This window comes from Anolis sagrei, chromosome 1 (assembly GCF_037176765.1).
Source record: "Anolis sagrei isolate rAnoSag1 chromosome 1, rAnoSag1.mat, whole genome shotgun sequence".
NCBI classification, from domain to species: Eukaryota; Metazoa; Chordata; class Lepidosauria; order Squamata; family Dactyloidae; genus Anolis; species Anolis sagrei.
In genome coordinates this window covers 156,381,387-156,653,080 of record NC_090021.1, presented here as the reverse complement: position 1 = coordinate 156,653,080, position 271,694 = coordinate 156,381,387, and the positions used below count along the sequence as shown (strand labels likewise).

General features: G+C 41.3%; 4 protein-coding genes and 1 pseudogene across 5 annotated transcripts; 4 read left to right on the top strand and 1 right to left on the bottom strand.

The window, feature by feature from the left end:
- The first annotated feature begins 31,013 nt into the window (after positions 1 to 31,013).
- Positions 31,014 to 76,969, top strand: PPP3R1 (protein phosphatase 3 regulatory subunit B, alpha). Its single transcript, XM_060784223.2, has 6 exons — positions 31,014 to 31,328; positions 65,638 to 65,677; positions 68,420 to 68,596; positions 69,954 to 70,013; positions 71,978 to 72,162; positions 74,848 to 76,969. The coding sequence occupies exons 1-6, from the start codon at positions 31,326 to 31,328 to the stop codon at positions 74,893 to 74,895; spliced, it is 513 nt and encodes a 170-aa protein (XP_060640206.1). The 5' UTR covers positions 31,014 to 31,325; the 3' UTR covers positions 74,896 to 76,969.
- Positions 76,970 to 81,018: 4,049 nt separating this feature from the next.
- PNO1 (partner of NOB1 homolog) lies at positions 81,019 to 96,597 on the bottom strand. The gene is made up of 7 exons (XM_060784212.2): positions 96,333 to 96,597; positions 93,485 to 93,634; positions 90,818 to 90,901; positions 88,506 to 88,566; positions 86,346 to 86,463; positions 83,405 to 83,475; positions 81,019 to 81,278 (listed from the first exon to the last, which is right to left on the bottom strand). The coding sequence occupies exons 1-7, from the start codon at positions 96,525 to 96,527 to the stop codon at positions 81,211 to 81,213; spliced, it is 747 nt and encodes a 248-aa protein (XP_060640195.2). The 5' UTR covers positions 96,528 to 96,597; the 3' UTR covers positions 81,019 to 81,210.
- Positions 96,598 to 96,652: 55 nt separating this feature from the next.
- Positions 96,653 to 118,230, top strand: DNAAF10 (dynein axonemal assembly factor 10). Its single transcript, XM_067469709.1, has 8 exons — positions 96,653 to 97,002; positions 106,464 to 106,564; positions 107,797 to 107,927; positions 110,153 to 110,254; positions 111,930 to 112,045; positions 114,075 to 114,209; positions 115,316 to 115,413; positions 117,583 to 118,230. The coding sequence occupies exons 1-8, from the start codon at positions 96,805 to 96,807 to the stop codon at positions 117,788 to 117,790; spliced, it is 1,089 nt and encodes a 362-aa protein (XP_067325810.1). The 5' UTR covers positions 96,653 to 96,804; the 3' UTR covers positions 117,791 to 118,230.
- A 10,390-nt stretch (positions 118,231 to 128,620) lies between these two features.
- C1D (C1D nuclear receptor corepressor) lies at positions 128,621 to 154,535 on the top strand. 2 transcript variants are annotated; one of them, XM_067469672.1, is made up of 5 exons: positions 128,621 to 128,673; positions 138,095 to 138,238; positions 142,213 to 142,279; positions 144,280 to 144,335; positions 154,051 to 154,535. In XM_067469672.1, the coding sequence occupies exons 2-5, from the start codon at positions 138,101 to 138,103 to the stop codon at positions 154,225 to 154,227; spliced, it is 438 nt and encodes a 145-aa protein (XP_067325773.1). In that variant the 5' UTR covers positions 128,621 to 128,673; positions 138,095 to 138,100; the 3' UTR covers positions 154,228 to 154,535. The 2 variants fall into 2 exon arrangements, with proteins under 2 accessions (XP_067325773.1, XP_067325764.1); XM_067469663.1 differs by having other exon boundaries at positions 128,621 to 128,721.
- A 20,523-nt stretch (positions 154,536 to 175,058) lies between these two features.
- On the top strand, positions 175,059 to 176,440 carry LOC132768498 (protein YIPF4 pseudogene; annotated as a pseudogene).
- Positions 176,441 to 271,694: the final 95,254 nt, after the last annotated feature.

Below are 271,694 nucleotides of genomic sequence, written 5' to 3'. Positions count from 1 at the left end.
TAGATGGTGGTAAGAAGAGAGAAATCACTTTTACAAACTTCTTCCAAGGGCCCTTCCACACAGCCCTTTATCCCAGAATCAAGACAGAAAATCCCACAATATCTGCTTTGATCTGAGTTACCTGAATTCACACTCAGATTTTTTTAATAAAGATTTTATTTAAATACAATAACAACTTACAAAATAGACAAAACCCAAAACAGTGAACATTTTACAAACACATAACCCCACCACCAAGGCCTGAACAAGTATAATTTCTTTCACCATGTATTTATAAATCAGCCATTAATCAAATGTCATCTCCAAAATTCCTGACCAACCAAATTCTGTTGTTTTCCATTTTCGCTCTCTAAGACATATTTAATAAAGACCGACCAGTATGTCTCAAAATCTGACCTGTTAATTTCCCCCCTGAATACCCTCATTTCCATTGTTAGTTTATCGTTTAAAGCTACATTCCAAACTTCCCTATACCATGCATCCAGTGTTAGATTGGTTATTATTTTCCAGTTCTTTGCTATTATAATTCTTTCCACTGTGAGCAAAATAGTCACCAATTCTTTCTTAGTTATTTCTACATTCAGCTTCGTGGTGTCCATTAATAATGCTAACCTAGCATCCGGCATAATATTTGATCCTATAATGTTGTTTATTTCGGTAAATATATCCTTCCAAAAATTCTTCACTTGGGGGCATTCCCACCATAGATGAAAATATGTCCCTTTGTGTTTGCCACATCTCCAGCAGAGGTTACTTTGCTTGCTATCCATCTGATATTGTTTGACTGGCGTAGTATACCATCTCCATATCACTTTGTATACATTTTCTTTTAATCTTATTGATAGGTTCTTAGCCACTCTCCACTTCAGGACCCTTTTCCAATCAAAATCTATCAGAGGCCCTAGGTCTCCCTCCCATACGTTTTCTAACAGCTTCAGCCCTATTTCTTCACCAATTAGTCCATTATATATTTTCCCAATTAATCCTTTCCCCATTATTTCTTGGTTTTTGAGCTTACTTAACCATTCCTCATATTTATTCAGTGCTCTACATCTGGGATTTTTGCTTAACCAATCCTTTCTCCAATTATACAGCTGTTGTCTCTCAAACCAATTCAGGGCACCTTGTTCTTCTAACTTACTAAACTTGCCCTTTGAGTTTTGTGTCCATTCCTTCCACACAATTCACACTCAGATAATGTGGGATTTTCTGCTTGGATATTCTGGGATATAGGGCTGTGTGGAAGGGCCCCAAGAGAATATCCTCCTTGGCCTTGTACCATCATGTGTGTAGGGTTGCAATCTTTAGGAATTTCACAAAATATCAATTCTAATCCTTAGGAACATGCAGGACTACCCCTTTTTAAAAATTGCTTTCTGATGTCCACAGAAGTGAGTAATATGCTGGATGCATAAAGAATCTTCTGTGAAAGTCTTAGGAGAAGGCAGAACAGGACACATCTACGCACCTGACCTCCTAATAATGTGATGATATAAAATGAGAAAGGTATACACCACTCAATTTTTGTCTGGTACCACTTTCTGGAATAAAATCAAACCAGAGCAGTCTACCTTCAATGTCTCAACTAGATCAATTGCAAACAAGGGCCAACCTTCTGCTGCACCATGATGGGGGGGGGGGGATGATGATGATGATGATAATAATAATAATAATAATAATAATAATAATATAAACTTTATTTAATACTCCACCACCATCTCCTCAATGGGGACTCGGGGCAGCTTACATGAGGCCAAGCCCAACAACATAATGCAATAAAGTAAAACCAAAACACAGTAACAACACAGTAAACAACACAGTAACAATACAGTAAAATACATACAACATATGAGTACAATAAAGCAAAATCATACACAATAAAATAAAATAACATAACAATGAGCGGGCCGCATGTGCAAGATAAAAACTAAGATACTAAAAATACTAAAATCAGGATTACTTACTAACTTAGGCGATCCCTCGTTGGACGAGTAAGATGGTCTTCCATAATGGGTTTCCTTGTGGATTCATAGGTGGCTGTGGAGCCCTATTCTTGACCCACATCTTCTCCCACAGTGAAGGCATTGGTTTCCAGGTGGAAGGCGGTCCCGGTCGGGGTTGGCTTGACGCGCCTTCATAGAAAGATGCATGCTTGGATTAGGGCCAAAGCAGAGATCTCATGAACTGCAGATGTTTCACACCAAGAACTCTTAAAGTGTGCATTACTCCTTCGTAGAGTCTTTGATAAGTATTTTTAATGCACAGCCTCACTCAATTTTACTGCTGTTACCTCCTATGCTTTCCCTAAAGTGGGATCAAGCAAATATACTAACGGTCATTTCCAGGGCTTTTTATCCTTTGGTCAAATCTTGGAATTGCGGGTTTGCAAACCTAGCTAATATCCCAAATTAAGAAATATCCAAGTTCTATTGAAATGGCAGAAATTGATTGATGCTTGAAGTGCATTCGTGTGTCTCAGTGGGAGAAAATGATATTACTCTGAATAGGTGATGTTTTGTGTACAAGAAGCATTTTATTACAAATGATGTGTAACTTGTTGTTTATTCGTTCAGTCGCTTCTGACTCTTCGTGACCTCATGGACCAGCGCACACCAGAGCTCCCTGTTGGCCATCGCCACCACCAGCTCCTTCAAGGTCAAGCCAGTCACTTCAAGTATGCCATCCATCCATCTTGCCCTTGGTTGGCCCCTCTTCCTTTTTCCTTCCATTTTCTTGTGTAACTGCAGTTGAGAAAAAGGAGGTTTCATAACTGTTTATTTTCCTATATTAATTTAAATGAACCAGTGAAATATTGGGCTGCAGATCGCCTACCTTTTAGCATACTCAAAGAGAAAGACTCTTTTCATTATGTAATTGCCACTGTCACCCTTAACGGAGAACAACTTTAAGAGTGAGCTATCTGTTATACATGCAAGCTCAGCTGGAAGTGCAGCTGCCAATCCTGCCTTTGTATAACTAGAATGCTAATCAATTTCTGGTGTAGAAATGCCTGTAGTAGCTACAATGTGAAATTCTCTTTCCGTTTGTGCTTCAGAACTCAGCACTGCACAGACCAGGGAGAACAATAATAATAATAATAATAATAATAATAATAATAATAATACTTTATTTGTACCCCGCTACCATCTCCCAAGACTCGGTGCGGCTTACATGAGGCCGAGCCCAAACACAACAATACAAGCAATAACAACACAGTACAAGCAATTAAAAACACATAGACAATAAGATACACAACATTATCAATAAAACAGCACATAATTAAAAACAGTGGGAAGGCCAAATATAGAGTTAAAATTGGAAACAATGCTGGGACATGAACGGAAGGTGATACTGGTGTTTGTGGAGGGCATACGAACAGACTTAAAGAAATGTAAAGTGCTTTGGAGGACAAAGTGCTATAGGTCATTATTCCGGGAAGGCACACTGAAACAGCCACGTCTTCAAGTTCCTCCTGAAGACTGCCAAAGTTGGAGCCTGTCTGATGTCTTTAGGGAGTGAGTTCCAGAGTCGAGGGGCCACCTCCGAGAAGGCTCTGTCCCTCGTTCCCACCAATCACGCCTGTGAAGCAGGTGGGATCGTGAGCAGGACCTCTCCAGATGAACGAAAAGATTGTGTGGGTTCGTAAATAGAGATGCGATCATGCAGGTAGGTGGGTCCCAACCATTCAGGGCTTTGTAGGTAAGAACCTGCACCTTGAATTGGGTCCAGTAGATGAATGGCAGCCAGTGGAGCGCCTTGAACAGGAGGGATGACCTCTCTCTGTAAGGAGCCCCAGTTAACAACCTGGCTGCCGCCCGTTGGATCATCTGAAATTTCCGGGCTGTTTTCAAGGGCAGCTCCATGTAGAGTGCATTGCAGTAATCCAATCTAGAGGTGACTCAAGGCTTCATTGTTGTCATCATCTATTAACATGACCCTTACATATTCCCTTTGGTCCAGTTTCTATTACTCCTTTTGATAGTTCTGGTTAAGCTCTTAGTAATGGAAATTGCACAACTGAGAAGACTACACCCCTGAGAGTTCAACCATTAATAATAACATAATAGCCTAGTAAACATATTTTACGTGAGGCATTCATTATAACAGAGAACGAGTCCATTTCTACACACACACATACACACACGATCCATTCAAAAAGGGTGTTTTGCCGTGGGTTATAAAGCCATGAATTACAAAGCAGCTATTAATTCAAAAGTCCTGTGAGCACTCATATATTTACCATGAAGAACAGTTTGCTCTCTTGATGTCAGAAGACGGGGTTCCAAACAAATTGTACTCGTAAGGTGAATGCACACAACATCACAACATTAATTATTAAACATCGAGAACTGTTCTTACAAAGGTAAGTCCAATAAAGCGAATTCCTCCAAATTACCTAAACTCCAGGTAAATGTCAGTGGCAAAAACAAGCAAGCTTTTAAAAATTCATGTGCCTGTCATTCTCACCTAGAGTACAGGATGGGGGTGGTATTTCTGACAGTGAAAAAAGAAGGGGGGAGGGAGCCAAAATCCTCCCTCGGTTTGTGCTATTGCTTCAGATACATTTCAAATCAGATGAACCATTAGAGAGGTATGCTATGGTAGAAAAAGTTCAGCTCACCTCCCTTCTAGATCTAAGGAAGTAATGCTACCCCTCTATTCCGCTTTGGTTAGACCACATCTGGAATATTGTGTCCAATTCTGGGCACCACAATTCAAGAGAGATATTGACAAGCTGGAATGTGTCCAGAGGAAGGCGACTAAAATGATCAAGGGTCTGGAGAACAAGCCCTATGAGGAGTGGCTTAGGGAACTGGGCATGTTTAGCCTGAAGAAGAGAAGGCTGAGAGGAGATATGATAGCCATGTATAAATATGTGAGAGGAAGCCACAGGGAGGAGGGAGCAAGCTTGTTTTCTGCTTCCTTGGAGACTAGGACGCGGAGCAATGGCTTCAAACTACAAGAGAGGAGATTCCATCTGAACATTAGGAAGAACTTCCTGACTGTGAGAGCCGTTCAGCAGTGGAACTCTCTGCCCCGGAGTGTGGTGGAGGCTCCTTCTTTGGAAGCTTTTAAGCAGAGGCTGGATGGCCATTTGTCAGGGATGATTTGAATGCAATATTCCTGCTTCTTGGCAGGGGGCTGGACTGGATGGCCCATGAGGTCTCTTTCAACTCTTTGATTCTATGATTCTATGATTCTATGTGCCTTTGATTAAAAATCAGGGGAGGGGGAAACCAGCGATGACCAACAGAAGACTATTCATGAACAGAACTTCCTTCTTTTTGTTCCTTCCACCACCCATCCCAGGTCGCTCCAGAGAGTTTCCCTAAACAGATTTTGAGGTCATTCAGAAACTGCCCCCCTCCATATTCCATTGCCTGAAGCAGTGCTTTGAATAGTTTAACTGAATACCATGCTTGTCCTTCAGCTTCTTCTTGATGTGAAGCACAAGCAGAGGCGGCCCTAGGTAATTTTCAATGGTAAGCAAACAGTATTTTGGCGCTCCCCCCCCCCCCCCCCGCCCCTAACCAATCACTGATATATATTTTCTGTTCGTCGTGGGAGTTCTGTGTGCCATATAGCCTGGAAACAACACCCCACATTTCAGACATGGTTTGTCACAGTATCTTGAAATATATGTGGTTCGTATAGTAGCGAAGCAAAGAGTAGCGGATTTATATGGAGCTCATTTTCAAGCGAGATATACACTTACAAGCTATGTGAACAAAACATGAGGAAGTTAGTTACCCAGAATTTCACTATTCTCCACAGGTTAGTGTCATGAGACACCACTGGAGTTGAAAACAACGTATGACATTCTGAAAGGGCATAAAAACAAAACAGCAGTATTAACACAGGGCAAAGAAAGCCTACAAGGCAAGATGCAGCATCCTGAATGAGATAACTTGTTTGTGTAGTGTTTAATGGGCCCCAGAGGGAGGAGGGACATCTGTGCATGGTTTGGTTGTCTAATTTCTCCCCCATGGAATTAATCACCCTTGTTCTAGAGATTGAAAATATTTCATTTCCCTGGGGTTGAGGGCAAGACACTGCTCAGCCAGAAGGACTCTCCTTCAACAGCATTTGTCTTTGGTGTACTATAGCCATAACAACATGGCTGAAAGACATACACAATTCTCATGCTTCAGCATGCATCTTACAAATGCTGTCAAAGAGCCATTTACCTGACCTAGAAGTATTTCACACAAATTGAAAGGATGATAGCAAGGAGATATAGTCATGGAAACATGATGAACCCATAAACATATGCAGTAAAGTAGGACTTTGTGTTCCAGTGCAGATTTTAAGAACCCAACCCAGTAATTAATTTAAGTGCCCAGTGCTAATGGTTAATTAATGGATAATTTAAAAGGAACATGTCCTTGCCATTTCTGCTCAACTTCTATTCATATGTGATCTGTGCAAAAAAGCAGACACAATTATTTATTTATTTATTTATTTATTTATTTAATACACTTGTACCCCGCCCTTCTCACTCCTGAGGGGGGACTCAGGGCGGCCTCACAGCAAGCACCATTCGATGCCGTCACAATCATAAAAACATTCAACAAATTCTCGACCTTACTGCAGCGTTTGACACTGTTGACTACGATCTAATGATTCACCATCTTGCCATGTCCAGAGTTCACGGTCAGGCCCTCAATTGGTTCAACTCATTTCTCCGGAACCAGAGTCAACGCGTGGAATACATGGATCAAGTCTCCGGTAGATCCCCCCTCCTATGTGGGGTCCCCCAAGGTGCAATTCTCTCTCCTCTTCTCTTCAACATCTACGTTAGACCCCTTGCTAGTTTGGCTCAGAGTTTCGGCCTGAACTGCTACCAATATGCGGACGATACCCAACTCCTTCTACGCCTGGAGCCTGCAGCAACGTCAATTCCAGACAATTTCCCCCGATGTCTGGAGGCTCTGTCGAACTGGCTAAGTGCTAGCAGACTGAAGGTGAACCCGGCGAAGACTGAGATTCTCTGGCATGGCCACCCGGCAGGTCTGACTCCGTTGCCCACCTTCGATGGTGCCACCCTATCTCCATCGACCACTGTTAAGAGCTTAGATGTCGTCCTGGATTCGCAGCTGACAATGGAAGCCCAGGTCGCTGCTGCCAGCAAACAGACCTTTTTCCATCTACGGCAAGCGAGGCAACTGGCACCCTACCTATCTGACGAGGCTCTGGCAACTGTCATCCATGCCACGGTCACATCTAGGCTGGACTATTGCAACACCCTGTATGTTGGCCTTCCTATGTCTATGACCCAAAAGCTCCGTATTGTTCAGAATGCGGCAGCCAGGTTACTCACAAGAACGCCCATGAAATGCCATATAACACCAGTGCTGCAACATTTACATTGGCTTCCAATTGAGTACCGTGGCCTGTATAAGATGTTAGTTCTGACCTTTAAAATTCTTTACGGCCAGGGTCCATCATACCTTAGGGACCGCCTCTCCTTCTCCTATCATCGGAGGTCGCAACGACCAGCCCAACGCGACTTACTCTATATACTGGGTCCAAGAGAAGTGCACTTGGAAAGTATCAGACGCAGGGCTTTTTCTATTTCTGCCCCTGCCTTATGGAATTCCTTGCCACCCTACATGAGAGCCATGCGTGACTTAGGGCTTTTTACTTTAGCACTCAAGACCTGGCTTTTTACTAGAGCATTCGATCTCTGTTAATTTTTAATTTCTGTATGTATGTATTTTATCTTTTACAATTTAGCTGTAAATCGCCTAGAGCATTCTCGGATGAAGGGCGATTAATAAGTAATTAAATATGATGATGATGATGATGATGATGATTAAAACAACATTAAATAAACAGTTGTTAAAATACGAAGTAAATTTTGCAGAACTATTTCAGTCAACATTTAGAATTTTTCCAATCTAATTATGCAAAGTCTTTTGTGAGGACCAGAGGCATGTATGCTAGCTTGAGCAATCTGGAAGAAAGGCAGGATGTAAATATAACTAACAGCTCTGATTCCTAGTTTCATTTGTTTACTAAAAAGATATTGGGAGTTGGATACATCAAGATATATTGAATGCCATAATGACATTTCCACATCAACCTCTAAAAAGGATACTGTTGAGTGATTTCAGCTATCTCAAGAACCACAGCTTCGGAAGCCTGGCATGTCTAATCCAAAAAACCAATTCAGACTTGGGCAGATAGACAGCAAAACCAGGGGTTTATTCTCAATGGCCAAAGAAGATGTCAGTGGAGAAAGAACTCCAAAGTGGAAATACAGAGCATTTTTATTTCATCTGACAGCTATTCAAGAAACATGCACCAGCTCCTGATTGGCTTAGAAACTGACAGCTAACTATTGGGCACCATCACTGGTTGGCTCTTTGTATGGTGCAAAATTCAATAAACTGTCATTGGAGTATTTGAAGTGTCAGTCTGTTTACTGATCTGCCTCTGAGAGGGGCATGATCCAAAAAGAATGTAGTACTTTGAGATGAGCTTAATAGATGAGCACTAGGCCTGGGTAACAACGCAAAAAATTGTTTCTAAAATCGATTTGTAATTGGGGTTTTTTTTTTGTTTCGATATTTAAAATAATTACAAAATTTTCCAAAAAAAAAGTTTGGTATTTACGAAATTTCGTAAATATTTACAAAACATTTTGTAAAGATGGTGCCCTTTTTTTTTCAATATTTTTAAAATATTTTTTAAATTTAATTATTAATTTAGTAGAATAGGGAGGAGAAATTAAAATTATTATTAAGGAGGGAAGGCAGGCACTCACTCTGGCAGGCCCTTTCGCTCGCCGCTCGCTCGCCCCTCTCGCTCGCCGCTTGCTCGCCCCTCTCGCTCGCCACTCGCAGAAAACAAGCTTGCTCCCTCCTCCCTGTGGCTTCCTCTCACTAGCTACCATGATTTCCTGGCTTTTGGACATAAAGATTTGAAGGGAGATTTAACAAATCAGCTAAATGTATTAAGAACCCTCTTCACAATTGGAACACATTAGAACATTTACATAAAGCTGCATTACCCATATTCCCAATCATATCCCCAAGTTCGCCCCTCTCCCTTCCAAGGAAAAGTAAAAGCTCGCCCTCTCAGCAAGCATCGGCAGGCGGCCATCTTACGTATTTCCGAAATGGACGGAAATACAAAATTTTTTGGCGCCTGCCGTTTCGATATTTAAAAACACTTCCAGGTTAAAAAAAAGTTTTGTAATCGTTTTGTAATTCAAAAATTAACGAATTTTTTAACGAATTACGAATTAACGAAATGAATTGCCCAGCCCTAATGAGTACAATAGGGTTAACCCAATGTATAGAATGCACACTTGGGGATGATGAGCATCTCAATAAGTGAAGCTGGCTTGTGGCATGGCTGCTGAATCTTTCCCACAGATAGACCCAATCTTATAAGTGTTAGGACAAAACAGCCCCGGGGAGCTCTGGTGTATATTAATTGAAGGATTTCTCCACATCTCCCAATTCATTGTGAAGGGATTATAGAAATTAGAAGGGTTTTTTTTTGCATGTGACCAGACAACATTCCAGAGACAATTTATACAAAAGGTTAATGGAAGATGAAAGGTGTGTGCTCCCTATGTTTTGTGGCACTGCAGCCTATAAAGTCCTAAACGGTTCTGGCCCAATTTACCTGTCCAAACGTATCTCCCCTTATGAACCATCTAGTTCATGAGTTTCAGAGTTCCTGAGTTTCAGAGACCGAAAGATCTAGGACTTTAAGATCATTTGGGGAGGCCCTGCTCTTGATCCCACCTTCATCACAAGTACGTTTGGTGGGGACAAAAAACAGGGCCTTCTCGGTGGTGGCCCCTTGGTTATGGAACGCCCTCCCTAGAGATATCAGATTGGCTCCCTCCCTTTTAACGTTTCAGAGAAAAGTTAAGTCATGGTTGTTCGAGAAAGCATTTACAAATGCAGAGTAATTGACATAGGAAATGAAATGACTAGATGATGGAACTGGACAATGCTTTAACAAGGAGACGCTACTGATGTTGGTTTTATTATTGTGTTGTTGTGGTTTTATACTCTTTTGGTTTTAATTTGTATTTTGATACTATGTATACTGATTTGTTGTAAACCACCTGGAGTCAACGATAGGCTGAGAAGGGCGGTATACAAATACAGTAAATAAATAAATAAATAAATAAATATTATAATGACCTCACAACCTCTGAGGATGCTTGCCATAGATGCAGGCGAAACGTCAGGAGAAATGCCTCTAGAACATGGCTCTATAGCCCGAAAAAACCCACAAGAACCTAGTGATTCCAGCCGTGAAAGCCTTCGACAATAAATATTATAATATTTTATAATAGGGGGTTTCACTTTCCCAATACCAATACCAAAATTAATTTTGTGGTTTCAAAACATCAATACCATGCTTAGATTTTATATATTAATTTCTGATCTTCTGTAAAATGTAAGAAGACCATAACTCAATAAAATTTTCTTTTGAATACTGAACACTACCAAGGTCACCATGCATTGTTTTTATGATATATTGCTTATACATAAACGTTTGAAACTCACTATCTATTTCTAGGTAAACTTCTATCCAAACTGGATTCTAAGCAAAGGCACCATGAAAGAGACCTGAAGAAGGTGGTCCTATTTCTTTTAAGGCAGATGGGCCCACACACCATGTAATGACGTAGTTATTATTGAATATGTTATCCCCAAGGCGACTAATGGAAAGACACCAGAAAAAGCTAGGTTCCCTCACACAGCCTGGAAACCCTTCATCAGTGAGAACTCGCAGAGCTGGTTGTGCAAATCTAGGTAACTGAGCAGTCAAGAAAAACATTTAGCTAGAGGAAAAGCTTTAAGAAGCTAACATTTCCTCCTGGACAAGATATTCAAGAAATCAGTTGGTTGCTATGCAGCCCCAGACATGCTTTATATGTGCTCTGAATGCAAGTGATTATCTAGATTGATTTCTATCCAGTTTCAGAATAAAAGGAGCCTTGTTGTGGGAATATATCTCATATGTGTAAAATGGATGGAAAATAGCTATCCATGTGCTTCTAGGGCAGTGGTTCTCAACCTGTGGGCCCCCAGGTGTTTTGGCCTACACCTCCCAGAAATCCCAACTAGTTTACCAGCTGTTAGGATTTCTGGGAGTTGAAGGCCAAAGAAGACCCACAGGTTGAGAACCACTGTTCTAGGGTGTTTCTGAGCATAGTTAAAAGTGCTAAGGCCAACTTTCAAAATCCTTAAGTGACCCAGGAACAGGCATTCAGTATTTTCCTTCCCATACAATGAGATAATTTTTTAGCACCTCAAAATGATGTTGGAAGAAAAAAAAAACTGCAGTACTAGAAGTACTCTGATAGTTGAATTCCCTCTTCAGGAAAGCTTACTGCCTTCTACTTGGACATCTTTTCAGTGCAGAAGAGGTTCTTATTTCTTCAAGTCTGTTAACTTTTGGTTTTATTTGTGCTAACTGCATTGCTTTCCTTTGTTGACTGTAGTCTTCAGAGTTGCATTTTAGTTTAGGTATAAAGTCAGAAAATATTTTTAACTGATGAGAAATTTTGTTTATTCTTCCAGTCATTTCCGACCTCATGGACCAGCCCATGCCAGAACTCCCTGTCAGCTGTGGCCATCCCCCAGCTCCTTCAAGGTCAAGCCAGTCACTTCAAGGATACCATCCATCCATCTTGCCTTTGGTCGGCCCCTCTTCCTTTTTCCTTCCATTTTCCCTGTCATCATTATCTTCTCCAAGCTTTCCTGTCTTCTCATTATGTGGCCAAAGTACCATATTTTCCGGCATATAAGATGACTTTTTAACCCTGGAAAATACTCCCAGAAGTCAGGGGTCATCTTATACGCTAGGTATATTGACCTTTAATGCAGTTAAACATAAAAAAACAAGATTATGGCAACAAGAATGATTGACAACTGGGAAATGGAGGGAGAAAACATGGAGGCCGTGACAGACTTTGTATTTCTAGGTGCAAAGATTACTGTAGATGCAGACTGCAGCCAGGAAATCAGGAGATGCTTACTTCTTGGGAGGAGAGCAATGTCCAATCTCACTACCTCTGAGGATGCTTGCCATAGATGCAGGCAAAACGTCAGGAGAGAATGCCTCTAGACCATGGCCATATAGCCCCAAAAAACCTACAACAACCCAACTTGTAGAATCTTCCATTACTATTTAAACATGTCCGAAATCTCAGGTTCTCCTGGCATGCTAGAGCTCTAAGCAAGACACATAAGGACAAAGGTAGGAACACCAATTGTTTATTCATAGATGGCCAAAGCAGATGCCAGAGGACACAGTGGATCCAAGATCTGACATGCCTCACATTTCTCTCACCCCGGACACTCCACTTGCCTTATCTCCAACAGACCTCTGAGGATGCAGATGCAGGCAAAACGTCAGGAGAGAATGTTTCTGGAACATGACCATACAGCCCAAAAAACTCACAACTCATTCTAATAAACTGCCATTAGTTAAACTTAAAGCTGTCTGCTGTCTGAAAGCTGATGGGGTTGGGAATAGTATGCAGGTGAGGTCTTGGGACAATGGGACATTGGACCCACAGTGTTCCCAAGTTTGAGACAATGGATGCCTATTTATTTATTTTAATTTATTTAGAACTTTTATATCCCGATCTTCTCAACCTCCGTAGAGGGACTCAGGCCAGCTAGATGTCTTGCTGGGTCCAGAGATTAAGACAAAGTGATGAGATAGTGGGTTGATTGACTTATGGGTTTTGCCAGGCAAGGGTCTTTGTGAGACAGGGGAACCAGTGGATGGCTGATCCCTATTTAGTGTGAAAGGTACAAGCAGAGGCGGCCCTAGGTAACTTTCAACGGTAAGCAAACAGTATTATCCCCCCCCCCCCCCACCAATCAATCACTGATATATATTTTCTGTTCGTCGTGGGAGTTCTGTGTGCCATATTTGGTTCAATTCCATCATTGGTGGAGTTCAGAATGCTCTTTGATTGTAGGTGAACTATACATCCCAGTAACTACAACTCGCATATGTCAAGGTCTATTTTCCCCAAGAGTGCCTCAAGAGCGCCCCTGGGCAATATCAACTATACTGCAAATGCTTACTTCGCGTAATGGATTGAGCCGCCCCTGGGTACAAGTCAGGGAGATGTGAGGTGCTTGTGCATACATAGAGAATGAATGAGGCAAGACCTGGGAAGAACGGTCTTGATTGATTTTTCTGGCATTTCTTTGCAGTCTGTGTGGCCCTTGAAGGATTCCAGAGGAGAAAATTGGCTCATGGAGTCACTACAATCATGCACTTCTGTTTTAAAGGCTTCCGGAAACATTTGATATTTAAATTGTCTGCTTGTTTTATCTTTTAATTGGTTTTTTAAAATAAAATTAGTTCAGAGTCATTAGTTGAAGAAACAGAATCACAGCTCCTGTCATGAATAGCATCCCGCTGTTGTGAAAACACCATAATTTCTCTATGACAGTTTGAGGCCAGAGAGGTGCCAGGGAGGAGAAATAAAACTAAGATTTGGAGATCTGGGGAGCTTCTCTTGAGAAAAGACTGATAAGAACTGATTGGGATCTTTAGGAGGAAAGGATGAGAACTGCTTCAGACTGAACTACAGTGAACCTAGGGGTGGGACCCAGGGTTTAGGGCAGGGGTCCTGAAGCTAAGGCTAGGGGGCCAAATACGGCCCTCCAAGGTTATTTACCCGGCCCTCGCTCAGGGTCAACATAAGTCTGAAATGACTTGAAAGCACACAACAACAACAACAACAACAACAACAACAACAACAATCCTATCTCATCGACCAAAAGCAGGTCCACACTTCCCATTGAAATACTAATAAGTTTAAATTTGTTAAAATTGTTCTTCATTTTAGTTATTGTATTGTTTTTAAGTGTTTTTTTGCACTACAGATAAGATATGTGCAGTGTTTTTTAAAAAATGATAATCCGGCCCTCAGTTTGAGGGACTGTGACCTGGCCCTCTGTTTAAAAAGTTTGAGGACCCCTGATTTAGAGGGTGGAAAACCCAGTGTTTTCACGCACAAGCTTCATTAGTGACTTTTATGCAAAATAGAGATCAATTTCCAAAGTTCCTTGTGCATGGTCTGGATCTGCTGAACGGGTTTTCAGTTCATCACAGCTTCTGGTGCATCATGCCATTGGGCAATAGGAAAAACGGCAGCCCTCCTTATGTCACTTCCCCTATTCGCTGTTCTCAAACTGTCATGAATTTTCTTATCATGAGAAAAGGAGAAAAAATACATTATAACGCAAGCCTCACATATTACCAATAACCAAGTAAAAAGGCAAATTATTAGCACCTTGGAATCAGAAAGACAAATGTACTTAGAAGAGTTATTGTCTCACTGTTTTAAGTGAAGACATCAACCCTCCCCATGTTTGCTAACTGTTGTCTCCTCTAACCCAGATCAAGGCCACAAATTATGCGTAACTATTACACAACATTCATACGAAGCTGTTCTACTTTCTCAAGTGATTCAATTTCTACTACAGCAAGAAATGATCTAATTTAAAAACAACTAGCTGTACTTGCCACGCGTTGCTGTGGCCAACCTTCCCTCCCTTTTTCTCTCCTTCCTTCCCTCTTTCCTTCCTTTCCTCTTTTTCTTCCCCTATTTCTCTTCTTTCTTCCATCTCTACCTGTTTCTTTCCTCCCTTTCTTTGTTCTTTGGTTACATCCTTCCTTCTCTCCTCCCTCCCTTCCTCCCTTCCCTATCTTTCGTTCCTTCTCTCCTTCCTTCCTTCTCTTTTTTCTTTCACTTTTTTATTTCCTTGTCTCCTTCCTTGCTTCTTTCTTTCTTTCTTTCTTTCCTTCCTTCTCTTTTTTCTTTCACTTTTTTATTTCCTTGACTCCTTCCTTGCTTCTTTCTTTCCTTCTTTCCCTCTTTCTCTCCTTCCTTCCTTCCTTCCTTCCTTCCCCCTTTCCCTTCTTCATTCCTTCCCTCTTTCCCTCCTTCTCTCGTTACTTCTTGACTCTCCCTTCCATTTAATATTGTATTTATATCTTATATAGAAAGAAGGAAAGGAAGAAGGAAGGAGGGACAGGAAGGAAGGAAAAAGGAAGGGAGGGAGGTTAGGGGGGAAAGAAAAGAAAGAAGGAGAGACAGGAAGGAAGGAAGGAAGGAAGGAAGGAAGGAAGGAAGGAAGGAAGGAAGGAGGGAGGGAGGGAGGGAGGGAGGGAAAGGAAGGAGAATGAAGGAAGAAGGAAGGAAGGAGTGACAAGGAGGGAGGGAAGGAAATGAAGGGGAAGGAAATAAAGAAATGGAAAGAAAGAGGAAAAGGAGGGAGGGAGGAAAAGAAGGAAAGGAAGAAGGAAGGAGGGACAGGAAGGAAGGGAAAGAGGGAAAGAAGGAAAGGAAGGAGAAGGAAGGAAGGGAAGGAGGGAAAGAAGGAAAGGAAGGAGAAGGAAGGAAGGAAAGGAAAGGAAAGGAGGAAGGAAGAAGAGGGAGGAAAAAAGGGAAGGGATTGAGGGAGAGAAGGAAGGTCCTTTACTCTAGCACTGTCGACCTTCCTTGTCTTCTCCTCCTCCTCCTCCTCCTCCCTTTCTTCCTTGCCTGGGGGCTCCCCTGCTGCCGCTGCCACTCATCCGCCCCTTCCTCTTCCAACAGGGAAAGGAGGAGGAGGAGGAGGAGACGGCCCTGACATAGCAGGGAAAGAGAAGGGGCTCCATGCGGCAAGCCTCCACCTCCACTCCCATGGTGCCCTCTCTCGCTTTTGTGTGAGTGTGGCCGTGCATGCGTGCCTGACTCCTCATGCTTTAATGGTTGGCTGTTTCCCCGCAAGGAGGGGGCGTGGCCATGGCTCTCTTTCTGGGTATGCAGTTTCTTCTTTGTGGACATGTAGTTTAGAAGTCCTTTCTGCTTTTTGTTTTCATTGGTGTTTTTTTTTTTTTTTGAGTGAAGGACATACATTGGGTTGATAGGTGTATCGTGTCCAAATTTGGCGGCAATTCATCCAGTGGTTTTTGAGTTCTGTTAATCCCACAAACAAACATTACATGTTTATTTATATAGATTAGCTACATTTGACTAGATATTATTTTGGAATCTATTTCCCTTATTATCTTGATTACAGTTTTTAAACCACAGAACAAAAATATACCCAATATAGATATCTCTTCCAAATGCAGAAAGTTTAAAAATCAAAGTAATTAGGCAGGTGGACAAACCCAATAATTCCAAAAAGCAGAGGTCCAAGTATATTATGACCTGGTTGCAGTTCTTGTACTAATATTTATTAGGTAACAATTGCCTAATAAATATTGCAGTATACCAGTCCTCTCTTAAATGCTATTTCCGATGACCTCCTTTCTTAGGATTTTGTTCTAGCTACTCATCAATTTATGCTTCATATCAAGTGTGCCATTTTATTCCGTTTTCCATATACAAACAGAAGAATATTCCATGAAGAGGTCCAGAGTGCTCATGTGCTTCAAAGCTTTCCTTAATTAATACCAGATGCTCTGGCTGGGATTTCTTATATCGTTTTCTTGCACACAAAAACTCTTCACACTATGTTGATCCTCCTGGATAATATTCTTCCACAACACTTACTGAAAAGTCAGCTCTATTAATTAATTGGCTCATAAACATTTCATTAAGAGCTCCTATTTTTTCTTTCCCTATACCTGCAATTTTTTTTCAGCAACGTCAGAACATTGCTGATGAATTTCCCCCCTTATTTTTTTTCATTTTTAGTCATCACAGGGATTTCTGCTATTTACCTCCAACATACCACAGAACACAGCTTCAACTTTGCTAATATTCACTGCATATTCTTCCAAATATATTTTACTGACTTTTTTAGTGCTACTTAAGGAACTTATATATGTATCTATTCTTGAGATGCCGTGCCTACACATTGCTTCGAGGTGGTGATAGGGAACAGCAAAAACAATCCACTCCCCCTAGTTAATTGCAAGAGCTTTGAAGTTACATTAATTCAAATTTAAACCCCAACTGTAAGTGTGTACACCATCAGATGCTGAAAGCAAAGAAAACAGTTTCCCTGCTGCATTCAAACCACTCTCGCCCACAAATCAAGCATTCAGTAACCTGGGCCCTCACATGCATCCCACTGCCTGGAGAAAGAATGGATTCAGCAAGGTTGCAACCTTATTCTAAACCAGTGAAATGCAAATCATGCAGTTATGTTCTCAGTACTAGCGAAGGTCCCATCTTATCTTTCTATTCCTTACTTGGAAGTCCCCTTTCCTTTTGCATTTGCCCTGGATGAAAAGCATAATAGAGACACATTTATTTTTCTCAGCCCTATTATTATTATTATTATTATTATTATTATTATTATTATTATTATTGACTATTCTAAAGCCTTTGACTGCATGGATCATAATAAATTGCAGCAAGTTCTTGGTGGTATGGGCATACCAAATCACCTTATCTCTCTCCTGAGGAATCTGTATAAGGACCAAGTAGCAACAATAAGAACTGACCATGGAACAACCGACTGGTTCAAGATTGAGAAAGGCGTACGGCAGGGTTGTTTCCTCTCACCCAACCTATTCAACTTGTATGCAGAACACATCATGCAATGTGCGAGGCTTGATGAATGCAAGGCTGGGGTAAAAATTGCTGGAAGAAACATTAACAACCTCAGATATGCAGATGACACCACTCTGATGGCCGAAAGCGAGGAGGAACTGAGGAGCCTTCTAATCAAGGTGAAAGAAGAAAGCGCAAAAGCTGGGTTACAGTTAAACATAAAAAAAACCAAGATTATGGCAACAAGAATGATTGACAACTGGGAAATAGAGGGAGAAAACGTGGAGGCAGTGACAGACTTGGTATTTCTAGGTGCAAAGATTACTGCAGATGCAGACTGCAGCCAGGAAATCAGAAGACGCTTACTTCTTGGTAGGAGAGCAATGTCCAATCTCAATAAAATAGTGAAGAGTAGAGACATCACACTGGCAACGAAGATCCGCATAGTCAAAGCAATGGTAACCTACAGATGTGAGAGCTGGACGATAGGGAAGGCTGAGCAAAGGAAGATAGATGCTTTTGAACTGTAGTGCTCAAGGAAAGTTCTGAGAGTGCCTTGAACTGCAAGAAGATCCAGTGATTGCTCCCCGGCTATGGAACTCCCTTCCTGGTGAGATCAGGTCGGCCCCCTCCCTCCTGTCCTTTAGAAGGATGGTAAAAACTTGGCTGTGGGACCAAGTTTTCGGGACAGGGCAATAAAGCAGCAATAGGAAAGATTACCAGGCCAATTAGATTTGACGTGGATGACTAGGATGGTTTTCAATGGTGTATTTTAATATTTTGATAAATGTTTTTAATGTTTATGTAAGTATATAAGAATTTGTGTCCTGGCATTGAATGTTTGGCATATATATGCTGTGCTCCGCCCTGAGTCCCTTTGGGAATATAAATGTTTTAAATAAATAAATAAATAAATAAATTGTTGTCATCTGTTCTATCCAAGTTGCGTGTTGCTTTTATTTTGGCATAACAACAGCAACAACAACATTTCTTACCTGCCCATCCTCGTGGCTCAAGGCATAATTAAAACACACAAACATTGTAAAAAATCGGTAATTTATATTGTGCCGTTGTGCCTGGGGGCTATTGTTCTTAATAAAGGAGGAATGGACATGGCATCTTTCCCCAGGGGATTGCTTTTTGCCCTCCTATAGGAAACTGGAACTCTCAAAAACCCAAAACGCTTTAAATAACTCAAAATAAGTTTTATTGATCACAAAGAGTTATTTCTTTTAAAAAATAAGCTGGAAACTTCTGAGGGGTGAAGGAAAATATATGTTACAGTCTCAATTAGTCCTGGGTCCAAGGTGTTTGAAGCTGAGAAGCCTCACCAAGTTTCCTCTTTCCTCAATGGCTGTGAATGCCGGAGCAAACCACAACCCCAGTTCAGATGGCCTATGTTTTGAAGACTCAGGATCTTCCTTTGGTGCCAAAAGAACGGGTTTGAAGGCACTTGAGACTTTCAATGTTGTTCAGGTTGGTCTGAACATGAAGCATAAGTCTCAAGGGTAAAAAACCTCAGAATTGGTGCTGAGAGGTAACTTAAATCAGGGTCTTTAAAGTCAAGTCTCTTACTCACATCCATATGGTAAGAACTCTGATGGCAGAATGAAACGAAAGGAAACACTCCCCTCCTGCAGGAAGAGGTAGAGCCAAACAGTACTGATTGACAGCTATAAGTAACCAATCCATACAACTATACATAAGCAGGGTAAAAGGGGCAGGATTAAGCATTATACAACAGTTTAAATCTTGCAACTAACAGTTCTATACATAGGTGTCGCCACTCGCGCCGTCACAATATATAGAAAATGTATTTCTATAAAATACACAAAACAGAGATTAAACACAATATAGAAATTTAAAATTCATGCTTAAAACTGGCTGGGTAGGCTTGCTGGAAGAGATAGGTCTCTAGTTGGTTTTTAAATTCCAATAGCTGATCTAGCTATTGGAGCTCTTCCAGCAGGTCATTCCAGTCTTGTTTCACTTTGGATTGCCTCATCATAGCATTTTCATGGTTTGGAAAATTCAAAAGGGAGTTTACCATACCTCTCCCTGCACAGTGCTAACAAGCATTAGCTCTGATGCCACTATCACTATCTCTGAGAGCTCCTCCACTAGTGTCAGCCAGCACTACTGCAGATGTCTACAAAACTAAACAAAAGTCAGATACTAGATTTAAAAAGGCTCTAGTACTCCCCTAAAATGTTAATAGGATTTCCTTTTTTCCCAGTTTGTAGGATGAATATTTCTGTAAACAGTGCAAATATGCCTAGCATTTCTCAAGATAAGCTTTGCAAGTTTTGTTGTTGTTCATTCGTTCAGTCGTCTCCGACTCTTCGTGACCTCATGGACCAGCCTACGCCAGAGCTCCCTGTCGGCCGTTACCACCCCCAGCTCCCTCAAGGTCAGTCCAGTCACTTCAAGGATGCCATCCATCCATCTTGTCCTTGGTCGGCCCCTCTTCCTTTTGCCTTCCACTTTCCCCAGCATAATTGTCTTCTCTAGGCTTTCCTGTCTCCTCATAATGTGGCCAAAGTACTTCAACTTTGTCTCTAGTATCTTTCCCTCCAGTGAGCAGTTGGGCTTTATTTCCTGGAGGATGGACTGGTTGGATCTTCTCGCAGTCCAAGGCACTCTCAGCACTTTCCTCCAACACCACAGCTCAAAAGCATCGATCTTCCTTCGCTCAGCCTTCCCTAAGGTCCAGCTCTCACATCCGTAGGTGATTACAGGGAATACCATGGCTTTGACTAGGCGGATCTTTGTTGCCAGTCTGATGTCTCTACTCTTCACTATTTTATCGAGACTGGACATTGCTCTCCTCCCAAGAAGTAAGCGTCTTCTGATTTCCTGGCTACAGTCTGCATCTGCAGTAATCTTTGCACCTAGAAATACAAAGTCTGTCACGGCCTCCACGGTTTCTCCCTCTATTTTCCAGTTGTCAATCATTCTTGTTGCCATAATCTTGGTTTTTTTGACGTTTAGCTGCAACCCGGCTTTTGCGCTTTCTTCTTTCACCTTGATTAGAAGGCTCCTCAGCTCCTCCTCGCTTTCGGCCATCAGAGTGGTGTCATCTGCATATCTCAGGTTGTTAATGTTTCTTCCAGCAATTTTCACCCCAGCTTTGCATTCATCAAGCCCCGCACATCGCATGATGTGTTCTGCATACAAGTTAAAAAGGTTGGGTGAGAGTATGCAGCCTTGCCGTACGCCTTTCCCAATCTTGAACCAGTCTGTTGTTCCGTGGTCAGTCCTGACTGTTGCTACTTGGTCCTTGTACAGATTCCTCAGGAGAGAGACAAGGTGGCTTGGTATGCCCATCCCACCAAGAACTTGCCACAATTTATTATGATCCACACAGTCAAAGGCTTTAGAATAGTCAATGAAGCAGAAGTAGATGTTTTTCTGAAACTCCCTGCCTTTCTCCATTGCAAGTTTTAACATAATTTTATTACACAGAACTTGAAGCGTTAATACACCCACAAGCACTTTCTGTGGATTGGGATTTCTCTTGCTTTATTATGTTCTCCCATTTTGATTGAGTTTGGGGAAGCACTCACTTGCCTTTTGTGTAGCAGATAGCAAGAAGTAACACGACGATTTCTCAAACATTAAAAAGACACATAGCAACTCCTGCTAAAAATAAACGTGACTCTACAACAATCATGAAAAAGTATATGTGTGCTGTTCTAAAAAGACATTTTAGAGTGTAACTACTGAAGGGTTTGCCTGCTTTCCTGGGAGATGCTGCTTATGGCCTTTTAAGGGTCACAGCAGAAGATTAGTTAATTAGATGGAGTCCCAGACCCCGAGTTAACTACAAGTGAATCATATAGTAGAGAAGCAGCTTGTGCCAGCTGTGAAAGCAATGGGAAGAAATGGTAAAGGGCAAGAGGCTAAAAGGCAATATTGAAGAACAGCATGATGTATCAAACCAGAAAGATATTTCTTTCTCTAGTGAAAAGACATCATTGACTGTATACAGTGAAATTTATGGAAACTGCATTATTATATGCAAGTATTTTGCTAAGTTAGAGGCAAACTTTCAAATAGCATTGCTAAACTAGAAAACCACAGCTCTTATTTTATTTTATGTTTATAATTTTTATTATATATACATCAAAAGATAAAAAATAAAAAATATATAGATAGAAACACAAAAGAAATAGCAACATGGAAAGTGCGACTGTTACTCGGTATGGCAACATCAATAATCCAAACTTATTTCTTTTCCACAATCGTGATGTCTGGTGTATTGTGTTCTAAAACTTTGTCAGTCTGGATTTGAAAGTACCACAGTATTTTTGTGTTTTCATTTTCCACTACCTTTGCATCTCATGGTGCCAGAGCGCAGTCTGTTCAGCGCCTTCCAAGTCGCCCAGTCTTCTGTGTGCCCTGGAGGGATTCTCTCATCTGGTATCAGCCATTGGTTGAGGTGCTGGGTTTGAGCCTGCCACTTTTGGACTCTCGCTTGCTGAGGTGTTCCAGCGACTGTCTCTGTAGATCTTAGAAAACTATTTCTAGGTTTTAAGTCATTGACGTGCTGGCTGATACCCAAACAGGGGATGAGCTGGGGATGTCTCTGCCTTGGTCCTTTCACTATTGGCTGCTACTTCCTTTTTTTTTTTTTTTTTAATAATCTTTATTCAGTTTTTCAAAATACATTTAAAATATAGTTTGTAGCCAAGGCTACCAAAAAGAGCTATAAAGTGTGTGTATGTCTTATCTCCGAAATATGAAGTGATGTAGTGCATAGGACAGGAAAGGAAATGTAAAGAGATATAATTAAAAAAAAGAGAGAGGAAAAGGAAAGATTTATAGCCCCAAAGCCCGGAGTAAAAAAAAAAAAAAAAAGGATAGTTTCTTGCTTTCAACTTCCCGGGGTTTTCACAGGGTCTTCTCTATCATTCCTCTAGCCTCCTTCCCCTCTCCTTCCTCTTCCTCTCTCCTCGTATTCTTTCTTTTCTTCTTCCTTCCCTCCAGCTCTTCCTCATTTAAATCAGGATCTTTTTGTTCCTTTGTTTAAAGTAATCCATCACTATTTTCCAGTTTGTTTCCTTCTTTTGTATCCCTTTACTTCTTGTTATTAGAAATGTTATTGGCTGCTACTTCCCGGTGGATGTCAGGTGGTGCAATATCGGCTAAGCAGTGTAATTTCTCCAGTGGTGTAGGGCGCAGACACCCTGTGATAATGCGGCATGCAGAGCCAATCTTAAGAAATGGGACTACAAAGTTGAATCCACGACATGCAAGTGCGGAGAAGAGCAAACCACAGACCACGTGCTGCGATGCACCCTGAGCCCTGCCACATGCACAATGGAGGACCTTCTTGTGGCAACACCAGAGGCACTCCAAGTGGCCAGATACTGGTCAAAGGACATTTAATCAACTACCAAGTTTGCAAAATTTGTGTTTTTTTATCTGTTTGTTTGTTTTGTTCTGTTAGAAATGTAATACAATAGTCTGGTTGCTGATGACACGATGAATAAATACTACCTTTGCAGGTTTATTATCCTACTAGTTCTTTACTGCTGGTAGGAGGTACTTGTGACATAAGTTCCAGTGAATCATTTGGGCCACAGAGTTGTGCCTTTGTTTGTAGTCTGTCTGTGCGATTTTCTTGCAACAGCTGAGGATATGGTCCATGGTTTCATCAGCTTCTTTGCACAGCCTGCATTTTGGGTCATAAGCTGATTTTTCAGTCCTGACCTTAGTTGCATTAGTTCTGATGGCTTGCTCCTGGCTGCAAGAGTCAGGCCTTCTGTCTCCTTCTTCAGGGTTCCATTCATGAGCCATAAACCGATCTTCTCCTTATCAACTTTACCTTAAATTTTGTCAAGGAATTGCCCATGCAATGCTTTGTTGTATTTATTTATTTATTTATTTCATTCACTTATACCCCGCCCTTCTCACCCCGGGGGGGACTCAGGGCGGCTTACAGGGGAGGGCACAATTAGATGCCCGAACACATAACAAGTAATACAAAAAATAACAATTCAACACTTAAATTAAAACATCAGTACATAATAAAATCCTAAAACCTAAAACAATCTCATGTCAGGGTCCATATATCAGAGTCCATAAGTCCGTTCAACTCCATTTGTCTTTGTCTATTCCCAGGTCCTTGAGTTAATTGACAGAGTGACCAAAAGCTTGGTCCCACATCCAGGTCTTTAGTTTTTTCCTAAATGCTAGGAGGGAGGTCGCCGCTCTAATCTCCCCGGGGAGAGCATTCCACAGGCGGGGGGCCGCCACTGAGAAGGCCCTGCTCCTCGTCCCCGCCAGCCTCACTTGAGAGACTGGCGGGGTCGAGAGCAGGGCCTCCCCAGAAGATCTTAAACTTCGAGGTGGGACGTAGAGGGAGATCCGTTCGGACAAATACACTGGGCCGGAACCCAGTACCAGCTGTCAAGCTCTGGTTTGTAGTGCAGTTTACTTCTACTGGTTCTTTGTCTGCTGTGCTTTGAGAAGTTTCCGATTATTGACTTCAACTAATAATAATAATAATAATAATAATAATAATTACCTGTATTACCCTGTATTGTCGAAGGCTTTCATGGCCGTAATCACTGGGTTGTTGTAGGTTTTTTCGGACTATATGGCCATGGTCTAGAGGCATTCTCTCCTGACGTTTCGACTGCATCTATGGCAAGCATCCTCAGAAATAATGAGGTCTGTTGGAACTAGGAAAAAGGGTTTATATATCTGTGGAATGACCAGGGTGGGACAAAGGACTCTTGTCTGCTGGAGCTAGGTGTGAATGTTTCAACTGAACACCTTGATTAGCATATAATGGCCTGACAGTGCCTGGAGCAAACGTTTGTTGAGAGGTGATTAGATGTCCTTGTTTGTTTCCTCTCTGTTGTTGTGCTGTTGTAATTTCAGAGTTTTTTTTAATACTGGTAGCCAGATTTTGTTCATTTTCATGGTTTCCTCCTTTCTGTTGAAATTGTCCACATGCTTGTGGATTTCAATGGCTTCTCTGTGTAGTCTGACATGGTGGTTGTGAGAGTGGTCCAGCATTTCTGTGTTCTCAAATAAAATGCTGTGTCCAGGTTGGTTCATCAGGTGCTCTGCTATGGCTGAGAACAACAACAGAGAGGAAACAAACAAGGGCATCTAATCACTTCTCAACAAAAGTTTGCTCCAAGCACTGTCAGGCCATCAAATGCTAATCAAGGTGGTCAGTTGAAACATTCACACTTAACTCCAGCAGACAAGAGTCCTTAGTCCCACCCTGGTCATTCTACAGACATATAAACCCTTTTTCCTAGTTCCAACAGACCTCACTACCTCTAAGGATGCTTGCCATAGATGCAGGCGAAACGTCAGGAGAGAATGCCTCTAGACCAATGTTTCTCAACCTGGGGGTCGGGACCCCTGTGGGGGTCGCGAGGGGGTGTCAGAGGGGTCACCAAAGACCATCAGAAAACATAGTATTTTCTGTTGGCCATGGGGGTTCTGTGTGAGAAGCTTGGCCCCATTCTATCATTGGTGGGGTTCAGAATGCTATTTCATTGTGGGTGAAATATAAATCCTAACAACTACAACTCCCAAATGGCAAGGTCTATTTTCTCCAAACTCTACCAGTGTTCAGGTTTGGGAATATTGAGTATTTGTGCCAAGTTTGATCCACATCCATCATTGCTTGAGTCCACAGTCTGGATATAGGTGAACTACAACTCCAAAAACTCAAGGTCAATGTCCACCAGACCTTCCCAGAATTTTCTCTTGGTCATGGGAATTCTGTGTGCCATGTTTGATTCAATTCCATCATTGGTGGAGTTCAGAAGGCTCTTTGATTTAAAGCGATCTATAAATCACAGCAACTCCAGCATTCCCAAATGACAAAATCAATCACCCCCAATATTCAAATTTTGGGCGTATCGGGTATTTGTGCCAAATGTGGTCCAGTGACTGAAAATACATCCTGCATATCGGATATTTACATGATGATTCAGAACAGGAGCTAAACGACAGTTATGAAGTAGCAACTAAAATAATTTTAGGGTTGGGGGTCACCACAACATGAGGAACTGTATTAAGGGGTCGCGACATTAGCAAGGTTGAGAACCACTGCTCTAGACCATGGCCATATAGCCCGAAAAAAACCTACAACAACCCAATAAATACCTTCCTTTTTTCTCTAAAAAGAGACTCAAAGTGGTTCCTCCAGAGAGTCAGTGTAGTGGTTTATATTGAGGTCTGGAGACCAGGTTTCAGACCCTTATTTGACCATGGAAAGCCATGGGAAACCCCTTTGGAATAAAGTCTCCCAAGAAAACCTAATCAATAGGTTCACCTATTGCCATAAATCAAAAATGACTTGAAGGCAAGCAACAACAAAGGGGAAAAAGTAAAAGACTACACCTGAAAGTCAACTTCTTTTAGGATACATACCTAAAGACAGCTGGGCCTGATATCCATCAACCACTTAAGTTTCTTCCACAAGGTATAAGTATGGTGCCGTCACTCCTTGGGTGTATTATTATCAGTTCCACTTCAAACTGAGAACCATCTGATTCAGTACAATCATGGGACAATCTGCTTCCTCAAAGGCCAGGGCTGTGAGTATAAGCAACTTTACACATTATGTTTTGACTACTTTACTTTTGAGAAGCATGATTCTACAAAACAGGACTCAGCTTGGAAATGCACTCACTTGTTTATCAATTCCCCGTAACATCACAGTTTACTGTGTAAGGTTTGCTTACTCTGAAAAATAATTAGGACTTCATATTCTACATTTGGCCCACCAGGCATTCTTGTTTGCAGTGCAATAGTCCATATACGGATATGGACGGATATGTGTGTGGAAAATGTCCATCTCAAAAATGCCAGAAAAATTTCCTTTCATATCTGGGGATGGGTTTTTTTATTCCAATAAAATGAAAATATCATGCTTCCTAAGCAGCCACAAAATATTAGTACAACACTCTGATTTATTGGGTTGCTGTGCATTTTTTGGGCCTTATGGCCATGTTCCAGTAGCATTTTCTCCTTATGTTTCACCTCCATCTATGGCAGGCATCCACAGAGATTTATTCAGAGGTCTGTTGGAAATTAGGCAAGTGGGGTATGTATATATCTGTGGAGTGTCAAGGGTGGGAGAAAGAACTCTTGTATGTTTGAAGGAAATGTGAATGTTGCAATTAGCAAGCTTGATTAGCATCGAGTAGCCTTGCAGAGAGGATAGTCAACCTCTCGAGCCACAGGGAGAAGTGAGTAAGAAATAAAATTGTTATTATTTACAGAGGCACCCTGGCTGTTGTTGCCTGGAGGCATCGTTTGTTTGGTAGGTGTTAACTGGCACTTGATTTTGTATTGTCAAAGGCTTTCATGATCGTAATCACTGGGTTGTTGTAGGTTTTTTCAGGCTATATGGCCATGTTCTAGAGTCATTCTCTCCTGACGTTTCACCTGCATCTATGGCAATCATCCTCAGAGGTAGTGAGGATACTTTCCATAGATGCAGGCGAAACGTCAGGAGAGAATGACTCTAGAGCATGGCCATATATGCTCCACTCTCGCTCCAGCAATACATGGAGCGAGAGTTGCCGGATGTTCAAGCTGGGTTTAGAAAAGGCAGAGGAACCAGAGACCAGATTGCCAATATCCGATGGATAATGGAGAAATGCAGGGAGTTTCAGAAAAACGTCTACTTCTGCTTCATTGACTATTCTAAAGCCTTTGACTGTGTGGATCATAATAAATTGTGGCAAGTTCTTAGTGGGATGGGCATCCCAAGCCACCTTGTCTCTCTCCTGAGGAATCTGTACAAGGACCAAGTAGCAACAGTAAGAACTGACCACGGAACAACAGACTGGTTCAAGATTGGGAAAGGCGTACGGCAAGGCTGCATCCTCTCACCCAACCTTTTTAACTTGTATGCAGAACACATCATGCGATGTGCGGGGCTGGATGAATGCAAAGCTGGGGTGAAAATTGCTGGAAGAAACATTAACAACCTTAGATATGCAGATGACACCACCCTGATGGCCGAAAGCGAGGAGGAGCTGAGGAGCCTTCTAATCAAGGTGAAAGAAGAAAGTGCAAAAGCCGGGTTGCAGCTAAACGTCAAAAAACCCAAGATTATGGCAACAAGAATGATTGACAACTGGAAAATAGAGGGAGAAACCGTGGAGGCCGTGACAGACTTTGTATTTCTAGGTGCAAAGATTACTGCAGATGCAGACTGTAGCCAGGAAATCAGAAGACGCTTACTTCTTGGGAGGAGAGCAATGTCCAATCTTGATAAAATAGTAAAGAGTAGAGACATCAGACTGGCAACAAAGATCCGCCTAGTCAAAGCCATGGTATTCCCTGTAGTAACCTACGGATGTGAGAGCTGGACCTTAGGGAAGGCTGAGCGAAGGAAGATCGATGCTTTTGAGCTGTGGTGTTGGAGGAAAGTTCTGAGAGTGCTTTGGACTGCGAGAAGATCCAACCAGTCCATCCTCCAGGAAATAAAGCCCGACTGCTCACTGGAGGGAAAGATACTAGAGACAAAGTTGAAGTACTTTGGCCACATCATGAGGAGACAGCAAAGCCTAGAGAAGACAATTATGCTGGGGAAAGTGGAAGGCAAAAGGAAGAGGGGCCGACCAAGGGCAAGATGGATGGATGGCATCCTTGAAGTGACCGGACTGACCTTGAGGGAGCTGGGGGTGGTAACGGCCGACAGGGAGCTCTGGCGTGGGCTGGTCCATGAGGTCACGAAGAGTCGGAGACGACTGAACGAATGAACAACAACAATGGCCATATAGCCTGAAAAAACCTACATAGGGACCCACTGGCACTTGATTGTTTGCTATCTGGAATTCAGCTGTTTCTGAGTGGTGTTCTTTATTTACTGCCTTGATTTTGGTATTATTTAATACTAGTTACTAGATTTTTTCTTCATTTTCATGGTTGCTTCCTTTCTGTTGAAATTGTCCACATGCTTGTGGATTTCGATGGCTTTCTTGTGTAGTTTGACATGATGGTTGTCAAAGTGGTCTCAAATAGTATTCTGTGGCCAGGTTGGCTCATCAAGACTCTGCTATGGATGACTTCTCCAGCTGAATTAGTCTGCACTGCCTTTCGTGTTCTTTGTCTGGACTCTGCGTTTGGTGGTCCCTATGTAGACTTGTCCACATGGTATACGGTAGGTTTTTGCAGTGGTGAGAGGATCCCTCTTATCCTTTGCTGAATGTAGCATTTCTTGAATTTTCTTGGTGGGGCTATAGAGTGTGTGTAGGTTATGTTTCTTCATCAGCTTCCCTATGTAGTCAGTGCTTCTTTTGATGTATGGTAAGAACGCTTTTCCTCTAAGTGGACCTTTGTCTATTTTACTGTTGTGGCTTGCCAGCTCTTCTGGCATCTGTCCTAGAATACTCATTGGCTTGTAGAGCCCAGTTAGGCAATTCAGTTCACCTTGGAGGAGGTGGGTTCGCAGATCCAGTTTGTGTGGTCTACCAGGGCTTTGATTGTGCTGCTTTATTTTATGTGTGTGTATATATATACATACACACACACACACACACCCAACCATACAATCATCTTCAAAATTCAGCAGGTTGAGAAACACTGGTTTAATAGCTTCCAAAGAAGGAGCCTCCACCACACTCTCTGCCCTGGAGGTGCTTAGAATGCAGTTTTCCTGTTTCTTGGCAAGGGGTTGGACTTTTTTTTTTTGTCATGTCAGGAGCGACCTGAGAAACTGTAAGCCCCTTCTGGTGTGAGTGAATTGGCCGTCTGCAAGGACGTTGCCCAGGGGAAGCCCGGATGATTTGATGTTTTTTTATCATCCTTGTGGGAGGCTTCTCTCATGTCCCCGCATGAGGAACTGGAGCTGATAGAGGGAGCTCATCCGCCTCTCCCCGGATTCGAACCTGTGATCTGCCGGTCTTCAGTCCTGCCGGCACAGGGCTTTAACCCACTGCACCACCAGGGGCTCCAGGGGTTGGACCGAGGAACCAAAGCAAGGAAATATTGTTGAAGGCTTTTATGGCTGGAAACACTGGGTAGGTTTTTTCGGGCTGTATAGCCATGGTCTAGAGGCATTCTCTCCTGACGTTTCGCCTGCATCTATGGCAAACGTCCTCAGAGGTAGTGAGGGCTGTTATGGCAACAGCACAACAACAGAGAGGAAGCAGGCAGGGACATCTAATTATCTCTCAGCAAAAGTTTGCTCCAGGCACAGTCAGCCCATTGTATGCTAATCAAGGTGGTCAGTTGAAACATTCACACCTAGCTCCAGCAGACAAGAGTCCTTTGTCCCACCCTGGTCATTCCACTGACATATAAACCCCTTTTCCTTAGTTCTGTCACTGAACATTGAGAAAACCAAAGTGCTGTTCCAGCAGTCACCAGCCATCCCCTCCCCAATGCCAGAGATACAACTTAATGGTGTAACTTAGAAAATGTTGCCCATTTCCACTACCTTGGCAGCCACCTCTCCACCAAACATCGACACCGAAATACAACACTGCCTGAGCTCTGCGAGTGCAGCATTTTTCCAAATGAAGCAGAGAGTGTTTGAGGACCGGGACATCCATAGGGATACCAAGGTGCTTGTCTATAAAGCTATTGTCCTCCCAACCCTGTTTTATGCCTGCGAAACGTGGACTGTCTACAGACGTCACATGCAACTCCTGGAACAATTCCATCAGCGCTGCCTCCAGAAAATCCTGCAAATCTCTTGGGAAGACAAGCGGACAAACGTCAGTGTGTTGGAAGAAGCAAAGAACACCAGCATTGAAGCAATGGTCCTCTGCCACCAACTCCGCTGGACCGGCCACGTTGTCCAGATGCCCGTCTCCCAAAGCAGTTGTCTACTCCGAACTCAAGAACGGAAAACGGAATGTTGGTGGGCAGGAAAACAGATTTAAAGATGGGCTCAAAGCCAACCTTAAACTCTGGCATAGACACTGAGAATTGGGAAGCTCTGGCTCTTGACTAGTCCAGCTGGAGGTCAGCTGTGACCAGCAGTGCTGCAGAATTCGAGGAGGCACGAGTGGAGGGTGAAAGAGAGAAACGTGCCAGGAGAAAGGCGCGTCAAGCCAACCCCGACCGGGACCGCCTTCCACCTGGAAACCAATGCCTTCACTGTGGGAGAAGATGCGGGTCAAGAATAGGGCTCCACAGCCACCTACAAACCCACAAAAATAGTCATCAAGGAAGACCATCTTACTCGTCCAACGAGGGATCGCCTAAGTAAGTAAGTAAGTTCCAACAGACCTCACCCTCTGAGGATGCTTGCCATAGATGCAGGCGAAACATCAGGAGAGAATGCCTCTAGACCATGGCCATACAGCCCAAAAAAACCTACAACAACCGAACTCTATGATTCCTCAAATAAGCAGCAAGAACACTCACAAAGCGAGCAGCCGCCTCCATTTTATATCTGCTCTTATTTCCCCCCAACGCGCTGACGTCAGACGCACGTATGCAAATATGGACCCTGAGCAGAAAGGGTGGGCGGAAGGAGGAGAGGGGAGAGAGAGAGCGAAAGGAGGGAGAAAGTTGCCCGGATGTAGGGAGCTCCTCCCTTTTGCTGCCGATCCCTCGCTCGGCGTAGACTCCGCTGCGTTTTCTCCTCCTCCTCCTTCCTTCCCCCTCCCCTCTGGTGAGGTTGCGGGTCAGCGCGAGCCACTGCAGTCAAACCGTCGGCAAACCGCCGCGAGCCCATAACAGCCGCGCGCTCATAACAGCCGCGCACGAGCCGCCCCCCCTTCCTCCTTCCTCTTCCTCCTGAAGGAAGCCGCAGAAAGGAGACGCAGCGCCAGTGAGGGCAGGGAGCGGCGGCGGAGGAGGCTCTCGACACCCACCCGCCACCATGGTAAGGAGAGGGCGCCTCCTTCTGACTAGAAGCAGGCCTCGGAAGGGAAGGGAGAAGAGCGGGGAAGGGACAACAGCGAGGAAGGGACAGAACCCTGCCCGCCCGCCTGCCTTGGGTTAGGCCTTGGGCCTTCCCCCCCTCTCGTCCTCCGCAGTCCCCTTTCCCAGAGTTCCCCACAGGCTTCGTGACGTCCTCCTTTCCACATCCTCCCCCTCCTTTTTTTAATTCTTCTTCACCTCATACTCCCCCCTCCCTTCCCTTTTTCTCTCTTCCTGAGCGGCTTCCCCGCTTTTCCGGGAGTCGCCTTCACCCAGCGGTGACCTCTTCCCCGCAGTGCCCCACCCCTGGCGGGCAGCCCTTCCTGACTTCTCCTCCTTCGCCCACCTCCGCTCTCTCTCTCTCTTTCTCCTCAGGGCTGCTGCACTCCTCCTCCTCCTCTCCATGCAATCCTGCAAATTCGCTCCATCCCACGCAGCCTCTCCTGCGGATTCGCAGCACCCCCTTGCCTCCCCCCCCTCCTTTTCACGTACCTAGGCTCCTACTACGAGCGCATTCCCTCCTCCCAAGTGTTATGTATTCTGCATAACGAGATCATGGTGCTGTTCGGGATCAACTATATAGGCGCTCGATCTGTGGCCCCTTCCACATGGAATACATGGCAGTGTGGACTCACCTAACCCAGTTCAAAGCAGATCTTGTGGGATTCTGGGTTATAGGGCTGTGTGGAAGGGTCCTGAGTCCACACTGCCATATATTCCAGCTCAAAGCAGATCTTGTGGGATTTTCTTCCTTGATATTCTGAGATATAGGGCTGTGTGGAAGGGGCCCTATGAGAATCGTCCCATTTATGATTTGCTGTATGGACCTCTTCACTATTTTTTTCCAGTGTGATTTTGGACCCTCCAGGCAGCCATTTGCCCCAGAATATCAAGGCAGAAAATCCCACAAGATCGGCTTTGAGCTGGAAAGTATGGCAGTGTGGACCCAGGACCCTACCACACAGCCCTATAACCCAGAATATCAAGGCAGAAAATCCCACAAGATCCGCTTTGAACTGGAAAGTATGGCAGTGTGGACTCAGGACCCTTCCACACAGCCTTATAACTCAGAATATCGAGGCAGAAAATCCCACAATATCTGCTTTGAGCTGAAAAGTATGGCAGTGTGGACTCAGGACCCTTCCACACAGCCCTATAACCTAGAATAGCATGGCAGAAAATCCCACAATATCTGCTCTGAACTGGAATATATGGCAGTGTGGACTCAGGACCCTTCCACACAGCCCTATAACCCAGAATATCAAGCCAGAAAATCCCACAAGATCTGCAATGTGGACTTAACCCAGTTCAAAGCAGATATTGTGCGATTTTTCTGCCTTGATATTTTGGGTTAAAAGGCTGTGTGGAAGGGCCCAGGATCTACGCTGTCCTATCTCCCAGGATCTGATCCCAGGTTTTCTATTTTAAACTGGATTATATGAGTCCACTCTGCCAAATAATATCAGCTTTGAACTGGAATATATGGCAGTGTCGACATAAATAACCCAGTTCAAGGCCGATTGTGTGATTTTCTGCCTTGATATCTTGGGTTATAGGGCTGTGTGGAAGGGCTTGGGATCTACGCTATCCTATCCCCAGGATTTGATCCCAGGTTTTCTACTTTAAACTGGATTATATGAGGTCATACTGCCAGATAGTCTGGGATAAAGAGAGAATCCTGGGATATAGGACTCCTCTGGAAGGGCCCTAATGGCCCCTTTTACTCAGCTGAATAAAACCTTTCATTTTCTGTTTTGAACTGGGGTTTGTGGCAGTGTAGACTCAGATAACTCAGTTCAAAGTCAGTTTTGTGGGATTTTCTGCCTTGATATTCTGGGATATAGTGGAAGGGTCCTGGGTCCACACTGTCATATAATCCACTTCAGAGCAGATAATGTGGGAGTTTATTCAACTGCGTGGAAGGGGTGAATGAGAATCTCCCCTCCCCCCTTATGATTTACTGTATAGACCTCTTCGGTATTTTTTCTGTGTGAATTAGAACCCATCCACACAGTCATATAACCCAGAGTATTAAGTCAGATAATCCACAATATCTGTTTTGAACTGGGTAATCTGAGGGCCTTTCCATACAGCCTTATATCCCAGGATATCACATTATCAAAATCCCACATTATCTGAGTGTGGACTCAGATAACCCAGTTTAAAGCAGATATTGTGGGATTTTCTGCTTTGATATCCTGGGATATAAGCCTGTGGAAGGGCCCTGAGTCCACATTGCTATATAATTCAGTTCAATGTGGGATTTTATGCAGCTGTGTGAAAGGGGCTTTAGAATGATGTGTTGCTCATGTGTGTGTTGTGACACTTGTGTTTTGTTATTGTGTCCATTCGTTTCAGACCTGCCACAGCACAGGTATTTATATATATGTATATGTATGTGTGTAAATTTTATTTTGTAGTTTTTCAAAATATCAATCTGTTGTCTATAACAGCCTTAACAGTTGTACATGTGTTGTACGATACATTCCACTTTAATTCAACAGGCTGTTGAGATAAGTCTTATATGCATCCTTTATTATTGTTATGTATATTTATATACCACTTCTTCTCTCCATATGGAGACTCAAAGTGGCTAACAACTAAAAGCATTGCAATAAAACTTAAAATATACAAATGTACAAGCATTAAGACAGTGTTAAACATCATTGAAAGCCTATAAAATCACAGTAGCCCCTGACAATCTTAAAAACCACCTTCTTTGAAAGCCTGTCTGAATAAAAAGGTTTTAGCCTTTTGCCAGAAGGACAGGGAAGGGGCCATTCTGGCTTCCCTGGGCAAGGACTTCTAGAGTCGAGGAGCAGCCACCAAGAAGGAAGGCCCTATCTCTCTTTCACATCCATTGAGCTTTAGATGGAGGTGGGACCGAGAGAAGGGCTTCCTGAAGATCTCTGGGCCCAGGCAGGTTCATACAAGGCGATGTGGTAGGCCAAATAGCCTGGACCTGAACCATCTAGGGCTTTGAAGCTTTAAATATACATGCAAACATATATAATTTCATACAGTTCCACAAAATATCAATCTGTTGTCCATAACAGCCTTGCATTAATCTTATGTACATACTTTTTAAAAATTAGCATTTAATGATTTTTTAAAAATATATTAAAACCACCTGTGTTGGGATTTGAATCCTGGTTTCTGGAGTTGGAGGATGGACTGCACTGTGAGGTTAATGCTACGTTGCCATGACTCAGTGTGCTGAAATCCAGGGAGTTGTAGTTTACAAGGTTTGGGGGCCTTGCCTCCCAAAGTGTTCTGGTGCCCTCCCAAACAACTTCCAGGATTCAAGAGCATAGAGCATGTCAGATAAAGTGGTGTCAACTGCATTAATTCAGTAGTGTAGATAGAATCATAGAGTTGGAAGAGACCTCATGGGCCATCCAGTCCAACCCCCTGCCAAGAAGCAGGAAAATTGCATTCAAAGCACCCCTGACAGATGGCCATCCAGCCTCTGTTTAAAAGCTTCCAAAGGAGGAGCCTCCATCACACTCTGTGGCAGAGAGTTCCACTGCTGAACGGCTCTCACAGTCAGGAAGTTCTTCCTAATGTTCAGATGGAATCTCCTTTCTTGTAGTTTGAAGCCATTCTTTCCACATCCTAGTCTCCAGGGCAGCAGAAAACAAGCTTGCTCCCTCCTCCCTATGACTTCTTCTCACGTATTTTATACATGGCTATGATGTCTCCTCTCAGCCTTCTCTTCTTCAGGCTAAACGTGCCCAGCTCTTTAAGCCACTCCTCATAGGGTTTGTTCTTCAGACCGTTGATCATTTTAGTCTCCCTCGTCTGGACATATTCCAGATGCAGTTGTCTGATTGGTAGTAAATAGAGTGATTACTGGGTAATTCTGGGAAATGTAGCTTTGATAGTCTGTTGCAGAACAAGCAAGTCTTTTAGTATGTTGTGGAATTACACATTTGTTGTGGCATAAACTTTCATCAGAAAAGATTAGCTACGTTACTTTGTTGCATTAAGAAGAACAGACCTGCAGTAACCTAAACTCTGGTGCTCATGTTACTACTGTTTGAGCTTTTGTGAACTGCATAAAAGCTTTTGTATTCAAAAATGTATTCTGAAGTAAATTTCTTAGTCTTCAAGGTTCCACAAGACTATTACTTTTGAAGTTTTTCATTGGATAGGCAAATCTGCAGTCCTCTGCACAATTGTGTTTAGTTAAATCTAATTAAATTCAGTGCGGACAGCTTTTAAGTAAATACCTATAAAATTGTCACATGCCATCCTAAATCTGATTCCATTGACTTTGGCCATGCACATTTATTTGGAAATGAGTCACACATTGTGTCCAGTGAGACCTATTTCTAGGTACATGTGCTTAGAATCTCCTATAGGACTCTGTCTTTCTCAGTAGTTGCCTCAATATTCTCTACTTGTAGCCATTTGAAATTTCACAGTAGTTCTGTAGCTGGTAGTTTTATTTGCTGTTAGTTTTGATTTGTACTCACAAATATTCATATTGAGTTCTGGCCTTAATGCAGCTGTATTCATAAACTTTTTTTTTGGCCCAGTTTCCCCCCAGAATGTCTTGGTATTCAGCTTATTAGATTCTGTGTCTCTTCATTCCTTCTCCTAATTGCATACCTGTTCTTGTTTTCCTTTGTTTTTGTTACATCTTCCATAGATTGCTATAATTAAAACCATGCTATTTTGACACTTACTTTCCTCCTTTTCTACAGAAAATGATTTGTCATAGGGTATTCAATTGTCTTTTTAATATATCTTATATCATAATGATGTTCCTCTTTGCTCCTAATTCATTTAGTTTTTTCTTTCTGTCCATAAAATATTAGAATTATTTCAGCACCTTGATGTTTGTATAACTAGCAGCATAAAACATTACCACTCATTGCAGTATCATCAATAAATCTTAAATATACCTCCTGGTGGCGCAGTGGGTTAAACACTGAGCTGCTAAACTTGTTGACCGAAAGGTTGCAGGTTCGAATCCGGGGAGCGACGTGAGCTTCCGCTGTCAGCCCCAGCTTCTGTCAACCTAGCAATTCAAAAACATGCAAATGTGAGTAGATCAATAGGTACCGCTCCAGCGGGAAGGTAACAGTGCTCCATGTAGTCATGTTTGCGTTGGAGGTGTCTATGGACAACGCTGGCTCTTCGGCTTAGAAATGGAGATGAGCACCACACCCCAGAGTCGGACACTACTGGACTTAAATGTCAGGGGAAAGCCTTTACCTTACCTTTCTACCTCCTCATCCTTGCTTGCTAGTTGGCAGTTCTATTTTTACTTCATTAAATAATTGTCTTTACTCTTCTCCCCATACACCCCTGCACACTCACTCTTTCAAAAATGATATCTTAAGATGGAATTTTTTGTGGTTCAATTTTCTTTTCTACCTTCCCCATAAAAAGCAGCATTTAAAACATATAGTCAAATATATACATTATATGTGCTTGATTATATACTGCACTGGCTCTAAAGGGGTTATTTATTGCATGCATTTGTATTTTTTATGTTTCAACTGGAATGCAACAGTGCACATAGATTTCTGCAGGTGACATGTCTGATAATGCTTTAAGTTACATAAGGTTAAGTGTAAATTGTATAGTTTTGGAAACCAACACAGATTATGATATTTCAAAGAAAGAAGATAAAAAGTATAAAGGAGCTGCTGGGCTAAATATCATGACAATTAAAAATTGCCAATTGTTGTAAAATTTAGTAATATTTCTACTGTAGTATTTTATGTCAACACTAGGGGTGTTTTCTGCATGTTGCTACTGCCAAGAACAACACCCTTTTCCACAAATGCTTGTTAGCTCAAATTATCTGTTATTGTTAAAAAGTCCCCAAACCAAAAGAACTTCATTTGTTGGAACTAGAAAACACTTTTGTACATCTTATGCAATATAGTCTTAGGTTTTTTGTTGTTTTTTTTAAATAGGAAATTCAATTTATAGAATACTATTGTATAACAAGACTGAACAAGACACAATAGTTTTCTATAAATTGGTAATTTAAATTCTGGGGAACAGGCAATTTAAAGACACACTTAACTGTACCTTTGAAATTTGTTATGAATGTAACTTAAAATGAAAAGTATAAATCAACAATAATAACAAAGTTCAGCAGGATCTACTGCTTTTTATTACTAAAAATGGAAAAGCAAATAGTGTGTTAACAGTTGACATAGGGTGACCTCATAATTTTATAGGATTTTCTTAGTGCTATGGCCTATGCAGGGAAGAGTCAAGTGTTTTCACCAGTTCCTTTTGCTCAAATACAGCCTGCAGAATTTGTATTTGTTAGTGACCTCTCATCTAAGTATTAGCCAGGGCTGACCATACTTAATTTCCAAGATAAGACAGGATATTTAGGATATTTAGGCTTCTGAATTGTGTAAGCAAGCATGTAATCAATTCATAGTGCAATCAGATTTGATTCTGAATGAATTTGGTTAGCATTAGGTTATTAGACTTAACACAAATCTCTAGGCAGGTCTTTAGCAAATTGTTAAAGCTGTGTTTAACTGTGTAGTTAATTAAGGATAGTATATTTTGTGAATGCATTTTTCACATTTTATGCAGGCTCATTTGTAATGAGAAACATTTGTGTTGTAAGGTTGTTCTTATAGGATATAATTCTTCATATGAAACTAATATTCAGTTACTGAAAATTATTGATTCAAATGTTAGTGAATATCAGTTTCTAAATCATGACCGTTGTCTGCCAGGATCAAAATGAGGAATCTGAGAGAGGGGCTTCTAACAGATTTCCAGTCCTGCACTTTATAGCAAATACAGACTATATTTAGTAGATAATTTGCATAACACCAGTGCTATTCTTCCACTGAAGACTTGAAAAGACATGAATTCAACTTTTGCAGAATGTTATCCCTGAATATATGAGAACCCTTTTTTGGGAAATAAGCTAGCAATATCTGTTATAGTTCGTTTTCATACATAGATTAGAGATGTGAAACTTGGACAATTTTATCTTCCTGTCTTCCTCCAAGGACTGCATGTATTCATCAAAATGGCCCTAGAATACAATGGGTAATTGTCAAAAATCTAGTTCTGATTTTAAAACACTAGTATATATTACTACAGAACAATGCAAGTTTACCACGTGACATGGTTAAAAGATGAAATGCAGACCTAAAGATTTCTGGGAGAAGCAGTTAATAGTTTTCCTTTAGGAGGACAATTGGGAGGAATTGTTGACTGAGAAGAGAACCAAGGATAATAGTGAAGCCTCTATTTAGGCTGGAAACATACCATAAAAAAGTGTTCTTGCCATACATAAAGGGAACCACTGACCGCATAGGGAAGCTGATGAGGAAACACAACATACAAATTATCTACAGACCCACCAAGAAAATCCAACAAATACTATGTTCAGCAAAGGACAAGAGGGATCCTCTTGTTTCTGCAGGAGTCTACCGTGTATCATGCAGCTGTGGACAAGTCTACATAGGGACCACCAAACGCAGCGCCCAAACACAAATCAAGGAACATGAAAGGCACTGCAGACTACTTCAACCAGAGAAATCAGCCATAGCAGAGCACCTGATGAACCAACCTGGACACAGCATTTCATTTGAGAACACAGCAATGCTGGACGACTCTCACAACCACCATGTCAGACTACACAGAGAAGCCATTGAAATCCACAAGCATGTGGACAATTTCAACAGAAAGGAGGAAACCATGAAAATGAACAAAATCTGGCTACCTGTATTAAAAAACTCAAAAATTGCAACAGCACAACAACAGAGAGGAAGCAGGCAGGGACATCTAATTACCTCTCAACAAAAGTTTGCCCCAGACACAGTCAGGCCATTGTATGCTAATCAAGGTGGTCAGTTGAAACCTTCACACCTAGCTCCAGCAGACAATAGTCCAATAGTTCCAACAGACCTCACTACCTCTGAGGATGCTTGCCATAGATGCAGGCGAAGCGTCAGGAGAGAATGCCTCTAGACCATGGCCACATAGCCCAAAAAAACCCTACAACAACCCAGTGATTCTGGCCATGAAAGCCTTCGACAATACATACCATAGAATAGCATTAAAAGAACTAGAAATGCCCATAAACACTTTCAGGAGACAATTTTTGTAGAGCATGAATAAGTGGAACTATAGATACTGAGTTCATGAATAAGGGGCTGTGCTGTATATCGAAATCCAGTCTTCTGCTGTGTTATTTGAAAAGTCTGCCGTTTTGGAAAGTAGGTTTATAGTTGAAAATATTGGTGGATCTTTTTACTTGGCAAAATTAGTAGGGGTTCATTGGTATGAAGTGGGTCAGAATTTTGGTTCTAGTTAGTTTTGTAAACAAAATGAGTATTCTCTTAGTGGTTCCTACATCAAAAATATTTTCCAAGATAGGCACATATGTCTGCTTAAAATATTAGAACTGAAACGAGTTAGTGCACGATTCCATGTTTCACCTCTTTATGGTTCCCAGAATCCCATGACTGTTGGTTTCCTTTTGAGATTTCACTGCATTTAAAAAGATTTCAAAGAGCTGCTTATAGAAATGTAGATAATATTAATGTTGCAAAGTTCTGTTTGTAGAATTTTGCACAATCTTTCTATAGAAGCCATTATGATGCTGTAGAATGGAACTGTGCTTATTCTAAAGCAGAGCAAAATGCTGCCTGGGGAGAGAAAGCGAAGTTGGTTAAATACAGTGGAGTACAACTTTAAAATGCTTTCAATGTAACAATCCATAGGTTCGTATGCTAAAGTGCTCATACCCTGTTCTTTGGTAAGTAGCCTTATTGGGTTAGCACCCAGGTTTGACCTTGAAGAAGTGGCAGGTTTCCAAAAATCACACCTATAGCATTGTAAGTAAAATGGGGTTTGTGAATCATTCGTGATGACACTAGTCTTACAAGTTGCTTAGGCTACCTTGGGCAGCATCACAGATATTTTTTAATGCAGCATAAGACAAAGAGGATTTTTCTTTTGTGAGGGCATGGAGATCTTTCTGCTTATAGAAGGTTTTGAAGTACTAGCTTACATTTTGCTTTTTTGCCTATATATTAAATGTATTTTTTTCGTTGGGCTAGCAGAACTTTCTTAAACAGTACCTAACACCCTGTTGAAAATTGATTGGAATGGGATGAGTCTTTCCATGTAGAAAAAAGAGCAGAAATATGCAGGACTGTAGTTCTCTTCGGCTAGTGCTCATAATGGGAAAGTATTGTTTCCCATTATGCTTGAGCACACCATTGCGAGGGTACATGTTGTGTACATTTCTGTTTCTTTGTTTTTATAATTTTTCTGCCAGAGGAAGTTTTTCAGGCCCTGAGGTTCCGTCCAAGCCTTTTGTGGTGTTTCCTATGTTAATAATGTATTTTATTGAGCAATGTTGTGTACTTCTGAAATATAATTCTGAAACTACTCAAGTGAACATGTCTTTAAAAAATTTAATGATAATTTTAAATATTTCAATCTATCACAGGGTCTGCCTCTCCTTGTGTTGTCTGATTGGTTTATTTAATTACCCTCTCCTTTGCATACCTCCTTTATGTAATATCCTATGTATGTAGTTGGAGCTGGAAACATACCATCCTCTGATTCTTTATAGATGCTCATTAAGAAATATTATTTCTATTGGAGATTAAATGATTCACTTCTGCATAATGAAAAAATATTGTGAAAATGAAGAAACATCCAAAAGTCTTGAAATAATTTGAGTAAAGATACAGGCATCAAAATTGTCTAGGATTCCAGTAAGGCAGTTATGAGAGACATTTTAATACAACAAAATGTTGTATTAAAAACAAGACAACAAAGATTGCAAAAAACATACAATGAAGCAAGGAAGAAAGGCGAGAAGGTAATTGTGATGCCGATGAATTTAAATTTGTTGAAAAAGAATCTATAAAAAGAATCTTACAAAAGCAACTAACAATCGCAATGACTGCAGAACTACAAAATATATGGGGAATATGCTGAGCAAATCTACTTTGAATCAGCTAACAATTCTGCTTAAAATCCAGCCAACGTATACATTAAGAAAAGATAGAAAAGTGAAATTAATTTTAAAGACAAGAGGTGGACAAAAGATGGCGACCGAGTCTGAAACAACATTTGGAAAGAAAAAATATCAATAGACAAAGTGAGAAAGAATCTAAAATATCAAAGTTGCAGTTAATCAAAGAAAGAAGTTAAATTTATCTATTTAAATGGAAGAAATAGTTGAGGCCTTTAAGAAGATTAAGACAGGAAAACTTCAAATCCAGATGCCGTAGCACCTATATACGCATTATGAAGTATTGGGAGATTTATTACTTTTGGGGAACTATGATTTTTCTACTAAAAAGGTTTCCGCTTTAGTAGAAAGAATGAAGATGGTGTGACAAGATGAGATACATGAAGATCAGAGAAAATTTGTGGCTAATATAATAAAAGAAAAATGTGTCATAGATATATTGGCGATTCTGAGTAGCAAGCGACTCTTATCCCTTTGGATGCTGAGAATTTGATTGACAGTTTGAGCTGTGCTTTCATGTTGAAGGTCCTTGGAATATTGGTCTTTGGTGAAATTTTTACAAAATAGATAAACTTTGTGGAGCTACCACAAAGTCTTGTGACATTCTGAGAGGAACAAAACAAGGTTACTCCATATCACCATTACTGTTTATATTTATTTTAGAAGTTTTGTATAGAGCTATAAGGAATGAGAATAAAACATTGGGACATAAAAGGGTCGGTGTGTAAGTTGATGGCCTATGCAGATGTTTTAATTATCTTTTTGGAAGAGTTGTTTGATTATCTAATGTAGACTCTAGAAGAATCCAGTTAGTGTGACTGGACTGACAGTAACTATAAAAACAGGATGCTGACCTGAAATAAGACACAAGTTGATTAGATTTTTTTCTAAAATATATAAAAGAATATCTATTGCTTATTGGATATGCCGAGACAAATGAAAAGTGTGTACCTTTTTCCATACATGGTGGACTTGTGGGTGAACAATGAGAGGTGGGGTTGGATAAATCAATGAATATAAAACTGTAGTTGTAGCCAGAACTTTATACGTTGAAACTGTCAGTCAGTAGTTCTCAACCTGTTGGTCCCCAGGTGTTTTGGCCTACAACTCCCAGAAATCCCAGCCAGTTTATCTGCTGTTAGGATTTCTGGGAGTTGAAGGCCAAAACATCTGGGGATCCACGGGTTGCAAACCACTATGTTAGATGATCAGCATGAAAAGCCGCATTGAAATGTTTTGCAATATATAATTAACAATGGTACAAAAGTGGAAAGAAAGAGATCCCATCACATCAATAAAAGATTAGCTGCTGAAGATGTATGATAGAGCTGAAATGGACAGATTGACAAACTTAATTAAGGACAACACAATAGATAAATTCAAGCAGAATTTGGGACATACTTGGCATTAAATTAGAGTGAATTGTTATGTAGAAGTTAGCACATATTGCCTATTAAATATCAAAGAAAATGTAGTTGTATAAGCGAAGGCAGGTTAAAGGCACAAATAGCACCATCAGTTGGGGTTTGGAAGCCAAACCCTATTTATCCTGGCTTGTTTGGGAACTTTTGATCTACTATACTCCTATTGATGCAGCCTAGAATTGCATTTAGTTTTTAGCTGCTGCATCATACCGTTCACTCAGGTTCAGCTTATGGTCTACTAGGACTCCTGGATCCCTTTTATGTTTACTATTTTCAAGTCGGGTATTCTAACTCCTCAGTTATTAACTGTTATTAACAGTTATTATATAGAAGCCTACCTGTAGGTGCCTTGTTGACTTAAACATACCTATGCAATTAATTTACTGATTTGCTGGTAAACTAAAAGACTTAACAAGTTTTGACCTTTCTGCTTGATTTTAAGCTTCCATACAAAGTGAACAAAACCAATTGCATGTAAATGGACAAGAGGCTATATTATGGGGGGAAAACATGATACGAGTCTTGATGTGTTATGTACTTGTTGTGGATTGTTTTAATTGTGATAACTGTTTTTAACTATGGTTTTGTATATTATGTGTAAAGTGTATAGGCATCGAATTGTGCCTTTTTTTTGTAAGCCGCCCTGAGTCCTCCCTTGGGCGTTGAGAAGGGAGGGGTAAAAGTACCGGTAATAAAATACATGATTTACTTGAAGAAAATTGATACTTAGATTTGGCAGCAAGATTATTCATTTCTTAAAATGTTTGTACCTGTATGGAATTTTGGGAGGATGCTGGTGAAAATCTGTGCAGGTTGAGTGTGGTTGGATTTCCACATTTGGAATGACCTTATTGACACAAAGGCTTGTGAGGACGTCAATCTAAAGTTCACTTGAGAGTTTGGAACTGGTACTGTTGTTCTTTTGATCAGTGTAAATGCTTTGGGGGCTGGGAGTATAGTGGCAAAGCCGGATGGAACTTGAATTGAAACAAGAGTATTTTATCTTAAATATTAAATAAAATAATGGCAAATCTGTATTAGGAAGAAGGGAGTATTCAGAAACCACCCATTGCACTTGAAAGTATATTTTGATAAGTGATGAAAATCTTAGATTTATATCTGGGGATTTATATACTCTTAGTTCTCAGATTTGTTATTTAGTTACAGTTGTTCTTTTTTGCATGCAATATAAAATTTCAGAGATGTGGGAGTGCAATATTATTCCTAGTGGTACCTTTCACAGATCTTACCAAATTGTAATCTGTAAGTATGATTGTTCTGTGATTATTACTGGTTTTGTTTAAAGAAGCAAGTTTGAGACCTAGAGTTCCTACTGGGATAGACTCCTGAAGACTTTTAATTTCCTTCATATTTTGAATGATGTATGATAATATTTTATTACTATTTTGTCTTCTGATATTTTATATTTTGTATAGTTATATTTAATAAGAAAGAATGAAAAACTGTGTTTGATAGACCAAAGGTGCATCCTAACCTAGAATTGTGTTCTTCAGTGGCAAATTTGATGGCTGTGAGAATCCTTTAAGCAGGGCTTGAGTACAGGAGAACTTTCCTCCTTTTGTTCCTCAGCAGGCGATACAGCAGTGCATCCTGCTCCTAATGCTGCAAGGAGTACATAGTTGTCATCTTTAGGGGACCTTCCGTGTTGTTGAGGTTTAAATTATATGTCAATTGGCATACAAGGTTAAACAAGCTAAAGACTGGATGTTAATTCAAGCAGATCAGTTGGCTTTCTTGCAGTTTACCTAATGTACCTTTGTAATTATCTGAAATCATGACTCTAAATCTTCATTTCATGGTCCATTCTCATGTTTTTTTTCCTTTAGAAAGGATATAAAATGCTATTTTGTAGTGGATTTGTCTTTTTCATGAACGATCCTATCCACAAAGTTTGTGAACTGGTCTTTAGTTTTATAATCATAGGAGTATCATATAATATCTGAGTATATATTTATGACTAAGCAGTATGTAAAATCTCCATGGAATGGTGTAGAAGAAAGAAGATGGATCCTTAGTGGTTGATATAGAAAGGAGATGCAGAAAAGATGGGGCAGTGTATGATGACTGCAGTGGGTGACTCAAGCGATTGCTGCGTGAAGGATTTGCTATGCACTTTTAGGCTTAAGAAATTTAACTATCTCTGGCAATCATGTTCACAATCCAAGGAAATCACATGAACATATTGCACAGAATTACACACTTATATTTTTGACATTTTCATTGAAACAGCTCAGGATTCTGGAGGGGCAAACTGGTGGTTTTAAAAGATTTTCTACAGGATTGTGCAGTTGGATCACATTTAATTTGAATATGAAATTAATCAGTGATTTTATATAGTATTTTTAAAATTTTGTAAAGTTGGAACTGAATTCTTAAAAGATGAAGCATTGTTGCTTTATGAATTTTTGTTAACATTTTAGAAGTTGCTGTTTTTTCCCCATTACCTCACACCCAGTGTGTTTGGAGCCCTTTATGTACATGGAAGATACCAGATATGAAGAACAGGCTAGTGCTATATAATGTTCAGGTCTGTCAGTTGAATTTGCCTGCAGTTCTAAAACCTTCTGTTAGTTGAGTCTATTTTAATTTTTGACTTACTTCTAGTGAAGTAATAGATTGCTTTGCAAAATAATGCATCTTTCATGCTTTTAGCATAATTAAACAGTGATCCAACATTTCCAAAACAGTGATTTCCAAGAAACTCTTGCAGTAATTGTAATCATTCTAAAAATTCTACAAGGCTCTTTCCTAAAGTGATTTCATCCCGTTGACTCTATTCTCTTCCAGTATGAAGCAAGAGTGGATAACTATCTGGCATTGGGAGCTGCATTGATTCTCCATGAAGCTTTGATGACTTGTATCTACTCAGTTTAAAATTTTGTTTTGTAATTTAGTTTAATTTTGCCCATTGCCCCATATCCCGTAGGAAATTTGGGAGCAATTTTGTCTTGTTTTCCATTTTTTAAAGCAGGACAAGACCTTTTTTTAAATCAGAAGCCAACTATGGGAAAAGTTTTATTTTTGGCTAAGAGCTTTCCTTTCTGTCTCCTTGTCCTAAATGAAGGAAGCTGGGAGGATTCAACAAGTCTGAAGTAGCTTTGGGTGCTGCATGTAACCATTGTGTTGCACGAGTCCCACTCTGGTTATATGGAAATCATAGGCACAGTGTTGGATAGGTATTCCTCCGTCTCTGTGCGTATACTTACTTCACTGTGACTGATGGAGCTTTGTTTGTGAAATGAAGTAATTTCACTTGGTGGGAATGAAAAATAGTAACATGCCCACAAAAAAGTGAATGGTAAATAAATAAATAAATAAATAGTAAATTAATTGGTAAATGCTAATTTGAACCACCTTTCAAAAATCCTGATTTTATTGATTACATATAGCTTGTGTATGACTGAAATTGGTCTTGAATGTGTATGATGTAAGTAAATGACATGTGAAATGGCTTGAGCATCCTCTGCTTTTTATGTTTCCTTAAGGAGAGAGGTGAAAAAAATGAGTTTTCTTCTAGTTTAAAAATACAAATCGGATAAACAATTACACTAAAAGAAATGATAGGTTTCTATGGGAATATCTTTTTTAAATGAAGACAAACAAATATAAGTTTTCATGTACCATAATAAAATTGTTGGATGTTTTTTAGATTCTGCATGATTCATATTGGTTATTTGAAAAAAATATGTTCTCACATTTTATATGCACAAAAAAGAACATAGAATCAAGATTTTTCATGGGGAAAATGGTTGCTTTGAGGAGGATAATATCTGGAATTATGTTTTTATCCTTTGTTCTGATTTGAGGATTTTCACTACATCCTTGCACAGACCACAGGTGATAAAGTCATACATCCTCAGCATTTAATTTAATCTTGTGGTGGAATTGGATGGTAATGAATTAAACTAGATGTACAGTACAGGCAGTCCCTGAGTTACAAACATCTGACATATATGACTCATAGTTAAGAACGAGGCTGAGGCAACAGGATGTGATAGAAAGGAAATTCATTTCTGAAAGAGTTATCGGGGGGGGGGGGGGGGTGAGCTGTCTCCACTGAAGCTTTATCACCAATCCTTATTTCAACAAGCCATTTCCCCCCAAATCCAATTATTACAAGGACAGAAAGTGATATGAAATCTTCTGAATTGTCACACAGCAAAACAAACACCCTTTTGTATGCTATCGAAAGCTCTCTCTCTCTCTCTCTCTCTCTCTATATATATATATATATATGTACACACATACAAACACGACTGGAGTTACACTTAAAATATACTTGTTTCGACTTACAAACAAAATCAACTTAAGAATAAATCTACCAAACCAATCTTGTTCGTAATTTGGGAACTGCCTGTACTTGGAATCCGTAATCCTTTGCAGAAAGAAAAAGCTGATTCTCCAATTTCAGCTGCACCTGTGGAGAAATCATGGGGAAGATAGTTTTGAAGACTGTTAAAAAGAAGGGAAGTTGGCAAAAACAAATCAGTAGAAAGCAACCTAGTCTTGTAGAAAAATTTTCCGCTTTTATGAAAAGTTGTTCAGCAAATGTATACAGTCCAGCTGTTTGTAGACTTAGATAAAGTTTTCCCCCTGACATTAAGTCCATTCGTGTCTGACTGGGGGTTGTGCTCATCTCCATTTGAAAGCCAAGGAGCCGGTGTTGTCCATAGACACCTCCAAGGTCATGTGGACAACATAACTGCGCGGCGCGCCATTACTATAACAGGTACCCACCGGAGCGGTACCTGTTGATATACTCACATTTGCATGTTTTCAAACTTCTAGGTTGGTAGAAGCTGGGGCAAACAGCGGGAGCTCACGCTGCTCCCTGGATTTGAATCCGCGAAATTTCGGTTAGCAAGTTAAACAGCTCAGCACTTTAACCCACTGCACCACTGGGAGATTGTTTGTAGACTTACCTGTATAGATGTTTCCCTCCAATAATACATTGATCTTGATCATCCTTTTTTTTATAGTGCTATGCATATTATTGACCACCAATATTTCAGAACAATTTCATATTGTGTGCCCAATTATATTGTATTGATGTGCACTTTGACTACTTATGTTCATTACTATTAGGCACCATATGTTTCTTTGCAGGAACAGTGTTCTAGTCTTATTAACCTTTCAGACTTTGTGTAATTTAGTGCCATCTTTGCAAGACTATTATGGATTTATTGAAAAACTCAAATAAAAACTCAGTCTTCTGTACTTGCTTCCACAAGTCTTTGTCAGTTAATGCAATTTTTCTATTGATTAGCAGGATTAATTCATTTAGATGTTTGGATCTGCAGCAGTTTATACAACCCAAAAGTTCTCTCTCAGTGATATATATCTTTTTTCAATGAATGTTCAGCAACTTTTACTGTGAACCTTCTGATACATTCTGTGTAATTCGAAGATGCTGTAATGAAAGTACCCTTCTCATTGTGTACATTCTCTAAAGTTATCTGATAATACATAAAATCTTCACTAGTCCATGTCTCTTCATCCAGTTGAGTGCAATGACTAAATTATTTTTTATTCTAAATTAAGCTTTGAAAGGCAAAAAAACAAAAGCAAAAAAACAAACTCCGGAGTTTAGTTGATTATAGTGGATGTCTCTGTACTCAAAATATTTACACATTTACGGGGTTTTTTTTTTTTTTTTTGGAAAAGTTGAGAATTAACAGTTTGGTTTAAGGTCTTATTCTTGGATACAACTTGAAAGTAAAAGGTATGTTAAAGAATGGTTGACATGTTGTACGGCTTCTGACATGTGCAATGCACTGAAATCTCACCGTTGTCAATATCCATTGTCAAGGGTTCATCTTGTTAGGAAATCTTGTAGTATTGTTGAAACATTTTTATATCTCTATTTCAAGTTGAACAAAACTTTATATGAGACTTTTTCTTGAGATTTAACACGCTCAAGACCAATTATTCAGATCTAATGGGAATGGTTGGGAGTTGTAACAATTCCCTACATGCACAAAAGTCCTTCTGTGAATAGAAGAGCCTTTCATTCCATAGAATTTCACAATACATGGAAGAGCAAGACAATATTTTTACCAATTCTCCCTCTTCTTCTGCAGTTTCCAGCATCAGACTCCATTTTCTTTTGTAGAATTTCCACTTCTTGGAAAGCTTTCAATTAGCATATTCAGTCTCTCTATCTGTTTCTCTCTTTCTGTAAATTTTATATGAATGAAACTCCCAGTCATAGGATCTATCCATGTCTTACAGTTAGGATGCTTCTAATTGCTATTCTTAAAATTGTCACCAGAGAATTCTTCGGCTATTAATTTGATTCAATCGACTGAATTATAGGAAAGTTTGAGGAAGGGAAAATAATACTTATAGACAATCATTCTTGTATTAAAACAAAAGCTATTACAAATATTTTCTTAAGAGTAATGGGGATTGTATTCTGCAAATTCATATTTTTTTTTTAGAAATAGGTTTAAAACATATGAATGCTCAAGTCCTATTGTATACAGTGGTGTTGTAAAATGGTGCCCGTTAAAGAAAATGGCAAAATCCAGGTTTTTTTTTTTTTGTTCTTTTGAAAATATTTTCAAAGAATGGATGATTGAGTCTGGGCATCAAATATGTGGATACAGCTATAATTCAAAGCATGTTCCACTTATATAGATGTAGTATTGACTACATAGAGCACCATAAAAATTGTGTACTATTCATTGGTTTACATGAATAATTAGCTTATTTGACATCACTTATACTTTCAAAAATTTTCAAGTGGCATTGAAAGGTCTATTGAGCTCTATCTTAAGAAAGGTGGTGTCACAGTAAATTATACTAGCAAGTCAATATGATACAATAGTGAGAGAAAGAATAAGCTTTGAATATATACAAAATTAGGAACCATTAGGTTTTTATATTCACATGTCTTATATTTTATAAAAAGGGAGTTTTAACATATTTATTATGTTACGTCTGCAGCAGCAACGCCAGGCAGGTCCAACACCAATACCAGGCAGGTCCAACATCAGCAGCAGCCAGCAACCGCAGCATTTCTCAGTGAGTTAAATAAAATTAGAAGTAGTTCATTCGTTTTATTTTATGAGTTCCCTCCCCCCCAAAACAACCTGGTGAAGTAGACTATCTTACAAATGAAGAGCTGAGGCTAAGCGAGGTTTGTGTAGAGATTTGCACAATCACATTTGCAAATCAGCACAATGTCTTGGCATTTCTGAATACAGTACAAGAAATAAGTGTAGAACAGTCCCAGGGAAGCACTCAACAAAATGATATGAACAAAAGGCAATCAGAAGAACATAGAGTAAAGTAACACTTAAAACCATTTCAATTCCAGATTAAAATTCCTGAAAAATAATGTTTTCAACTACCATTGAAAAATTAATCATTGTAAGCCTCCTTGAGTCCCCCTGCTGGGGTAGAGAAAGGTGGGGTATAAATATGGCAAATAAATGAATAAATAAAAATCAAGCAACCTCCCTAAAGAATCACAGAATTGGAAGAGACCACAAGAGCTATCTAGTCCAATCCCATTCTGCCATGCAGGAACACACAATCAAAGCACCTGGACAGATTGCTATTCAACCTCCACTGAAAAACCTTCAGAGAAGGAGACATTATTACCCCCTGAGGCAGGGATGCCAGAGCTTAGAGAATCCATATGTGATTTGCCATATTTCAGATTTTCCGTAAGATGGCCTCTGAAGAGGGTCTAAGGCAGTGGTTCTCAACCTGTGGGTCCCCAGATGTTTTGCCCTTCAACTCACAGAAATCCTAATACCTGGTAAACTGGCTGGGATTTCTGGGAGTTGTAGGCCAAAACACCTGGGGACCCACAGGGTGAGAACCACTGGTTTAAGGCAAAGTTTCTCAAACTGTAATCCTCCAGATGTTTTGGACTTCAGCTCCCACAATTCCTAACAGCTGGTAAGATGGCTGGGATTTCTGGGAGCTGAAGTCCAGAATACCTGGAGGAGCACACTTCTAGAAATACTGGTCTAATGTATTATGTGGGTCATGCTTCCATTAAAGCAGGTGATCATTCAGCTGCTCTTTTTTAGTTACTATTTCTTTTTGAATTGTGTTCAGAAATGCGCTACATGCTTGTTGTTCTGTACACCTACTACCAGGTTTGTTTGCATTCTCACAGTTTTCTAGTTTTGAGTTAAGTTTAATTTTCTGGCTTCAAAATTAGCCCCTTGTAGAATCCATTACACTGGCCTAATCTGGAAGATAAGAGAACACGTACAACAGTGGAGAAGCTGTCCCTGTACCTGGAACGAGTCACCACTGGTACAGCAACCTTATTTGTTACCTTGGGAAATAAAATAGCAGTATAACACCTACCTGCAAAATGAAGTTGATTTGTTCATGATAAGAAGTAAAATAGATTTAATAGAATGTTGCCTGACAAAACTTCTATTTAGATACTGGACTTCTCTTTCTGCTCCCTGAATCTCAACACCCTCAGAGTTCTGCAAAGCGTTTTTTTTTTTTTTTGGAGGGAGAGGGGATAAAGTTTGCAGGACTTGAAATGAATTCCACCGGTGGTATATATTCTGCTTAGAAATAGACCAGTTGCATATAATCTGGTAGTCTTTCATTGCACGATTAGCTGATAATAAATGAGGGGTATTTTTTAAGTAAGGCCCGTTTTGTTGTAGACACTAGTAGTTCGCGCGCATACCGCAAAAAGCGCGTGCGTCGTGTACCGGCATGCCTCGGGAACGACTGTGCTCAGTTTTCCGCTCTGTAGCTAACCTGTACGGTTCTGTTCTGTGCTTTAAAAATGTTTAAGACTATCAACTCACCCTCCACATGTGAGGTTCGCTCAGTGATACGGTTTTTGTCAGCAAGGAACCTGCCTGCTGCAGAAATTCATCGACAGATTTGTGAAGTGTACGGTGATACTGTTATGAGTGAAAGCAAAGTGTGTAAGTGGGTACGACAATTCAAAGATGGCCGTGACAACGTCCATGATGAGGACCGCTCCGGTCGCCTTTCTTTGATTACAGACTATTTGGTGGCTTCAGTTGAAGCGAGCGAACCTCACATGCGGAGGGTGAGTTGATAGTCTTAAAATTATTTATTTATTTATTTACTTTGCTTATATACCGCTGTTCTCAGCCCGGGGGCGACTTTCAGCGGTGTACAACATAGAAAGAACAAGGTTCAAAATTCAAGACACAATATAAAAATAACCCACAATCCAACATTAACCAAAAAACATCATCATCCTCAAAAAACATCATCATTACTACAAAAGCCATTCCGCGTCATCTCATCGTCCAAACCACAATCCAGTATCATTTTCCGTTGTTCCATTCCTATAGTCATTACCAATCATTGCACTTCTTGTTCAAACGCCTTCTTGAACAACCAAGTCTTTCGTTTTTAAAGCACAGAACAGAACCGTACAGGTTAGCTACAGAGTGGAAACAGAGCACAGTTGTTCCTGAGGTATGCCGGTACACGACGCACGCGCTTGTTGCGGTATGCGCGCGAACTACTCGTGTCTACAACAAAATGGACCTTACTTTAAAAATACCCCCTTTGTAGATTAACTATGGCTTCCCTGGAAGTGATTCTGTTGTTATGAATTTGTCTTCCTCCTCGCCATATAATGATGCACTGGTGAACTAAGTAGACACTTCCATCTTGAGAAATCTAATGTGTTTATTAAAGTATATAGTATTTACTGTATGAAGCTCAGCATAACACATGTTGGGTGCTGCTTTGATACCACATCAGTGTCAACATGACTAAAATATTGGTCCTCCCAGGTAAATCCATAGGTGCCTTTTCAATTTTATTCTATAGACATAAAAATGAATATCAGAGTGATGGGGATACATTGACTGCAAAGCTTGCTGCAAGGGCTTCAGAATGTTCCCTAAGGCTGTTCCCATATTCGCTTCAACTATTTGTGAAGTAAGGTAGCAGAAAGAATGACTTTTCCCACATCTTCTAATGTAACTGAGTGAGAATATGGTTCAAATCTGTACAGCTTTGGCAGGACAATAGAGATGCAAACGTTGATGTTCAATTGTTTACTAGCTTAGCTAGTTTCCCCACATATGAGTATTTCTCCTCTGGTTCAAAACCAGGTTGCATTTTTTCAATTTTAATAGATCCAATTTTAAACTTATTTATTCTGCTTATCATTGGCAAGGTGTTTATTCTGCTTGTATTTTACTTTCTTTAATATCTCACTTCCCCTCTCTTTAGCATTGCCCTCTCTAAAAAAGGGGAGAAGGTGCTGGGGTTGGCAGTTACTAATAGTACTGTGGACTAATTGGTATAGTTCTAATGTAGCTGCTCTTTCTCCTCTGACTTCTGTCATGCTGTACAGTAAGGTGTTCTTTCTGCTGAGGAGGAAGGGGGAAAATTCTTTTTTTTAGTTCCAGCTTGCTTTGACTATACAATGTAGTTGAATTTAGAGTTACCATTTTGTTTTAGCCATTCTTATGATTATACCGATGTACTGATTATTGTCAGAGATCACAACATTAATGCTACAATTTTTGGTTAACAAGACATCATCATCATCTTTAATTACTTATTAATTGCCTTCCATCTGAGATGCTTTAGGCAATTTACGTAGCTGAAATTATACAGGATAAAACACATACATACAAATATTAATAAATTAACATGAGTCAAATGCTCTAGTAAAAAGCCAGGTCTTAAGTGCTAGAATAAAAGGACCTAAGTCACACATGGCTCTCAAATAGGGAGGCAAGGAATTCCAATAAGGCAGGGGCAGAAATAGAAAAAGCCCGTGTGAAGTAGGACCATTTGATCTAGTCAGAATTAACCATGCAAGTAAAACATGGTAAATCTATTATTTTAGCCTGTGTAACATAACCGTGCCTAAGGTATATTGGGCATTATATTACTTTTGTTTTCTTACAAGGGTGGTGCCCTTCCACATTAAAAAGGATACAATAATAAAACAAACAACACAGCAGTAAAATGAGTAAATACTGAGTGTCAGTAACTAAACAACTAGAATGCAGTGCAAATTTAAGATGACAATTAAATCCAATCAGCTGAAAAAAATAGAATCAATACATTTTGATATTGATACATGCTTCCGTAACTGTCATTTGCTCAACAGTTCTGAGAAATTGTGGCAAATTTTACTTTTCAGAGCAGCTTCAAATGAGGGGATATTTGAGGACTCTGAATGGTTTGCTTAGGTCCTGCTACAGTAGCTACACATTTTGATAGGGTTCAGGAGTAGGCTTTGATTAGGCCATTCTTCTACAGTATTTCTTTGGCCGAAATTCTCATACTTTAGGATATTTGTTGTATTGCAAAACTCTCTTTGAATTTGCACTTTACCCTTCAGGTGTCTATTTCTGAGTAGAACATATGACACTGGTGGCATTAATTCCCAATTTCTGCAAACTCCTTCTCCCCATCTTCCAAAAATGCTCAAGAGCATCTGAGTCTTCTTCTGCTTCGTATGAACTGTTTTGTGTTCCTCTATCTTCTTTAGTATACATCCTCCTCTTCTTTGTATTTTAAGGGATATCTCCCCTTCACAGCTTTTATTCTCACTGTTGTATAAAGTAAATGGCTAGACCTTCACAAATTCCCCCCTCCCTTATGTTCCTTAAAATTCTACTTCAGAGTTTTAGAAGATCATTTGAGACAGCGAGGCAGGTGGCTCTAGGGGCAGCAGAGAGTGGAAGAATCAGTTCCCTGTGCAGGAGCATTCTAAGCAGAACTCTACCTGGGCACGTTTCTCCCCAAAAAATAAAAGTAGCTCAACTCAGCATGAATGATTTATAGAGTAACCCAAACAAAAAACAAGAAAAAGGTTTATTTGTGAAAGTTAAAGAATAAATTAGATAGTATTAGAGGAGATAATACCTTCTTGAGTGATTTCTTCTCCATGCTTCCCTGGCCAAGGTTCATGGCAGTAAGGGCTGCTTCAGAGTTAGTTGTAGTTTTACTAAATGAATAAAAACTGAGATCACAGAACATGGCTTATGAATATTTACTGGTTGATTTGAACCAGTTTTGCACATGAAGGCATTACATCAGCTATACATCACAAGAAGACTTCTGGGAGTATATTTTGGGATATAATTGCAGAAAATCTCATGAGCATATGAAAGAGAGTTTCTCCAGTCATGCATTTCATTGCAAAACACTTGCTGGACTTCAAAATCTAAAGTGCTGTCAGAACATCCCCAACTGTTCATAATACATGCTGACTATGTATTTTACTGCTGCAATGCAAAAATAAATAGCTGTTATTCTGTGAAAAGTGCTATAATCAGCAACAATGATTTTCAGTCTAGTTGTGAAGTGCCACAGTGCCTGAATGCTATAACAGCTTTAACCTGACCTGATCCTGGCTATAATCCTAAATCCTGCAATCCCCTTTGCCGTGGCTCATTATCTCTGATGTCTACTTTTTTAAATGCTCTGTTCGAGAGGTATTAATCTTTATTTGAATTCCTGAAGGTCATTTATGACAGTGTCATCAATAAAAATTGTAATGAACTCATGTGAATATATTTCACATTATGATCCTGTTTCTCAGTTCTATTTTGCTAAAGACACCTTAACTTTTAAAAAGCATCCACTTATCCAGAACTAGTTCAATGTATGTGATAATCCAGTTTTTGGAGTTGTAGGGTTCCTCTTCCTCCACTGACATTGTTTTTGTTATACAGATTTAATAGTTTGCTGTGATTTGTGAACCAGATGTTAGCATGTGTTTTCCAGCAGTAGAAACTGCTTTTGAATCAGGTTTCCTCTTTTGTTTGGAGAGAAATTGCTACACATCATTGATTATATGTCACAATAAACTATGGTGGATTCAACCAAGAAGGATTTCATGGACGGAGCATGTCTGGTTTAAAACATAATTGAATAACTGAAATCACTTTTGTGAAGGATTCAATTTAAATTATTTCAATCAGTTTAACTAGTGAGAGATTTACCATTTCCGTTCTTCTAGATCATGAGTAAACCAAATGAACCCTGCATTCTTTGGGGAACTGTTGGAATTTAATAAGTCTAAATCAAAAATTCCAGAGGGGATGTTTTCCTTCTGGAGTAAGAAAGGGTGAATTCACTTCAGTATTATAGATGAGATCAAGTGTGAGAAAAGGGATTGAAAGTCAGGCTTAGATATTGCTATAAAATAATGAGTAAAGTATATGTATAACTACTTTTGTGGATGTGATCAAACCACAGCTAGAATGTAGTCAGATCATATTTTAAAAGTAATATACAAACAGGAGATAGTTGAAACAACAGAAGAGACCAAACATCCTGTATCCAATGTTACAAGGGGAAGTAGATTTACAACAGAGTCTCTCTTATCCTACATAAACTGGCCATCACAATGTTGGATAAGTGAAAATGTTGGATAATAAGGAGGGATTAAGGAAAAGCCTATTAAACGTCAAATTACTTTATGATTTTACAAATTAAGCACCAAAATATCATGTTTTACAACAAACTGACAGAAAAAGCAGTTCAATACACGGTAATGTTATGTAGTAATTACTGTATTTATGAATTTAGCACCAAAACATCACAATATATTGAAACAGCCGTTGGATCGAGTGGGCGGCACACTGCGTCGGATAATACAGAATGTTGGATGAGCGAAGGAAGGTTGGATAAGCGAGACTCTACTGCATTTGTTTTTGGTTCACCTCCTCTTTTACATAAACATCTTTGATCGTTTCATGACATGTGATAAAATTAGGACTAAAATAAGCTAGAAATTACATCCTTAGAGAAACACAGTTAGGATTGTCACATCTCTTGGCAGAATTTCTCTGCCTTTTCTGTTTTGAATTCCTGTAAAACAAACATTCAGCAGTTGAACCTTTTCTTGATGTGGGTATGCAGTATGGAAGAGGAGTCTCACTTTCTGCTGGATATCCTGTGCGATATATCATCTTGTACTTGGCCACCAGAAGTGAGGTTAGAGAAACAAGACGTCTGACTTTCGGGGGTCATTTTGACCCCGGTTTCAGCTTTATGGTCAAACATCCTCAAAGGATATTTAAGGCTTTTTTTGGGAGGGGTGGGTCAAAGTCCCTGGAGTTTCAAGGAATTCCCCATCTTAAATCCTTCCTGTGCTGCTGTTTGGGAGGCTACTACCAGCCTTTCCTTTTCTCCCTGCAAGAGAAAGGAAAGTCCTGCTCAGATCTTGCCTTTTTACATAAGTCTACTCCAGGGAGGACGAGGATGATGACGATGATGATGATTTCTTGCCCACTTTTCTCCCGAATCAAGACTCAAAGTGATAAACAACACGTAGGCAAAAACATTACATACCATAAAAATAAACATAATCATCAAATCACAATATATCTAATGAAAATTATAAAACCCACAATATACATAATAAATAAACTGAGATGGGTGGGAAAACTGAGACCCTAATGTCTCATGCAACCTCTTAAGGCTGTTCTTGTGCCCTCAAATCCTCTAGGATCAGCTTTCTGGTATGTATGAGACACATGTATGTTTCTCTGCAGCTAATATCTATGAATGGTTTGGTGTATCTGAAAGCAAAAAAGAATTCTGCTTTTCAGATTCACAAACTATGATCGATAGTTTCCATGTCATGAAGAAGCAGAAGTAGTTCTCATACCTAATGGTCAAACTATAGAATTTGGTATCATAAGATATGGTTATAGCTTTTAAAGGGGGATCTGAAAGAGTCATGGAGTATAAAGGCTGTTAATGGCTGTTAATCGTGGTATCTATGTATTAGCTCCTGTATCAGATAGTATGCTGAGTATCAGTTGCTAGGTAACATGAATAATAGGAAAGCCTTTTAATCATGTCTTGCTACTGGGCCATCTGGTCACTGTGAAAACAGAAGGCTAGACTAGTTGATCTTACCCAGTGGAATGTTTTTGTGATTGTGAGTGGTACTAGATTTGCCCTTATTAACCCACAAATCAACTTTGTTAGCAAGCAGCTTTGGAATGTGCAGGATATAAACACTAAAGCTAAAATTATTTTGAAGGTGAAACACAAAGTTCCTAAGCCATGCTTTCCTGAAAAGGGTACTTGGAGTCAAATAGTACTTTCATCTGTATCCTCCCTCTGTGAGTTTGTGTCTTTGGCACTAACATATCTTCCTTTTGCTCTGCCAAGTTCTGAGACCAGAAAAACAGCCTAATTCCCTGTAGTGTTTCTTTTAATGGGAAGTGATGGAGGTTAATATTGAATGAGGCTATGTATGTCAGTTCAAAACTCAGTTTAATAGACCCTATTATCTGCTGCATGTACCTTCTGGGGTAATTTATTATTTTAGTCTAAGAAATTCATCAAACACATCATCAGCCCTTCTTTTCTGGCTACAATTTGGATACACTTTCCTTTTTTCAGAGTTGTCTGTCTCTATCAGTAAATTACTTATGGTTGGTTCATTGAGCTCTCACATGTTCAGTTCAACATTCTATTTTCTAGTAAATATATAATATTTCTTCTGTTCTTTATTAGGATTTCCATTATTTTCCTTCCTGCTAGTCTTCTCTGTAGATTCATTAGCTGTAGATAAATACAGGTGCCTGTACAGATCCATTACTTTGGAAGACCCAAATAGAAACACTGCTACAATGTTTTGAATTGCCAGTAATCCTAATAAAATAGGGAGTTAGATTTTGAGGTCACATATAATGTCTTCTCTAAGCTTTCCTTTCTTCTCACGATGTGGCCAAAGTACTTCATCTTGGCCTCTACTATTCTTCCCTCCAATGAGCACTTGGGCTTTATTTCCTGAAGTATGGACTGGTTGGATCTTCTCGCTGTCCAAGGCACTCTCAGAACTTTCCTCCAACACCACAGTTCAAAAGCATCTATCTTCCTCCTCTCAGCCTTCCCTATGGTCCAGCTCTCACATCCGTAGGTGACTACGGGGAATACCATTGCTTTGACTATGCAGATTTTTGTTGCCAGTGTGATGTCTCTACTCTTCACTATTTTATCAAGATTGGACATTGCTCTCCTCCCAAGAAGTAAGCGTCTCCTGATTTCCTGGCTGCAGTCTGCATCTGCAGTAATCTTTGCGCCTAGAAATACAAAGTCTGTCATTTCCTCCAGGTTTTCTCCCTCTATTTCCCAGTTGTCAATCATTCTTGTTGCCATAATCTTGGTTTTTTATGTTTAACTCCAACCCAGTTTTTGCACTTTCTTCTTTCACCTTGATTAGAAGGCTCCTCAGCTCCTCCTCGCTTTTGGCCATCAAAGTGGTGTCACCTGCTTATCTAAGGTTATAGTTAGATTTATCAAATCTATTACTGTACCATCCATCTCAGTGAATTCCCTGCCTTTGTAGAAAGAAACCCATTAAGTGATCTTAAGAAAGTTGCACTCTCTTATGCTCAGACGGAGGCAAGGGAAAGCTGCCTCGGAAGAAATTTTGCCTAGAAAACACCTTAGGGCCACTGTAGGATAAAATGACTTGAAGGCATACAACAACCACAATTGTATATGTATCTTTCTTGATCAATATTATTTGCCAATAATCCAGTACTTTGAATCCCTCACTGAGAAATACATAATAGTTCTATATGACTCTTTTCACTGTTGAACCCTAGATTGAGGTCTGTTTTAAATGCATAGAAACCCATTAAGATGGGGAAAAGCAGTGGATGAGACACAGTGATATATTTCCTTTTAAGGCTAAACAATACCACATTTCCTCGAATACTACTTCACTATATTTCTTCAATCACATTCCTTGGACTCTTGGTCCCATCACATATCAAACAATATAGTTCAGTTTGGTAGGCCATACAGTTTTTCAACCAATTACTTAGTGGTTCAGTGAAAAGTATGCTTGATGTTCATTCCTTATGCTTACCAGGTCTAATAACTGATTTTTACCAAAGTTTCACTAAATGGATAATAGATAGCTAAGCTATCAAACTGAACTTTCATTTTCAGTTCTACTAGGTTATGCCTAGGAACCAAGTTAGATTGCTGTATGTATGTATGTTTTGTTGTATGTTAAGATGTGTTAGCATTATAAAATGGTTTTATCTACTACTCTGGCTTGCTCCATAAAAGGATGATTGGATTCTAGATGTTCCTGGGCTTTAAAAAAAGCTCTTGGAATACAGGCAGTCCCCAAGTTACAAACAAGATAGGATCTCTAGGTTTGTTTAAGTTGAATTTGTATGTAAGTTGGAACAGGTACATTCTTTGAGTTTAACTCCAGCCATGTGTGTGTGCGTGTGTGTGTGTGTGTGTGTAGAGCGAGAGAGAGAACAAGCTTTGGATAGCATCAGGAAGGGTTAACAACCCTGTGGTTTTTGTTTTACTGCCTGTGCCCCTGAGATTTCCCCTCACTTTCTGTCCCTGTAATAATTGGATTTTGAAAAAAGGCTTGGTGTGGAGATAAGTATTGGTGATCAAGCTTCAGTGGAGACACCTTTCTCCCATGATAACTCTTCCAGAAGTGAATTTCCCTTTCAAAGGGTAGATTTCTCTCACTTCCTTTTGTCTCACCACAGTTTTTAACTACCATATGAATCGTTTTTAAGTCAGATGTTTGTTACTTAGGGACTGCCTGTAGTGGCATTCGTCTTTACTAATCTTAAAATGGGACATAATATTCCATTTATATTTTTAGCAATGTTTATGTGTGCTGGAAGTAATAAACTTATATCTGTAACTATATTATGTATCTCCTTAAAATCTGCACATAATTAAAAAAATTATATGTCCACATTGGAGGTCTATTGCTGGGTTAGATCTGTGCATAACAGCCAAGTCTTAAGTTGATTTCTCTTCATGACTATAAATAGTTTGTGACTCATAGACAACTGCTCCCCAGGTTAAATGTCTGTCAGCTGTAGACCTCTCTTAGTGTCATCTGGCTTTCAGAGATCTAAATACCAACCTTTCACTGTCAGGTTAGAAAAACTGCTTGAGGTCTCCTTTTGTTATCAATTTTATTTTGATGTTCTGACCAGTAACCTATGTTAATTTAGTAAAATAAAAAACATGTTACTGGGTTTGTAACCCAGACTAGTTTTATTTTTCTGTTTCATAGAGGGATGGCTTGTCCAAGCCAACTGCTTGAAAATAATGAAAAAAGTCAAATTTCTCAACGAGAAGGCTAATGAGATTAAAAAAACTGTAAACCTATCAATTTTTAAAATAATCACTAAAAAATTACTTTAAATAATCACTTATTTGAAAGAGCCCCTGGTGATGCAATGGGTTAAACCCTTCTGTTGGCAGTCTGAATCCAGGGAGCGGGGTGAACTCCTGTCTGTCAGCTCCAGCTTCCCATGTGGGGACATGAGAGAAGCCTCCCACAGGATGGTAAAACATCTGGGCAACGTCCTTGCAGATGGCCAATTATCTCAAACCAGAAGCGACTTGCAGTTTCTCAAGTTGCTCCAGAAATGAAAAATAGAAATCTTATTTGATCCAGTGTTTGAATACTGGAAAATAAAATGAAACAGATAGGAAATAGATTCTAAATATTCTAGGAAAACCTCCATCATATCTGTGCTTGCAATATATGGAAAAGCTGTTGAGAGATAATCTGGAATTAAATTATGTACTTTAATTTCCTTTGAAATCACTAAATCATGCCTATGTATTGTCTGCAATTAAATTAAATTAATTAAAGCACATCATATAATTCCAGATTATCTCTCTACTGAGCAAGTAAGTGATTTGTGATAGAAGTAGAAATAAAGAGATGAGGATTGAAGACCAATGATGATAATCATGTTTCTTCTTGAATTTTTAGAAAAATATATAACATTGTAATAATATCTGGATCTGGATTTTTTGAAGGACACATACTGTTAATGAATGCTGCTTACAGATATTTGATAACAATAGGTATACATAACAAAGTCTTATAATGTTTTCATGGGGTTTCTGGCGTATCCTAATCAGTTTAAGAGAAATTAAAGAAACGACACTGAGGCCTCTTCTACCCTACCATATAAATTCCAGATTATTTGCTTTGAACTGGATTATATGACAGCCTGAGAAAGAGAAGTAAAGATGAAATAGACACACAGAAGCACAAAAATCCTGTCTGTTGTTGACATTTTAGAGGACCTCTTCCCTTGTGGTTGCTTCCCTTTTGTTTGACTACATGGATGCCTATCTAAGAAAACAACACAGTCTTGAGAAAGAAACAACTGCCACTTCTCTTTTTACCTGCTTGTATGTTTTGAAATGACAAGATTCTGGTCTCAGCCTTTGAAGCAAGACTGGGTATCTGTGGGTTCTTTAATGTCTTATGACATTACATTTCATCAGCCACTACTGATGTATAGCAAGAGATTGTGGAAGTACTTTGTCAGCATCTGGGGTGCCATGGTTTTCTTTGGTATTGTTTGTGTCTTCAGGTTGTCTCTTGACTTATTGCAATCACATTTCATGGGGTTTCCTTAGGCAAGGATTCCTCAGAAGTGGTTTTGCCAGTTGCTTCCCCTGAATCATAGCCTACAGTAGCTAGTATTTATTGGTCCTCTGCCATCCAAGTACTAACCAGGCCTGAGTCTGTACCTGTGGTTTAAAATATGCATTAGATGAAAGGAGACACAAGTGTATACTTACTGTATACGTCACAAGATTGAATTTTGTTCTATCCAGTTCTGAAGGAGGGAAATGAGGAAGTGAAAATCTGTAGGAAATGCAGATGATTTGTGGGTGCCGGGACAAAGCCTTTACCGATACCATGGTACCATGTATGTATCTGTAGAAGATATTGAGAGGTATACATCCTAGGACTATACAGGGTATGTATAGTAGACACTCCATTTTTACAAGGATTAGGAATCCAAGGCTAAAGTGGAAAAAAGACAAATGAAAAAGAATTTGTTTTTTTTTTAACCTTGGGAAAATAACTCTTTAGGAATTCTTCATGGTTAACATTCCTTAGAGATTTTTAAAGACAACATGTTAATCCCATCCACTAATAGCCCAGTGCACAAAAGGTAAACTTGCAAATGAGGAGGGTGAAAAGTATTTAGAATTAAATTATCCCCTTTTAAACTTGCATCTAAGATTCAGTTTCATGTAATATATTGGATTGTGTTAGACCAGGAGTCCTCAAACTTTTTGAACCGAGGGCCAGGTCACAAACTGTTGGAGGGCCAGATTATAATTTGAAAAAAAATATGAATGAATTCCTATGCACACTGCAGATATCTTATTTGTAGTGCAAAAAAACACTTTCAAACAATACAATAATTGAAATGAAGAACAATTTTAACAAATATAAACTTATTACTATTTCAATGGGAAGTGTGGGCCTGCTTTTGGCTTATGAGATAGGATTGTTGTTGTGTGCTTTCACGTCATTTCAGACTTAGGTTGACCCTGAGCGAGGGCCGGGTAAATGACCTTGGAGGGCCGTATCTGGCCCCTGGGCCATAATTTGAGGACCCCTGTGTTAGACCGTGATCGCAAGACATTATCCTTTTGATAAGAACTGTGTAAGGATAAAATTACCGAATGTTTCAAAAAGATGAACCTGATTTGAAATTGCTATATATTTGCAACCACAAACTGCCCATAAATGAAATTCTTACCGCTTAAAAGGGTGGGCCATAGCGTTTCAAGTGATTACTACTGGTAGATGCCTCTTTAAGCGCACAAAATAAGGCCTAAATGATATATACTACATTTGCAGAGTTATATTTTAGATTGTTTTCTGACTCAAAATGACTTGAGAACTCATTAAACAATTTATAATTTTGTGTAATTGTAACATGTTGGAATATACGGCTTTGAAGTTGGATATACTCTATCACTGAGTTTCAGAGGTCTTCATAAAAATCTGCTGGATGACCATTTATCCAAATATAGTAGGCCAGCATACAATATGAAACCTCAACATGGTCACATCATCATAAAATGCTTAACAATACAAAATATCTAAAAGCAATCGAAAATACAGTCATCTGAAAAATAAAAGTAATTGTAATAGTTTCTAGTAAGAAAGTAACAGAAAAGTATTGATGCCAAAAGACAACAAGAACCCAATCTGCGTAGGGGTTTATATGTCACAGTGGGCACCTTAAATAGCCTGGAAGCAAGTAGGCACCCAGTGGAGATCTCAGATTTGATGTAATGTGATCCCAACACACCATATCCATTACCAATCCAATGGTTGCAGTCTAGTTGAATACTGCATAATCTTCAGAAACAGTTTCATGTGACAGCATTTTTATCTCTTAGAGGACTGTTGTGAAGAAATGTCAGGTTCAGAATTGTATTTCATGCAACAATTAGAGTGATTTATGTTATACACAGTAGAAATCTTTTTCATATCGATAAAATTGGTCTACAGGCAGGCCCCAAGTTATAAACATCCAACTTTCAAACCTGGGGGTTTGCAGTGCTTAGAGGGATTGGTATCTGGCGCTCTAGTCAGCAGCGTGCACCAGACTGTAAGAAGTATTTGAAAATGTTTAAGTATTTATATGTACAGGTGAAAATAAATAATATTTCAAAATAAAGTTGGGTTAAAATTTGAACTCTATGCAACTTATATTATTTGTTTTTGGTTAGTATGCTGTGGGGTTAGAGCCACTGTGCGATTTTTACTGCTGTCTGTATCATCGTTAGAATGATTCTATACTTCTTGTCCCTGAGATAACAGGAAGTGAGAGAAAACCTACCCCTAGGAAGGGAAATCCACTCCTGTAAGAGTTATCATGGAAGAAAACTGTCTCCACTGTAACTTTATTACCAAATCTTGTTGTTTCCTTAACAATCCAAAATTTTCAAAATCCGATTATCACAGAGACAGTAAGTTGAGGTGACGTTTTCTGAACAGGAGCACAGACAGTAAAGCAAACGTCACAGGACTCTTAGCTCTGTGCTATCTAAAACTTTTTTTAAAAAAATGGTGGAAATACAATTAAACGACATACCTGTTCAAATTCCACTTAAGGGAAAATTTTCAGAACCTATCTAGTATGTAAGGCGGGAACTCCCTGTGTAGTACATATAGTATCAGATTATTTTACTGTATGTTTATCTTATGTATGCACATATCTGTGTATGTATATTCATATGGATTGTTGATAGGTTTTCACTTTTATCTGTGTCATGTTTATAATTCTTCAGTTCAATCCAATAGGAAAAATCTAATGAGGGAACCACTTCTATCACCAGAATTTAGTCTCCTTTCTGTTACCTGCTTTCACCTGTAAATGCCAGGTTTTAGGGGAGTTAAGAGCTGCAATAGAAAAGAATGGGAATGAAAACAGTGCCAGTCCAACATTAGTACTAGATTTTGTGTGTAATTTATACATTTTATCCTTAGATTTACCCATAGTTTCCCAGAAGAAAATTCAGTATGTCATGGCTATTAATAATTTATTATTAAGTATGTATAATACTTAATGCTGGAAGAAAGTTCTGAGAGTGCCTTGGACTGCGAGAAGATCCAACCAGTCCATACTTCAGGAAATAAAGTCCGACTGCTCATTGGTGGGAAGGATAGTAGAGACAAAGTTGAAGTACCCTGGCCACATCATGAGGAGACAGGAAAGCTTAGAGAAGACAATTACAGTGGGGAAAATGGAAGGAAAAAGGAAGGACCAAGGGCAAGATGGATGGATGGCATCCTTGAAGTGACTGGCTTGACTCTGAAGGAGCTGGGGGAGGTGACGGCCGACAGAGAGCTCTGGCGTGGGCTGGTCCATGAGGTCACAAAGAGTGAATGAACAACAACAACAATGTATAATACTGTTCCTTGTTAATGGTTAAAATGTGTTAATGAAAACAAAGGGAATCAAAGTCCATACATCTTAAGGACTAAATAATCTGTATTTTTAATTGTGTACTTTTCTTTTTCATTTCAGGGGAATGAGGCAAGCTACCCACTGGAAATGTGCTCACACTGTAAGTTTACGTCTTATGTACATAGTTTGCTATATTTTAAAAATGATTCATATTGGTCCATAATTTTCCATTTCATACGGAGTTCATAAGAATGGCAATTCTGTCTCCTATACATTCTCACATTCTGCTTTAGTAATACAACATTTGCATTAGATTAATTCAGTGAATAAAATACCTGTAATTTTGGTTTTACCAAAAAAAAAACAAACCTACATCTTTCTCAATATTCTGAGTATCATATGAGCCATTCAAAACTTGGAGAATTTGCAAGGGAGTTGAAGACATTCCTAGGCTAGATGGGATAATTCTTTACCAATTCACATTCCCTTTTAAAGAGAAAAATACTAAAGGAAATTTCCTTTCATTGTACAGTTAACTTAAAATATGCAAATGTGTGTTATAATTTAATAATTAATGCAGAATAGTTTAATGTTTATCCTGACATGTGGAAAATATATTGTATATACCCATGTATTATTTGAGGGCAGATTTTGGGCCAAAATTATGGATTTTGATATGACCCATGAATGGATTGAGGTTCATTTTTGGAGAGGGGAAAATTCCAGCACTGCTTCAGGGGGCAAGCTGCCCCTGGCTACCTTCACTGCCATTTTCCCAACCAGGGATTCAAAAAGACCAGTAGTGATGCCATGGTGAATTGAGGAAGTCAGTATTTCTTTTGATTGTGATTGAAGACATTCTTAGGCTGGATGGGATAATTCTTTACCAGTTCACAGTTACCAGCTTTCGTCATTCAATGGTTCCCTTTTAAATAAGAGTTGAGTTGGTCCTTGAATACGTCAACCCATGGTTTGTTTTTGGTTGAATTTTAACTAAAATCTTTAGACTTCCATGTGAGTATATGCAGTTATTCAGATTTTCTCCTGAACCTCAATAATCATGGGCAAATAATTGGCCTTAATCTAACAAACATCATGTGCTGTTTCTCTTCCCTTTCTTGTGTAGCCTCAAGTAAAAACTGTTCCTGAGATTGTGAGATATTTTAAAACTGTGTCTATGTTTTAGTAATTTGGCTGTAGGATGACTCGGGGAGAATAAAATTACATCTTCCCTTGAACAGATAAAAGTCCAATATAGTAATTCTGTTCATGTATTATACAGATCTACACTGCCATCTTTTAACATACATAACATACCTGAGGTAGACAAAAGAACCTGGAATGTGATGTAGATGACAGAGTACATGGCTGCCTGTTATTTTCAAGTCTTCACTTAATTTTTTAATCAACTTTTGTGATCTTTTACCAACATTCAGGTTTGCAGTAATGTACATTTATAACAATTATGTTTTTTCCACAACGTCAGTTTTAATTTCATCAGGCCTCTTGGTTTTTCAGAAATAATCAGAAACTCCATAATTACTGGCTACATTTTTAAGTTAGTTCTTTCTGACATTGTAAGGTCTTTCTCAGAGTACATCACTTGAAAATGCTCATCTTTTTAAAAAAAGATAGCTAATAAGCTTAAAAAAGAAAAAAAATTAAGGCCACTGATTAATTCATGGCTAAGCTGTGATTTGAACTAGGAACAACTAACTTGTTTCTCTCTGTACTTACCAATGTACTTACTCACTTAAAATAATGTTTGTGTCAAGAATTTTAGTTTTTTGTAGATAAGAATCTATACCAGTGGTTCTCAACCTGCGGTCCCCAGATGTTGTTGGCCTACAACTCCCAGAAATCCTAGCCAGTTCACCAGCTGTTAGGATTTCTGGGAGTTGAAGGCCAAAAACACCTGGGGACCCCAGGTTGAGAACCGCTGATCTATACATCTTTTATGGTCACTTGAATTTCATATCATACGTCAAATGTCCAATGTGTTGCTATTGCCCCTAAAGGGAAAATGCAGGCAAGTGTTATTCTGGCACAAATTCCTATCATAGAACGGTAACATATTCAAAAACACATTAACGTAGATCTGAATGATTTAGTATTCAGCAAAGTAAGACAACTGAGAGGAATTTAGACCACTTAACTATAATAGAAGTCCTACTTAGTATTTTAAAGTTAGTTATCTGAGCAGTTTGATTCCACAAGGATCTTCATCTGACACAATTTTGGGAACACATTCTGGCCGATTCCCTCTTAAAAATCCTGAGTGTTTAGATATGTATCACTTCATGGAGAAAGCTGACTGGTGTTGATACAGCTCTACTAGCCCATGGCTAGAATTAGTTGAGTACTATTCATCCCTTTAAGACTTGAGTCAGCATAGGGCTAGAAGGTTAAATGTGTCAAGGCATGTTCTGTGAAAATAAGTGATTATTTAATTGGTTTATTTAAAGCTAATTTTTAACAGTACAGTATATTAAATATTATATACAAGTTGATTATCCCTTCTCCAAAATCATTTCAACTAGATGTGTTTTGAATTTTGGATTTTTTTGGACTTGTACTTGTATTTGAATGTATTTACATCGTAAGCCATTAAACAGACAAGTTACTTCTATTTCACATATACCATATGTACATTACCTGAGGGTCATTTCATGCAACATTTTAATAATTTTGTGTGTTAAACTATGTTTGTGTACACTGAACCATTAGAAAGCACTGTTGTAGAGGATGCAGAATTCCCAAAAAGGGATGCTCAACCTGTAGCTAAAAGAAATACTAGAGCATTTCAAGAAAGCGATATAGCATGAAATAATTGTTACGCTTTATTATAAAAAATAATTTTGGTAATTATTTTTCCTCCCTGTCCTTCCCTACCTCCCTTTAGTTGATGCAGATGAGATAAAACGATTGGGAAAGAGGTTTAAAAAGCTTGATTTAGATAACTCTGGTTCTTTGAGTGTGGAAGAGTTCATGTCTTTGCCTGAGTTGCAACAGAATCCACTGGTACAGCGAGTAATAGATATATTTGATACTGATGGAAATGGAGAAGTAGACTTCAAAGGTAAGAAACAATCAGATCTAATCCAATTTTTTTTGACAAATGAAAGTAGTGTTTTAAAAACATCTCCCTGGAAATTGGCCTTTACTTACAGTCATTGCTTTAGAAGTGGGAAGCCAAATGAAATGTGTTGCAAATGAAGCACATGATTCAGTTCAATGTAGGCTCCCATATCAAACGTATGAATTAGTTTGTGAATAAGAAAAAAGGGTTATATGGAGCAGGAGTCTATCAGCACATGTAAGACTGACTTTTCTTTTTCATGGTTTCAGTGACACACACACATGGGATTTCTGTGCTTGTGGAACTTTCTAGAGCCATTGCATATGGATTTTGGTGGTAACGCCTGCCCACCCTCTAGGAGCCAATCCCTCACACTTCCTCCCCAAATCCTTATCTTCTTTTTGTTATAGGAACTGTTCAGAACTATTCTATTTGTTGTTTTACTGACTTTAGACAGTTGATTATTTTACTTTCTGGGTGTTGATGATTGCATTGATTGTTGATTATTCTTTTAGCTTCTCCAATTTATATGTCACAAAACCACCAAGAAGTAGTTCCATATCTGTAACTGTGATTCTTTAAGTGGCCACCTGCAAACTCACACAGTTCCACCTATCCTCCTCAAATCATGTCCTGCCTTTCCTTAGATGCTGCTGTTGTGGCATTCTTGAAATGCTGGGATGGGGCAAAAAGTGTTAAGTATATGGTGCCTATATTGGACACAGAGTTTGCTGCTGAAAAACTTATGAAATAGGTGTTGTGGCCTATAGGGGGTGCTGTGTTTTTTTATTTTGATTATGTTTTTATGGATCTTAACTGATATTTTAATACCAATGATATTTTATTGTTTTAGTGTTTGTATATTTGTAGATTTTAAATTTTATTAACATACTTTTAATGTAAGCCAGCCGCTTTGAGTCTCCTTGTGGAGACAAAAAGTGGGGTATAAATAAACATAACAACAACAACAACAACAATGTAATTGTTCTGAACAGTGCACTGTATGGGTGCAGATAACCCAGGCATGGGCAAATTTCTGCCCTCCAAGTGTTTTGGACTTCCAATTCCCACAATTCCTAACAGCCTACTAGCCCATGCCTAAGATAACCCATTTGTGTGAGATCACAGATGACTCCCTGAAAAACAATAATTACAGGCCTGTAGGAACATGTTAAGAGTATTCACAGAATAGTGTGGCACAAACATATCACCTAAGCCATACAAACTAGATTTCTTATTAAGATTTATGTCTGAAGAATGCTGGCCATACCAATTTACAGAAAGTAATTTAACTGTACATATTTTGTTCTTAGAAATATAAATGTTTTACAAACTATATCTTCCCTGTGTTTTGTAGAATTTATAGAAGGAGTCTCCCAATTCAGTGTAAAAGGTGACAAGGAACAGAAGTTAAGGTGTAAGTATTTTTGTTATTTTCATAGTTTGTAGATAAATTGTTTGTTGTTGAACTGTGTGTAGTTAGATTACCATGTACCTAAGTGATGTTAAAAAAATTATGTAAGAAAACTGATTATTTTGAAAAGCAAATTAAGTATGCCTTATTTGAAATGCTTGGGACCAGAAATGTTTTAGATTTTGGATTATTTGTCAAAAATATTAAATACCCGTATTTGCATATACACACAGGAGATAGGACCGAAATCTAAACAAGAGATTCATTTACATTTCATATATTATTTGAATACGTAGCTTGAAGGTCATTTTATACAAAATATATTTAATAATTTTGTGCAAGAAACACCATTGATGTACTCAATAATTAGAAAGCAATGTATTACTATCTCAGCCACGCATGTGTAAATAAGAAATACTGGACTTGTCCCTGGATCATAAATTTTCTTCTTATTTATGAGAGGAATGCAGTCTTTTATATAGTCTGAGATGATGTTTACAGCCTTTTCAGTAGTTGCTATATTGATGACTAAATAACTTAGGTATATTTTAAATCTGAACCTACATCAACAAGTTTTCTGTATCCCATTTGTCCAGCAGTCTCAGATAACTGGAATTCAAGCAACCAGCAAAATTTTAAAACCTAAATTGCATACTTCATTCATAAATGCGGTATATAATATAGTAAAACTGTGTTACATTAAGGCTGTCCTTATTAATTTGCTTTTAATTACTGTATTTCAATATTAATACCAAGTCCAGACAGGGTTTTAATCAGGCATCATTGTAACACTGACTTTCAAACAACCAGGAACTACATTTATTCTGGTTAACAGAGAATCTACTGTATTATGATATTTGTCAATAAATCAAGCACACAATCCTTCAGCTTAAATTACTCATATTGGAGAAAATGTCTATTGTTAGTTTTGATAGTGAAATGTTGGTTAGAAATGTGAAAAAGATACCCTTTTCTCTGCTAACAAAATATTACTAATTGGGCATTCCTTATTCCAGTGCTTCTCAACCTGTGGGTCCCCAGATGTTTGGGCCTTCAACTCCCAGAAATCCTAACAGCTGGTAAACTGGCTGGGATTTCTGGGAGTTGTAGGCCAAAACACCTGGGGACCCACAGGTTGAGAAGCACTGCCTTATCCAGACTTCCAAAATTGTCATTGCTTTCTGATGGTGCAGGGTACATAAACATTGTTTTATGCACAAACCAAATGTAAAACATTGTACAAAATTACCCTCAGGAAAAAATCTATGTCATATTTAGACTTGGGTTTCATCTCTGAGATACCACTTTATGTATGTGTATGCAAATACAGGTATTCTGGAATCCAGAAAAATCAAAACTCCAAAACTGTTTTGGCCCCAAGCGTTTTGGATAAGTGATACTTACCCTATTCTAAGAGTCACACCTAACTTCTCATTAGAAAGAAGAAAATATATCTTCCATCTATTTCAGGTTAAGTTAGTTTGTGATTTCAGACTTTTATAGTAGGAACATACAAAGCACATTATATATCCAGGAGAATACAATGGCACTGTGGGCAAAATGTGCCAGGTTGAAATGGCACTAATGCTGTACTATATATATTAGCTTCATATACTATTGTATATATGTTATACTTTGCTATAGTAATTCTAATATTCCATTATAGTTGTTTGTATAGCCAGAGCAGGTTTGGATAATCAATGAAATAAATGTCCTCTACCTTGGCTCAGTTTCTAAAGTTGTAATGTTTGATTATTCAGTTGTTCAAGAATTATGAAACTGGCATCCTAGGATCAGTTTTAGAATCAGATAATATTGTTGGCAGGAAAGGAAGCTGAGAAAGAAGCACCTCTTAGTGGAGTTTGAAAGAGACAGAAAACATGGAATACAGCAGTAAATACTTAACAGGGGGGGAAATCTCCACAGATATTTGCTCCAGAGGATTTTCATATATTTTTTTCTTGTAGTTGCTTTTCGTATCTATGATATGGACAAAGATGGCTATATCTCCAACGGGGAGCTCTTCCAAGTTCTGAAGATGATGGTTGGGAACAATCTCAAAGATACTCAGTTGCAGCAAATCGTAGACAAAACCATAATCAATGCAGATAAAGATGGTGATGGAAGGATATCCTTTGAGGAATTCTGTGCTGTAAGTTGTTTTTTGTAACATGCTTTTATTCAGGCATGCCCACATACTTTATTCTTCACCTTTGTTGCTATGTTCAATTTATTCTCACCACATGTCCTCCTTTGGTTTTCTTTACCACCCTACCACTCCTTATTTCAACTTTTTGTGGAGGGTGTATTTATCACACACCTTTTCCAGTGATGTAGGGAAACAGTCACTTCACATATTGTTGGATTCCAGCTACCAACTTGCATTGGTATTTGATTAAAACTAACCAAAAAGCACCTTGGATTTATAGTTGCAATCCTGAGTTGAAATGAAGAATCTAAGGAGAACACTATCAGTACTCCATAGGCTAATTGTGGATGCTTTTTTTGAAGGTGTCATCTATTTATCCTTATTATTGAAAAAAAAAACTTTGCAAGAAGTATGAACAGATCCTTGGTCTCTTTTGGAATTTGCTCCCCGATGTAATCTGTGGATGCTCAAGTCCCATTTTATACAGTGGTGTAATAAATTGATGTCTCTTATATGAAATGGCAAAATCAAACTTTGCTTTTAGGGATTTGTGTGTTTATGTGAGAGGGGGATATTTTCAAGATGTGACTGGGAATTAAGCACTTATATACATTGGTTCCCTTATACCCAGTGAGATTCGATTCCAGAAATGCACCCCCCCCCCCCCGTACCAAAATTGCTGGATGCTCAAGTGTCATATACTGATCTTAATCTGGTTGTTGGTTCTGACGTTAGCCATCAGTTGGCTATGTGCATCATCTGACCACTTGACTCTTAACTTGTGTGGCCTCCTTGTGACACTTTCTTCACTGAACAAGTTGGGTTTTTGGACCATAATAAAAATTGATTGATTGATTGAAGTCTCATATACAGTGGTGTAGTAAAATGATGTCTTGTATATAAAATGGTAAAATGGCAGTTTGCTTTTTTGGGAAGTTTTAATATATATATATATTTAAGCCATGAATCCATGGAGAAGGTTTACTGCCTCTTTGTCCACTAGGAATTGTGTTTGTAACAGATAAGAGCATTCTATGGAAAAGATCATAATCATATTTTTAAACCAGTTTTTAAACATTCACACAATTAAACAGTACAGGACAAATGACCAACTTAGACTTGACTGCCTCCTGGAAACTAAGCAGAGATACAGATAGCCTGATCTTCCATGGAAGGAATTTACACAACTGAGGTAGTACAGCTGAGAAACTCGTTCTCATCTGCTCACACATCTAATCTTTTCATGCAACAGAACCTTTGCTAAATATTGTAAATTCCAGGCAGGTTTGCAGGGGAGGAGGAAATGATCTTTCCGATATCCTGGTCCTAACTATGTAAGGCTACATATGTCAAAACCAGAAGTTTAGATTGAGCTTGGACATGGATTGGTGCAGGACTGGTGATATGTGAGAAAAATCTATTCAGTGCTTTAACTGTAGCCGTTGAATAGAATCATAGAATTAAAGACTTGGAAGAGACCTCATGGGCCATCCAGTCCAACCCCCTGCCAAGAAGGAGGTATATTGCATTCAAATCACCCCTGACAGATGGCCATCCAGCCTCTGTTTAAAAGCTTCCAAAGAAGGAGCCTCCACCACACTCCAGGGCAGAGAGTTCCACTGCTGAACGGCTCTCACAGTCAGGAAGTTCTTCCTCATGTTCAGATGGAATCTCCTTTCTTGTAGTTTGAAGCCATTGTTTCACGTCCTAGTCTCCAGGGAAGCAGAAAACAAGCTTGCTCCCTCCTCCCTGTGACTTCCTCTCACATATTTATACATGGCTATCATATCTCCTCTCAGCCTTCTCTTCTTCAGTCTAAACATGCCCAGCTCCTTAAGCCGCTCCTCATAGGGCTTGTTCTCCAGACCCTTGATCATTTTAGTCACCCTCCTCTGGACACATTCCAGCTTTTAAAGGACAACTCCACACAGAGTGTGTTACACTTGTATAATCAGGAGGATAACTAAGGCAAGAACAACTAGCCAGATTTCGGTTCTTCTTAGGAATTGGTATAGATCATACTTCAGCTGTATCTGAGGCATTCCTGGCCATAAGATCACCTTGCACCCCAAGAGCTTGTTCTTGTAGAGGAGGCATAATCCTATCCAGAACAGCTGTTTGCAGTTGTCGGTTTAGATCAAAGGCCCCCAAACTGACTATAGACTAGATCTGGTTCCCCCACCCAGCAATTTTCTGCCCCCCTCCCCCAACACTCCCTTTACTTGTAGCTGCCAGGACCTTTGCCATAGGGAGAAAAAGAAAGAGGAGGGAGGGAGGGAGGGAGGGAGGGAAGGAAGGAAGGAAGGAAGGAAGGAAGGAAGGAAGGAAGGAAGGAAGGAAGGAAGGAAGGAAGGAAGGAAAACACCACAAAGAGAGCCATGGGAACATCGTGATTTAGGCCCCTCTCAGAGCCCTTTACTCTTTTATGGTTTTTGCACTACAAATAAGATATGTCCAGTGTGCATAGGGATTCGTTCAAGGTTTTTTCAAACTATAGTCTGGCTGCCCAACAGTCTGAGGGACCATGAAGTGGCCCTCTGCTTAAAATGTTTGAGGACCCCTGATTTAGATGAAAGCATAGTTCAAAAAAAGATCACCAAGATCAATTTGTTTAGAAGACTTAAGTTATCAGGCAATGTTCTGTTGTGATTCTAATTCTCATAATATTTTTATATCAACATCTTTCAGGTTGTAGGAGGCCTAGATATCCACAAAAAGATGGTGGTAGACGTGTGACTCTTTAGGACACCACCCAACACTTTTGCTTTCTTCTCCATCTTTGAAGATCTGCTCAAGACGTCCAGCAACGCTCTCTGTGTATTTAAATGGAAGTATTTTTCTCTGTGAAGCCACATTTTCCAACATGAGCCTCATGAAGCCAACTAAGTGTTATTGAACTTTTATTCTCTCAATAACTCAAGTGTAGCACTTTAAAGTCTGAAGGACAGCAAGATGGGAAGAGCATATCAGTGTGGTGGAGAAAGGGAAGGGGGTTGGCTTTTTAATTTATTTTTCTCATCTTTTATAACAAGAAAATATCTATCTATATATATATGTGTGTATTTATATATAGATATATATGTAGCTTTCTATATGTAGTAGTTAGGTGGGCTTTAATTTAATATACTTGATTCAGAAACAAACTAGAGTACAAAGTGCCAAGCAGAACATTTAACAGTTCAATATATGGATATACATCTTTACTTTTATGTCACACAGTTTTATATATATATAGTAGAAAAATGTAAAGTTTTAAATGGTTGTTAGGTCAACTCTTTCCTTTTTCCTGTGATTATTTCAGATATTTATATATTGACTGGCTGAGATAGCACTGCTTCCTGTTAATTTACCTTAATTACATTTTTGTAAGGCAGGAAACTTCAGTTTGTTTATATATACCTGTTGATATATTACCAGACTGCATCTTTGCTTGATAGCTTTCAGTACAATTCTACTTAGTAGTATGAGAAAATGTAATTTAATATTCATGCCAAGAACTAGTCCTTGTGTGCAAATAGGGTTTACCTATGGACATGTCATCATTTCACTTACTAACTGGATGCAGTTGCACATAGTATATCCTTAGTAATCATTAGCTGTGCTCTGTTAAGTATACATAAAACAGTTGAAAGCATTTGCATTTGTTTCCTCATCACTTAGCTGAATTAAGAAGTTAGGATTAACAAGATAATTGCATAGAATTCCCTTTGCATAGTGAGACAGTAAAATTTACCTTGCCATGACATGACATTTCAAGCATATAATTTCCCATACGCATTTAATGTAGTAGTACAAGTTGCATAGAAAAACTGGTAATATTTTATATATGTGTATATAGGATTATTATGGGGAAAACATTTAGCCTATGCCATAGGAAAGGAGGAAAGCTTCATTACATTATCTAAATTTATACCTCTTGTTTTTTCTCCAGTTCTTCATGGAGATTTTTTTTTCTAGATTTGTCCATATCATGATTTGTAATGGATAGTAACTTGATATGTGTGATATAAAAGTAGCGAGCCATGTTATACAACTTGATATCATCCTTTTGCTTTTTCTGCAATGGTACTGATTGGCTAGAAGGAAAAACAAAACGAAACCAACATTAGATTTTTAGCGTAGTACACCCTTTCCTGTATAGCAGTTTTTTCTATTTTAAAAGGTTTTATAATCAGCGATGGAGAGGGCAGGTGGTGTAATCCGTGGCCTGCCTGCCATAGCTGTTCCTTCAGCTGAGTGCTGCACATCATGGGCTCTGTCTGTGAGAGAGAAATCCAGGTGCTTGGTGTCCTTGCATGACATGAAGTTTTGCATGTAGATCGATTTGAAATGTTCCTCTTGTTTACATGATTTGCATAATTTTTAAAACAAAGATAATGTTGCCAAACTTTGGTAAATGTTCAAACAGAATCTCCACTACATGTAACTTTCTTCCTCTGGATCAGTACGTGGCTTGTAATCCCAGCCAGAGATTGTATCTGTTCCAGTGTCAACTGCCATGTGCTCTGCTTCAAGGGGGAACTAGTCTTTTGTGAATTTTTTTTGTACATAAGTATTTGTTACAAACATTTTAGCAAATGCTTTCAATTTCTTAATTGCTTGTGCATATCCTGGCTGGCGTTATAGAAAATAGTGCTAACATTACTTTCTTATCGGGGATGAGCCTTTTTTTCTTTCTTTTTTTTTAGTTTGTGTGTGGAAATGGGTTATGTTGAATGTTTAGATTTTCCTCTGCATGCTACATTATACAATGTTGGAACTATAGGAACCTTCATAATGTATGAATAAAAAATAAAATATTTGAACTTTACCAGTCTACTGTATTAAGTTACCAAAGAACAAGTAAGGAGTCTTAAAACTGAATTTTGCCTCTTGAATTTCCGTTAAAATAGAGTTGATGCTATCATACATTACTGATGCAGCAGTACTTGCTCTATTTCTGTCTGACATCCATTCAGCTACAACACTTTCACATCCATGATAGTAATGCCTTCCAAATCTACGTTTTGTTCAAAACAATTCAAACATATTTGCAAGGCATTGGGGAAAAAACATTAGTAACCCCACATTGTAATTAATTACTTTATAGACAGGGGCGGCTCAACCCATTACGCAAAGTAAGCATTTGCAGTATAGTTGATTTTGCCCAGGGGCGCTCTTGGGGGAAAATAGACCTTGACATATGCGAGTTGTAGTTGTTGTTGTTGTTCATTCGTTCAGTCGTCTCCGACTCTTCGTGACCTCATGGACCAGCCCACGCCAGAGCTCCCTGTCGGCCATCACCACCCCCAGCTCCTTCAAGGTCAGTCCAGTCACTTCAAGGATCCAGTCACATCCATCCATCTTGCCCTTGGTCGGCCCCTCTTCCTTTTGCCTTCCACTTTCCCCGGCATAATTGTCTTCTCTAGGCTGAGTTGTAGTTACCGGGATGTATAGTTCACCTAAAATCAAAGAGCATTCTGAACTCCACCAATGATGGAATTGAACCAAATATGGCACACACAACTCCCATGGCGAACAGAAAATATATATCAGTGATTGGTTGGGGGGGGGGGGGGCGCCAAAATACTGTTTTCTTACCATTGAAACTTACCTAGGGCCGCCTCTGTTTATAGATGAAGTGGGACTAAGCAAGCCATGGTATTTTAGCTAAAGGTTTGTGTAGATTCAAGATATAGATTTGGCTTAAATATGACTGAACTAGTCAAAATTGTAGCAGCCAGATGATGTTGCAGATGATCATAATCCAGAATATATATATTTTTGAAATGGATCCAATTTATTTGTGCCGTTTACAGTATTAACTTGGAAAGTCCCTTCGAGTGAGAAGACTTATTCCCATCACTAGTTTAACTTCGCTCTATTCCAGTGGTTCTCAACCTGGGGTCCCCAGATGTTTTTGGACTTCCAACGCCTAACGGATTTCTGGGAGTTGTAGGCCAAAACACCCGGGGACCCACAGGTTGAGAACCACTGCTCTGTTCTGTAGTGCAATGGTTCTCAACCTTTGGGTCCCCAGGTGTTTTGGCCTACAACTCCCAGAAATCCCAGCCAGTTTACCAGCTGTTGGGATTTCTGGGAGTTGAAGGCCAAAACACCTGGGGACCCACAGGTTGAGAACCACTGCTCTATTCTGTAGTGCAGTGGTTCTCAACCTTTGGGTCCCCAGGTGTTTTGGCCTACAACTCCCAGGAATTCCAACCAATTTACCTGCTGTTGGGATTTCTGGGAGTTGAAGGCTAAAACATCTGGGGATCCAAATCCACTACTACTGTAGTGGATTTGGGGAGCATATGAAGAGCTGCTGAAAAATGGCATGCATCAGATATAAAAACAAGTATCCTTACGTCTGATCTTGTTTCTTTCTTCTTGGCAGTTTGTTTATAATAAGATGTTGAGGGATGAATATCTTTATTGTAACCGCCGTCCCAAACATTAGTATTATTTAATGTGCGTACTTTATTTATTGCAGTCATCCACTGCCCATTATGTTGATAGTAAATTCAGATCGCCCTTACTAAAACCAGTTCCAAGAAAAGGAAATTTGCTCTATTGAAGAACTCTAGGACAGTGGTTCTCAACCTTGGATCCCCATATGTTTTTGGCCTACAATTTCCAGAAATCCCAGCCAGTTTACCAGCTGTTTGGATTTCTGAGAATTGTAGGCCAAAAATATCTGGGGACCCCAGGTTGAGAACCACTGCTCCTAGGACAAAGCAAACAACATAAAACACTGGAGGACTTTCTTTTACAAGGGAATGATAGTCATGTAATGAAGTGTTCTTCATTTATCCAGTTGTGATTCCTCACTAGTCCTTACTCTCTTTCCATTTAGCATTAAAGTGTACTCTCTTGTTCAAATGTATAAATCTCCTAAATTTCAACATAAAGAGTTGCCATTAGCCAGTTAGTGTAACTTGTGAAAGTGTGAAGTTCATTTTTCTGTATGTTTTTCTTCTGCTCCCTGAGCCCATCTCCCTTTCCTGTAAACTACTCTTTAAATTTGGGAGAATGTTGACAAAGTTTAACCATTTTTGCCATCTTTATTAGCCCTTATAAATGTGTTCTAGTGGGTCAGTTTAGTTTCCTATCCACCTTTGTTTCAGTATGTTCAGGGACTGAGATAAACCTTGCAAAAGATGACCAGTAGGTGGTAGTTCTTGTAACCAGACTTTCAGCTTTTTCATCTACTGCTTTTCATTGGTGATGGCTTCTTCAAGTCTTCCGTTTTTCTCAACTCCAAAGACTTTTTTTTTGGTCGTGTCGGGAGAAATGCAGCGTAATAATTTTTTTTTCATGTCAGGAGAAACTTGAGAAACTGCAAGTTACTTCTGGCGTGAGAGAATTGGCCGTCTGCAAGGACGTTGCCCAGGGGACGCCCAGATGATTTGATGTTTTTATCATCCTTGTGGGAGGCTTCTCTCATGTCCCTGCATGAGGAGCTGGAATTGAAAGAGGGAGCTCATCTGCCTCTCCCCAGATTCGAACCTGCGACCTGTCTGTCTTCAGTCCTCCAATGGCTAAGAAGCATTGGTGTTGTGTTCTCCCCATCCAACAGTTCAAAAACAAAAAAACCCTACTTGCTTGCTGGATCGGGTTGGCTTACCCTTATTGCACATGTGTCAAGGTCCAGCCTATCTTATCATTTTGCAAAGGCAATGCCCAATTGGCCAAGGTGTCAGCTTGTCCAATGCAAATGAGCCCCCCCCCCCCCAAGCATTAGACCACATTTGTGAGAATCAAGGACTGCAAGCTGAATTCAGCCCAATTGAGATACAGCAACATCTGGAAGCCTGCAGTTTGTTGTTTAGACAAATGAAACTTGGATTTAGATACAAAGCTTGTGGATACGCCTGACTTTAAAGCATCCTTTAACCCTTCCCCAATCTCGGAGCCACAAGTCCCACTGCCCCCAGTCTGAATGGCAAATAATCAAAAGCAATGGGAGTCACTGTTTAGTAACTCTCAGCATTATGTCCTCTAAATGCACTTTACTACTGCCTTAGGATTGACTTCACGCCCTCATTCTCTCTAAAAATCCTATCCCAATTATACCCTACCTGGTTCACTGTGAAGATGGAGATGTAGACAACTTATGTAGCTTTCTGTTTGAGGAGACATCATTCTTCAGAGGTGGGTTTCCAGGACTAAAGGTATTTGTCCTGCACTACTGAACAAGCTGCTTAAGGAATAGCACTCTTCCTCTGGGAGCCACTGTGATGTACACATAACCTTCCTATACAAAGTAATCAAAATATGTTTAACATTTGAAACTAGTCTATATAAATAAAAAAGTAATGTTTGTTTGTGGGATTAACGTAACTCAAAAACCACTGGAAGAATTGACACCAAATTTGGACACAAGACACCTAACAACCCAATGTATGTCCTTCACTCAAAAAAAATGATTTTGTCATTTGGGAGTTGTAGTTGCTTGGATTTATAGTTCACCTACAATCAAAGAGCATTCTGAACCCCACCAACGATGGAACTGAACCAAACTTGGCACACAGTTCTCCCATGACCAACAGAAAATACTGGAAGGGTTTGGTGGGCAGTGTCCTTTGGTTTTGGAGTTGTAGTTCACCTACATCCAAAAATGACTGTGGACTCAAACAATGATGGATCTGGACTAAACTCTAAACAAATACTCAATATGCCCAAATGTGAACACTGGTGGAGTTTGGGGAAAATAGAATCTTGACATTTGGGAGTTGTAGTTGCTGGGATTTATAGTTCACCTACAATCACAGAGCATTCTGAACCCCACCAACGAGGGAAATGTTCCAAACTTCCCACACAGAACCCCCCATATGGGCCACAGCAACATGTGGCAGGGGACGGCTAGTGTTAAATAGATTTGGTTCCAACCACCTTTTATTACACATCAGTTCTTATAAACAGTCAGAAAGTGGGCCTCCTTGAGAATGCTGTTGCAGCAATCTCTACACCACTCATGTTGGAGTTGAGAACTGCCACCTGTTTATTCTTGAGAGTCTGCTTCTGTGTAAAAGTCATGTTGAAAATCTTGGATGCTTCAGATCCTCGGTATTAAAACCTTTCTGCTGCTCTGCTGGCTACTGCTCTTACATTTCCATAAACCTTTGATGGAGGACTTCCTGTAGAAGAAAACAAAGCATATGGACTGTTCTGTACAGAATTCCACTTTCTTAGTAGGACTACTAATCATCTTGTTAGGAATGGATGAAAGGCAAGAGATGCATGCACAAAAAGCTGAGGCAGTAATAGTTAGAGTTGTTAGCAAAACAGCGTGTTTTCAGCATATTTCAATGCATGTTACCTTACATTAGTTTGCATGCAGGCAAATGAAAATGACTAATGTGGTTGCTATGCCGTTCCATAGTTTTACTTAAAAAATTGAATGCTTCAGGCTTTTGTTCCGCATGAGATGCTGGTTAATGAAGCAGTGCTTAACCTCAAATGCAAAAAAGTCTAGAACTTCAATTATTTGCCCAAATTCAAAACATCAAAGAAAAGCTAGTACCCAATGACATCCTTGTGCATCCCCCCCCCCCCCCAACTGAACATAGTCCCAGAGGACTGGGAAATGTTGAAGCAGCATAGAAATGTACTGAAAATCCTAGTGCAGCAAATTTATGCATGACATTAGTTCAGACTAGCTCTCACATAAAAACTAAATAGTTTTCTGAATCATAACAAAAAATAATGTCTCATGGAGACCAGCATTCTGTTCCCATATTGGACATGCATGAAATGACACCACACATTACTCATATTCCCTGAGTGGCACTAAGAGAAATACTCTCGAACTGGAGATTATGCAGAGTCATCAACTAGTAGCCATGACAGTCTTCACTTCTTCTGAGGTAGAAGAGGAAAATTGTGACCGCAGATCAAGCCATGAACCATGCCATTCTCTAGCGACTGAACTGCCGTTCCGAGCAGCCCAATCCAATATAAGCACAATTCCCACTGCTGCTCTAAGTGCTCCTTCACCACTGGCTGTGCCAGGAATGGTAGACTTAGAGCCTTGGAGTGTCATTTCAAAATCTTATTGGCCTTCCTCGTTGAAGTTTGGAATGTCAACATAGGAAATGAAAAGCATCTTCATCCATTCCAGAATGACAGCAAGTGCTTAAAAAGTACATTTTGCTGTTGCACGGTGTTTTGAATTATGGGACTCTCCCAATTGGGTTGTTGTAGGTTTTTTCGGGCTATATGGCCATGTTCTAGAGGCATTTTTTCCTGACATTTCGCCTGCATCTATGGGAAGCATCCTAGGAAAATGGGTTTATATATCTGTGGGTGAGACAAAGGACTTTTGTCTGCTGGAGGTAGGTGTGAATGTTTCAACTGATCACCTTGATTAGCATTTGATGGCCTGGCATGAAACCATGGAAATGAACAAAACCTGGCTACCAGTATTAAAAAACTCTAAAATTACAACAGCAAAACAACAGAGGAAAAACAATCAGAGACATCTAATCTCCTCTCAACAAAAGATTGCCCCAGGCACTACCAGGCTATCAAATGCTAATCAAGGTGGTCAGTTGAAACATTCACACCTAGCTCCAGCAGACTTGTCCCACCCTGGTCATTCCACAGATATATAAACCCATTTTCCTAGTTCCAACAGACCTCACTACCTCTGAGGATGCTTGCCATAGATGCAGGTGAAATGTCAGGAGAGAATGGCTCTAGAGCATGGCCATATAGCCTGAAAAAACCTACAACAACCCAGTGATTCCGGCCATGAAAGCCTTCGACAATACATTACTCTCCCAATTGTTGGATTGTGACTTTAAATTTGTCACTTCTGGCTTAAAAGGGCTGAATGCTGTAGCACAACATAGAGAGCTGCATGACTTCCACCCCCTACTGTCCAGTATCCATTTTGTAGAAGCGTATGTTTTTTCCTACTATAATGACGATAATGATGATGCGAGTTACGCCTACTTTCCCAAATACTTTTTCCCCATACTATGGGGGAAAAGAAATGGGTAATGCAAGAAGTCGGATAAAGTAAGAAAAAAGGAAGGAATGCCAAAGGAGGGGAAAGGAAAGACTAGTGGAGAGATGAATGAAGAGAAATGGAGAGTGGGGATTACAAACCAAGACTGGTGGAGAGAGTAAACAAAGAGAAATGGGTGAATGGGGTGAACAGATAAGACATACACAGACATAGGACAAACAGGGGGACCTGTACATCAGTTATTGGAGGGGGGTTTAATTTATTATTCCCTTTGGTTAAAAAAATGCTTACCTAAAATAAGATTGCAAATTGCTGTTCGTGCCATTTTGATATTCTGGAAAGACCCTAAAATATGAACTTTCCTGTAAAAAAAAAAGTGGTGTTATTTCAGAACATCTGTCCAACACTTCAGGACATTCCTCTTTTACGGGCTCCCAACATTTGTTCAATATTTGGGTAGGAGAGAAGCAGCACCTGGCTGAACCTTGTCCACTAAACGGCTTACCTCTCTCATGGCACTCAAGCATCCCCATCTACTTCATTTCAGATCCACTTTGCTGCACTGCATGGTAATACCAGCACCATCTGCCAGAGCACATTTTGTGGCTCTAAGAATCCATCTTAATTTGGACTAATCCATTCTTCACTTATCTCTTCACCTGCTACTGTGTAACACATAACACTCCCACTACAGAGCTAAAATACAGCTGTCTGCCTTTCTAACCATCTTGTCACTGCAAGCAATTCGGAATAATTTCTGCAATTTTGTAATCACTAGAATAGACCAGGACAGCTACTGACTTCATCTACTAACTAATAATGCATGGATAGCCCCCTCCTCCCCAGTGCCCGTCATTCACAGGTTTAAAATGGATGATATCTTGCAATACCCTCAATATTTCTCGTGATCAAGCAAGGCCACAACATTCTAGTCACAACACACACAAAGCCAAAATATTCTGAAAGGGTAACATTTCATTCTCATCAGACTTAACTGAGCATGTAAGATAATACGCTGAAAAAGTCTAGGCAATAAATCTATATAAATAAAAATGTAATGTCCGTTTGTGGTATTCACAGCACTCAAAAACCAGTGGGCCAATTGACACCAAATTTGGACAGCATACAACTAACAACCCAATGTATGTCCTTCACTCAAAAAAAATGATTTTGTCATTTGGGAGTTGTAGTTGCTAGGATTTATAGTTCACCTACAATCAAAGAGCATTCTGAACTCCACTAATTATGACACTGAACCAAACTTGGCACACAGTTCTCCCATGACCAACATAAAACACTAGAAGGGTTTGGTGGGCATTGACTTTGAGTTTGGGAGTTGTAGTTCACCTACATCCAGAGACCATTGGGGACTCAAAACAGTGATGGATCTGGACCAAACTCTACACAAATACTCAATATGCCCAAATGCAAACACTGGAAAATATAATCTTGACATTTGGGAGTTGCAGTTGCAGGGATTTATAGTTCACCTAGAATCACAGAGCATTCTGAACCCCACCAATGATAGAATTGGGCCAAACCTCCCACACAGAACCCCCATGACTACCAGAGTGGGCCACAGCAACGCATGGCAGGGGATGGCTACTCTTATCTATATAAATAAAAATGTAATGTTCGTTTTTGGGATTAACAGAACTCAAAAACCAGTGGGCCAATTGACACCAAATTTGGACACAATACACCTAACAGGCCAACGAGTGTCCATCACTCATAAAAAATTTGAAAAACACAGCAGAAGAGACTTAAAAAGCCAAAAAACAAAAAAACCATTACAACACATGCGCAAAACCACACATATACACAAACACACATATATACACACACATACACAGACTGGGCCACAGCAACACTTGGCAGGGGGCAGCTAGTATATACACTAAATTTGGGAGCATATTACAATAAAGGACATGTGCAGTGGGTTTACTCAATATATCTGCACTTGTTTAAACCATCTAGAACCCGTGCCAAGGCCCATGGGCTGAATCCAATCCACTTTGTCCTTTTACAGGACTACAACTCCTGTATTCCTCATCATTAGACATCATGACTAGAGTTCATGGGAGTTTGAGATACAGGAGAACCTGGAAGGCTGCAGTTTGTTCTATTCAACCAGGATAGTGGGTTTGGATGTAGATACAAAGCTTGTGGATATGATGTCTAACTTTAAAATGTCCTGTAACCTTTCCTCCGCTTCAGAGCCACAAATGCAGTTGGGTTGCAACTGCCATAATCCCAAATCCATGTGGCGGATCATCAAAAGTGATGAAATTTTGTTGTTCAGTAGCATCTAGGGACCCAAACTTGACAAAAACTAAAAGAACCAACAATTATGTTCAAAAATTACAGGTGGCCCTCTGTATCTATGGATTCACCGGCCCTTTGATGGCAAAAATATGACTGAAGTGGCCCTCGATGAAAGTGAGTGTGACACTCCTCATCTAGAAAGTAAATTTTCCATCTGATTCTATGTAAGTTTCCTATAATCTTACAAAAGATCTACTAAAAGCCAAACATTCCTTTTTTTAAAATCCTTTAAAAAAACCAAAAACAATCCACCCTATGAGGAGCGGATTAAGGAGCTGGGCATGTTTAGCCTGAAGAAGAGAAGGCTGAGAGGACATATGATAGCCATGTATAAATATGTGAGAGGAAGCCACAGGGAGGAGGGCGCAAGCTTGTTTTCTGCTTCCCTGGAGACTAGGACGCGAAACAATGGCTTCAAACTACAAGAAAGGAGATTCCATCTGAACATGAGGAAGAACTTCCTGACTGAGAGCCATTCAGCAGTGGAACTCTCTGCCCCGGAGTGTGGTGGAGGCTCCTTCTTTGGAAGTTTTTAAACAGAGGCTGGATGGCCATCTGTCAGGGGTGATTTGAATGCAATATTCCTGCTTCTTGGCAGGGGGTTGGACTGGATGGCCCATGAGGTCTCTTCCAACTCTTTGATTCTATATATACATATAAACAAGAGAAATGCAGCATACAACCATATACTTAAAATAGGAAGGAGATATGGTCTTAGAAGACACACCTGGTGCTATTTTTTTTACAATATAAAAATGAAGTGACACAACCCGTTGAAAAAATAACTGAAAAATAACTTTTTAAAACCCCCAAATAAAAAATCACTGAAAATTACAATAAATTTTAGAAAGATGGCTTTCACTGAGTTAGGTTCGAAATTCATACCAAAGGAAAGAGTAATACTTACGAATCTGCAAGAACTATCCGTGTTCTTGTTACGTTTTCAATAGTGAATTTTGTTTTTCCACCTTTCCCAGCAATTCTTCCTATTGCTCTAGAAAGATGATCTCCTTTTAAAGGTTTCACTGAAAGGAAAGAAAGGGTTTAAGGCAACATATCTATTTTCACCCTGTCCCCAAACAGGTTTCATCTATGGCCCAAGCAAATTATCCATAAGAAGGATGGGCAAAGTGTGAACCCTCTATTACAGTGGTTCTCAAGCTGTGTGTCCCCAGGTGTTTTGGCCTACAACTCCCAGAAATCCCAGCCAGTTTACCAGTGGTTAGGATTTCTGGGAGTTGAAGGTCAAAATATCTGGGGACCCACAGGTTGAGAACCACTGCTCTAGAAAGTGGACTTCAACTTTCATTGGCGCTAGCTAAATGAGCCTACGGTGGGGAATGCAGGCCACCATCTGAAAGGAGATACTATGCCCACCCATGGTCTAGGAGCACCCCATCATACACAACTACTAAAACTGATTGTAAAGCTAGTTAATTTCTTCCATGGTAAGTCATTGAAACCAAGAAAAAAATAGAGCAATATCCAACTTAAATAGGAGTTACTATAAATGTCAATGTGGAGATGCAGTCTCAGAGATTTACTTGTTCAGATAAAAAGTATGCAAATAAATCTTAACCAGGAATACCCAACTCACTTAATTTATATACCGTCTTCCTCCCGAAACTGAGACAAAAAGTAGCTCACAACAAAATTTATTTCAGAAAAATGTACAAAAAAATAAATAAAATGCAAATTCAAAGGAGAACAGATAGAGGAGCATCCACTCTTCTATAGCTAACTGAATTCCATGTTCTGGGGCTAGCAACAGAGAAAAATAATCTTGCACCTTTACATTCAGAAAGTAGCAATTTAGTAAGTTTTCCCCTCACGTGACAGCTGATAGGAAATGACATCCAGAAGGATTCAAACACGTAGGATGCATTTTGGTATGAACTAATCCAAACCCAGGAGGAGTTTCCTGTTCATGCTTTCCCTGAATATGTGACAAGTATCAACCAATGAATGGAGAAAAGCCAGATTGTGTGCTGAGAAAAAATGGCTGCACCTTGCCAAGATAAATTGTGATTGACAGACATAATATGAAAATGGAGGAGCAATAAACCCTGCAAAATACCCTGAGAAGCACTTAATTACCCGTTGGGTTGTTCTCTACTTTTGGTTTAAAACCCTCCTACTAGATACATCCTCTGTTCATGTCCAGCATTTATTTTTAAAGTTTTAACTACTGCATCTGGCTCAGCCATAGGTTTTTAAAATCTTGTGTGTTATTGTCTACTTATGAGTTATATTAACTGTATTGTTTATTGCTTGTTGTTTTTGATGTGTTGCTGGGCTCCTTGGAGGGCAATTCTGTGTAATTGCCCTCCAAGGGCAATTGTAAGCCGCTCCGAGTCTCTTGGGGAGATGGTGGAAGGGTATAAATAAAGATTATTATTATTATTATTATTATTATTATTATTATTTATATACTCAATACTCTCTGCGGAACCCTTTTGTCTAGATTGTAATAAACAAAAAAAGCACTCTAGCTCCCAATTTAATAATGTTAAACTCCAACTTTCATAAACAAAATAGCATTTAACACCTTGCAATGTTTTTCACTTTTGAGATTGCCAAGGCCCCAATAAGTAAGAGGGAAATCTGACACAAGTTAAATGGCTATTGGTGCTTAAAAATGGGGTGATCAAATTGGAGGTAAAACTAGGGAATGGGGGAAATCCAAAGGGCTGAACAGAATTGCCCTCCAAGGAGCGAACTGTGGTCTGCAAGCTACAAGATCCCCACCTCTGGTTTAAAAGATGGCTGCAAGCTTTAATTTGGACATGAGTCAGCTGAGGTTTCAACTGACTAACCAAGGAGATTTAACATTAATTCATTAATTCTAAAAGAATTAAATAATTCTACAAAAATGTAAACAATTTCTAACAAGAGTACATTTATTCTAAGCCAAATCTGCTTCTAGGCTGTTTGAAAAGGAAAGGGCAAAGACTAACTTTTTTCTTTCAACACTGTGCAACAGATTTTGTTTATGACGAATTTCTATGTGTCCTTCAGTATCTGCAAATGTTTTGATACTACCAAATCCTAATGACGAAATGCTCACCATCTGTTACTTCAAAGGATTCTAGGAAAAGGTCGTCTAATCTGATCAGGGCGAGAGCATCCTAGGAGAAAGTGGCAGACGTTAACAGCTTTGCCTCGAGAACAATAATACACGGATTTGACAAAAGGATAGCAATCAAGTGGCTTTTCAAAACACAGGTTCCAGAACATGCAGGTTAAGTTAGTTTAGCATGGAAATCAGATAACAAATGCTACTCTCTAAATACCAATGAGGTTTTTTGGACTGCAGAGGAAAGTTGTGTTTAATGGAATTATTAAAACCCAAGCAGGGCTTTTCATAAAGCTTAAGAGAATGATTCATATGTTGATCATTCTTGCATTACCATCCAAATCTTTTGACTTTACTGTTAATATAAGGCATTATTTGCATTTTCAGTTTCCTTTTCTCATAAGTATGTCTATGATAATCCATCAACTGAAGCAACATATCAAGTTGGCCCAGAAAAACTAGTGCCACATAAAAGTTTAAGGTGCCACAATTTGATGTTGTCGTTTCATTTCTCTAAATTAACTAAATACTGAATTGTAACTATTTTTTAAAATACCATCTCAGTGCTCTAATTCTTATGGCTCTTACGGTTCAAAGCAAACACTCCTCCCATTCACATTTGCGTACTCTGTTCTGTATTTTATACAAACGTTTTAATATGTCTTTTATAAAAAAAACATTTTAATATGTGTATTTTATAGAATCTTTAGAAAGATTACAAGATTTAACTATGTTGTAATTCACCTTGAGCCACAAGGAGAGGTGGGTAAGAATAATAATAATAATTATTATTATTATTATTATTATTATTATTATTATTATTATTATTATTGTGTTGTCCAAGTCTTTCATGGCTGAAATCATGAGGTCACTGTGAGTTTTCCGGGCTGTATGGCCATGTTCCAGAAACATTATTTACTGATGTTTCACCTGCATCTATGGCACACAACCTGAGGATGCCTGCCATAGATTTGGGTGAAACGTCAGGAGATAATGCTTCTGGAACATGGCCATACAGCCCAGAAAACTCACAACAACCTATTATTATTCATAAGCTGAACACTCTCAAAAAATTAATTGAACCAAATGCCTCCTATAATTAGTGAGGCTATCCTCCAGTAATTGTAATAGTAACTGTAAGGTAGTTACACTTCAAATAGTTAAACTACAAATGTAAAGGAACATAGCTATGTGTTCATTACTGAAAAAAGGAACTCATTTCAGAGTTTATCAACTAGATGTTACAAATTAAAACTGTATTAGGTGTGTATACAAGTCACACATTAACTTATGGCAACTGCATGAACTTCATAGGGTTTTCTTGAGCCAGGAATATTCACAGGTCGTTTCCCATTGTCTTCCTCTGAAATATGGTCTACAGAACCTGGTAAAGTCACTCTGATAACTAGAACTCTCAAGCATCCCTCTCGTAAACAAAAAATTGAAAAAATAATACGACACACTCAAAGTTGTTTATATAAAAAAGTAAAATTGTAACATTAAATTAGGTTTGTCCTTATTTGCTTTTACCTATTGTATTTCTATATTAGGATCAAATCAATACAGTGTTTGTAGTATGGGTGTAGTATCAGTTGGCTCTATTTTAATATTAACTCTTAAAAACCAGAACCTACATTTATCTGGCATCTAACAATATCCGTGGGCACCAATCAACTGAGTCTGCTATATTTGTTGACCATCTCCCATCCAAATCTTAACTAGGGCAGATCCTATTTAGCTTCTAAGATCAGATGGGACCAGGTGCCTTTATGATAGGGTAAGTTAATGTTGGTTAAAACTGTTCTTCATTTAAAAATGTATTGATCTTTCATTTTTTGGTGGGGCTACAAATAGGATAGGTGCAATGTGAATAAGAATATATTCATGTTATTTTCAAACTAGTCCAGCCTGAGGGACTGTGAACTGGCTCTCTGTTTGAAATGTTTGAGGAACCCCGCTTAGTCCTAGCTACTTCCAAACTCTAGTGATGTTTCAAAATAATCCAATGCCAATTCCACCTGATAATATTCAATCTGACAGCACTGAATTTCATTATTGTGCCATCACAGTCGTGATGCTCAGACACTGTAAGGGACTGGAGTTTCTGCATCAGCAGGAACTTGGATTTTTTAGGGAAAACATTCTCATGTACAAGAGGTTTTCCTTTCCAGAGCCATTATTTACCAAAGGAAGAGGATGGGGCCTTAACATTTCCTTTCTTACATGCTAGTTTAATAAATTTCTGGGCACAGTTTTTTTGCTGGCTCAGTTTCACATAAAGAAGTAATTGATTGGAAACTCACCTCTACTTGAAATCCAAGTATAAAAGCTTTCACGAAATCAGCTGCTTTTGTTAATGCACTTATATCTTTGGTTTCTTTGCATGTCTAGAAAAATAAAGGAAGCTTTAGGAGTCGGCTTGCAAAGACTTAGAAGATTCACTTCAAAATACTAACAGATTGTGCAACCAGGTGCATACCTGCCTATCACAACTCTACATTCTTGCTCTGCCCTATTATCAACATTAACCCATTTGCTTTGTTCATTGTAAACTGCCATACTCATCGTCATTACTTGTACGTAAGCATACTATGACAATCTTTCTGTCAAATTTAATGTCTACATTTTACCTCTTAAATTTTATCAGTTCCTAGATCTGGTTTTTCACCTTCACAAAAACATTCTTCCTATGTATTACACAGAATTGACTGGCATGGGGATATCAGTCCTTTCATTCACAGTGCTTTCACTTTCCATGTCACCCAACTGAAATTGGTACAACTGTATTCCTAATTAGATGCACATAATACCTACCAACCCACATTTGTCATAGACCCATCTATTTGGGGTAATATATTGCTAGACTTTCATATTTTAGCTCTGAAGGGGTGTATGTGGTATCACACTGCCTACACGTATTGAAGTAAACACTTTGATGAAACTCATGATGGACTTTGTGTTGCTAACTGATTGATAGCAGTTAACTCCACCATCTAGTGCAGTGGTTCCTAACCTTTGGTCGTCCTGGTATTTTGGACTTCAACTCCCACAATTCATAACAGCTGGTAAGTCCAAAACTTGAGGAACAAGGCTGGGCACCACTGATCTAGTGGAACCAATGAACTTACAGAGTAAAATTTGTAGTGATTGTTTAAGGTAAGCCCTTCAAACATCTTATTCAGAACACATCAATGTGCATAAGTTTATCAACTGATCTCACAGCTTATTATGAATCAGTGGCAATTCAATTTGTGAAACAGCAAACTTGATAGTCAAGACATTAACATCATTTGGCCACAGATGGAAGACTGTATAACAGTAATTTCTTATATATAATGTTATTTTGAGATGGTTTTACACATCTGATTTTAAAGTAGATATAGCTGATTTTAGTGTTTGTGTATATTTAGTTATTTTATGTCCTGGCATGGAATGTTTGCAGTATATATGTTGTGTTCTGCCCTGAGTCCCCTTTGGGTTGAGAAGAGTGGAATATAATTTTGGGGGAAAGTATTTAGAGAAATAGAAGATATAATGAATATTAAAATAGAAAGAAGTCCTAGTATAGCTTTATTATCATTATATAATAATAAACAATCGAAAAAAGAGGATAAAGAAGCGATAACAAATTTATTAACAATAGCAAGACTGCTCATAGCAAGGAACTGGAAAAGAGAAATAAATATACAAATAGGGGAGTGGTATAAGGAAGTATGGAAATTGGCAATAAATGATAAGCTGACATGTATATTAAAAGTTAAAAGAGGTATATGGAAACAAAGTGATTTTGATAACGTATGGAGAAAATTTATTGAAAAAGGATTAAAAAATAAAGAAGGAAAGTTACCTCCATAAGAAGAATTGAAATTTTGGACAGATGACATGCAAAAGCTGTGGTTTGAGAGGGGGGAGGGGAGCACAATGGGGAGGGACAGAAATTATGTATAAGCAGAAAAATAACACTAGATGCCAAAAGCATGTTAGGTTGTATTGAATAATATGTATCTGCTGTAAAACAATGTATAACAAATGTATTAAACCATGATAGAATAATAAAACATTTTTTTTAAAAAGAAGGGTGGAATATAAATGTTTCAAACAAACAAATAAATAAGTCTGGAAATCTTAATAAGAAAATCAACCTGAAAAAGGTAGGTCACCTTATCCACAAGGCAGTGTTACCATCTTACCTTAATTATTAGTTAAAAGGGAGCAATTCCCCTCTCTGAACAGAGTGGCAAAAGACAAGGTCTTAGTATGCCCCAACTGAATCTAAACGAGGCACTGATCCTCTCTCCACCATGGCACCACTTCCAGCTTTTCTAAATATCTGGCTGGGAAAATGGTGGTGGCAATAGCCAGGGATGACATTAATACCTTCCCCTCTCTGCAAAATGACCTTCCACAGATCACATCAAAATCCATACTTTTGGCACCAAAACTGTCCTCGATTTATGAAGTCAACTTATATACAAGTATATACAGAGCAAGATTCATCTCAAACCAAAACTCTCAGATGGTGATTGCCACATGCCTCTCAGTTGCAATCAAACGTGTAAAATGTTTTAGTAAGATACCAGATCAAGGCAAGGCATCATATTCTGCATGTTGTGGCACTTATAAAATGATCTGTATATCAAACCTAACTTAATTATAATAGTATGCAGTTACTAGTCAGTTCTTTCTATTTATCTGGATTTTTCCCACTGCTGACTTTGGGAATTTTGATGACCACATGGAAGCTGGAATTGTACATGTCTGAAAGGAATGTGTAAATAATGGCTGAAGTGTGGAAAGGAAATGGATACACTGAAGCAACTTATTTCCTCATATCTACAACTACCACTTTTCGATTTCTGGAATTCTTAGCACTGCTTCTGACAGCAAAATCTCTATGTGGTTCAGATCCATTTCTGATGAATAACCAAGGAGGCTCACTCCTTTCACATACAATGGATCAAGTAACTCACCTTTATCTCTACGTTCCTTGTTTTTAAGTTAAACCTAATTTGAAGTAGCAAATGTTCTACAATCGGTGTAAAAATTTTCATCCAGTTCTCTTTCAAAGGTGTGTATCTGTGTGCTGGCACAGCAAGTTTCCTCATTTCATCTTTTCCACCCTAGATAAAAAAAAACAAAAAAACAATTCCTTTGCATTACAAAAATTATTGAACAAGCACAACAGTTTACCTTAACCGTTTGGATAAAACAAGAATAGGCCTACAAACAAGGAAATCAACTTTCCTCATAACTCTGTAGACCAAAAAAACCCACCTTACTTTTTAAGCTTGTCCTAGTAAAACAGTGCACTTATATCCAGGCACATATAGACCACATTTGCAACACAACACTTTGGCAGATGCACATTACATCTAGGAAATTCACCCAAAAACGATATAGAGGGTGTTGTCTGATCTGTTGACAGTAATAAATTTCACATTACATCAGAAAACTGGGCGACTTGGAAGGCACTGAACAGACTGCGCTCTGGCACCATGAGATGCAGAGCCAACCTTCAGAAATGGGGCTACAAAGTGGAATCCACAACATGCGAGTGTGGAGAAGAGCAAACCACTGACCCCCTGCTGCAATGCAACCTGAGCCCTGCCACATGTACAATGGAGGACCTCCTTGCGGCAACACCAGAGGCACTCCAAGTGGCCAGATACTGGTCAAAGGACATTTAATCAACTACCAAATCACAAATTTTGTATTTTGCCTGTTTGTTTGCTTTGTTCTGTTAGAAATGTAATATAATTGACTGGTTGCCCTGACACGACAAATAAAATAAAACTGCATGTATTGTTATTGCTTGTATTGTTGTATTGCGGGCTTGGCCTCATGTAAGCCGCACCGAGTCCCTTGGGGAGATGGTAGCGGGGTATAAATAAAGTTTTATTTATTTATTTACATCACTTATATCTCGCCCATATCAGCCTGCAGGCGACTCAGGGTGGTCTATATATCGGCACAATTCGATGCCATCAATACAATACAACAGCAAAAACACTTAAGTGCATTTAGACAAAAAAGACAAAAAGGCAGTGCAATAACAATTTTAAAAGAGCTATATCCTCTCATTCCAATCCTCATCCGTTTCATCGTCTTGGCCATTCCTGGGTCATTCTCCATCTCAAGCTTGACTATCTATTCCGGGGTTCCGAATGCTTGCTCGAAGAGCCAGGTTTTTACTCTCTTCCGAAAAGTCAGGATGGAGGGGGCTGATCTAATATCCCTAGGCAGGGAGTTCCACAGCCGAGGGGCCACCACAGAGAAGGCCCTGTCCCTTATTATTATTCTACCAATGCAAGTGTTTAGTCTTGTAGAAATCGATGGATTTCTTAGGAATGTGTGGTGAGATGTCTAACCTTCACTCCTTTCAAAATGCAAACAGCTTCATCACAGTGTTTTATATTTAAAAAGCAGGACAAGATGAGAATAAAATGGATCTCCCACCACCCCATCCAGCAATAGCTAATGGTGAGGAATGCTGGTAGTTTTAGTATAACAATATCTGGAGGGCTGCTCAATTTCCACGCAATGATACACAGCTACTATTAGGTTGCTGAGAGATTTTTGGTGCTTGGCCGCTGTGACGGTCTGGATGAGGGTGAACAAATTGAAATTGAATCCAGACAAGACAGAGGTACTCCTGGTCAGTCGCAAGGCCGAACAGGGCATAGGGTTACAGCCTGTGTTGGATGGGGTTACACTCAGGTTCGCAGGTTCGCAGCTTGGGTGTGACCCTGGACTCGTCGCTGAGCCTGGAACCCCAGGTTTCAGCGGTGACCAGGGGAGCATTTGCACAGCTAAAACTTGTGCACCAGCTGCGCCCGTACCTTGGGAAGTCTGACTTGGCCACGGTAGTCCATGCTGTGGTTACATCCCGTTTAGACTACTGCAACGCTCTCTACGTGGGGTTGCCTTTGAAGACAGCTCGGAAGCTCCAACTAGTCCAACGTCCGGCAGCCATTATTTTAACAGGAGCGGAGCGCAGGGAGCATACAACCCCCCTGTTGCGCCAACTCCACTGGCTACCAATCTGCTACTGGGCTGAATTCAAAGTGCTGGCGTTGGCCTTTAAAGCCCTAAACGGTTCCGGCCCAAGCTACCTATCCGACTGCATCTCTGCCTATGAACCCACCAGGACTTTGAGATCTTCCGGGGAGGCCCTGCTCTCGATCCCGCCGGCTTCTCAAGCACGGTTGGCAGGGACGAGAGATAGGGCCTTCTCGGTGGTGGCCCCTCGGCTGTGGAACGCCCTTCCTATGGACATTAGGCTGGCACCATCTCTCATGGCATTCCGAAAAAAGTTGAAGACCTGGATGTTTATGCAGGCGTTCGAGTAATCTAGTGCAATATTGGTAACTGAACATAGGAATGGAACAATGGACGACGAACCTGGACTACGCTTTGATGATGAGACGATTGGGCTGGTTACTGTAATAATTGTTAGTGTAATTGCTTGTTGTTTATTAAGTGGATAAGGTGTTAAGTGGTCAATTGTTATATGTGCATTGAATTATTGCTGTTTTTATTGTGTGTAAACCGCTGTGAGTCGCCTTCGGGCTTAGAACAGCGGTATATAAGCAAAGTAAATAAAATAAATAAATAGTATGGCCATGTTCCAGTAGCTTTCTCTCCTGATATTTTGCCTGCTTCTATGGCAAGGTTTGTTCAGAGGCAAGTGGGATGTGTGTGTCTATATCTATCTATCTAGTTTGAGGACCCCTGCTTTAGGAGTTCCTGAAATGCATGCTGAAATGTTCCTGCGCATGCGCTCCTCCCTCACCCCCCCTCTCCCTGAAGAGGCCTCACCCCGAGGGCTTCCCCGCGCAGAGGAGGAAAGTCGGGCCGCTTCACGGGCCGGGGTCCCTCGCTCGTGTCCATGGCGCCGCCCTCCCGTCGTCTCTTCCGCCTGCGGACGCTGCTGAAACCCTCTCCTCCATTTTCTCCTTCTCTGGGAGGTTGCGTCTCCATGGCAACGAGAGCCCCCTTCGCAGCACCCTCCATCCCGAAGCCCCTCCGCGTGCGCGAAGACGCCGACAGGAAAAGGCCGTCCTCGTGACGTCACCGCCGCTCAGCCGTCCCGCCCACCAACATCCGGGCCTCCCGCCTCCACAAGGGGCGGGGCATCTATTTGGGACTGGGTGGGGAGAGACTGATCACAAACTGAGGGAGCTTTTCGGCGCTTGGCTTTGAGAGCCCGGATGTTGCGCCTGCGCAAAGGTTGCCGGAGCGGCGAATTCAGAAGGCTGGACGCGGGTCAGTAGCTAACTAGTCGTTGGCCATGTCCTCTCCTCCGGGGTCCTCGCTGGAGAAGCCGCAGATCATCGCGCACGCGCAGCAGGGCCTAAACTACACGGTCTTCGAGTGCAAGTGGGTGCCCTGCAGCGCCCGCCTGGTCTGCCTGGGCAGCTTCCCGAGGGGCACCGGCGTCATCCAGCTCTACGAACTGGCCGGGGGACAGCTCAGCCTCCGCCGAGAAGTGAGTCAGCCAGCCAGCCAATGAGGAGGGAGCCCCCAACAGGGCAACCAACAGGGCAACCCGCTTCCAAGCTGTTTTGGACTCCAACTCCCAGAAGCCCCGGCCAGCTTGGCCAATGGCCAGGAATTCTGGGAGATGAAGTCCAAAGCACTTGGAGAACCTTAATCATGTCTTCTATCTTCTTATCTTTTTCTTCTATATAAATAAAAAAAGTAATGTTCGTTTGTGGGATTAACAGAACTCAAAAACCACTGGGGAAATTGACACCAAATTTGAACACAAGATATCTAACAACCCAATGTATGTCCTTCACTTATAAAAACACTGAAAAACACACTTAAAAGGCCCCAAAAAGCTAAATGATGACAATACAGAAAAGAGGAAGAAAGAGAAGAAAAAAAGAAAGAGGGAGGGAAAGAAAGAAGGAAAGGGAGAAGGAAGCATGGAAGCAAAGAGAGAAGGAAGGAAAGAGGTAGAGAAAGGAGGGAAAGAAAAAGGGAAGGAAGGAAAGAGAGAAGGAAAAAAAGGGAAAGAGGGAGCGAAGGAAGGGGGAAGATGTAGAGAAAGAGGGAAGGAAGGAAGGAAAGGGAGAAGGAAGCATGGAAGCAAAGAGAAGGAAGAAAAGAGGTAGAGAAGGAAGAAAGGAGAGAAAGAGGGAGGGAAGGAAAAAGGGGGAAGGAAAGAAAGTTAGAGAAGGAAGGAAGGAGCGAAGGAAAGAAAAAAAGCAAAGAAGGAAGGAAGGGGAGCAAAGGAAGGGGGAAGATGTAGAGAAAGAGGGAGGGAAAGAAAGAAGGAAAGGGAGAAGGAGGCATGGAAGCAAAGAGAGAAGGAAGGAAGGAAAGAGGTAGAGAAGGAAGAAAGGAGAGAAAGAGGGAGGGAAAGAAAAGGGAGAAGGAAGGAAAGTTTGAAAAGAAAGGAAGGAAAGAAGGAAAGAAAAAGGGAAAGAAGGAAGGAAAGAGGGAGTGAAGGAAGGGGGGAAGATGTAGAGAAAGAGGGAGGGAAGGGAAGGGAAGAGAGACCGCAGGAGAGAAAGAAAAAGGGGAAAGAAGGAAAGAGATAGAGAAGGAAGGGAGAAGGAAAGACAGGAAGGAAGGCAGGAAAGAGGGAGTGAAGGAAAAAGAGAAAGAGGGAAGGCTGGCCACAGCAATGCATGGCGGGTACAGCTAGTATATAAATAAAAATGTAATGTTCGTTTGTGGGATTAACAGAACTCAAAAACCACAGGACGAACTGGCACCAAATTTGGACACAAGACACCTAAGAACCCAATGTATGTCCTTCACTCAAAAAAAATGATTTTGTCATTTGGGAGTTGTAGTTGCTGGGATTTATAGTTCACCTACAATCAAAGAGCATTCTGAACTCCACCAGCAATGGAATTGAACCAAACTTGGCACACAGTTCTTCCATGACCAGCAGAAAATACTGGAAGGGTTTGGTTTTGGAGTTGTAGTTCACCTACATCCGGAGATCACTGTGGACTCAAACAGTGATGGATCTGGACCAAACTCTACATGAATACTCAATCTGCCCAAATGTGAACACTGGTGGAGTTTGGGGAAAATAAGAGTCTTGACATTTGGGAGTTGTAGTTGCTGGGATTTATAGTTCACCTACAATCACAGAGCATTCCGAGCCCCACCAACGATAGAATTGGGCCAAACCTCCCACACAGAACCCCCATGTGGGCCACAGCAACATGTGGCAGGGGATGGCTTGTATTATATAAATAAAAATGTAATGTTCGTTTGTGATACCATCAGAACTCAAAAACCACTGGGGGAATTGACACCAAATTTGGACACAAAACACCTAACAACCCAGTGTATGTCCTTCACTCATAAAAACACTGAAAAACACAGCAGAAGAGACTTAAAATGCCCCCAAAAAGCTAAATGACGAAAAGGTAAATGTCAATACAGAAAAAAGGGGGGGGAAAGAGGGAGGGAAGGGGAGGAAAAAAAGAAGGAAAAAGAAAAAAGGGAGGGGAAGAAAGAAAGAAGGAAAGGGAGAAAGAAGTATGGAAGCAAAGAGAGAATGAAGGAAGGAAAGAGGAAGAGAAGGAAGAAAGAGAAAGAGGGAGGGAAAGAGAAAGAGGGAGGGAAAGAAAAAGGGAAGGAAGGAAAGTTAGGGAAGGAAGGAGAGAAGGAAGGAAGAGAGGGAAAGAAGGAAGGAAAGGGAGGGAAAGAAAGAAGGAAAGATAAGAAAGAAAAGTGAGACAGCAGAAGAGAAAGAAAAAGGGGAAGGAAGGAAAGAGATCGAGAAGGAACGACAGGAAAGAAGGAGAGAAAGAGGGAAGGTTGGCCACAGCATAGCGTGGCGGGTACAGCTAGTATATAAATAAAAATGTAATATTCATTTGTGGGATTCACATAACTCAAAATCCACTGGATGAATTGCCACCAGATTTGGCCACAAGACACCTACTAACCCAAGGAGTGACCATTACTAAAAAAAAAATTGATTTTGTCATTTGGGAATTGTAATTACTGGGATTTAAAGTTCACCTACAATCAGAGAGAATTTTGAAATCCACAAACAACAGAATTGAGGCAAATTTCCCACACAGAACCATCATGACCAACAGAAAATACTTAAGGCCATCCAGTCCAACTCTTCATCAGCGCAAGAAAACTTAATTAAAGCCCTCCTGATGGAGAGCCATCCAGCCATAGATATAGATAGGTCGATATGGTTCACACACACAGAGATATAGTATCATAAATTTGAAAGGGGCCCCTACAGAGGGACAATTATATGTTGCATGTTCCAGAGTAGGCAAACCAGACAATCTCCACATCAACACTGACATAGAAACAACAAGAAAGCATAAAGAAATTACATATATTAGAAACCAACACTTTCTCGTTACTTTATTTTCCAGATCAGCAGACTGGGCCACAGCAACACGTGGCAGGGGATGGCTAGTAAGGGGACTAAGATTGGTTTCCAAGTAACATCACCAAAACATACAACATAAAAAAAAACATAGTTAATCACAAAATCACAAAATACATTCCCTGCTCACATTTTAAACAATCTTGGCCATTTTTGTCATTACCAAGGAGGTAAAACAGTTTCATTAGATGCGTATTTGTAGTAAAATATCTGTATATCTTCTGAGAGATTGGTTACTTGAATTCATACTGAATGACATATTTCAGCTTTCCAATGTATAGTGGCCTTTTTTTAGGGCACTGTGACATATTGTGTAGTGTCAATTTGCTACGATTAGTGCATAGAGAAAGAAATCCATCCTCCATAGCACAATATTTGTATCAGGCCCACCCAAAGGGCACAAAAGTGAAACCAGATGTATCTTGCAGCCTGAATTTGTGCATATAATAAAACCCATTGTATGAATCAAAATTATATATATATATATATACATACATATAATGTAGGTGCTTATCTAAAGTTTTGTTTTACATAGTTTTGAAGATCAAATTAGGTAGGTGATCTCCCCCATTCTCCATACACTGAGTAAAGCGATTTTCTGGTGTTGTCATGATTCTTGCCAGCACAGCAGGCGTTATGTTGGCAGTTTCTTCCTGGATGTTGGTCTTAAAATCTTGTAGGGTCCTTGGACGGTTCACATAAACACGGGATTTCAAAAAACCCCATAGAAAAAAATCACAAGGGGCCAAATCTGGAGAGCGGGCTGACCACTCCAAATCCGCTCGAAAAGTAGGCCTCAACAGCAAAAGTACTCTCCTCACTATTCCAACGCATGATAGCGACTGAACTGTGTCCGGACAAAACTTTATACTCCTGCCTCTCGAATGAGACCACTAGCACTCCGCTACGTCTTCAACTGACTGAATGGCACGCATTTTTTTAAAAAAAGGAAGTTATTCTGCTGCATTCTGTAAAAGTAAGCTGGGGAAAACGGAAGGAAAAAGGAAGAGGGGCCGACCATGGGCAAGATGGATGGATGGCATCCTTGAAGTGAGTGAATTGACTCTGAAGGAGCTGGGGGTGGTGACAGCCAACAGGGAGCTCTGGTGTGGGCTGGTCCATGAGGTCACGAAGAGTCAGAAATGACTGAACGAATGGACAACAAGAAGTAAGCCCCATTGATTTGAGTGAGAGTGATTTCTTTTAACTGTTGTTTAGGGCTGTAGTCTTAACTGACATAGCTCATGAGAGCCAGAAGAAAATCAGGATGGACTTGATTGGACAAATGGAAGAATATACTCCATGGTGCAGTGTCTCATGAGTTGGAAACGACTAACACTCACTGCAGTGTAGCATTAAACAGTTTGGGGTGACATTTGCACTATCCAGTGATGGGGAATACTGGTTAATTAAGTATTTATTTGTTGTGTCAGAGCAACCAGTCCATTATATTACATTTCTAACAGAACAAAGCAAACAAACAGAAAGATACAAAACTTGTGAGTTTGGTCGTTGGTTAAGTGTCCTTTGATCAGTATCTGACCACTTGGAGTGCCTCCGGTGTTGCTGCAAGAAGGTCCTCCATTGTGCATGTGGCTGGGCTCATGTTGCATTGCAGCAGGTGGTCAGTGGTTTGCTCTTCTCCACACTCACATGTCGATGATTCCACTTTGTAGCCCCATTTCTGAAGGTTGGCTCTGCATCTCGTGGTGCCAGAGCGCAGTCTGTTCAGCGCCTTCCAAGTTGCCCAGTTTTCTGTGTGCCTAGGAGGGAGTTTCTCATTTGGTATCAGCCATTGGTTGAGGTGCTGGGTTTGAGCCTGCCACTTTTGGACTCTCGCTTGCTGAGGTGTTTCAGCGAGTGTCTCTGTAGATCTTAGAAAACTATGTCTAGATTTAAGTCGTTTACGTGCTGGCTTAAGTAAAACTGGTTAATTAGTCTTTAAATTGATATAAACCTTTCCTCCTTTTATAGTGGGCACTTGGTAACTGCTGGAATTTGGTTATAGGACCTCCTGGGGATACCAGAATCTGTGTCTCACTGTATACAGTGGTAAAATGATGGCCCTTATACAAGTTCCAGTTGCAACATATTTTAGACCCCTTCTCCACTGCCATATAATCCAGATCATCAAAGCAGACAGTCCACATTATATGAGTCTACATTGTTATATAATCCAGTTCAAAGCAGATTATCTGGATTTGATATGACAGTGGAGAAAGGGCTTTACTTGGTGTAACCATTTAGCAAACCTGTGTTGAAGATCGGGCTTGGTTTAGAAGCAAATCCCAGTGAGGAATGCTGTGCTAGTCACCATGGTGATAGCCGTTTAGTTTGCTTGTATACACAGCACTTCACTTCCCACAGAGCGTTGGTTGCTGTAGCCATAGCAATAGAAGAGTGCAATACATTGGCCTTATAAAGCATTAAGGAAAATTGAATTGGAGCCTTCCCTGGCTGGTTTGTGAAATCGGTCATGAAACCTTGTTAAGAAGCAGTTCTTCTTTGTGTTGTTGGAGTCTTGCTTTCCAGTGACTTGCAACTCATCCACATCATTAATGTAAACATGGTTTTCTATAACCACGTTTTATGTATACACTTCTACCCCAAACCTCATTAGTATGTTAAAAGAACAACAACAACAACAACAACAATAATAATAATAATAATAATAAACCTTTATTTATACCCCGCTAACATCTCCCGAAGGACTCGGTGTGGCTTACAAGAGGCCGAGGCCAAATACATCAGCAAAACAACAACATAACAAATACAACAATAAATAAACTCATAAAACAAAGCAAAACACATTAAACGATAGCAATAAACATTAAACACTAACACCACGACGCAATTAAAAACTATGGCCGGGCCAAATGTAATGATTAAAAATTTTAAAAAATGCTGGACATGACCAGGTGAAATGGATGAGTTTGGCAATAGGCGCAGTGTGCAGACAATCTTAAATCTCTGGTAAAGTGCACTGGGACATGATGCTTGGAGTTTCCTATTCTGGGAAGGCACACTGGAACAACCACGTCTTCAAGCTCATCCTAAAGACTGCCAACGTTGAGGCTTGTCTGATGTCCTTGGGGAGAGAGTTCCAGAGTCGAGGGGCCACCACTGAGAAGGCCGTGTCCCTCGTCCCCACCAATCGCGCTTGCGATGCAGGTGGGATCGTGAGCAGGGCCCCTCCAGATGATCGGAGAGATCGTGTGGGTTCATATACGGAGATGCGGTCACGCAGGTAGGGGGGTCCCAAATCGTTTAGGGCTTTGTAGGTAAGCACCTGCACCTTGAATTGGGACCAGAAAATGAACAGCAGCCAATGGAGCTCCTTAAACAGGAGGGTTGACCTCTCTGTAAGGAGCACCAGTTAACAACCTGGCCGCCGCCCGTTGGACCAGTTGGCATTTCTGGGCTGTTTTCAAGGGCAGCCCCATGTAGAGCGCATTACAGTAGTACAATCTAGAGGTGACTAAGGCATGGACCACCCTGGGAACCCTTTACATTTGGATTTTATGTTCTTCTTCAAGCATGCATAAGTTGTATTTCCAAACCAAGTCCGCTAGCACAGCAAACCACTGATGAATTAAGCAGGCAAACACTATTGTGCCTTTATCATCTTTATCATGTAGAGCTCTGATATTTCGTATAGAAAAAAATGCAGAGGAGGAAGGTGAATAATGTAAAGCAACATACAAGGAAAAGTGGTGCATAATTTTTCTTTCCCAGTTGTTTGTCCCACAGCTTGTATCTCAGGCTAAAAGTTCTAGAGTTAAAAATAGCAAATTGCAGCAACGAACTAGCTGCTGACACACAAGAATGTATTTCAGTTGGGTTTCTTTCATGCTCAGTGCTAAACTTGTGTTGGTTTTTTGCTTGATTTATTCAAGCTCGGCTCTTAAGTGCGGAACAAACCTGAACATCAGTCATCTGTAATTAGGTGGCATCTGACTTAGATGTGTCGATTTACAGTGACTGGTTAACAGGATATAAATAAACATGCCAACTTGGATAGTCCCATTGACTGTTCCTGGGTAACATGTTTGGCATTGGGCCTTAAATATAGGACAAGCCGGATTGAAAAGGAAAAGAAAACAGAAATAAAGTAATATATAACATTTATTATAACAAGGGAAATGCTAAACAGTGGCCCTTATTTCACATGCCAGTAAGGTAATGCTCAAGATCCTGCAAGGAAGACTCCAGCAATACATGGAGCGAGAGTTGCCAGATGTACAAGCTGGGTTTAGAAAAGGCAGAGGAAAAAGAGACCAAATTGCCAATATCCGCTGGATAATGGAAAAAGGCAGGGAGTTTCAGAAAAATATCTATTTCTGTTTTATCGACTATTCTAAAGTCTTTGGCTGTGTGGATCATAATAAATTGTGGCAAGTTCTTGGTGGGATGGACATACCAAGCCATCTTGTCTCTCTCCTGAGGAATCTGTATAAGAACCAAGAAGCAACAGTCAGAACTGACCATGGAACAACAGACTGGTTCAAGATTGAGAAAGGCATACGACAGGGTTGTATACTCTCACCCAACCTATTCAACTTGTATGCAGAACACATCATGCGATGTGTGAGGCTTGATGAATGCAAGGCTGGGGTGAAAATTGCTGGAAGAAACATTAACAACCTCAGATATGCCGATGACATCGCTTTGATGGCCGAAAACGAGGAGAAGCGGAAGAGCCTTCTAATCAAGGTGAAAGAAGAAAGCGCAAAAGCTGGGTTGCAGTTAAACATAAACTAAGATTATGGCAACAAGAATGATTGTCAACTGGCAAATAGAGGGAGAAAACGTGGAGGCAGTGAGAGACTTTATATTTCTAGGTGCAAAGATTACTGCAGACGCAGACTGCAACCAGGAAATCAGGAGACACTTATTTCTTGGGAAGAGAAATAGTGAAGAGTAGAGACATCACACTGGCAACAAAGATCCACACAGTTAAAGCAATGGTATTCCCCATCGTCGCGTACGGGTGTGAGAGCTGGACCATAGGGAAGGCTGAGTGAAGGAAGATCGATGCTTTTGAACTGTGGTGTTGGAGGAAAGTTCTGAGAGTGCCTTGGACTGCGAGAAGATCCAATCAGTCCATCCTCCAGGAAATAAAGCCCGACTGCTCATTGGAGGGAAGGATAGTAGAGACAAAGATGAAGTACTTTGGCCACATCATGAGAAGACAGGAAAGCTTAGAGAGGACAATGATGCTGGGGGAAATGGAAGGAAAAAGGAAGAGGGGCCGACCAAGAGCAAGATGGATGGTATCCTTGAAGTGACTGGCTTGACTCTCAAGGAGCTGGGGGTGGTGATGGCCGACAGGGAGCTCTGGCGTAGGCTGGTCCATGAGGTCACAAAGTGTCGGAAATGACTGAACGAAAGAACAACAAAAATAACATTGTTAGATTTGACAGTTTCTGAAAGTGTGGCAATTTGAAAAGCATCTGTTTACCTTTTCTTTTCCAGGTCACAGATAGCAGCTACTTCGTTAGCAACTACTTCGTTTCTCTTCCTTTTTTCTAAATCATGAGGAATAAGTAGGCTTTTCATGAGAAAAGGGAATGACTCTGCTATACTGTAATTGACTACTGAGAAGTAACATCTATTGAGTTCAGTGGCGGTGATGTAATGCCCACTCCACGTTCATTTACAGCTAAATGAAATTTCAAACCGTAAATTAGACTAAAATATATGACCAGTTTTTCTATTGGTAAAGCCCTAAACGGCGCCGGCCCAGTTTACCTGTCCGAACGGATTCTCCCCTATGAACCATCAAGGCTACTAAGATCTTCTGGGGGGGCCCTGCTCTCGGTCCCACCACCTTCACAATCGAGGTTGGTGGGGACGAGGGACAGGGCCTTCTCTGTGGTGGCTCCCCGGCTTTGGAACTCCCTCCCACCAGAGGTTAGATCTGCCCCCTCCCTCCTGACATTCAGGAAATCGCTAAAAACATGGCTCTGGAGGGTGGCATTCGAAGACTGAACCTAGAACCTTCCCTGTGATGACCCATGATGAACTGTGACTATGAATTTGTTTTTGATTACGACTGGAGTGACGATTTGGCATAGTGTAATGATGTAATGATGATGTTTTTATTGTACTAAGTTGTACTATTTTAATATGTATTGATCTGTAATTGTTGTTTTATATGATTGTATTTGTTATGCTCTGTAAACCGACCTGAGTCCCTCATCGAGGTGGAGAAGGCCGGTATATAAATCTTCTAAATAAATAAATAAATAAATAAATAATGGGAATCATGCTGCCACCTCACTCCCCAAGATGTTGCTGGACTGCAGTGCATCATTCTCCATTATTGGCTATTGCACTTAGGATTGTTGAGTTACAGTAAAAACATCTGTAGGTGAAGTGAGTCTCCTGTTTCATATATCTGAATTCTGCTGAAACTATTGACTGCAATCTTTGTGTATTTTACATTTCAAAAGTCTCTTCTCCACTACTGGACTCTGAAATGCATTTTTCCCATTGCAGGAAAATTCATATAAAATTATTAAGGGCTCTGCCAAAAATGTTTGTGTCCCTCCTTTTTCTAGATTGAAAAGCCAAGGCCAATTAAATGTGGAACATTTGGTGCTGCCTCTCTGCAACAAAGATACCTGGCGACAGGGGACTTTGGTGGAAATTTAAATATATGGTAAGGAACATTAGATTGTCTGACTAATATTGTGTAAAGCTGTAATCTGTATGGCCATGTTTTCTCAGTTAGTACATCTATATAAATAAAAATGTAATGTTCATTTGTGATATTCACAGAACTCAAAAACCACTGGGGGAATTGACATCAAATTTGGGCACGACACACCTAACAACCCAATGTATGTCCTTCACTCAAAGAAATTCATTTTGTCATTTAGGAGTTGTAGTTGCTGGGATTTATAGTTCACTTACAATCAAATATCATTCTGAACCCCACCAACAATGGTATTGAACCAAACTTGGCACACAGTTCTCCCATGACCAACAGAAAATACTGGAAGGGTTTGGTGGGCAGTGTCCTTTGGTTTTGGAATTGTAGTTCACCTACATCCGGAGATCACTGTGGACTCAAACAATGATGGATCTGGACCAAACTCTACACAAATATTCAATATGCCCAAATGTGAACACTGGTGGAGTTTGGGGAAAATAGAATCTTGACATTTGGGATTTGTAGTTGCTGGGATTTATAGTTTACCTACAATCACAGAGTATTCTGAACCCCACCAACAATAGAATTGGGCCAAACCTCCCACAGCAACATCTGGCAGGGGACGGCTAGTATCCATATAAATTCATGTAAATTATCCTGTTTTGCGAAAATTGATACTAAGATTACTAATACAAATTTAGTAGATTATTTCATCAAAAGGCCAAGTTAAGTAAGCTTTGTATCTAACTGTATTATAACACTTTCAATGCGAACCAGTAACTGAATTCACAGGTTTCAGGATTTTCTGGAACACTCCCTCTCAAAAAGCAGTCTCACTTCCCTGTCTGCACCAGTTATATAACAAACTGCTTTTGAAATGTGTGATACAATACATTTGTAAGACCAGTTTGTCATTTTAAGGGCTAAATTTATTATTTATTTATTTAATTATTTTTTCCCCATATTTGTATCCTACCCTTTTTACCCGAAGGGACTTACAACAGACAGCAATTTGATGCCGACAACATACAATTTCAAAAATAACAATTGCAATTAAAATATTTTGTCTTTGTATTTTGCACATCAAAAAATCATTAATGATTTGTATCCTACTGACTACCACTGTTATTGAGGAAATTGGCATTAGTTTGTTGTAAGTTGTGATGCTACATATTCCTGAATCATTTTATTATGAGTTAGGAATAAACATAAATACATTGTTCCTTTCTTCTGTTTAGGAATTTGGAAGCTCCAGAAACACCAGTGTACTCTGCAAAGGGACATGAAGAAATCATAAATTGTATTGATGGCGTAGGTGGCTTAGGGGTTGGAGAAGGAGCGCCAGAAATTGTGACTGGTAGTCGTGATGGTGAGCTAGCTCTACTGAAATATTAAAGACAGATTGGGGTAATCCATCTGATAACTATGAAAGCACTTTTTTCAATGCTTGATTATGTAGTTTAGATGTGAATGTTATGAACCTATATATTCCTATAGTCTAAACTGACGTTGCCGACCTCCAAATTTATTGCTACTTCTGCAGTTCTCAGCAGATAACAGTGGGGTTCGCACAGCACCCCCAGTTGCCTGATCCTATAGATCAGGGGTCCTCAAACTAAGGCCCGGGGGCTGGATGCGGCCCTCCAAAGTCATTTACCCGGCCCTTGCTCAGGGTCAACCAAAGTCTGATTCAACTTGAAAGCACACAACAACAACAACAACAATCCTATCTCATCAGCCAAAAGCAGGCCCACACTTCCCATTGAAATACTAATAAGTTTATATTTGGTAAAAGTGTTCTTCATTTTAATTATTGTATTGTTTTTAAGTGATTTTTGCAATACAAATAAATTATGTCCAATGTGCATAGGAATTCATTCATTTTTTTCAAATTATAATCCGGCCCTCCAACAGTTTGAAGGACTGTGACCTGGCCCTCTGTTTAAAAAGTTTGTGGACCCCTGCTATAGATCGTTTTAGCATGTACGGTTGAGTATTAGCCTGCCTCTGCTTAATTCAGACTCCTTCTACACTGTCCTGTATCTCAGGATCTGATCCCAGATTATCTGCTTTAAACTGGATTATATGAGTTTCCACTGCCAGATAATCTGGGATCAAATACTGAGATATAGGGACATTGTGGAAGTGGCCTTAGGCATGAGTATGTCCCTACAGAGCTATTTTTTTTGCAGTCCTTGACCTCCCCAGATGCTTTTTGCCAATTTTTCTTGCAAAAAAGTGTATTATTTATTTATTTAAAGCATTTATATTCCACCCTTCTCACCCCGAAGGGGACTCAGGGCGGAACACAGCATATACACTGCAAACATTCAATGCCGGGACACAAATTCACCTGCACATACATAAACAATAGAAAACATTTATCAAAATATTAAAATACACCATTTCAAACCGTCCTAGTCATCCGCGTCAAATCTAATTGGCCTGGTCATCTTTCCTATTGCCGCTTTATTGCCCTGTCCCAAAAGCTTGGTCCCACAGCCAAGTTTTTACCATCTTTCTAAAGGACAGGAGGGAGGGGGCCGACCTGATCTCACCAGGAAGGGAGTCCCATAGCCTGGGAGCAATCACTGACTCTCGTCCCCACCAATTGTGCCTGTGACAATGGTGGGACGGAAAGCAGGGCCTCCCCGGAGGATCTTAATCTCCATGATGGTTCATAGGAGGAGATATGTTCAGACAGGTAATTTGGGCCGCGTCCATTTAGGGCTTTATAGGCCAAAGCCAGCACTTTGAATTGTGCCTGGTAGCAAACTGGCAGCCAGTGGAGCTGGCGTAACATGGGAGTTGTACACAGATGAATTGCTTCTCCTGGAAAGTTCTAGGAATGGCTATTCATCTTTTGACATGTTACAGGGTTCTCTTGCAGTGTTTAACACTGATAGAGGGCACAGGGGACATCTTTTTTTCAACTTGGCAGGGAATTTGGAAAGTAGGTAAAGGAAATCTTCCACTTCCAACTGTAAACAACTATCGCTAAGTGGATTCCATCATTGTCTTTCCATAGATTTTTTTCTTAGCTAGCATATACTTGGTAACAGCAGTCTTGGCCAGCTTTCTTTCATTCTGGGTTCTTCAGCTGCTATATGATATGGTTACAAGGATACTGCAATCAGATCTACATATGCTGTAGGTTCTATTTTGAGTTCCACATGGAACAAAGTTTTGACATAAGTCATTAGAGGGCTGTGGCAAACTGATACCTCAACATATGAGGATGTAGAAAGAGGAACACAAAGCAAAACAATCAGAGACAGCTGTAATACATAAACATAGAGGATGAGTAGTATTTTGACGAAAGATAGCTGAACGCTGATATTTCGAATGACTTACATTTACTTCATTTATTGACCATATGGATATATATCAAAACAAAGCCCTCTATTTTGGATTTTTGTTTTTTGATTTGTTGTTGTTGTTTTTGTTTTGTTTTTGTTTTTTTGCAATATATGAAATATAAAGAGCTGTAAAGGAAAGATATCATGATTTCTTAAAATTGAAGCAGCTGAAGCTAGAATAGATGGTGCAAGTTATTTGACCAATAACAGGATAATCTAATATCAATGACTGCAGGGACTGTGAAGGTATGGGACCCAAGACAAAAAGACATTCCAGTTGCAAATATGGAACCAGCACAAGGAGAGAGTAAGCGAGACTGCTGGACAGTAGCATTTGGTAAGTTCTCTGAATTTGTTAATTCTTATTGACACAATCTATCCTGGAATTTCTGTTAATGTATCACCTAAGTCTTTGACTACTGTAACATCAAGTTTCCACATGCTTTGTTTCATTTCAACGCCAGAGTGTTTAAATGTTGTGTCTGAAATCTATATAAATAAAAATGTAATGTTCGTTTGTGGGATTAACAGAACTCAAAAACCACTGAATGAATTGACACCAAATTCAGACACAATACCTATCAGGCCAACAAGTGACCATTACTCATAAAAACATCGAAAAACACAGCAGAAGAGACTTTAAAAGCAAAAAAAAAAAACAAAACCAAAAAACATTACAACGCATGTGCAAAACCACATATATACACAAACACACATATATGCACATATACACAAATATACACACATATATGCATATATACACACACAAAACACATATACACAGAAGGGGGGAAGGAAGAAGGGAAGGAGAGAATGAAGGAAAGAAAGAAAGGTAGAGAAGGAACAAAGGAGAGAAGAAAATAAAAAAATGAGGGAAGAAAGGAAAGAGAGAGCGAAGGAAGGAGAGAAGGAACTAAAGAAAAAGAGAGAGGGAGGGAGGGAGGGAAGGAAGGAAGGAAGGAAGGAAGGAGACAAGGAAAGATGGAACCAAAGAGTGAAGGAAGGGAGGAAAGAAACAGAGAGAGAAGGAAGAAGAAGGGAAAGTACAAGGGGAAGAAAAAGAAGGAAGGAGGGAGGGAGGGAAAGAATGAAGGAGAGAAAGAAAGAAAGAAAGAAAGAAAGAGGGAGGGAGGGCAGGTTGGCCACAGCAACACATGACGTGTAAAGCTAGCAGAATCATAGAATCATAGAGTTGGAAGAGACCTCATGGGTCTTCCAGTCCAACCTGCTGCCAAGAAGCAGGAAAATCAAATTCAACCCCCCCCCCCCCTCCCCCGACAGATGGCCATCCAGCTTCTGTTTAAAAGCTTCCAAAGAAGGAGCCTCCATCACATTCCGGGGCAGAGAGTTCCACTGCTGAACAGCTCTTCCTGGACTAAGAATGCGGCCTTCCTCGCCCTCTGCCTCCTGCCCTGCTAAGAATTAGAACCGGCTCTTCTAGTACAGAATATATAAATGGTTTGTTTTAGTAAATTGTTTTACAGCTGCTTCCTTTTCATTTCAAACCGCTACAATATCAAACTGCCTGTTATAAAAAAATTCTTACAGATGCAGTTTTGTTATGACAGAGAATATGGTGCTTTGTGTTTAAAATAAAAAAATATACAAAAAGATGGGATTGTCTCAAAGTATTTCAGCGTTTGCACTCTTCCTTTCTTTCTTTTAACTTTTTAATAGATCTGAGCAAAAGCCTTAACTTGTGCATGTAACAAGAATGATTTTCTAGCACAGATGAACAACTTTAAAATATGGTTAGTGTAGAAATTTAGAACTTGGGAATTTACTTGGCCATATGATGTCTGGCTTGAGATACTCTGGAGAATATGGTTCAGATGCCTCTTCAGCCATGAAAACCCACTGGGTTATGGTTAGGGTTAGCATCAAAGGAAGGCAAAAGCGATACTTTCTTTGAACAGATCTGGCTAAAAAAACCCAATGATAAGTTGGAAATGACTTGAAAGCATATAACAGTGGTGATTCTGCATCTGATAGTGGTCCTTTTTCCTAACTAGGCAATGCATATAATCAAGAAGAGCGTGTTGTTTGTGCTGGCTATGACAATGGAGACATCAAGTTGTTTGACCTTAAGAACATGACATTGCGATGGGAAACCAACATTAAGAATGGGGTAAGGCATTACAAGTGCTTTTATTTCTTCTTTTTTGTAAGATGGAAGTTTCAGCAAACCCCAGTAATTCTGGCTATCCTAACCAGTGGTGATGGATAATCATAGAATAATAGACTTGGAAGAGATCACAAGGGCCATCCAGTCCAACCCCCTGCCATGCAGGAAAAGCACAATTGAAGTACTCCTGACAGATGGCCATCCAGCCTCTGTTTAAAAGTTTCCAAGGAAGGAACTTCCACCACACTCCAAGGCAGAGAGTTCCACTGCTGAACAGCTTTTACAGTCAGGAAGTTCCTAATGTTCAGGTGGAATCTCCTTTTCTGTAATTTGAACTCATTGCTCTGAGTCCTAGTTTCCAGGACAGCAGAAAACAAGCCTGCTCCATATTCCTTATTGCATCTTTTCACATATTTATTTATTACTAGCCGGACCAGCCACGCGTTGCTGTGGCCAACCTTCCCTCCCTCTTTCTCTCTTTCGTTCCTTGTCTCCTTCCTTCCCTCTCTCTTTCCTTCCTTCTTTCACTTTTTTATTTCCTTCACTCCTTCCTTCCTTTTCTACCTTTCTTTCTTTCCTTCCTTCCCTCCTTCTTTCCCTCTTTCTCTTCTTCTTTCTCTCCTTCCTTCCTTCCTTCCTTCCTTCCTTCCTTCCCTCCCTCTCCTTTTCTGTGTATATGTGTGTATATATTTCTGTATATGTGTATATATGTGTGTTTGCATGTATATATGTGGTTTTGTGCATGCACTGTAATGTATTTTTTTAAGTCTCTTCGCTTTTTAAGTCTCTTCGGTTGTGTTTTCAGTGTTTTTATCAGTGATGGTCACTCGTTGGCCTGATAGGTTTATTGTGTCCAAATTTGGTGTCAATTTGTCCAGTGGTCTTTAAGTTATGTTAATCCCATAAACAAACATTACATTTTTATTTATATAGATTTATTTCAAACATTTGTACCCCGCCTTTCTCAACCTCCTGAGGGGGACTCAGGGCGGCTTACAGCCAGCACCAATTTGATGCCCCCACATACAAACATAGTAAAACACAACAATTACATAATTGTAAGTAAAAACATTAGATTAAAATTAAATTAAAAACCATTTAAAATAGTATTTACTGTTAGCCATATCTAAATCCGAAATTTTGCGACCAACAACTCAGTTCAAAGCCTGTCCATAGTCGGTTCTTCATAACATTGTCATCATTATCAGCCTGCTACCAGAATACCTGGTCCCACAACCATGTTTTCAACTTCTTCCTGGAGGAAAGGAGGGATGCAGTTGACTTAATTTCTCTGGGGAGCGAGTTCCACAGGTGGGTGGCCACTGCTGAGAAGGCCCTGTCTCTCATCCCCACCAAGCTACCATGTCTCTTCTCAACCTTCTCTTTTGCAGCCTAAACATACCCAGCTCTTTAAGATGCTCCTCATGGGGGTTCATGGTCTCCAGACCGTTGATCGTTTGAATTGCCCTCCTCTGGACACAAAGTATCTCTTTTGAACTGTGAGGCCCAGAATTGGACACAGTGTTATTCCAGATGAGGTCTAACCAAGCAGAATAGAGAGGCACCATGACTTCCCTTGATCTAGGCCAGTGGTTCTCAACCTGGGGTCCCTTGATCTAGGCCAGTGGTTCTCAACCTGGGGTCTCCAGATGTTTTTGGCCTACAACTCCCAGAAATCCCAGCCAGTTTACCAGCTGTTAGGATTTCTGGGAGTTGAAGACCAAAAAACATCTGGGGGCCCCAGGTTGAGAACCACTGATCTAGGCAGTAGATTTCATTTGATGCAGCCGTAAATCCCATTGGCTTTTTAAGCTACTGCATTACACTAATGATTTTTGTGGTTCAATAATTTGGAGGAACATTTTCTCCACCCCTTTGCTCCCAGTCACAGATTTCAGTGAGCCTTTTGTGGAATTGGGGTGTATATCTTAAGTTTTTAGAACGTATCCTTTGTGGGACTTGCTTCTCAGTGCACATATTGCAGATCGCACTCCAGTGTAAAGCCTTGCTGACGCTCATTTTGTATTTCCAGGTTTGCAGTGTTGAATTTGACCGGAAAGATATAAATATGAACAAATTGGTTGCTACATCACTTGAAGGAAAGTTTCATGTATTTGATATGCGCACTCAGCATCCAACAAAAGGGTTTGCTTCAGTTTCAGAGAAGGTACAAAATAAAATATGCTGTTGGTTGTTATGACTGGAAGTCTTTTGCTCTTAACTGCATGCCTTGTGGAAGAGACATGATGAAAAATATTTTGGAACAAATTTGTTTAAGGATCTCAGGTCCAAAGTTCTAAATCTAACGAAATGGCAGTGGGAATTTACTGGGTGCAGGGTTAGGGTGCAGGGGTAGGTTTGTATTTTTTACCCTGCATTTAACATTGCCTGTTTCATTGTGGTTTTTGAATGTACATGGAGAGGGATGTGGAAGATTGCCTTCCTCCTCCTTCTACTAACAGAAGTCATTATGGTTGGCAAATAATACATTGCTCCCACTCAAAAGTTTTTGGAAGATCAATTTCTTAAAGTTATCCATACAGCAATGGAGTGAAGCATAGATGCGATATTCGTAACTATCCTGCAACTGTAGACTTTTCTTTCTATGAGAGTTTGCAACATTTTGTAATTTTATGGTAGTTGGACACCATTCCGAAGTAAAGTGTCATTTGGTAGTCCACAGTGGGCCTGATAGGGACTTGATGCTTTCTTGATTGTAGGCAGCAGTCATCCATATACATGCACATTTGGCCTTGTCTTGATGAGTAACTCCTGATGTTTGGCAAGGCAGACAAGAGTTATGTATACATCTGCCACACTGTCATGTTGTATTTATACAGGTCTTGCACCACGTTGTGTGTGTGTGTGTGTGGGGGGGGGGTATTTTTCTCCATAAGTATTTGTCCCTACATTGGCACCAACAGTTCTGATATTTTGTTGTTTTATTCTTTTCCTCATTGCAAATATCACCACCCTCAATGCATATATCAGTAAATGTGAGAGATGTGTAATGGGCCTGTCTAATGAAACAATACTGATCCTATTTTTCCTTTTGGCTGCTGTAAGTAGAGAACTGAGGGAAGATCTCTTAGGGTAACCAAGGTCCTGCAATCACCACAAAGATGCTTGCATTGCCACCGACTTCTTGTTAACTGGATTTATGGGCCTCTGTTTTTTAATAATACATTAGGATTATGAGTTTGATCCATAGTAGGCAATGCATCTAGATAAAACAGACCGGTTAGACTGATTTATACCTAATTTTTCTGTTAGGCTCACAAATCTACTATGTGGCAAGTTCGACATCTTCCACAGAACAGAGATATCTTTTTAACTAGTGGAGGAGCTGGAAACCTTCATCTTTGGAAATAGTAAGTATATAGCTTCACACATATGCTATTCTGAGTGTACCAAACCTAGTATGGGTTGTTGTAGGTTTTTCCGGGCTATATGACATTTTCTCCTGACGTTTCGCCTGCATCTATAGCAAGCATCCTCAGAGGTAGTGAGGTCTGTTGGAACTAGGAAAAAGGGGGTTTATATATCTGTGGAATGACCAGAGTGAGACTTCTGCAGGAGTCTACCGTATACCATGCAGCTGTGGACAAGTCTACATAGGGACCACCAAACGCAGCATTGCCCAAACACGAATCAAGGAACATGAAAGGCACTGCAGACTATTTCAACCAGAGAAGTCAGCCAGAGCAGAGCACCTGATGAACCAACCTGGACACAGCATATTATTTGAGAACACAGAAATGCTGGACCACTCTCACAACCACCATGTCAGACTACGCAGAGAAGCCATTGAAATCCACAAGCATGTGGACAATTTCAACAGAAAGGAGGAAACCATGAAAATGAACAAAATCTGGCTACCAATATTTAAAAAAAAACTCTAAAATTACAACAGCAAAACAACAGAGAGTAAACAATCAGGCACATCTAATCACCTCTCAACAAAAGATTCCCCCAGGCACTGCCAAGCCATCAAATGCTAATTAAGGTGGTCAGCTGAAACATTCACACCTAGCTCCAGCAGACAAGAGTCCTTTGTCTCACCCTGGTCATTCCACAGATATATAAACCCTTTTTTCCTAGTTCCAACAGACCTCACAACTTCTGAGGATGCTTGCCATGGATGCAGGCGAAACGTCAGGAGAAAATGCCTCTAGAACATGGCCATATAGCCCGGAAAAACCTACAACAACCCAGTGATGCCGGCCATGAAAGCCTTCGACAATACATCAAACCTGGTATGTTTCATTCAATAAATCACTTGCCGTTATTTTTTTCTACTTCATATCAGTTTGCTCTTGAAAACTTAGTTATGCTCTAGCAGAATTAGCTCATCCACTAGCAGTGATTTCAAGAACTCATTACCTTCCAACTTTAAATATGGGCTTTGTTGTGGAGAAATCAAGTTGGTGTCTGGGTGGAAATAGACCCAAGAGCAATCAATAAATCGTTATCATTTCTTGAGAGCAATAGCATGGACACTGTTTCTGTGGGGTTACTTGCTTAAACAGGAAGGCAAATCAGCATCCCCCAAGCTGATAGAAAGTTAAGACATGTTAGCACTAAAGACATTTAAGTAGCTTGGGTATGACAGCACAATGCTGATATATAACTTTTTCAAACAAAGATTTTTAAGTATATACCTCTCAGACAACTCCAATTAGTGGGAAGTTTGGAAGTAAAATCAGTCAATTAAAAATGATTTAGAAAGCTTCTTGATACAGCCTAGCTGTTTAATTTCCTTAATAATGTTAGTTTGTGTTAACTCACTATTTCTGTAATTTTGAAATCTTAGGGTCCTCCATTTTCCCACCTATCATTTTGGAGAAAAATAGTATGGAATAGGTTCTTGTGGGTTTTTTCGGACTATAGAGCCGTGTTCTAGAGGCATTTCTCCTGACGTTTCACCTGCATCTATAGCAAGCATCCTCAGAGGTAGTGAGGTCTGTTGGAACTAGGAAAAAGGGGGTTTATATATCTGTGGAATGACCAGGGTGAGACTTCTGCAGGAGTCTACCGTATACCATGCAGCTGTGGACAAGTCTACATAGGGACCACCAAACGCAGCATTGCCCAAACACGAATCAAGGAACATGAAAGGCACTGCAGGCTATTTCAACCAGAGAAGTCAGCCAGAGCAGAGCACCTGATGAACCAACCTGGACACAGCATATTATTTGAGAACACAGAAATGCTGGACCACTCTCACAACCACCATGTCAGACTACATGGCTCTATAGCCCGAAAAAACCCACAAGAACCTAGTGATTCCAGCCATGAAAGCCTTCGACAATACATAGTATGGAATAGTTGTAAGGGGATTGGTTTTTAGGAGAGCCAGGTTGAAAGTTTAACCTGTGAACCATGCAGAACAGACTTAGACAAGGCATTTGCGCCCTAAAGATTTGTGGTGATCAAAGCAGCTACCTCTTGTAAGCCATTTGAAAATGAAATAAACATTACAAGAATATATGGTATTAATTTATAACGTGAACTTTCCTTATCCCCCCCCCCCCCCCAAGTGATTATCCTGCAGAACGCTCTAAGAAGGATTCAGAAGGAACTGAGATGGGAGTTGCTGGTTCAGTTAGCCTTTTCCAGAATGTGACACTGTCCACACAGCCTATTTCTAGTCTTGACTGGAGCCCAGACAAAAGAGGCCTCTGTGTCTGCAGTGCATTTGATCAGACTGTGAGAGTACTTATTGTCACTAAACTGAACCGGGTTTGACCAAAGGATTTCTAATGACGAAAAACTTTCTTGGATTTTCCTGACCAAACTTCCAGAAGTTTGTTGAAATATTATGTGGCATTCGGCTGATACCACAAAATGTGAAAAACTTTGACTTGAGTGGGTATTTACTTCTTTAAAAAATGAAATGTGCCTTTTTTGCAGATTATAACCTGCTTCCCATTTATGCTGAAGTTACACTGGAGTTCATGGTGTATTGTACTGTTTGTTCGCATTTGTTAAAAAAATTGTTCTCAATATGTACTTACATTCTGTTGTCTACAAAAGCAGTCTTCTGACATTGCAGAAGCCAATTTTCAGAATTACCATGTTTTGAGCTCTCTTGTGATATTTAATTTGTTATATGTTTGTCCATATGTCTTAAGTTGCATTCATTTTGTGCATTTGTAATTTGAATAGAATAAATATTTAATTCTTTATTTTCTGATATTGGCTAATGGTTTAAAATAATATAAGTACGTATATGCGGTGGATTAATGTTGTAATTTTATAATAGTTCTTTCAGAGAGGAGAATACAGTAGATCAGAGTTTTTCAAATTGTGCTCCTCCAAATGTTTTGGACTTCAGCTCTCATAATTCCAAGCAACTGTTAAGATGGCTGGGATTTCTGGGAGCTAAAGTCCAAAACACCTGGAGGAGCACAGTTTGAGAAACACTGAAGTAGATTATTAAATCAATGAGTAAATGAATAAGTAAGCAATCATATAAAAGCCATTGGTTCAGTAACTCTACTATGATGGGAATTTGTAATTAGATTCAGAACATTATTTTTAAGGTCATGTTTGTTTAACAATCTGGTGATAGGATGGATCATAAAGGGATTCCCTAGTCCCTACCAAAATAAAGACAGGTAATTTATTTAGGTTACACTTAGAATCATAGAATCAAAGAGTTGGAAGAGACCTCATGGGCCATCCAGTCCAACCCCCTGCCAAGAAGCAGGAATATTGCATTCAAATCACCCCCGACAGATGGCCTCTGTTTAAAATCTTCCAAAGAAGGAGCCTCCACCACACTCCGGGGCAGAGAGTTCCACTGCTGAACGGCTCTCACAGTCAGGAAGTTCTTCCTCATGTTCAGATAAAATCTCCTTTCTTGTAGTTTGAAGCCATTGTTTCGTGTTCTAGTCTCCAGGGAAGCAGAAAACAAGCTTGCTCCCTCCTCCCTGTGGCTTCCTCTCACATATTTATACATGGCTATCATATCTCCCCTCAGCCTTCTCTTCTTCAGGCTAAACATGCCCAGCTCCTTAAGCCGCTCTTCATAGGGCTTGTTCTCCAGACCCTTGATCATTTTAGTCACCCTCCTCTGGACACATTCCAGCTTGTCAATACCTCTCTCCAATTGTGGTGCCCAGATTTGGACACAATATTCCAGGTGTGGTCTAACTAAAGCGGAATAGAGGGGTAGCATGGCTTCCCTAGATCTAGACACTATGCTCCTATTGATGCAGGCCAAAATCCCATTGGCTTTTTTTGTCGCCACATCATATTGTTGGCTCATGTTTAACTTGTTGTCCACGAGGACTCCAAGATCTTTTTCACACGTACTGCTCTCGAGCCAGGCATCGTCCCTCATTTTGTATCTTTGCATTTCGTTTTTCCTGCCCAAGTGGAGTATCTTGCATTTGTCACTGTTGAACTTCATTTTGTTAGTTTTGGCCCATCTCTCTAATCTTCCAAGATCGTTTTGAATCCTGCTCCTGTCCTCTGGAGTATTGGCTATCCCTCCCAATTTGGTGTCGTCTGCAAACTTGATGATTCTGCCTTCTAGCCCTTCATCTAAGTCATTAATAAAAATGTTGAACAGGACCGGGCTCAGGACCAAACCCGGCAGCAGTCCACTTGTCACTTCTTTCCAGGATTAAGAGGAAGCATTGGTGAGCACCCTCTGGGTTGGTCCATTTAACCAATTACTGATCCACCTCACTGTAGTTTTGCCTAGCCCACATTGGACTAGTTTGTTTGCCAGAAGGTCATAGGGGACCTTGTCGAAGGCCTTACTGAAATCCAGGTATGCTACATCCACGGCATTTCCCGCATCTATCCAGCTTGTAACGCTATCGAAAAAAGAGATCACATTAGTCTGGCATGACTTGTTTTTGATAAATCCATGTTGACTATTAGCGATGACCACATTTGTTTCCACTTAGTGTGGTATAGTGGTTTGAGTACTGAATTATAAATTCGAAGACCAAGGTTGTAATCCCTACTTGGCTATGGGAGTCCATTGTGTGACCTTGGGTAAGTCACATTCTCTCAGCTTCAGTGGGAAACCCTATTAATGAAAACTTAATGATAAGTTTGTCTTAAGATTGACATATGTTGGAAACCACCTGAAGGCACATGAAAACAATGTCTTTAACATATCTAAGATCCCACAAGATTTATGAAATAATATAAACAAAATAAGGCCAGTGCAAAACAAATTGAAAGACGAATCTACTATAGCAATCTAGGAATTGAGTGAAGCCTCTTTCTTCAGAATGCCTTTCTTTTGACACAAAACTGCCATTTGATCTCAACCAGCACTCAAGCCAAAAAAGATGGAGAAAGGTAGAGTGAGGGAGTTGTTGAGCCACTATGCCAGCACAAAGTTAGCCCAGAGCAAAGGCTGCCTCAAGTCTTTCAAACATTCCAAGGCTGGGAGGGATTTAGAATTAAGATAATGTTAGTATCAGCTCATCTTAGTAAGCTGCACTCAAATCATTTAACTTTCAGATACCAGTGAAAAAGGCCATGAGATTGTTGCATTTAAAGAAATCCCACACACCCAAAGAGTCTAATATTCACCGAGGGGATTCTAACTGAAATTTTGATTCCATCCGCAGTATTGAAGTACCCAAATCTCAGAAAAGAGTATGGTGGTCTCTTGGTATCTGCTGGAGCTAGCTTTCAGGACTCCTCACCCTCCAAAGTACAGTCAGCCCATTCACAGGTTAATAATATCCCCCAGCCAAAAAAAAAAAAAAAAACCAAAGAAGAAAACCTTGATTTTACTAATTTATACAAGATGGGATGTCTATGCACAGCTGGACCTAGAGAGCACAGGTAGGTCTTCAGCCACAAGGTTTTTAGCTTCCCACAAAAGGAATATTAATTTAGAGCACTACCTAACTATTCCACTTCCTCTACCCTTAAGAAGAATATATACTAGGGCTAGGGCTAGGTTTGAACAACTCGGTACTATGGTGCAAACTGGGCGCTACTGTAACATCCCAAGAAGTGAGAGATTCTGCGTCTGGGGAGAACAAACAGTGGAAGACATTGAACATTTCTTTATTGACTGTCCAGCATATACTGAACTGCGAGACAGATATTTATATCCAATATTATCCAACTGCAGGTCCCCCAACAGAAATGATCTTCTGACATCCCTCTTGCAAGGGCAGGAAAGATCCAGCATAATCAGAGTAAGCCTTTTTATTCTGAAAGCTATCAAGAAAAGAGCAGATTTCCTGAAAGAAGAACCAGGAAAATAAGATTCTGACTATAAATAGAAGGTCAGCTGCTGTCCTCACCTTGTTGCCTTGTTTTTTACTCATGTTCTATTTTGAAATGGTCATATGACTGATCAAATAAATAAATATTATTATTATTATTTATACAAGACACATCATTTTACTATGCCATTGTACATAACGGGACTTGAATTTCCATGGATTTTGGTATTTACAGTGGGGCCTGCGACTAAACCCAGTAGATACCAAGACCTCATTGTAATAAAAAACACAAGAGTCGTCTCACGTTTTGAGGTAGATCAAATCTAGAACTGGACAGATAAGAATCTCTGAACATGAATAAATGCATGCATAGGCCTAGCCACAAAAGCAGTAACACTAGATCTCATGCTTTGGTCATTGTTAAACTTTACTATTTCAAGGGGAATGTGGTTTTTAAAGCTGATTATAATTAGAAATTAAATTATGTTAATAGTTGAATTTTATATTTTCTACACCATTTTAATGTTTTGGAGATATTATGTATATACAGCACAACCCTCATATCTGCAGGGGATATATTCCCAGCATTTGGTTGAAAATGTGAAACTATAGATAATAGTGAATCCTATTTAAATGCATAGGGTCTAAGAACACTATAGAGTCTTACTGGAGGACCTAGAAAATACCTTCTGGAAGGATGTCTTTCAGATGTGGGTGAATGAAATCTTGGGTAATGGTGCTGGGGATATGAGGGGTGGGGGAGGCGTACTGTTTTCAAAAGCTCCAATTATTTGAAATGAATAAGACATTTGGAAGAAATCAATGCCTTTAAAAGAGAGCTCTGAGCAGACGAAGGTGACTAAAGAGATTAAATGACAATCCTTGAGATGTATTGTCGAAGGCTTTCATGGCTGGAATCACTGGGTTGTTGTAGGGGTTTTTTTAGGCTATATGGCCATGTTCTGGAGGCATTCTCTCCTGATGTTTCGCCTCCGTCTACGGCAAGCATCCTCAGAGGTTGTGAGGATGCTTGCCATAGATGCAGATAAAATATCAGGAATGCCTCTAGAACATGGCCATATAGCCCGAAAAAACCTACAACAACCCAATCCTTGAGATGATGAAACTTGAAACATTCTATTTCAAAGAGCTATAAAAGCCATGTCTTATCTTTATCCTTATCAAAGTAGTATAAAATATGTTGTCACCCTGTCCTCTAGTGGATAAGGGTGTGCACTGCAGAAAAATGAAGCTAATATGTATAATCTGCAGGGCTTGTGAGGGCAATAGGAATAAAAGATGTCAGAAACACTCAAATATAGCACAGGACAATAAATTGCCCATTCCACATAAATTATTACTTCCAAGTCTTCTCCAGAGCGAAGATATTATCAAGAAGACATCACAATAGTCTCTTATACAATGGCTTCACAATAAGAGGGTGAGTACAACAGCACGCAGAAGATTCAACTATTGGCATTGAGCTACTTGATAAATACAATATCAAAGCTTTTGGAATCCAGTTGCTACTGTATTTTGCACAGGAGGATGCATGCTTACCAAAAAAGGACATTCTTGCATTTAAAAAAAAGTAGGTTTGTTCCAACTAATGTGTTACACTTACCTGCCTTTTGTAAGATTCATCAAAGAAATCTACTTCCTTGGAAATCTACTTCTACATTTGTGTGCTGCTTGTGAAGGTAGGAGTGGGCAGAGTTCTGGGGAATAAGATACTGGAGTTTGAAACTGGTTGAGACTTGGAAAGATGAATATCTCCCAGCAAATATGCTCAGAGAACTGCCGTGGTTTGAGTGTTAGAATAGGACAGGAAGACCGAGATTTGAATTCCTGCTCAGCCATGGCTAATTCACTGGATGATCTTGGACAGGTTAATCCACCCTGCCTTAGAGACAGGCAAAACTCCTTGAAATCAATTTTTGTCAAGAAAGTCCTTATAAAGGTTGCTCATAATGCATATAATAACAATAAGAGCCAACAAATTGATCGTTCCATAATCCCAACTTTCTTTCGGAAGTAAAGCTTCCTGTTCAATACTCCATTGAAAGCCAGTTTTGGATCAGTATCCTTAATACTCAAAGTGCAGTATGGCAGTTTACATGTGTACATAAAATTACAATCCAATTGCTCTGCAGGATAACAGTACATCACTTTTATGTTTCACTAGCTGTCCCCTGCCACGCGTTGCTGTGGCCCACATGGGGTTTCTGTGTGGGAGGTTTGGCCCAATTCTATCATTGATGGGGTTCGGAATACTCTGTGATTGTAGGTGAACTCTAAATCCCAGCAACTACAACATCTGTGTTCATATTTGGGCGCATTGAGTGCTTGTGCCAAGTTTGGTCCAGATCCATCATTATTTGAGTCCACAGTCATCTCTGGATGTAGGTGAATTGCAACTCCAAAACCAAAGGACACTGCCCACCAAACCCTTCCAGTATTTTCTGTTGGTCATTGGAGAACTGTGTGCCAAGTTTGCTTCAATTCCATCGTTGGTAGGGTTCAGAATGCTCTTTGATTGTAGGTGAACTATAAATCCCAGCAACTGCAACTCCAAAATGACAAAATCAATTTGAGTGAAGGACATACATTGGGTTGTTAGGTGTCTTGTGTCCAAATTTGGTGCCAATTCGTCCTGTGGTTTTTGAGTTCTGTTAATCCCACAAATGAACATTATATTTTTATTTATATAGATTGTCAAGGTTGTAAACCAGAGCAGATATTCTCTCACTCACTCAGTCACTTAGTCACACACAGTAGTTACACTGCTATACCACGCTACAAGCAGAAATAATGTGGGTTGCTGTGAGTTTTCTGGGCTGTATGGCCATGTTCCAGAAGCATTCTCTCCTGATGTTTTGCCCACATCTATGGCAGGCATCCTCAGAGGTTGAGTGGTATGTTGGCAACTAAGTAAGTGAGGTTTATATTTCTGTGGAATGTCCAAGGTGGGAGAAAGAACTCTTGTCTGCTAGAGGTACATGTGAATATTGCAATTTGCCACCTTCATTAGCATTTAATGGCCCGCAGCTTCAAGGTCTGGCTGCTTGCTGCTTGGGGGAATCCTTTGTTGGGAGGTGTTAGCTGGCCCTGATTTATTCTTGACTGGATTTCCCTGCTTTTTGAGTCTTGATCTTTATTTACTGTTCTGATTTTAGAGTGTTTTAATGCTCTAAAATCAGAACAGTAAATAAATAAAATGACATTCTGGCTAGTTTTTGATTAATTTTCTTGTGTATCAGTTCACTTCTCAATCTGTGGGTCTTGATCTCAAATTATATATATATATATATATATATATATATATATATATATATATATTTATATACCGCCCTATTTTCCACATATGCAAAATAATACAAAAACATACTATATAAATCAAAAACATAGACATAAACTGTTAACACAACATATACATTAAAATCAATTTAAAACCAGTTACGCTCTCTTCTTCATGGAAGGTAAGCTGCCAGGGGCCTGGACTATTAGCTCAATGTTGGGATCATGAGAAATTTGGTGACAATAAAAGGCTTCTGAACCATCCATTTAGACAAATCCGTTAGCAGCAACACAAAATATTTACAGTGGACTGTACTCCACAAAAAGAAAAACCTGCCAGTTTAGCAAGCCTTGCAAATGCTGACTTATCAGTTAATGTTTGATTTTTATACTTATTTTATATACTTTTATACTTGGGGTCATGTAAAAATTTATTGGGTGAAAAGAAATCACGAGTGAAAAAAGTTTTTTAAAAAGAGCTCAGTGACAGAACTAATCAAACTCTTAAATCAAGGTATCACTGTACAGGCAACTTCTTTTGATTTGTGCTAAGTCTCATTATCTCATTGTTGATCTTCCTCTCTTTCCTGCTTTTTTAAAAAAGAAAAAAAGAGAGAAAATGCTTTAATCAGAAAGCACCGTATAATCATTGGGGGGAAAAAATAACCCTAAAGCAAAATTGTGCTTATTTTATTCTGTTTACTTTTGCATTTAAATTTTGATGAGAAACACTCTTTCATAAAAGGGGTGGAGAGAGGTCATTGGGAGATAGAGGATCTTTCTAATCTAATTAAACCAAGAGGAAATACAGTCATTCGACTCAAAAGTTAAAAGGAGGTCATGAAGGCAGGCAGTTTTCTGCACTCTTTGATTATAGTGCAGTATTATATAGATATTGTCTGCAAAATAGAAATGTTAGCCTCTCAGTGTGGCATGCAGATCCTCTCCCTTTCTGATCATCACATGTTAAACTACTGTGTCATTTTCTCTTCTCTCGTCTTCCTTCTCAGTATTTGGTACTGAGAAGTACCTGGCACTGAGAAGCTGTGTGTAATGATCTGTACACACAAACTTCGTGTGTTGCTCTTTTCTTGGAAAAGTCACTGTTTTGGACTGCAGCTCCAGAATCCACAAGCAGGCATCCCAAACTAAAGTTCCCAAGTTCTGGTTTTGGATGGTATTATTCTAGCAACTAGTCTCACAATTAGTCTCACTATTCATTCAACCAGAGACACGCTACCCTTAGCTGTAGCTGCTTTTGAAAGCATGGAGAAATATATTTAGATGTCATCAGCATATGTTAGAGACCCTAAATTGGGTCTTCTTAGGTCCACATCATGGGAACACGTAAGGAAGGAGACAGTCCCCAAAAAAGATCAAAAAACAAGGTTTATTTTAGTTTCTTCATGAAGAAGACGGACAGCCTGGCAGCATACGCAGATGCCACCCTTCAAGTGACTGCCACGCTCCCTTGGCTTTTGTACACCGTTATATAACCTCAAGTAAACAAGAACATGTTTTTTGGTCATGGAAAGTATTCTCTTTCTAGCCCCTCTCCCTTGACCTTTTGATGGAAAGTACCTTCTTGTACCTGCAAACACTGTGCTTAACCACAACCTTTGGCTTAACCACAACACAACTACTGCCTATGTAGGTTTGAACTTTGTATGAACTCTACATGTCACATCTTGTTTCTTAAAAACATTTTCTTCCGTGTTGCTCTTTTTCTACAGAGAAACGGTATATTTCTCTTTTGCTGTTAATTTCATGCAAAGCCCCTTGCTTAGCATTTGGAAATTTTGCTCAAAGACCCTTTCACATACAGATAACACCCTGTCACATGCCCATGGATGATTTCTCTCAACAGTTTCATGTAAATATCAAAAAGCATTGGGGATAGAATGGCACCTTGTTGGATGCCACATAAAAGCGCCTTTTTTGAGGAGCAACTATCCCAAGCACCACTATCTGGAACTTGTCTGAGAGGCATGAGTGGAACCACTGCAGCACTGTGCCTCCGATTTATTTATCGTATCAGAAGTGAACCAAGGGTACAGTTGTACTAAAAGGTAAAGGTTTTGCCCTGACATTAAGTCCAGTCATGTCCGGCTCTGGGGGTTGGTGGTCATCTCCATTTCTAAACCAAAGAGCTAGTGTTGTCTGTAGAAACCTCCAAGATCATGTGGCCGGCATGACTGCATGGAGCGCCGTTATGTTCCCGCCAAAGTGGTACTTATTGATCTATTCACATTCGCAAGTTTTCGAACTGCTAGGTTGACAGAAGCTGGAACTAGCAGTGGGAGCTCACGTCGCTCCCCGGATTCGAACCTGCAACCTTTCAGACAGAAAGTTCAGTAGCTCAGTGTGCCACCCACTGTGCCACCAGGGGCTCCATTTAATACGGTTGTAATGTATTTAAAAAAATAAGTTTAAAAACTTGGCATTATATTAAATGCTTGTTGACCAGTAGCTGTCCACTTGGGAGTGCCTCTGGCATTGCTGTAAGGAGGTCCTCCATTGTGCATGTGCCTCCAATACCTTATAACATGACAAATGGGAGAAAACAAGTGACAAAAATTATCAGAGAACATTATCTGCCATTTATGAATAAAAACATCTGCAATCAAGATGGCATCAGTCTTAGTGGGACCCAAGAAATAACACCAGGGTCTATCACACTAGAGCTGAAAGAGTAGGACAAGTGGATGCATGCCTCCACAACCTTGTGGTTGCCTTCTTCCTACAGAATTCTGGGGTTTGTAGTTTAGTGAGATCCAGGGCCTTCAAATGCTCTCTGGCTGAGCATTTTAAGGCCTCCTCTCTAAACTACAAGTCCCAGAATCCTTCAGAAGGCAGCCACAGGGTTCAGAAGGCATCCCCCCACAGATGGGATGCAGCCTCTTTGCCTATTTCTCCATTATCCAGCGGATATTGGCAATCTGGTCTCTCGTTCCTCTGCCTTTTCTGAACCCAGTTTGTACATCTGGCAACTCTCTCTCCATGTACTTCTGGAGTCTTCCTTGCAGGATCTTGAGCATTACCTTACTGGCATGAGAAATAAGGGCCACTGTATGGAAGTTTGAGCAGTCTTTCGCATTTCCCTTTTTTGGTAGAATCATAGAGTTGGAAGAGACCTCATGGGCCATCCAGTCCAACCCCCTGCCAAGAAGCAGGAATATTGCATTCAAATCACCCGACAGATGGCCATCCAGCCTCTGTTTAAAAGCTTCCAAAGAAGGAGCCTCCACCACACTCCGGGGCAGAGAGTTCCACTGCTGAACGGCTCTCACAGTCAGGAAGTTCTTCCTCGTGTTCAGATGGAATCTCCTCTCTTGTAGTTTGAAGCCATTGTTCTGCGTCCTAGTCTCCAGGGAAGCAGAAAACAAGCTTGCTCCCTCCTCCCTGTGGCTTCCTCTCACATATTTATACATGGCTATCATATCTCCTCTCATCCTTCTCTTCTTCAGGCTAAACATGCCCAGCTCCTTAAGCCGCTCCTCATAGGGCTTGTTCTCCAGACCCTTGATCATTTTAGTCGCCCTCCTCTGGACACATTCCAGCTTGTCAATATCTCTCTTGAATTGTGGTGTCCAGAATTGGACACAATATTCCAGGTGTGGTCTAACCAAAGCGGAATAGAGGGGTAGCATTACTTCCCTAGATGTAGACACTATGCTTCTATTGATGCAGGCCAAAATCCCATTGGCTTTTTCACACGTACTGCTCCCAAGCCAGGCATTGTCCCCCATTCTGTATCTTTGCATTTCGTTTTTTCCTGCCAAAGTGGAGTATCTTGCATTTGTCACTGTTGAACTTCGTTTTGTTAGTTTTGGGGATATAAGTTGATTTTTTCCAGTCTGATGGCCATTCTTGAAGAGAACCATAGGCTTGGTTATAGATAGGATTGGAACCCTTTCTCCCATTTGAAGGCCTTCCCTTGAACCCAAACCCCTCAGACACGGTGGAGAAAGCGCCAAGGGAAAGGAATGGACAACAATAGGCCTTCCTGTCTGCTGAGGCCCTGCGAGGAAGGAAGCGCCTCCGCGTACGTCATTCTGGCCACGCCCCTTACGTTAGCCACGCCCCCTCACGTTCGCTCTCCTCCACGCCACCGGAAGGAAGGTAGGAAGCCTCTGGGCAGAAAGGAAGGAAGGAAGAGAGAGGGCGCAGGTTAGTTGATGCTTCTCTCTTTTGGATGGGTCTCTGGGGGGAGAAAGCCTTGTTGGGGTCCCAGCTCTTCAGCGACACCGCCCAGCAAGGCAGGCGGGTTATTATTGCTGAATGATCGTCCATCTATTCTGAATGAGCCACTTTTAAATATAAAAACAAAACAGAAACGCAATCCCCTCCATGGTTTCATTGTAACTATGCTGCCATACAAAATCCAGATTATCTACTTTGAACTGGATTAAAAGACAGTGTAGACTCAGATAATCTACATTGCTTTGAACTGGAGTATCTTCTTTATTAATCTGGATTATATGACCTTCCACATGGATGTATAAAATCCAAATTAAACTGAATTATATGGCAGTGTGGATTCAAGGTTCTTCCATGTTGTTGTTCATTCATTCAGTCACTTCCGACTCTTTGTGACCTCATGGACCAGTCCACGCCAGAGCTCCCTGTCAGTCGTCACTTCCCCCAGCTCCTTCAAGATCAGTCCAGTCACTTCAAGGATATCATCCAACCATCTTAGAATCATAGAATCATAGAATTAAAGACTTGGAAGAGACCTCATGGGCCATCCAGTCCAACCCCCTGCCAAGAAGCAGGAATATTGCATTCAAATCACCCCTGACAGATGGCCATCCAGCCTCTGCTTAAAAGCCTCCAAAGAAGGAGCCTCCACCACACTCTGAGGCAGAGAGTTCCAATGCTGAACGGCTCTCACAGTCAGGAAGTTCTTCCTAATGTTCAGATGGAATCTCCTCTCTTGTAGTTTGAAGCCATTGTTCCGCGTCCTAGTCTCCAAGGAAACAGAAAACAAGCTTGCTCCCTCCTCCCTGTGGCTTCCTCTCACATATTTATACATGGCTATCATATCTCCTCTCAGCCTTCTCTTCTTCAGGCCCTTGGTTGGCCCCTCTTCCTTTTTCCTTCCACTTTCCCCAGCATAACTGTCTTCTCTAAGCTTTCCTTCTCATGATGTGGCAGTGTGGATTCAAGGTTCTTCCATACAGCCATATAACTCAAAATATCAAGGCAGACAATGGCAGTGTAGAAGGGGCCTTAATCCTAGGAAAGGGAGCAGAGGATAGATGGCAGGAAGACCCTGCAGGGAGTATATCTCCACTAGAGAATGAATGTATGTTCAGAGGAAGAAGAATAAAATAAAATAAGTAACCTTTAATAACAAGGAGAAAGACATTGATATTTTAGCAGATTTGCCCACAATTCATTCCATTTTCTCATCACAGCTATGCTGAATGAAAGAACTAGCCTGATTGACTTTACAGTTGCAAGGCTACTTAATGCTAATCAAGCTTGCCAATTGCAACATTCACACTTGCTTCAAACAGAAAAGAGTTATTTCTCCCCACTCCCAGACAGTCCACAGATATATACACACTCCACTTGCCTAATTTCCAACAGACCTCTGAACAAATCTCTGAGCGTGCCAGCCACAGATGGAGGTGAAACGGCAGAAAATGCTGCTGAAACATGGCCATACAGCCCGAAAAACTCAAAGCAAGCCAACTGCATTGGAGCTTCAGTGGTCCAATTTTGCAAGATCATGTGGGGGTGTCAGCACTCGCTTGCTTAGTCTTGGGGGAGGGAGCTTGAACCCCCTCTCCCCATATGGTCCATCTAATGCCTCCTAGAAACCCTTTATCAAGATGTAGGGCCCTTCCACACAGCCATATAACCCAGAATATGAAGGCAAAAAATCCTACAATATTTTCCTTCAACTGGGTTACCTGAATCGACACTGCCGTATATACCAGTTCAAAGCAGAAAATGTGGGGTTTTATTTAGCTGTGTGGAAGGGACTGTAGTGTATTTTGCAAGAACGAAGGGAAAGCTCAGCTCTTTGTTTTTTCCCCAGGATTAAAAATAATAATTTTAAAAAGATGCTCGATCAGGCCATCTCATCCAGTGTTCTATTATGATAACAACTTACTAGGGGCCCTTTCACACAGCCATATAACCCAAAATATCAAGGCAGAAAATCCCACAATATCTGCTTTGAACTGAATTATCTTGAGTCCATATAGTCATATATCCCAGTTCAAATTTATTTATTTATTTATTTGGAGATTTTATATACTGACTCTCTCACCTTCAAAGAGGGATTTGGACCGGTTCACAACATGTGTTAACATACAAAAAATATACAATAACAACACAATGCCACTTCATTATACGATTAAAATGTCAGCACCATACACATTAAAACATTATCATCGCAGTTAAAAGAGCAGATATCAAAGCAGATAACTTGGGATTTTATTCAGCTATGTGGAAGGGGCCATGGTATCTCTTCTAGAAAGTCAACAGAGAAGGCTTGGAAACAGCTGTGCTCCCTTTTACCCTCCCTGGCATTAAGTCTTTATCTCAAAGTGGAGATCCCATTTGGCTGTGGAGTTGGATTCAGGATAGCAGAAAAGATTTCTGTTTACCCAAAAGAGGTTTGTTTGTTTGTCCTGAATATATTGGACTAAAATGCTCAAATGAACATACCCAGTGTAGATAGAAGTGACCATATGGTTCTGGGAATCTGGAAATTATAGTAGGAGAAAGGAATTGTCTAAATTTTGCTGGTTTTAGCTGGTTTTTACTATCAGACGATTGCTAGAAAAGGTTTCAAAGGAAGGTCTTTGAGACATGGGATACCATACACAGTGATCTGAGGTTGCTAACTGGGTATGTACAGTTCATGTCAGTCACCTTCAGTTCCATCTCCCAAGGCTCCTCTTTAAACTATATGAAAATGTATCAGATGTTGGACCCCACAATAACAAGAACAACACATTTTAATTCTTACCACCTCTCCCCAAGGCTTCCCACAAGATAAGATTTTTGCAAAGTCTATTGTATTGATCTGTTTTACACAGATGTGATGCCATACATTTCTGAATTGCATGCTATAATGTTCTGCACAGTTGCACGACAGTATAATTTTTACGTTGAGTTTTGGTGGATTGAGAAATATACTCATTCTGACCTTGCTTTTGTATTTCTTGGTATTCTAGAAGTTGATGAGACATTACCTGTCTGATAATTGACAGACATAATGGTAATTCACTGAAATAAAAGGAAACTAGATGTAGAGAGGTCTGGAGTCATTTTCAAGGATAGCTAATCCCCTGGAAAAACTAGTTTAGAGGACAACCTTGAAAGGGAAAAAGCTATATAAATAAAATTTACAGGGAATAGTGTGGTGTAGTGGTTAAAGTGTTGAACAGAAGCTGGGAAGAAACCCCTGCAAGTCATACCACTTGTTTGGTGAGCCCACATTCGTTGTACTGTATATGGCATGCTCAACTTTATGATCAGTGTGGAGGAAGACAGTCCTCTACACTGTTTTGGGTTCCATGGGTGAAAAGCGGAATAGACGATGATGATGAGAAAATCATAGAGTCATAGAGTTGGAAGAGACCGCAGAGGCCACCCACCATAACCCCCTGCCATGCAGGAACACACAATCAAAGCACCCCCCGACAGATGACCATCATGTTGATAATGATGTCACATTACACAAACTTCAACAGAAGCTTACTTGTGTAACATTTGCCGTTTTCCTAAAATTGGACCCAGGACAGCTTGCAGGATGGATTAAAAGAAAATATAATCCCTTGCAAATAATTACAATAAAAAGCTAAATAACAAGTAAGCAGGGCTATTTTATAAAATCCTAATTTAACAATTATGTATGCTTTGACACAAGAGCCTGCTACTACCAAGTACAAACTAGTGCTCAAAACTGAAAATGTGTTTTCTTTATTTCAGTTATTATTAAGTTATTAACAACTAGCCGTCTCCTGCCATGTGTTGCTGTGGCCCACATGGGGGTTCTGTGTGGAAGGTTTGGCCCAATTCTTTCGTTGGTGGGGTTCAGAATGCTCTGTGATTGTAGGTGAATTATAAATCCCAGCAACTACAACTCCCAAATGTCAAGATTCTATTTTCCCCAAACTCCACCAGTGTTCACATTTGGGCATATTGAGTATAGAGTTTGGTCCAGATCCATCATTGTTTGAGTCCACAGTGATCTCTGGATGTAGGTGAACTAGAACTCCAAAACCAAAGGACACTGCCCACCAAACCCTTCCAGTATTTTCTGTTGGCCATGGGAGAACTGTGTGCCAAGTTTGGTTCAATTCCGTCATTGGTGAGGTTCAGAATGCTCTTTGATTGTAGGTGAACTATAAATCCCAGCAACTACAACTCCCAAATGACAAAATCATTTTTTTTGAGTGAAGGACATACAATGGGTTGTTAGGTGTCTTGTATCCAAATTTCGTGTCAATTCGTCCTGTGGTTTTTGAGTTCTGTTAATCCCACAAACGAACATTACATTTTTATTTATTTAGATAGTAGTCATTGTTGAAAGCTTTCATGGCCAGAATCACTGGGTTGCTGTTATTAGTTGTTATTATTATTATTAACATTTCCAACTTTTCTCAACCAAGACACCACATTTGCTGTCATATTGTTATGTAGTGTTCATTGTTCCATAGCCATAAATATATTTCCAAAGACTGGTGACTGCTAGCGGCAATAACGGGAACATTGCTGGACTTTCAGTAGTCTACAAGTGGCTTGAAGCACACAGTCTTTTTTGGAATAAGATTCTATTGTTTTTCTGAACCTAAAAATATAGTATCTCCTTGGAAACAAGACACTGTACCAATCCCTTAAATTCCATGCAATATCTGTGGAAAGGGTCGTAAACATACTTGTTGAGTAGAAGGCTGAAGCATAATCCTGGAATCAATATGTTACCCCCCTTTCAATTGGAAAAATATAATTCAGAAGCAATTGCTTCCAATCAGTAATTCTTCTAAGTAAAAACTTAAGATTCAGCCTCTTAGATTATTCATGCAATGCATTTCTGTTCTTAACCCACCAAGACTACTTCCATCTTGTCTTGACTAGTTACTAAATAACATCTGGATCAAATAGTGTACTTATCCACATTATATATTTCTGGTGGCTCTCCATTTTCTCCTCCTTGTTTGACACTGTCTCATGAGAAAATGGAAATACTTTGGGGATGGGTTTATACAGTCATTCAGTTTTGGCAGTATGTTGTGATTTAAAAAAACCAAGCCAGGAAAAGAAAATCAAGCTTCTGCTTGTTACAAGAAGTACCTTTTTGTAGTTATTGGCTTTGGGGATTAAATGAATAAATGAGGAATCTAGGATTGCCTGCAGGTTTATGGAATATTCCATGTGGCCTTCTTTTTCCCTTGGCAGCATCTGTTCCATAGCTACGTATAAACTATATATTTGTACGTGGATTTTGTAATCAAATGTTTAATAGAAACAGGTAGTGATCTTATTTGATCAAAGCTCATTTGTGAAGGTTAAAGTTTCAACATAACAAATTTAATACACTGCCACATAAAATCCAGATTATCTGCTTTAGAATCATAGAATCAAAGAGTTGGAAGAGACCTCATGGGCCATCCAGTCCAACCCCCTGCCAAGAAGCAGGAATATTGCATTCAAAGCACCCCTGACAGATGGCCATCCAGCCTCTGTTTAAAAGCTTCCAAAGAAGGAGCCTCCGCCACACTCCGGGGCAGAGAGTTCCACTGCTGAACGGCTCTCACAGTCAGGAAGTTCTTCTTCATGTTCAAATGAAATCTCCTCTCTTGTAGTTTGAAGCCATTGTTCCACGTCCTAGTCTCCAAGGAAGCAGAAAACAAGCTTGCTCCCTCCTCCCTGTGCCTTCCTCTCACATATTTATACATGGCTATCATATCTCCTCTCAGACTTCTCTTCTTCAGGCTAAACATGCCCAGCTCCTTAAGCCGCTCCTCATGGGGCTTGTTCTCCAGACTCTTGATCATTTTAGTCGCCCTCCTCTGGACACATTCCAGCTTGTCAATATCTCTCTTGAATTGTGGTGCCCAGAATTGGACACAATATTCCAGGTGTGGTCTAACCAAAGCAGAATAGAGGGGTAGCATGACTTCCCTAGATCTAGACACTATGCTCCTATTGATGCAGGCCAAAATCCCATTGGCTTTTTTTGTCGCCACATCACATTGTTGGCTCATGTTTAACTTGTTGTCCACGAGGACTCCAAGATCTTTTTCATACGTACTGCTCTCAAGCCAGGCATTGTCCCGCATTCTGTATCTTTGCATTTCGTTTTTTCTGCCTAAGTGGAGTATCTTGCATTTGTCACTGTTGAACTTCATTTTGTTAGTTTTGGCCCATCTCTCTAATCTGTCAAGATCATTTTGCACTGGATTATATGGTAGTATAAACTTCTACACTGCCTTATAAAATCCAGATTATCTGCTTTGAACTGGATTATATGGCAGTGTAGACTCATATAACCCAGTTCAAAGCAGATATTGTGGATTATCTGCTTTGATGAGCCCCTGGTGGCGCAGTGGGTTAAACCCCTGTGCTGGCAGGACTGAAGACTGACAGGTCACAGGTTCGAATCCAGGGAGAGGCGGATGAGCTCCCTCTATCAGCTCCAGATCCTCATGCGGGGAGATGAGAGAAGCTTCCCACAAGGATGATAAAAACATCAAAAATCATCCAGGCGTCCCCTGGGCAACGTCCTTGCAGATGGCCAATTTTCTCATACCAGAAGCAACTTGCAGTTTCTCAAGTTGCTCCTGACTCGACCAAAAAAATATCTGCTTTGATAATCTGGATTATATGGCAGTGTAGAAGTGGCCGAAGAAAACTTCATTAAATTTGAATAATCCCTGGATAGAGCTGCCACCATGGAATAATGCTGTAGATATTATTTTAGTTGTTTAGTTTCCTTTTTAGTAGAATTTAAAACCTGGGCCTATGTTTTCTTTAGGTGCTATGTAAATAGGTACTATATCCATTTGGATGATTTGATTTAAATAAAATTGATTTAAATTGCTACTCTAAGGGACTCAGTTTTAATTATTTAAATCACGGTTTAAATCACTAGTGTAGAAGATTCTATTTAATTATAATTATTTTCAGTAGAAGTACATTATTGTGTAATATAACCTTAATGCATATTCAAATATGTAGATTTCATTAGATGTTAGGTACATGCCAAGCAATTACCTGTACGCTGAATTGTTTTTAGATTAATTTTCAATCCATCAAAAATTAGATCTCTTGTATTTTTATCCATCGCCCCAAAGTCCCTGTTCATTGATATTCTCTATTTTGACATCGAAACATTACCAATTTATCACTATATATCAAAGCGACAGCTTCGCTGCCAAAGTAGTGTTTGAGGTAGACTATGACAATCTGTTCTATACTTTGAAAGCTGCCCGTTTTTACAAAAGTCAAACCGTTTGCTTGATATCACAGTTCATATGTTTAATGGAAGTGATTTCATTAATAGCCTTTTCACAAATTTGGATCTGAATGTTATTTATAGTCCCTATTAGAGTAGACCCACTGATTCACTTGGTAGGTGGTAAGTCAACATCTGACAATGTTTTTAATGGGTTTTTAACTTTATGTTCTATTTACTGTTTTAAACTGTTGTTATATTTGTTTATATTTGTATTATCTTGTAACATTGAATTAGAAATGTGGGAAATGATTAATAAATAAATATGTAAATTCCCCTGATTTAATGGAATTTATATATATTACATCAATGGCTCTACTCTAGTTGGGTTAAATAGTAGGATTTATGCCTTGCTGTTTTATACATATGCATTAGTACCTATAGCAGTGTTTCTCAACCTTCCTAATGCCGCGACCCCTTAATACAATTCCTCATGTTGTGGTGACCCCCAACCATAACATTATTTTCATTGTTACTTCATAACTGTCATTTTGCTACAGTTATCACTCATAATGTAAATACCTGATATGCAGGATGTATTTTTATTCACTGGACCAAATTTGGCACAAATACCCCATATGCCAAAATTGGAATACTGATTGGGTTGGGGGGGGAGGGTTGATTTAGTCATTTGGGAGTTGTAGTTGCTAGGATTTATAGTCCACCTTCAATCAAAGAGCACTCTGAACTCCACCAATGATGGAATCGAACCAAACTTGGCACACAGAACTCCCATGACCAACAGAAAATATTGACAGGGTCTGGTGGGCATTGACCTTGAGTTTTGAAGTTGTAGTGCTCCTACATCCAGAGAGCACTGTGGGCTCAAACAATGATGGATCTGGACCAAACTTGGCACGAATACGCAATATGCCCAAATGTGAACACTGGTGGAGTTGGGCTAAAATAGACTTGACATTTGGGGGTTGTAGTTGCTGGGATTTATAGTTCACCTACAATCAATGAACGTTCTGAACCCCAACAACCATATAATTGGGCCAAACTTTCCACACAGAACTCCAATGACCAACAGAAAATACTGTGTTTTCTGATTATATTTGTTGACCCCTCTGACACCCCCTCGTGACTCCCACAGGAGTCCTGACCCCCAGGTTGAGAAACACTGACCTATAGTGAAAGAGAACAAGTATAGTATAATGGTTTGAGTGTTGGATTATAACTGGAGACTAGGGTTTGAATTATGGACGTGTGGGCCCGTAGATCCAACCAGTCCATCCTCCAGGAAATAAAGCCCGACTGCTCACTGGAGGGAAGGATACTAGAGACAAAGTTGAAGTACTTTGGCCACATCATGAGGAGACAGCAAAGCCTAGAGAAGACAATGATGCTGGGGAAAGTGGAAGGAAAAAGGGAGAGGGGCCGACCAAGGGCAAGATGGATGGATGGCATCCTTGAAGTGACTGGACTGACCTTGAAGGAGCTGGGGGTGGTGACGGCCGACAGGGAGCTCTGGCGTGGACTGGTCCATGAGGCCACGAAGAGTCGGAGACGACTGAACGAATGAACAACAAAGGGTTTGAATACCTGGTTAACCATGGAATAATACACTTTTATATATATTCTGCTTTATCCCCCTGGAGGGACTCAAAGCGGATTATAGTACACATATAAGGCAAACATTCAGTGCCATTTTATGCAAAATAAATGACATACAATACACAGATAAGGTAAAGACTTTCCCCTTTTTCCATTTCTGGTGTCTGGAGGCGCTGTTCAACTTCCGGTCATGGGGAGGTGCTATTGTTTCATTTTTCATACTGAAGCACCTGCTGTCCATAGACATCTCTGATCTTTTTGCCTACATGTCTGTATGGGGCACCCTTTTACCTTCCCACCGAGGCGGTACCTATTGATCTACTTGCATTGCATGCTTTTGAACTGCTAGGTGGGCAGAAGCTAGGACTGACAGTCGGGAGCTCATCCCGACTCACGGCTTCAAACTGTTGACCCTCCGATCAGCAGCTTTTCCTGTAGCTAGCGGCTTTTAACGACTGTGACAACAAACCTGTTGTGAAAAGTATAATTTATTCTCATGTGTAGAACATCATGTCGGAGATGGCCCTAGCAGAAGAATACCCAACAGAGATTCAAGATTATCTCTTGGCTTTTGAGAAGTCTGTCAGTTCTGTAGATGATATGCTGAAGACCATGATGTCTGTGTCCAGAAGTGAACTTCTCCAGAAGGTAAGAAGATGATAAAGGCACAATAGTGTTTGCCTGCTTAAGTCATCAGTGGTTTGCTATGTTAGTGGACTTGGTTTGGAAAGACAATTTATGCATGCTTGAAGAAGAACATAAAATCCAAATGTTAAGGGTTCCCAGGGTGGTCCATGCTTTAGTCACCACCAGATTGGACTACTGTAATGTGCTCTACATGGGGCTGCCCTTGAAAATGGCCCGGAAATTCCAACTGGTCCAACGGGCGGCGGCCAGGTTGTTAACTGGTGCTCCTTAAAGGGGGAGGTCAACCCTCCTGTTTAAGGAGCTCCACTGGCTGCCGTTCATTTTTTGGTCCCAATTCAAGGTGCAGGTGCTTACCTACAAAGCCCTAAACGGTTTGGGACCCACCTACCTGCGTGACCGCATCTCCGTATATGAACCCACACGATCCCTCCGTTAATCTGGAGAGGCCCTACTCACGATCCCACCTGCGTCGCAAGCGCGTTTGGTGGGGACGAGGGACAGGGCCTTCTCCGTGGTAGCCCCCCAACTCTGGAACTCTCTCCCCAAGGACATCAGACAAGCCCAAACATTGGCAGTCTTTAGGAAGAGCTTGAAAACGTGGTTGTTTCAGTGTGCCGTCCCAGAATAGGAAACTCCTAGCATCATGTCCCAAATGCACTTTACTAGAGATTTAAGATTGCACATCGCACCTACCTCCAAAAACCTATCTATTTCATCTGTCATGTCCAGCATTTTTCATTTTTAATAATTACATTTGGCCTTAGTTTTAAATGTGTCGTGGTGTTATTGTGTAATGTTTATTGCTATTGTTTTAATGTTTATTGCTTGTTTTATGAGTTTTATTTATTGTTGTATTTGTTATGCTGTTGTTTTATTGATGTGTTGGGCCTCGGCCTCTTGTAAGCTGCACCGAGTCCTTCGGGAGATGTTAGCGGGGTATAAATAAAGGTTTATTATTATTATTATTATTACACTGTTCTACAAATTTTCAGTTTTTCTCAGTTGCAGAAAAGAAATGTGCCATTTCTTAATAAATTTAACAAATTAAATTGAATTCAAATATAATAATTAAATGTGTTAATTGGCTCTGGTTTTTATGCAACAGCTATTTCAATTTTCTCCACAATAGGTAATTCGTTAATATTATGATAATGCGCCTAACCTTACTGCATGTATATAAACCGTGAATATTTACTAAATTTTAGTCAAATTATATTGCCATAGTTTATACATGAGAAATATTTATTTAATTAGTCTATTGTTTATGTTTGTGCAGCAAGAAACTATATTAGTAGGCCTAATGCAGTTGAAAAGTCTGATAGTTTAAATGTCGCTTTAATTGTGACTTTAGTTTATATCCTGTTTGCTTCTCTTGACTTTTCTTTTGTATTCAAGGAAAGGATTGTCTCTTACAATGCTCCAGCAATAGTCTGACAGCATTGACGGAGTCCATTTGCCTTGGTATCTTTTTTCCATAGTGCTTTATTTACACACGTGTGAGGCATAACTACAGTAAAAAGAACAATATAAAACGATGTTTAACGATACTGTCTCAGTCTTCAACTGACTGACCCTCACCGTTCAAAAGTCTGGCCTTATATAGGGCTTTCTGGCTTTTGCACACGGCACTAATACTGCGTCATCAAACTTTCTAGAGTATTCTAGTATCTTCCATAGTGTAAGTTGCAACATGCATTTTTTCAACCATACGTGATCACGTGATTGCTTATATCATAAAAACTAGAGCCAATATACATTTTTAAATGTCATTTTCATTTTCAGCACCCCAAAATCATAAAAGAACAACTATTTTCAGGCCCGCAACTTTTTCTCCGTTGAACAGTGTTATTATTCCCGTATTCTTTCATATTCAGGATCTAGCCACATCCCCCGAAGTAGATTTGTTTTCTTCATCTCTATTTCTAGAACAAATCAGTCCTAAAATGCAAAATCTTGTTATATGGTATCCCTTCCAGGTGTATAAAAAACAAATAATATATAAAGAATCTTTTTGTTTCCCCTTTCAACACCTAGCAACAGCACAAGGTATTGCCTGAGGTATTTGTACATGTATATTTCAACATTTAAAATACATTTTGTAATTTCTTTGGAGCTAAATAAAAAGCCTCGTAGATCAGGGAATTTCACCCTTCCCCTGAAGCCTTCCAACTGTGAATAAATTATGAACACAACCATCTTGACAGCTCAGCCCTTTGACAGGATCCATGTTCAATCTTGTAAACTGCACATTCATGTAATCCGAGTTTCCAGGAAATCCTATAGGAGCAAAATGATGGATTGGATTTGACAGCCAATTTTCCCCCTTCCTTTTGCTATATAACCACAGTATTCTTGAATGCATTGTACATAAAATAAGAGGTGGCAGTAATCCAGAACCCATGCAGACTCGTAAAGAGAAGCTACTCCATGAGCTTTCATAGTTGCCTCTTAAGAAACCCGGCTGGTATGTGGCACTGCCTCCTTGGATTACTGCCAGTATCTGTATATATTAGCTGGCACACATGGCCTCATGGCTAGAAGCTGAGAAGCCCTGTTTAAATCTAACCTTTGCCATAAACCAGTGGTTCTCAACCTTCCTAATGCCGCGACCCCTTAACACAGTTCCTCATGTTGCGGTGACCCCCAACCAGCAAATTATTTTCATGACAACATCACAACTGTAATTTTGCTCCTGTTATGAAGCATAATGTAAATATCTGAAATGCAGGATGTATTTTTATTCACTGGACCAAATTTGGCAAAAATACCCAATACACCCAAATTTGAACACTGGTGGCGTTGGGTGGGGGATTTTGTCATTTGGGAGTTGTAGCTGCTGGGATTTATAGTTCACCTACAACCAAAGACCATTCCAAATGCCACCAATGATGGAATTGAACCGATACACCCAAATTTGAACACTGGTAGCGTTGGGTGGGGGATTGATTTTGTCATTTGGGAGTTGTAGTTGCTGGGATTTATAGTTCACCTACAATCAAAGAGCATTCCAAACACCACCAATGATGGAATTGAACCGATACACCCAAATTTGAACACTAGTAGCGTTGGGTGGGGGATTGATTTTGTCATTTGGGAGTTGTAGTTGCTGGGATTTATAGTTCACCTACAATCAAAGACCATTCCAAACACCACCAATGATGGAATTGAACCGATACACCCAAATTTGAACACTAGTAGCGTTGGGTGGGGGATTGATTTTGTCATTTGGGAGTTGTAGTTGCTGGGAATTATAGTTCTCCTACAATCAAAGAACATTCCAAACGCCACCAATGATGGAATTGAACCGATACACCCAAATTTGAACACTGGTAGCGTTGGGTGGGGGATTGATTTTGTCATTTGGGAGTTGTAGTTGCTGGGATTTATAGTTCACCTACAATCAAAGAGCATTCCAAACTCCACCAATGATGGAATTGAACCAAACTCGGCACACAGAATTCCCATTACCAACAGAAAATACTGGAAGGGTATGATGGGCACTGACTGAGTTTTGGAGTTGTAGTTCACCTACATCCCGAGAGCACTGTGGATTCAAACAATAATGAATCTGGACCAAATTTGACATGAAAATCAATATGCCCAAATGTGAACTCTGCTGGAGTTTGGGGAAAATAGACCTTGACATTGGGAGTTGTAGTTACTGTGATTTATAGTTCACCTACAATCAAAGAGCATTCTGAACCCCACCAAGGTTAGAATTTGGCCAAACTTCCCACACAGAACCCCCATGACTAACAGAAAATACTGTGTCTTTGGCGACCCCTCTGACACCCCCTCGCAACCCCTCCAGGGGTCCTGACCCCCAGGTTGAGAAACGCTGCCATAATCCAACCCTCAGCTTCAATCCCTTCTACCATTTCTCTGTGATATAAAATATTGCTGTATGCTGCTGTTATGTTTTGGTTGAAAGTAATAAAATTCACATGATGTTGATTTTATCTTTCTGGATTTAGCTGGATCCTCTTGAACAAGCAAAATTAGATTTAGTTTCTGCTTACACATTGAATTCAATGTTTTGGGGTAAGTATGCCAAGTCAGGCATTCGTAGCAACAATGAGTATCCCCTTATCTTTCTGTGTATTTAAGTATGTGATGCTGCAACTAGTTAGCTATTTTATTTAGTTTTTGAAAAGGATTTTTCTTTCCTTTTATAAATGACTAGCTGTGCCCTGCCACGCGTTGCTGTGGCCTATAGTAAGAATTTTCAAAGTAGAGGTAGATATCTGGACTATTATGAAAGAGAGGTACCTACCTATTCCTTCCCCCCTTTTTCTTCCCCTTTCGTCCTTCTCTACCCTTTTTTTTCATTCCTTCTTTCGCTCTTTGGTTTCATCCTTCTCTTTTTTCTTCCTTTTCTCCCCCTTTCTCTACTTCTTCCTTTGTCTCCTTTCTTCCCTCCCTGTTTTCTTCCTTCTTTCACTTTTTATTTCCTTTTCTCCTTCCTTCTTTACTTCTTTCCTGCATTTCCCTCCCTTTTTCTTTCCTTTTTACTTTTCTTCTTCCTTCCTTTGGTACTTCCTTCTTTCTTTCCTTCTCTCCTTCCTTCTTTCCCTCCCTCCTTTTCTCTTTCCTTCCTCCCCTCCACTTTTCCCTCCTTCAGTCCTTCCCTTTTCCCCTCCTTTCTTCTCTCCTTCCTTCCTGTCTGTTCTCCCCCAATACCATGGTAGAGTCCCTTCTAAGTCTATTCTATGAGTCTATGTAATATAGTAATATATAGTAGTAACGTTATATTATATAGTAGTATATATAACAATAAAATATTTTATATATATGTATTATACAGCAATATATATATAATAGTAATATATAAAGTATTATATATATATAGAAAGGAGTTGCAATCCATCACCTTTGGAAAGCTCAAGGAATCACTCTGCACATGCTCAGAGGCACCCAGCAATTCCAAGAATCTTTGCCCACAAAACTACTCCTGTTGCAGGCCTCAACCCCCAATCTCAGGCTCCTGCCTCTCACCTTTTCTTCTCCAAACAGGAGCCTCCTCTGCAGTAAATAAAGCTTTTGGTCACTCTTGCTGGCCCTGGAGAGTGGTGGACAGGGTAATCCTTAGCTGCCCCCCCTCCCCAAGCCATGTGACACAAACTTAAAGTTAGGATGGGGCTGGAAGCCTGCAGAGCCATAGCCAGGAATCCGGTGGATGCTGAAGAGAAAGGGAGAGAGAGAGAGAGGAGAGTCCGTCTCCCTTCCTGCCGCTCCTCCCATCCTCTCTCTCTGCCTCTTTTTTCTGCTGCTGCTTCCTCCGATATGTTGGAGCACGGAGAATCCAAAAAAGAAGAGTATTGCTGCAGAGTGAAGGCACAAAGTAAATCTAAAGTGTTGTTTACCTCTTTTTGTTTGTTCTTTCCCCTCAGCTCCTAATGTGCCCCCCATCCCTCCTTTCCTTCAGTTGCAAGTTTACTCCTTGGAAGATAGTGACAGGGTAGCAAGCCTGCGGGGATGTGGGCTTTTCCTCCAGCTCCTGAAGGGAGGGCCTCCATGGGAGCCTGCTGGGCATGTGCACTCGCTGCTGGCCATGCACGTGCACTCCTTCCCCCTCCCTCCCTGAGGCTTACAGTTGAACGTCTTTCTAAGGGGGGTGGGGTGAGGGAGGGGGAAGTGTATTTTGGTGGTTTTTTTAAGTGGAGAACATACATTGGGTTGTTAGGTGTATTGTGTCCAAATTTGGTGCCAATTCCAGTGGTTTTTGAGTTCTGATGGTATCACAAACAAACATTACCTTTTTATTTATATAGATAAAGATGAGCTTTGCTCTTTAAGCATTTGGCATATCTTAATAGGTGATCATACTCCTTTTCTTGTTCTTTGTTTCCCCTCCCTTACTGCTTTTCTCTTGTAGAGCACTGAATCCTCTTCACTCAAGTATTAATCACTTTATATTGAAATTGGTATGGTTTAGTTAGCCAAATAATTTTCCAGTCTTGACATGTCAACTTGCCTGTCATGTGTGTTCTTGGGAATGTATTGCTAGTGTCCTATTAAAAAAAAAAATATTCATCTTGCAGTCTACCTGGCCACGCAGGGAATTAATCCAAAGGAGCACCCAGTGAAACAGGAATTGGTAAGAGTCTTATTTTAAATACAGGGCAAAATTCCTCTTGTCGAGACAAGTGCTTTGACGGTATTAAATCAAGTCTAAAAATATGATTCTGTTGTCAGGGAGGGGTCATCAGTCTTTGCTTGCTAAAAATGAAGTAGTTAAATGCTTCCAAATGAAACAGCAGGGAAACTATTATGTCACACTGTATTGTCGAAGGCTTTCGTGGCCAGAATCACTGGGTTGTTGTCAGTTTTTTCAGGCTATAGAGCTATGTTCTAGAGGCATTCTCTCCTGACGTTTTGCCTGCATCTATGGCAAGCATCCTCAGAGGTAGTGAGGTTGTTGGCTGTTTGAACTACAGCCAACAGTTGTTGGCTGTTGGAACTACAATTATGAGACCACAGTTTGAATTCCTACTCGGTCATGGAAATCCACTGGGAGGCCCAGGGCAAGTCACATTCTCTCAGCCACCGAGGAAGGCATTGGCAACCCCCCTCTGAACAAATTGTGGCAAGAACATCCCACTTTAGGTTGCCATAAGTTGAAAGACACTTGAAAGCACACAATAACATATTAAATGATGCCTCCATTCCATTTCAGTGTAAAAATATGGCATTTACTCCATGTGTAGTAAGGATTTTTTCAATGAGTAGGAAACTATCACATCTTGATCAGCTTCATGTGGAGTCTGCTGCTGGTGTAAATTTCAGCATCAATTTCTTCCCCTTTACATTCAATTTGTGGGCACTTCCAGACAGCTGAATAAAATCGCACATTATCTGAACTGGGATATATGGTGGTGTGAACTCAGGTAACCCAGTTCAAAGCAGATATTGTGGGTTATTCTGGGTTAGGAGCCCCCGGTGGCGTAGTGGATTAAATCACTGAGCTGCTAAGCTTGTTGACCAAAAAGGTTGCAGGTTCGAATCTGGGGAACAGTGTGAGCTTCTGCTGTCAGCCCCAGCTTCTGCCAACATAGCAGTTCTCAGACATGCAAATGTGAGTAAATCAATAGGTACCGCTCCGGTAGGAAGGTAACGGTGCTCTATGCAGTCATGCTAGCCACATGACCTTGGAGGTGTCTATGGACAACGCTGGCTCTTCGGCTTAGCAATGGAGATGAGCACCACACCCCAGAGTTGGACACAACTGGACTTAATGTCTGGGGAAAACCTTTATCTTTACCTATTCTGGGTTACATGACTGTGTGGAAGGGTACTGGGGTGATCCAGAAAGAAACTCATTGTAGATTTGATCATAAAAGTAATTGTCTGATGTGGACATTGTATGTCACCTAGGCACGAGTTGTACAGCAGAAATTGGATGTGCAGTATTCCTTTCTCAATAGATTTGGTCATTGAGACTAAATGAGTATGTGTTGTGAATTACTGTTTGGAGTAAAATCTGCATTTCACAGAATATCTCACACCAATCGGGTGGAAAGTGATAGTAAACATTCCTCTGCTCCTCATATATACCAGAATATACCAATCTGCATATTGTATAGTTCTCTTGAGCTATGTCCATATGTCAGCAAGCTAGAACTGAATTGTAACTTAGTTTGTGAATGTTTTTGAAATTTTCCATAGTAGACTCTACATGGCTGGAGCCGCATACAAACTGCCCAGCTTCACTGTCTCTTGAAATACATATGTTCTGAATTTCAGCCCTGGAAATAGATGCATTGCAGGACAAATCTCAAAAAGGTTGCAACTTGTGTCAAGCTAGGGCGCAACTTGACCGAAGCAAATGCTAGATACACCAGATACAGCTCTGTAATTATTTATTTATTTATTTATTTATTTATTGCATTTATTGACCGCCCCTCTCAGCCCGAGGGCGACTCGGGGCGGTGAACAGCAACAAAAAGGACAGTGTACAATAAATCAAGACAATACAAACCAGACAATACAACATGACATATACTTATACTAAAAATCCACTTCGTCAAGTCCTGGGGTCATAGCCAAAATTCATAATCCTAGTCCATTCCAGTGTCGTTCAAGATACTCTCAGTTGAAGGCCTGCTCGAAGAGCCATGTTTTCAGGCCCCTACGAAAGGCCATCAAGGAGGGCGCCTGTCTAACTTCAACAGGGAGGGTGTTCCACAGCCGGGGGGCCACCACCGAGAAGGCCCGCTCTCTCGTCCCCGCCAGACGTGCCTGTGAGGCAGGCGGGACCGAGAGAAGGGTCTCCCCGGATGATCTCAAGGCCCTCGTGGGCTCATAGGCCGAGATGCGGTCTGCAAGGTATTTTGGGCCGGAACCGTTTAGGGCTTTGTAGGATAACACCAGCACCTTAAATTGGGCCCGGTAGCGAATCGGCAGCCAGTGGAGCTGGGACAGCAGGGGCGTTGTATGCTCTCTGCGTCCTGCTCCCGTTAACAACATGGCTGCCGCGCGTTGGACTAGCTGAAGCTTCCGGGCCGTCTTCAAGGGCAGCCCCACGTAGAGAGCGTTGCGGTAGTCGAGGCGGGATGTGACCAAAGCGTGTACCACCGTGGCCAAGTCAGACTTCCCAAGATACGGGCGCAGCTGGCGCACGAGCCTAAGCTGTGCAAATGCTCCCCTGGTCACCGCTGAAACCTGAGGCTCCAGGCTCAGCGATGAGTCCAGGGTCACACCCAAGCTGCGAACCTGCGCCTTCAAGGGGAGTGCGACCCCGTCCAGCACAGGCTGTAACCCTATACCCTGTTCGGCCTTGCGACTGACCAGGAGTACCTCTGTCTTGTCTGGATTTAGTTTCAGTTTGTTCGCCCTCATCCAGACCATTACAGCGGCCAGGCACCGGTTCAGGACTTCGACGGCCTCCTTAGTAGCAGGTGGGAAGGAGTGACAGAGCTGGACATCATCTGCGTACAGGTGACACCGCACCCCGAAACTCCGGATGATCTCACCCAGCGGCTTCATGTAGATGTTAAACAGCAAGGGGGACAAGATGGAACCCTGAGGAACGCCACAGATCAACGGCTGTGGCGCTGAACAGGAGTCCCCCAGCAACACCTTCTGAGTACGACCCTCCAGAAATGACCGGAGCCACTGCAAAGCAGTGCCCCCAAGACCCATCTCTGCAAGGCGCCCCAGAAGAATACCGTGGTCGACGGTATCGAAGGCCGCTGAGAGGTCCAGGAGCACCAACAGGGACACACTCCCCCTGTCTAGCTCCCGGCGCAGATCATCCACTAAGGCGACCAAGACCGTCTCGGTACCATGTCCCGGTCTGAAACCAGACTGTGCCGGATCCAGAATATCCGTGTCTCTCAAGAATACCTGGAGTTGTGAGGCCACCACGCTTTCCATGACTTTGCCCAAGAAGGGAAGATTGGAAACAGGCCGAAAGTTGTCCAATTTAGTGGGGTCGAGTGATGGTTTCTTCAACAGCGGCTTTACAACAGCCTGTTTTAGGCTCGCTGGAATCTTGCCTTCCCGAAGGGAGGCATTAACCACCACCGTTACCCACTCGGCCAATCCCCCTCTGGCCTCTTTCAGAAGCCAGGATGGGCAGGGGTCTAGGATGGACGTGGTGGGTCTCATTCCTCCAAGTATCTTGTCCACATCCTCGGGTTTCACAAACTGAAAAGAATCCAACAAAATCGGACAAGCAGGTGCTTGTGTCACATCCACAGAGACTGCATCTAATGCGGCGTCCAGCCCAGAGCGGATCAAAGCGACTTTGTCTGCAAAGAACCGAGCAAATGCTTCACAGCGTGCTGCCGAGTTGTCAGGGCTCCCACCTGAAGTTGGGGGAGTTAAAAGACCTCTGACAACCCGAAACAACTCCGCCGGACGGTTTTTTGCAGACGCAATAGTGGCCGCAAAGAAAGTTTTCTTTGCGGCTTTTATTGCCGCGGCATAAGCCCTTAAAAAGGACACAAACCGTGTTCGGTTTGACTCGCTTGGGTCTGAGCGCCACACGCTCTCTAGAACCCTCTTCTTTCGCTTCATCGCTGCCAGCTCCTCAGTAAACCAAGGGGCTGGTTTAGCTCGGTTACTCGAGAGGGGACGTTCCGGAGCGATCTTGTCAATAGCCCTGGTCATCTCCCCATTCCAGAGAGCGACCAAGGCCTCGACATGATCACCTACCGCGGCGGCGGGAAACTCCCCAAGAGCCGTCAGGAATCCACTCGGATCCATTAGCCTCCTGGGGCGGACCATCTTAATGGGTCCTCCACCCTTGCGGAGGTTAGGGGGCGCAGTGAGCCTAAATCTAATCAGGAAGTGGTCGGACCACGGCAACGGAGAGATGGACAGCTCCTCCACACCGCCACCCTGCTCCCATCCCTGGCAGAAAACCAAGTCCAATGTGTGTCCAGCACAGTGGGTGGGGCCAGTTATTTGTTGGGACAGCCCCATGGTTGCCATGGCGGACATGAAGTCCTGAGCCGCACCTGTGAGGGTTGCCTCGGCGTGGATGTTGAAGTCCCCCAGCACCAGAAGCCGTTGGGACTCCACCGCCAGGCTCGAGACCACCCCCGCTAGCTCAGGTAGGGAGACTGTAGTGCAGCGAGGTGGACGGTACACCACAAGAATCCCTATTCTGTCCCGGTCACCCACCCTCAGGTGGACGCATTCAAAATTTGTGGTCTGCGGGATGGGGCTCCTGGTTAGATGGATGGAATCTCTATAGACCACTGCGACACCGCCTCCCCGTCCTCCGGCTCTAGGTTGGTGTTGCACGGAGAAACCTGGAGGACAAAGCTGGGAGAGGTTTACGCCCCCCGCTTCATCCAACCAGGTCTCCGTGATGCACGCCAGATCTGCCCGCTCCTCCAGGATTAAGTCCTGGATCCAAGTTGTTTTTCCGTTGACAGACCTGGCGTTCAACAACACCACCTTCAAGCCAGAGGGCCCGCTCACCTGGTTACACCAAATTACCTTAGGAGACCTATTGGGGATAGTTAATTTGGAAAAGCGGTCCGAATTAGGCCGAATTCGAGGTCTCCTTCTCCCGCATCTCCTCCTTCCCACCACGACCTCTATGGGGACCCCTCGGCTAGTGGAACACCTCCCCCCCTCCATGCCGCCGTTATGAGCTGTAAGAGTACTTTCTCCTACACTTGTTGTTATGTTTATTGGTTCTTGCCAGCATCCCCCCTCCCCCTCCCCCTCCCTCCCCACCACACTCTCCATCACAGGCTCCGGGCCACCTCCTCTTCTGCCCCCTCCCCAACACCAGAGCAATATAAACAGTACCCAAAGGGGGGCGGGGGACCACATGAGTAGCAGCAATATGGGTGGTAGTCGATATTCCGACTGCTTCAATAGACCAGTTCTTAAAGTGCATAGATTTCAGGAGCAGTCCGTCGGTGAGCGTGAATGAACGTAAATTAATTAGCAGCAACACACAATTCAAAGGCACATTAATAAAGTGCTAGTTCTAAAGTGCTCTACTTATCGATATAAAGTGCGGCACAGAGGGACAGGGAAGGGGCGAAAGTGCTGGTGCAATCTAGCAGCAGGTGGCAGGCGCCTAGGTGCTCTAAATCGTTCTTATTACAATGATGACAGATGGCACCAATGACTACCAGGAAGTGCTAGTTGATATTATACGATTACCCCTTATGGGTGGTAATGGTGGTAGTTAACTAAATATTGCTATGATATTGCTATGTAAAAAAAATATTGCTATGTAAAATCGTGGACTCTGGAGATGTCAGGTTACAAAGAAAACTCAGTTTACTAAGCATATCTAAAACATGTCCATCTACAGCGAGCGACACACAGGAAAAAACTGAAAGTCAGTTTGGAACTGCTGCTCCAAACGGTTAACTCCATAAAATTTCTCAGCAGCAGAGAGCTTATCTTAAGGTCACTCAATCACAGCCTCAACATAAACGTTTCAGCATAGCATTTCATTCTAAGTGGCACCCGTATTGGTAATACAAGAGTTACATTTAAAAGACACAATATACCTCAACATATTCAGACAACTTGTATTCTCCTGGGAATGTGGCCAATAATAGCTTCTTTGAGGTTGCAGTGGTTCTCAGCCTGTGGGTCTGCAGGTGTTTTGGCCTACAACTCCCAGAAATCCCAGCCAGTTTACCAGCTGTTAGGATTTCTGGGAGTTGAAGGCCAAACCATCTGGGGACTCGCAAGTTGAGAACCACTGTTTTAGATGAAAGTACCAAAAGAAGTTGGAGTGCCTGGTTTTCCCATTTTACACATATTCTATCTACGGCAGTGTTTCTCAACCTGGGGGTCGGGACCCCAAAGGGGGTCGGGACCCCAAAGGGGGTCGCCAGGGGGTTCCAGAGGGGTCGCCAAAGACCATCAGAAAACACAGTATTTTCTGTTGGTCATGGGGGTTCTGTGTGGGAAGTTTGGCCCAATTTTATCGTTGGTGGGGTCAGAATGCTTTTTGATTGTACGTGAACTATAAATCCCAGCAACTATAACTCCGAAATGTCGAGTTCTATTTCCCCCAAGCTCCACCAGTGTTCAGATTTCGGCACATTGAGTATTCGTGCCAAGTTTGGTCCAGATCCATCATCGTTTGAGTCCACGGTACTCTCTGGATGTAAGTGAACTACAACTCCAAAACTCAAGGTCAATGTCCACCAAATCCTTCCAGTATTTTCTATTGGTAATGGGAGTTCTGTGTGCCAGGTTTGGTTCAGTTCCATCGTTGCTGGGGGTTCAGAATGATCTTTGATTATAGATGAACTATATATCCATCCTCCAGGAAATAAAGCCCGGCTGCTCACTGGAGGGAAGGATACTAGAGACAAAGTTGAAGTACTTTGGCCACATCATGAGGAGACAGCAAAGCCTAGAGAAGACAATTATGCTGGGGAAAGTGGAAGGCAAAAGGAAGAGGGGCCGACCAAGGGCAAGATGGATGGATGGCATCCTTGAAGTGACTGGACTGACCTTGAAGGAGCTGGGGGTGGTGACGGCCGACAGGGAGCTCTGGCGTGGACTGGTCCATAAGGTCACGAAGAGTCGGAGACGACTGAACGAATGAACAACAACAACATATATCCCAGCAACTACAACTCCCAAGTGTCAAAATCAATCCCCTCCCCCAACCTCACCAGTATTCAAATTTGGGTGTATTGGGTATTTGTGCCAAATTTGGTCCAGTGAATGAAGATACATACTGTGTATCAGATATTTATATTATGATTCATAACAGTAGCAAAATTACAGTTATGAAGTAGCAACAAAAATAATTTTATGGTTGAGGGTCACCACACCTTGAGGAACTGAATTTAGGGGTCGCGGCATTAGGAAGGTTGAGAAACACTGATCTACGGCATATACCCATTGACACATGTCCTGACGGACTACCTAAACCTTTTCCAGGACAGTTCTAATGAGCAGAAACACTTTCCAGAAAGGCAAAGTTGCCCTGGGATGCAACCCATGTGATGTGCTTCTAAACTGGGATTTCCACCATGTATTTTTGCTTTGTTTGTCTGAAAGTAGGTTTCATTTTCAGTGTGATTCTTAAAAGGGTCACACGTTAAACCAAAACAATCCTCCTTTCTTCTAAGACTCAGATTTTGTGCCTACAGCTTTTCACTTAAGGAATGGAAAAATGTTACATGTCTAATCATTATTTATAACTTCCAGTATAGCGTGTTTTCCTATAAATAGTTGGACTAGTGTCTCTGAGGCTACCTTTTGTTACTCCTGTATGACTTTAAAAGTATCGTGTGGTTGATTTACTAGCAAAGACGGGAAAGATCTCCCTCCCCTTTTCCAATCCTTCCATTAATTCATTTTCTCAGCAGTAAAAAACCCAGTTCGGCAACAAAGCTAAAAGCTTTTTTGGCACTAGTTGTATGTGTACTGTCCAGTAATTCTGCATTAGTGACATATTTATTGCCTATAATAAATCTTTTCCGTTTGTCTTTATAATCCATTTAGATACACGAGTATAGTATATAAGAGTGGATATCTTGGAAATTCTGCTGACTTTGATTTAGCTTAGAGGATACAAAAAATACAGATCAGATCTGTGGTTGTCGATCTGAATTTTATGTTATATGTATTATACACATATGTAGCAGTGCTAAAATAATAATAAAAAGTATTATAATAAGCAAAACTAATTGTTCAGTAAATTGGCAGTTTAGTCTCTTGTCTGTACATATTTCACAGTTGGATTTTATGATACATTCTTTTGAAAAGGAAAATTGGATTCATTCAAGCTCTTATCAGAACGAAATCAACATCCGTTTTTTTCTGTCGATATGAAAAGTGTGTCATGCTCGCTCATAGTAAATATATTGAGGGATGAAAAGCTCAAACAGCATGACCGTGTGAACTCCCTAAGGAAAGTGATGTTTTTCTAGTTTCTTATAGATACGATAATATGAGCACCTGGGAATATGTGATGAAAATTGATGTTATTTCTCTCCAAAGGATAGTATACTGTTTTTACCTTGCATATGGAAGATGAATCATTACTTGTTGATTTCTTTTTGGTGCTTAGGACAGCGTGAAAGAACTAATATGTCATGTGTGCAATGAAACTTCTCATTCAGGCTGGGAGAATTCATTTTGTTTGTCAACTTCTATCATCTCTTTTTACCTGCATCATTGCAGATCCCAAATAACATTAAGCCATGATCTAGTACTGTATGGATGAGCCCCAACAAAGCCTTTTGCTCATCCTTTTATTTGTATTGTCGAAGGTTTTCATGGCCGGAATCACTGGGTTGTTGTAGGTTTTTTTCGGGCTGTATGGCCATGGTCTAGAGGCATTATCTCCTGACGTTTCACCTGCATCTATGGCAAGCATCCTCAGAGGTAGTGAGGTCTGTTGGAACTAGGAAAAAGGGTTTATATATCTGTGGCATGACCAGGGTGGGACAAAGGACTCTTGTCTGCTGGAGCTAGGTGTGAATGTTTCAACTGACTGTGGGCTGACTGTGCCTGGAGCAAACTTTTGTTGAGAGGTAATTAGATGTCCCTGCCTGCTTCCTCTCTGTTGTGCTGCTGCAATTTTAGAGTTTTTTTAATACTGGTAGCCAGATTTTGTTCATTTTCATGGTTTCCTCCTTTTTGTTGAAATTGTCCACATGCTTGTGGATTTCAATGGCTTTTCTGTGTAGTCTGACATGGTGGTTGTGAGAGTGGCCCAGCATTTCTGTGTTCTCAAATAATATGCTGTGTCCAGGCTGGTTCATCAGGTGCTCTGCTATGGCTGACTTCTCTGGTTGAAGTAGTCTGCAGTGCCTTTCATGTTCCTTGATTCGTGTTTGGGCAATGCTGCGTTTGGTGGTCCCTATGTAGACTTGTCCACAGCTGCATGGTATACGGTAGACTCCTGCAGAAGCGAGAGGATCCCTCTTTGCTGAACGTAGCATTTGTTGGATTTTCTTGGTGGGTTTGTAGATTGTTTGTATGTTGTGTTTCCTTATCAGCTTCCCTATGCAGTCAGTGGTTCCCTTGATGTATGGCAGGAACACTTTTCCTCTGGATGGATCTTCATCTTTACTCTCGTGGCTTGTTCTTGGTCTTGCAGCTCTTCTGATGTCTGAGGTGGAGTATCCATTGCCCTGTAGAGCCCAGTTGAGGTGGTTCAATTCATCTTGGAGGAGGTGGGGTTCGCAGATTCTTTTTGCACGGTCTGCCAAGGCTTTAATGGTGCTTCTTTTTTGACTTGGGTGATGGTTGGAGTTTTTATGTAGATGCCAACTCTTGTGTTCTACTTAAAAAATCGTGAATCATTTTGTGTCATGGTAGAAAACGTTTGCATTTTCAAATTTTTCTTTATTTTTCAGGAAAGAATAAGAACATACATGAACAGAGTCAAAGAGATAGCAGACAAGAAGAAAGCTGCCAAACTGGATAAGGGTGCTGCTTCAAGATTTCTACGAAATGCATTGTACGAGCCCAAATCTCAAAGCAAGGCTGAAAAGAAAACACCTGTTCCAGCCAAAAGGAAGAAAACACATTAGAGTTTTGCTGTTTTTTTCGTAATTGCTGTATAAAGAAGGAACTCTTTTAATTGTGTTTTGATACGTTTTATAGTCAAAATGTATTTTGATGGAATAAGTTGACTTTTTTGTTATTGGACTACGGCTTCATATGTCTGAATAAGTTTAGCATTGTGTTGACCTGCCTTTCTAGTAGGCTATTTTTAAATTAAAGTGTTATTTATTTAACAAAGAGCAATAACACCAAGCAGGAGTCCTCTCAGTGCCCTATCCACATTTATGTTTTTGGCTTTTTATTAAATTGAAGATATATATATGTGCTACCCCAACCTTCTCATTGCATTGCATTTTCTATCATTTTTGATCCATTAAACTAGGCATAGGCAAACCTCGGCCCTTCAGGAGTTTTGGACTTCGACTCCCAGAAATCCCAGCCCATTTACCTGCCGTTAGGAATTGTGGGTGTTGAATAACAACAATAATAATAATAATAATAATAATAATAATAATAATAATAATAATGCTGGTCGCTTCATGAACCCTTTACATCTACTGAATTGGACAAATCAAGAACTTTGGTCCAAAAGCAAGGTGCTGGCTGCTGGAGCTGATGAACAACTGCACTGCATCCTGTCAGATCCCCAAAATCTGGAGGAAAGCAAGAGTAATCGCCATCTTGAAGCCAGGCAAAGACCGCAATGACCCAAAAAGCTACAGATCAATCTCTCTGTTGTGCCACCTCTACAAAGTTCAGGAGATACTTATTTTGCATAGAATTACGGAAAAAATAGACCCATGTCTGATCCCACAGCAAGCTGGCTTCAGAAAAGGCAAAAGCTGCACATTGCAAATGTTGAACCTGACTCAGCACATAGAAGATGGCTTTGAAAGGCAGCAGATCACAGGAGCTGTCTTCATAGACCTGTCAGCAGCCTATGATACTGTGAACCACCGCCTCCTCCTGAGAAAAATGTATAATATCACAAAGGACTACCACCTCACCCGCCTCATAGGAAACCTGCTACAGAACAGGAGCTTTTTTGTTGAGTTCCAGGGCCAGAGAAGCAGATGGCGGAAACAGAAGAACGGTCTGCCTCAGGGGAGCGTGCTTGCTCCATCCATGTTCAACATCTACACAAATGACCAGCCACTGCCAGAAGGGACAGAGAGTTTCATCTATGCTGATGATCGTGCCATTACCGCTCAAGCAGGGAGCTTTGAGGTGGTCCTGACACGACAAACAAACAAACAAATAAATAAATAATAAAACTTTATTTATACCCCACCACCATCTCCCCAAGGGACTCAGAGCGGCTTACATGAGGCCAAGCCCAACATCACATCAATAAAACAAGAAAGCAATAAACCAAAAACAATACAATTAGTATAAATCACATATAAACAATAACGCACAAGTTTTTAAAACCTATGGCTTGGCCAAATGTAATAGTTTAAAATTTAAAAATAAATGCTGGGCATGAACAAGGTAAGATATATCTGGTAGGAGGGTTTTAAAAGAAGTGAGGGGAGCGCAATCCAACTAATAGTTAAAGTGCATTCAGAGGACATTTTGCTGGGAATTATTTCCTTATTCCGGGAAGGCACACTGGAACAGCCACGTTTTATTTATTTATTCACATTATTTCTATCCCGCCCATATCAGCCCAAAGGCGACTCAGGGCAGTATACACAGTTGGCACAATTCGATGCCATAAAATACATACATTGATAAAGCAAAAAGAAACATTACAATACATTTGAACATAAAGACTATGAATAATAAAAAGTTTTCAGGCTCCTCCTAAAGACTGTCAATGTTGGGGCATGCCTGATATCCCTGGGAAGTGAGTTCCAGAGTCGGGGGGCCACCACCAAAAAGGCCCTGCGCCTGCGAGGGGGGTGGGAGCGAGAGCAGGGCCTCTCCAGATGATCGAAGAGATTGTGTGCGTTCGTACACAGAAATGCGGTCACGCAGGTAGGCAGGTCCCAAACCGTTCAGGGCTTTGTAGGTAAGAACCTACACCTTGAACTGGGACCAGAAAATAAACGGCAGCCAATGGAGCTCCTTAAACAGGGGAAGTCAAAAAACCTGGATGGCCAAAGTTTGCCCATGCCTATGTTAAACATTGCAACGTATTCTTAACCTGTACAAGCTGAAGAGTGAAGTACAGCAACGCAGGTAAGTCTGAAGATTGCCCTGCCAGCATTCAGACACATGAACCTCTTGGCACCTAGCATGTCTTAAATATCCACTTGAATAAATTAGCTCTAGTAAAAATGTTTTATTGTGTCACAGGCTTTGCTGGCTCTGTCACTGAATTTAGTGCTTTTCTAATCAGCCCTATCTCTGCAGTTTTTTTCTCAATTGCTGGCTCAAATCCTTGAAATCTTAGAATGTCCTTATAATTTCTAAAACATTATCGCCTACTGCTATTTTTTTAAAATCTCTGTTGATGTCTTAATGAATGGTGTCCCAAACTAAATTGTAATACTATACTAAACAAACTTATGTAAGTAAATTGGCATAAATAGATGTAATTTTACTACAGTGGCATCGAGTTAGTGGTAACCTCACAACTGATCTTTTCGGAAAACTTGTGGAAATGAAAAGCTACTTACTGGCAGTCTCGTGACGTTCTTTCACTTCTTCCGAGCTTCCCATAGCCCAGTGGTTCTCAACCTATGGGTCCCCAGGTGTTTTGGCCTACAACTCCCAGAAATCCCAGCCAGTTTAGCCATATAGCCCGGAAAAACCTACAACAACCCATGGATTCCGGCCATGAAAGCCTTCGACAATACAGTTTAGCAGCTGTTAGGATTTCTGGGAGTTGAAGGCCAAATAATAATAATAATAATAATAATAATAATAATAACAACAACAACAACACTTTATTTGTACCCCATAATAACAACAACAACAACACTTTATTTGTACCCCACTACCATCTCCCCAAGGGACTCGGTGCGGCTTACATGAGGCCGAGCCCAAACACAACAATACAAGCAATAATAACAATACAAGCCATTATAATAAAACATGGACAATACAATCATGCAACATTAACAGTAAGACCACACCATTAAAAAATATGGGAAGGCCAAATGTAAAATTAAAATTGAAAATAATGCTGGAACATGGGCGAAAAAGTGATGGGGCGTTTGTGGAAAACATACAAGCAGACCTAAAAAATGTAAAGTGCTTTGGAGGAGAAAGTGCTATGGGATCATTATTCTGGGAAGGCACACTGGAACAACCACGTCTTCAAGCTCCTCCTGAAGAGTATCTGGGGACCCACAGGTTGAGAACCATTGCTATAGACGATGTTCAGTTCCACTTTTTAGCCTATAATTCCTGAAAATAAATTTACTTTTTTGAAATAAACTTTCGTTGTGTACTTATGTTCAAACGGACCTTACTTAAAAAATACCCCTCGTATAAGCCTGGGACCTGATAAAATATATTTGTTGGAACCAGTTTATTTATGTGAATACTTGATAAACTTCTTCAAACCTTTCTCAAACTAACCTGGTATCTTTTGAGCAACAGCACACAAGAACTAAATGCCACGAAGAGTATATTGTATACTCTTTGCTATAAAAATCAGCTCTGCCCATTTATTTATTTATCTTATCAGAAGCAAACCAAGGGTACAGTTGAAATTTATTTTAAAAACGCAAAGTTTAAAAAACTTGGCTTTATATTAAATGTCCTTTGACTAGTAGCTGGCCACTTGGAGTGGCTCTGGTGTTGCTATAAGAAGGCCCTCCATTGTGCATGTGGCGGGGCTCAGGTTGCATTGCAGCAGGTGGTCTGTAGTTTGCTCTTCTCCACACTCACATGTCGTGGATTCCACTTTGTGGCCTCATTTCTGAAGGTTGGCTCTGCATCTCGTGATGCCAGAGTGCAGTCTGTTCAGCGCCTTCCAAGTCGTCCAGTCTTCTGTGTGTCCAGGGGAGAGTCTCTCATTTGGTATCAGCCATTGGTTGAGGTTCTGTGTTTGAGCCTGCCACTTTTGGACTCTTGCTTGCTGAGGTGTTCCAGCGAGTGTCTCTGTAGATCTTAGAAAACTATTTCTTGATTTAAGTCATTGACGTACTGGCTGATACCCAAACAAGTGATGAGCTGGAGATGTCTCTGCCTTGGTCCTTTCACTATTGGCTGCTACTTCCCGGGGGATGTCAGGTGGTGCAATACCGGCAAAACAGTGTAATTTCTCCGGTGGTGTAGGGCGCAGACACCCCGTGATAATGTGGCATGTCTCATTAAGAGCCACATCCACTGTTTTAGCGTGGTGAGATGTGTTCCACACTGGGCATGCATACTCCGCAGCAGAGTAGCATACCACAAGGGTAGATGTCTTCACTGTGTCTGGTTGTGATCCCCAGGTTGTGCCAGTCAGCTTTCGTATGATATGGTTTCTAGCACCCACTTTTTGCTTGATGCTCAGGCAGTGCTTCTTGTAGGTAGCTGGCCACTTGGAGTGGCTCTGGTGTTGCTATAAGAAGGCCCTCCATTGTGCATGTAGCCGGGCTCAGGCTGCATTATAATAGGTGGTCTGTGGTTTGCTCTTCTCCACACTCGCATGTCATGGACTCCACTTTGTGGACTCCACTTTGTCTGCAATCCTTAAAAAAGCTCTGCCTATCATCCCCAAGCTTCCTTCCAATGCAAAAAACAAACAAACAATCAGCCAGAAATGGCCAGGAATATCCTTATAGGTCAGTGGTTCTCAACCTGTGGGTTTACCAGCTGTTAGAATTTCTGGGAGTTGAAGGCCAAAACATCTGGGGACCCAGAATTTGAGAACCACTGCTCTAGGTGGTCCACGCTCTGGTTACATCCCGAATAGACAACTGCAACGCTCTCTACGTGGGGCTGCCTTTGAAAACGTCTCGGAAGCTCCAATTAGTCCAGCGGTCGGCAGCCAGGTTGTTAACTGGAGTGGCGTACAGGGAGTGAACTACTCTGTTGCGCCAGCTCCACTGGCTGCCGATTAGCTTCCAGGCACAATTCAAAGTGCTGGTTTTAACCTTTAAAGTCCTGAACGGTTCTGGCCCAGATTACCTGTCCGAACGTATCTCCTGCTGTGAACCATCACGAAGCTTAAGATCATCAGGAGAAGCCCTGCTCTCGATCCCACCACTCTCGCAAATGCGGTTGGTGGGGATGAGTGACAGGGCCTTCTCGTCTGTGGCACTCTCTCCCTAAGGATATCAGGTTGGCCACCTCCCTCCTGTCCTTTAGAAAACAACTGAAGACCTGGCTCTGGGGCCAGGTGTTCAATCAGAGGCAATAGGAAAAGGAAATTTGGATTTTTGCGACATGGATTCTCCCGGCTTGACTTGGTTTTACTGGCACGTTAATCTATTAATTTATTGTTAAATTTTATTGATGATGTACAATGTTTTAAAACGATTTTATTGTGAGTTGTAGTTTTTGCGGTATTTATGTTGTTGGCATCCTCTGATGCTCATGTGGGGCCGCCCTGGGTCCCCCTTGTGGGGAGAAGGGTGGGATATAAATATATGAAATAAATAAATAAATAAAATATGCCTACTTTAACCACTAATCTCCCCTTCAAAACCACCCAATTTAGAAGAGAGAAGTGAGGTCTTATGCAGGGAAGAAAATTGAATGGGAGTGATCCCTCAACACTTGGGGGCTGTCCAAATGTCAAACTCTAAAGTATGCAGTCTTAGCCTGTGTCCTTGGCTAGTCTTTATGCAGAGTCTTTTAATAGTTGCCAGAATCTTTATTCCTGTTAACGTTGAAAGTTGTGTTTGTGAAAATAAAGTTCTTTTTTATTGTCAAGTTAAAATATAGTGTTGAAAAGAAGTGTAATCTGATTCAGGACACTACTATACAAATCTATTATTTATTTTATTTATTTAAAACATTTTTATCCTGCCCTTCTCACCCCGCAGGGGACTCAGAGCGGAGCACAACGTATATACGCCAAACATTCAATGTTAGGACATAAAACCAACATTAAAATCTCTTATATTCACATTAAAAGTTTCTTAAAAACAATCTCAGGACACAGTTTTTCCTCATTGCACTGCCTCAAAGGCTTCATCCTACAGCCAGGTCTTCACCATCCTTCTGAAGGACAGGAGGGAGGGGGTTGATCTAATATTGCCAGGAAGGGAGTTCCATAACCAGGGGACAATCACTGAGAAGGCCCTGTCTCTTGTCCCCGCCAAACCCACCTGTGATGGTGGCGGGACCGAGAGCAGGGCCTCCCCAGAAGATCTTAGTTTCTGCAGTGGTTCGTAAAGGTTTATTCAGACAGGTAGATGCATTCTATCTTTGTTTCCCTCTTATGAGGCAGGGACCAATAGTTTTCATCAGACTCCCAGAAAAGCCTGTAATCCTGAAAAACAGTTAAGCTCTACCATATTAAAGTAAGCAGGTACATTGACAGATGGGATCCCGTTGGGCACACAGAATTTATGTCCTGTCTACAGTCTTATGCACAGGCCCAGCATGCGACAGTACAGTCCCACTTTTCGTTCCAGCCACGGAAATAGCTAACAGCAGCACTCTACATATGTAACCTAGCGTTCTCAACGTCTCATTTTGAAGATTTAACACACAAAAATTCTATGGTGTGTTCAGCATGATCAAAACCTCCTGTAAAGAGACACACTTTTGTACAAGTCATTTAAGGACTCAATTGCTCAGCATGCTGCCCTTTAAGCTCTTCCTATATTGATTTACAAATAGATTCTGCAGGGGTGTTTGTTAGGCAAGCAAAAAGTGTTAATTTGGACTGACTTTCCAGTGTAAATGATACAATCCATGATCTAACCATGTGCATTCAGGCTCTTGATGGCCCGATTTCACTCTAGTTTTCCACACTCAATTTGTGTTTGGTCTCTTTATCGTTTTAAGCCCCACTTTCTTTTAAATGTTGACTTTGAATCAGGACATGTTAGATTTCCTCTGTTCCACTTCACTTAAGAGCAATCTTTCTCATGACTGTTCTGCAAATGTACTTCATAATGTGACTATGCTTTACCTAAAGTGTTTGATTAGAACAAGATGCTCTCACCGGTGCTTCCTACTGTCACTGAACACGTCAGCATTGATTTATTGCTTTTATATTGTAAAACAGTTTTCTTGCTCAGATGTTCAGGCCAATAGAAAATAATTCATGATTTTTTGCAAAAAAAATTAAGTATTGGATAATAATTGTAATTATAGTATAAACTAGCTTGGGGACCCGGCGCTGCCCGGGTTATTTGAGAAAGGAATTGTGTATCAAGGTTGGTCTGTATCAGTTATTTATATGGCTTGGAGTGGTCTCAGGAAGAGTTAGTGAAGGTACTGCGAGTCCCATCATCTGTGGTCCATCCTCCTCCAAACTGCAGCAGGATGGAGAGTGGGTCATGGGGGCTCTGTGTGCCAAGTTTGGTCTTTATTGGTCATTGTTGGGGGCCGCAGTGGTCTGTGGGAACTGAAAGGTTTGAAAGTACTACAAATCCCATCATGCCTTGTGTGCCCTCCCCCAAACCTCACCAGGATGTAAAAGGGGTCATGGGGGTTATGTGTGCCAAGTTTGGTCTTGTTCAGTGATTTGATGAGGGTCACAGCAGTCTCGGAAAGGAAGTGGAGGTACTTCAAGTCCCATAATCCATGGTCTGCCTTCCTCCAAATTGCAGTAGGATGTAGAGTGGGTCCTGGGGGCTCGGTGAGCCAAGTTTGGTCTTCATCGGTATTTGTTGGGGGCCACAGTGGTCCCTGGGAACCAAACTGTTTGAAAGCACTACAAATCCCATAATACGTGGTCCACCTCCCCCAAACCGTACCAGGACGTAAAGGGGTTCATGGGGGTTATGTGTGCCAAGTTTGGTCCAGTTGCGTCACCTGTGTTGGTCACAGTGGCCTGTGAAGGTGGCAGCCAATCAGAAAGCTGCCACATTCACCCCATAATGGGGTTTTATTACATAACCTTTACTAACTTTACTAACTTTAATATCTTTACTAAGGATCAGCCACAACCACCACTCACAAAGAGCTTTATATATGCTGATGACCTTGGCCTAACAACACAAGCAAGAGACTTTGAAACAGTTGAAATCCAACTTATTAATGCCTTGAAAGATCTCTCCAGCTACTACAAAGATAATCAGCTGAAGCCTAACCCTGCTTGTGTGCTCTCTGGTGTTTTAAGCAAGGTGAGTTTACTCTGAGGCAGGCCCGTAGCCAGGATTTCGTTTCGGGGTGTGTGTGTGTGTGTGTGAATTTTTTCGAGGGGGGGCTCGTGGGGGGGCTGAGTCTGAGTGAAAGAGGGTCTAGCCTAGCAAACCTTTTGTATCATTACCCCAATACCCCATGCATATGGGATATATTGAGTATGGTGATCAGATCATGATATGAATAAACATAACAGTTTAAATAATGCACCAGTAAGGCCTTTTTGCGAACCACCATGAGAATTTCGGGGGGGGGGGGTAGCTGAAGCCCCTCGAGCCCCCCCCCCCCCCCCCGCCCCGGCTACATGCCTGCTCTGAGGTGCAACAGAGAGCCCTTTCCCTCTCTCCGTAAACCAGGATTCCAGAAAACCAAATGTACCAAATTGAAAGAGATTGAGAAAGAGATTCTGCTCAGACGCCCCCCACCTTCCATTTGCAAAAATCAGCAAAAGTAACCAAGGAAAGGCAGTGGGAAAGCAACCGCACCCCAGTACGTTTTCTGGCTATATTGATAGGAAAGTTAAAGGTTATTCTTAAGTGGATTTTTTTCCAGATATGCTATGGGAGGATGAATAAGGTGATTCCTTCTGCTTGTCTGCGTGTCTATTAGAATCCACATACACATCCCAAAGACATGGTTTTGTGCCCTTCAGAACGGAGGATGCCAACATTAGGAAAAATGATTCATCACATTTAGATCAGTGGGATTTATGGGTGCAGCCAGCAAGGGGAGCTTTCATCCTTTACGCTTAAGGTATGGCACCCATGCCGGGTGTTTACTTTTAACATATTGTTTGCAGCTAGTTTTCATTTTCCATGAACTGTCAGAAGCGAGTAATCAAAACAGTGTTAGGTACACTGAGTGCACTGATAAATGTTTAGACAGGAAGCAGCAGAGAGGTTTGAACTTTTAAGTGCCAAAAATTGCACAGCTGCCCAGGTGGATTTTGCTATCATAAATCACTTCATTGACATGTTCCTACCAGCCTTGTGTGTGTGCCAAAGGAACTGAAGTGGCATTCAATGTTATTTTAAATGTTAATTTATTTTCATACATATATATAGATAGATAGATAGATAGATAGAGAGAGAGAGAGAGAGCGTGCACGCAAGCGTAAGAACATAGCAATATTTTATGCGGCACAGCAGCATTTGCCCTCCAAGCTTGGGGGACTGTGTATGAGTTTTCCTTACACTATCCTTATATTATAGTATCCAAACCCAGATTATTTATTTATTTATTTATTTGCTTTATTTCTATACCGCATTTTTCAGCCCAGTCAGGCGACTCAATGCGGTTTACACAATACAGGTTATTACAACAATGTCATAGGCAATTAAAACACATCATATACAGCAGACAAAATCAACAATTATCAACTCATATCATAACGCCTCAATGAAATCAGATCCGTTCTCACAATCCTTGTGCCATTCCTATGTTCAATTTTACCGTCTTTCCGTGTTCAGTTGTACTGTTTAGCCAAATGCTTGTTCATAAAGCCAAGTCTTAACCTTTCTCTGAAATGCCAACAACGAAGGGGCCTGTGTGATGTCTACAGGTAAGGCATTCCATAGCTGAGGGGCCACCACCGAGAAGGCCCTGTCCCTCGTCCCCGCCAGACGCGCCTGTGACGCAGGCGGGACCGAGAGCAGGGCCTCCCCAGACGATCTTAATGTCCTAGTCGGTTCATAGGAGGAGATGCGTTCGGAGAGGTAAGTGGGGCCAGAACCGTTTAGGGCTTTATAGGCTAACGCCAGCACCTTGAATTGTGCCCGGTAGCAGATTGGCAGCCAGTGGAGCTGGCTCAATAGAGAAGTGGTATGCTCCCTGAGTGCCGCTCCCGTTAGCAACCTGGCTGCCGAGCGCTGGACCATCTGAAGCTTCCGGGCAGTCTTCAAGGGCAACCCCACGTGGAGCACGTTGCAGTAATCAATGTGAGATGTAACCAGAGCATGGACCACCGGAAGATTATCTTCTTATCCCAGATTATATGGCAGTAGAGACTCATATATTCCATTTCGAAGCAGACAAACTGGGATCAGATCCTGAGATATGAGAGAATTTGTAGCTTTCTACACTCATGGTGGGCCACATTCTGGAGCACAGTAACTTTTGTATTTCTTGATGGTGACCATCCTGTGCCACAAAGCATATGTCCCCCAATGGAGCTACAGGCATTTCAGAATAGGGCTGGTGGCATTTCCACAAGAGTTCTGAGAAGATAAATTGGTATGGCGATGATTGTGTGATTGTGGGAGCATTTTAATCAATCCATCTGCAGTGTGATCTCTTTCTTTTCCTGCTTCCTTCCACTTTATCAACCAGTATTAATGTTCTTCCCAATGAGACATGGCATCTCATCATGTGAACAAATACAGCAGCCTCAGTTGAGTCAACCTTGCTTCAAAAGAGACTTCAGGTCTGATTTACTCTATGATCCGTTTATTTGTCTTTTTAGTGGTTAAATGGATGAACACAGAGGGTGATTCTCACCAATGCATCCTCTTCATCCTCACAAACTGGGGATCACAACCAGATACAATGAAGACATCTCCCCTTGCGCTGTGCTACTCTGCTGCTGAGTATGCATGCCCAGTGTGGAACACATCTCACCACACTAAAACAGTGGATGTGGCTCTTAATGAGACATGCCGCATTATCACGGGGTGTCTGCACCCTATAGCACTGGAGAAATTACACTGCTTAGCCGGTATTGCACCACCTGACATCCGCCGGGAAGTAGCAGCCAGTAGTGAAAGGACCAAGGCAGAGACATCTCCAACTCATTCCCTGTTTGGATATCAGCCAGCATGTCAATGACTTAAATCTAGGAATAGTTTTCTAAGATCCACAGAGACACTCGCTGGAACACCTCAGCAAGTGAGAGTCCAAAAGTGGCAGGCTCAAACCCAGAACCTCAACCAATGGCTGATACCAAATGAGAGACTTCCCCCTGGGCACACAGAGGACTGGGCGACTTGGAAGGCGCTGAACAGACTGCGCTGTGGCACCACAAGATGCAGAGCCAACCTTCAGAAATGGGGCTACAAAGTGGAATCCTCGACCTGTGAGTGTGGAGAAGAGCAAACCACAGAGCACCTGCTGCAATGCAACCTGAGCCCTGCCCTGCCACATGCACAATGGAGGACATTCTTGCAGCAACACCAGAAGCACTCCAAGTGGCCAGATACTGGTCAAAGGACATTTAATCAACAACCAAACTCACAAATTTTGTATTTTGTCTGTTTGTTTGCTTTGTTTTGTTAGAAATGTAATATAATTGACTGGTTGCCCTGACAAGACAAATAAAATAAATCCTGGAAAGAAGTGACGAGTGGAGTGCCACAAGCAGGGTTCTGTCCTGGGCCCAGTCCTGTTCAACATCTTTATTAATGACGTAGATGAAGGGCTAGAAGGCATGATCATCAAGTTTGCAGACGACACCAAATTGGGAGGGATAGCCAATACTCCAGAAGACAGGAGCAGAATTCAAAACGATCTTAACAGATTAGAGAGATGGGCCAAAACTAACAAAATGAAGTTCAACAGGGACAAATGAGAGATACTCCACTTAGGCAGAAAAAATAAAATGCAAAGATACAGAATGGGGAACACGTGGCTCGAGAGCAGTACGTGTGAAAAAGATCTTGGGGTCCTCGTGGACAACAAGCTAAACATGAGCCAACAATGAGATGTGGCGGCAAAAAAACCCAATGGGGTTTTGGCCTGCATCAATAGGAGCATAGTGTATAGATCCAGGGAAGTCATGCTACCCCTCTTTCTGCCTTGGTCAGACCACACCTGGAATATTGTGTCCAATTCTGGGCACCGCAATTGAGAGATATTGACAAGCTGGAATGTGTCCAGAGGAGGGCAACTAAAATGATCAATGGTCTGGAGAACAAGCCCTATGAGGAGAGGCTTAAGGAGCTGGTCATGTTTAGCCTGAAGAAGAGAAGGCTGAGAGGAGACATGATAGCCATGTATAAATATGTGAGAGGAAGGCACAGGGAGGAGGGAGCAAGCTTGTTTTCTGCTTCCCTGGAGACTAGGACGTGGAACAATGGCTTCAAACTACAAGAGAGGAAATTCCATCTGAACATTAGGAAGAACTTCCTGACTGTGAGAGCTGTTCAGCAGTGGAACTCTCTGCCCCGGAGTGTGATGGAGGCTTCTTCTTTGGAGGCTTTTAAACAAAGGCTGGATGGCCATCTGTCAGGGCTGCTTTGAGTATAATTTTCCTGCTTCTTGGCAGGGGGTTGGACTGGATGGCCCATGAGGTCTCTTCCAACTCTATGATTCTATGATTCTAGTGGTCCATGCATCTGTGGAACTCTTCTCCTGCACCATATGCTAGATATTTTTATTATCTCATCAGCTTTCGCTAGGTCTCAATGTTTTTATAATAATTGTTTGGGTAGTTGAATTTTGTTGTAATCTAAGTGAGCTACCATGACTACCACATCTGAGGAATGCTTGAATATTTTTAAATAAATAAGTAAAACATTTTCTTGATAATCAGTACTATAAAAACTCAATTAAAAAAAAACACCCCATCTACATCATTTGCATTTGTTGTTGTTCATTTGTTCAGTCGTCTCCGACTCTTCGTGACCTCATGGACCAGCCCACGCCAGAGCTCCCTGTCGGCCGTCACCACCCCCAGCTCCTTCAAGGTCAGTCCAGTCACTTCAAGGATGCCATCCATCCATCTTGCCCTTGGTCGGCCCCTCTTCCTTTTGCCTTCCACTTTCCCCAGCATAATTGTCTTCTCTAGGCTTTGCTGTCTCCTCATGATGTGGCCAAAGTACTTCAGCTTTGTCTCTAGTATCCTTCCCTCCAATGAGCAGTCGGGCTTTATTTCCTGGAGGATGAACTGGTTGGATCTTCTCGCACTCTCAGAACTTTCCTCCAACACCACAGTTCAAAAGCATCTATCTTCCTTCGCTCAGCCTTCCCTAAGGTCCAACTCTCACATCCGTAGGTTACTACAGGGAATACCATGGCTTTTACTATGCGGATCTTTGTTGCCAGTGTGATGTCTCTGCTCTTCACTATTTTATCGAGATTGGACATTGCTCTCCTCCCAAGAAGTAAGCGTCTTCTGATTTCCTGGCCACAGTCTGCATCTGCAGTAATCTTTGTGCCTAGAAATACAAAGTCTGTCACGGCCTCCACGTTTTCTCCCTCTATTTCCCAGTTGTCAATCATTCTTGTTGCCATGATCTTGGTTTTTTTGATGTTTAGCTGCAACCCGGCTTTTGCGCTTTCTATTTTCCTATTTTCCTCTCCTCATTTTCCTCTCCTCATTTTAATAAGAATCACTTGGGGTAAGTCCCTTTCATTGGGATCCCTAAGTGTTATTTGAAAAAGTCAGAGAGATATTGACAAGCTGGAATGTGTCCAGAGGAGGACGACTAAAATGATCAAGGGTCTGGAGAACAAGCCCTATGAGGAGCGGCTTAAGGAGCTGGGCATGTTTAGCCTGAAGAAGAGAAGGCTGAGAGGAGATATGATAGCCATGTATAAATATGTGAGAGGAAGCCACAGGGAGGAGGGAGCAAGCTTGTTTTCTGCTTCCCTGGAGACTAGGACGCGGAACAATGGCTTCAAACTACAAGAGAGGAGATTCCATCTGAACATGAGGAAGAACTTCCTGTGAGAGCCGTTCAGCAGTGGAACTCTCTGCCCCGGAGTGTGGTGGAGGCTCCTTCTTTGGAAGCTTTTAAACAGAGGCTGAATGGCCATCTGTCAGGGGTGATTTGAATGCATTTTTCTGCTTCTTGGCAGGGGGTTGGATTGGATGGCCCATGAGGTCTCTTCCAACTCTTTGATTCTATGATTCTATGATTCTATCTTCTCAGTTTGAATTTTCCCTCTGTGTGATAGAAGAATAATGCCTGCTTCATATAATGGTTGTTTAGGAAAGAGCAACTGAAAAACATCCTGCTTACTAAAATGGAAATATCAATTATTAGGGAAAATATTGATGAAAATATATTTGTAATAGTTTAGCATTTCACAAGAGTCAATCTTTCAGGAATTTAAGAACTAAATCTTGCATGAACTGCAGCTTAATTGGCATGCTTTCCACTCAGTTTAATTTTAGCTTCAATGGAAGAATCGGAGAGTAAATCTCAAGTGACACATTAATCAATCAAACATATCTGAGAGAGATAAATCTCATGATTTTATGAACCAAGGATTTTCAAAAACCATGGCTCTGGGATGAACAAATCTATACTCCTTCCACTCCCCCATTTTAGACTAATTATATGATGTAAGCAAATACAAATTTCTAAGAGGTACAAGGAACATGTTTTTGCATCTTAAGGCGTTTCAACAATTCCTCTGCAATGCCAGAAATACAGCTTAACGTTAGAAACTGTTGACCATTTCCACTACCTTGGCAGCCACCTCTCCACAAAAGTCAACATTGACACTGAAATACACCACCTGAGCTCTGCGAATGCAGCATTTTTCCGAATGAAGCAGAGTGTGTTTGAGGACTGGGACATCCGTAGAGATACCAAGGGGCTTGTTTATAAAGCTATTGCCCTCCCACCACACCTGCGATACGTGGACTGTCTACAGACGTCACATGCAACTCAGCGTTGCCTCCAAAAAATCCTACAAATCTCTTGGAAAGACATGCGGTCAAATGTCAGCATGCTAGAAGAAGCAAAGACGACCAGCATTGAAGCGATGGTCCTCCACCATAAACTCTGCTATGTTGTCCAGATGCCCAACCACCATCTCCCAAAGCAGTTGCTCTACTCTGAACTCAAGAATGGAAAACGGAGTGTTGGTGGACAGGAAAAGAGATTTAAAGATGGGCTCAAAGCCAACCTTAAAAACTCTGGCATAGACACTGAGAACTGAGAAGCCCTGGCCCTTGAGCATTCTAGCTGGGGATCAGCTATGACCAGCAGTGCTGCAGAATTCAAAGGGGCATGAATTGAGGGTGAAAGGGAGAAACATGCCAAGAAGAAGGCACATCAAGCTAACCCTGACTGGGACCGCCTTCCATCTGGAAACGGATGTCCTCACTGCAGGAGAACATGCGGATCAAGAATAGGGCTCCACAGCCACCTACAGACCCACCGCCAAGACACCACATCTGGAAGACAATCATCCTCAAGCTACGAAGGATCGCCTAAGTAAGTAAAGTACATTTCCTTAGCTAAAACTATTTTTCAAGGCATGGAGAAATATATTTTGGTGTCATTAGTGCACTGATAGCACCCTGCCCCATGCCTCCAGATGATCTCTTCTGGTACTTTCATGCAAATGTAGATATAGATGAACCAGCTTTGAAAGTTAACTAAACTTTGATTAAGACACCCACTTCTAGAACAAGAAATCAGAGTGTTTTTGATAAAGACTAGAGAAACAGTTTACCGACATTCACAAGAGTTTTTTTGAGTTCACAGTGCCACCATACAACGTTCAGTGTGTGTGCAGACAAAGATTAGTGCAGTCCTCGTAGATAAAGTGATGCCATCAAAGGAAAAGAAAAGGACAGTGGTTGAAATGGTCCCTGGCTACAAGGCGATTCGATTCTTTACTTCAGTAGTTACGTTTTCTATGTGTAAAAGTGAGGAGGAACAGACATGTAAACACAGACCTCAGTGCATGTTCCTGTGCTCTTCAGAGTTATCTTAAAGAGAGGATAATGAAAAGATACTTGTACAAAATGACAGAAGCACTTTGGTGTATTTATTTATTGACTTATTGACAGTGTTTCTACCTCGATTTTCACTACCCCAGAGGGGACTCCAGGCGGCTTACAAGTTGGCAACCATATGAAGCCATAGGATATATTGTTGTTGTTGTTCATTCGTTCAGTCGTCTCCGACTCTTCGTGACCTCATGGACCAGTCCACGCCAGAGCTCCCTGTCCGCCGTCACCACCCCCAGCTCCTTCAAGGTCAGTCCAGTCACTTCAAGGATGCCATCCATCCATCTTGCCCTTGGTTGGCCCCTCTTCCTTTTACCTTCCACTTTCCCCAGCATAATTGTCTTCTCTAGGCTTTGCTGTCTCCTCATGATGTGGCCAAAGTACTTCAACTTTGCCTCTAGTATCCTTCCCTCCAATGAGCAGCCGGGCTTTATTTCCTGGAGGATGGACTGGTTGGATCTTCTTGCAGTCCAAGGCACTCTCAGAACTTTCCTCCAACACCACAGTTCAAAAGCATCTATCTTCCTTCGCTCAGCCTTCCCTAAGGTCCAGCTCTCACATCCGTAGGTTACTACAGGGAAGACCATGGCTTTGACTAGGCAATGGATCTTTGTTGCCAGTCTGATGTCTCTACTCTTTACTATTTGATCGAGATTGGACATTGCTCTCCTCCCAAGAAGTAAGCGTCTTCTGATTTCCTGGCCACAGTCTCCATCTGCAGTAATCTTTGTGCCTAGAAATACAAAGTCTGTCACGGCCTCCACATTTTCTCCCTCTATTTCCCAGTTGTCAATCATTCTTGTTGCCATAATCTTGGTTTTTTTGACATTTAGCTGCAACCCGGCTTTTGCGCTTTCTTCTTTCACCTTGATTAGAAGGCTCCTCAGCTCCTCCTCACTTTCGGCCATCAGAGTGGTGTCATCTGCATATCTGAGGTTGTTAATGTTTCTTCCAGCAATTTGCACCCCAGCTTTGCATTCATCAAGCCCCGCACATCGCATGATGTGTTCTGCATACAAGTTAAAAAGGTTGGGTGAGAGTATGCAGCCTTGCCGTACGCCTTTCCCAATCTTGAACCAGTCTGTTGTTCCGTGGTCAGTTCTGACTGTTGCGACTTGGTCCTTGTACAGATTCCTCAGGAGAGAGACAAGGTGGCTTGGGATGCCCATCCCACCAAGAACTTGCCACAATTTATTATGATCCACACAGTCAAAGGCTGTCAATAGGATATATACAATTACAAATATATAAATAGAGGTATAAAATACACTTAAACAGTATAAAAACATATAAAACAATACATTAAGAGTTAATCACATGATCCATTAAGCGTACTCTAGCCATTCCAGTTAGTCAGTGCCCATCAATTCCATATCTTTCTATTTCTCATTTGGTTCTATAGCCAAAATGTCTGTATCTCATAGGGTCCAATTCTGAGCTGCAATCTATGTTATCTCTCAAAAACCAAGTTAGTGGGGCACTATTTAAAGTAGCAGAACCTTTATCTTGGCTTTTTCTTTCTTTCCCCATCCCCAAAATTGATTGTATTCACTTTTTGGTTTAAAAGAAGTGATTCCTAGGAAATAGCAAAGGGACGATGGTAGTGGTATGAAGGCTTTGGACCTTTCTTCTCTGGGTGGTTTTTTGGTTTTAAGAATTAAACCTTGGGGACCAATTCAAAGATATTCTAATATTGCTTTAAATTGGGTAGAGTTTAACTTCCCTGTGAAGTTTGACTGTACTTGTACTATTTATGAAGCTTTTACCAACTTTTCTGTGAGTTTTTGTCATCTTGCCAAATTTGACTCCAGGATTGACCCTGGAATGGCCTGAAACAAGAACACAAATCTAGGTGAAAGCTGGCCTTGGGGAATGGTGAGTCTGCCCAACAGAGACAACGGTAGGTTAGACCACTCCACTCACTTTTGCGTGATATAACTAAACATGTACTTGCACCTGATGGGCCCATTTGGTGGGAACATGGGAGAGGGCCTTCCCAGTGGCTTCCCAAACATTAAGGGGATCCAGGCATCCCTTTAATGTTTTCCCACAAATGGGAGGAGACTATTTTCTTCCAAAAAATCTTTGGATCTTGATTTTGCAGACAATATATAATGTATTGGATGTTTAATATGATCTCAACTGGTTTAATTTATAGTCATATGTTATCGTTTTAGTTATTATGCTTGGTTTTGTATATATGTTGGCATTGAATCTTGCCATTACTTGATGCCATTACTTTGAGTCCTCCAGGGGTGAGGAAGGCAGTATATAAATGCAGGAAATAAATATTACTAATTTCAAATTTTGTTGGGCAACTACCCTATTTCTATGGATTCTAATATTACTAATTTCAAATGTTGTTGGGCAATTCCCCTATTTCTATGGATCCAATGGAAAGGGCCCATGGCTTCCCTGGAGCTTCGTGTTCCACCGTTGCCATAAGAATTAGAATGTTCAAACCAGATCCGTTGCTGATTTCTAAGCTGAAGGCAGGTTTTGGCTTTGTGTTTAACCTGCAATCAGCAAAGATGTCATTCCGAAGGCTTATTAATGTAAGTGTTGGGACAGGCTCGTAGCCAGGATTTCGTTTCAGGGGGGGGGGGGCTAAAAAAATTTCAGGGGGGGTTCGGGGGGGGCTGAGTTTCGGGGGGGGGGTGAGTCTGAGTGAAAGAGGGTCTAGCCTAGCAAACCTTTTGTATCATTACCCCAATACCCCCATGCATATGGGATATATTGAGTATGGTGATCAGACCATGATATGGGATATATATATGGGATATATTGAGTATGGTGATCAGATCAGCCCTAAACGGTTCTGGCCCAAGCTACCTATCCGAACGTATCTCTGCCTATCAGCCCGCCAGGACCCTAAGATCTTCTGGGGAGGCCCTGCTCTCTATCCCGCCTGCTTCACAGGTGCGGCTGGCGGGGACGAGAGACAGGGCCTTTTCTGTGGTGGCCCCTCGGCTGTGGAACGCCCTTCCTATGGAGGTTAGATCAGCCCCCTCGCTAATGGTGTTTTGAAGAAGATTAAAAACTTGGATGTTTGAACGGGCATTCGGATCAACAGTGCAATGAATGTGATGATTACAGGAATGGAAATATGGACGACGAATTGGATCACGACTCTAGTTATGAGATGTATTGTGTTGTTTATTGTTGTGTCAATATTGTATACTATGCTCTTATGGTTTTAAATTGTATATCACTGATTGATTTTTATCCTTGTTGTAAACCGCGTTGAGTCGCCTGTTGGGCTGAGAAACTGCGGTATACAAGTAAAGTAAATTAAATAAATAAATAAATATGAATAAACATAACAGTTTAAATAATGCACCAGTAAGGCCTTTTTGCGAACCACCATGAGAATTTGGGGGGGGGGGGGGGGTGCTGAAGCCCCCCCCCCCCCCACCGGCTACATGCCTGGTTGGGATCTTTGGCACTGGTGGGACAGGAGGGGGGGGGGGAAGGGAGAGCAGGAAAGAGAGAAGAAATTAACAAAATAACAAAAAAGGGGAGAGTTATTGAAGGTTTAAACTAAACGGTTTTTTGGTCCTTCTGAGTCCCCCCCCCCCCCCCTTAGAAACACATCTCCCTCAAAAACATATTCCACATATTCTAAGTATCTCATCCAGGGTTTTATCATTTTTTTCCAATTTTATTTCTAACACATCTGGCCCACCCTCTGTGTCTTATTTCTTTCCATGTCTTTTTGGATCGATTTAGGGTTAGGGTCATAATGTATTTATTTTGAATGTATTTTGTTTACTTGTATTTTATTTGCTGTAATTTTGGGCCTGGCGGGGTATAAATAAACTTTATTATTTTATTATTGTTGTTGTTAGTAAGCTAAATAGTTTCAAAAATCGTGTATGTCACAAAAACGAAGCTGCTATGGGAAGAGCAATGGCCCTAAAACAGCCGCTCTCCCAAAGCATCTCCGTCCTCTTCCCTCTGACCTTGTCCTCTTCTCTCCTTTGCAGAACATCAGGAACGTCTGCAGAGACCTTTTTTCGTGTTGTAGGAGGAGGACATCGATCAGGGTGTACCCTATCAGGTATCCCCCTTCCTTCTTTTCTTCTGCTTGTTATAATTTAATTCACGGGTGTTTTAGTGAGCACCCTTGATCTGTTGCTAACATTGTGCTGTTTTCTCTCCTTCTCTAGCCCCCCAGAACAAATTGAGGAGTCCTCCTCCGATGATCTGGATTTGCAGACTTGGGTAAGGAGGGGAAGGCAGGAGGATTGTACTTCTGCGAAGAGGAGGGGATCGGGATTTGAATAATGTCTCTTCTTTTTTCTTTACAGCATTTCTGTATGGTATCGGCGCCGCAGCCACGCCCGGATGACAGGCCTGAGGACCCCCTTCAGGTGGAGTCCTTTGAGTCCTGGGTAAGGAGTGAGAGGCAGGAGTACTGTCTTTCTGGCAAGGGGAAGGGGGGGGGGCAAGCTTTCAGAGAAAGTCTCTGAATAATCACTTTGATCTTCTCTTTCTTTCACAGGTCACCATTGAATATCTATCGGATGACGGGAGCATGGATGGACCATGGAGCCCGCTGCCCCAGGGAGAGAAGTAACTGTTTGGGTGGAGGTTGGGTCCTTTGTTGAGTTGGAGGAGTATTTGGGTTTTATGTTCTTACATGTCTTTTTGTTTCTCTTAGACCAACAACAGACATCGTGATTGAAGATTTGGAATGAAGTATCCCTGGGACAGCTGGCTCCATGGTCTGTCCATCGCTCCCCACCCAGGACTCATTGGACTCCTCTGGAACGGGGTCCTCACTCCTTGCCTCCCGGCTTGGCTGCGGCGCTGATACCATACAGAAATGTTACAGCAACAGAGCTGTTTTATATTGTGAGTGATTTCTATAGTTTCTTTATTTCTAATTGAAAATGTAAAAAGTAGTATAATACTTACGTTCCTTACCCAAGAGTCATGTAAATGTTTCCATCCCAACAGGCTTAACTCCAGCAGCAGCAGCCTCCGCTCTACGCCCCAGGCAACGGGGACTTCACTTTCGTCTCTTCAGCCGAGGCTGCAGATCTGAGTGGTTCAATAGCATCTCCAGATGTGAAGCTCAATCTTGGAGGAGGAAGTGGTGAATTTGGTAACGAATCTACAGCAACTACATTCCTGAGACAGAGAGGATATGGCTGGCTTTTGGAAGTAGAAGATGACGACCCTGAAGATAGTAAACCTCTCTTGGAGGAGTTAGACATTGATCTGAAGGACATCTACTACAAAATTCGGTGTGTCTTGATGCCTATGCCTTCCTTTGGATTTAATAGACAAGTATTAAGAGATAATCCTGACTTTTGGAGTCCTCAGGCAGTTGTCCTGTTCTTCTCAATGATCTCGTTATATGGACACCTCAAGGTGGATTATAACTATTTGGATATTCGGTTCCTTGACCATCTTCCTTCCGGCCAGAGTTCTTGGAGGAGAGGTCGCTTACGGTCTGGTTCTTGGAGAGATTGGATATTTTTTACTCCCTCTTATTGTAAAAGCACCTGTGCTTCTGGTGGTTGGATCTTTTGAAGTAGTTTCTACTCTAACAAAACGTTTGGGAGTTTTTTGGGCTGCGGACAGTGCTGCTTCCTTATTAGTTGGAGAAGAATTTAAAACTAAGAAGCCCTTCTTGCTCTACCCCATCTTTCTATTGTACATTTATTTTTTGTTCTTGTATACTGGAGTGTGATCAGCTTTATTGGAATCGGGCAGGAAAAAATGTCTTGCTCACCATGAAGACTGATGAAAAGTCACCTGATGGAAAAACAAAACAAAACAAAGAGACTGTGTCTGATCTGAAGGACATATACTACAAAATTCGGTGTGTCTTGATGCCTATGCCTTCTTTTGGATTTAATAGACAAGTAGTAAGAGGTAATCCTGACTTTTGGGTTCCTCTAGCAGTTGTCCTGTTCTTCTCAATGATCTCGTTATATGGACACTTCAAGGTGGATTATAACTATTTGGATATTTGGATCCTTGACCATCTTCCTACCGGCCAGAGTTCTTGGAGGAGAGGTCGCTTACGGTCAGGTTCTTGGAGTGATTGGATATTTTTTACTCCCTCTTATTGTAATAGCACCTGTGTTTCTGGTGGTCGGATCATTTGAAGTTGTTTCTCCTCTAACAAAACTTTTGGGAGTCTTTTGGGCTGCGGACAGTGCTGCTTCCTTATTAGTTGGAGAAGAATTCAAAACGATGAAGCCCCTCTTGATCTACCCCATCTTTCTATAGTACATTTATTTATTTTTTTCATTGTATACTGGAGTGTGATCAGCTTTATTGGAATTGGGCAGGAAAAAATGTCTTGCTCACCATGAAGACTGATGGAAAGTCACCTGATGGGAACAACACCCCAAAGAGACTGTGTCATATCTGACTGGGATGCCTTTGGTGGTAATCTACGTATATCTGTGTATCATATTTAAGCAGTTTTACTTACATTAAACATTTATAACAAAGTTTAGGTTTAAAATTTATCAGATTTTTATTGAACGTTGTGTGTTTATACTTTGAAACTGCAGAACTGCAAGAGTTTGTTTCCTGTGCCAAAAGCACTAGGGCTAAATGATAAGAAAAACTGAAGTGGAATTATAGTTACTGGTAGTTTTACTTACATTAAAGATTTATAACAGAGTTTAGGTTTAAGATTTGTTAGATTTTTATTGAACAAAGATGTGAACATTGTGTATTTATAAATGATAAGATGAACTGAAGTGGAATTATAGTTACTGCTAATAGTTCAAAAGTCGGTTTCTTGTATTCAACATAGCAGGTTCTCTAGATGTATTTCTGAACTGGTCCTGATGGTTCAGTCTGGTAATCCAGACATGGCATTTAACGTGGAGCCTTCAACACTCTCAATTTGGCTGCTGAGTTATAAATTCTGAATTTTCAAAATGTTTTATGTTTACATGTAGGTTTGTGATATTTAATTGTTAAGGGATTGACAGAGAGTGTAATAATTAGATGATGTAAATATCTGAATCAACTGTGTAGGTGCCGTAGGAAAACTCTCATACAATTTTGATTTTAAATCTCTTCAAAAGGTAACTTTTTACATTACAGTAATGGTAATAAGAGACAAATAATAATAATATTTTATTTATTTTTTAAATAAAAAAATTAAAAGTAGTATAATGTTCCTGTCTTTTTTTGTTGAATTTGTGCCAGGTGGTGCAAGGTTTCATAGAACAGTGTTTCTCAACCTCGGGGTTGGGATGAGGAGGTTTCAGAGGGGGTCGTCAAAGAGCATCAGAAAACACATATTTCTTGGGAACTCCTTTGGCAGAGAAGGCTGAAGATCTCCTCACCTGTCCTTCTCTTCCTTTTTGGAAACAGATGACAAATATTGTCGAAGGCTTTCATGGCTGGAATCACTAGGTTGTTGTAGGCTTTTTCGGGCTATATGGTCATGTTCTAGAGGCATTTTCTCCTGACGTTTTGCCTCCATCTATGGCAATCATCCTCAGAGGTAGTGAGGTCTGCTGGAACTAGGAAAGTGGGTTTATATATCTGTGGAATGACTAGGGTGGGGCAAAGAACTCTTGTCTGCTGGACAATTTCAACAGAAAGGAGGAGACCATGAAAATGAACAAAATCTGGCTACCAGTATTAAAAAAACTCTAAAATTACAACAGCAAAACAGCAGAGGGTAAAGAATCAGGCACATCTAATCACTAGGGCTGGGCGGTTTCGTTCGTTAATTTCGTAATTCATTATTAATTCGTATTTAAATTAGCTTACGATCCGATATTGAGCCATTTTGGAATAGTGTGAGGAGTTAAATAGATTCAAAACAATTTTTCAATTTATTTCGTAACTATTTCGAAATTGTTTCGAAATTGTTTCGAAATTGTTTCGTCATTATTTTCGCATGCCTGGTGCAAGTTTTATAGTTGTTGTTTGTTTTATCACACCAACAGTCAACAACAGAGGGAGAGGGAAGCTTCAGAAGTTCCCCCTGTCCCATTTGGAGGTTTTTTCAGCATATTTTTAGCATATTTGGAGGGGTTTTTTTAGCATATTGCGCAATCGCTTCCGCCATTAACGAATTGATTCAAAATTTACGAAATTTCGTATATTTTGAAATTTTTAAAAGGAAAATTTCGGAATTCTTTAAAGAAACGAAACGTGATGGACCCCTTAAAAACGAATCGAGTTTAGTAACAAATTTTTCCGTGGTTACCCAGCCCTACTAATCACCTCTCAACAAAAGATTCCCCCAGGCACAGCCAGGCCATCAAATGCTAATTAAGGTGGTCAGCTGAAACATTCACACCTAGCTCCAGCAGACATCATCTTAGAAACATCTTAGAAAATCCCAACTTGCCTGCACAGTAAACTCAAGAAAGAGCATATATAATTCATCAATGAAAGGAAAGATGAACCATCAAGAAAGAATACAGATATGTGCATCCCAAGCTTGCAGGAAAAGTGTAAGGAAAGATCAACATGAGCTGTGATAGGAAAGGCAATCAAAAAGCAGCCAAAATATTTGTTTTTAAGTATGTTTGGAGTAAGAGAGTGATGAAAGAAATGCTCCCCAAAGATGGTAAAATGCTAACAGATCACAATGAAAAGACAGAAGTGCTCAATACCTATTTCACTTCAGTTTCCTTCTCAAAAAAGGAGGACTGTGTGCAAAGACATTGGGAAGGAATCAGGATATAGATAAGGAGTTAGCTAAATAAATTCAAATCTATAGCACAATATGAACTGAACCCCAGAGTATCAAAGAAACTTGCTGGCATACTCTCAAAACCACTTCCCCTCATTTTTGACAAAAGAATCACCAAAGAATTTTAGAATGAAAATCAGCTTCTTCTTTATAGATTATAGGAAAGCCTTTGATGTTGCAGATCATGGGAAACTATGGATTGTTTTTAAAGAAATGAGAATGCCACATATAATTGTTTTAAGTGTAACCTGTACTCAGGGCAGAATATGATGAAAAGGAATGGTTTCCTATCAGAAAAGAGGCAGGAAAGTATGCATTTCATCACCCTATTTGCTTAATGTTTACACAGAATGGCTCATAGAATCATAGAATCAAAGAGTTGGAAGAGACCTCATGGGCCATCCAGTCCAACCCCCTGTCAAGAAGCAGGAATACTGCATTCAAATCACCGCTGACAGGTGGCCATCCAGTCTCTGTTTAAAAGCTTCCAAAGAAGGAGCCTCCACCACACTCCGGGGCAGAGAGTTCCACTGCTGAATGGCTCTCACAGTCAGGAAGTTCTTCCTTATCTTCAGATGGAATCTCCTTTCATGTAATTTGAAGCCACTGTTCCTCGTCCTAGTCTCCATGGAAGCAGAAAACAAGCTTGCTCCCTCCTCCCTGTGGCTTCCTCTCACATATTTATATTTATACGTAAAGCAGGATTAGATGCAGAACTGGAGGAGGGAACATCAACCATTTACGATATGCAGATGACACCATACTACTTCTACAACTACCAGAAAATAGAAAAAATGATTACTGAAGAAGTCAAGGAAGAAAAGTGCAAAGGCAAATTTACAACTGAACATTATAAAAACTTCACTCATAGAGCTTATTTAAAATATGCAAAAGCTATCTGCCCACAATAAACCACCTAGGGTGCAACTACACTGTAGAATTAATGGAGTTTGACACCACTTTAACTGCCATGGCTCAATGCTATGGAATCAAGGGAGTTATAGTTTTATAAAGTCTTTAGCCTTCTTTACCAAATAATGCTCAGGCCTCACCAAACTACAACTCCCAACATTCCATTGCATAAAGAGGTGTCAAACTGCTTACTTACTTACTTAGGCAATCCCTCGTTGTCCGAGTAGGATTGTCTTCCAAGATCGGTGCACTGGTGGTGGGTCCGTAGGTGACTGTGGAGCCCTATTCTTGATCTGCATCTTCTCCCGCAGTGAGGGCATTGGTTTCCAGGTGGAAGGCGGTCCCAGTTGGGGTTGGCTTGACACGCCTTCCTCTTGGCACGTTTCTCTCTTTCGCCCTCCATTCGCGCATCTTCAAATTCTACAGCACTGCTGGTCACAGCTGACCTCCAGCTGGAGTGCTCAAGGACCAGGGCTTCCCAGTTCTCAGTGTCTATGCCAGAGTTTTTAATGTTGGCTTTGAGGCCATCTTTAAATCTCTTTTCCTGTCCTCCAACATTCTGTTTTCTGTTCTTGAGTTCGGAGTAGTGCAACTGCTTTCGGAGACGGTGGTCAGGCATCCGGACAACGTGGCCAGTCCAGCAGAGTTGTCCAATGGAGTTTTGTAGAATTGGTGTCAAACTAATTCTACAAAACAGATGCATCTTTAGAGAAAGGGAGGGAGAGGAGAAAGAGAGAGGGAGGAAGCAAGTATTATTCAAAGCATGGAGAAATTACAGTTTGACCTGCAGCTTCCAGAATCCCCAGCATGGCTTTCCTGGCTTTTATTTGTATACCGCCTTTCTCAGCCAAGGCAGTTTCCAACAAAACAGTACACATAATATAAAACAAGTTAAAACATTAAAACAGTTTAAAACAACAATAATAATAACAACAACATTAGCACCTCCTTATTGTCAAGCATTGTCCAGTTCCATCGTCAAGTCATCCAATTTTCATAAGGGAGTTTACCAACCTCTGAGTTTCCCCTGTATGTTTGTGCACATGTGTAATGTACAATCAACTTTGTTTCATGCATTTCCCTTTGTGGCACTTGTATTGGGAATGGCACAAACAATAATAAGGATAATATGCACTCCTTCCTCTCTCCACATGTGGCTCTCATTTTTGCTTTGAGTTGTAACTGTCAGTGAGCACAAATAGGAATGGCATGCACATTTTGTTTGTAAAACTCGATTTAAGGAAGCTCATGACTCTATTATGAGGAATCAAACCTGCTCCCTTCAAAGAACAAATTTTGATGTGAACATCAAGCCTGGTAAAAACTAATCACAACTCTAATTTTGCTTTTGTGGAATTTTGTGTGTATGGTAATGCTTCTTCAGATCATCTTGTGGACAACCACTGGGTGGCAGCAAAGGAACACCAAAAACTGCAAACACACACATTATGTATGTTTGAAAGATTGGTGGTAATGGAGAGGCAGAAAAGTGGCAAAATGGAAAATTTGGCATAGTTAAAACAGACTGCAGACCATTTCCTCACCTATTCTTGTTGTCACAATTACACATCTACCAAGACGTCTTTTTTATTTCCATTATCTGACTATTTTTCTTTTTAATAAAGTATTCCTATTGTTATGAGCCTGCAAATTGTTCCTAACTTATGGGGACCCTAAGGCGAACCTATCCCAGGCTTTTCATGGCAGGATTTGTTCAAAGAGATTTTGCCTTTTCCTCTCTCTAAGGCTGAGATAATGTGATTTGTCCAAAGTCAACTAGTGAGTTTCCATAGCCAGGATTCAAACCCTGGTCTCCAGAGTTGTAACCCTTTTGTCAAACTACTACACCACACTGGGTCTCAATAGAGTATGACAGTATGCAAAAATAACTTACTCAAATTTGATGCCATGCACTCTATTCATTTCTTTAAAAAACCAAAAAAAAACCCCCCCATATATACTTTTAATATATCTATTAATGTACTTATTTATTTACAGCTTTTATATTCTGCCCTTCTCACCCCGCAGGGGACTCAGGGTGGATTACAGTGTACACATATATGGCAAACATTCAATGCCAATTTTGACATACAACATATACAGACATAGACAGAGGCTATTTAACTTTTTCTGGCTGCCAGGGGAGCTGTCGCTTTCATCGTCCATCTGCAACACTGATGAAGTACGTCCACATTCCTCGCATGCTTTTTGCTGGAGTGCTTTGCTGGAGTCTTTTTTATGGCCTCATAAATTAGTTAATTTAGCCTCCTCACACTTTAAGGTGGTACCTAATTTTCCTACTTGACAGATGCAACTGTCTTTCGGGTTGCAAAGGTCGACAACAGGCTACACAATTGGTTGGAAACCCACTCCAACCTGGGCTGGCTTCGAACTCATGACCTTTTGGTCAGAGTGATCTTAATACAACTGACACTCAGCCAGCTGCGCCACAATCCTGGTGCCATATAAATGCTGTAAATACTTTGTAATGCATGATGGTTTTGTTTACCAGTTCTCCAGAAGTTGACATCAAATAAGGTGAAGGTTTTTCCCTGACATGAAGTCCAGTCATGTCTGACTCTGGAGTGTGGTGCTCATCTCCATTTCTAAGCCGAAGAGCCGGCGTTGTCTGTAGACACCTCCAAGGTCATGACTGCATTGAATGCCGTTACCTTCCTGCCCAAGCGATACTTATTGATCTACTCACATTTGCATGTTTTCGAACTGCTAGGTTGGCAGAAGCTGGGGCTGACAGTGGAAGCTCACGCCGCTCCCTGGATTCGAACCTGTGACCTTTCAGTCAACAAGCTCAGCAGCTCTGTGCTTTAACCCATTGCGCCACTGGGGACTCCTCAAATATCAAATAGCATCATCAAATTATGCCATCCTTTGCAGCAGAGACTACACAGGCATAGCCCTCCAGATGTCATTGGCTTGCAACTCTCCAAGCTCTTGCCAGGAAAGCTAGTGGTAAAAGATGCTGGGAATTGCAGTAATATAATATGTTTTAGATGATACAGCATAGGGAGCTGGATATGTGTAGAGAAAAGAGAAGACTGAGAGGTCACATGATAGCATTTTTTTACACATTTAAATTATTTGTGCTTTGAAAAATAGTGCTTGCTTTCTACTGCTCCAAAGGGGGAAAAACAAAAACCAATGGATCAATTCAAATTACAAGAAAAGAGATTCTACCTAAATGTTAGAAAGAACAGTACTGTCCTATTATCTGGGGGGAGGCCACAAGGGGGTGCTAGAGATAGAAGAATGGTCCATTTAATGGGCAGGGGGAGTTGAAGGAGTAAAACCATTTTCCCCATCCTTCTCTCCCTAGTGCCCCCTTGTGGCCTCCACCTGGATAATAGAACAGTACAAAAAGAAATGTTTAATTGTGGAATAGATTGCCTCAAAGTTTGGTGGACTTTTGACATCTTTGAACAGAGGTTGGATACCATCTTTCTGCTTTAGAGGTGTCTTCTTGCCTTCAAGAGGGTTATAATAGTTGACTTTTGTGGTCCCAATTCCATGAATGTCATGGAATCATAGACTTGGAAGAGACCTCATGGACCATCCAGTCCAACCCCCTGCCAAGAAGCAGGAAAATTGCATTCAAAACACCCCTGACAGATGGCCACCCAACCTCTGCTTAAAAGCCTCCAAAGAAGGAGCCTCCATCACACTCTGGGGTAGGGAGTTCCACTGCTGAACAGCTCTGACAGTCAGGAAGTCCTTCCTAATGTTCAGATGGAATCTCCTTTCTTGTAATTTGAAACCATTGTTTTGCATCCTAGTCTCCAGGGAAGCAGACAACAAGCTTTTCCCCTCCTCCCTATGACTTCCTCTCACATATTTATACATGGCTATCATGTCTCATCTCAGCCTTCTTTTCTTCAGGCTAAAAATGCCCAGTTCTTTAAGCCACTCCTCATAGAGTTTGGTGGAGGCTCTTGATCATTTGAGTTGCACTCCTCTGGACACATTCCAGCTTGTCAACATCTCCCTTCAATTGTGGTGCCCAGAATTGGACACAGTATTCCAGGTATGGTGTAACCAAGGCAGAATAGAGGGGTAGCATGATTTCCCTGGGTCTAGACACTATGCTCCTATTGATGCAGGCCAAAATCCCATTGGCTTTTTTGCCACTGCATCACATTGTTGGCTCATGTTTAACTTGTTGTCCATGAGGACTCCAATATCTTTTTCACACGAACTGCTCTTGAGCTATGCGTCCCCATTCTGTATCTTTGCATTTCATTTTTTCTGCCTAAGTGGAGTACCTTGCATTTGTCACTGTTGAACTTCATTTTGTTAGTTTTGGTCCAGGGGGAGCACTGACAGGGGGAGCACTGGAAGGATGGGTCCAGTCCTTGACCCTAGGGCTTTACATTTTAAAATGAGGAACTAAGGAAAGAAGAAAGGGATTTAGGGATGCAATGGAAAAAAATGATACTTCACCATCATAACATGGATGAGATAATATTTTGGTGGAGAATGGTTTCTTGCTTACTCACAGACATATGAGAAAGTAACAAAACTTCTCAAGAGCTTGTAAAAGTTAGTTTTTGATATCCCCACCCCACTTATTGATCGATGCTGGAAGCTGTACTTCAAAAAGTATTTTTAAAGCTTTCTTCCAGAGAAGAGCAACAAGGATAGTAAGCAATCCAGAGAAGAAAACATACGAGGAAAGGTTGAAGGAGCTGGGCATGTTTAGCTTGGTGAAGAGAAGACTCAGGAGTAATATGATTTTGCTCTTTCAATATCTTAAGAGCTGCCACGGGTTTAATGGTTTGAACTCACAGAAGGGTAGGTTTAAATCAAACCTTTGAAGGAGTTAATTGACAATAAGAGAGGACTGGCAATGTGATCAATTGCCTAGAGAAGTGTGAGGTCCTCTTCTCTGACGGTCTCCAAAAACATGCTGGGCGGATCCTGCATTAAGAAGGGGTTGGACTTAATAGCCCATGAGGCCTATGACTCTATGGCTCTGTGACTCTGTCACCACACCATACTGCCATTTCCAGCCGTGGCAGTTAATGTGGTATAAAATCAGTGGAGGGTTGTACTACATATAAGTCTTGGGAGAGTGTGATTATTTGCCCATGACTGCCCAGAGAGTTTATGAGCCTGTGGGAATCTAAACCACTGAGCACCACAAGCAGACAGGAAAGAAGCATAGATTCTCAATAAAAGGTTTACATTATTAAATGCCTTTTATAGTATTGCACTAAAATTAATTGCCTGTGTTGTATACTCCATCACCTACTGAAAAGTTCCTAAATGCCAGTACTATAAAAGTTTTTCTCTGCCACTGCTTGGAATATACACTCCATCCACAGTCTCCAAAAGAGCACCATCTTAGCTACTGTGTATGTAGAATCCTCATATACTAACACCTACAAACCACCAAGAATACCATCCTGAATTAGGCTTCAGCACACCTAGCCAACAGTGACAAATGCAAGATACTCCACTTTGGCAGGAAAAACGAAATGCAAAGATACAGACTGGGGGACAATGCCTGGCTCGAGAGCAGTACACGTGAAAAAGATCTTGGAGTCCTCGTGGACAACAAGTTCAACATGAGCCAACAATGTGATGTGGCGGCAAAAAAAAGCCAATGGGATTTTGGCCTGCATCAATAGGAGCATAGTGTCTAGATCTAGGGAAGTCATGCTACCCCTCTATTCTGCTTTGGTTAGACCACACCTGGAATATTGTGTCCAATTCTGGGCACCACAATTCAAGAGAGATATTGACAAGCTGGAATGTGTCCAGAGGAGAGCAACTAAAATGATAAAAGGTCTGGATAACAAGCCCTATGAGGAGCAGCTTAAGGAGCTGGGCATGTTTAGCCTGAAGAAGAGAAGGCTGAGAGGGGATATGATAGCCATGTATAAATATGTGAGAGGAAGCCACAGGGAGGAGGGAGCAAGCTTGTTTTCTGCTTCCCTGGAGACTAGGACACGGAACAATGGCTTCAAACTACAAGAAAGAAGATTCCATCTGAACATGAGGAAGAACTTCCTGACTGTGAGAGCCGTTCAGCAGTGGAACTCTCTGCCCCAGAGTGTGGTGGAGGCTCCTTCTTTGGAAGCTTATAAACAGAGGCTGGATGGCCATCCTTCAGGGGTGATTTGAATGCAATATTCCTGCTTCTTGGCAGGGGGTTGGACTGGATGGCCCATGAGGTCTCTTCCAACTCTTTGATTCTATGATTCTAAGTTCTGCTATTTTGTATTTACTCATAACAACTTTGAATCAGCCATGTGGTGGGCATCTGCATGGCACCACAATATGGATATACCATGGCTGACTTGGGCCAATGCTTTTTTAACCTATGGTCACAAATGTCTCCTCTACTTTAATTAGTATGAGTTTATAATTTGGCCACATGGAAAGAAATCGCTTGAGAAGTTCTACCAGAATTTCAACACTTGAGAAGTTCTACCAATATTTGTATCCTAGCATCAATTAGAGCTGGAACAATCCACATTTTGTACATTGTGCTTGTACATTTTCAAGTGGTGACTCGGTAGTTGCATTCCTTTCGGTCAAACTGTAATATAATACACCTTTGTTGTTTGCCTTCAAACCTGGAGTAGCCGATTCGGTTTAGCGGAAGCTCACCGAGCATGGATCTGCTATCCACGATTTCTGCTGAAATCACTATGACAGCAATGGATGGAAATGAAATGATGTGAAATGATGATCCACAGGTGTACTGCATTCAATTTCACATTTGTGAAAGACCCCCATTTTTTTTGGCAGAATTTTCTGGCCAGGGTGGTCCATGCGTTAGTCACCTCCAGATTGGACTACTGTAATGCGCTCTACATGGAGCTGCCCTTGAAAATGGCCCGGAAATTCCAACTGGCTCAACGGGCGGCGGCCAGGTTGTTAACTGGTGCTCCTTACAGGGAGAGGTCAACCCTCCTGTTTAAGGAGCTCCATTGGCTGCCGTTCATTTTCCGGTCCCAATTCAAGGTGCAGGTGCTTACCTACAAAGCCCTAAATGGTTTGGAACCCGCCTACCTGCATGACTGCATCTCCGTATATGAACCCACATGATCTCTCCGATCATCTGGAGAGGCCCTGCTAATGATCCCACCTGCGTCGCAAGCACGAATGGTGGGGACGAGGGACAGGGCCTTCTCCGTGGTGACCCCCAACTCTGGAACTCTCTCCCCAAGGACATCAGACAAGCCTCAACATTGGCAGTCTTTAGGAAGAGCTTGAAGATGTGGTTGTTCCAGTGTGCCTTCCCAGAATAGGAAACTCCTAGCATCATGTCCCAAATGCACTTTACTAGAGATTTAAGATTGTCTGCACACCGCACCTATCTCCAAAAACCTATCTATTTCACCTGTCATGCTCAGCATTTTTAAAATTTTAATCATTACATTTGGCCCGGCCTTAGTTTTAAATGCGTCGTGGTGTTATCGTCTAATGTTTATTGCTATTGTTTTAATGTTTATTGCTTGTTTTATGAGTTTAGTTATTGTTGTATTTGTTATGCTGTTGTTTTATTGATGTGTTGGGCCTCGGCCTCTTGTAAGCCGCACCAAGTCCTTCAGGAGATATTAGCGGGGTATAAATCAAGGATTATTATTATTATTATTATTATTATTATTATTATTATTCTGTGTATGAAGACTCACAACACCATCTCCTTTATTCTGTAGAGGCATTATGAAGAAATAAAACTAACAAACCCTTATGAGGCAATTTTATCTCGGCAGATGATCAGCCGATAATCTTTTTGAAGATCCCAGTTTCAATGCAACACATACAGATAAGGTTACCAGGGATCCATTCCAAACCAAAACTTTTCTGTTCCTCCTCAGAGCAAAAATGCAAAATCCCTTTGCATCAGAGTTGGACAAATAGAAGCTACAGTTAGAGTGTAGCATTTGTGGTTGAAATGCAATCCGTCCTTTAGAAAAACAAAGGAGAAAATGGAGATGGTCCAGAATATCATGTAGTTCTTTTTTTAAAAAAAACCCAACCCCTCTGTCTTTTTAACATTTGGTTATAGTTCCCTTCTGCCTCCTGTTTATTTTGATTCAGGTCAGCTGCACTGGTGTTAAGAGGAAGAGCAGAAACAGGGATAGAAACCAAAGCCTGATCCTGGAAGAAGAAACTTTATGCTACACGTTTTCTTTGCGTCTGTAAAGATTCAGTTACATCTGTGCGCTGTCATGAAATCCTTGGCATCCTCATTCCCGACCTCTAAAATTAGCTTGGGAACATTTTTTGCATTGTAAAATGTGCATTAATGAATTAATGTAAAATGTGGAATGTAAATATATAAATGTATAATACATTAAAGTGGGAGGGAAGAGAAGAGATGGAAATCATATTGCCTTTTCTTCAAGAGAAAGTTTGAAAAGGATTAAGACCTGTGCTGTCATTTCTTCTGGATCTCTTCCATTAGGAGACTGTTACAAACTGCTCAAAAGCAACGACTTACCAGCTAGCTTATTGTAATTGATTTTTACAGATGATGTTAATGAAATTACATTATGATTGTAATTTAACGAAGGATGTAATTTAACGAAGGATGATTGTAATTTAACGAAGGATGATCTCATTTGATGGGGGGGGGGGCATAATTGTAAAAACCTAGGTTCTTCAGTGTGGTCACTGTGAAATCCATACCTGTGGTATTTCCTGTGTCCACGCAGCTGATTCGGATCCTTATTGAAAAGCTTTTGCCAAATCAGGGACTCCAGCCCCGCCCATTCACTCCAATAATAAAGCCAGGCAGCGGGGCTTGAGGCCTTAGTTCCTTTTGTCCGCGAAAGAGAGCCCTTGCCTTCTATGTCCACTGCACAGCTCTATTACGAAAGTCACTAAGACTTTTTGTCAAGTACCGTAAGGACTTTGTAGGCCTTCCGGTTTCTACCCAGAGATTGGCAGCCTGGTTAGTCGCGGCTATCCGGCTAGCATATCAGATGGCAGGACTGGATCTACCTGTTCAGATACATGCTCATTCCACTCAAGCAGTGGAAACCTCTGTGGCTTTTTTGCATGGTGTGTCACTGGAAGATATTTGTCGGGCGGCCATTTGGTCGACACCACACATATTTGTCTCCCATTAGAAATTGGACTTGGCTGCCAAAAAAACATGTGGCTTTTGGGAGAGCAATTCTTTTTCTGCACTAGCATGACACCCACCATCCATGGGACTGCTCGCTAGTATACCACAGGTGTGGATTTCACAGTGACCACGCTGAAGAAAGTAAGGTTGCTTACTTGTAACCATGTTTCTTCGAATGGTCAACTGTGAAATTCACACAACCCGCCCATCCTCCTCGCACTCCATCATGCCTTCTATCTCTGACTGTCTTTCGTGGTACGGAACTAAGGCCTCAAGCCTTGTTGCCTGGCTTTATTACTGGAGTGGATGGGCGGGGCTGGAGTCCCTGATTTGGCAAAAGCTTTTCAATAAGGATCCGAATCAGCTGCATGGACGCAGGAAATACCACAGGTGTGAATTTCACAGTTCACCACTTGAAGAAACATGGTTACAGGTAAGCAACCTTACTTTTTTAAAAATAGTTATACATATTAATACAAGTACTGGCTGTTTCAAAAAGATGAACCCAATTGGAAATCACTTTGTAACTAGCAAACCACCCATGAATGAAACTCTTACCCCTTGAAAGGGTGGTCAATAAGGTTCTAAAGATTATTACCACCAGTGCACAAACAGCCCCTAACCTCAGTGTTTGCAAGATGGTGACCCAACAGAAGAGATGATCTCCATTTGCAGTCTGTTTCCAGCTCATTAAATTGTTTGAAACTTTTTGTGTAATTGTGACATGTTGCCATTGTGAAATTTACTGCTTTCAAATTGGGTCCACCATTTTGGAACATCTTATATTCATAGACTCACTGAAGCCAAATTATTTATGCCTTTCTGAGGTCCCATTTATTTCAGAAGGACTACTCTATGGAGAACTAAGTTTGGATGCAAAGTAAATTGATGCCAACCTTAACTCAAGCAGCATTAGTGGTGTGCAATTTGGCTAAACCTCATGCCGCTTTTGGTGTCTGATTTTTGGGTGTCCCCATTCTGCTTTTTTGGGAGCTGCCCAAATTTAGGAGGGGGAAAATACTGTTTATCAATCCTTCAGCTGGAAGTTCTATTTTTGTATTGTCGAAGGCTTTCATGGCTGGAATCACTGGGTTGTTGTAGGTTTTTCGGGCTATATGGCTATGTTCTAGAAGCATTCTCTCCTGACATTTCACCTGTACAACCTCTGAGGATGCTTGCCATAGATGCAGGTGAAACGTCAGGAGAGAATGCTTCTAGAACATGGCCATCAGGCCCGTAGCCAGGATTTTGATTCGGGGGGGGGGGGTGAGTTTGATTCATGGGGGCTGAGTCTGAGTGAAAGAGGGTCTACCCTAGCAAACCTTTTGTATTTTTACTCCAATACCCCCATGCATATGAGATATATTGAGCATGGTGATCAGATCATGTTATGAATAAACATAACAGTTTAAATAATGCACCAGTAAGGCCTCGTGGGCCACCATGAGAATTGGGGGGGGGGGGGGCTGAAGCCCCTCAAGCCCCCCCCCCCCCCAGCTACATGCCTGATGGTCATATAGCCTGAAAATCCTACAAGAACCCAATTCTATTTTTGCTCTGGGAAGATCTGGCCCATTGGCGACAATGGGGGAACTTCCAAGGCTCTCCTTTCCGTCATTTTTAGGACTACCAGGATGAAAATGGCTACACCCGTATTACACATTTACCACTGTAAGCCCACCAAGTTTCAGAACCTTTGGACCATTCACTAATTTTAAGGAAATTCTTTCTAGTTCCTAGAAATAAAATTTCCTTTACAAAAACCCCCCCAAAAGGTATCACTTGGAATTGAATTCTCCCCATAGGTTGACCTATACTATTTCTCTGGAGGGGGGAGAAATGTAGTTCAAGCCTGAAGGATAGCTTTCCAAATTTCATACTTTTGAACTGATTTGCACACTGTAAAGTTATCCTTTGAAATGAACACTTCAAATATTCCCAATGGAATCCTCCAATTAAAATACCAGAGTAGAAAAATGCAGAAAAAATGCCCACAAAAACACATGTGACTGAAAATAGCATTTAGAGATGCATCTAGTTAAAAAGCAAGCATATATTAAGTCCAAAACAAACAAATGAACAAACAATGTAAAATGTGTGGACGGAAAGAAATATAAACAAGAAACGTATACCAATATTTCCTGTGCTCTTAAAAAATCACAGCATTCAAGGCAAAACAAATTTAAGACTGGAAGAATTCTCAAAATTCATAACAAACTGATTTTCAGATTGGAAAAATGAGAAATGGATGGAAAGCCGAAACTGAAAGATGTGCTTGTGGCAGGGAATGGAAAAAACAAACAAAACAAAACCAAGCAGTTCTGATCTGAATTTTGGGCTGAGGAAATGTGTGTCCATTGATACAATGTCAGTGCAATGTATTACGAGTAAGTGTAGCTCACAGAGGTAAGGAGGAATCTGAGCAGCTCTGGGGAAGAATATTCTGAATTACATCTGGATATTTTTTTTTGTAAGACTTTTGACATTTTCTTTTTCAGATGCCTCTGGGTATGGATTTTTAGTTCAACTATAGAAAGATTATGTTTTTCCCTTGGGACGAGATATCCGGTAAGAATGGATTGCATAAACGACATTTAAGGCCCAATCTGTGTGTTGCCTTGGGGGCCTTCCAGACAGGCGCTATATCCCAGGATCTGATCCCAGGTTTTCTGTTTATTCCAGATTATCTGGTGGTGAGGACTTCAATAATCCAGTTTAAACCAGAAAACCTGGGATCAGATCCTGGGATATAGGGTCTGTATGGAAGGACCTTTATACAGTTGCTTTGCATCAACCTTTGAAAAGCAGACAAAAGAATCACAATGATCACCCATTTCAGATCAGGACCGTTATAGGATTGGGGGTGGGTGGGTGTGCAGGTTTACCCTTATTCTCTTTGTCTCTTTATTTTTATCTATTCAGCATGAGCAGCACTAAGCTAAGAGACTGAATAATTTCACTTGCTGAGGATCCAGTTTGTAGGTTTGTGCTAAGCAATGGAGGAAAAGAAACCAATGTGCTCACACCAGTCTCTCGGCAATGCCAGAAATACAGCTTAATGGTTTAATTCTAGAAAATGTTGACCATTTCCACTACCTTGGCAGCAGAGGCGGCCCTAGGTAATTTTCAACAGTAAGCAAACAGTATTTTGGCGCCCCCCCCCCCCCCCAACCAATCACTGATACATATTTTCTGTTCCTCGTGGGAGTTCTGTGTGCCATATTTGGTTCAATTCCATCACTGGTGGAGTTCAGAATGCTCTTTGATTGTAGGTGAACTATACATCCCAGTAACTACAACTCACATATGTCAAGGTCTATTTTTCCCCCAAGAGCACCTCAAGAACGCCCCTGGGCAAAATCATACTGCGAATGCTTACTTTGCATAATGGGTTGAGCCACCCCTGCTTGGCAGCTACTCACAAAAGTTGACATTGATGCTAAAATACAACACCATCTGAACTCTGCAAGTGAATGAAGCATAGAGTGTTTGAGGATCCCCTGTGATGGAGGGAATAAGTATAGAAGTGCAGGATCTTTGCTAATGAATGGCCAAGAAACTGGATCCCAATTGCAGGATATCAGTAATGGACTAGCTCTCCATCTAGAAAGTTTAAAAGGAGATCCAAAAGATGAGCTGACAGTTGGGAAATGACCTGCTTTGTATCATTTCATGGTTTTCTCCATGGTAATCAGGACAGGGTATGGCGTCCTACCAGCCAACAGGTGTGTCCCCCAGTATCAGGAGCCATCTTCTATGCTTTATTCTGGAGGCCCATCCAGACAGTCACAAAAATTATAGTTGTGTTTATTTTTTTTTTAAAAAAAGCAGGCAGAGTGTAACATTTTGCCAATATGGTTCTGTATCCTCCCCTTTCTCTGACAACTTTCAAGCTCAGGGAGGAGATGCTGCTACTTACCAGGGAGGTGAAGAAGCAGCTGATCTTAGCTTGGTGAAAGGAAAAATTAGGGTGACCCTGAAAATGGAGTCCACCTTTCTTTTTCTTCCTACGGAAGCCCAGAGCAGGATCATTATCAATATCCGAATTGTCTCTCCCTTCCCTCCCCACCAACAAGCAGCAACAGCCACAAATGCTCCAAGAACTTTACAGATTTACAGGGAACTACATCTCTAAAACTATATCTCTAAAAGGATGCCAACTGTTGGTTTCCGCTCTTACTGGTCCCTCTGTCTACACCAAGTTTGCAGAATTGCTTTCTGTGCTAGATTCCTTGGGCTGTTTGATTGGGGGACCAGCATTGTTCTCCTCTTCTGTGGGTACCATATTTGTGCCATTATTTACAACTCTTTCTTTCTTTCTTTCCTTTATTTATATACCGCTTTTCTCAGCCCTCAGGTGACTCAAAGCGGTGAACAACATCAATACAAAACATCACGAGACAAGTATAAGGCAATTAAAAACAATTGTAACATAAATCATTAAACATCCGTATAACAATCATTAGCGCCTCAACAGTAAAATCAGAATCCAGTCTCATCATCCATTATTCCGTATTCCTATGTTCAATTACATGGTTTAATCAAAAGCTTGTTCGAACAGCCAGGTCTTCACTTTCCTCTGAAACGCCAGCAGGGAGGGGGCCTATCTGATATCTGCAGGCAGGGCTTTCCACAGCCGAGGGGCCACCACTGAGAAGGCCCTGTCTCTTGTTCCCACCAGGCGCGCCTGTGATGCAGACGGGACAGAGATCAGGACCTCCCCAGATGATCTTAGTGTCCTAGCCGGTTCATAGGAGGAGATGCATTCAGAGAGATAAGTAGGGCCAGAACCGTTTAGGGCTTTATAGGCTAACGCCAGCACTTTGAATTGTGCCCGGTAGCAAACTGGCAGCCAGTGGAGCTGGCACAACAGAGTAGTATGCTCCCTGAGTGCCACTCCTGTTAGCAACCTGGCTGCTGAACGCTGCACCATTTGAAGCTTCCGAGCAGTCTTCAAAGGCAACCCCACTTAGAGAGCATTGCAGTACTCTATATGGGATGTAACCAGAGCGTGGACTACCGTGGCCAAGTCAGACTTCCCAAGGTACGGGCGCAGCTGGCGCACAAGTTTTAACTGTGCGAATGCTCCCCTGGTCACCGCTGAAACCTGGGGTTCCAGGCTCAGTGACGAATCCAAGATCACTCCCAAGCTGCGAACCTGCGTCTTCAGGGGGAGTGTGACCCCATCCAACATAGGCTGCAACCCTATGCCCTGTTCGGCCTTACGACTGACCAGGAGTACCTCTGTCTTGTCTGAATTCAATTTCAATTTGTTCGCCCTCATACAGGCCATTACAGCGACCAAGCACTGGTTCAGGACTTGAACAGCCTCCTTAGTAGCAGGTGGAAAGGAGTGACAGAGTTGGACATCATCTGCGTACAGATGACACCGTACCCCGAAACTCCGGATGATCTCCCCCAGCAGCTTCATGTAGATGTTAAACAACATGGGAGACATCTTTCTTTCTTTCTTTCTTTCTTTCTTTCTTTCTTTCTTTCTTTCTTTCTTTCTTTCTTTCATATTCACTGCAAACAAACAATTCATAACTCATGGACTGACACTGGTCCACACTTTAAGTAACACTATTTTATTATACATTAATTCTGCTTTTCAAAATCCTGAAACAGGGTTTTGACCATGCAATGTAATGTCAGTTCCTTTCATGGACTTTCCTCCCATGATAAGGTGCTGTTCTTAGTCTACAGAAATCAGGAGAAAAAAATCCCACTGGCTTCTTTCTTGTCAGTTGGATGGGTCCCATTATGATGAATGAGAAGCAGAAGTGAAGCAGCCAAACAAGACGAAAGCAATAGCCAAAGGGAGTGGAAATGCATTAACTGTTACAAGCATAGCAAAGTGCGGCATACCAAAGTTATCTGCAAATTAAGAGGATGGGAGCGATCATTGTCTAAAAACACAGGAACTATACCTCCAGGGTTTTGTGCTCCAGCCAACTGCCAATAGCATATGCTCCCCTTCTCCGTCCCACCCCAAAAAGCACAAATCCCTTTGGTGCATATTTTGGAATCTGTTTTGTTGCCTCTGGGAAAAAATATGTTCAGCACATTCTCTGTGTTGATCATTTTGAGGCCGGGACAATCTTCAAGATATACGATATAAAACTATGCAAGATACAACACAGTAGTTGACAAATGTTTTATTGTCCATCATACTTTGGATCATCACCATTCAAAGTCTGGCTTCACCTCTCCTTCCTCTCTCCTGTGCCAAGAATGTCTTTGGCTGAGGATGGAAAAAAATAATGTTTGGAATGAGAGTTCCCAGAATCCCCCAGTTGCCAAGATTGGATCCTGGGAATGTTCATGTGAATCACTGACTTTTCTAGGCTCTGGCTCGATGGCTATCTGCTACTTTTTGGCACTTGATCATCTTATTTGGGTACTCTGGGGGACCATCCAGACAGTACCTTTATCCAGGAACTTCTGCAGCAAACAGGAGGGTGGCTACAAAAGGGAAAAACCTGAGATTTCCAAGTGCAGGAATATCAAGGTTTTAAGCCAAATATGCAGATCTTCGCATGTCTATATGTCCCTGCAATTGGAAATCATGGGTTTTTTAAAAAAATCTGGGTTTGTTCCCAGGTTTTAGATGTTTGTTCCTGATTGGTCGGTTCCAAAAAAGAATGTGACACTTGAGTAGAAGTCAATAACTTTATTTGTGTGCCAGAAACTTCATGAAATGTTTCTCTGGGCAGGACAAAATTGTGGCCCCCTAGTCAATGCTCAGGGGTGGCTCAACCCATTACGCAAAGTAAGCATTTGCAGAATAGCTGATTTTGCCCAGGGGCGCTCTTGAGGCGCTCTTGGGGGAAAATAGACCTTGACATATGTGAGTTGTAGTTACTGGGATGTATAGTTCACCTACACTCAAAGAGCATTCTGAACTTCACCAATGATGGAATTGAACCAAATATGGCACACAGAACTCCCACGATGAACAGAAAATATATATCAGTGATTGGTTGGGGGGGGGGGGTGCGCCAAAATACTGTTTGCTTACCGTTGAAAATTACCTAGGGCCGCCTCTGTCAATGCTGTACATCTTTTCACAAGAAGAGTAATGAAGAACAGCTATGTATAATCCAGGAACAGCACCCTGTTGTCTGATGCCACAAGTACACAACCAAATCTGTCTGGACACATGGCCGGACAGCCAGGCTCTAAAAGGTGTCAATAATGACAAAGGTCTGAAAGTGTGTGTTCCTCTTTGATTGTGCAGTGCTGACTTGGGCAGAAGTGGTCCTACCTTGTAAACTTTGTGTAGCAGATACTTCATGAAACACCTGGAGGGTACAGTTTCTCTGGCCAGGACAAAGAACGGAACATTTGCAGTGATTCGCTGCAGTGATTCTCCACATATCTGCAACTTGAGTTAAAAAAACCACCAAAGTTTCTGGTGGAAGTTCTGCATCAGCCATTTTGGGAGCCTCTAAATCTCGCAACAAAGCATCACGTCTGGACAATGGAGGCAGAAATTCCAGGACCAACAGGCCTGTATGTGGACCTCTTCTGAAGTCCTGGAATTTTCTGCCCCATGATTTAGTGCTGTCTGGAAGCACCCCGAGCTTCCACAAGAGCAATATTGAAATCTCTTGGGCTAGGATTTCTGATTTTGTATCCATCTCATTCAATATTTTCACACAGCTTTCAGGATTTTATCAGAAAAACCCAGACTTCATAAAACAGTTTACAAAGCACACGGAAGGACCAGAAGCAAAATAAGTTGTCACCAAGAGGCGTAAGGAAGCTTCCTTTGCCAAAACAGGCAGCTGCTCAGGAGAGTAAAGGTAAAGGTTTTCCCTTGACATTAAGTCCAGTCGTGTCCGACTCTGGGGTGTGGTTCTCATCTCCATTTCTAAGCCAAAGAGCCGAGTTGTCCATAGATATCTCCTAGGTCATGTGGCCAGCATGAAGGCAAGGAGTGCTGTTACCTTCCAGCCAGAGCGGTACCTATTGATCTACTCACATTTGCATGTTTTTGAACTGCTAGGTTGGCAAAAGCTGGGACTAACAGCGGGTGCTCATGCCACTCCCCAGATTTGAACCTGCGACCTTTCAGTCAACAAGTTCAGCAGCTCAGTGCTTTAACCCACTGTGCCACCGGGGGCTCCACTCAGGAGAGTAGTTGGGGCTATATTCCATCTTGGCCAAATTTGAGAGGGAGGCTTTTTAGTTTTCCAAATGGCTAGCAATACTTCTGCAATTGGGAGTGCTTTTGCTATCTAACCTATCTCCAAACAGGAAATGACTATCAAATCATGGGAGAACTCCCAGTGTTTATACTGACTGCAAAATTCTGGGATTTGTCGTCCAAAAAAGCTCCCAGTACACCCGCCTTCCTCTATTGAGTGAGAATACAGGTTCAGCACAAATACAGGTTGAGCATTCCTTATCAGAATTTCTGAATTCAAATCTAAAATGGTCAACATGGGTGGTCGCAATACAGGCATGTAGCCGGAGGGGAGGGGGCTTGGGGGGCTTCACCCCCCGAAATTCTCATGGTGGTCCGCAAGAAGGCCTTACTGGTATATTATTTAAACTGTTATGTTTATTCATATCATGATCTGATCACCATGCTCAATATATCCCATATGCATGGGGGTATTGGGGTAACGATACAAAAGGTTTGCTAGGGTAGACCCTCCTTCACTCAGACTCAGCCCCCCCCCCCCCCCCCGAATCAAACTCAGCTCCCCCCGGAACAAAATCCTGGCTACGGGCCTGTCGCAATAGTAAAACTTTTGTTTTCTAATGTCCAATGAAACTTTGTTTCATGCACAAAAGTATTAAATGTATTGTGTATCAAAGTATTTTTGGGCTATGTGTGGAAGGTTTAAGACTTGGGTCCTAACTTAGGCAAGTCTTATGTTTAGACTTGGGTCCTAACTTAGGCATGTATTCCAAATATCGAACATGTCTGATCCTAAACATTTCTACCACTCAGCTTCTCAATATCCTCCCAAGTTGATAAATTAGAAAAGGATCTATTGAAGTTTGCACTAACTTTTATGGCATGATGGGTTCTGTGTTCTGAAAGTGGGAATTGTATAGTCTCACAGATGTGACTGAACTACTGTTCCCATCAGTCTTAGCTTGCATTGACAGTGGGGAGGAATGCTAGGAATTGAAATTCAGGAGGTCCATACTAGTATTAGATTGAAATATATAGCACCCATTCCTTGATTAAGCCTTCCTCTGGGTTTCTGGGCACCTCGTTTTGAATTTGGCCCCCACTTTCTTGTCCCCACAGCATCTCACAGCAGTGAGTTCCATAGTAGTTTTTGTTATCACCCACAATGTATTTGCATGTCGCCCTTTTTCCAGCCTCAACAAACAAGCTTGTTAGATTTCAATCTACTACGGAAAGACTGGCAGTGGTAGTTTGTGTTATATAATTTTGGTTTGTGGTTAATTAAATTTTGATGATGGACGAGTTCAGGAAATTTACAAATACAGCCCAATGACACAAGGTTAGCTTGCCGGTTGTGGCTAAATATAATTTTCTAGCTGTCTTTAATGATTAGGGAGATAAGTCCTTAAAGCCATAGTATCTGATCCTCATCTGATGTAAATCAACAACATAATTCCCTGAAAGCTAATGGCTTTATGCTGATTTATGGCAGCTGAGGATCTGGCCTTTATTGTGCTTTGTCACAGATGTAATTATTTTTTATGGTTGTTTTAGCTTTACTAGCAATAAAGAAAGGAGATGTTTATAATCTGGGGAGGATCTGGGGAAGGGAGAATCTCGCATCCTTTTCCTCAGAGAAAACAAAACACATTTCCTTCTGGCTAGTTTGAGAAAGCACAGTTTTTGATATTGGCTAAGTATATCAAGCTATTTGGATAAGATTCATGTGTGTAAAAAAATAAAATCGCAGTGCCACGACAATAGGGTGTGAAATATGACCTTTTAAAAGAGATGTATTTATGTGTACTTGCTGGAATATATCTGATTTTGAAAGGTGAAACAATTGCTTTGTACAGAAGTGAGATTCCTGTGTCTTTCTGGATATTTTTCTACTGTATCTCTCAGAACCCATCACCATTGAGAGGCTCGGATTGCTAGGAATTGCACTACAAAAAAACAAAACAAAACAAAACAAAACAAAACAAAACAACAAAACCTGGAAGTTTGCACAACTCTATCTCATAGATTCATGGCAGCACCCATAGTTTATATGAATTTGATCTCAGGGGCCATCCAGACAGACCCAAAATGAGGTGCCTGTCTGGATTTTTACGGAGGGTGTCCAAACAGCACTTAGAATCAGGAAAATTGCATTCAAAGCACCCCCGACAGATGACCATCCAGCCTCTGTTTAAAAGCCTCCAAAGAAGGAGCCTCCACCACACTCCAGGACAGAGAGTTCCACTGCTGAACAGATCTCACAGTCAGGAAGTTCTTCCTAATGTTCAGATGGAATCTCCTCTCTTGTAGTTTGAAGTCATTGTTCTGCATCCTAGTCTCCAGGGCAGCAGAAAACAAGCTTGCTCCCTCCTCCCTATGACTTCCTCTCACATATTTATACATGGCCCTGATCATGTCTCCTCTCAGCCTTCTCTTCTTCAGGCTACACACGCCCAGCTCTTTAAGCCACTCCTCATAGAGCTTCCTCTCCAGACCCTTGATCATTTTAGTTGCCCTCGTCTGGACATATTCCAATGAATTAATTCAGAATAACCTCAGCAATTCCAAATTAATTAAATACCCCAATAGATTCTGGCCATTCTGAAAGCCTGGGGTCTAATTGTGTTTTGATCCTGTGGGGATTCACTTCAGTGGGCTTCAGGGTGGCTGCATGCCATCCCAAATGTTATCAGGATAACATGTAACCACCCTCTTTGGGAAAGTCTGGGTTTTTTGTGGGGGGGGGGGGATTTGGCACAGATATTTGAGCTGTGTGGATGCGCCCTTAAATGCAGCTTTGGCAATTTACAAGGTAGAGCTTGGTTTTCTTCCTGCCTCTAAGAACTATGGTCAACTACGAGGGTTGAATGGAAGGTAATGCCTCCACCTTCGTTACTTGGGTTTGGATGGAATATTTTAATAAATCAAACACAGAAATAATCCTTAGAATGTGCTCTTTAACTACCACTATTCACCTTTCCACATAATCACCAGAAAATTGGATACATTTCTGCCAACGATGAACAAGTTTTCTGAAGCCATCACAGAAGAAGTCAATTCTCTGTTTCCGCAACCCATCATGAACCGATCTTCCAATAGCCAAGCAAAGCAATAATGTGACCCACACGTTCTTGTGAAATGTCAATTAAGCTTGAAATTTCTCTCTGAGTGATACGACGATTGTCTTGAATCAATCTATCAACCTTTTGCTTGTGAAACTCAGTTGTTGCTGTCACAGGACGTCCAACTCTTTGTTTGTTACGCAAGTCAGATGTTCCCATCTCAACATCTTTAAACTTACTCACCCAACGATGCACAGTACTCCCATCAACACGATCACCATAAACAGCCCACAGTCTCTGATGAATCTCCTTTGGGGTGACACCTTCTGCTGTCAAGATTTCAATGACTGCACGTTGCTTAAGTTGCATTGACCGACCATCTGCGCAGGGTTCCATACTTCACACTTTAACAACACAATTGTTCAATGCCAAGGCTTCCAGCCAAAATGAAACTATAGAGGAGAGTCTACTGAACAAGCCAGTACCTGCCTCATACCAGTACTGTCATCTGTTGAGGAGCTACGAAGGTGGAGGCATTACTTTCCATTCAACCCTCGTAGATGGGAGATCACTCTGTAGTGATGGATAATTGGTCTGGCACCATGTAAGGCAGAAAGGAGAGTAAGTAGCCAGGGATAACAAGGCTATTTCTTCTACTGTTAGATCTTTGGTGAATTTGGATTCTGAAAAACAAGGGAAGGTGCTAATGTTGTTTTGGTTTTTTAGTTGAGGCAGATGCAGTAGATGAACTAGCGAGTTCTTCCTCTTGGCTGGGCAATGATGGTGTGCCATATGATGTCAATATGGCACTGAATCTGTTCTGGGGCAATACATTAAAAGACAGAACCCTGTCCCTAAAGTAAGTTTACCATATTGTCAGCTATGGGTTTATGTCTGAACTTTAACGGATTTATCAAAGGTGTGGAACTTATTTGGTGGACTTTGGATACCTCCTTGAGAGTTTGGAGTAAAACCTAGAGCTGAGTTATCAGATGTCACTAAGCTTTCCTCCAAGAACTCCAATTAATGCAGGTGATTCATGGTTTGAATGGAGTTACATCAGCATATTGTTTTGGGTTGAGGTCCCGCAATACCACATCCAGCCCCACTATTAAAATAGATGGCAGTGCTCTCACGTGGTTCTTGTATATCGCAGAGTTATAATGATACTGGAAGAAGACAATTAAAGAAGACAATTATGCTGGGGAAAATGGAAGGAAAAAGGAAGAGGGGCCCACCAAGGGCAAGGTGGATGGATGGTATCCTTGAAGTGACTGGCTTGACTCTGAAGGAGCTGGGGGTGGTGACGGCCGACAGGGAGCTCTGGAGTGGGCTGGTCCATGAGGTCATGAAGAGACGGAAGCGACTGAATAAATAAACAACAACAATGATACTGGATTGTTTAGGAGCATTCTCATAACAGGGCAAGAAACTTTCTTACACTTTATCATCAACTTTGGGGATTTGTGCAGGTACAACTGCACCAGGAGCTCCAATTTTGTTTGCTTTGCATTTAATGTTTGTTATAGTCCCAAGTTTCAGGGACTCTGCAGATAGGTGGCTTCTTTTGGCTGCATTCATAGGGCAAGCCACCTGTCAATTATAGTTAGGTTCCCTGGTCCCGCCCCCTTTTTGGGTTTTGGAGGGAATAGAAGCCATTTTGAGTCCAGTCCACACAGAGAAGCCTTTCATGCAGGACATAATACCAAGAACTCCTGTAGAAAGCTTCGTCTTCTACGGCTTGGCCGGGGAGATATACAGTCACAGCTTGTCTGGGGTTATACAGCCCTACAGCTCCTTCGCTGAGGGACTTCAGTCAGCCATCACTGAAACCTGAACTCCTTTCCCCCTGGAAATTTACAAAGCTCTGCTTAGTAAGGGTCACTCGCGGAAGCCAGAAGCAGTTGGTACCGGGTGCAGGGGCTCCACGCCATCAGAGGCAAAGACAGACTGCCCAGATTAGAAGTTAAGGATTTCCCCATTAGTTACAGTTATGAAGATAGTGCCTGTTCCCTGTGGACAAGATTGAGAGAGAGCCAATAGACTGTTAAGAAAGCCTTAAAGTACCTGTTTGTTTTCATTAATAAAGAACTTTGTTGAACCTTTGAGCAATCTAGAGACTTTGTTTTAAGGAAATCCAAAGGCCTTTAATCTGAGGCAGCCCCAGCATCCCGTTGGGCACACGGAATTTATGTCCTGTCTACAGTTTTATGCACAGGCCCAGCGTGCGACAACACAGGATTTATTGAATTAATTTCATTGAAGGCAAGCTTCAGTTTATAGTGTGTACATAACAAAAGAAAACTAGTTTCTTTTACTTTCCTTTACTAGTTGCCTTTACTTGACAGTTGATGTATCACTTCGTAAGGCTGTACATAGTAGCTCCTTTTGGTACTGGTGAGCTTCTTGGACATATGTTCTTATGTTTCCCAGATTGAGTGCATTTGGTCAAATGGGAAGTCTGGGTATTTTTTAAATATTTGTTCCATACCATGAAAAGTTAACAGTGCAGCAAAGAAAAGCAGAAAGAGATAATATATAAATCTCTTTTCCCCCCACCTCACGCCCCTCTTATTAGCCTCCAGCTTTGTCTTGTCACCCTCCCCTAATGTCAGATCTGTTTATTCTTTGGGTAAATGTCTGATGTCACTTTAATAAATTCATATTGATATGAAATCTGTCATTTGATGATTAAGATTATATCCTGCACGATGTGCAAAATGTTCATGATTTAGGCTCTTGCTTGATTTAATTAAAGACAACATAAAGCTCCAACAACAAAAAGCCCTGTTTTTGCTGTAGTTTTGTTTCTCAAAGCAACAGATGCCATCTTTTTGACAATACTTGCATTTGCCTTTATTAAAATAAAAAAACAGCGAGAAAGGCATTTTGCTTGACTGTCCCCCCCCCCCCCCCCCCATGTTTCCATAGTGAGGTCTCCCCACATTTTCAAACAGGTTTACTTCATTTTACTTTAATCTTGTGGGATTTCCGATGAGATGCCACAAAACACCAATCTTACTACAGCTGCATTGGTTACCAATTGAGCACCGGATCACTTTCAAAGTGATGGTACTTACCTTTAAAGCCTTGCATGGTCTGGGGCCAATGTACCTGAGGGATCACCTCACCCCCTACCAACCCCAGAGATCCCTCCGTTCTGAGGACCAAGATCTATTGGAAATTCCCAGTGTCAAGACCTTGCATCTAACAGCAACCAGACGCAGAGCCTTCACAGCAGTGGCACCATCACTCTGGAATACTCTGCCACCTGAAGTCCATGCCTTGCGGGACTTACCAGCTTTCCGCAGGGCATGTAAGACATACCTGTTTCGACAGGCTTTTAATGTTTAATATTGCCGTTTTTAATTGGTTTTAAATTGTTTTTAAATTGTGTTCGATTTTAGCCTGTTCTTGTAAGCCGCTCCGACTCCTAGGGGAGTGGCGGCATATAAGTTTGAATTATAAATAAATAAATAAATTACTAAATTTAGGCTGAAGTCCTTGGTCTAAATCGAGGTAGGGTTATTTTCCCTTACTGCACCCATGGGCCACATTGACATAATTCAGCACGTGGGAGATGATATTACATCATATCTAGCTAGCATTTGACTGATTCTCTCCTTTTTTGGTGTATTTGGGCTTGTTGAGGGTGGAATTTTTGAGGGAGTTAAAGGGGAGACATGTTGTCTCACTATGTGGAACTTCACAATACACCTCCTGATTTGAGATCTTGGCTAATCAATTCAAGGAATCTAGCTGGGACTCAGGCTCTTTGTGCTCTTTGTGATTCCATAGAGCCAAGTATAGTGGTGCCTGCTGGGATTTGATTCCAGGATGCTCCATGGATTCAAAAATCAGTGGATGTTCAAGTCCTTTTATATACAACTGCATAGTAAAATGGCAAAATCAACATTTGTTTTTTGGATTTTTTCCCTAGAATATTTTGAAGGCATGGATGATGGAATCTGTGGATGCAGAACTCATGCAGTGGGCTGACTACTTATTTACTTATCTCTGTATTCCATTTACTGCTGTTGTTTCCTATGACAAACACAAACCACTAAAAGTTAAGCTGAGAAACATGGCTAAAGTTCTGCATCAGATTGACAGGGCTGAGTAAAGATTTGAACCTAGGTTTTCCTCTCTTAGTCTGCCAAACTAAGGAAAACCAAAAGGGCTGCAGTTTTCCTACTTTTATACTCCACCAAGTTGGCTCTCTCATGATATGTTCCCATATTTTTGTGATTTACAATAATATCTACTTATTTACTGTTGTTATTGTTTTCAATACAACTTCAACTTATGGCAATCCCATGAATGAGAGACCTTCAAGTAACTCGGTCATCAACAGTCCTGCAGGCTCAGGACCATGCCTTCCTTGAATGAACCTATCCTTCTAGAACAAGCATGGGCAAAACAGGCCCGGGAGGGGTGGGGGAGCAGACACGACCCCTTCAGCTCTTCCCTTTTTAGCCTTTATCTGCCTCGGCCCTCATCTCAGCATGTGGACACAGTGGCCTGCTGCATCCCCAGGCTGAGAGGAAGGCTGCGGCAAGGAAATGAGGCTGCTGATAGCTTTCCAGGATTGTGGCGCAGCTGGCTGAGTGTCAGCTGCATTAAGATCACTCTGACCAATAGGTCATGAGTTCGAAGCCAGCCCAGGTTGGAGTGGGCTTCCAACCAATTGTGTAGCCTGTTGTCGACCTTTGCAACCCGAAAGACAGTTGAATCTGTCAAGTAGGAAAATTAGGTACCACCTTAAAGTGTGGGGAGGCGAAATTAACTAATTTATGAGGCCATAAAGAAGATTCCAGCAAAGCACTCCAGCAAAAAGCATGCGGGGAATGCGGAAGTACTTCATCAGTGTCGCAGATGGACGATGAAAGCGACAGCTCCCCTGGCGGCCAGAAAAAGTTAAATAGCCTCTGTGTATGTTTGTATACATTGTATGTCAAATTGGCATTGAGTGTTTGCCATATATGTGTACACTGTAATCCACCTTGAGTCCCCTGCGGGGTGAGAAGGGTGGAATATAAATACTGTAAATAAATAAGTAAAACATGTCTCAGCCTGGAGATGTGGAGGGCCGCTGTATCCCTAGGCTGAGAGCAGAGCCAGGGGAGAGACGTACCACTGCCGAGAGCGCTCCAGAGAGCTCTTGGTAGTTGTGTATCTCCTCCTCTTCTCACCCTCGGCCTCCCCCTGCCAAAATCCTCCCAGCCCAGCTCAGTCCGTCTGCCCCATCCCCTCCCGGCAATGTAGCCCCCACCAAAAAAACGTTTGCCCATGCCTAATTTACAATGTGGCCTTCTTTTCTCACTGCATTTTCCCATACCAGTTATTATAGCCCTTTTTGTAAATAATGTTTTCTTATGATATGGCCAAAGCACCAGTCTGAGTGTAGGAAACTTGGCTTCTGGGGGAAGTTCAAACTTGATTTTCTTTAGGAACCATTTAGTTGTTTTCTAGCAGTCCACAGTATTTGTAGAACTCTTCTCCAGTGAGCTTTCTTCACTGTTCAACATGATGATATTGACAACCAGAAATTTAGGATTCAATGATATATCTTGACACTTCAGGATCATGTTTAGTTCCTTCACAGCTGCCCTTTCTAGTTCTATATAATGCTATAAACTCTAAAGTAGAGTTTATAGCATTCTAAAGTAGAGTTTATAGTTTCTTTTGACATTCTTTGGTGTCCTCCTTTATCTAATATATGTTTGCAATATGATCCCTATTGCCACCTTCTTTTTTGAACCCAGCTTCATAACTGGCATTTCACACCTCATATATAGGATAAAAATGCATTGTAGATTTTGGAGCAACACTTTGTATGAGTGGTTAATTCAATAGTTCTGAGGTTACTTCTTGGGGAGTGGAATATATATTGAGCATTTCTAACCTATGGATCAATGTTTGTTTTCCATATTTGTTGATGGATCTTAGTTAAATCTAGAGTAGATTCTACCTTCACAGATTGAGGCAGCTCTATTAGTATGTTATATGTTGTGTGAGCACACACATATACTGTATATACTCTAGTATAAGCCTAGTTTTTTAAAGTGATCTTTATTAAGGTTTTCTTAAAATATACAAGTGGATTAAAATCATCATAGGAGATGAAAAACAGGGAAAGTGGAAAAAGGGGAGAAGAAAAGAGAAAAGAAAGAAAGAAGAAAGAGAGAGAAAAAAGAAAAATTAAAAAGACAATGAAGTCTTGACCTCCTAGTATCTTCCAAAAATCTTCTATATGGTCTTATTTTAATGTCTCTTTATTTCTTTACTTTTATATTTTTTCTTTCCCTATTTTTATTGCGTTCCAGTCTTTATTTGTCCTTTTCAAATCACATTTTTTTTCTTTTTTCTTAAGTATTCAGTGACTTCACTCCAGTCTGTTTCTTTTCTTCTAATTTCTTTATTTTTCAGTAGTAGGAAGATAAGCCTGTCTAAGTTTCTAATATCTAACATTTTTATTATCTAAGTATAAGCCTAGTTTTTCAGCCCCTTTTTAGGCTGAAAGAACTCCCCATGGCTTATACTTGAGCCAAGGTTATTTATTATTTTACTCTGTTATTAATATTATTTTTTTATTATATTTATGTTATTACTACCATCTCCTGCAGGACTCGGTGCGGCTTACAAGAGGCCGAGCCCAAAGTACATCATTAACAAAAACACAACAGACAACAATACAATGCAACAATAAATAAGCAAGCAATAAAACAATAACATTATTTTTATTACATGTATTATTTTACTCTATTATTATTGATATTATTACATTTACATTATTTTATTCTATTATTTTTATTACATTTATTATTTTACTCTGTTTATTACATTTATTATTTTACTCTATTATTGTTATTAAATTTATTATTTTGCTCTCTTTATTATTATTGGAAGGATATGTAAGCACATTTACATTGAAGGAGGCTAGAATAATGGTTTCATCAGAGCTGGACAGTCTTACATTACAGTTTTATGTAAATATTCAAAAACATTTAATCTACTGGTACCTCAATTAATGTAATTTTACTGGTATCTAGTTGTATTTTAAAATTGACCAGTAGCTGCTGCATTCCCCACTCTCAGCTTATATTCAAGTCAATACATTTTCTGAGTTTTTGTGGAAAAATTAGGTGCCTCGGCTTATAGGGTTACAACCTGTGTTAGACGGGGTTACACTCCCCCTGAAGACGCAGGTTCGCAGCTTGGGAGTGATCCTGGATTCATCGCTGAGCCTGGAACCCCAGGTCTCGGCGGTGGCCGGGAGAGCTTTTGCACAATTAAAACTTGGGCGCCAGTTGTGCCCGTACCTTGGGAAGTCTGATCTGGCCACAGTGGTCCACGCTCTTGTTACATCCCGAATAGATTACTGCAACGCGCTCTACGTGGGGTTGCCTTTGAAAACTGTTCGGAAACTTCAGTTAGTCCAGCGGGCGGCAGCTAATCACTGGAGCGTCATACAGGAAGCACACCACTCCTCTGTTATGTCAGCTCCACTGGCTGCCGATCCAGTTCCGAGCATAATTCAAAGTGCTGGTTTTGACCTATAAAACCCTATATGGCTCTGGCCCAGCATACCTGTCCGAACATATCTCCTTCTATGTCTCACCTCGGAGTTTAAAATCTTCGGGGGAGGCCCTGCTCTCGGCCCCACCTCTATCACAAGTGAGGCTGGTGGGGGCGAGGGAGAGGGCCTTCTCAGTGGTGGCCCCTCACCTGTGGAATTCACTCCCCAGGGAAATTAGGTCATCAACATCCCTCCTCTCCTTCAGAAGGAAGATGAAAACATGGATATGGGACCAGGCCTTTGGGTAATCTGGCAGACTGACAAGGTAATGACGACCAGAACTTGGAAAGGACTATGGTAATGCTGAATGGACTTATGGATTTTAGAACTCGGTGAACGTTGGCCACTAGATTGGCTTTTAATTGTTCTTGTTTTAATTGATTGTTTTTAACTATTGTGGTTATTGCTGTTATGTAATTTATCTGTTGAATTGTTGGCATCGAATTGTGCCGGTTGTAAGCCGCCCTGAGTCTCCCCTTGGGGATTGAGAAGGGCGGGGTAGAAGTGCCTGAAATAAATAAATAAATATTTGCGTTGGCTTATACTTGAGTATATACGGTATGTGAGCACATAGATAGCATTAAAAATGACTCAGCCTTTCAGCAGATTGATTAGATCAAGCTAAAATATGCCCATGCAGGTCTGTATGGTAGGAAGCCACCATATGAAGTGGATCTGTGTGGATTTGCCTAAATTGGGAACTCAGTGAAGATTTAATGCTGTGAAGGATTGGTTTTGGCTGCCCCGCTCATTGCAATATAATCTCTCTCCCTCCTTATACACACATCACTAGTAGATATGGCATTTTAACAGCTATTTCACAGAAGAGCAATTATCAAATTTCACTCTAATTCCTGTGATTTAAAATGTCACTGGTTGTAGTTGCTAACAATGTCTGGGGAAGAACCCTTTTGGTGCCGTGAAAGCCACTGCTAAGGTGTTCTATTTTCCACTGACATTTTAATATTAGGGGTTTAACAAAACAGCTAACAGCACCAAATCTTTTAACCTGCATAGTTTATCTGTTTCACCCATGAAATTAGCAAGGGGGTATTTTTGACCACAATAGAAAGGAAAGAAACTTCAAGAATTTTGAATTGAAATTGAGTTTATGTGAAATGTGATGTGTATCTGGGCAATGTTAATGGGGGGATTAAATAGAAGGGCAAAAATCAATTTAGTGGAAGTATTTTAATTTAATACATCTAATTCACATGGAGCTTAGCATTAGTAAACAGGGAATCATGTGTCTTCTGAAATATTTGAGATATGATACTTACCTTTAGATGGTTTGATTAAAAATATGTCAATTTCTCCATGAGAAATTGGTTAGACAAAACATTTCTCTTGAGGAAACTGCAACATGGTAATGTAGAAAGGTATTATCACAGATGATCACTGTGTCTTCCAAAGGTAATGTCTTTGTTGTAGGTCCTTAAGTGACCATGAAGACCTGTGTTGGTATGGCTGTACCAGGAGCTCCAACTTTATTTGCTTTGTATTAAATGTTTGTTTGCAGTCCTAGGTTTCAGGGACTCTGCAGATAGGTGGCTTCCTTCGGTTGCAGTCATAGGGCAAGTCACCTGTCCATCATCATTCAGTTTTGCTTCCGCCCCTTGCTCAGGACAATTGGGAAGGGAAGGGAACCATTTTTAGTTAGTCTCAGCAAGGAAAACTAATGTACAGGATGTGTGCAAGCTTCCCCTGTACAAAAGCTTCAACCCTTAAGACTTTCTGGGGGAAAACAGTCTTAAGAGCAAACCAGAGAACTCCAGGGAAGCCTCCCCAAAGCTTTGAGGACTTTCTCCAAAGATTTCCAGGAAAGCAGCCCTAAAGACCAAAGAACTCCAGCTGGAGAATATCTAAGCCTTTACTGGTAGGTCCATTCGGTGCTTCAAGATGCAGTTCGACCCGGTAGCGGAGCCCACATCAGTAAGGGTTAAATTACAGTCAGCCTAGGAGAAGTTAAAAATGGAATTTTCCATTTAAAGTAAAGAAGAAGTTATTGAAGACAGTTGCCTGTCCTTCGTGGGCAAGATTAAGAAGTCACCAGTTGCATAAAGCTTGGAAGCATTTGTTTAGCTTTATTGAAGGCAAGAGAAGTTTCTGTTTGATTGTTCATTAATAAAGAACTTTGTTATACTTCACAAGCCATCTAAAGGTCATTTGTGGTGGAAAACCTCTGAGAACTTCTCCTTGGGCCCACTGGCTTCCCGCTGGGCAAAGGTTGCACGTCCTGTTCTAAAGGAAATCCTTTACAGGCTGAACGCGCGGCAGAGCAAGACCTATTCTGCATCCACATGGTTTTTCACATTGCTGACATAGATTTCCAGATGGAAGACAGTCATTCTGGTGTGAGAGAATTGGCCGCCTGCAAGGACGTTGCCCAGGGGACGCCTGGATGATTTGATGTTTTTATCATCCTTGTGGGAGGCTTCTCTCATGTCCCCGCATGAGGAGCTGGAGCTGATAGAGAGAGCTCATCCACCTCTCCCCGGATTCGAACCTATGACCTGTCGGTCTTCAGTCCTACCGGCACAGGGGTTTAGCCCACTGCGCCACTGGGGGCTCCAACCAAACATGATAATTTTATGCAAACCAAGTTACATACAACGCCTTTCACGTCCCCAAAGTCACAAAGTGATTTTCAATCTGTAAAGGGTGCTAATAATGCAGTTTTCAATAATGCAGTTTCCAACATGTTCCCTGACTCCCACCATTTCTGCCTTATATTTCTAGAAATCTGGCATCTATAGACTGCTGTTTCAAAGTATGAGAAATGTATCCATGGAACACTGGGAAACTTCTTTCCAAATGGAATAAGTCACACAATTGTGGGTTGCTTCCTTTGTGTCAACTGGCACAGTATCAGAACCGTCGGAGCAGTTTTTTAATGAATACGAAATGGATGAAGCAAACACTTTGCGTGATTCCTGTAACCACCCATTACTTTAAAAGAAAAAGGAGCAAGTCTTTTCAATATTCTACATTAAATGATTCCTAATGCCAATTAATTTGCAAAGGTTAATGGCATGGTCAGATCTTTTGTTAAGCTCGGCACTAAAAAGAGGCAAAACCTTTTGGCCTTGAGCCTCATTTTGAAAACCACAGTGCTGAAAAATCACATTCGCACAATTGCAAAAACGTTTCCCTTTAAAAGGAAAGAGTGAGTGGGTGAGATTTGGTTTCAAAGGGATATTTTAGAAGGGGCTCGAGTTGGAGAGTATTCTTTTTTCAAAGGGCTAAACAGTAATTCTGGCCAAAAGTTTTATAATCAAAAGGACCAACTGTAACCTTGTTAATAACTAAGAAAACAATGGCCAACGGGGAAAAAAGTTTACCAAGAAACACAAGTCAACCCAGTTGGCAGAATAATTGGTAGGTAATTATTTGGGTTGAAAACAATATAATTTGTATTTCTAAATTTGCAAAATTACTTAATTAATAGCATATGCTTTCCGAGCCTGATTGCAAAGCAGCTTTTTGAAAAGGACATTTTCACAGTCATATGAGAGGTTCATTGGCAGGATCAAATGTTCCTAGTTATTATTTCTACAAAGAAAATAAGGCCAGTTTGTATAGGAGTGATGCCTAGGGTGACAAGATGCAACAGAGAATAATGGCAACAGTTATGTAGCGGAGGGAATTTTGGCAGGGGTAACGCATTCTTACCATGACAGCGCTATGACATGACAAGTTCTATTTCCCCATCTGCACAGCGATTAAATGTGAAGGGTCTCTTTTCTTTGTAGCATCTCATCATACCAGTGACACTGTTGTTAGCAGCTCTCTCCATGGAGTTCAACTTCCATAGAAGCACCAGTGTCTTTGTGGGTCTCTTCACAGCTCAAGCCCCTTGGGGTAACCAGTGACATGCCATCTGAATGAAGACCAAGAGAGACAGGAAATTCATTGTGTGAATTTATTCATTTATTTATCAAGCAAAAAAGCTCTTGTTGAGTATTGTAGAAGAAACAACAGAGTGGTAGGCAGATTATTTTATCCGCCGGTACTTGGATAAATGGGCAATGTATAATCCTAAGGCTTCATGAAGCCCCTTAAACCTATTTCTGTACCCTTTGATACTTCCTGAGTTTCCTGAGGTTCCTTTTTCTAGCTAAAAGACAGGCTTTTAGAAGTTTTCAGAAGCATTATTTGTGAAACAGGTTATAGCAACGGGCGGCGGCCAGGTTGCTAACTAGTGCTTCTTACAGGGAGAGGTCAACCCTCCTGTTTAAGCAGCTCCACTGGCTGCCATTCATTTTCCAGTCCCAATTCAAGGTGCAGGTGCTTACCTACAAAGCCCTAAATGGTTTGGGACCTACCTACCTGCGTGACCGCGTCTCTGTGTATGAACCCACACGATCTCTTAGTACATCTGGAGAGGCCCTGCTCACGATCCCACCTGCATTGCAAGCGCGATTGGTGGGGACGAGGGATAGGGCTTTCTCGGTGGTGGCCCCTTGACTCTGGAACTCTCTCCCCAAAGACATCAGGCGGGCGCCGTCGCTAGCAATCTTTAGGAGGAGCTTGAAAATGTGGTTGTTCCAGTGTGCCTTCCCAGAATAGGAAACTCCTAGCATTATGTCCCTATGCACTTTATCAGAGATCTAGGATATCTGCATGCCCATCTCCCTTCAAACACTCCACCTGGTCATGCACAGCACTTTTAATTTTAATTGTTACATTTGGCCCTGCCATTGTTTTTAATTGCGTCATTGTGTGTTGTCAATGTTATTGCTTTGTTTTCTGAGTTATTTTGCTGTCTGTTGTTGTTGTTTTTACTATTGTATTTGGGCTCGGCCTCTTGTAAGCTGCACCGAGTCCTTCAGGAGATGGTAGCGGGGTACAAATAAAGGTTTATTATTATTATTATTAGTGGCCTCCTGTACCTTTTGATGATCCTGTTCTTTTTTTTTACAAGACTGTATGTGGGACTCAGCCGCCCTGAGTCCCCCTTAGGGGGTTGAGAAGGGTAGGGTAGAAGTACCTGAAATAAATAAATAAATAAATTTACAATGTCATAACTGATGGGGATTCACATTAAATGTCTCTAATGACTGAACATAGCTCCCAAACCCCACTTTTTCAACTTGCCATTGCAGATTGGGTTGCTGTGAGATGGTGGATTGCAGTGTTACTCTAGTTGGTTGGTGAACTGAGAGAAGGGCTTGTGGCAAGACACCAAAGGGTCTCTCTGGCTACCTGTTCTTAGCGTGTCCTTTGGCCATGAAACGCTGCAGACATGATTTCTGTTTGTCTCAATCAGAAGTGCTTCAGAAACCCTTCAGTTGGGCTTTCTATACAGTAGAAAATACGAGGATTGGAACAGTGAAATAAATCAGATGGGACTAAGTGATGGAGCTCTGCCTTCATAGTTACATAAAGTAATGCAGAATCTTGACCAACTTTTAAAAACTGGGGGGACTGCTAAAAAATTATCAAAAATAGAAAATGTGGAGATTTGAAAGTATATTTCCATTCAAATCTTCACATTTTCCATTTTTGATAATTTTTTTAGCATTCCCCCAAAGATCCTAGGGGCAATAAATAAATAAATAAAAAGCAAGCATTCTGGACATAAAATTAAGGGACCCATGATTCATATAATCCAGTTCAAAGCAGATAACCTGGGATCAGATCCTGAGATATAGGCCAGTGTAGAAGGGGCACAAGTGAAATGTAACAGGAAGAGAAGTCAACGATTATAGGGCTATCATGAAAAGGTTCCATGTCACGTATCACCAACTTTGTTCTGTTGTTGTTGTTGTTGTTGTTGTTGTTGTTGTTGTTGTTGTAAGCCTTCAGGTTGACTCTGGTGATCCTTTCAAAGGGTTTTCTTGTTAAGATCTATTCAGAGGAGGTTGGTCATTGCCATCTTCTTAGACTGAGAATGCATGACTTGCCCATGGTCACCCATGGTCTGTGACTGAGTCGGGATTTAAACCATGGTTTTCTGGAGTTCTAGCTCAACACAGAAACCAGCTTTCTGTTTTCTATTAGAGGACATATAAGCAGGATCTCTGATGTATACTATAGGGACATTGAGGAAGGTGGTCCTCAAGTAATCTGGGCTCAAATGATTATAATATCGGTATTTTGAACTGGGCTCAGAAATACAATGGCATCCACAATACTGCTCTGAGTCCTATTGTCCAAGCTGCCCCAAAACTGTAGTGGAGTATCCCCAAACTTTGCTTGAAATAGGGCAAAGCTGATTTAACCTGTAAAATCCACAATAGTCACCTAAAGTAGGCAACAGCCAGAAATAAATTGGATGTGACTTTTGGGGGTTTTTTTTTGCCTGTGTAGCGTCCCCCCTCTCTCATATCTTGCAGTCCCAAAAGGACTGTAGCTGATGTCAAAGTCTGATCTGGTAGACAGCGCTCCACTCACTGCCACTGTTTGTGTTTCTGAGGGCAGCAACGCATCTTAGAGGATTCAATGCCTTTCACCTGGTTTTCATGGAAAATGCAACCCTGTCCAAAATCAGATTAAGACATGTCCAGATTGATTACTAATTCCTTTAAAATTTACATAGCAGCTTCCTCCTTTCATCCTCTTATTTCAGAATGTTTAGGGAGAACCCCAAATACTTCATATTTTTATGATAATCTGTATTTTTGGCTGATAAAATACTTGGATTCCAGAATGACAAGTATGTTATACTATGTGACAGGTGAGTGTGACAACTAGCTCCTTAAACACAGACTATGACACTTTTTCCTTTTTGACAGCTATTCAATGATAACTACATCTTCCCAGTCTCTAAAATAGGTTCAAATCTGTCACTTCAGCCATGGCCATCCATAAGTGGTTGGACTTCAACTCACATCAATCCCAACACTATGGCTTGTGCACATGTTATTGCAGCCATAGTTAGACCACAATCACATATTCACCAAGGCTGATTGCTTTTTTATTTTGTGCATGGTAAGAATGAAAATGCAGGGAATGCCGTGGATGTAGCGTACCTGGATTTCAGTAAGGCCTTTGACAAGGCCCCCCATGACCTTCTGGCAAGGAAACTAGTCCAATGTGGGCTAGGCAAAACTACTGTGAGGTGGATCAGTAATTGGTTAAATGGACGAACCCAGAGGGTGATTCTCACCAATGCTTCCTCTTCATCCTGGAAAGAAGTGATGAGCAGAGTGCCACAAGCAGGGTCCCATCCTAGGCCTGGTCCTGTTCAACATCTTTATTAATGACTTAGATGAGGGGCTAGAAGGCATGATCATCAAGTTTGCAGACGACACCAAATTGGGAGGGATAGCCAATACTCCAGAGGACAGGAGCACGATTCAAAACGATCTTGACAGACTAGAGAGATGGGCCAAAACTAACAAAATGAAGTTCAACAGTGACAAATGCACGATACTCCACAATGCAAAGATACAGAATGGGGGACAATACCTGGCTCGAGAGCAGTACATGTGAAAAAGATCTTGGAGTCCTCGTGGACAACAAGTTAAACATGAGCCAACAATGTGATGTGGCAGCAAAAAAAAGCCAAAGGGATTTTGGCCTGCATCAAAAGGAGCATAGTGTCTAGATATAGGGAAGTAATGCTACCCCTCTATTCTGCTTTGGTTAGACCACACCTGGAATATTGTGTCCAATTCTGGGCACCACAATTCAAGAGAGATATTGACAAGCTGGAATGTGTCCAGAGGAGGGCGACTAAAATGATCAAGGGTCTGGAGAACAAGCCCTATGAGGAGCGGCTTAAGGAGCTGGGCATGTTTAGCCTGAAGAAAAGAAGGCTGAGAGGAGATATGATAGCCATGTATAAATATGTGAGAGGAAGCCACAGGGAGGAAGGAGCAAGCTTGTTTTCTGCTTCCCTGGAGACTAGGACGCGAAACAATGGCTTCAAACTACAAGAAAGGAGATTCCATCTGAACACGAGGTAGAACTTCCTGACTGTGAGAGCCGTTCAGCAGTGGAACTCTCTGCCCCGGAGTGGTGGAGGCTCCTTCTTTGGAAGCTTTTAAACAGAGGCTGGATGGCCATCTGTCAGGGGTGATTTGAATGCAATATTCCTGCTTCTTGGCAGGGGATTGGACTGGATGGCCCATGAGGTCTCTTCCAACTTTTTTTTTTTATATCTTTAAGGCAGGGAGAGGCTGTGTCCTGCCTAGTTGTAGCTGGCGTTGCCTTAGCAGGATCACAGTTGCACCGGCTTTCCAAAACTTCAGCTTTAAGTATTTTTGCAAGTGTGTTCAGGAGCCCCGTGCTTTCTTGCAGGTACTTCTTAATTGTGAGTAAGTCATTGGAAAAGGCATTAAATTTGGCTTCCAGGTGTGAATAGCCCTCATTCAATCCTTCTCCTTGTAAATCTCCTGGGGATATTGCTGTAAGAAGTTGTCAAAATATCCCTTCTCCAAAGGTGAGGTTGGGAGCTTTTCTGGCGTTGGGTGCCAGCCCCTGTGTTGTTTTGCTGTTACATCAGGACTTTCAAACTCGGCTTGTGCCAACTCCTCTGCCAAGCTTCTCCTACTTCCTGACTCCATAATATGACTCTCCCCCAATAGTAGCACCTTGGTGTTAATCGGCCAGTCTTTCAAATCATCAGCAGGCATTATAGCATTGCCCACCCCTGTGCTCCCTAGATCCATCTCATCAACATCAGCATCTACTGGCAACCCCTCCTGAGTCTTTTCCAAGGAGAAAAATTGAGTCATCTTAGATTGTACATGTTTCCTTCCTGCTAAAAGGGGGAGCAAAGGCAATGCTTTCTCTTTATAATTATTTCTGGTGTAAACCGTACTAAGAAGGTTCAACTTATCAGACAATCCCAACTCTTCTCCACGATGTGTTCTCCTCCTCGGCTCTCCGAATACAATACAATCAGTGTACCCCTATGGAGTCTCTGGTGTTATTCATTGTAGTAGAGGATATTCGGCTTGTTTTCAATTGTCCTTTGCCTTGTTATTGCTGTAAGGATGCAGATTCCCGACAGTGAACAGAGGGAAATGTAAACACACTCCCAAACTGATAAAAGACTGAGGCAAACTAAATAATAGGCAATTAAAACAAATAAATAAAGTTAAAAGCAGGAGCACTCTGCCGACGCAGCCTCCCCATTGGAAAGCAAAAGACCCATCCCTCTTCCAACTCTTTGATTCTATGATTCTAAGTGAAAATTTCTACAACTCATAGGATGCTTAAGATAATGGTCCCACAAAAAACATGAAGGCAAAATTATTACTACTGTTGGCATCTAATGTGTGCCGGTTGTGAGCCGCCCTGAGTCCCCCTCGGGGGTGAGAAGGACGGGATACAAATGTCTGAAATAAATAAATAATAACTTAATAAAATGCATTCCCAGTTCTCAACATCTGGAGCAGAATTTAACCTTCTTGAAAGCCTCTCTTCCCTTTGTTCTCTTTTCACCTTTCCTCCGTGTTTGTCTCCAAAGCCAAAAAAAGAAACAGATCAGAGGTGAGGCCTTGAGGCTCATTGGTTTAAGTTGTGCAGCCAGCCACGAGGATAACTTGATAAAACATCCCACAATGCATTGTTCTCTGGTTAATACACAAGTGTTCACCACCTACATTATTTGATTAACTATTGTTTCTCACTGATGAAGTAGCCTGTTTCCTTCGTGATTCAGGTCCTTCTCATAATTCTCTCCTCCCTCCCTCTGGCCCCATAAATCATTTCATTCCACTATACAGCTATAATTACTTCTTTCTGTGGAATTCAAAACCTAAAAACTATATGCATTCAATGCCAAGAGTCTGAAACCAGATTAAGCAGAACACTTACCTTCAGCACTGTTCTGTCCATTATTTGAATGCAGTTTTTTTTCTCTTGAGAACGTTAACACTTGAAAATGTGTCAGCTTGGGTATGAAATGTATCATGAATCTGGACCACCTGCCAACTCATTAAAATACAACTTTCTGATTTCCAATTCATGGGTGTTAATCTAACATTTGACTGCTAGCTTTTACTCCTTTCCCTTTTTCTGTCTGTCTGTCTGTCTGACTGTCTGCCTGCCTAACTATGCTCTCAGAAACACCCACACGCAAAGTTATTTAAATTCAGAAGATGAAAATCGCTTCTGAAAAGCTAAGGAATGGGATCTTGATTTGGAAAGAAATTAATTTCCAGATCCAAAGTCAGGTTTAAGCATATCCAAGACTGTTGACAGATAGCTTGCTTTTGCAAATAAATAAATAAACAAATAATCTGAAAGGCTATTCCAATGCTTTACTTATTAATACTTGTCCTGGTGATAATAGTGAAGTATGTGTATGTGTTTTTGGATGTCATTAGTGTTCCAGAGGATCGCAGCTTGATTGAGTCGGAATTGATGTTTTTATATATGCATGTATTTTATTTTATTGCATTTTATATTATAGAGTCATAGAATCAAAGAGTTGGAAGAGACCTCATGGGCCATCCAGTCCAACCCCCTGCCAAGAAGCAGGAATATTGCATTCAAATCACCCCTGACAGATGGCCATTCAGCCTCTGTTTAAAAGCTTCTAAAGAAGAAGCCTCCACCACACTCCGGGGCAGAGAGTGAATTGGAAATCACTGCTGAACGGCTCTCACAGTCAGGAAGTTCTTCCTCATGTTCAGATGGAATCTCCTCTCTTGTAGTTTGAAGCCATGATCACTTTTATGTTTGTTTTCAGGCACTTTGTGCCGTCTGTAACCTCCTCGAGTCCCTTTGGGGAGATGGTGGTAGAATATAATAATAAAGTTATTATTATTATTCCATAATGACATCCAAATGAACACATGGTAAGACATTTCTATAAAGAAGTGGAAAGAAAAGACCATGGATAGAGAAAGAGGAATCTTGTTGGAGTTCAGTCTGTGATTGTGTTTCAAGATCAAGGTGCTTTAGATGTGGGGAATGATGCACTGAGGGTCAAGATGGCAATGCTGGTCAATGATATTAATGCAGAGAATGACATAAGGACACTGTGTAGTTTCCCATGAGAATGTTCCTACAGGGTATAGGGATGATAGTTTACTCCCTGAATTGCTCCCAGAGAGTTCCCAAGATTTGGTGTTTGAAAACAATTTGGCACCTGGAGAAACTAATGAGCAGATAGATAATAAGCACATAGACAGATGGCTAGAAATTAGCCAAATCAGACAGCTCAGCCAAGGCCTTCGCCGTTCTGCCAGGCTTCAAGAGATAAGGGTGAGAGGCAGTCAAGGAAAACGAAATGAAACCAGTTTCTAGGTGATTGGAATAACCTAACGGAGGGATATAAAGTTCTCACTATGGAAAATATAGTCAGATGAAGCATCATTTCAGAATCTTGCTAAGTCCTTGTTCTTGTCCTATGGAAGCCTTGCTTGGAAGATTCATGTTAAGGATTTCTTATTCATGGTTTGACTCTGTCTCTTGTGATTATATACTCATGCTGTGGATCAATGTTTTCCTGGTTCTTTGGATTTTATTACAAAAGTCTGGATTTTGCTTTTGAACTTTGCTGAACCATCCCTTGGAACACTTTGTTCCTGCTTATCTTCCTACCTAGTTGGACTTACCTATTTTCTTAAAGTATATTTTATCTTGTTGTTTTTACTTATACTCAATAAAAAAGGATTTGTTTCCTACTCAACATGTGGTGTTTTAAAGTCAGAGGGTTATTTCTGTTCTGGGGTGCAACAAATCTACCTTTCCTCAACACATAGATCATTTAGGACTTTATCACACGAGGTAGGCAAACCAACGCTACAGCTGGACTGTTATAAAAGGTGGCTCCTTATTTCATGATACCTGTGCATCTCACAACTGGTCTTCTACTCTTCCCATTATTATCCCATCTCTATTTTTTTTATTTGTCGTGTCAGGACAACCAGTCAAATTATGTTCCATTTCTAACAGAACAAAGCAAACAAACAGACAAAATACAAAATTTGTGAGTTTGGTAGTTGATTAAATGTCCTTTGACCAGTATCTGGCCATTTGGAGTGCTTCTGGTGTTGCTGCAAGAAGGTCCTCCATTGTGCATGTGGCAGGGCTCAGGTTGCATTGCAACAGGTGGTCAGTGGTTTGCTCCTCTCCACACTCGCATGTCAAGGATTCCACTTTGTGGCCCCATTTCTGAAGGTTGGCTCTGCATCTCGTGGTGCCTGAGTGCAGTCTGTTCAGCGCCTTCCAAGTCGCCCAGTCTTCCATGTGCCCGGGGGGGGGGGGGTCTCTCATTTGGTATCAGCCATTGGTTGAGGTGCTAGGTTTGAGCCTGCCACTTTTGGACTCTTGCTTGCTGGGGTATTCTGGCGAGTGTCTCTGTAGATCTTAGAAAACTATTTCTTGATTTAAGTCGTTGACGTGGCTGATACCCAAACAAGGGATGAGTTGGAGATGTCACTGCCTTGGTCCTTTCACTATTGGCTGCTACTTTCCGGCGGATGTCAGGTGGTGCAATACCGGCTAAGCAGTATAATTTCTCCAGTGGTGTAGGGCGCAGACACCCCGTGATAATGCGGCATGTCTCATTAAGAGCCACATCCACTGTTTTAGTGTGGTAAGATGTGTTCCACACTAGGCATGCATACTCAGCAGTAGAGTAGAATAGCGCAAGGGCAGATGTCTTCACTGTGTCTGGTTGTGATCCCCAGGTTGTGGCAATCAGCTTTCCTATGATATTGTTTCTAGCACCCACTTTGTGATTGCTGCTACATATAGACAAAACCCGGTAAATGGAATAAATGAGACAGACTTGGCAGAAGAGAAGGCCCAGATAACTTAGCATGCTATAGCTTTGCTACAGGCTGACTATCAGGGGAGAAAAGGACGTCAAACAGAAAACTCCCTTCCGAATGTTTGGAAGGCCTTGTGACTTTATATTCCTTTCATTGCCAGCAGCTCGATTGAGATTGGAAAATGTCCTCAGCTCAGGAGAATGTGGTAGTAGTGTAATGTGATAGCAAACACAGCAAAGGTTATCGGTGATATTATCAAATCTATTTGCTGGACAAAGGGTCTTACTGTATAGCTAATTAAAACTTATTTCTGGCATTTCCCTCCTCCCTTTTCTCTGCCCATTTCTATTTTGTGACTGTTCAGAACCTGGCTGCAAAGCACTGGAGCGGAAACTTGGCTCTTGATATTTTAAGACAAGCTCTTTCCAAAACCCCTTATCAAAAGCCTGTTTTCCAGGCTGCATGAAAGCCTGCTGATGAAGCCATTTGCAGACAATTGCCGCCTGCCCATAAGGTCAGTCATAAGGGAGAAAGCAAAGGACGTATTCTTTCCCTGTACCTTGTGTTTGCAGAAGTGGACATTTTTCAAACCTTGTCTATTCATTCCACGGCTGGATCCCAAAACATCTCAGTCTGCTCTTTCCTTGAACTTTGCTGACTTTATTTTTAAATACAGTAAAGGTTTGTGGACCAAAGTAGACGTTGTATAAAGATCCACGTAAAATTGAGTTTTGGGACATCAATGAATTGGTTTCTGTCCAAGAGTCTAGGAATCACTAAGATGTTGTTTGGCTAATGTGGCTCATCATCATCACCATCTTTGTTATTATTTCTGTGGCAAGTCAATACTTTCCAGGTTTCAGTAGTGATATGTCTTTCAGGAGCAATTCTACACAGAATGAAAAGACAACTTAATGAAATTGACCTAGATGGGGGTCACAATAGCACAATCACAAAAAATGAACGACATTACACATTATTTGATTTATTTATTTCGTATCAAAAGCATTGCATAAAGTAGTATAAAACCGATAAAAATAGAAGGAGCGCAGGTGGCTAAATATCTTTTGACCAAAACGGGCAACAGCAATGGCATTATCTGTAGCCTCCCAGGCCCTTAGTGGGGGGGGGGGGCTTGAGGGGCTTCAGCCCCCCCTCCCCGAAATTCTCAGGGTGGTCCGCAAGAAGGCCTTACTGGTACATTATTTAAACTGTTATGTTTATTCATATCATGATCTGATCACCATGCTCAATATATCCCATATGCATGGAGGTATTGGGATAATGATACAAAAGATTTGCTAGGATAGGTCCTGAGCACCCCCCCCCCCCCAATCCTGGCTATGGGCCTGCCTCCAACAATTCTTCCTCTGTACATGAGGCAGGGTGTGATTATTATTATTATTATTAAACTTTATTTGTACCCCGCTAGCATCTCCCAGATGATTCGATGCGGCTTACAACAGGCCGAGGCCACAACAATACAACATAACAATACAATCAAGCAAATCAAACAATTAAAACAAATTAAAGCAAAAATAAACAACAAGCACAGTACATTAAAACACAGTAAAACTGGGCCGGGCCAAAAGGTGGGTACAAGGATTAAAAGTGCTGATTTGACAGGAGGTGTACAAAGGGTTTCTAGGGCAAGTGCGATGTGCAATGTGCAGCAATCATTGGTTCTGGTAAAGTACTTGTGGGACTCGGTAGTGGAGATTTCCTAATCTGGGAAGGTGCATCGGAAAAGCCAGGTTTTTAAGTTCTTTCTGAAGATAGCCAATTAAGGGGCCTGTCTAAGGTCTTTGGGGAGGGTGTTCCAGAGTTGGGGGGCCACTACGGAGAAGGCCCTGTCCCGCGTCCCCACCAAGCGCGCCTGCGACGCTGGTGGGATCACGAGCAGGGCCTCCCCAGATGACCGAAGAGAACGCGTGGGTTCGTAGATGGAAATGCGGTCACGCAGGTAGGCTGGTCCCAAACTGTTCAGGGCTTTGTAGGTAAGTACCTGCACCTTGAATTGGGCTCGGAATATAAACGGCAGCCAGTGGAGTTCCTTAAACAGGAGGGTTGACCTCTCTCTGTAAGGGGCCCCCGTTAGCATCCTGGCTGCTGATCGTTGGACCAATTGGAGCTTCCGAGCCATCTTCAAGGGCAGCCCCACGTAGAGCGCATTGCAGTAATCCAATCTGGAGGTGACCAAGGCATGGACCACTCTGGCCAGATCCGTGATGATTCTTACCTCGTAGGCCGAAGTAGGAGCCTGAGATGTCAGTAAGGAGGCCTCCATTTTGAGAGTGTAAGCGAGGGAGGCAGACATCTTGGGAGTGTAAGAGTAGAGGAGGGGAGGAACTGGAGTTCTCTCTGGATTGGTTAAGGCAGATGGGAGGAGTTTCGCCCTGAGAGGGAAAAACTGTCAGCTTGTCAGAATGGGGAGATTGATTTTTGGCTTTGAAGGAAGAGGGTGATTTTTGGGAACAGAGTAGAGAGGCAGGTTTTTGGTGAGCAAAGATTTTTACTGACAGACAGCATTTGGCACAGGCGATTCTACATTTTTTTGGCCAGGAGGGTCAAAGTAGATGCCTGGGTACTTGTGTCAGATTTGTTACACAAGAGGTTTGCTCTCTGGGGTCAGAGTAGTTTAGCTGTTAGAAAACTCTGTCTAGAGTGTAGCTATTTGCTCTGGGGACAACCGGGTTAGGTTTGTCTGGGGAACTCACTGCTACTGTGTCAGGGTAGAGTGAGGAGTCTTGCTCATAGCTAGTTAGGAAACCTATTTAAGAAACTTTAAGAATCTTGTGCCTCTGTAACCATTCAAGCTTGTGCTCCTCGTTTAAGAAGATAGTTGTTTGTTCAAATATATTAATAAACGTTTCTCTAGTTCAACTTTTAAGCAGCCTCAGTATTGATTCATTCTGTGAGAATAATTCCAGTGGTTTTTAACATCTTTACATCTCAGTCATTTCAGGGAGCCGGAGGGAGAGCTGGTGGGCAGGAAGGGATTTACCTCAGGGACAACATCTTTAGTATTCCCAAATTACTTAGGGTGGTGGCAGCAACTCTATCAGAGTATACATGTTACCTCAACATACATCTAAAACGCTCCGTGCCAGAATTATATTGGTGTCCAGTGGCGAGATTTAGTTTGAGACATCAGACCATGATTCTTTAAAGTGATGCCAGCAGGTGGGATATATTAGAAAATATAATCCCCAGGCCCCAGGATCATTGTTGATTTGTTATACAGGGCATAGTGAACAAGCATACAGATGATATATTATTTGATGATATCTCACTGATTTCTAGGTTCTTGGATAGAATATCTGAATCAAAGAGGGTCCAAAAGCTCCAATCAATAAAAACTGGTAGACTGAGAAACTGAGATTACTACTCCCACTACTACTTGTATTATCTTGCCCCTTCTCCAACACGAAAAGACAAAAGGAAAGGAACATCAAAAGCTATAATGATGAGAAATACTTCAAAATTATGATTGAGGCTTACCCCCCTTCTCACAAGCTCCTCTATGTGCCTTTCTTCCTTTGGTCTGGAAACAACATGTGAGGTTACTTAATACCTACTCTACAGTATTCCAGCAGAATCAAACAAGTCAAGACTGGAATTTCCTTTCATTTATCATTCTGGGTTACAACAATTAGGGCTGACCAGTGCATGGAATCCTTCCCATGGCCTTGTGTTGTGAATTCACTGGAAACAAGCTCCAGGAGTTTTTCCGGCCAAGGGTTTGAGAAAGCTAGAATTCCTTGAAAGAGCACAACAACAACAAATAAGGAGAGGGGGAATAACCTTTCCTGTGAGAGTCACATTCCAGGAATGTGGTGGCCAGGCCAGGCCTGAACTGGTCCCAAGCTCTAACATGAGCTTTAGATTGCAGTGGCCATTCTAAATTAATCTGATTCTAGTAATGCTTACAGAGATATTTCAGGGTGACTCAAACTACTTTGCTCTCATTGCCAATCCCATTCACAGCAACCATCAGTGCTAACATTGCAACCTTAAAGACCAACATGTCTCTCTTGGGTCCACAAGGCTGAAAGTGACACCCTTAGTAGATAACCTGGGACCTAAAATCACTGATGTATATTAGAAATTAACAGAGAAAAAGGCAACAAGCAGCTGAAGCATGTGAAGTTAGGGTTATGAGTGAATGCAAAAAGTATGATTGTGGGACCACAGATTGGTGAACTGACACAATTGCATGAATGAAAATAGGGAGATATTGAAGATGTTCATCCCGGTATGTCTTGTGACTGCTGTGAATGCAAAAAGTATGATTGTGGGACCACAGATTGGTGAACCGACACAATTGCATGAATGAAAATAGGGAGATATTGAAGATGTTCATCCCGGTATGTCTTGTGACTGCTGTGAATAGTGGCTTCACACAATGAAGTCTAAGGTGATCCTCCGGGACCTCTGAAGGACACACTGGAGGATCCCACATTGCTACGCATTGTTATAGCAAGCACTCAGAGCTCTCACCAGTCAGTGAATGGCAGTGTGCATATTTGGGGAGGGGTACAGTAGTTAAAGTAGGGTTTAGTGAGGTGAAGGAGGATTTGAGGGGTTGCTTCACCTGTGTGAAATTTTGTGCTCAATGATCAACGATCTTGTACATTCCAGTATTTGTTGTTTGAAGACTTGACTTTGAAGACTTGACTTGTGGCAAAGTTGGGAGAACTATAAGAAGTTGGCATGCTAATCTGTCTGGCATGTTATAGGGCAAAAATGCCAGACAGTTCACAGATTGGTGAACTGTCACAATTGCATGAATGAAAATAGGGAAATATTGAAGGTGTTCATCCTGGTATGTCTTGTGACTGCTGTGAATAGTGGCTTCAATGGATGTGAGGGCGATCTGGCTGCGACATCTGTCACCCCATTGATTGCCAGGGTTGGTTCGGCTGATCTGGCTGGCTAGGCGGGTGTCCCCTTCCTCCCTCACCGCTCCATGTGCGTCCCTCCCGAAGCTGCGCGCTCGGTGGAAGAAGACAACGTCCCAGGTATAGAAGGAGTGTACTGAGGTCTCCAGTCTTCAGTCCCGGGTTTACGATAGCTGTGCTGCCCTGCTAGAACGAATAGTGGCTTCACACAATGAAGTCTAAAATGATTCTCTGGGATGGCTGAAGGACACACTGTAGATTGTGGAGGATCCCACATTGCTATGCATTGTTATAGCAAGCACTCAGAGCTCCCACCAGTCAGTAAATGGCAGTGTGTGTATTCAGGGAGGGGGGAGGGCTACAGTAGTTAAAGTAGGGTTTATTTATTTATTTATATATTTATATACCGCTTTTCTCAGCCCTCAGGCGACTCAAAGCAGTGAACAACATCGATACAAAACATCATGAGACAAGTATAGGGCAATCAAAAACAATTGTAACATAAATCATTAAACATCCGTATAACAATCATTAGCGGCTCAACAATAAAATCAGAATCCAGTCTCATCATCCATTATTCCGTATTCCTATGTTCAATTACACTGTTTAATCAAATGCTTGTTCAAACAGCCAGGTCTTCACTTTCCTCTGAAATGCCAGCAGGGAGGGGGTCTGATATCTGCAGGCAGGGCGTTCCACAGCCGAGGGGCCACCACTGAGAAGGCCCTGTCTCTCATTCCTGCCAAGCGCGCCTGTGATGCAGGCAGAACAGAGAGCAGGGCCTCCCCAGATGATCTTAGTGTCCTAGTCGGTTCATAGGAGTAGATGTGTTCGGAGAGGTAAATAGGGCCAGAACTGTTTAGGGCTTTATAGGCTAACGCCAGCACTTTGAATTGTGCCCGGTAGCAAACTGGCAGCCAGTGGAGCTGGCACAACAGAGGAGTAGTATGCTCTCTGAGTGCCACTCCTGTTAGCAACCTGGCTGCCGAACGCTGGACCATTTGAAGGTTCCGAGCAGTCTTCAAAGGCAACCCCACGTAGAGAGCGTTGCAGTAGTCTATACGGGATGTAACCAGAGTGTGGACTACCGTGGCCAAGTCAGACTTCCCAAGGTACGGGCGCAGCTGGTGCACAAGTTTTAACTGTGCGAATGATCCCCTGGTCACTGCTGAAACCTGGGTTTAGTGGGGTGAAGAAGGATTTGAAGGGTTGCTTCACCTGTGCGAAACTTTGTGCTCCATGATCAACGATCTTGCACATTCCAGTATTTGTTGCTTTGCCCTCCTGCAATGTTTGAAGACTTGACTTGTGGCAAATTTGGGGGAAGTATAATAAGTTGGCATGCTAACCTGTCTGGCGTGTTATGGGGCAAAATATACTTGGGGTTTTTAAGGGGCACTATTTCCTGTACCAAAGTGTTGAATCTTGCCAGTTTAGAATGTTACATTGTTTCTTGTCAAGCATGGCTGGACAAAAGTGATTAATTTCTTGTTAATTGCCCCTTTACATAACCAGTTTCTGTTACTTTCAAGAAGGGAGTGGGTTAATGATTGGTTATATCACATTCTTTTTCACATTTCCCTTGGAGATTTAGAACAGGAAATTGATGTGGGAGCTTGATACCAACTGGGCACTTTGTTTTGTATCTGGGGATTTATGCATGACTTAAAAAAATATGGTAAACTGAAGCATTGAAAACCCACCATGGAACATGTTGTTTGGCCCTAAGAAGTAATTCCCAATATTCTCAACAAAGCTTGGATTCTTTTAGGAAAGCCATGCCAATGAAAAAGGTATCAAGGCAGTGTAGATTTGTACCCTTGATCCCCATCCCCGAAAAGCTTTGTTGCTTTATCACACCTGCTAGGGAGCAGGCAGTGTGTGCTTTTCTACCCACTATCATTTGTCTCCGATGCCTGGTGAGCTGCACAAAGGCCTGAAATCAAAGCGCAAGTACAAAGAAACCTACTATTTAAAAAGGGAGAGTGGAAACCTGGAGTGTGGGAATATGAAATCAAATGGGTCATGAAGTCATGTTTAGCAGAAGTGGATGACCCCGGCGGCAGGGCTAGAAAGAAAACAAACCCTCCCACATATCCTTCCAATCGCCTGGATTACAAGAGCACCTAATTTTTGATCTTTAATTGTACTTGTTAGGTACCAGTCGTTTGCAGACTTCCTGCGATCTTTCTACATAATTACAAATTCAAAGAGAGTTATGCAAAGCAAAACCATAATTGCCATGTGGGGTATATGTGTGTAAACCCCCCCCCCCCCGCCGTTCATTCTTCAGACAGAAAATCAGAAAGGAAATATCAGGATGTATGTTATAAGGGACTGCATCATATTTTTCCACTTTTCTATTTGGCAGCACCAAAGCTTCTCTTTTAACTTGCTGGGATTTCACATTGTCCAGACCAGATAGCCACATTGCTAAAAATGATATCACATCCAATAGTCAGAGTGTTGCCAATCTAAAAGAAGTCTAGCATGCAAATCAGTGTTTGTCTGTCAATTGTAACTCATCTATATCTATATAAATAAAAATGTAATGTTTGTTTGTGGGATTGACATAACTAAAAAACCACAGTACGAAAATGTAAGCGTTTGGCTAAGCAATGCAACTAATTAAGGAAGACGGTAAACATAGGAACGGCACAACGACTATGAGAACGGATCTGATTTCAACTGAGGCGTTATATATGTTGTTTGTTGATTTGTCCTGTCTGATTGTTAATTGTTGTGGATCGACGTCGTCGATCCTGTTGTTGCATTGTTGTGTTTTAATTGCACTGTAAACCGCATTGAGTCGCCTGTTAAGGGCTGAAAAATGCGGTACGAAAATGAAGCAAATAAATAAATAATAAATAATAATGTTTGTTTGTGGGATTGACATAACTCAAAAACCACAGGATGAATTGACACCAAATTTGGACACAATACACCTATCAGGCCAACGAGTGACCATCACTCATAAAACCACTAAAAAACCCACAGCGGAATGGACTTAAAAAGCCAAAAAAAAATTCATTACAATGCATGCACATAACCACACGGAAACACAAATATATACACAAAACACAAATATATATATACACAAAGCACATATACACAGACTGGGCCAAAGCAACACATGGCAGGGGACGGCTAGTCTATAGAAATAAAAATGTAATGTTCTTCAATTGTGACTCATCTATATCTATATAAATAAAAATGTAATGTTCGTTTGTGGGATTGACATAACTCAAAAACCACAGGATGAATTGACACCAAATGTGGACACACTACACCTATCAGGCCAACAAGTGACCATCATTCATAAAAACACTAAAAAAACCCACAGCAGAATGGACTTAAAAAGCCAAAAAAAAAATAAAAAATTCATTACAATGCATGCACATAACCACACGCAAACACAAATATATACACAAAACACAAATATATATACCCACAAAGCACATATACACAGACTGGGCCACAACAACACGTGGCAGGGGACGGCTAGTCTATAGAAATAAAAATGTAATGTTCGTCAATTGTGACTCATCTATATCTATATAAATAAAAATGTAATGTTCGTTTGTGGGATTGACATAACTCAAAAACCACAGGACGAATTGACACCAAATTTGGACACAATCAGGCCAACAAGTGACCATCATTCATAAAAACACTAAAAAAAACCAAAACACAGCAGAATGGACTTAAAAAGCCAAAAAAAATAAAAAATTCATTACAATGCATGCACATAATCACACACAAACACAAATATATACACAAAACACAAATATATATACACACAAAGCATATATACACAGACTGGGCCACAGCAACACGTGGCAGGGGACGGCTAGTCTATAGAAATAAAAAAGTAATGTTCGTTTGTGGGATTAATATAACTCAAAAACCACTGGACAAATTGCCGCCAAATTTGGCCACAAGACACCTACTAATCCAAGGAGTGACCATCACTCAAAAAAATTGATTTTGTCATTTAGGAGCTGTAGTTGCTGGGATTTATCATTAACCTTTAATTAAAGCGCATTCGGAACACCACCAATGATGGAATTGAACCAAATGTGACTCACAAAACTCTCATGACCAACAAAAAACACTAGAGACTAGGACATGAAACAATGGCTTCAAACTACAAGAAAGAAGATTCCATCTGAACATGAGGAAGAACTTCCTGACTGTGAGAGCCATTCAGCAGTGGAACTCTCTGCCCCGGAGTGTGGTGGAGGCTCCTTCTTTGGAAGCTTTTAAACAGAGGCTGGATGGCCATCTGTCAGGGGTGATTTGAATGCAATATTCCTGCTTCTTGGTGGGTGGTGGTGGTGGTGGGGGGGTTGGACTGGATGGCCCATGAGGTCTCTTCCAACTCTTTGATTCTATGATTCTATGATTCTATGTGAGCATTGACCTTGAGTTTGGGAATTGTAGTTCACCTAAATTCAAAGAGCACTGTCAACTAAAACAATGATGGATCTGGACCAAACTTGGTAAAAATATTCCATGTGGCCAAATATAAACACAGATGGAGTTTGGGGGAAATAGACCTTGACATTTGGGAGTTGTAGTTACTGGGATTTATAGTTCATGTATAATCTAAGAGCATTCTGAACCCCACCAACAACGGAATTGGGGCAAACCTCCCACAAAGAAGCCCCATGACCACAGAAAATACTTAAGGCCATCCAGTCCAACTCCCTTCACCAGGAAAGAAAACGTAATCAAAGCCCTCCTGACATGGAGTCATCCAGCCATAGATATAGATAGATATGATTCACACACATACATATAGTATCATAGATTTGAAAGGGACTCCTAAAGAAGGCCACTGATATGTTGCATGTTCCAGAGTAGGCAAACCAGACACTCTCCACATCAACACTGACAAAGAAACAGCAAGAAATACTGTTTACCACAAGCATCAAGACATTACATAGATTAGAAACCAACACTTTCTCATTATTTTATTTTCCAGATGACCAGACCACAGCAATGCCTGGCAGGGGACGGCTAGTCTATATAAATCAAAAATGTAATTTTTGATTAATAGAACTCAAAAACCACTGGATGAATTGACACCAGATTTGGACACACTACACCTATCAGGCCAACGAGTGACCATCACTCATAAAAACACTAAAAACAGAGTGGAAGGGACTTAAAAAGCCAAAAAATAAAAATTACATTACAACACACATGCGAAACCACACATATATAAGAAGACACACATATATACACACATACACAAATATATATACACACAAAGCACATATACACAGACTGGGCCACAGCAACGCGTGGCAGGGGATGGCTAGTAGGTTATACAAGTAACGCCTTCCATGCCACCAAAGTTATGTTCTCTAGGGATGTATTAGAATCAATGCAGTTTGACACCACTTTAACTACCCAGGCGCAGTGCTATGGAATCATGGGTTTGTTTGTATGGAGCCCCCGGTGGCGCAGTGGGTTAAACCCCTGTGCCAGCAGGACTGAAGACTGACAGGTCGCAGGTTCGAATCCGGGGAGAGGCGGATGAGCTCCCTCTATCAGCTCCAGCTCCTCATGCGGGGACATGAGAGAAGCCTCCCACAAGGATGATAAAACATCAATCATCTGGGCGTCCCCTGGGCAACGTCCTTGCAGACGGCCAATTCTCTCACACCAGGAGTGACTTGCAGTTTCTCAAGTCACTCCTGACATGACAAAAAAAAAATGGATTTGTAGGTTTCCAGGCTCTTTAATTTTCTCCGCCAAAGTTTTCTGGTGCCTCACCAAACTACAACTCCCTGGATTCCATAATAATGAGCCATGGCAATTAAAGTGGTATCAAACTACATTGATTCTACAATGTAGTTGTAGACTTAAGGTCTTCTACCATGCAGGTAATGATATATATGTTGCTGTGTCATTCGTAGTCTATGTTTTACAGAGTCAATTTGATTGTGAGACACAGAGCTCCATCTGACAATGTTTTTGAAACACTGAAAGAGGCATCTGATCAGCAACAGGAAGGCTTGGGACATATTCTTTCCACATTTCTGCTTTGGGCAATTAAGTTTATTAATGGCTGTCGATGTGTGTTCTCATTATCATCATCTTCACAATGTAGGTTGGGCCATTAGATTTTTATGCCTGGTCTCCTTAATTTTCATTATGTTCCTGAACACATATAATTATATGCTTCTTAAAAGCTCATTTTTGGGGTAGGACTCTGGAAGAATGACAGGTCTAATGACAGGAGACAGTTGTCCCATTAAAACGTTCATATGTTTTGCATTCTTGAAGCTGGTAGAGGTCACACTTGTTCATGAGCCAAGGGAAAGAACATGGCTCCCTCAATGTATAATTCACCATTTATTATGTCTCCCTGGAGACAGGACAATCATTTCTGTTTTTTCGCATCGGTGGGGTTTGTCCACACACACACACAAATGAAATGGAAGGCTAGTTGTCCCCACGACACACAACAGCTTCTGATGAATGTTGCAGGTTTTTCCTTCTTCCTTCATTAAGCTGACTTTGCTGCACTATTGGGCAAATTTGGGGAAGTTTTGCTAGAAACTTGACAATATCCCATGACTTTGGGACAGTCTGGACAGTAGGATTAGGTCTGATTCAGTCCAAACCTCTGCCCAAATGAGACACCAATGCCGCCATCTTTTCCTTTGCTCATCAGCACAGGGAAAAGAGATGAATTGTGCTCATGTCACTACCACCATTGCTCCCAGCTGATTTTGGAGCTCCATGAGAGTTCCTGGTCATTGTGGGTACTTCTGATGACAAGAGAACAGCAAGAAGGAGGGTGGCAAACAACTATTTTGACATTAGCAGTGGCAATCATATGACCTACCTCGTGAAGGCAGATCTGGCCAGGGTGGTCCATGCCTTAATCACCTCGAGATTGGACTACTGTAATGCGCTCTACGTGGAGCTGCTCTTGAAAACGGTCTGGAAATTCCAACTGGTCCAACGGGTGGCGGCCAGGTTGTTAACTGGTGCTCCTTACAGAGAGAGGTCAACCCTCCTGTTTAAGGAGCTCCATTGGCTGCCATTCATTTTCCGGTCCCAATTCAAGGTGCAGGTGCTTACCTACAAAGCCCTAAACGGTTTGGGACCCGCCTACCTGTGTGACCGCATCTCCGTATATGAACCCACACGATCTCTCCGATCATTTGGAGAGGCCCTGCTCATGATCCCACCTGCGTCGCAAGCGCAATTGGTGGGGACGAGGGACAGGGCCTTCTCCGTGGTGGCCCCCGACTCTGGAACTCTCCCCCCAAGGATATCAGACAAGCCCCAACATTGGCAGTCTTTAGGAAGAGCTTGAAGAAGTGGTTGTTCCAGTGTGCCTTTCCAGAATAGGAAACTCCTAGCATCATGTTCCAATTGCACTTTACCAGAGATTAAGATTGTCTGCACACTGCACTTATCTCCAAAAACCTATCCATCTCACCTGTCATGTTCAGCATTTTAAAATTTTAATCATTTCATTTGGCCCGGCCTTAGTTTTAAATGTGTCATGGTGTTATTATCTAATGTTTATTGCTATTGTTTTAATGTATATTGCTTGTTTTATGAGTTTATTTATTGTTGTATTTGTTATGCTGTTGTTTTATTGATGGGTTGGGCCTCGGCCTCTTGTAAGCCGCACCGAGTCCTTCGGGAGATGTTAGCGGGGTATAAATAAAGGATTATTATTATTATTATTATTATAATATTATTATTATTATTATTATTATTAACTAGAAGAAGGAGTGGGGATCAACCCCCCCCCCCCTTTTTCATGCTGGTCCCATGGGCACCCTGTTCTGATGTCAACAAAGGTGCCTACGATTACCAGGAACTCTCAAGGAGCTTTGTGGCCCACTAGAAGTAGTAGTGGTGGTAAGATGTACAAAGAGTTGAGTTATGGGTTGCCCAAGTACATTGGATACAACAGTTTCAAATCCAACACAAATATACCAAATCCAGTGCTGCCACAGGGCATATCTATGCACAACTGCCTGGTATAGATAAGCCCTTGGTCTCTATCAGTTTCTAATTATTCTGATGCTGACAACAAATAAGACAGGGGAAATATCTTCTGCCTTTCCCCTCCAGCTACAAAAGCACAATCGGTCCTACATTAGGAAGGTCTGTTATGCGTTCCCAGGACTATTTAAAAGAAAATTAGTGGAAATCCTGTTGCATTAACCCCACCCAAAATGTTGTTTTCCATGTGCTGAGTTATGCATGTTATTTAAGTCATACATCAGCACTCATCAACTTGGTAGTCTCTAAAGGTGTTGGATGAGAAATCTGATAACTTCCAGCCAGTTTTTGACACTATGGAAGATTCCCAGAATTGCTGTTTACCACCTAGTGAATCTGTATAATTTGAAAGTTAATGTAATTTAATAATATAGGGATCTCTGTAACCCAGCTCCTGACTTCTATATGTTGTTGTTTATTCGTTCAGTCGCTTCTGATTCTTCATGAGCTCATAGACCAGCCCACACCAGAGCTCTCTGTCGGTCGTCACCACCCCCAGCTCCTTCAAGGTCAATCCAGTCACTTCAAGGATCCCATCCATCCATCTTGCCCTTGGTCAGCCCCTCTTCCTTTTTCCTTTCATTTTCCCCAGCATCATTGTCTTCTCTAAGCTTTCCTGTCTTCTCATGATGTGGCCAAAGTACTTCATCTTTGCCTCTAATATCCTTCCCTTCATCTTTGCCTCTAATAACCTTCTTTATATGCATTAAAATGTACAAATTAAAATGATAGTTTGGCTAAAAATTTGAGCCAGTTGTGTGATTTTTTTTGTGAAATGCTTTTGAGAATACATTGGTATGGAATCCTTTCTAGGCCAGGGGCCAAATTCTAACTTCAGAAAGGTCTGGAAAACACATGCCAGCAGGAGGGAGAGCCAAATCCAAATGCTCCTATCATTTCAAACAACCCCAGACTTTATCCAGGTCTTTTTAAAACCCTTCTTATTACTAGTTGAAGACAAGTTCAGAAGGAAAGACAACTTGAATTAAGTCCTTAGAGTAGAGAGGCTTCCCTCCCACCCCATGTTTTGTGGGAACCACATACTGACTTCAAGGCCAGAGCTCAAGAGAACCAAGGCTTCTGCCGGCTGCTCACATGGTTGAACATTATTTCTCCTCTGTGCAAGCAGTAGAGTCACAAAATCAGCTAAAGCAGGTTAAGCATTTGGATATGTGCCAGTATTTTTTCAGGGAAGGCAGAAATCCCCTTGCACCTCTCCTGTGCCTTCAGTTTTACCAAACAATATCAACTGCTGGGAGAGGGTGTAAGAGAGTGCTATATTTGCCAAGGAGTGAGCAAGCAAAAGGGCTTAGGGAAGCGGACTGCCTGCACTTTCAGGAGGGTCTATAAATCCTCTGATGACACAACTGCAAACAGAGCAGTACTCTGCCAGCGAAAAAGAATTTGCCATGGATGAGAAATAAACATGCCTGGGGGAACCTAGAGCTTATGAAAAAGAAGAAGAGGAGGAGGAGAAGGTGAAGGAGGAGGAAGGGGAAGAGAAAGAAGAAAGCTTATTTCACTACTGCAAGCATGAAAATCTACCCAGAATGTGTTGTATTCAGCCTAGAAGAGAAACTGCTGGTCAACAAATAGTTTTTAGAATAATCTCACATCTATTTTCTTTCTTTGTTTATTAAAGTGAATTCCTAATGGAACTTTTATATATCTTTCTGATTGCCACTTGTAGAAAGTCCTTGCCAGTCCCTTTCCAATTAATTTTATCTGGAGCAGCGATTCTCAACCTGGGGGTCTGGACCCCTGGAGGGGTCACGAGGGGGTGTCAGAGGGGTCACCAAAGACCACAAGAAAACACAGTATTTTCTGTTGGTCATGGAGGTTCTGTGTGGGAACTTTGGCCCAATTCAGTCGTTGGCAAGGTTCAGAATGCTCTTTGATTGTAGGTGAATGATAAATCCCAGCAACTACAACTCCCAAATGTCAAGGTCTATTTTCCCCAAACTCTACCAGTGTTCACATTCGGTCCAGATCCATCATTGTTTGAGTCCACAGTGCTCTCTGGATGTAGGTGAACTACAACTCCCAAAACTCAAGGTCAATGCCCACCAAACCCTTCCAGTATTTTCTCTTGGTCATGGGAGTTCTGTGTGCCAAGTTTGATTCAATTCCATCATTGGTGGAGTTCAGAATGCTCTTTGATTGCAGGTTATCTATAAATCCCAGCAACTACAACTCCCACAGGACAAAATCAATACCCTCCCCCAATCTCACCAGTATTTAAATTTGGGTGTATTGGGTCTTTGTGCCAAATTTGGTCCAGTCTATGAAAATACATCCTGCATATCAGATATTTATATTACTATTCATAACAGCAGCAAAATGACAGTTATGAAGAAGCAATGAAACTAATTTTATGGTTGGGGGTCACCATAACATGAGGAAGCGTATTAAGGGGTCGTGGCATTAGGAAGGTTGAGAACCACTGATCTAGAGGTTCAGTGGCAAATGGGAGTGTTTCATTTTTAAATACTCTTGATGTTTGAACCAGTGCAAGCAGTGCTCTTTTTGACGAGCTAATAAAAGTTGTTAAAATAATCCCAAATGTCCTTCCCTTCACTAATGTTTAATAAGCCATGATCTCGCTGAAGGCAATTTTAAGTACCTACATAATTATTTCATGAACTGAGAACACCCTACTGAATTATTTGGGGTCAGCAATAGCCATCTCAAACACAAGATGCAAATGTTTTCCATCTATTTTCATCAAAATATTCCACCATATAACCTTTAAAATATTCACTAAAAAGATATCATAGTGCTCCTATGGTATGGAGATACTTCCTAGCCCTATTTAGGCAATGCTCTAAAACAAGAGAAAGTAATGAGAATTAGCCAAGGCGAGGAAGCGATTATAACCATTAACCCCCAGTTCTGATTGACAGTTAGGATACAATGCTAGTTGTGGTTTGCTGAAAGTCTGTTGTGAGCTTATTTCAATTAAATTAAAGTTGAGGACTGGATGGACAAGCTACTATTAATAAAGAAGTGAAATCATGATCAATTCCATCACTCTAAAGCTTTGATTCCCTGGATAATTTTTAACATCAACTCCCAGAAGCTCCAGCCATGTAGAATCATGGAATCATAGAGTTGGAAGAGCCATCCAGTTCAACTCTCTACCTTGCAGGAATATACATTCAAAGCACTGCTAAAAGATAGACATCCAACCTCTGTTTAACAACTTCCACAGAAGAAGACACTTTGGCCAACATCCTGGAATTCTGGGACATGAAGTTCAGAACATCTATCTGGAGGACCAACATTTGGGAATTATTGCTCTCAAGTAATACTAGGGATTATGTGTCTCCCAGCATCCCTCACTATTGTATATCCAGAATCGGGCTGATGGGACTTGAAGTCCAGCATCATTGTAAGTGTCACATTACCCAATCTAATTCTAAGTAATAAACAAGTTCCCAGGAGAAGTTTATCGGAGAAAAGGGAGAAAACAAATAATTTCTATACTAGAGACTGGAACCTCCTGTCTTCCTGTTGTTTTTTTTATCATATGAAGCTAAGAAGAATCTTGCTTTTTTACATTTGTGAATATATATTGACTAGTGGGATGATATATTAATTTATACCTATGTCATTTCTGGAAACAATCTATATAAATAAAAATGTAATGTTCGTTTGTGGGATTAACAGAACTCAAAAACCAGTGGGCCAATTGACACCAAATTTGGACAGCATACACCTAACAACCCAATGTATGTCCTTAACAATTTTGAATTTGTCATTTGGAAGTTGTAGTTGCTGGGATTTATAGTTCACCTACAATCAAAGAGCATTCTGAACTCCACCAATGATGGAGTTGAACCAATCTTGGCACACAGGACTCCCATGACCAACAGAAAACACTAGAAGGGTTTGGTGGGCATTGACCTTGAGTTTGGGAGCTGTAGTTCACCTACATCCAGAGAGCGCTGTGGACTCAAACAATGATGGATCTGGACCAAACTTGGCATGAATACTTCATGTGCCCAAATATGAGCACAGATGGAGTTTGGGGGAAATAGACCTTGACATTTGGGATTTGTAGTTGCTGGGATTTATAGTTCACCTACATTCAAAGAGCATTCTGAATCCCACAAACGACAGAATTGGGGCAAATTTCGCACACAGAACCCCCATGACCAACAGAAAATACTTAAGGCCATCAAATCCAACTCTCTTCACAGCACCCAGGCCATTCAGGACAATTTTATACCTCCCTGCTACTTGCGGATACTAATTCAGCTACAACCTACAATGTCGCAAAGTTCTGTGCAGCAGCATACAAAATCCGCCAGGGAATGATTAGTTCCAAAAGTCAACTGTGTGTCCAGTAATCTTCTTCCTTGAATCTACAATTTGGTGATGGATCTGGGCATTGTATGTTTTTACCGTTTCCCCTTCTGCTCCCTCACCCATATTGTGTTTTTAGTAGTTGTATTTATATTTTTAATGTACCAAACATGCCAGGTTTGTAGGGAAATGTGACACTATTTCCTGTGCTGGTCAATGACCGAAATAAATGTTTTGATTGATTTGAACTCTCTTCACCATGGCAAGATAACGTAATGAGTTCTCCTGACAAAGAGCCATCCAACCGTAGATATAGATAGACACACACAGATATAGTATCATAGATTGGAAAGGGACCCTTAAAAAAGGACAATGATATGTTGCATATTCCAGAGTAGGCAAACCAGACACTCTCCACATCAACACTGACAAAGAGACAACAAGAAATGCTGTTTACCCACAAGTATAAAGAAATTACATAGATTAGAAACCATTACTTTATTTTCCAGATCACCAGATTGGGCCACAGCAACGCGTGGCAGGGGACGGCTAGTCTATATAAATAAAAATGTAATGTTTGTTTGTGGGATTAACATAATTCAAAAACCACTGGGCGAATTGACACAAAATTTGGAGACAACACACCTATCAGGCCAATGAGTGACCATCACCCATAAAAACACTGGAAAACACAACAGAAGAGACTTTAATAGCAAAAAAAATAAAATACAATGCATGCGCAAAACCACATTTATATACATATGGATATACATATATACATACAAAACACATATACACAGACTGGGCCACAGCAACATGTGGTGGGGATGGCTAGTGTAGAAATAAAAAAGGACAAAAACACAAACAATGATTCAGCCTCATGCACAGAAAGATCAGAGGTTCAGTGCCTGGATTCTTGAGTAGACAGGCAGAGCAGCAAGGCTGTACATGACCTCCATCTGACTGGAGAGCGGAGCCATTAATCATTCTTTAGAAATTGGAGAGCTCCTGCAGACATCACTGGGAAAGACAGCCCTATGAGTTAGTTTCATACATTGTATAAGTTTGGTTCTGCCTATTTAACATCCTTTGGGATAGAAGATGGTGTAGGATGACTATGGATCTCTGAGAGAGAATCCTCGATGTGTCTTGTTAAGAATATGGAAAAGATGCAAATAAAAAATGTGCCCTAAGGTGTCTTGCTGAGTTTCATCACAGGAAGCATTTTGTAGGGAAGAAATAACAGTAAAAGAAAGATGGTTAACTTGCCAAGATCTTCTAGAATTTGACCAAGATCATAATTTCAGTGGTACTCTTACAGAGAGTGAGAGCTGGACCTTAGCGAAGGCGGAGCGAAGGAAGAACAATGCTTTTGAACTGTGGTGTTGGAGGAAAGTGCTGAGAATGCCTTGGACTGCAAGAAGATTCAACCAGTCCATCCTCCAGGAAATAAAGCCCGACTGCTCATTGGAGGGAAGGATACTAGAGACAAAGTTGAAGTACTTTGGCCACATCATGAGGAGACAGCAAAGCCTAGAGAAGACAATTATGCTGGGGAAAGTAGAAGGAAAAAGGAAGAAGGGCCGACCAAGGGCAAGATGGATGGATGGCATCCTTGAAGTGACTGGACTGACCCTAAGGAGCTGGGGGTGGTGACGGCCGACAGGGAGCTCTGGCGTGGGCTGGTCCATGAGGTCACGGAGAGTCGGAGATGACTGAACAAATGAACAACAACAACTCTTACAGACCAACATTTGAATGATTTAAAATGGACCAAACAAGTATAATCTTGAACTGAACACATCAGAATTTGAGACACAGCTATGTACAGATAATGAAAATTTGATTGGTAAGCATTTTTCAAAATGAAGATAGAAGAAGAGCAAGTTACAGACTATATGAGAATGTGGGCACAAAATTTTGAGTTAAACCAATGGGAAAACTGTGATTGAAAGGAATGACATTTACATTATGTGATGATTTGAAACAGAACATTTACAAGGTGATGTAAACTCTGTTCCTGGAAACACTTCCCCATTCTTATTCTTATTATCAGATTAGACCCCGTTCTCCTTCCCTGGGTTCTCCATTGAGGCTGTGCCAACACTACTGGCACCCCTTGTGTGGCTAGCTAAAACCTATTCTCCTGCTTCAGATGGGCAGGACTGGAGCTATCAATCCCATTAACTCCAACCCAGCCCACATTCCTTTCCTCCCAGACTTTTTCCCTGGGTGGATCAAGAAACAGCCACTGGAGGTTCAATCAAGCAAGCCTCTGGTGGCGCAGTGGGTTAAAACCCTGTGTCAGCAGGACTGAAGACCGACAGGTCACAGGTTCTAATCCGGGGAGAGCGCAGATGAGCTCTCTTTGTCAGCTCCATCTCCTCATGCGGGGACATGAGAGAAGCCTCCCACAAGGATGATAAAGCCTCCCACAAGGATGATAAACATCCGGGTGTCCCCTGAGCAACGTCCTTGTAGATGGCCAATTCTCTCACATCAGAAGTGACTTGCAGTTTATAATAATAATAATAATAATAATAATAATAATAATAATAATATAATAACAACAACAACAATTTATTTATACCCCGCTTATACAATACAATACAAGTGATAACAACAGAAATACAAGCAATTTAAAAACAACAAAACAATGAAACAATAACACAAGCATTATCAAATAGGACATCACACTTAAAAACTATGAGTAGGCCAAATGTAATTAAAAAATTTTTTAAAAAAAATGCTGGACATGGACGAAGGAAGTGATAGGGCGGTTTATGGAAACATACAAGCAGACCTAAAAACAATATGAAGTGCTTTGGAGGACAAAGTGCTATGGGATCACTATTCTGGGAAGGCACACTGAAACAACCACGTCTTCAAGCTCCTCTTAAAGAATGCCAAGGTTGGGGCTTGCCTGATGTCCTTAGGGAGTGAGTTCCAGAGTTGAGGGGCCACCACCGAAAAGGCCCTCTCTCTTGTCCCCACCAATCACGCTTGCGATGCAGGTGGGAGCGTGAGCAGGGCCTCTCCAGAAGATCGAAGACATCATGTGCATGCGAGTGCGGAGAAGAACAAACCACAGACCACCTGCTGCAATGCAACCTGAGCCCTGCCACATGCACAAGGGAGGACCTTCTTGCAGCAACACCAGAGGCACTCCAAGTGGCCAGATACTGGTAAAAGGACATTTAACCAACTACCAAGTTTGCAAAATCTGTGTGTGTGTGTGTGTGTGTGTTTATCTCTGTGTTTGTTTTGTTCTGTTAGAATTGTAACACAATGGTATGGTTGCTGATGACACGATAAATAAATAAATCATGTGGGTTTATATACAGAGATAAGGTCATGAAGGTAGGTGGGTCCCAAACCGTTCAGGGCTTTGTAGGTGAGAACCTTGAATTGGGTCCGGAAAATAAATGGCAGCCAGTGGAGCTCCTTAAACAGGAGGGTTGATCGCTCCCTGTAAGGAGCCCCGGTTAACAACCTGGCTGCTGCCCGTTGGACCATCTGAAATTTCCAAGCCGTTTTTAAGGGCAGTTTCTCAAGTCGCTCCTGACATGACAAAAAAAAGTTTATTAAATTTCTCACCACACCTGTGAGCATCGGGACCAGCAATATCTCTTTGTTTTGAATAGCTATTGAAATGCTATAAATACATATGCATGTTCACTATTGCCTTTATGACCGTTTTTGAAGCACAGACTCTGCTGACATTCACTTTGGTCAAGGTGAAGAAAGGGCTCTGTTCTTTGCTTTCATCCCTTCTGTGTCTTATTCAGTCCTTTGGAGCTAGACAGACCAGGCTCCCAAACCCATGACTTTAGCAGAGCTTTCATATATGTGCTTTCATATATGTTCTTGTACGGCTGTACCAGGAGCTCCAAACTTATTTGCTTTGCATTAAATGTTTGCTTGCAGCCCTGGGTTTCAGGGACTCTGCAGATAGGTGGCTTCCTTCTGTTGCATTCATAGGGCAAGTCACCTGTCCATCATCATTAAGTTTTGGTTCTGCCCCTTGCTCAGGGCAATTGGGAAGGGAAGGGAGCCATTTCTAGTTAGTCTCAGCAAGGGAAGCTAATGTACAGGATGTGTGCAAGCTTCCCCTGTACAAAAGCTTCGACCCTTAAGACTTTCTGGGGGAAAACAGTCTTAAGAGCAAACCAGAGAACTCCAGGGAAGCCTCCCCAAAGCTTTGAGGACTTTCTGGGGGGAAACAGTCTTAAGAGTCTCCAAAGATTTCCAGGAAAACAGCCCTAAAGACCAAAGAACTCCAGCTGGAGAGTCTACTGCCTTACTGGTAGGTCCACTTGGCGTTCGAGATGCAGTTTGACCCGGTAGCAGAGCCCACATCAGTAATGGTTAGATTACAGTCAGCCTGGGTGAAGTTAAAAAGGGGATTTTCCTTTAAAGAAGAAGTTATTGAAGACAGTTGCCTGCCCTTCATGGGCAAGTTTAGGAAGCTACCAGTTGCATAAAAGCCTGGAATCATTTGTTTAACTTTATTAAAGACAAGAGAAGTTTCTGTTTGATTGTTCATTAATAAAAGACTTTGTTGTACTTCACAAGCCATCTAAAGACTATTTGTGGTGGAAAACCTCTGAGAACTTCTCTTTGGGCCCCCTGGCTTCCCGCTGGGCAAAGGTTGCACGTCCTGTCTTAAAAGGACATTCTTTACAGGCCCAGCGCGCAACAGAACAATATATGGAATAGAAGAGGGCACCATCTTGGGCTTAATTTCCTGTATATATCAGGAAATCAAGCAGTTTAACATCTACATGAAGCCGCTGGATCTGTCACTCCTTCTCACCTGTCACCAAGGAGGCTGTCCAGACCTTGAATCAGTGTTTAGCTGCTGTGTCGGACTGGATGAGAGCTAACAAATTGAAACTGAATCCAAACAAGACAGAGGTCCTACTGGTCAGTCGTAAGGCCGAACAGGGCATAGGGTTACAGCCTGTGCTGGACGGGATTACACTCCCCCTGAAGATGCAGGTTCGCAGCTTGAGAGTGATCCTGGACTCATCGCTGAGCCTGGAACCCTAGGTCTCGGCGGTGGCTGGGAGAGCTTTTGCACAACTAAAACTCATGCACCAGTTGCGCCTTGGGAAGTCTGATCTGGCCACAGTGGTCCACGCTCTTGTTACCTCCCAAATAGACTACTGCAACGCACTCTACGTGGGGTTGCCCTTGAAGACTGTTCGGAAACTTCAACTGGTCCAGCGAGCAGCAGCCAGACTACTCACCAGAGTGTCATACAGGGAGCACACCACCCCCCTGCTGTGTCAGCTCCACTGGCTGCCAGTTCAGTTCTGAGCACAATTCAAGGTGCTGGTTTTGACCTACAAAACCCTGTACGGTTCCGGTCCAGTGTATCTGTCCGAATGTATCTCCCTCTACGTCCCACCCCGGAGTTTGAGATCAGCTGGGGAGGCCCTGCTCTCGACCCCACCGCTATCACAAGTGAGGCTGGTGGGGACGAGGAGCAGGGCCTTCTCAGTGGTGGCCCCTCACCTGTGGAACTCACTCCCGGGAGAAATTAGGGCATCAACATCCCTCCTCTCCTTCAGGAGGAAAGTAAAGACATGGTTGTGGGACCAGGCCTTTGGGCAATCTGACAACTAGAGAAGGACATTCAGACGATTAGGACTGACAGGACTGATAATGTGGAATTGGAATTTGGACTATGAGATAGCGAATGAGGAGTAATTGGGTTTGTATTATTTTATTGGTTTTATTGGTTTTATGGTTGTAATGCAGGAATTGTTGTTTAACTGTTTAACTGTTAATTGATGTTAATTTGTTTTTACTACTGTTATGTGATGCTGGCATCGAATTGTGCCTTTGTAAGCCGCCCTGAGTCCCCTTCGGGGTGAGAAGGGTGGGGTAGAAGAAACCGAAATAAATAAAAATAAATAAATATAACTGAAAAGAATGAAAAGTGTGTTTTCTCCATAGTTGTGTGTGTTTTTTCTTTTGAAAGATGTTCTCTTTATCAGAGAATTTTCCCCACCCAATGGTACAGGAATGTCCCTTCGCTAAAATTAAGTCAGAGACTAATGGACGTTATTGCAGGGAAATATTTGCTTATGCATTATGTTTGTACTTGTGAAATACTATTGCTGCAGGCTTGGTGGATAGTTTCATATAAGCATAGCTATGTGGACCACTCCCCAGGTGAGGAAAAAGTCCTTTAAACAGGTGCATGGGATCAAGCAATATTTCACCCTGTAACAAAGCATCTGCAGTCAGAGGCACATTTGGATTTGCACAGTGTGTTTGCTTGCCAGCAGAGTGTGTTCTGTGGAAGTCCCCATTTTTCAACATTGGTGGCTTTGTCTTTTTTTTTTCCTGAGCAGAGAAAATCAAAGCCCAGGTGAGGTAGCCCTGAAGGAATGATTTCATGGGGTGTGTTTGGCCCTGATGTTATTTTATGGGGTTGGAATGAAGGGGGGTGCCTTCTGTCATTCTCTGTCTTTGCTATAAAGAAAGAGGAAGATGCTGGATACATTTATTGGCAAAATGATAGTTACCAGGTGACAAAATACAGAATTGCAGCTGAGTGCAGATCAAACAGTGTTGTGCAGAGCTTTACACATGAGGCCAGTTGCAGGTATTGGAATTTCCCCTCTGAGGCATATCCCGATTTCTAAACTTTGCCATTGATTGGCAGCAAAAACAAAACGGCTTGTGCAGAGAGTTGGAGGTGGATTAAGATAAAGAAGATGACACCTCTCACAAAATATCGGAAAGTAAAATCAAACACTTCTCTTCACCCCTTTACACCCCCATATTAATCTGCCTCGGTGATCAAAAGCTGGGGATGTGGCAATTCCAGCGCTTGCAAAAGCAAGAAATGAAAAAAAAAATACAAACTGAATGACAGCTAAAGCAAAAAGAGTGGGAAAAATCAAGTAAAAGTAGGTGAAATGTGTGTATGTTTGTGGAATCTCGGCCTTTGGCACTCAGGTGGGTTTTGTAAGTATTTGCTTTCTTTTGCTTTTTGTCGCTGTTGTTAAAAAATGACAATAGAGCAATTCCTTTAAACATGTAATAGAAAGCTAGTGGCAATAATATTGTTTAAGCTACCTAGAGCAATGGCTCTATTCTATTACTTGTCTGCGTGGCAAAGGTCAGTGAGAGAGAGAGCGAGTGAAGGAAAGGCTTTTGCCGCTTGGGTTTGCTCGGCTTTGTTGTCGATGTTGCCACTGCTGCTACCATTTAAGCCCAGATTTTTATTCCTTCTAAAGGCTTCAGGATGCCAAGACCATCGACAGAGGAAATAAAAGGAGGAAAGTCAATCCCAACAGCCTGGGTGCAAGATCTAAAGTGAAAAAATTAAAGTGGGGGGAAAGGCAAACACCCCACACTGTATTATTTTCTCTGGGAGTCATTTTCACATTTGTCGAAGCAGTCCTGGATGGGTTCCAGGGCTTCAGCAGAAAGCGAGCTTCTTTTATTGAATCCCATTCAGAGATATCAAAAACCTCAAAAGGCTACTATTACCTAAAGGGTTTCAGATGAAGGCATCCAAGCATGATGTTTGAATTGCGAGGACTTGCAATTGTCATCTGACAATGATGTGAGACCTGTCAAAACCCCATTTTCCAGGCTGCACCTTTGTTTACCTAATCTGCCCTGATCCCCCTCTTTTGCCACCCCAAATCTCCAAAACGACTGAGGAAAAAAAGCCCTGCCTTGCTTAAAGTCTCCCTTCCCCATAACTAGTGGTGGGAGCACAGTTGAAGGGGAAAGACATTTGCTGATGCATTCCTCTTTTGTCTTGTCAGGCAGGATTTAAGCATCAAATGCATGAACTCTCAGCTGAAGCAAATTCACAGGTCACTGCAAGACCTTTTGCATTCCAAAAAGAATAAAAGGGGGATGGGGAGAAAAATATAAGAAGACAATCTCTTTTTTGATTTAGAGTATAACAGGGTAAGGCAAATGACAAAAATCGCAAATGCCCTTTCAAGAGTAGAAATCTTTTGCACATAGCAAGATGTTTCTGATTAGGAATAAAAAACAACTTGTTGAACCACAGTATTTTAAAATATTTGAATTGATGCCTGGAATACTACAAATAGACAGGCCATCCTAGGAAAGTAAAGCCACTATTGCCCTGTACTGAAACGACATCACTGTGACAACGCGAGTGGCGCCACCTATGTGTAGAACTGTTAGTTGCAAGATTTAAACTGTTGTATCATGCTTAATCCTCCCCTTTTACCCTGCTTATGTATAGTTGTATGGATTGGTTACTTATAGCTGTCAATCTGTACTGCTTGGCTCCACCTCTTCCTGCAGGAGGGGAGTGCTTCCTTTCTTTTCATTCTGCCATCAGAGTTTCTACCAGATGGACGTGAGTAAGAGACTTGACTCTAAAAGACCCTGATTTAAGGTACCTCTCAGCACCAGTTCTGAGGTTTTTACCCTTGAGACTTGTGCTTCATGTTCAGACCAACCTGAACGACGTGGGAAGTCTCAAGCGCCTTCAAACCGGTTCTTTTGGCACCAGAGGAAGATCCTGAGTCTTCAAACATAGGCCATCTGAACTGGGGTTGTGGTTTGCTCCAGCATTCACAGCCATTGAGGAAAGAGGAAACTTGGAAAGGCTTCTCAGCTTCAAACACCTTGGACCCAGGACTAACTGAGACTGTAACATATATTTTCCTTCACCCCCCTGAAGTTTCCAGCTCATTGCTTTTAAGAAATAACTCTTTGTGATCAATAAAACTTATTTTGAGTTATTTACAGCGTTTTGGGTTTTTGAGAGTTCCAGTTTCCTATAGGAGGACAAGAAGCAATCCCATGGGGAAAGATGCCATGTCCATGCCTCCTTCATTAAGAATAATAGCCCCCAGGCATGACAGCACAATCACTTGCAGATATTTATGAACCATTTAGGACGTTAAGATCATCTGGGGAAGCCCTGCTCTCGACTCCGTCTGTGTCACAAATTCGTTTGGCGGGGACGAGAGACAGGGCTTTCTCAGTGGTGGCCCCTCAGCTTTTGAATGCCCTTCCTAGGGACATTAGACCAGCTCCCTCCCTTTTGACTTTCTGAAAAAAAGTAAAAACCTGGCTGTTCAAGCAGGCATTTGAAAAGGCAGTGTAACAGACATAGGAATATGGAACAATTGGACTATGAGATCGGATTACGTTTTTATCTAGGAGACAAAATGATTTGCTTTTACTAATGTGTTATGGTCCTAATTGATATGTTAATGCTTTTAAATGTTTTAAATGTTTTTATGATGTTGGCATTGAATTGTTGCCTTGTGAACTGCCCCGAGTCACATGTGGGCTGAGAGGGGTGGTATAAAAATGTACCAAATAAACATTTGAATGTTCCTAAAGCAGATCCAAAACACTGTAGTGCATTTCTGATGGGTCATCCTTTTTGTGAAGGTGGGTGCTCTAGATATGCCCAGAGAAATGGAATTTGATGAAAACTTTGCATATTCTTGGGGCGCACTGTAGTTTTGCGGCAGTTTGTCATGGTTCAAGGCTATGGAATCCTGGAGTCCAGCCTTCTGATGGTAATGAAATTTTAACAAGGTTGCAATCACCTGCATTTAACAAAAGAAATCCCTGTAAAGAATTACTAGTTAACCAATGATTTTATCTTGATTTTTACACTTTCCTTCACTCTATAGGTAGAAGGAGGTGTTTTTTTTTTGTCGTGTCAGGAGCGACTTGAGAAACTGCAAGTCGTTTCTGGTGTGAGAATTGGCAGTTTGCAAGGACGTTGCCCAGGGGACGCCCGGATGTTTTGATGTTTTTACCATCCTTGTGGGAGGCTTCTCTCATGTCCTCGCATGAGAAGCTGGAGCTGATAGAGGGAGCTCAGCCATCCCACATCCTTTCCTCATCTTTCCCCTCATGTATCTGGCTTATATTGTTGGAAGTCAGGCAGCACCCAATTCCTGAAAATAATAATAATAATAATAATAATAATAATAAACCTTTATTTATACCCCGCTACCATCTCCCGAAGGACTCGGTGCGGCTTACAAGAGGCCGAGCCCAAATACATCAGTAAAACACAGCAACAACAATACAATAATAAAAACTCAAAATACAGTTTTCCCACCATTTCCCTGTGCTGCTACAATGGAGTCCCATGGGCAACCACTGGAAGCAGGGTCAATATGTCAGGTTAAAAAAGAAACCTGGCTTACTCATAACTCGGTTAACCAGTTAAAATTCTTGAGTAAACTAGGTTTTGGGGGGGGGGGGGGGGTAGGGTTAGAACCCTTTTGGCTATGGCCCTGACTGGAAGTGGCTTTGCATCATGTGATGGCCTACATGGGACTCCAATTCCACTTGACAGAGAAAAGATGGAGAGAAAACTGCATGGGATGAAGTCCAAAGAGACTAACTACATCCAACCATAGTGGTGAAAGCTGTGATCAAGTGACGTGTATCTGCTCAGCTTTCTGTCCAGAATGCTAAGTATTTATGAGAACCTCAAAGCCCCGCTTGTTCTTCCTTCTTAAGGTTCCTTTTCTTTAAACTTTAAAAATATTTTCCTTTTCTTTATTTTTTACTCTACAATCATGTTCCAAACAAAGTTATTTTTCTCCAAAGAGTCATTGGGGGCTATGGATACATTTTGCATGCTAAGCATTTTGGTAACCGATCTCTTTGGCTTTTGCTGTGTGTTGCAAAAAGTTGTCAACTGCTTCTTTGAAGTTAACTAATGATCCTGCAAGCAAGGCATCTCAGTGAGGAGCTGGGGTCAGATTAGCATTGTCGAAATGTGAGTCCCACATGCAAACTCTCATGTTTCCTCACACTGCATTATTTAGGTCAGCAAAGTAGAAAAAGGCCTCATGCTGTATTACAGTCTGAATGAGGAAAGGAGGCAGAGGATTTTATTGTTACCAGACATTCTCTGGTGTCTTCCAAACTTGCATGCTGCTTCTTCTTCTGTGCAAATAACGGCTGTCAAAGTGCAATTTGTAGTAGAGAAACTTTGAGTAAGAGGAAATGTTTAATTTGTTGCCTTCATTTGGACTTTCGCTTTCTCTCATCCCAATGGTTTTCCCTCTTTCTGGGGCTAGCTTTACCATTAAGCTGAGTGATTTTGGATGAAAGTCAAGAAAAGGATGAGCTGTTTACTTTAAACTGAGTGCTCATAACTGCTAGAAAGGGTCAGAATCACTTGTGATATCTTCTGTCTCAACTACCAAGTAACTTGGCTGGCTCAGTGGTATTATGCAACTTGATGTATCACTGGTAGGGATAGCACTTCCTGTGCTATCTGGGATACCATTCCTACTGTACAATTACAACACTATGATTCCACTTCAATTGCTACAATAACATCTTATGTCAAAATCTGGAGCTCCCGGTGGTGCAGTCGGTTAAACCATTGTAATGGCAGGACTGATGACTTGAAGGTTGGGTTGCTGACCTGAAGGTTGCCAGTTTGGGAGAGTGCAGATGAGCCCCCTCTATCAGCTCCAGTTCCATGCGGGGACATAGAATCATAGAATCAAAGAGTTGGAAGAGACCCCATGGGCCATCCAGTCCAACCCCCTGCCAAGAAGCAGGAATATTGCATTCAAAGCACCCCTGACAGATGGTCATCCAGCCTCTGTTTAAAAGCTTCCAAAATTTGTAGTAGAGAAACTTTGAGTAAGAGGAAATGTTTAATTTGTTGCCTTCATTTGGACTTTCGCTTTCTCTCATCCCAATGGTTTTCTCCAAAAAAGGAGCCTCCACCACACTCCGGGGCAGAGAGTTCCACTGCTGAACGGTTCTCACAGTCAGGAAGTTCTTCTTAATGTTCAGATGGAATCTCCTCTCTTGTAGTTTGAAGCCATTGTTCCGTGTCCTAGTCTCCAGGGAAGCAGAAAGCAAGCTTGCTCCCTCCTCCCTGTGGCTTCCTCTCACATATTTATGCATGGCTATCATATCTCCTCTCAGCCTTCTCTTCTTCAGGCTAAACATGCCAAGCTCCTTAAGTCGCTCCTCATAGGGCTTGTTCTCCAGACCCTTGATCATTTTAGTCACCCTCCTCTGGACACATTCCAGCTTGTCAATATCTCTCTTGAATTGTAGTGCCCAGAATTGGACACAATATTCCAAGTGTGGTCTAATTAAAGCAGAATAGAGGGGTAGCATTACTTCCCTAGATCTAGACACTATGCTCCTATTGATGCAGGCCAAAAGCTGGGATCTTCCACTAGCAAACATGGGCTCTATCTTAAGGTATAGTCCCTCTCGATTATCCTGTATTGGTCAACTTTAGATTTGGTTTGGTTATTTAGGGTGCTGATTCAGAAAACTGTATTGAATAGACCACATCAGCTCTAGTTTCTGATACAGAACATATGCCATCCAGTAGTCACCATCTGCTTAGCCACAGAAAACCATATTTAATAATTAGAGTTTATGTGGTAGTAGTAATCTTTGTGGGTAGTCAGCCTCCCTCCTCTCAACATTACTGTTGCCTCATCACTATAAGAGGGTTTTGCGAGGCCAGTTGCTCTCATTGCTGCATTGTTTCGAGGCTACGGTGTAGTAATGGTGAGGCTGTGGATCATATTTTTGTTCTTGCGGACCATCGATGGTCCACGGATCACAGGTTGGGAACCACTGGTGTATTTACATCCCTAGAAAACTTAACTTTGGTGACATGGAGGGCACTACTTGTATAAACTATGAGTGCCAATTCACAAGCCATAGCTGATTTGTACAGGATGAGGCAGCATAACTTCCTTTTTAAAAATGCGCGCCATTCAGTTGGTTGAAGATGTAGCAGAGCACTAGTGGACTCGTTCGAGAGGCGGGAGTATAAAGTTTTGTCCTGACACAGTTCAGTCACCATCATGTGTTGGAACAGTGCGGAGCGTGCTCTTGCCATTGAGGTCTACTTTTCGAGGAGATTTGGAGTGGCCGGCCCGCTCTCCAGATTTGACCCCCTGGTGATTTTTTTCAATGAGGTTTTTTGAAATCCCGTGTTTATGTGAACTGTCCAAGGACCCTACAAAATTAGAAGACCAACATCCAGGAAGAAATTGCCAACGTAACGCCTGCTATGCTTGCAAGAGTCATGATAAACGCCAGAAATCAGTTTACTCAGTGTATGGAGAATGAAGAATGGGGAACGTCACCTACCTAATTTGATCTTCAAAACTACGTAAAACAAAACTTTAGGTATGTTCCTACATTATAAAAAAATCTGATTCATACAATGGGTTTTATTAAGTTTTGAAAAAAGGAAGTTATGCTGCCTCACCCTGTATATTAGACTTCTTTTAGAATCGCAAGACTCTGGCTGTTGGATGAGACATCATTTTTAGCTAATAAAGCTGTACTTACTGGAAGAAAGTTGCAATAGATGTCATCTCATTCTGTACAGACACAACATATTTATTTTTAGACTTGAAAGTGATCTTCATTTGTTTTGGGATGCATGCGTAGTATTTAAAAATATTTTCTTACCATGTTTAACAACAATTATTTCAGTCAGACAAAGAAATACAGATAAATTCAGACGAAACACTTACAACATTTACAGGAAAGTATATGGAGCATCTTACATCAAAACATTCAATTTGTGAAACACTGAAAGAAAATGAAGCAGCCCTACCCTTTAACTGCTTTCAATTACCCTTTGAGCAATAACAGAGTAACAATTATGATATACAGCTTTTTAAGTGCTGCATTTGGAAATGAATTTAAACAATGCATAGTTGCATTGTATAGATTCATTTCTGCAGTTGGTTTATATAGTGCCCATATTAACACTTGGTTAGCTGGGTTCTGCCAGTCTTTTGATCAACAAACATGTGTCTGTTTTATTTATTTACTAGCTTGGGGACCTGGCGCTGCCCGGGTTATTTGAGAAAGGAATTGTGTATCAAGGTTGGTCTGTATCAGTTATTTATATGGCTTGGAGTGGTCCCAGGAAGAGTTAGTGAAGGTACTGCGAGTCCCATCATCTGTGGTCCATCATCCTCCAAACTGCAGCAGGATGGAGAGTGGGTCATGGGGGCTCTGTGTGCCAAGTTTGGTCTTTATTGGTCATTGATGGGGGCCGCAGTGGTCTGTGGGAACCAAAGGGTTTGAAAGTACTACAAATCCCATCATGCATTGTGCGCCCTCCCCCAAACCTCACCAGGATGTAAAAGGGGTCATGCAGGTTATGTGTGCTAAGTTTGGTCTTGTTCAGTCATTGGATGAGGGTCACAGCTGTCTCGGAAAGCGAGTGGAGGTACTTCAAGTCCCATCATCAATGGTCTTCCCTCCTCCAAACCACAGTAGGATGTAGAGTGGGTCATGGGGTTCACAGTAGGATGTAGAGTGGGTCACGGTGTGCCAAGTTTGGTCTTCATCGGTCTTTGTTGGGGGCCACAGTGGTCCTTGGGAACCAAACTGTTTGAAAGTACTACAAATCCCATAATACGTGGTCCACCTCCCTCAAATCGTACCAGGACATAAAGGGGTTCATTGGGGTTATGTGTGCCAAGTTTGGTCCAGTTGCGTCACCTGTGTTGGTCACAGTGCCCTGTGAAAGTGGCAGCCAATCAGAAAGCTGCCACATTCACTTCCGTCCTTCCGTCCTTCCTCCCTTCCACCCTCCGCATACATACATACATACATACATACATACATACATACATTCACTTTTATTATATATAGATTTACAGTATTTATATACCGCCTTTCTCACCCCTAGGGGGACTCAAAGCGGTTTACACATAAATAATGGCAAAATTAAATGCCTTACATTGGGCATTTTAAGGACAATTCAACTCATTCTCCCTGTACTGAGCAGGAGGCTTTACTCAATGGCTCATAAGACTTTTCCCAGCCCCGTGATTCTTTGTTTCAGTGATTCTTTGTTCTTTTGTGACTCATGGCTATTCTCTCCTTAGAACAAATACCTTGCAAGAATTGTCTGTCTCGGGGTTTTATAGAGCGCCTTCAAGGCACAAACTTACCTTGTAGTAAGCCATGAAGCTCTATTTCTATAGGTTTCTTCACTGTGGATAAAATAAATATTCTTTAAGGTTTTTGCTCAGAAACCATATATTCTGACGTGTCTGGAAATGATTTTGGACAGAAAAAATGTATGGTTTGTTGCTTGTTTTGTGTAAGATTTTTTTATATGAAAAATTGCTTTTTGTGTGTGAAGAAAATTGAAATCTTGCACAAAAGCACACATATGGCTGGCTGGATTCTCTCTTTCTCTCTCTCTCAAACCCCACATGTTCTTCTCACACAGAGGCAGAAAAAATAGATTTCTGTACAGAATAATTCTGACACACTTCAGAATGTGATAATACCTGATGAAAACTGCACCAAATTCTTGTTCCTGTGCCATTCTTCCCAATTGCATTTCCTGACTGTTGGGAAACTGATTTTACATCTAGGAAATAAATAACTGCAAGTATTATTTCTATGCCTAATATGAAAGTCCTCATACCTTCACAAGAAACATACATTTTATTTCTTTTTTTTTTTTAAAAAAAGGATTGTTTTCACACCTAGACTAAAAAATAGTTCCTTGAAATATTTGTTTAACGGTTTTTGTTTTTAATGTTGATACGGTCAGTGGACTAATCAATAAACTTGCTTTGCTTTGTTTAAAGGTTTATGGACAGGGTCATAATTTGCATTTCTCTGTATCCTTTTTCCACCACCATGACCGTGTAACTGCTTAGTAGACCTGAGGTTTGAAGATTTTATTTTATCAGTGTATCTGAAGGGGATTGAGATCCAAAAAAGCTCATGCTAAAATTTATTTATCATGTCATCCGCAACCAGAACATTGTATTACATTTCTAACAGAACAGAACAAAACAAACAAACAGATAAAACCCCCCACAAATTTTGCAAACTTGGTAGCTGATTAAATGTCCTTTGACCAGTATCTGGCCACTTGGAGTGCCTCTGGTGTTGCCGCAAGAAGGTCCTCCATCGTGCATGTGGCAGGGCTCAGGTTGCATTGCAGCAGGTGGTCAGTGGTTTGCTCTTCTCCACATTCGCATGTCGTGGATTCAACTTTGTAGCCCCATTTCTTAAGATTGGCTCTGCATCTTGTGGTGCCAGAGCGCAGTCTGTTCAGCGCCTTCCAAGTCGCCCAGTCTTCTGTGTGCCCAGGGGGGAGTCTCTCATCTGGTATCACCCACAGATTGAGGTGCTGGGTTTGAGCCTGCCACTTTTGAACTCTTGCTTGCTGAGGTGTTCCAGTGAGTGTCTCTGTAGATCTAAGAAAACTATCTCTTGATTTAAGTCATTGACGTGCTGGCTGATACCCAAACAAGGGATGAGCTGGAGATGTCTCTGCCTTGGTCCTTTCACTATTGGCTGCAACTTCCCAGTGGATGTCAGGTGGTGCAATACCGGCTAAGCAGTGTAATTTCTCCAGTGGTGTAGGGTGCAGACACCCTGTGATAATGCGGCAGGTCTCATTAAGAGCCACATCCACTGTTTTAGTGTGGTGAGATGTGTTCCACACTGGGCATGCATACTCAGCAGCAGAGTGCTGAAATAAATTCACTATTTTTAAGAAAAAATAATTTTTCCTGGTTTTATTTCTTTACTTTATTTTGTTTAAAGACCTGTAGTTTCTCGAGGAAGTGTTTTAGATTTCTATGGCTGGGTGTCCTTTATATTTTCTGATGCCCTCCAAATGTTTTGGGTTGCCATCTCCAAAATCCTTTACCAATATCCTAAGCTCAATCAGCAAATGGAGATGTTGTACAAAAACGTCTGAAGAGTTGGTAGTTCATGGGTGAATCAGTTTGCTTCAGAGTTTCATCACTTACTCTGATGAGAGACTGCTAGTGATCTAGGGGAAGAATGTTACCCTTCCATGACCTACAGAATTTTCAAAAATGAAATCTGGTTGAGGGATATGCTTGGGAACCTCTTGTCTCCAGCCCTTTCTGGAAGCTATCCCAATTGTTTTTTTAACTCTCTTAACTCTGGATGGAGTACATAGTCATGTCTTGTCCAGAGAAGATATCTGAGATAATTAAGAAAAATTGACATAAATATGCAAGGCTGTGGGAAGTAGTTTCCCCTCTTACCTTTTCTTGTTTCTCGATAAAATGTAAATATACTAGGATTAAACAATCCTCATTATAGTTAGGACTTTTTGGACTTAGCTGTAGTACAAATAACTGTGCTAAACAGGGTCTGATTAATTTTGAAACTTAAAATTCTGCTCCTCACCCCCCACCATACACCCTGAAAGTGATTTGTGAAATAACAAAATATTACAGTCAAGATCTTCTGATCATTGCCCTTTAAAGTCTCTTTCTCACATGGCCGGGCTTCACAAAAAGCTATTTTACTAGAAGAAATTAGATTTCTGGTTAGCAGGAGCCCTAAATAGACATGAATTACAAGAACGTCCTTTGAAAACTCCATCCAGCACTTTGTTTCATTAAATCCCATGAAGCGACCTTAATTTAGTGGAACACTGGATGGGTTGTTCTTTTAACCTATTAGCACTTTGGCCAGTCCCATAAAGCATATTCATGGTTGATTCCATCAAGAAGGACAACAGTGGGATTAATATTATTTCAGGATACAGTAAATGCCACAATGATGAAGCTGTTCAAGATCTGGTGCTCACTGTGTCACGTTGAATGCATTGACATTTACTCTGCTATCATTTCATTTCCAACGTTCCTTCCAAATCAGCCGGCGTTAATGCTCCCCTCTGTGTGTGAGTGAGTGTGCCAGCCTGGAATACAGGCACCTCAAGGCTGTAGAGAAATAAGGATAAGCTTCCTACTTGAAACAGACTGATCTATTCACAATGTGAGAAATCACAAAGCATTTGCCTTTCCTTTATTGTAGAATCCTTAAGTATCTGTTCATAGCACATCCCACATTCAGTTTGGGCAAGGGTCAAATATGGACACAGGTAGGGACTCAAATATTGATTATTTCATTTTAGATTATTTTTATACTCTGCCTTTCCTCCTATGAATTCAAGACCACTCGACATGTTTCATGGCTCAGAAGTGTTTTGAAAATGGTTCACCTGAGTCCCAGTCTAACCTTATAATTATTACATTCCAAGTTAACTCTCCCCTTAGTAAGTATTTAGCTTAACTTCTGTTGAATTCCACACGTCAGTTATGACTTTAACCTGTCTTGCATCATCTGATTTCCTCACTTTCCACTGCCTGCTGTTTATTGTGTATTTTTAAACCTCTCTGTAGAGATTTTTCAGAATGTATGCATGACACTTTGTATTCCTAACATCACTCAATTTACTTATATAGGTACTCACCAAGTTATGAACAAGACAGGTTCTGTAGGTTTTTTCTTAAGTTAAATTTGTCTCTAAGTCAGAACAGGTACATTTTTAAGTGTAACTCCAGACAGGCATGTAGCTGGGGGGGGGGGGGGGGCTTGGGGAGCTTCAGCCCCCCCCCCCGAAATTCTCATGGTGGTCCGCAAGAAGGCCTTACTGGTACATTATTTAAACTGTTATGTTTATTCATATCATGATCTGATCACCATGCTCAATATATCCCATATGCATGGGGGTATTGGGGTAACGATAGAAAAGGTTTGCTAGGCTAGACCCTCTTTCACTCAGACTCAGCCCCCCCCCCCCCGAATCAAACTCAGCTCCCCCCGAAACAAAATCCTGGTTACGGGCCTGACTCCAGATATATGTGTTTGGAAAGTATAGTGAAGAGTAACACCCCCGTGATGTTTGTTTTGCTGTCTGTGCCCCTGTTCAGACTATTTCACCTCACTTTCTGTGTCTGTGATAAGTGGATTTTGAGAAATTCGGCTTGTTGTGGAAACAAGAATTGGCAATAAAGTTCCAGCAGAGACACCTTTACCCGACGGGTAAATTTCTCATACTTTCTGCGGCCTCACCCCCCTTTATAACTGTGAGTTAGCTTTGGAATAGTGAGAAGGAGGGGAGAGTCAGATGTTTGTAATTCTAGGATTACTTGTACTTCTTACTGTAATAATAATAATAATAATCATCATCATCATCATAATCTTTATTTATACCCTGCCACTATCTCCCTAGTGGGGACTCGGAGTGGCTTACATGGGGCCAAGCCCAGACAACATATTACAGCAGAATAAAACCAAAAAGATAAACAACAAACAACATCATCAAAATTACATAGAAAAAAAACCCAACATGATTATTTACATTTAATCATTTAATCATTTCTGTATGGTTTTCAGTTATTCATTGGGCACTTGGTGTCTGCTAGGATTTGCTTCAAAGACTCCTGGTGGATACCAAAATCCATGGATGCTCAGATCATATTATATATAATGGCATAGTAAAATCATGTCCTTTATGCAAAATCAAAGTTAGCTTTTGGGATTAATTTTTTTCAAGCTATGGATGGTGGAATCCATATATGCAGAATCCATGGATATGAAGGGCTGATTATGCAATCTTCAAGAAGAGTTTACACAGTATTAGAGGTAGAAAATAATACTCTCTCTCTCTCTCTCTATATATATATATATATATATATATATCGCAATATAACAGAAAGATATTGCTTCAGAATAAACATTGCGACCCTCCACTTCACAAACCCCTTGGTGTTGTGTGTGTGTTTTCATAAAATCTTTGATTCTACAAAATATAGAGATAGGACTTTCTCAAATGAGGAAGACAAATTGACATTGCACCAAAGATTATTGTCCCTTTCACACAATCCCATGTGTATCCCACTGCTGATTTGTCTCCTGTCCTATCCTGTTGTGATTCTCCCATTCCAAGCTATTGTTGGATTTGTTGGAGCCATCAGTGGCTCCCAATCCTGCAACATTCCAATCACCTGTTTAGGTGAGATGGGTCCTTTCCATTTCTGTGCTGTCATGCTGGCAATAAAGTGACTTCCAGAGATGGGATTCTCCTTCTCTCTCCCCTCCTTCTCACTATTCCAAAGCTGACTGTTTTCATTTATACGCATATTTCCCACGTCTTGTTTTTATATGATGGAATTTCACAATTGCATTAAAATAAAAATATTAAGAAACATGAATAGTTTGAATATTAAGAAACATGAATATTAAGAAACTTGAGCTCACCTCTGAGGATGCTTGCCATAGATGCAGGCGAAACGTCAGGAGAAATCCTCTAGAACATGGCCATATAGCCCGAAAAAACCCACAAGAACTGAGTGATTCCAGCCATGAAAGCCTTCGACAATACATTGAACATGAATAGTGTCAGAAGACAAAATTACAAGAATGTGTGAAATGGCCAATGGGCATTATTGTACCATTGAAGACACCGAAGGCATTAAAGCCAGAATGTATCTATTATTTATGATAACCAAATGTAGTGGAATAGCAGGCTGTTGTGATTAAGTCCATTGTAAGGGTTTGATAATAATGAAAATGGCTTACCTCACGTGATATCATTTTGTAACATAGATGGACCTCACCAGAAGGAGGGAGATTAATCTAGGGACCCCATCACATTGAGACCAAGAAATCAGGGGACAGCAGGGGAAACTGTGGGGCAGTGTAACACTGTGTTCCCTTAGTATCTAGGGTTATGGAATCCCTTCCCATTACGTGTTCTTACTGTCCCCAGCTTCCTCCCTGACTTCTTCTTTGAGGAGTCAGGTGTATACTGTGCTGCTGGCAAGCTGCTGACATGGAGGTCAACACAGCTGCATTGGAAGTTGTGCTGTCGCACGCTGGGCCTGTGCATAAGACTGTAGACAGAACATAAATTCTGTGTGCCCAACGGGACGCCGGGGCTGCCTCAGATTAAAGGCCTTTGGATTTCCTTAAAGCAGAGTCTCTAGATTGCTCAAAGGTTCAACAAAGTTCTTTATTAATGAAAACAAACAGGTACTTTAAGGCTTTCTTAACAGTTTATTGGCTCTCTCTCAATCTTGTCCACAGGGAACATGCACTATCTTCATAACTGTAACTAATGGAGAAATCCTTAACTTCTAATCTGGGCAGTCTGTCTTTGCCTCTGTTGGCGTGGAGCCCCTGCACCCGGTACCAACTGCTTCTGGCTTCCGTGAGTGACCCTTACCAAGCAGAGCTTTGTAGACTTCCAGGGGGAAAAGAATTCAGGTTTCCGTGATGGCTGTCTGAAGTCCTTCAGCAAAGGAGCTGTAGGGCTGTATAACCCCGGCCAAGCTGTGGGCTGTATATCTCCCCAGCCAAGCCGTAGAAGACGAAGCTTTCTACAGGAGCTCTTGGTATTATGTTCTGCATGAAAGGCTTCTCTGTGTGGACTGAACCCAAAATGGCTCCTATTCCCTCTAAAACCCAAAAACAGGGCAGGACCAGGGAACCTAACTATAATTGACAGGTGGCTGGCCCTATGATTGCAGCCAAAAGAAGCCACCTATCCGCAGAGTCCCTGAAATTTAGGACTACAACAAACATTAAATGCAAAGCAAACAAAATTGGAGCTCCTGGTACAGCTGTACCTGCACAGAAGTAGCCCTGTGTCATATGACGGGCTCCGGAGGACTCCGTGCCGCAGTGTACTGACTGCACAGATAAGCACAGAGAAACACTTATTGACCTCAATGTGATGAAGTCACAAGTCTGGAGAAAGGGGTCGTGCTTGTGGTACCCTGATCACTCTACTTTCAGTTGATTGACAGCTCAATTTATGAGCTGACTTCATGGAAAGACATTACTTTTGAAGTAATATGGAGCAATACTGGAAGTTGTTTGATCTGTGACAGTTTCCCCACACATACAGATTTTTCTTTGATGTTACAGCCAGGGGATGACACAATACAAAGTTGAATTTGGCTCCACGTTTTCTGGATTTTGCTTGTTGCTTTGAGAGAGAGAAAGCAAACAAGCCCTCAAGTATTTTTAAGGAGAGAAGTAAAAGAGATGAGGTGTTAAAACACTGAGTCAATAAGAATATTGTCATAATGTCAGTGGAGTCATGGTTACTTCCTAACAAGCTACATATTGATTTAATTGAAACTTGGAACATAGTTGTGCTGTTATAACTGGCATGCTGAGAGTGATTGCCTTCTTAGATGTTTGAAGGTACTTGTGCTCTCCTTGTCGTGAGTTTTGAGAGTAAGGCTTTCTGTTTTGAGTTCCTTGCTGAAGTGATATTTGCGTTGTTGTAGTACTAGTTTTCTTTAATGCCATATTAACTCAATCATCATTGAGCCAAGGCAAGTTCTTGTTAAATAAACATTCCTCAACACTTCCAACTTTGTGTAAATTCCATTGAGTGACTTAATTCCTTTCTGAAATGTCAGATAACCCAAAGTGGATGTCAGAATATCACCTGGACTCTTTCCTGAGAAGCATGAGTCACAAAATTCCTTTCACAAAGTGCTTTTTGGGATGTACATATGTGCATTTGTGTGTGACTGAGGTGTGAAACTTTTAAATAAATCTCCTAAGGTGATCTTGTAGCCTCACTGAGGTGGTGACAAATGTTTCAGAAATCTAAACAAAACTTGCTGTTCCCATTTCAGAAATCCGAAGCATAGCCAAAGACTTTTCAGCAAATCTGAGTGCACTGTATCCACAAAACAAAGAAGCTATCTCATGACAAAGGGAGGACTGTGGAGGATGTATGCTGAAAGATTTTCTTGCCAAAATAGCTTCCTTATTGGCCTCTAGTCATAGTAAATGGAGCTTGTCAGATATAGCTAAACAATGTTGATGAACAGGGTTGTGGCAGTTGTCTCCTGGTGATGCCATCTTTCCCACCTGCCACTATGGAACAAACATTTTGATGTGATGCTCTCACATAAGGCTCGTTCTCTTTCCTTGTAGAGATTAACTTCACAATTCAGCAGCAGATCAGTTGCACAACTTCATCGCTTTCCAGTAGCTTCTTCCTGCACAGTATTTTCAGTCAACTGCTCCCACAGCCTGCAGTCACTCTGGAACCTTTTACAGACACTTGAGCACATGCCCGGCCATTGTCAGTTTTACCATTGTCTTTCCCCCAGTCTGGGAGCCCCCGGTGGTGCAGTGGGTAAAACACTGAGCTGCTGAGCTTGTTGATCAAAAGGTCGCAGGTTCGATTCCAGGGAGCGGCGTGAGCTTCCGCTGTCAGCCCCAGCTTCTGCCAACCTAGCAGTTCGAAAACATGCAAATGTGAGTAGATCAATAGATACCGCTCCGGCAGGAAGGTAACGGCGCTCCATGCAGTCATGCCGGCCACATGACCTTGGAGGTGTCTACGGACAACGCTGGCTCTTCGGCTTAGAAATGGAGATGAGCACCACACCCCAGAGTCAGACCTGACTGGACTTAATGTCAGGGGACTACCTTTACCTTTACCTTCCCCCAGTCTAGATGATATTACAAACTTACCACAGCATACAGTTATATCTTGTCTCAGCAGACAGGTTCTTTAATTACATATAGCTTTCGACAAACAACATGACAGCATAAGGAGAAATATACACTATACATGACTTCCTTATATACAATTCTATACAATTACACATAGCAATCTCTGATTGGTTCCCAACTCATTAACTTAACTCAGACTCAGGATTACATCATTCACAATCACCTGGACTAGGCCAGAACACATTCCCCAAATGATTCCCTATATACAGTTAATGCATGACTCAGCATTTCCAATAGAAGCCCATTAGCAGTGCATGACTCAGCTATATTACATTACAATACATTGTAAAATCTGACATTCCTAAAGGGTGGCGATAGCTAAATCAAATGGGTCCAAATTATACAATTTGTTTGCTGAACACACAGCCCTTGTGTTATTACTTGGGCATGGAATAACCACATTTGTGTTAGATGGCTTTAAGCAAATCTTAGACAGGATCTTTCCTTGGTGTTCCTTCCTTCATCAGCAGGTTGAGTTGGATTGCTTACTAAGACTCTTCCATCTCTGATTTCATCAATCTAGCAATGAACTAGCATGGCAGCAGTAGACTAAATATGAGGTTTAAACACTTTAGATTTGGAAACTGGCACAGTGGTGATGTTGCCCTTTTATCATCCTGGTAAATCACCTTTATGAAACTGTGGATGTAAAAGCACTTTCCTTGGTAATGGTGCTGTTTCAGTCTCCCACAGATCTTCCAGTATATAAAATATCTGGAAATAAGCAATTCTTTGGCAGTTTCCAGCTCACACACAGGCAGAGGGCTTGCTATCACATGAATTATGGAGTGCAAATGCCTGGGCGATGACACCACCCATAGGGTTGTTAAGATGTATAGTAGAAGACAGTGAGGCTACCCTTCTGGAATCATGATGAGTGGGACAATCACAGTGGTACAGGGCAACACAAAATGAAAAGATATTGGTACAATGCGAAAACACTTCAGGACTCCTAGTGTGAAAGCACCATTCCATTGACAGCCCCTGCTCTCCAAGGGTTGTTTTTTTGCCAAGTTGAGTTGAATGTATTTGAACCCCCAGTCTCTCAATATTGATTCCATCTGGCAGAACTATGTGATATTTGCAAGCAAGTTTCCTTCTGCAAGTAGCTCTTCATCTTGTTGATGGATTTTTGTTTCTCTCATGTATGTCATCACGGCCACAGCAGATCCCTTCTGTCTCCCACCCTCCGCATTGTGTGGTGGTTGGAAAATCCATTATGGCGGCTCCCTTTGTCTTTACAGATGTGCGCAGATATATACAATAAGATGGAATGTTTTTCCTTGTCAGGCAGCCAGCCTGCCCAGCTGGGGCAGTGTCAAATTACAGCTGGCATGAAAACACTGTACTCATATCAGCAGCAGTCTGAAGAATTGCATTCAGGTGTTGTATACTATTCTTAGCACATCCTGTGGATGTTCAGAAAGCTGAACTAAGTTGCTCGTGTTCATAAACAAACCTCCTTTTTTGTTAGTAGGACTCTTTTTTTTTTTTTAGACTTGGTGACCTATGCATGAAAGTAGAACCCAGGTTAGATAGATAAAAGTCCACCTAGATCCCATTATGAGAGTTTAGAAAGTAACAGTTCCAGAATCCCCACACTCCAGTGTTTTAAATGGCGCAGTGGGTTAAAGCCCTGTGCCGGCAGGACTGAAGACCGACAGGTCGCAGGTTCAAATCCGAGGAGAGGTGGATGAGCTCCCTCTATCAGCTCCAGGTCCTCATGTAGGGACATGAGAGAAGCCTCCCACAAGGATGATAAAAACATCAAAGGCATCCCCTGGGCAACGTCCTTGCAGGTGGCCAATTCTCTCACACCAGAAGCAACTTGCTCCTGATACGACAAAAAAAAAAGTGTTTTAAATTTGACAGAATTCATCAGAGGCTGAGAAACTCTAGGAATTGGACCCCCCAATATCCCTCCCCTTCAAGATACTGTAGAAATAAGGAAAATGTCGGCCTTTGTACACCATGCCCATATTGCCTACATATCCTAAAGACACCTGTCAAGACCCAGAAGCCTCAGTAAAGCCAAACACAGGGTAAAAGGTCCAAACACAAGTTTATTGTTCACAAAAGAGTCTTTGAAACACTTAAATTCTGTGCCTCAAGCTCAGCCAACAAGTTGGTATCAAAAACAAGGTAATATAAGCAACTGAAATATAACCCGGATTATCCTGGCATTATAATCTGGTTTAACACAAAAATACAACAATCCGCTTTAAACTCACACTGTTCAAAGAGCACAGTAAGAAGAGACAAAAAACAGAGTCCAAAAGATGTTCCAAGGTCGTGGCACGAGGTAGGCAAGTTGAATAAGTCCAAGAAGCAAAAACGTAGTCCAAAACGGTCCGGAGTCAAAACGGTTGAGCAGCAGTCGTCATACACAGAATCACAAGAAGAAACACAGGAACACAGGAATCTGTAGTCCAAGGACCCAAGCACGAGAATTGGCAGGAACAAAGATTCACACCCCAAAAGGGACACTTTGCCTTCTGCAAAGATCCATACAACCAAAACCCATTTTTATCCTAAAGTTCCTCATCAGAAGCTGAGGAGCTCCCCACCCTTTCATCATCGCTCTCAGCTGCCCCATTCCCTGTAGCTGAACCCGAGCGCCCATCCCTCCACCTCTGCCAGCGTCTGTCAACACTTAGATCTTGCCAAGTGCTTCCTGGTTGCCATTCTCCTGTAAACCCCTTGAAGTCATCACTGGAGGTGGGTTGGTTACAGATATCCCTAATTTCTTGTACACGGGTCCAATCAAGCTCATCCTTCTCCCACATGTCACTCCCAGACCCAATACTCCCTTCAAACCCCATGAAGTCCTCATCCTCTGTAGGAGCGCTAAGTATATCATGGATACGCTTCCTTTGAATCTCCTCGTTGGACACTTGTTCGCGAGTAGCCCGCTTGACTCCCCTGCTTTCCTCCCCATCCCCCATTTCACAGTCGGAGAAGCCCTCAAAGGTTTCAGAATCACTCGGAGCCATGATTATCTCTCTAATTTGCTTTCGCTTCTGCTCCTCTTCCAGCACCTATGCAGCCCTCTTCTCCCTTCTACCAGTAGTAGCAACGTTACCATCATGCTGAACTACAACAACACCATATCTTCTCTGATCTTGGGACTTAAGCAAAGTCAGCACCGTTAGCACTCAGGGAGATAGGGTGGAATATAAATAAAGTAGTTATTATTATTATTATTATTATTATTATTATTATTATTGATGGGAGACCACTAATGAATACCAGGTGCTATAGGCAGCATTTTAGAGGAAGGAAACATAAAAACACCTTGCCTCTGCTTTCTTCTGTCTGGTTAGCTTCTTTCCCTTAAAAATGATCTATTTTTCCGTTGTTTTGTTTTTCTGATATGGTAGGAAAACAAACAATCATAGACATATTTAGTCAAAATGCTAAGTGCTGCATTGTTTAGCCACCCTAGTGCAACAGGGAGCCACTGCTAAGCCATGTTCTGGATTCTTGGTTATTGTGAGATGTACTCATGGCCAATCTCTTGGCTGACACTTAAAATGAGCACTTAGCTACCTGAAATTGACATTTCCCTCTGTGACAGGCTATCTGTTGTTGAGATCAAGGTTACATAGTTAGCTTCTCTGAAGCCCTTCTGCTTTCTAATATCACTTGCCTTCTGTTGTATTACTGGACAGAAATTAACTCAGGAACTCTTCTTTGTGAGCTTCCTCTTCTAGTTGGTTCAGAGAATTTCTGACTTCAGTGATTTCACCTTTTACCTTTATAAAAGGCTCCTCTTCTTTGGGTGCATTCTTGCTCTTGATGACCACCACCAGCAATGCAAAGACTGCTTCCTTTGGACAGTCCTCTAGATAATGTTTCAGAAAGAATGCTTTAAGCTAGAGTTTCTCAAACTGTGCTCCTCCAGATGTTTTGGACTTCAGTTCCCACAATTCCTAACAGCTGGTAAACTGGCTGGGATTTCTGGGAGCTGAAGTCCAAAACACCTGGAGGACAGTTTGAGAAACACTGTTTTAAGCAATGACCTACTCCACAGTTGCTTTAAATCTACCAGCTTATTTGGCTACGACTATGGGCCAGTGCTCCCAGGGCAGCATCATTATAAATGGAGCTGAAATTGAGGAAGTGACTGAATATGTATATCTTGGTCAACAAGTATCTTTGAACAGATTGACAAATGGCAAATGGACAAAAAGACACAAAGCTGCTTGAATGGTTTTTAATTGAAACCAGACAGTGCTAACAGATGATAAGCTGCCAATGAAGGTCAGAGCAGATATCTTCAACACTACAGTCTTACCAGCAATGTTATACACATCTAAAACATGGGAAACAACAAAGTTGGAGGAGGAAAACTGGTGATGACTCAGAGAGCTATGGAAAGAAGGCCCAGACTATCTATCTGAACGCATCTCTCCCTACAAACCCCCCAGGAACTTAAGATCATCTGGGGAGGCCCTGCTCTCGATCCTGCCAGGCATGTCTGGCAGGGACAAGAGACAGGGCCTTCTTTGTGGTGGCCCCCCGGCTGTGGAACTCCCTCCCTAGGGATATTAGATCAGCCCCCCCCCCCACTTTCTGAAAAAGAGTAAAAACTTGGCTCTTCGAGCAAGCATTTGGAACCCCAGAGTAAACAGACAAACTAGAGTTGGAAATTGACCCAGGAACGGCCAAGACAATGTAACGGATGAAGATTTGAATGAGAGGACATGGTTTCTTTTTAAATTGTTTATTATGCACTGTCGTTTATGTTTAATTGCACTCGATGTTTTTGCTTTATCAATGTATGTATTTTGCTTCGACATCGAATTGTGCCAACTGTGTATGCCGCCCTGAGTCGCCTTCAGGCTGAAATGGGCGGGATAGAAATAATGTAAATAAATAAATAAATAAATGTGTGGCATGACAATAAGAGATAAAGTCAATAATAAAGAGCTGTGTCAAAGAACCTGGGTACGTAACGTGGTCAATGAAATCTATGAGGCAAAAAGAAGATAGGCAGGGCATATAACACACACATGTTGACTAATGAACTGGATACCAAGAGACCACAAGTGGCCCTTGGCCAGACCTTGAATTCAATAGGACAAACCAATGGTTAAGCTATTCAGCCAGAAATTGAAAAGAAAAGCATAGGATTGTGTATTTTGGCAAATGGTAGATTTGTGGGAAGCTTAAAGGAGAGGATCAATGACAAATCGGATAGGATAGGATGGACCAATGAGAGAAAACACAATATTTGTAAACAATTTAAACCTGGCTTTTGGAAGCCCTGCATTTCAACTGCTAAGACCTATAAACAGGTCCTTGTAGCAACTAGTAGTTAGTTATAGGCTCCCTGTTGTAGATCTGACTTCTTCACTTCTTACTCTGCTTTACATGTGGGCACTGCCTTTCAATATACAACATTTTAAAAAGAGAAAACCAAAGTGTTGTTCCAGCAGTCACCAGCCATCCCCTCCCCAATGCCAGAGATACAGCTTAATGGTGTAACATTAGAAAATGTTGACCATTTCCGCTACCTTGGCAGCCATCTCTCCACCAAAGTCAACATCGACACCGAAATACAACATCACCTGAGCTCTGCGAGTGCAGCATTTTCTGGAACGAAGCAGAGAGTGTTTGAGGATCGGGACATCCATAGGGATACCAAGGTGCTTGTCTATAAAGCTATTGTCCTCCCAATCCTGCTATATGCCTGCGAAACGTGGACTGTCTACACACGTCACATGCAACTCCTGGAACGATTCCATCAGCACTGCCTCCGGAAAATCCTGCAAATCTCTTGGGAAGACAAGCGGACAAACGTCAGCGTTCTGGAAGAAGCAAAGACCACAACATTGACGCGATGGTCCTCTGCCATCAACTCCGCTGGGCTGGCCACGTTGTCCGGATGCCTGACTACCGTCTCCCAAAGCAGTTGCTCTACTCTGAACTTAAGAACGGAAAATGGAACGTTGGTGGACAGGAAAAGAGATTTAAAGATGGCCTCAAAGCCAACCTTAAAAACTGTGGCATAGACACTGAGAACTGGGAAGCCCTGGCCCTTGAGCGCTCCAGCTGGAGGTCAGCTGTGACCAGCAGTGTTGCAGAATTCGAGGAGGCACGAGTGGAGGGTGAAAGAGAGAAACGTGCCAGGAGGAAGGCGCGTCAAGCCAACCCCGACCGATACTGCTGTCCACCTGGAAACCAATGCCTTCACTGTGGGAGAAGATGCGGGTCAAGAATAGGGCTCCACAGCCACCTACGAATCCACAAGGAAACACATCATGGAAGACCATCTTACTCGTCCAATGAGGGATCGCCTAAGTAAGTAAGTAAGTAAGTAAGTAAGTAAGTAATTTTTAAAAGATTATGAATATCTTTTAGTTGTTCTTTGTTTTGATTTTTATTTGAATCATTTTGTGGCAACAAATTTCATTTATTAAAAAACACTTTAACACATGAAGCCACAATTCCATGGCTATTGGAAAAGTGTAGCTTGCCCAAGATCACCTAAGTGGCTTCCATAGCCAAATAGGGATTTAAACCCAAGTCTTCAGAGTTGCAGTCCAATGCTCTAACTACTACACCACACTGACTCTCTTTAGTGTTCTACAGCCTTCTTAAAGTCTTTGCCTATCATGGCAAGATTTTCTTAGTGATCTGATTTTCTTTGAAAACTTGTCTGTGAAAAATAAGATTTTTGTGTTTGACTAAAGACAAAACATAAATAATGAAAGCTTAAAAATCAAAATCTAATATCCTCATTACTTCAACAACAATCACCTGTCAGATTCTTGTTTGCAGATGAGCAAGTTATGGAGCTTTTAATACTCCAGGGAGTTGAAAAGTGTTCTATTTTATTGAGTAATTTAATGACAGTCCTAGCTGAACAAGCACAGTAATTATTTCTAAGAGACTCAAGGGGGTAATTTTTAAAGAAGGAAAATACAGAGAGGGAGCAAAACTGATTTCAACAGATCAGGAGTTGTCAGACCATTAAAGTTCATCAGAGCAGCTGTCTGTATTACTTAGTATTGTGTTAATTCTTTAAGGACAATGTGATTGAGAGTGACAAGCCATGATAGCAAGCCTACACCAGTTGTATCTATGCTCAGTTTGGATATATGTTCTTTGATTACTTCGTATGGACTTGTTTCCTCCTTGAGTTACTGTTGTATTATAATGTCATAAGAAAGATGAATTACAATCTCTATGAGCTCATTATGATAATCCCCACAGCTATGCCCCCCCAAACAAGTCTAAACATGTGGGTAGTTGGAACAAAAGAGTTCCACAAGCTTTTGGCTACTACCCCTAGCAAAGCTCCAGCACAGCTGTGTTACAGTAAGTTGTAGCAGGACCAAGTGTATGTGTGTTGAAGAAAAATCTTATGACAGTAATTATTATGTGCAGCTGGTAATGTAGGTCAACCAGCAATCTTGGACCACATAAGTGTATGGGTTTTTAGAATACAGTTCTGGAGAGCTTTTTCTCTGAGGAAATCTGTGCTCAAAGGCTCTGCTCTGAGGAGCAGGTTGGAGAGAAGCCGTTATGCTGCTCTAAAGGAGGTTATGGAGGAATTGCTGTTTGCTCAAGGTTTATGTTTTGCTTTCTCATTTGACTTAAGATGAAGATCCCTTATTTTGAGTTACTTACAAAGACTATGTAAGTTTTTTGCACTGAATGTTTTTGTATGCAACATTGCAAGTTTGTGTTTCATCTCTGCCATTAAGAGTAAAGATTTTTCTGTTCATTTCTACTCTTGTCTGCGTGTCTTGTGCATGGGACGTGGCTAAGATCCGCTTGCTGCGCAACCAGTTGCACAGGGCAGGAAGGTGGGTACTGTGCAACAGAGCTTTCCCAGTACCTCCTGTCCAAGCAGTGGTTACTTGGATTTCAGGAGAGACAACATTGTACTTAGTAGGGTTCCTTGTATCCATATCACATTGGACTAAGAATGCGCCACACACTGTGGTGAATCCATGGGGGTCCCTGCAGTGGGCATGGAGAAGTCATTGCTCCACATCCCACATTGCTGACCTTACTTGGACCTCCATCCCATGGGGGAAGAATCACGGGAAGCCTCCACTTCATCTCTTTCACCATGGAGCCAGGGGCTGAGTTTTATTTGGGGGGGGGGGGGTGAGTCTGGGTGAAAGAAGGTCTACCCTAGCAAACCTTTTGTATTGTTACCCCAATACCCCCATACATATGGGATATATTGAGAATGGTGATCAGATCATGATATTAATAAACATAACAGTTTAAATAATGCACCAGTAAGGCCTTCACGCGGACCACCATGAGAATTGGGGGGGGGGGCTGAAGCTATGGGGGGGGCCCATAGCCCCCCCCGGCTACATGCCTGCATGGAGCCTGACCAGAAGCGGATATGCATTGGGGGAAGGGCTCTGCGGTGAAAGAGGAGAAGAAGTGGCATACAACGGGTAAATCAGCAAGTCTGATGAGGTCTTTTGTGTGTTCTGCTTTTCTGTTGTCTACTGTATTGCTTTCCCACCTACAGACTGATCCTCTCAGCCTTGACTTCTTTTTTTCTCACATACCTCTTCCTCTATCTAGTCACATATACAATGGTATCAGACATCATCCTTCCTTTCTTCCAAATAAGCACAGTTCACCTACAAATTTGTGGGTTTAACTTTTATGGATTTGATTATGCCCAGATTTGAGTAATACATTTTCCTTTGGAATCTTTAGGTGCTCCAGTGTGAAAGTTGTCCATCGAGGTCCTACAGAGATTCTTAAACACCTCTCCTACCATTGGCATGGGCTTTATCACACAAACTGTTGTTTTACTGCAGTTGCATGATCATTGTGCAATTTCATTATTTAAGAAAAACAAATTAATAATAATAATAATAATAATAATAATAATAATAATAATCTTTATTTATACTCCGCCACCATCTCCCCAAGGGGACTCAGGGCAGCTTACATGAGGCCAAGTCCAGCAATACAGTAAAACAATATACAACATAACACAGCAAAATAAAATAAAATACAAACCCATTTTAAACACATCAACAATATAAAATCACAACATTTAAAACATAGAAATGTATCATATTGGGCAGGCTGATTTGAATAGACCATAAAGTTATGATGACCATAAAATTATGACGAAGGATCTAGACTTTCCAAAAGAGGTGTTCTCCAAGGAATAGATAGATAGAGAGAGTGCAGTTTTTCTACTTTCATGAACGACCTGTGGTTCTAACCCTTGTAAAAAAAAAAAGGGGGGGGGGGATATTGTAGATAAGAAACTGGTGAAGTGTATTAGTATTCTCAGTAGTCTTAGGTCTAATCTTGGTAGAGAGGGGGGGGGGGTTATTGCTTCTTTTAGGACAGATTAAGGTCTCTTATATTACCACTTTACTCAGAGATGGTTTCTTTTTTTACATAAGTTAAGGCACAGTCCTCATATTAATTCATGGGTGAGTCAACTCAGTTTTTTTGGATATATTTTTTTGACTAAAATTGCAAGAATTATAGATGGGTGTATACAGTACTTGTTATGAAAAGGTAAAAAGATAAAAATAATTAAAATTTTAAAATGATGGCAGTCACAAAACAACAGCAGAATGTACCTAAGGACTGACCATTTTATACACAAAACTGTCACATTTTCAAGGTAAAGGAAAATGTAATAATAATAATAATAATAACAACACTTTATTTGTACCCCGCTACCATCTCCTCAAGGGCTTACATGAGGCCGAGCCCAAAACACAACAATACAAGCAATAATAACAATACAAGCAATTAAAAACATAAACAATAAAATACACAGCATTATCAATAAGACAACAAACAATTAAAAACAGTGGGAAGGCCAAATGTAGTGTTAAAATTGGAAATAATGCTGGGACATGGACGAAAGGTGATACCTGTGTTTGTGGAAGGGCATACGAGCAGACTTAAAGAAATGTAAAGTGCTTTGGAGGACAAAGTGCTATGGGATCATTATTCCGGGAAGGCACACTGGAACAGCCATGTCTTCAAGCTCCTCCTGAAGACTGCCAGAGTTGGGGCCTGTCTGATGTCTTTAGGGAGTGAGTTCCAGAGTCGAGGGGCCACCACCGAAAAGGCCCTTTCTCTCGTCCCCACCAATCGCGCCTGCGAAGCTGGTGGGATCGAGAACAGGGCCTCTCCAGATGATTGAGGGGATCATGTGGGTTCATACACAGGATTGTGGTCACGCAGGTAGGTGGGTCCCAAACCATTAAGGGCTTTGTAGATAAGAACCTGCACCTTGAATTGGGTCCGGTAAATGAATGGCAGCCAGTGGAGCTCCTTGAACAGGAGGGATGACCGCTCCCTGTAAGGAGCCCCAGTTAACAACCTGGCTGCTGCCCATTGGATCATCTGAAATTTCTGGGCCGTTTTCAAGGGCAGTCCCATGTAGAGTGCATTGCAGTAATCCAGTCTAGAGGCGACTAAGGTGTGGACCACTTTGGCCAGATCCACCATATTTGGACCTATATTGAGAAAAGAGGGAAACACTAGTAGGAGTTGAAAGCCTTATGTAGTGTGAAATTGCCATTGTTTTTTTTGTTGCTGTTATATAATGAGATTAGAGGTAATCTCATTATATACATTAAAGTGCATTTCAACAAGGATCTTTTCTATAGGCTCACCAACCCCTCTCATTTCATTGTATCAGCAAAGCCTTTCAGATTTAGCCTGTTGAGATGCAGTGCTCTACCAGCATTTAGGAGCCATCTGCTTTAAAACAGACCAATCCAGGTTGACGAGCAGCTCCTATTCCGGTGTGTCATTTGGTCTCAGAAAGCCTGTTTGTGCGAGAGCCAAGG

Coding starts and splice junctions, on each gene's coding strand:
- PNO1 (XM_060784212.2), bottom strand. CDS start 96,527: ATGGAGGGTGCTGCGAAGGGGGCTCTCGTTGCCATGGAGACGCAACCT. Junction 83,476..86,345: donor CGGATAGTTCTTGCAGATTC/GTAAGTATTACT, acceptor TTTTTTTTACAG/GAAAGTTCATATTTTAGGGT. Junction 81,279..83,404: donor AATTTGCAATCTTATTTTAG/GTAAGCATTTTT, acceptor TTTCTTCTACAG/GAAGTCCTCCATCAAAGGTT.
- C1D (XM_067469672.1), top strand. CDS start 138,101: ATGTCGGAGATGGCCCTAGCAGAAGAATACCCAACAGAGATTCAAGAT. Junction 138,239..142,212: donor GAAGTGAACTTCTCCAGAAG/GTAAGAAGATGA, acceptor TTCTGGATTTAG/CTGGATCCTCTTGAACAAGC. Junction 144,336..154,050: donor ACCCAGTGAAACAGGAATTG/GTAAGAGTCTTA, acceptor TTTATTTTTCAG/GAAAGAATAAGAACATACAT.
- DNAAF10 (XM_067469709.1), top strand. CDS start 96,805: ATGTCCTCTCCTCCGGGGTCCTCGCTGGAGAAGCCGCAGATCATCGCG. Junction 106,565..107,796: donor GGTGGAAATTTAAATATATG/GTAAGGAACATT, acceptor TCTTCTGTTTAG/GAATTTGGAAGCTCCAGAAA. Junction 107,928..110,152: donor TGTGACTGGTAGTCGTGATG/GTGAGCTAGCTC, acceptor CAATGACTGCAG/GGACTGTGAAGGTATGGGAC.
- PPP3R1 (XM_060784223.2), top strand. Junction 68,597..69,953: donor TGGAGAAGTAGACTTCAAAG/GTAAGAAACAAT, acceptor TGTGTTTTGTAG/AATTTATAGAAGGAGTCTCC. Junction 70,014..71,977: donor CAAGGAACAGAAGTTAAGGT/GTAAGTATTTTT, acceptor TTTTTCTTGTAG/TTGCTTTTCGTATCTATGAT.